Genomic DNA, 288,358 nt, shown 5'->3' on the forward strand with positions numbered 1-288,358 from the left:
GTCTCAGAGGCTTCAAATAATGACTTAATGTCTGCCTGTATTATGTTCCAGTTGCATTAATTTACAAGGAGAAAAAAACCAAAGAGTCTGAAGTTCATGGCTGTTAATCAAATACCATCCTTGTGCAGTAGTCCTTGTTTTATACAACCTCCTTTTAAGTTTTTAAATGTTTTCTTAATGTTGTTGTAACATACAAATATCTGGGTTATGTTTCCAATGTCCTGAAATGGATGGAATCCCCTCCGTTTATATATATGTGCTTTGACTCAGGATCTCCCCTGTTATAAAACCAAGAAGCTGATGGATTATCTAAGGAAGTATTATTGCAAAGCATATTTCTCCTATTGAAACCCCAAAAAAGCAAGGTACCTACATGTCTAAAGGTATTGTTTATTTATTGCTTAAATCAATATTCTTTGGCATTATTTGCATTTTGACATCATTCAGGCATTCCCATCAGGCTTGAGATATAAGGATTCTTGGGAGGTCCCCTCTCCGTTGGTCTTTCAGATCTTAGAGAAGAGATGCATTTTTTCATAAGAACAATATCCTGGAATGGGCTTCCTAGAAGGCATGGTTGATGCATTGACCCTGTCATTGTTTAAGGAACATTTGGATGACATCCTTAACAATATGCTTTAATTTTTGACCAGCCTTGAGGTGCTGAGGCAGTTGGGCAAGATAAGTGTGGTAGGTCCCTTACAGCTGAAATATTCTATTCTATTCTATTCTATTCTATTCTATTCTATTCTATTCTATTCTATTCTATTCTATTCTATTCTATTCTATTCTATTCTATTCTATTCTATTCTATTCTATTCTATTCTATTCTATTCTATTCTATTCTATTCTATTCTATTCTATTCTATTCTGTTCTGTTCTATTCTGTTCTATTCTGTTCTGTTCTGTTCCTTCTCATCCCATCCCAAGCAGTGAAACATAAGCAAAACACTGAAGCTAACAGCTGAGTAAGAAGACTTCTAAACTGCTTTTTAAAATTTTCCATTAAGTTCTTCTAAAGCAAAAGGTAAATGTCTTTTCTAGCATCTAATGATTCCACCTGTGTCAGTTTGCATGTGCTCATGTTGTATAAATGTGTAACATAAGTGTATAAATGTCATATAAGTGTATAAATGCCACTGGCAGTTCTGCTGGGGTTGTTTTGTTTTGTTTTGGTTTCTTGTGGGGGTTTTTTTTTGTTTTGGTTTTTTTTTGGTTTTTTTTTGGTTTTTTTTAATTTAGGGTTGTGTCAGACTATCTGGAGTTGTAGCAGTAAAGGATTTCTGACCACTTAGGAAAGCCTGACATATTGACCCAGTGTCATATGCTACAATTGCCTTCTGATGATTTGGGAGGAAAGAAGGTCAGTGAGAAGAATCAGTCAAAATTAACTTTCTAAAAGCTCATAGGAGCCTGTGAAGGGAAACTAAACTGCATGGTATTTAGCAAAAAGTATAAACAGAGGAAAGGATGTAAATCTGGTATCCAGGGTGGAGCAAGATGATTATCTAATAGGGCTTATACATGCATGTACATATTCCGATTTCCAATTGTAATAGATTTTTAATGCCTTTCAGTAAGTATTTGAAGAGAGTGGTTTTTTCTGGGTTTTTTTAATTGACTATTATTTTTCCCATTTCTCCTACAGCTTTGAAATATTAGTTTCCAAACCTTGGGGTACTTTGAACAGGACTTTTGGGATCCAACAACACTCTGCTGAAGTATGTGAGCTGGCAAGAGCACAGCACTCATCTAGGGACAGCATATGTCCCAATCCCAAACCAAACTTTAACCCTCACCACAGACAGCTGCCTCTCAAAGCTTTTGCATGAGTCTGCAAATGACACATGAAAAAGCCAAAAGTGAAGGACCACATACATAATATTCAAATGAAAGCAGAAGCAGTCATGTAGATGTGAATTAGAAGAAAGTACTGTTCAATAAAAATAAAAACAGGTTACTACAAGGTTCCAAGTAACAATAATAAGATCTGCAACCTGGTAGCTTAATGGTTGCTCCAGCTCAAGCTGGAGGAAATAGAAGTTAAGCCTGGATTTATGCATACAAGGATTACTACTGTTTTGTCATCTACTTACTGTTTACACTGGGTATTGACAGCGTAACTCAAATTCCTGTTGAATTTCTGTACCTCAGTGCAAACCTGACAGTGATTGAGAAGCACTAGACATCTAAAAAGGTCCATGACTGAGGGGCCTAGAGAGCAATATATTCCTACGGCCTGTGACAGTGGTTTCTCCCATTCAGATCTGGAAATATTTGCATGGGTATCCAGTCATTTACAAGCAAAAGATGAAAAGTCAACTCTGCACCTCTCACAACAAACATTATATTTGCAATTTGCTATAATCTGTGCAATCATTAAGACTTACATAAATATGACCAGGGATTTAATTCAGTATTAATTCTACCTGCCGGTCTCCCAAGCTGGAGCCCCGCTGGCAAAGGTTACTTGACCTGGTCAAGACCAATTGCTTGAGAAAGCAAATTTCCCGCTGCTGTCATTAGTGAAGATGCTCCCTGCCAGAATAGAAAGACCATGTCAGCCAGAGGTGGCTTTCAGAGGGTTCACATGGGACTAACATGGCTCCTCCTAGTCCTCCAAAGGTGTGCCTGCCTGCCATCAGGCTGAAATTAATTCGTGTCACAGAACAAGAGAGGCTTCAGTAGAGACCTTAAAAATTACTTCCTTTGTTGTGAAAATAGGTGCTTTTGATACTGTCTACTCATTACTCTCTTACTGAGTTTCATTTGCCTTTAGAAGTCTCCCCAGTTTTGCCCTCAGGAAAGTCAATTTGTCCTTGCTATCTCAAAGGAAAAATTCAATCCTCTGCAAAGAGGGATAATTTAGGACACAGCTGATGGGTTGCTGCCAATGGGTTGAGCATAGTGCTGATAATGCCAAGGTCACAGGCTGGATCCCTGGACAAGCCATGCACTTCAGAGTTGGACTGATGATCTTTGTGGGGCCCTTCCAACTCAGAATACTCTGATTCTGTGATACAACTGAGTCCAGTGCAAACCTTGGCACTGACTACTGGGTGTCAAGCTGTCAGAAGGCAATGGCTACATTTATATGAGACAGAGCATATTTTCAGGCAAAACTAGGAGGAAAAATAGCCCCATCAGTGAACATGCAAAAAGATTATGTGCGACCTTCCTGGAAAAGTTTACACTTTTCACAGAAGGCCATTTCTGTACATTTCTACACTAAGATTTAAAAAATGGTACTGAAATTTCATGCCTATTCTTTGCAACATTTTTCAAGACTGAATGCTGTAGTCACAACACGTGGTATACTGTTAGACCTTGTTAGACTCAAACAGGCCTCTCATGTGATGGATCCAGGGCTTTGTATCAAAGTATGCTGCAAGACCGAGGTGTGGGCTGATGTTTGAGAGTGATGATAGAAGGTTAGGATGCATGATGTGCTGGAGACACTCTCTTGGCAAGTTCTCAGAGGCCTGTTTGCTCTCTTTTTGAGAAACAAAGTGCAAAGTGGTCTCATCTGAATAATCTCTTATTTTTGAAAAGATAACTGTGAATTCTGTATGGTAGGTATTTTTCTGAGTTTAAAGTTATCTTTTTATGAAGCTGTCACTGTCTGGCACAGTATCCTGTGTCTGGACAGAAACAATTCTGAGATGAGTTAAAAAAATTTTACTGTGCTGAAGTAACTAAAGTTTAAAAATAACCAGAGATGACTTTTTGCTCAGTGACTCCAAAGGCTGAACAACCCCTAGTTGAATACTTGATGGACTTCAGAATGGTGAGGTGGCTAGAGATGAGAGACACCATTACACAGTGTAGATGGTGCCTTTGTTATTTTGTAGGATTAGCATCTGTGATTCATGTGATGTAACTCTTGATTGATCACACAGTTACATTGAAGGATCTACAGCAGCAAGCAATAGAAAAGGAAAGCATACATGGACCTCTCCTGGAACTCTTGGGAAGCAGTGAGGAAGCCAGTTGTTACCAATGAGGTAACAACTGCTCCCAAGGGCCAGAAATCTTTCATCATATATTAAAAAACTAGTCTGGAGGAAACAAGCAGCACTCTCATTCAAGGAGCAGTGACAAAGGCAGAACAGCCACTATGGCTATTTGCTGAATTCAGCAGGGATGTCACAGGTGGGGATGAGATGGTTGCGCTCACCTGAACCCTGAAAGGGGATGAGCTGCCCACTCACATAGCTGGGCTTACTCAAAGGGTGTTCCCTTTATTAATCCTCATGCTTCAGACAGGCAAGCATGTTCACCTAGAGGAGCTTTGAGTTAGTTTTCTCTCCAGGGACTATATCCCAGAATCACAGAATATGCTGAGTTGGAAGAGACCCACAAGGATCATCAAGTCCTTCAAGAACCTTTTCCTGGTATCAGCATAAACCTCCTTTGACTCATATCCAGGCCATTCCCTCAGGTGCTGTCACTGTCACCACAGAAGAAATCAGTGCCTGCCCCTGCTCTTCCCCTCAAAAGGAGGCCATAACAGCAATGAGGTCTCCCCTCAGTGTCCTCTGGGCTGAACTGACTGTGTGACCTCAGCTGCTCCTCACAAGGCTTCCCCTCGAGGCCCTTCACCATCCTTGTGGCCCTCCTTTGGGCACTCTATAGCTTTACATTAGGCTATTGTGGCACCCAGAGCTGTCCCCAGCACTCGAGGTGAGGCTGCCCCAGAGCAGAGCAGAGCAGGACAATCCCCTCCCTTGCCTGGCTGATGCTGTGCCTGATGTCCCCAGGACACGGGTGGCCCTCCTGGCTGCCAGGGCACTGCTGACTCATGTTCAGTTTGCCTCAAACGAGAACCCCCAGGTCCCTCTCTGTGGCACTGCTTTCCAGCATCTCATTCCCCAGTGGATTCTGCACATCCAGGGCCGCCCCATCCCCAGTGCAAAATCGGGCACTTTCCCTTGCTGAGCTTTGTATGATTGGTAATTTCTCAGCCCTCTAATTCATGGAGGTGTACCTGTAGGGCCACCCTGCCTCCCAGGTTTTGCATCATCTGCCAATTTAGATAATGTCCCTTCCAGTCCTGCATCTAAATCATTAATGAAGACATTGAAGAACACAGAGCTTAAGATGGAGACCTGTGGAACCCCACTAGTGACTGGTCCCCAGTCTGGTTTCACCCCATTCACTGTAATCCCTTGTGCTGACCCATGAGCCAGTTGCTCACCCATTGCTCTATGTGCTTACCCAGCTGTGTGCCAGACATTTTGTCCAGAAGGATCCTGTGAGGGATGGGTATTGAAACCTTTACTGCAATCCAAAAGGATTGCATTAACTGGCTTCCCTTGATCGAGTAGTTGTGTTACTCCGTCATAAAAGTAAGCTAAGTTTGACAAGCAGGACTGTTCTGACATGAGCCTGTGCTGGCTGTGACTGATGACTACATTGTCCTTCAGGTGTTTTTCAGTACCTCCCAGAATAGCATTCTCCATAATTTCACCAGTCACTGAAGTGAGACTGCCAGGCCTGGAGTTTCCAGGCTCATCCTTCTTGCTCTTCTGGAAAACTGGGACGTCAGCCAGCTTCCAAGCAGCTGGGACCTGTCTGGATTCCTAAGACTGTTCCAAAACGGAGGTAGACCTTACAAATGACATCAGCCAGCTCTTTTGAGTATTCTCAGATGAATTCCATTGGGCCCTAGAGATTTACAGGGAGCTGGGAGTTGATCATTCTCACTGCCACTGTCCTCCAGCTCAGGGCACTGGGCCCCCTTAATCCACCACTGGCATTGAGGACAAAGGGAAAGAAAGCATTAAACATCTCTGCCATGTCCATGTCCCTGTTTGTGAGGTGAGAGTCCTCATCCTGTAACAGGATAATGTTATTTTTCCACTGTCCTTTGCTATTAATGTATAAACTCCCACCCTCTTTTTATTGTTCTCCCCTCAATTGTGGCTAGTTTCAACTGCAGTGGATCTTCAGCATGACAGATTTTCTCCCTGGAGTGGTGAGCAGCATCTCTGCATGCCTCCCACATCACCTGACTTTGCTTCTGCTGAGCCAACACCTTCTTTTTTTTTTCCTCTATCTCCCAAAGAAGATTCCTGCTCAGCCAAGCCATCATCTGCCTCACCTGCTTGACTTCTGACATTTGGGAATTGCCTCCTCCTGTGCCCTTAGAAGATGGTTCTTAAAATGTGACCAGCACTGACGTGCCCCAGCACCTGTGGAAGCATTTTCCCAGGGTACCTTACTCACTTGTTCCCTGAGCAGTCTGAAGTCTGCTCTCTTGACATCGAGAGCTGAGGTTTTGCTGGTGCTTTTCCTTCTGTCAACAGATGTTAAGCCTGATTCACAGTCACTGTGGTAAAGATGGCCACCAATCTCCACTTCACAAACACAACCCTCTGTTTGGCAAGGAACAAATCGAGGAGCACATCTTTTCTAGCCAGCTCTCTTGGTACCTGTATCATGAAGTGGTCATCCAGGTATTCCATTAATCTTCTGGACCCGTTTGTGCCAGCTGTGTGATGTTTCCTGCCAAGTTGAAACCCCCCATAAGAACAAGGGCAGTTGATTTAGAGGTTCCTCAAAGAGTAATTCATCAGCATCATTGTCCTGGCTGGGTCTATAGCAGACTCCCATGATGACATCTGCATTATTTGCCCTGTAATCCTTACCCAGAAGCCTGTAACTGTGGCATTGATAACTGTGAGCTCCATACACTCCAGCCCTTCTGTGAGCAAAAAGATAATACATGTGACTGTCCTGAAAATGTTTAGACCTGTGGTGGATGCAGCCCTTGCAGAAGGGTATTTTCTGTAGTTTTATATATTATTAAGGTTAAAAAAAGCGCACTGAAGTTTCATTTATCTTTCTAGCAATGTCTCTCAGGTGAGAACTCTAAACATGGCACATGGAAAAACACAAAGAGCATGAGCCTCAGAGGTAGTCAGAATGACAGAATCACTGCATGGCAGAAAGAAAAAACACATCACTTTAGTGGTTGTGAAGAATAAATTCAGCCTTCTCCCCTTAACCTACAGCTTGGTGCCTGTGTCTCAAGTCAGCTGAACCTGGCATTTATGTTCTGGAAACAGGGAGGGTGCTTTAAACTGTCTGGAAAAAGAGACAGTAAGAGCCTTTCCAACTTGTTTGCCCATAAGGAAAAATAATCAACTCACCAGATTTAGGATAAGCCACCTCTTCTTTATTTTTTTTCTCTTTTTTGTTTAACCTATCCATCTTAGAGAAAACACTATTGCAAAGTACTTTGATTCTGGTATGGACTGGATAAACAGCATCTATGCATCCTCCAGATTCCCTAAAAATAGTGAAAAAATTAACAGAGTAATAGAATCATTAAGGTTGGAAAAGACTTCTAAGATCATTGAGTCCAACCTTGACCAAACACCACCTTATCAACTAGAACATGGTACTGAGGGCCAAATCCAGCTCCTCCTTGGCCACCTGGGCACTGCTGGCTCCTGTTCAGCTGCTGTCACCAGCACCCCCAGGGCCTTTTCCTCTGGGCAGCTTTCCAGCCACTCTGCCCCAGCCTGTGGCACTGCCTGGGGCTGTTGTGACCCGAGGGCAGGACCCAGCTCTGGGCCTTGTTGAACCTCACAGCACGGCCTTGGCCCATGATCCAGCCTGTGCAGATCCCTCTGCAGAGCCTGCCTGCCCTCCAGCAGATCAACACTCCCACACAGCTTGGTGTCATCTGCAAACTGAGGGTGCACTCAATCTCCCCATCCAGGTCATTGATGAAGGTATTAAACAGAACTGGCCCCAATACTGAGCTCTGGGGAACTGGTGACTGGCCACCAGCTGGATGTAACTCCTTGCACCACTGATCTCTGGGCCCAGCCATACAGCCAGGATTTTACCCAGCACAGAATACACCTGTCCAAACCATGGGCTGACAGCTTCTCCTGGAGAATGTAGTGAGAATCACTGGCAAAGGCTCCATATAGATGATATCCACAGCCTTTCCCTTACCCACTAGGTGGGTCACCCTGTCAAAGAAGGAAATCAGTTTGTTCAAGCTGGACATGGCTTTCACAAACCTCTGCTGCTGGAGTCTGATCCCCTGGTTGTCCTGTACATGCTGTGTGACAGCACTCAAGACAATCTGTTCGTTCCATAACCCTCCACAGCACTGAGATCAGAGCTCCCCTGATCTTCTTTTGACCCTTCTTGAAGACAGGCATCACACTGGCCAACCACCAGGATGAATAATTTTCCTGTAATGACTCAAAATGACTATGAATTAAATCTTTACTATCACACAGGAACAGTAGGATAGAAGATGGCATGAAGAAGCTGAACAAAAAGTTACATTTAATGAAGCAATATAGCAGTGGAAATTGGTCTAGTAAGGCTTTCTAAAGCAGAAGTAAAATGTTGTTTCTTGTTTTGGTAAGACTGCCCCTCATGCAGTTGAACTTAACTGCAAAGCTTTAAATACTCATTTACTTTTTCTGAGTGCTTAAGTGCACTGGCATGGAACACTTACCTTCTTTTGTGCATCTGCAGAATGTCAGACATGCTCAGCTTCACTTCTTTCTTCCTTGACCATAAAAATGGCTCAAAGAAACTTCTAAAAGTGCAGGAGCATTAACATGTCCCTAGGGTTATGCCAGCAGACAACAGCATTAATAGAAACAAGTTGTCCTGGTCTCAGAAAAAGTGAAATTCTAATTGAATCATTGGGCAATGCCTTTTTCCTCCTTCTCTTTCTCATTTCATGTTAGAATGACAAAGGAGATGGGAAGTAATGCTGCACAATTAAGCACTAACTTCTTTAAGTCTGTAAGGCACTCAAGTACATACAAAATTTATTCCAATGGAAGGTGATGGAGAGCAGTTATGATGGAAGCCCAAGGGGAATGCACTTAACAGATACTAGTACTGTAAAATGGAGTATAAACCATAATACAAATAGTACAAGTGGATACAAATTCACCTCTACTAGGAGTCATGTCTGCTTCAGAGAAAAAAAAAAAAATACATTTGGTACATAAGTAGTTCTCTTTCTCTTGCAATGAATTAATGTCTTAATATTGGGTCCTCTCTTGATTTTATCTCCACCTCTTGGCATGAGAATAGTTGACATAAAGTTTGTATTTCCAGGTGGCAGATGATGCAGTACATAGTTTAAACAGTTTATATCACTAAAAGTGACAAATGTAATGGAACACCAGCACATGTCATCACAACAATGAATCGTGCATGAAAACATGACATTGAATACCAAGAACAAACCCAGGAAGCAGCTATCTAAATTAGAAGTTGTCATGAAAATGGTCCTTGTCTTGTGTATAAATCTCCAATACAAGTTTTCTGGTCCCTCTGGAAACATAGTAACTTCATGTTGCAGTAATTTGTTGTGATTCAGCCTTTTTGACAGCAACTTGGCATACAGGGGAAGAAAACAGAAGCTGTCATCATCTAATTGGGTACGAATTTTGTTCTTACTGTCTGATGTGGTCACAAATACAACAAGAAAGGGAAAAAACACCATACAGATTGAAATATAAGCTCTTTTTAACAACAACAACAGGAGAATACATAACAGTGTCTGATCAAGGCACAGAATTCAACATATTATTCAGCATACCCATCTCTGCGTGAACATAGAGCCAAAAATATGGTAAACCCTGCCACACTGACAATCTTCATCAAGCTAATGGAGAGATAAGGACTAGCATCTGGAAAGCAGATGTGACTTCTGCATGAGAAAGAAATACTGGTGTGTCTGCAACAACCTACTCTCACCTGAGCTCTCAGTTGTTAAGAGGAAATAAGAGAGTGATGCATCAACTTCCAGTTAACTTTTGTTTTATATCATGCTTAAACATCTGTTTAATAGTATGTTCTTTCTGACTTTCCTCACAGAGAATAGGCAGACTGCCTCTGGATAATCCTTCATGGCATTTTCATTTCAATGTAATTAACAAAGTTACCCCCTGTGCAAACATGGCCCTTGCTGTTTAAACACTCACATGACTGTACAGTCCCAAAAGTTCTGTTCCCACTGAATGGAATGTTTAGTTTCATCAAAACAGAATTAAGTAAATGCTGACTGGTGACTTGTTTCACACCCTTTGCTCATTGCTTTTTTCTCACCTACTTCTACACCTTTTTTCAGCACAGAGTTCAGGGATGAATGACTCCTCAAATTATACACAAGTAACTGCAAAGGAGTCAAAATTCTGTATCACTCACCTCTTTGCCTGCCCTGAACCTAATTTCCCTTCTTCTTCAAGGTCAAAACAATCACATAAACTACTTTTCCTAGCTCCTTTTGTGAACTATGTTTCAGCATACAGTTGGAGTCCCTATTCAAAAACTGCAGGAACTTTAAAATATTTTAGAAGTTCTTCAGGGGATGAACAGAAGGGAAAGCAAGACACCAGCCTAAAAATCCCTTCATAAAAAACTAGTTTTGCTCTTAATACTCTGTGTCCTGTTTTCTAGACTAGACTATGTGTTTGCTAAACCTGATCATCCAAGCATTCATGAAAAAGTGATAACTGCACACAACTTTGAGGCTCACCACTGCATCAGCTGTGCCCTTGTCTCAGTGTGCACAGAGGCTGTGGCAGCATTTGCCATGTCTTTAAGCCTCCACAACCATTGAGTTGCCAGACTCATTCATGAGCTGAGGGACTGAAAAATAACTTTGCACTTTTTGACCAGACACATTTCAGGAAGAAGCCACTTATATCAACGAGATTCTGTATTTTCTTTAGTTCTTTCAGAAGATGTGAGGGGAAACGAAATATTATTAATAGCATCTGAAATGTATAAAAGTTGTTAAATGTTTTTCATCAGACCCACTTACACTGCTGCCTACTTCCCAGGAGAAACTGATGCATCAAGAAAACATCTTGCTATTCACTTCACTTTGCTTGTCTTCATCAGAGCCTAACCTACACCATTTCCAATTTTATTACACTATTTTTGAAATTAAGGCAGGAAATGAGCTAAATTTCCTCAATATGGACAGTAGCATTGTGTTTTTTTTCAGGTACAGTCCAAAAGGTATTTTGAATGTTTTGCTCATCACTTCGTACTAAAGTGAGAGTTCTGTAAGAGAGAAAATAGTTCCATCTTAAACACAAATTTGTACATACCTTAAGTAAAGATTATCTCCTTTTTTTGGTAAACAATTTGGAAAGTTATACATGATAACAATTTTCCCAGTACCTTTTTTTCATACAGTAATGCGCTAAGATTGCCAGGAAAACAACTTGTTTTGAAAAATACAGTAAATTCATACAGAGAAACAGCAAGATAGCAATTAAAATTCTGCTGTGGTAGAAATGAACTCAAATCCTAAGCAAAATAACAGGACCAACTGCAGTGGAGGCATGAGCACGGATTACATCTTAAATCTACTTTATTTTAATGTTAAAAAATAATTGCAGGAGTTCTGGGGGTTTTCTGAAACTCAGAAGGGAAACCAAAAATATTTTGAAATTACCTAAACCTGGTAACAGAAACTGCAGCTAAGAATTCAATTGTATTTCTTCATGCAAACTGGTATCATCAAAAGACTTTGGGTTATTGACCAAACCCAAAGCTACTTTCAACAAAAATGCTGTACTCTTAGTTAATTTTTATTATCTAGATAAATGCTCATCTGCAAATAATAAATTCTTGAAAAATAAATGAAACTGGGTCACTGCAAAGTCATCAAGGACTCTAGGGATGGGTAATATGATACTGTGTCTTTTATATCCAAGCTGGCAGTTTAAATCCAGCCTAGGCCAGCAGTGATGGGAGTCTATTGCCACATGCTTTTTGTCATGTATAACATGTTAGAAGACTTGGTTCATTTTGCAGTGAAAATATAACATTTCTCTATGGTCTCATCAACCTGTCACTGAAAACTAAACTATCCTGTGTCACAGAATCACGGAAGGACTACTGGCAGGCACCTCTGGAGGTCGTCTGGTCCAATCCCTCTGCTCAAGTAGGGCCACGTCCAGGTGGCTTTTAAGTATTTCCGAGGGAGACTTCAAAAGCTGTCTGGGCAACTTGTTCCAGGGCTTACTCACCTTCATAGTAAAATGATATTCATAGGGACTGCCCATGTTTCAGTGTGCACCCACTGCCTCTTGGTCCTGCCCTGAAAAGATCATGGCTTTGCCTTCTGTGCACCTTCCCTTTCCCAATACTAATTCACACCAACAAGGTGCCTTTGAGCCCACTCTTCCTCATGTTGAACAGTGCCAGCTTTCTCAGACTCCCTGTGTATGTCATATTCTCCAGTCCTTTAACTACATCAGTGGCCCTTTACTAGACTTTCTACAGAATGTACACGTCTTCTCTTCAGCTGGAGTCCACTACTGGATGAAGTAGTCCAGTACTCCAGATACATCTCATCAGTGCTAAGGTGAGGGCAAGGATCACCTCTTTGGACCTGCTGGCAACACTCCTCCTAATACAGTCCAGGATGCTTCCTATGCCAAAATAACGCATTGTTATTGGCATTCAACTTGGTGTCCACCAGGACTTTGTTCTTCGCAATGCTGCTTCAGACACTGATATTATCAATGTGAGCCTCTGAGATCAGTGATACTTCTCTGTGAAATACTGAGTCTTCAGTTCAGATGGGGGCCACACCAGGAATAAGATGCTTGAAATTGCTGAAGCTAAGCAAAGCTGACTTCTCTCAGTGCAGGGCTAATATAAGCAAATGGGTTCCAATCCAACTTACTGATCGCTTCAAATGAGCTACAAAAATCTGAAGCAGTTAACACACTGCAAGGCAGAACGAAGAGATTTATTGCAGACACACTCTCAGAAGTTCATATAACAAAGAAATGTTCTGTTTACAAAGAGGCTTCTAGGCTTGTACATTTTTTATGCAATATGTGTTGAAATCTAAGTTTTGGTTTTGCAGAGCAGCAGTGTTAACTGCAAATTTATAGTTCAAATGTTTACCACATCTTATTGCATCACCATTGTTATACCTCAAGATAAGACTTTAAATAAACTGACTAATGGGTGAGCTGACTGCCTGCATAACTAATTGTATTCATGCCCATTAAGCCATATAGACATACATTTCCTGAAAGAAAAAAAGAAGTTTATTTTATTGCTTTATCATTCAATTGTAATTAAGTAATGAACTGTGCTTTTATTTCAAGGTATCAGTCTACTCCTTCAATATTATTATTCTTTAACATGTATTGTGTATCTTCTCTCCATCTCAGAAGATACTTCTATGATATTTGATCTTTGCATCCAGGAAGGGCCAAAGTAGATCTCTCTACAGGAGACACTCCTGCCCTCTCATTGCTACTGCAGATATTTTTGTGGAACAAGGCTGCATCTATTGAACTAAACCGTCTCTTCATTAGAAAAACACCAACACCACATTCTTCAAAATTACTGGAATTTTATTTGCCTCAGGCTTATGACTTGCAACCAAAGACATTGTGCAAAGAAAGCAAAGATTAAGTACACTTTAGGGAAAAGGTGATAATCCACATTGGTAACATAGAAGATCAGTCTGATGAAAGAAGCCATACGTTACACTATATAGATTGCAATATTCAATAGCATTTTTAAACCAACTTTTTTAATAGAGAAAAAAAAAGTTAAGCAAAGTTTACAGTAGACATAAATTTGATACAATTCAAAAAGCCTTTTTCTGAAGATCATCAAGCGTAAAGTGGAAAAACGTATATGGGGCAGGATGTATGAAAGCTAACTACTGAACACTTATAAGCTATTAAACAAAGTCGCATATATGTACCACAGTGTAAAAAACCAATACGGGACAAATAAAAAATTTGAAAACTGCCTGATGAAAAATAAAATAACCAGTGGTTTTTAATGACTTCTCCTGGTTATCAATGCTACAAAAGACTTTTTTTTGTTGCCTTTCTGATGCCACTGAAAAAAAAAACTTTATCAAATGATAAAACCAGGCACAATCAAACCATTACCAAGTCAAAACCAGCCCATAGAAATATACTATCAACCCACATTTTTCCCTCAAAAGGTTTCTTTTTTATTTTTTGAGGCCCATTTGGTCACAATATGTTACATTTTTTTTTGCCTTTTTTTACACCATGATATCATATGTTTGTCTGGCACTATCCTAAAGCTAATTTATAGAGAATGAGAATACAGAAACAACCCAATGTCTATTTGACAAAAAGAATTCACTGGGTGTAAAATAGGAGAAAAGAGAAGAGAAGGGGAAGGGGTCAGTTCTGCCAAGAAAATAAACCCTATGGATCACTCATCATCACTTCCGCTTGCTTCCGACTGGTCCTAGAGGTAAGAGACACAAGACAAGTCAGAAATTCTTTCCGGCTATTCTGTGGAATTTGTTAAAGAAGGAAAAATAAAAGGGAGTACAAGGAAGAAATATGACAATTAAACTGACAAATCAAGATAGCCTGAAGAAAGGTACTGTGTTATCTAGTATTTCTTTCATGAAATTTCATCTAATTGCTGTAGACTTCTTTAGACAGGAAAGACAGAGAGTCAGGAAATACCAGCTCTTTCTTTCTATCCAGACATTTAAGAACAACTGGGAAGACATCTATTTTCATTTGTTGCAATAATAGAAGCACCCACTAAAAAAAAAGGTAAAAAATAATCAAGCTGTAAGTTTTTTATCTGTGGAAAAAAGTGAACAGACCATGAGACTTAAAGGTTCAATGAATGTAGGAATAGCTTGAAGAAATAAGATGCAAACTTCTTAGACTTCTTGTCTTCCAGCACTGGGACCAGATCTCGTAAGTGCACTCAGATACAGTTAACACCCCCACCCAATTCTCTCAGGATGATCACTACAAGTTAAATATGTGCTTAAGCATGAACAGTTGAGAATTCTGACAGCAAGCAGGACAGGGCAGAGATGTAATCACTGCAACCACTTCCACAGTCTCACTGAACAAAACTTACATTTTCCTCTTGATCCTCATCACTATCATCATCACTCACGACAGGCTTGGCTTTTGCTCTGCTTTGCCTCTTCTTGCCTTTTCCTTTCTCCCGACTTTTTTCATCCTTCTTATTTAACTTGATTTTGACTTTCACTGATTTTGCTGCAAAAAGTTTAATAGTGTACATTAATATAACATTCACTTACCAATTTCAAATGCTGTCTCTTGTTCACAGGTAGTATATGATAGTATAAAGAGAAGATATAAATTTAGAAGTATTTTCTTCATTACTATAGAAATGTCTAGCTTTCATATAAAAAGACCTTTTTTTTCATACTTTAAAGTACAAAAATGCTATGTGGAGGATACTGGTGAATTTTAAGTGGACGCCTTTTTAAAGAACATGTTATTCTGATTCCGTAATATCCACTCCTTTCCAAATGAGCTACTGAAGCTGCATGCACACTTGGAAGGGTAGCTCAGGGCCAACAGCTTCTGTAACCAGAGAAAAGGGGTAGCTGGAATCTGGATAGATGTACTGGATGGCACAAAGTGCAATGAAGGAATCCATCCTTTTCCACTTCATAATGTTTCCAAATCTGTAGGAACTTAATGAGTGTTCTGAAGCAATCAGAGTTTCACTTAGTTCTTGTCATACTGAAGAGTGTTTTCAACATCATCTGGTTCCTAACCACGTAATGGACTTTGTATGTCACATCATGCCTGAAGGTTGACCACTTGCTGATAAAGACTGTCTCTAGCCTTTCCCGGCACATCCATTTACAAACAGCATGAAGAGGCCCTGAAGGGCTTATAAGGGCTAATAAATTATGGCCACCCCCAAAGCACCTCTTTAATTTGTTTCTGGCTTTAGAATAGTTTAAATAGAAGTAAGCCAGAACACCCAGTTGAAAGACAAAAACAATGTTACACCAACACAACCTCATAAAGAAATTACTTCCACCAATGGAAAATAGAAACTTATAATCAGTCTCCGTGCAGAAGCAGCAAAACCTGCTCTTCCATCCCCAAATATATTTGCTTGTCAGTGTCTAGCATGGGACTCACATTCTGATTCTGATTCTTCTTCTTCATCTTCTTCTTCATCATCATTGCTTTCATCCTCACTTTCTTCTTCTTTGGCTATCTTCTGTCGTGCACTTTTGAACACAGACTGAAGAACAATGGAATCCTCATAGATCTACAGTACAGGTACATATCTCTGTTAGAATTATGAAGTCAAGCTGAATCAGAAATTCACAGCATAGGCCTAAATTTCCAGTGCAAGTTAACAGAGTACATGGCCTTTTCAAATATGAAGTAATAATGTCTGTTGCATGAATTTTACAAGAAATGACAGCATTAATTTTTCATGCTCTAAATTCATCAGTAGTAAGCTGAAAAGAAGCAACTCTTACAATGTATTCTTGGGTTGCAGTGCAAGATGTAACCAAAAGCATGTATTTTATTACTATCTGTTAAAACCAGATGGGACAGTGTTCTTTATCTCTTCCACAACCCATCCTCCCTCCAAGAAGATATCTTCTGTTAATGGGCCATTGAGTATCACTGCATGACTGAAAAATTACATCATCCCATTGTGAGTTGCTCCACCCAGGGGGAGGAGCCAAGCATTCCTACCTGGATATCTTTGGAGACTCAAAACATCACAGCAGCCTTTCTCCACTGGATCCCAGAGGAGAGAGACCAGACCCATCTACACCACCAGACCTTCAGAGGAAAGCTACGTCCTTCTACGAGGTCATTACTTCAACAGAACCACATCTGTCACTCCAGGAGGACTGCAGCCACCATTTAATGGGACTGCTACCAACACCCTGACTGACCAACAGGGTTGTCAGGTTGTATTCTTGCTCTGACAGTGGGGTTTTTTTGTTTTTGTTTTTGGTTTTTTTTGGGGCGGCGTTTTTTTTGGTTGCAGTTATTTTTTGTTCTACTACTGCATTTTCATTTTAAGTTTCCTTGTAAAGAACTGTTATTCCTATTCCCGTATCTTTGCCTGAGAGCACCTTGATTTGACGATTTTAATAATTTGGGGGGGTGGTGGTTTACATTTTCCCATTTCAAGGGAGGTTTCTGTCTTCCTTAGCAGACACCTGTCTTTTAAAACCAGGACAGTATTACATCTAAAATGTCTAGTTAATGTTTATCTCATTATTTTCTACTGCCATAGGAACAATTGTACATTTTCATCAGATCATAACACCCTTGAAAACCTGCCAAAGGAACAGACTTCATCAGTAAGCACCTTAATTAAAACATGGGTTATTGTCCGGCAATACACTGAATAATGACAAATGACTAACCCTCAATTATCTTTAGGCTTTTTCTGAAATCCAAAGAAACTACAAGGAAAATAATTTATCCCAAGCAGCTCATCCCTTCCTTACTTTCAGACCTAAAAAGACTGAAAAAAAATTATGGCTTGCTCTAAATTGAACATGTGTCCTCAAATATTCTGTAGCATCCAAAGTATATTGGGTACATCAGATTTTCTCTAAAACCCCCAGCATGAGGGGACTCTCAAGAGTGACTGCTTTTGGTTTGAAATGGACACATTTCTTTGGTTAACATAGTAAAGATCTTGTTGTGTTGCTGAATATCTGATTCTTTATCATCACCTGAACAAATGACCTTGTGTGTTTTGTTTTGTAAAATGTCAGAAGACAAGAACTGCACAATTCAGTATTAAACAATGAAGAATAATTATTAGAAGAGTACAGAGTGCATTTGATTTTATCGTCATCATCATCATCATCATCATCATCATCATCATCATCATCATCATCACCATGATCTATCCCGGCTGCCTGTCATTCTACTCCTCCGGCTAAATGACATACTTTCTTGTATAAAGAGAAGCTAGGTATTTGTGAAAATGGTAATGAAAGGACTTTTGGCTGTCATTATGCAGTCTGTATGCTAGATGTGATAGAAGTGCTCTAATACTTCCTGGGTTCAACAAACTGAATTAGAAAAAGTTTGTTCAGAATACTTAACATGAAATATCCAGTTACTTCATTTTTCACTTGACCACCAAGTGCACTTTTTGAAAAACTAGCCTTCACTGTGGATTGTTCCCCATTGTGTATGTTCCTCTGTGCTTTTTAAGATGTTTGACTGCTCTCAATCATGTTAAAATTTTTATGTATCTCTTATCTATAAAAAGTAACAGAGAAGCCTTTGAGAAGCTGCTCTCCTGTCTTACGACATTAATGCACTATGAGACTCTAGAACTTCCTTCCTTAAAGTCAAGTAACAATTTACTTTCTCTTATACCCACCTCAAGTCAGCTATTCACAGAACCTGCCAGGTTCCTCTTGAAAACTGTTTATTTTTCATATACAATTGTTCTTAGGAGTGATTATTTCAACTAACCTTCTCTTCTTTGTCATAAAAACACTTTTATAAGACAAAAAAACCTGTACCACATTTTATTTTTTAATGCTGGCCACTACATATTTAGGGCATCAATGTGACCCAGACTTTCAAACAGCTTCCCAATGAAATACAGGAGTTCCAAAAATTATTTTAACCTTCTTTATGTGGAATTACTTGTAATATTCCTATATATTTTGATACTCAAAAAACCCTATGGGGCTGATTCATGAAAAGCTGTGCAAATCAAAATTTTATTATTTTGACAGAAACCAAATTCCAACAGGTTTCAAAAAATCAAGCAACAATGACAGGAGAACTTTTAAAAAGTGAGAAATGATGCCAAAAGAACTTCACAATAAATTACAACATCCATGAGAAATCTTCTGTTTGAAGAGACACACAAGTATTTTTAACCCTGCACACATCTGTGTGTCATTTGACCATTACAACATGAAAAGCTTTTTAAAACACTGAGGTTTCATTGAGGACAAAAGCCTTAATACCTAAGGTCATTCTATCCCTGAAAACCCTTAATAAGCTTCTATCTCAGATGGAACTGCTTTGCTCCAAGGAAAAGCAGCATTCAATGCACCACATTAACTGAACACTTGAAGTTCACTGTGTGCTTAAACAACTATCTGAATTAGCCATTTTGTTTTGAGTGCACACACAAATAATCTAATTTACTGAAGTCAATTGGTATGTCAGAGCAAAGGTAGACCAAAACAAAGAACACAAGGGGTATCAAGGAAGCCTGGAACACTGGAGGGACTACTGCAGAATTGCCCTGCAACTCAGGGGAAATCAAAATGGATGATGTGAGAACTCTACAGGAAAAAAACCAAAACATCAAAACCCAGCAAACAAAAAACCAAAAACAAACGAACAAACAAAACCCAAACCACCTTAGATACACACTATTTGGGCTTCATGATATAAAAAGTAATACTTGGTCTGGTAATTAATGTTGGTTCATTGGTTCAGAAAATAATACTGCAACACAGATACATGTTAGGTTATTTCCAAACAGAGCAGCAGTATCTACTAACACTTCAATCAGGATTACTCAATTCTACCATCTCTGCCTAACAAGAGACCAGTTTTCCATAAGCAGGTTGAGTCATTTTAATGTGCATAATTTTGTTGTTTTTCCCATTTCACTACTGGTTTTTCTTCACCTCCTTATCTCCTCTACCAACTTCTACCGTTTTCTGAAGTCTCAGTTATACTTCTTGTTATTAACTTTCCCTCTCTTTTTTCCCCCTCGTTATAATGAGATACTAACAGCCATTTTACTGCTATATGAATAAACAGTGAACTGAAAATTTACATTTGGACACTAGAAAAACTCTGTCCCAAGCATTATACCATAACTAATTTACTTAAAAAAATATTTTCAGTTGATTTATTTGTAGCTGTTTCTATGCAACTGAAGACAGAAAAAAATGACATGTACATATTACAGAAATAATTTTTTCCCTCTTGATATTAAAAATAATCACTAAATGATTAACTGAATCCAACAGTTCTTCACAATAAAGTCCATACTAATTTTTAATCCTCAAAATTTAACATAAACTCCCCAATTTAGCTAAATGTTATCACTAATGTTTAAAAATTTTAAGAAAATACTCGTTATAGGCAGCATCATCCTTCATCTTACTTTTATTTAGGCTTTAAATAACATCTTTTATCTCTTGCATATTATGGAAGCTGTCTTCATGGACTCTGCTTCAACTGAATATTGTGTCTGCATCACACTTTTTGGATCTCATCTATAAAAATAATCCTCCAAGACTGTTCCACTGCATTCTGAGACACCTTTCTTACCTCTTTTGTCTTGTCTTTCATATCTGCCATCCAGATTTCCTAGTCTTTCCCTTTGTATCAGCACCCTGTTCCAAATTCTGAGCCCATGTGTGCAAAATATCTGTTTGAGATCAGTCTGCCTTCTAAACCCAAAACTCATCTTAATAAATCTGGGATTTATTCCAACTGTTTCTTACAATGGACACTGAACTTTCAACAAGAGAAAAAAATTAAAGAAACAAGACACTTTAAAGCTGCACTTCACATATCCATCTTTACTGATGGACAATCTTGAATTTTTATCTTCCATGAGAACTTTCTATGATGTACTTCCTCAACATCCTGTCCTAGAGCTGTACTGTAACATCTGCTACTTCTGTGATCCGCTGTGGAAAACCTGAACTGATGTATCACTACACATACACAGATTAAAATAGTTTTACTCCAACTTTAAAGTACACAGACCAGAAAAAACTTATCTCAGAATTAGTGCTAAAACCAAATTTTATGAAAATACACACTGCAGCAGTGTCCAGTGAATTGTGGATTCTAAAAATGTGAACATTTTTCTCTACTTAAAAGTAAGAATTGAAACAGAGACGTTATATACAAAAATAATAATCAACAAGCACTAAAAACACTATAGGGGAAACTTAATTTAACATAGATTAACTCATTCAGACCTGAGATCCCTCCAAGTTGAATGTCTGCGCATTGTGACACAGCAACATGACATCTTTTTCCAAATCCCCAAGACTCCGATATTTATGGTTGCGAATTCTTTCCTGTTGCATTTGTTAAGGAAATGAAGACAAGTATTGATGGGCAGTGATGCAGAAAGAAGAATAGCAGAGAAGAAACTGAATTAATATTTGATTAAACACATTAAAAGTTTTCTCTTATAAAACTTTACCTAAGCATCAAGGTAAGTATCTGTTTAAAACACAGAATGATCTTTAACCATGTTATTAGCATATTACTCAAAAATGCAGTAAAAGAACTAAAATTAAGCACTTTGTGGACTGTAAGGGTTAAAAGCAAGAGAAATGAAGCTCTTTTGGTAAAAGAAGTTCTGGTTTTGTCTTTCTAGCAAAGAAACCCAGGAGCTGTAACACAAGTGAAAGATACAGACAAGGTGCAACATGCTGCCTAGACCCCACCTACCAAACTCTGTTTGGACCTGACCTGGCTCTTCCAAGATACGAGGCTAGGGTTTGAAGGAGAAGCCCCATGAGGAGCAGCTGTGCTCATTTGGTGTGCTTAGCCTGGAGAGGGGAGACACCTTATTGTGGTCTACAACTTCCTCATGAGGGGAAGTGCAGGGGCAGGCACTGCCTTCTTCTCTGTGTTGAGCAATGGTAAGATCTGAGGGAAAGGCTTGAAGCTGTGTCAGGGGAGATTTAGGCTGGATATCAGGAAAAGGTTCTTCACCCAGAGGGTGGCTGAGCACTGGTAGAGGCTCCCCAGGGATGAAGTCACAGCAGCAAGCCTGACAGAGCTCCAAAAGTGTTTAAACAACACTTGCTGGCACATGGTGAGATTCTTGCCCAGTGCAGCGCCAGGACTTGGACTTGATGATACGTGTTTATCCCTTCCAACTCAGGATATTTATGGTTCTATTCTTTTAAACGTAGAGATAGGCATATTCCCCTAGAACTATTAAATTTTTATCAACAGTGTGTTTTTACCAAATCTGTTGACAGATTCACAATTAGGCCTCTGCAAAAAAGGCACTGCCATGTCACACTACTACAGTTTGATTTGACCTTGAAATTACACTGATATACTGCAATATACACTAAACAACATGACTAACAAGGTGTGTCACAATGTTTAAAATCTAATCCACCAGTACAGGTGGCATGAAATAATCACATTGTTATTTTAAAAACAACTTCATGCTTACCCTTCCATAAAACAAAATGAAATGAAGGAATCTCCACTTCCAAAATTCATCTGTTCCTTACCTTTATCTTTTTGAAGTCCACTGGTTTCCTGATCAATTCATAATACTCCGGTAGTTCTTTCCTAGATGGGAGCTGAATGAAGACTTCACTTAGCTGCCGTCCTGAACTGTTGAGAAAAACAAAGCCATACTGAAAAGAATCACTACAACCTTCTCACAAAATACACACACACAAAATCTAATAATAAGAAAAAATTAAAATAATGAAAAAAATTCCACAGTTTTTCTTTCTAAGGATTAGAAACGGAACCCTGATTTTTAAATTTGGTACAGATGATTAATTTACAATTTGAAATTTGAAACTGTTGTCCTAACATATCATTAATATGTCATTGACATCTAACATCATTAGAGATGAATATGTATAAGAGGCTTTATGAAGGAAGAATCAGGATTTGCATCTGAATCCCAGAGTCTTTTGCTGAGTACACTCTTATTGTTTCCTTGGTTTTTGTTCAGTAAATTTAGCAATTCTTCCTTCTTGTCATTCTTAAGTTTGTCTTCTTCTTGATCACTATATAGTTAGTCTTGTAATTCCTCATTATAGCAAACCATACTGATTTCCATGATACTATATACTGATTGCTATTAGACTAACTTGATGTTACAACAACAAAAAATGAGTAACTTCTACTAATGACCATTGGGATTCTGGGAAGATCATTCCAACTATATTGAAAATCACCACTGTCATTTGTACTTCTTCATTCATTTGAAATAAAGTGATAGATTATTAAACTTTTATACTGTTGGAATGTTGACTATAACTTAACGTGTTCAAATTTTCCAAGATTCCCATACTTCCCATTGTTTACCCTCTTTTAATAGCTATTATAACACTTTTGTTTTGAGAATCTTTTTTTAATCTTCTTGTTCATCATTTTCCAAATAATACATGTTTGTAAGTCACCTTGAGAAGAAATGTGCTGATGACACTTAGGGGTTTGGTTGGTTTTGTGTTGTTTTTAATTGTTTTTTTTCCCCCATGTGCATGTAATTTTCACAGATTAGCAGAAAAAAAGCAGTCCTGTGAAGAATCGAAGACAGCATTCACAAGTCTTTCCCAGTTCACATTCATATGTTTTCTTCTCTCCCAGTTACCCCAAAGAGGCCCTGTTTTCTCAACAGAATTTTCCGATAGTATGTCAGGAACACCAGGAGCTGGGCAAGAAGGCTACCAAGTACTGGCTTCCCCGTGGGCTTTCTCTTGCAACACCCACCAGAGTGGTATAGGATCTTATCAGACATTAAACTAAAACTACAGGTTAAATGAAGCAATTCTGCAATGCAGAATAAGAATGATAAAAAGCACAAAGCTGGCAAGAGCCCTGCTCTTTATGGACATAATGAATGCTTACTATACAGTATGCATTTCTTAATGCCTGAGGTGACAGCAACATTTGAGAAGGTACTATTTTTCTTATGGACCTGATAGATTAATGAAAAAGGAGGAATAAACAGATTTTCCTCATTTCCTAACTATCTGGTGCACACCTAATCCATGATTTTTTATTGTTCTCAGTTTGGTTCTGAGACAATGCTGCTTCTTCCATCCCAGAGGACTATAATGTAAATACTCTAATTGCAGACTGCTAACCAGGGTTGTTCTACAGAAATCTTGGCACCAACAGGCAGGTAGAGTATTTTTTCATTCAATGCTGATCTAGAAACCAAAAGCCTCTGTCCCATCCTGTACATCCTGTCTGACTTGCAATTGCAGCAGCAGCAGCCACCGATATGTCTCCTGGGTCTCAGCAAGGTTCTGGCACACACCTGAGCACGCTCCTGGGCATGGCCACTGCAGGTGAGACAAGGCAGTGGGCATACAGTGCATCCCTGTCCCAGGAGAGGACAGTGAAGTCTATGTACTCCATAAAGCTGTTGGGATAGATATGCACAGAGACCACTGGCACCTCAGTAGCAGCTCCTAGCAACATCACCCAACAAATCTAACTTATTTGGGAAGAACCCTGTTACTGAAATGGACAAAAGCATAAAAGGCCAGGTAACTATCACAGTCAAATCTTACTTATTTCTCTCCTGCCAGCAAATAACTTTGAAATTCTGCACGTGTCATTTTCTTTGGTATGGACTAACAAACTCACGACTTTCATACTTCCCCTGTTTATACAATGGATTTAAAGGCAATAGTCTTGCTCTTGTGTTTCTATGTCATGATACATGACAGAACCTGTCTTCATCACAGACCACCCTATCAAAGTGAAACTGGAAACAACACAAGGAAAAGCAATGCATTCTATACATTCTACACAACTCACTAAATTAACTTGTTTCTATTCCTTTAAAAATTGAGGATTGCATTTTTATTTGTTTTGTTTTTTTTGTTTTGTTTTGTTCATAGGGGGAAGTGTTGAGCAGTAACAGCTGCAACTGAAATAAATGGAATTTCTTTTGAACAAATGCAACACTATGAAAACCAGCAACTGTATCTCTGATGCCCAAATGGTATCTTAAAATTTAAGTTTCTAATCTCTGTTTGTAAAATGAGAATAAAATGCTGTGAAAGTAGTACTATATCTGCAAAACATTCAGACTCCTTAGGAGCATTATACAGAAGGCCAGGGGGAATTCAACTATTCATTAAGTGATCAATACCCACCTTATACACCCAAGGCACTGATTCTGAGGGAAGCAAAGCAAAACAAAGCAGTATCCTGTTGTACCAATTCACAGCACACTAACTTACCTGCCTGCACCTTGCTACGGGATGAGTGTAGCTTAGATATACAGAAGGACTATCACTGCTGTGTTTTATTTCAGCAGCCTTAACAGAAATTTCTATTTGACTAAAATTACTGAACCACTGATGCTGGGTTTCTTCAACTGTGCTTTAGAGTCTAATACTGAACAGTAAAAAGGAAACAGCCACAAATAAACTAATTCTGGTCAATTTTAAAACATGTTTAGCCTATCTGTCCTACTGAAATAGTTCCTAATGATTATAGCTTTTAATCTCATGGCTGTATTCTTTTCTCTTTTTGCATCCACACACCCATCCGTATATGGTATTTTATATTAAAAAATACAACTCATAAATTATTAAACAGCAATATTCTATTTTCCAGGTGCAAAACCAGCCAACTGCGATTTGTTCACACATTCTATTAAACTGAGAATGCTATAGAAAACCCTCAAGCTTTTGCTTGATGCAATTAATTACTGAAAATCATTTAAGGCCATGAAAGAAAAAGCATTAAGGGCATGACAGAAAACTATAGCCTGATTTTTTCTACTCAGATCGGTAACAGCTTATTCTGTTCTATAATTTTCACAGAACCTACTCTCACAAAGAAGTACTATCTCACACTCCCATTGTATATGTGCATCCATACTATAAACAAATGGGATCTTTCAGTAATTAATTAGAAAATTATTAATTATTAATGCAACTCTGATTTTAATCCTTTTGCCCACTTATGTAATTAGAAAATAATAACTACAACTACCACATAAAAATCATGTGCAGTAAGAAAAAAACCACTTATAGTTGCCTAGCAACTAGCAGGCTACGTGCTGAAAGGAAAAAGGACCAGAATAAATTAAAAGATCTGACTGCGAAAGAACTGTGACAGTTCATTGCTACTGCATCAGCTCAACATGTTAGTCCCATGTGTGCCCACATTAAAAACACTTGCATATGCACCAGTTAAAAAAGCATTAAGAAATACTGCTTATTTAGAAAATGTTTTTGCTTAGAAAAATATTTGTGTGCAATCTTTCTGATTTTCTCTCGTTTCTGTCAAACAGCTTACAAGGTGCATAGAAACATATAATTCCACCCTTTTAGTCAGTATTGTCCAGTGGAATGAAATGCTGAAACCTCATCTGTATGAGGCTCCTTTTTTATTTTCCTGGCAGTATTTGGCCAGAAACAAACTGCCACAGGCCTGTTAAAAGTATACTACTACCAACACTCTTTCTCCTTTGGAATCAAAAGGAGAGATAATTATGAAGCTAAGACTGCAATATGTTCTCATATTTCTAGCAAATTTCAAACTTTTAACAAATAATGAAATTCAATTTAGAGTGGGTAGAATGAAGAGTCCTGCATGCTTGCCCAAGTCAGAGCACTCACAAACAGAACCATGGCTTGAAAACTACAACTTTGAATCAAATGCTATTTAAAAGAAAAGTGGATGTGGGAGAGAAGAATTACAAGAGCTGACATACCGACTTCCAACAGTAACCTGGCTATGTAGGGACATGATCAATTCTCATTAGCGTTTTCTGATCCGTTTTTAGAACTGACTACAGTAGTACATGGAAAACCTGTACCCATCATTGAAATGGAAGTGGGTAAAAATAGATAAATATGTAATCTCCGTGTTTGACATATGGCTATGTACTCTGTAACTTGGGCTTGTATGTAAGTAAAAATTATTTACCTTGTGTGTTTGAATACCCAAGAGTACCAGTTGGCATATAGCTGAAAGTGTTACTCTCCATTTTAAAACAGCTAGAAACTGGCAACTTAAGAAAACAGCTGAAAAGACTATGGATAAAATCCATTTCACATACAGAGGAAATACCTTCTCTCTGAGCTGTGTCATCAAAATGCTGAGCATCACAAACAGTCTCTTGCCAAGCATGCAAAAGGCACAAAAACTCCATCCTTCAATTTTTTTCTGCCCTTATTTGAATGTGGTCAACAGCCACCTGATACAAGCCGGAGACTTTGTGAAGTTAATTGGTACACCACACAAGTCCTTATTTTAAATCTATGAATAGACCATATGGCAGGTAGGGGACAAATGAAATCACTGTATGGAACAGAGCTACCAGCATCCTGGGACTCTTGAATTGAGCTGTTGCTATTTATGCAAAGTAAATGCAAACTAGTGGTAGTATCAAACTGGTACACAGACAGGAAACATTAAATTCTGATGCAAGGCAGAAGAAAGCAATGGGTTTGTTAAGGAAGTTGAAGGATTGCAAGGTATGGATGACAGAATTATAGAATTATTTATGCTGAACAAGACCTGTATCATCCAGTCCAACTACTAACCCAGCACTCAGTCTATCATTAAGTGCCACATCCTCACACCTTTTCAACACCTTAAGGATAGTGTTTCTACCACTTCCCTGGGCAGCCTGATTCAATGGCTGAGCACTGTTTCAATGAGGTTTTTCCCAATATCCAGTCAAAATCTCCCCTGGGGCAACTTGAGGCCATTTCCTCCTGTTCTATTACTTGTCACCATGGAGAAGAAACTGAACCTCTTTCAGGCAGCAGTTTTATTAAGGAGTAACACGTTTCCTGGGCCTCCTTTTCTCCAGGTGAAAAAACCCCCAACTTCCTCAGCTGCTCCTCACAGGGCTTGTGCTCCAGACTCTTCACCACCTTTGTTGCCCTTCTCCAGACATGCTCCAGCACTTCAGTATCCTTCTATAAGTGAGGGGCCCAAACCACAGGATTTAGGGTGTGGCCTCACTAGTGCCAATTACAGAAGGACAAGCATTGCCCTAAACCTGCCAGGATGAAGTATCATCCATTTTCTCCACTTTCTCTATTTTTATTTATATAATCAGGAAAAGAAAGCTATACTTAGAGCTTGTCTTCCTTTGAAATAAACCATAAAAAGGAAAACCATCACAAGAGTAAAAATATAGTTTAGGAGACTAAGCCTGCATGTGGCATGATGCAGAGCAGCAGCTGGGGCTCAAATGTGGCATAAAAATTCATTATTCTGAAAGAAAAGCTATCAGCAGTAAAACTGTCCCTTCTTTCAAAAGACTACAGTATTTTAAGTGGACATACAAACTATTTTTTGTGTGCCAAACTGATTAGGTTGTGGCAAGCAATAGGAGAGGGAATGTGCAGATACAGATGCACAAAAAAGTTTAACCTTTACATGAGGAAGAACTGCTCTACACTGTGGGTGACCATGCACTGAAACAGATCACAGAGAGAAACTGTGGAGTCCCTCTCACTGGAGACACTCAAGAAATGTCAGGAGCAACCGTGTGCCTTGGGATGTCCCTGTCTGAGCAGGGAGGCTGGACCAGATAACCCGCTGTAGTCCCACCCAAACGGACCCATTCTGTGGTTCTTTGATCTTGTGCTGTAAAAAACGTAACACATATAACATATGATTCTATGATATTCATTTCTACAGGCATTCTTAATTTTGTAGGGAAAGACAAACTAAAAAATGGGGACTGTAAAAATGTGTAATTCCAATAATGTTGGACTGATGCACTGCAACTTGCTTTCTTCTAAACAGATGTTTTACACAGCAAGGGCAGAACAAGGTACAAGGGTGTAAAAGCAGTTAAATCTTAGTTTAAGAATTAATTGCAAAAAAATCTCAGATTAATATGTATTGCAAATGGAGTCTGCGGAGATGATGCATATGCTTTACTTGGGAGAATCAGGATCAATGTATAACTGGAAAGATGTTACCAGGTCCCTGAATCTAGGGTCTTGGTATTGTTAGTAATCATATAGAACTTTTTATCACAAGGAATAAAGGCCAAATCTGTCTAGTTATTTCTGTTCCACTATTCCATATGGAAAGATTACAGAACTCTAAATTAATAACTTGTATGAATTAATAAATGCTTCCAGTCATATAACCTTGTGACCACTATCTTGTATTTTTACATATTTCTACAATTCCTGTGATTATGCTTCTCCCCCAGATGAATTTGCTGAGAGCAATCATCTTCCCCTCTCAAGACTGCATAAACAAACCAACCTGTTTCCCCTTGTAAGGCTCTCCCATGTTACTTATCACTGAAGTAATTATTTACACTTGTCTCAGTGTAAACTAATCTGTCTTGAATGGAAAAGCATTCAGGTAGTATATGCAGCAACTTAAGCTTTCACAGTATCACATATCATGATATACATCCATAATGGGTATTTCCACATGTGCATAGGCAATAACATCATGGTAAGGCGGCTGTTTTCTATGTCTGCACAATACTGATGGATCATAGCTGGCTTTGATCAATAATTTCTCTGCACCAGTAATTCTTCTGGCAGTTCCACTTGTACTGACACTTGAATCAGAAGAAAAGTTTCTTATTTTTGGTCTGTGAGTACCATATAATGCACTCTTAGATACTGTACTTCATGCCATGTCTTTTACTCCAGACCTAACTGTGTCCAGTCTGCTGTGATTAACACACCACTACTGAAGTTTTAATTTTGGCCAGGACAATCCTCAATTTTAACACATATCATAAATATACTGTAATCTATGCCAACACCAATTCTCCAAGAATTTCCTTCCAGTTTACTGGTTACTTTTTAAACAGTGCCTTCAGCTAGGTATTTTTACTTCTTTTTACATGGATTAATGAGCTTTGTCATTGCATCTCCTATTTCTTTCTTATTAGCTTATAATGTTCCTGTGGTACCCTGAAAGAAATGCTTTAGCAAAATCATAGAATCATAGAATGATTTGGGTCAGAAAAGACCTTAGAAGACAAACTAGTCCAGCTTCTCTGCTCTGTGGGTGGGGAGAGACATCTTTCACTAGGTCAGATAACTAGAAGTCAGAGGATTCTGACCATCTTTTCTCCCCTACTTTTGCTTCACTATAGATCCATTCTCCATTTTAAACAAGTACAGATGAAACCTACATTAATTCAGCTTTGCCTATAATGGCAAAGCAGTGTAGAAGAGTGAAAAATGATCTGCATCTGTAGTACCACTACATGTTTTATGGTTTAATACTGAAAGTTAACTAATGAGACCACAGGTGCAGCAGAGGTAAAAAGGTAGCAGAGACTTCAATAGTAATTTTACTAAAGGGTTTGGAGCATGTACCCCACAGTTCTTCACACCAAGATATGAGCTATCTGTTTCCATTTTAACAAAGATAAATACGAAGTTAAAGAAATGCCTATAAATATGAAGAAAATCTTGAAGCACACCACTCAATACTGGAATCAAATGCAAGAGACTGCATGATTCAAGTACTGTCAACTTGTCAAAGCCCTCAACAACTCTCACACCAAAGGCATTCAAGCAGTCCAAGCTGAACATTCTCAGTGTCTTCCATCTTTGTCATTTTTGTCCTTTTAAAAACTGTTTATTATATGGGGCACACCCTAGATACCATAATTTCAGGAAACTAATGCTGGCTGCCAGTCAAGTCAAATCTCACTGCAGTTTTTTCTCCTTCAGTGTGTCTCTAGCTTTCTAGAAATATCCAAAGAAAATCAGTTTTACTTGTAAATTGCTCTCTAAGAACTATTAAACTTATTGTCAATGGAATGTTTGATTAAAATCAACATCACGTTGGGATTCACAATGGGAATAAAAGGAAATTGCTAAACTGTACTGCATAAAAGAGAAAAATCTAAATTAAAAGGCTGAAATTGCACTGAGGACAGGAAGAGCAAATTGACCTCAATGCTGACTTCCACTTTCTTGCATGAAGTTCTTTATCTGAGGTTTACAAGTAATGGGATAACTACCTCTGCATTTCCTTTCTTGAGAATTGTATTTATCCACACTGAAAATTTACCTAAAATATTGCTAATATGTCTGTTTAAACTAGTTTTAATCCTCATATTTAAGCTTGACTGTACAATTAGTATTTACTAAAACTTATTATTTGTATTACTGAAATCTTTGGCTTTCCTTGAAATAGACAGCCAATTTTGCTGGATGTTTTTTAAGTATAGGAGGAAAGGGTTGTACTTATCCCTAGATGCTTACAACTAAGGTCAAATTCTAGACAGTTAGGAAAGCACTTGGAGAATCCTTCCTTGCATCAACATTTAACAGTGTCACCACAGAGAAGCAGCCAATTAGCATTTTGGATTTTTGTGAACATCACGGATTCTACTTCTTTTTTTTAAAAAAGGCTTTAATAAGAACAGAAAAGTGGTTTTGCATTTCCAAGCAACTCTTCTCAAAAACAAGGGAAAACATGAGAAGCACACAGACTTACTGGCTTAGTAACGTACTCTTTTCACTTTTTTTCATGCTGCCCTTTAAGCTGCACAAAACTTACTAGAGATTGTAGAATTGGCTTTGACAAAGTAACTCAAGCCTAAGTCAGTAAGATTTTGGATGGGTATCACCAGATCACCTTTTGGGATACAATCAGCCCTCCATAGTCCAGATGAGCCCTCCAGATTTACCATAAAGAAAAGAAGAAACATCTTATAGCACTGAAAATTTAAGCTAAAGACAAAGATGATTTCAAGCATTCAAATACTAAATACATGAAAACCCTTTTTTTTCCCCTAGATGAAACTCATGGCCTACTTTTCTTCCAATTAACCTGTCCCTCTATACTTGCCCCAATTGACTTCACACTCACAAAAGCCCAGAGCTGAACAAACATTCAGCCCATAAGCTGAACAACCCCCAACAAAATTAAGGGTTCCAATGCCCAAAACCCACTTAATTCTAAAGCTACAAATCCTGAAAATATTAATTAAACTCTAGAGAAAGTTAACCCCAAATATCTTAAGATATTAAAGTTCCCTGACTAAATTTGTAATTCTATTCTTTCATAGTATTGAGCAGTTTCATGCTAGCTCACAAAATAAATGAGACTGCAGAAATTCCTCCTTATAACTTACAGTACTGAAGACCTCAGTTTAAGAGGTATTTTTAATTCATTAGAGAATAGAACTCCATACACTTTTTAAATTGGGAAGCAATTCTGCCTTGCATAAATGTGGGCTCCTGGGAGAGGAAACAGCATGCCTTGTCATTACACAATAGCTCAGTTGTTAACTTTTTTTTTACAGAAATCAGATAGGAACATCCTTGGGGCACAAAAATCTGGTAAAAATCTTTAACCACCCCAGAAGCTATCAGTTATTATCTATCCCCCACTGAAGACTAGGGGAAGCAACTTGCTATTTTAAAAGTGAGAAGTAGATACCCTGATCAAAAGTGCTTGGCTTCAAGAGAAGGTTCAAGACCAAGGATCTGTAATGCATAGATGTTTCCTTGCAGTCCTGACTGGAATACCTAACACTTCTCCCTTCTCAGCTATTCTCTGAGTCGAGAGTCACGGCAAGCTAAATACACTGAGATTGTAGTCTGCTTGTTGCTCATTGTGTTTGCTGCTATGAATGCTGCTGCAATATGATAAAATACTTTTTGATGTGCTCTAGAAAGATCCCACAGATCACAGAATGGTTCATTTTAACAGTTATGTCCAAAGAAAGCCACAGATCACAGCAGTGTACAAGTACCACTCAAACTACGCTTGTACAGGCAGAGCCAGAATAGTAGCTGCAAAATAAGGGCAAAGGGCAAGTTGCCATTTAAAGTCAATGACTGAATGTTGTTTACAGGCAAAAAATACATTGCTACACCTAGGTGCAGGTCACCTAATGCAAATACCTCTTGACTTTCTCTGACTGCATTTAATATTAATTTAATTTATAACAGGTGCTATATGATCTAAGAAATTCAATGTACAGCAAAGAAGGGATAAGCACACAAGAAGGCTTTACTGATTATTGGCAGATACAAACTGAGTTTAAACACAACTTTTGCATTCAAATCCGATTCAAAGACATTATGAATTTCTTTGCAATGAAATTGCAATTTCTTGCTCATGAAGCATAGGTGACTTGCAGTTTGAAAATCTGCAGAACAGAAGTTTTCAGATGACATTTAAGATTAGAAGGAATAGTTTCTTCCTACAGTCCAACTATTTAGCAAATTTTTATGCTGAAAATGGGGATTTCTTGACAAACAGGCTTCCATCTCTGACGTTTCAGTATTTCTGTATTTTTGATTTTGGCAGCTGTGTTACTTATGATATGAGCCCTACACATTTTGCACAGTCTTTCAGTCTTTCACTGTGAGACTCATAAACTTGAATTAATAAATCTGTAGCCACATCTTTGAAAAGATTAATTTCAACACACGCTCAATAAATTGATGGAAAGTCCTGCTCAAGCTGAATGTTCTTAAGTACACACCTTGAGCAGAATGACTTAATTCCTAAGCAGGAGCTCTACGCTTACTTTTTTCTTACTTTTTAAAATTGTTTCAACAACTTTCTATCAGATGGTTGTTTAAAAAAAAAACCACCACAGAGCATGAGACTTTCAGGGGAGCAGGCCCTAAGAGGAATGACTCTTCAGAAAAGCAGTGTCAACATTTCTTTCTAAAGACTGAAAAAAATGAAGCCGTTATAAAATGTAGAGAGTAGTATCAGCAGGGAAGGAGAGAGCACATGCAATAGAGATAGACTGTCTCTAAGCTCACCTATCCTTGTAGTTTATGACAGTATCAATGATAGCATTCATTTGTTTTGTCAGTTTGGGTGGATTGGGCGACAGCTTCTCTGCAGGAGGTCTGCCTCTTCTTTTCTTTGCTTTCTCTCCATCCTCCTTCCCAGAATCCTTGTCCACGTTTCTTCGCCTTTTTCGCTTTTTAAGCCGGACCTCCTCTTCCATTTCTTCCAAATTGCCGTCTTCAATTGCCTGACAACAATGGATTCAAAAAAGTATAATTTTTAAACAAAAGAGACATGGCTAAGGGAAACAACAAACTATATTTAAAAACAACAATACCCCCCCGCCCCACAATTCCATGGGATGCATATAATTCAACTCAAAATGTTCAGTTTATGTATAAACAAAGAAACTGATTTACAATCAAAGAGACACTAAACTAACTTTTGCTAAGGATCCCACTATCAGTTAAATATGTTGTTTATCTGAACCTTGAATTCTGCACCAAAACACAGTTTCACACATAATGGCCTGGGGTATTGTCTCAGTAAGTGTACAAAAAAGATTCATTTTTTCACATCAGTGTCAGCTCTGGGTTACATAGTTCCATGCAAAACAGACTTTGACACCATATGTTTTCAAACAGTTCAGTCCAAACTGCGCTCAGCTCCCAAAGCCAGTTCACACACAGCTCTTTGTGCATACACACAAAACAGAGATACTTTATGCAGTAACAACTCCTCTTCCAAGACTTTTAAGCACTTTTAAATCACCTAAGTGTTAAAATATTCTCAAATTTCCTCTAGAATAGTAATAGTAATAGTAATAATATGAGATAGGTAGAAGCACTCAGAGTATAGCCGTTTCTTGTAAAAAGGACACATAACATGGGATGCAAAAAACCCATCCCAAAAATCAAACCATATGCACATAGACAATTAATACTAATTTCAATTGTTTAAATTACCTGGATGTACGCTTTTAACCAGACCCAGCAGCTCTATGCAGAGGGTTAAAAAAATTGCTACAAAAACCAAAATAAAGGGAACCTGTTCACACACACTATCAGATCCACGTCATAAAGCAAGAAGCTGAACTTTTTGTGATTTGAGAAAGCCAACAAAAGAAAAGAAATAAAACACCTGGTCATAAGAGAACTGAAATGAAAAATAAAAATAAAATAAATCAAAAAATCTTAAAACTAAGGCTTTCTGATTAATGCTTTCTCAGAACATAACTGATGTTGATATTTGTTGCTTTTGCTTCTCAATATTGCCTTGAGTACATGCAAATGCTAATCAATCCTTTCTCGTAGCTGAAAGAGCTCTAATCCTAAGGCAATTACCTTCATTTCTCCACAGCACCAAACATGGCTAATATTTATGATCATGTGAGCATAACAATCAAAATAAAAAAGTGATTACAGCCTAGACATAATTTTTCTCAATTGTGTACGATGTCTCTTCAAAAACATTTTGTGAACAAAACCTGATGCACAACACAAAATAACCTGGCATGTTTAAAAAAACAGTGGGATTTTGAAATCTGCTCCCTATGCATCCTCCGATGTGCAAATCCACAGACAAACACAAAAGCAGAATCCTGAGAGACAGCCTGAAACTAGGCCTTAATAATCAAAAGACAATTTACATCATGCTTCCACAGCATTCAGATATTCACTATGAAGGAGGCTCGAGATCTGATGAGTTAGGAAGAAAAAGAAGGGAAAAAAAAATCTGCACACAAATTCATTAATATTCATCTGGCTAAAGCAGGACACGCGCTATAAACCACTGAGGCTAATGAAGATTAAGAAAAGGAAATTTCTCTGCATATCTTGGAAGCCAGAAAAGCTAATAATAAATACAGCATGCAAGGCTGTCAACAGTTAATGTCATTGCTCTCCTCAAGCACTCAGTTGTACATTGAAACACGGAGAACACTGACTTTTGACGTGTTACACACCTACACATGCCTGTGATGTAGTTCTACTGAATCTTCAAGACGGCAATGAAAAAGGATATTTACCTTACCACTATCAGCAGGCCGGCTATCGGAAATCACAGTTAGTGGGGATAAAATTAACAAGCCAGCAAAGCAGCGAGCTGCTAGTCTCTTCATCAGCTGATCAGGAAAAAAAAGAGAGCTGGGGAAAGGCTATGTTTTCATATACAAGTAATTTTATTTTACTGAAAATTTAATACTGAAAGGATTGTGGATACTGAAATCTGCTGTTTCATTCTACCTACTACAAGGCCTGAAGCCTTCCTCCTTCAGCCGGTTTTAATATTGACAACTACTTATCATATTTCTCCCCTTATTATTCCTAGGCATTCAAATTAGATTTTTAGCTGAACAGTCACTGATTCTTCTTATTATTTTAATAATAATAGTAAAATTAGACAATTTCATGTTTGATTTCAAAACTGAAATTGGTTGCATGCATTATGCATTTCATTATAGAAAATGTATTCCTATTGCTCCACAGTGAACAGATCAAGTTTTGGTTACTGAAACTGATTTATTCTGATTTACAAGGGAAAAAAAAAATAAATCAAACCCAGTCATCATTCTGTTAACTTTGGTAACATTTTTCTGTCCTTCAGAAAACTTTGTTTAAATACAACGTATTTATATTTTTGCTTGCTTGACAGATTTTCTATCACCAAATAAGAATCACAGTGGTCTTAACATCACAGTTTAAAACATCTCACTTCAGATTTCTGCATAAAATTCTTGCTTAGAGTAGGCAGTATTTTGGGAAATAAATATTAACAAACAGAAAATATAAAAGTGAAAAGCTGGGATTTTTTTAAATATTATTATAGCAATTTAGTAAAGGCAAAAGATTAGAATAAAACCCAAGTAAAAGAACATACACTCTTGCATTCTTAAAATTAGTGAATAGCAGACAGCAAAAGAATTCTGAGCAAGTTACAAACATACCATAAAATATTAGACTTTCTATTTAACCAGAATATATCAATTGACTACTCTATTAAACTTGCATGAATGTAAACTCAGACAGCTTTAAGACCCTAGTGACCCCACTCAAAAATCCATCTGACAATACAACCAGTACAAAAATGTTGCTATTATGACTTTTAACATTCCTTCTCAAGAGACAAATTTGTACTTTGTACATAAACAATAAAATTTAAAATTAAAACTGTATGCTTTATTCTGTCTCAAATGATGGCTTAAAACTGTATCAAATGAATAAATTATCAGCAGATAGGTTAATGCTCTGTGCATATATCTACACGTATGATCCAAGCATGTGGGTATTAGCAACAACATATTTATTAAGCTAATTCATCTGACTGAGCTCTTTGTTAGAAAAGCTTACTATTCCAGGCCCTAAGTGCCACACTGAAGAGAATGCCCTTCCAAACCTTTACCAGTATGATAATGATAGAAATCTCCAGTTCCTGACAGATGATGGGCTGTGTGAGACTACAAAGCAACACAGACATCTCTCATATTCAAATGCCTCTGGATTAGTGAGGTGAACAGCAAGGGAGTAAAGGAAAATGTTACAGTAATAAAAATTTAACACTTTCTTTCCCTTAAGGAAATGGGACAAAACAGTACCAAAAGAAGTCTAAACACCTCATATTTTTCAGACAGTTGTAAAAATTTAATGTCAAATTTTGCAAGTTGTCAGGCATCTCATGAAAGGCAAATATACCAGTGAAAAATGAGGACCCTGTGCTAAGTTCTGTACCGACAAAACGTTCCTGCTTCTCTGACTCATATTGCTGTAACCTCATCCATGTACACAAACCAATTTCAATCCTAAAGAGGTAAGAGCACACTTTAAATGGATTAAAGAAATCCAACTGTCTTTCTCCAAAAAGAAGCTTCCACCTCCCAAGTATTTTTCAGGAGGCAAGCAGAAGTTACTCTAAGACAGTCTCTCTTCCTACTGCTGCTTGCAATTAGATTTTCACCTTTCCTAAAGGAAAAGAGTTGTTTTGAGGTGAAATTATTCTTAGGGAACATCAATACAACATTGATACATGAGCTCCAAACAAAAACAAAGTAAGGATAAAATGCAAATTGTTTGCTTTGTCCATAAAAAGGACAGGATATTATACATGTATTCTTCTGTCAAGTATGTGCTATAGAACTTTAAACTCAACAACTTTTCTATTCAGAATTATAGATGCAAATAAGTACTAACAGCTCAGTTTTGCTTCACGACTGTGTTCTGCAAGTCAATAATTGTGCAGGCCTTACATGTGGGAATTCCAAACACAGAAAGCTCTCAAAATCTTGTAAATACAAGCTTAGATATACACACAGGCACAGGGTTTGACCTGAGATCTTGGAGAAAGCTTCCAGACTTAGACTCATAATAATACGTGTTTGAATAGAACACATTAAGTTAAATTTTAAGACGTTTTAAGGTTTTAAAGTTAAGATATAGAAGTAATTATAAAGGTAGTAAGTTTAACGGATAATAAGTAGTTTTGTGTGTCACTATACGATAGGATAAGAAAGTCCGCACTGCCACAGAGATGTATAAAACAAAATAATTAGTTATTGGTGTGAAAGTAGAAACATTCATTTGTGGCATTAGTTTATTGGTTAAATAACCTTTAAAAGATCTTGTGACCTGTAGACTTGTGACCACTGACCAAGAATATCCAGGGAATAAGATGAAGATGTACTTGTTCTTTCATGAGACTATAGAAGAAAAATAATAAATCATACTTTAAAATGTTTCCCTGCGGTCCTGTCTCTCTCAAAATCCCAATACTTACACGACTAATATGTTTTAAAATAATTTTACAGGAATCAGGTAACTCAAGTGAGGCTGCAGAGTAAGTGGAGGTGCCCATGATAAAATCAGCTTTAGTGTCTCAGGCCTGTCTCATTTAGATGGTAAAACACTGCAGTACATAACTATTTTTCCTTTGATTGGAGACAACTAGGTAACTACAAAATTGAGAGTTAGTGAAAGCTATCGGTATTACATCTAAGAAACTGGACACACAGAGCAGAAGTGGCAGCAAGCCATGTAGTAATTCTGCTTGATGCTGTTCATATGAAACAGGACATGAGCACAGAACATGCCAACTCTTCCCATGTCCCTCTCCAATTTTATCCTAATGAGATGAACATTCAGAGAATTTGCTGCATCCGTTTGAACATCAATGCCCTGTGTCTCTCCAACTTGCAAAGTTGAAAGAGAGCTATTGTTACTAATACTCTCATATGAAGAAATACCTTAGCATGCTAACTGAACTCAGTATTTCAAGAAAAAGCACATAAACATAGCTGAACAGAAAAAAACCACAAGACCTTACCAACTACCTGAAGATAAATACTAACCCAATCATACAAAATTTCCAAAAGAACCAGCTTTTTTGGGAACAATAAACAAGAAATTTTACTGACTACTGGCCAAAAGGCACTAAGGTTAAGGGCTGTTAAGCACTTAAAACCAAAAAACATGTCAGTAGTGCAGTAATGAACAGCAGATGACTGCTTTGCAAAATGAAGTTCACATTTACTGCATTAGAAGAAAAGAAAGGAAGAAAAGAACCCTATAGACAGCTGACAATAAACACCTAAAGCCCTAAAAAGACATTTACCTAGCCTTACCACTTCCTCTCTTCAACATGATCCTTCTTGGAATATTGTATGGATATTCCAAGTTCTCCTGTTTTGTTTTTTTTTTAATCTATTTGAAATCCTACCATTCTTTATTTTACATTTGTTCTCAGATAAATCTGGCAACCAATGAAAACTTCAACTTTTCACACTGCAGTTCATATTCTTAAACAGATCTCTTCAAAATCCAGTTCTCTTGCTTATTTTTTTACCATTAACACTCCTGACATCTGGGACTGCTTCTAATTTTTACATTAGAACTGTTTCTTGGCTCTGTAGAGCAAATTTCCTTGCATTGTAATTGTATCTTGCTATGCAACACCATAGAGGTCAGTATACTAGATAAAGACTGTAAGGAAAAACGCTGTTAACACTCGGCAATTAGATGAAAGGGCTTAAGATATTCTATCAACAGCACAATCAATAAATACCTGAAAATAATTATCAAGGTTGATGAAGAGTTATTTTAATTCAATTTCCTCTCCTTGCTGGATATTATTCACAACAGATTCACCAGTCTAGTTTTCCTGAGACTAAACTAAAACAGAATATAGATCAGAATCTGTCAAAGACAAAGAATTAGTGACTACATCCAGTTTTAACTTGCTTTCATAAAAGTATTGTTTTTTTCTAAAAACTCAAAATGCAATTATTGCAAAAACATATCAACTTGTAATACATGGTCTTCTCAAATAGGCTAAAATTCCACCAAATGTGGTAAATGAGTTCTTCAGCCTTTTGTTCATCAATCAAGAGTCTGCATTGTCAGTCACTGTAACTAGCATCTTTTTAAAGAGTGGGAGAAGATAGACTATTTTCTGTTTTGCATTTGGAAATTATTAATAGTTGCCCAATTATTTGCACTGATACTCCAGCTGCCTATATTTAATTAGACATTAAGGAGAACAATAATGTAAATTATAGTTTTTTCCTAAATTTTGATTCAAAGAAAGATGCCAAAATACCCTGACATAACCATGCAGAAATGTGAGTTATCTTTAAAGAGAAAAGGCTTCAACCAAAGCAACAAAGCATAATATTAAAAAAAAAAAAAAAATTGACTTAAAATATTAATAGAATCAAAGCTTTTATCATCAGTATTTTCTTTCAGGTCTGAGAAATTTTTTTCAGGTCAAATATCCTAATATTTAAACTTGATGTATGATATCATAATGCTGAAGCTTCACCTTTAATATGATAATTATTAAGTAAAGCATCAAGTGCTGCAGAGCCAGCACTGATAAACTCTAAGTTACGACAAAACCCACTGACAAGCACAAAATTTTCTCCTGTTCAAAAGTGAAATCTTGTAAAAAAGAAAAAAAAAAAAAAATCTGTAATCAGTCTTACTTGTCTCTCCCCCAAAAAGCAGTGATTTTAAATGGAACTCCTCAAACTGATTTTGCACCAATGTGGTTTTCAAAAACTTTGGGGACAGAGAAATTGAAGAGCACAATTAATACTCATGATACCATGGCCCCACTGCTTGTCTGCTCAGCGAGCACCATGGAAGTGCTCCAATAGAGGGAAGGAATTGAGTTACAGAAAGGAACAACCATATCATGCTGACTATTTGCTCAACCAACCAGAGCACCAAGAAGATACATACACACTGTGTCAAGACCCTGAATGTGAAACTATCCAAAAATCATTACTATTCTGTGGTCTACATTTACTTAGCCACACTCTGAGAAGATCTACAGGTCTGTAACTGTCTTCTACAGTTTTCAAAATGTCTTCCTAAGATGACTTAATTTTAAAAACCTCTTGATCAAGCCAACCTCACCTAGGAGCAACAGAAAGATGGGAGAGGAATCAAAGATAATTCTATGCTGGAAACTATTGATATCCTCTTACTCTTTATCACTGAACTGTTCTGTTGTGGTGGGGTTTTTTGTTTGTGTTTCCTAAACCTTCTTCCCTTCATTTTAAAAAGCTAGATAACCTGGTGAAGAATTCTTGTCACTTAGAATAATAGCCTGTTTCTGAACACAGTGAAAAATACTCTCTCCTTCATGACTCAAGGGCAATTTATAATGGACTTGTGAAATATTATGCAGAAAAATTTCCAGATGATAAACAAACATATTCCAGAATGGATCTTACAATATTTCTCAAGTACAAGGTATCCCAAGTATTTCAGATTGCCTTCATGCTGTTCAGAACCTTACAGCATATTGATAACTCAAAGACTGAATATCATTAACAGGCTACTGCTGGAAATAATTGCAGGTAACTTTGGAAGTATGATTGGAAGTAAAATTGAGAGTCTGAATATGATGTAACTAACTTAAGAAAGACACTGAAAGACTGTAATGGAAATACATATCCAAGTATTTCCTGGCTTTGGATTCACAAGCAATCTGTCTTAAACTAAAACCTGCCATGACAGAGATGCCTCATTTTTCCCCCTTTATCTTGTTCACTATGTCAAAGACACAGATAGATGCTTGTTGCATAGACAAGATTCTGGGACAGTAAGTGACTTGCATTACTCAATGAGGAAATGAGAATGGGGAAGGTTTCTCTCTTTTTTAGTTTTTATCAGCATTTTTCTCCCTGTCTTAATGAGAATTCTGACTCAGGAAGGCCTATCACAGGAGTATAGAGGACTTTATACTGACAAAGGCACTGTGAGATAATTGGTACTAGAGTTATGTTTTTTCTTGAACAAGTACATTATCTTCTCTCCACAAGGGGCAAGGAAAGTTAATTGCAAGAGAAAATCACCTTTTTTGATGGGCATCAGGAGAAAGGTAGATGCCAGGAGGTGGTGGTGAGGATTACTTTTCTCATTTTTTTCTAAATTCCATTAAAATAATAAGCTTGGAATTTAGTCAACACTAAACATGTTTCTGTTCGAAAACAGATGTTCTTTATTTCTCTGGCATCTCAAGAGTTTACAAGGAAAACAGGATCAAAGTTGCAACTGCTTAGCTTGTACTGAGTGTTTTGCTTCCAGAACTTCCATCTTTGGTCTAAAGTAATCTTTTACTGAAGGGATATATTCTCCTGTTGTTCCTCTGAGGTACTTTTTAAATTTAATTTTTAATAATTTGCTAAAATAGTTGATGAATTAGTTTAGAAATTTATAAACAAAGTTTAATTTAGCAGTATTTCTGTTAACACCTGCATTCCATTCAGGCTCACAGACAACAGTCATAGAAGAGGAGGAAACATACTGCAATGAAGTCATGGAAATACTCTTCAATAATAACCACATCCAAAACTAAGAATAAAGAGGAATTAAACATTCCCAAGGATTTATCATCTCCCACTCAGGTTAAGACATTGTTTTACAAGGGAGATCATGCATACAAAACCAATCAGAAACACATGTTTATCTGACTACTAATAAATAAATAGTTACGTAGGATGGGTTCTTTTCCAAGTTTTGAGGCGAGCATTTACAGTTGTGTTTTACCTTACATTTCATGAAATATTGTTACTGTTGCAGGTTTCTGAGTAATTCTAAGCAATGTTAATTTATCTTTTTTCCCTTGACATTTACCTTTTCATAGACATAACATTCTTCTGTTGTGGAAAATGCAGGAAATCTTTACTTGGTAATGTCACCTACTAGCAGACTAGTAGTGTGGATGCTGTTTTGCAGCTCATAATGCTAACAACTAAAGATAAGTTGACTTCTGTTTGATTTTATTCCTTATGAAAAAAAAATAAAATTCAATTTAAGAATGGGAATTAATGGATTTTTAAAAATTATTTTTGAAAAAATTTCCAGGCATTTAGCCTTTCTTCATTCACAAAAAATTGTCTCCCTTATCTTCTAACACCCTACTAATTAAATCAGAAAAATACCTGGTGTAAAGACAGGGTTTATACCCTCATCAGACCTGCCTTTTGCAGCGAAACTGCAGTCTTGGCTCTTTCCAGGACATTTGCTTCCACTGAACATTGCAAATTTTTGTAGCAACAGGTGTCTGCTCCATGGTCGAGATAAAATTGACAATTCTAAGCACTGGAAAAATCTAAGAAACCATTACAAATTCTTGTTCTGCAACATACTCAACAGCAGGATACTGTATCTTAGTAGAGTTTTTCCTATAAAGAACAAGACACCTTTCCATCCATTATGGAAACATCACAGGTGAGGACTAAAACACAAAGGGATGATTAGTAATTTCCAGTGTGGAATCACTAATTTTGAGATAAATCAGTAGTGTAACAATAAGTGAACTATTTGTCTCTCAAATAAACAGATAGTAAGTGGTGCCTTCTAAGCCGGTCAGAAAAAACAGAAGGTTTTCTCTCTTTTTGATTAGCAGACTAATAGACTAACATAAGGCTTCTGATTTAAAGATGAGCATAAATTTTTGTGCCCTGAAACCTACAGCTCTTAATAATGTAACAAGAGAATTCTACAGTAAAAAGCTTAAACTGGCATTTTTTTATATGCTAAAGTAAACTCAGCTACTGCCAACAGTTGTACCTTCAAGTATTTTCTTCCATATGTTCTTCTCTCTTATATTTAAGTATATTCACATATTCTCAAGCAGTAATATTTTATTCCAAGTTTAAAATGTGGAACATAAATGGGAGCAAAATTGAGAAAATAAACTCAAAACAAAATAGATAAAATATCTTGCAAAAAATAAATATGTGAGGGAAAAAAGTAACAGCTTTCAGAAAGTTTAATTATTTTTCAGTGGATGTTCATAGATAGATGTGTACATTGTATCTATTTATTTCACAGAAAACAACTTAAGGATTTTTGCAATAGCATGGGAAATTTGGTATAAACACCTATCATTATTAATATAAGTATTCGGAGGCAATTAAGAATGGGAAGAGAGCATGATATGACAGAAATATATGGCAAGAGGTTAGAATACTCATTTCCTGTGCCAAAAGAAGAAAAAAAATTACTTAAAGAAATAGACTGTATTTAAATACAGTCTTTAAATACAATGTATTTAAATATATAGTAGGAGGTAGTCTTTTATGACAATTCCAATATAGTTTTTTAATAATTTACAAGAATTTGGAAAATTTGCTGAGACAAGCTAAACTATATGTATCTTTTACATATTTTATACCAAAACAGTATGTTGTGATGCTAACTTTGAGCACTGATGCAGTGAGCTCCTTGTCTACAGGATGCTTCTGAAGGTGCAGTTACCTGACTATGCCAAGACTCACAGTAGAGTCTGAGTAGCAGAGCCTGACCCTTTAATATGCATATTACAGCCTAGAAGTAAAAATCTAACACAACCAGTATCTGTCTAGAAGGCTTTTCTCTTCTTCTGGAATAAGTTGCAACGCAAATCGCAGTCTGACAAGCACCAACTATTATCTACAAATAGTACAAAGATTCTTGAAAAGCCAGTAACTTAAGACCACATGAAGTTTCTCAACAAAATAATGTATAGTATAGTACAGTATGGTATAGTGCAGTATAATATAGTGTAGCATAGTATTAGTATAGTATAATATATGTGCATATACAAAAAACTAAAGTAAGGCTGTAAGCAACAATGAAGTCCTTGGTTCTGCATTTGAAACCCAGATAAAAATGTCAGATGCAGCTGAAAAGAATACATAATGAATATTCATGGCACCATGATTTGTAACTTGCTTCACATGCCAGTTACGGAGTATGGGACAAAATTACATGGTTGTGGTTACAGCAAAGTTTTTGTAGAATTGAAGGTTAAAATTTTACTGCTAGAATAAGGAAGTACACAACTGTACTCATCAAGCAGGGTACTTCACAATGACTCAGGAAGCTAACTGCCAGCCACAACATGCCTAAGCACTGGGTGAATAGTTTTTGAGAAACTCAGTCAGAAGCATCCATGTTCTTCCATATCTACTGATTTATACTTCCATATTTATTTACGTACAAGAAAAGACAAATTGCTATCATTTAAGCTGCTACACAAGTAATTTCTATAGAGGCAGAGCTCTGCATACATACACCAACCCATCAGAAGAATTACTTTTGCCTGTATGAATACTGCATAAAAAACGCCAGCATAAAGCTGTCCATTACCGGCCCAGGTCTGCCTTCAGAAGACGGCCTTTTACGATAAAGGTTTCTCAATTTGTCTCTGATGAAAAGGCAAAATATTAAATGGCTCCCTTTTCACAGACTGAATAAATACTTTGTCCACAATACACACTTGGAAAAGTATGGGTAACTTACTCATTTTGCAAATGCAAATCAATACATGAAAATGTAATGCCTTTATTAAAAAACTGATAGGTCACAGAAGGTTAGCTACTGCATATCACCTATCATTGTTACTGTAAAGTCATATCAGAGAATATAACAATGCAATGGACCCAAACATTAAAATGTTTGTGGCTTTTTGTTCCCTTGTCATATGACCCCAGCAACAATAGTGGTTTTGACTTTTAATGCAGACTTCTGTTCTTGTGGGTTTAGTGTATTAGTTAGTATTTGGTTTTGTTTCAGTTTTAGCATCACAGAATATTCTGAGTTGGAAGAGTTCAACTCCTGGTCCTGGACAGTAGCGCCAGAAGAATCACACCATGTGCCTGAGATCATTGTGCAAATGCTGTTCGAACTCTGTCAGGCTTGGTGACCACTTTCCTGGGGAGCCTCTTCCACTGCCCATCACCCTCCTGTTAGAGAACCCTTTCCTAATATCTAACCTAAACCTCTCCTATCACAAATTCAGGCCATTCCCTTGGGTCCTGTCATTGGCACCAGAAAGCTTACCCCTCCTCTTGTAGATTGCAGTGAATTCTCCCCTCAGTCTCCTCCAGGAAGCTGATCTGAATTTTGACTCTCCACATAGAGAGTATTTCTGGCATCTTAACCACAGGGACTAATTCCTCTCATGAAAAACTTTGCACTTGAAACAGTAATGATACAACAAAACCTGAAACCAGATTTTTAACTGACAGCTTCCAGGCTATATAAACTTGGTATGCCAGAGGATACAGCTATTTCAAAGAAAATGAAGTTTATTTTATTCTAATACTGACAGTACTCCCCACATTTTTTAAAAGTAGATACTTACTTGGCATTACTATTTAATGTTTTCTAAAGGAGAACAGACGTACAATTCCACTTGAAGGCATGTTAGTATATGTTATGGTATTTCACATGTAATGTTGTATACTCAAAAATCACAGGATGAAAGAAAAGAATACTATGAAAATATGGCACTGTTTTACTGATAATCATTAATTTATGCATAAACAGTCCTCATTAACAGCTGTCCAGATTTCCTGACTTGAAGTCTTACTCAAAAAAATAAATTTATAAAATACTAAAAATTGCTTTATGGAGAGTATGTCTGAAATATTGAAGAATCATTTTGAAGTACTTTTTTAGTTTTCAAAATTAATACTTTCAACCCTCCACTCTCTCAACCCTCTCAGAAAAGACAAGAGAACTTCTAAGAAAGTCACCCTGTGTGAATCAAACCCTCTACCTCATAAACTAACAAAGTCATCCTGCCAAAATAGGAAACCAAAGCTATCACGTAGATGCATTTAAATTCCCTCTCATCCATGAAAAATCAAGAAAATGTCCTTTCTGCTTCACTAGTTTTAATTTCACTGCAATGTGAAAGTACCCTTTTTTCCTTTTCTTAAATAGATTCTGAATTTCATGAAAACGACATGAAAGATAGATAATAAGTACACTGAATATAAAAATGGCTTGGTTCAATGAAGTCATGTCCAGCTTTCTAACCTTTCAAAAAGAAGCTTCCACATGCATAAAACTTATAAGCCTTACACTGAACATTAGAAAATAATACCTGACATTCTGATGATCACTGGTGACAAAACTGACAACAGCCTAGTATGGTGGACGTTTTAATCTTCCAGTAACAGTCCTTTAAATGTGACTTTTTCCTGTACAGCTTAACAAATTCAATTGCATCTGCAATTCAATACTACAGAGGAGGGTTTAGATCAGAACACAATTTTCTTCAAATGTCCTCCACAAATACTGACTGACTTGATTGTGAAACAGGTTTAGCCGCAACTCAGGAAACTTTGCACTGTAACCAAAAATGTTATAGAGTAGAAATAAAGAGAGAAAACCAGGGGTGTGGAGGTACTGTGTACATGAACTATGCAAACTATCCACTGGGTAAAAACTTTTTCCTCCTTCTAAGGATTTCAGTCTCTAATACAGACTAAAACAACTACAGACTGTAATGCTAATTTTACACACAGGTATTTCACTACTTAGTGTAGTAAGGCCTGAACAACAGGCCCTGTGCCAAAGCTGACCTCTAGATGAACTCTCCAACCAAATGTTAAATGAATCCACTAATTAGTTAAGTATTATAAGCAATATGATATAGGTACCTGGTCACTGGTGAAACACCTATTTACCTTTCTGTATTTAGAAACTGGACAAGGCCACATATGGCCTTGTTTGAGGGTGGATGATCAAAGACAACTCCCTTGGTTCCTCCTTGAGCCCTGGCCAGGCTTTGGGACAAACCCAATAGGAGGATAAAACCATATGTTCCCACTTTACAAGTAAGGGGAGTTTGCTTATTATAGAAGCTGGGCTTCTCTCACAGCAAAGTCAGAAGCCTTGCTGCCTGCAAAGGTGGATGCACTGCAGGATTTCTCAGCTGCCAGGCATGGTTCTCCAGTCCTTCATTGTGACACCTTACCTGGGTTGACATCAATAGTAAAGTATTTTTCTTAATCACTACAGGCATTTTTTTGTATTGTGCATTGCTTAGCTTATCCTTTTGTGATTCTTTTCAGTTTTGCATTGTAGTAAATTACACTATTCCTTAAGTTGGTGTCGGCCTCTGACCCTACCCATCATCAAAACACTACTGTAAAATCAAATTCCACCATCCCAGTTTACAAAAATATGCCTTAAAATACCTTCCTAGTATTGATTCTAAAGTTATATATATAGAAGTAAAGCTCTCTCAGAAAACACAAATCTACTTGAAGACTTTAAGTAATTTATACCAAGTGGTACTAAATTTATTATCTCTGTTGTCAAGCCTGTTAACAGACTACCAGAGAGTGTATAAAATCATGAAGTTAAAGTTCCAGTTGATGACGAAACAGTTAAAAACATGCCAAAAAATTTTCCTGCTAGGTAGTTTGATTTATTATACCACATAACTGTAGTAAACATAAACAAATAACATTTATGCCATGGCTATATTAAACAGTATTCACCAGATATTCTGTACGGGTGAAAGCCAGCACTGTTTTTCCTTAAGAAAGACTGATGAATTACAAACCAAATGCATGAATTTCACTTACAATTTGTAGAACAGCAGAAAAAGCACGACTTTGACATGTCTGCATGAGATAAATGAGAAGCTGCTAATTCTGTACGCAGATATGTTTCCCTGGCCAACATATAAGGCTATTTCAAATTAACAAGAGAACAAGACTTTGTGTATGTCACCTAGCCAGCATTTAAACTGCATGAGAAGCTAAAACCAGATGCAACTGTCTCAAGGGTCTTTTACCTACACAAACAAATCCTCTGTTTCTTGAAACCTGTCTCACGCAATCGAGTTCTTAGCAGATGACCCTTCTCAAAAATTATATGCCATGGGAACCAGCAAATTATTTTGCAGTTCTTTTAAAAGTGGTGCAGAGACAGAATCTGCTAGAGCATGAAATACTTCCAGAATATAAATGCTTTGTAGGACCAGGAAGCAAACTCCTCCTTCCAGATTTTTTTTTTTTTTAAAGGAAGTATGGTTGTCATGCCAACAGTTAGAGAACAGTGGGCTGCAGCGACAGCTAGTGATGAAGCCTGTTTCTGTCTTAAGAGTTTTCCTGGGAGACTGTCAGTGAATTACAGGCTGTTCTAGGCAGCAGCAACATCTCACTGAATACTGCCTATGATCACAAGTTTGGCTTCCGTAATTATTTTGTCCCTTGCTTTGAAATTCAGGTACTTGACCTCCTGGCAAGAAGGGAGCTTGACACACTTGGTCAGTGTACAGGCATGCACACAGATCTTGAGGTATACTGTCCTTGAGATCCTGCCAGGATCTACCAGGACCAGAACTACACTCTCCAGAGTTGTATTCAGCAGACAGTATCTAACTTAAAAGGAGCCAGCACTTATTCTACAATCAGACCTGTGGCTGCTTAAGGAGGCAAAACTTCTTGGAAAAGAAGAGATCTAGCCAACTCCCTAAGACATAGAGGAGACAGCTCAGGACTACAGATCAGTATTATGAAACTAACTTACTGATCAGAAATGCAAAATTTCATTCAGAAAACCCCATGGGAAGAGAGCTATAAAGCTGCAACAGCAGCCACAGCAAGAGAAAAGACGTGAGGGATGTCCCTCACTGCTGGTAAATAAATCTCCCTCTTTTGTAATACTGCAATGAAAACAGACCCATGGTTACCTTTGGAAAATGGCGTGGCACAGAACATAGCTAAAAGAGTGTTTTATGAATTAAAGAATTGCTCTTAATTCATAACTTGTCTTTTCAGTTCAACTCTCTGAAGCAGTTCACTGCATCCAAGTTAACATGAAACAATTAATTCATAGCTTTCATGTGTTATGCATGACACCATTATAGATTACAGTAAGGAAGCAGCAAGATGGCTTATAAAGAAGACAGAAGTTTATGCTTATAAACTATCTACCACCTTTATGTTTATATAGTTAAGTATTATTCCCTTGAATATGTTGTACACTATATGTTGTGTACATAACACTACTGTATTATGACATCTTCTAGAGATGTCATTACAGAAAAATCAAACATATTCTCAAAGACATAAAAGTGATGCTACTGAGAGCAAGAATGAGCATGACAAAGAACTCTGTTTCACACACATGAAAAATAAGATAACTTAAAAAAACTCAGAAAACTTTACTTACATTTCATTATCTATCCAATACAGTTTTATTCTGAATGTGCATAAACAACATTACATTATAAATGCAATTACACTGGAGAGACTAAAAAGTATTAGTAATTCTTATGTCTCCCATTTGTTTCATCACACCCTCAAGGGCACCTAAAATCTTAAACTATGTACACAGTAGAGCTATAGTAGAAATTGCAATGCACTGTGAAGCAGTCTGTCCTAAGGCAACTTAGCTAATTTGACAACCTGCTTAATTACTCAATACAGAGAAGGGAGAGTAATTTCTCTCAACAGAGTAACAAGCCATGGTGAAAAAGGGGTAGTATGTACTATCTTGCCTAGCCAGGTTTCTAACTTGGCTTCAAAAAACAATCTCAGAAGCAAACAATCAAAACAATTACTGTCAAGCGTATGGGAACCTGCTAGAAAGTTGTTTTCAGAGTGGCCCTTTATAGCCTTTTTATCTAATGGTCCAGTACTTGAGTGTTTTTAGTGTCTTTAGAAAGACAAAATAGAAGGTATGCCTACTAAATCTCAAGAGAACACCAAGCTGACCAGAAGTTCACCCAAGGACAGGCTTAAAATTTGGAGTAATTTTGGTGAAAAAAAACCTCAAAATTATTCAGCAAGGGCATATGCTAAATCCTCTTAGGAAGGAAAGATCAACTAAATGAAACACATTTTTGAAAAGCTGGCCAGGAAGCAGAGCCACAGAAAAGGATTAAAGTCTTAACTCTGGATCAAAAATTTTACATGAGACAATGTCTTCCGTATTAGAAAATAAATTGTTGGACTGTGAGGTATAAGTACCACAGAAGTTACACAAAAGAACTACTCCTTATTCAAATGGCGCTGCATCTGGAATTCTGGTATCTAGCTTTTGATCAAACTTGTAGAAAGATGTCAGTCACATGTAGAACAACTGTGGGAAGTCAGTGAAAACAATCAAGAGATCTAGAAAACAGGAACTATGGGAAAAGACTACATAAGCATAGTTGTTAACCGTTCAAATTTACTCAGCTGAGAGAAAACTCTTCCATGACACAAAGAAACGTTAAAAAAAAGAGTAGTATCAGGCTTCTCTGCATAAGCAGAATTATTAGGGCAATGTAATTAGCTTAAAATCCAACAGGGAAATTCAAATAAATTATAACAAAAAGCCAAACAGTTAAAATCGATCCAATGTGGACTTCTAAGTTCACTGCTCAGAAATACCTAGAAGAGGCCAGATCCTAAACTTCTATTATAAATGACACAGGACTGGATGATTCTGCCTACTGTATGACAGGGATCAGATGATTTATTTTAGGCCTGCCATTTTTGACAATAAAGCACTCAAAGCAAATACTTCAGCCGACTCTAGACACAAAAGCCAAATCTAACTTCTATGTTGCCACAGACAGAGTGTTCCATTAGTAAAAAAGGAAGCTTAAAATGACCCTGAGTAAACGTACACTATACTGCAAGCACTTCCACTGTAGGACAAAGTAAATCTTCAAAGATGCAAGCACAATTTTATGTTTCTAGATCTTTCTTCACCACCGACTGCTTGAACATGTCACGTATCAAACCTGTGTAGTTTCACAGACTTTCTTAAATCTACCGGTGAATAATTCAGGCCTTTTCTTCCCTAAGCAACAGGTCTGGATTAACTCAGTATTGCACAATGCAGTCTCCCAAACTAATCCAATTTCAAACTAAGTAGGTAATTTTTACCTATTTTTAGGTATTATATGCAAATTATGTTTTTAGTGTACTATATGCAAAACTTACACTGTATAGTCTTGTTGCTATTGTCTGTAATCATTCTACAAGCAAGAAAACTTACTCTGTCAAACCATGTAAATTATTTTGGCACTTATAACACTTAATTTCTAAGTTTTGGAAATCATACTGTTATCAAGTTTCTGAAAAGCCTTTCCAACAATCATTCCTCACCTCTTTACCATGCTCTTGCTACCACACTGAAAAGACACAGGCATTTTTATTCATTGAATGTAAGTTTCAAAATCCCAGATTTGGTATTAGTTAAGCATAGAATCTTTGCTTTCTTAATTCTTAAATCATTTATCAAATACTTTGATCTCAGTTGAGCCAATAAATGCTCAAGACTTGGAAATTAAATAGCCTGAGAGAAAGGAAATTTAAGTGAAAATTACTGAATTCTTAAAAGGATTAAATACAAGTATTTAAAAATATAACAAGCTTGTGCGGCACAGAAAGTTTTAATATACACTGACAAATAGTTTTCATGAATATTGAAGAATTCTTCATGTATCTGAAAGATGACACTTAGAAAAGTACCTGAAGATGTAAGACCCATGGTAGTAAGAACAGTTCCAATAGAATACTATCACATCCTGACTCAGCACTTAGTAACACTGATTTAAGTTTCTGCAGTGCAGTTTGAAAAGTACTTGTATCTTCAACATAGCAGCAGATGCTGGATAATGAGGATATTTTAGACCTAAAACTGTGCTCTCCCTAGTACAGTCTCCAAAATGAAAAGAAAAACCCATCACAAATGAGTGGTTTTTCAAGTGCAAAAAACAACCAACCAACAACCTACCCGCAGCCACTGCTTCTCTGTGAGAGCATCACTGTAGTCCACATCCCTGCGCTGACGGGATCCTCTTCCAAATATTTTCTCTTCCTCCTCTTCACATGTAAGCCTTTCAACTTCAGCATCATCCTTAATAATCCAGGATGGTAATTCATCCTCCTCCATCAAGCGAGGTTTACGCTTAGGGTTTCTGGCATCCTCCCTGCGACGATCCATGTCCATGCGCTGGAATAGCAATCGGCGAAGCATAAAAAAGTTTTGAAGTTATTAAATTATTATTATTAATTATTAAGTGAACCAAGTCAATGCCTACCTCTCTAATAACTCTTGAAACTTTAAACAAAGTCTCTCCCAGGTATCTCCCTTTCATAATATTCCTAAATACTTCTAGAATGCTACTGTAAAAAGAAGGCACACCCAATTGCTCATTTCCAGTCATATTCACTGCTTCATAACTAGTTTTCACTGAAGGAACTAAGACAACACACAGCCAAATGAAACAAAGCAGATCACAAGAACACTGCTGAATCCATAGGTTTTATTACTATGTAACTAAAAGGAGTAACTAAAAATACACTAGTTTTGTTACCCTGAATATCAGAAGAAAATTTAAAAAGTTGGTGTAAGAAACAAAGAATCAAAGGAGACTTAATAAATTCACAGAAAAACTTGTTTACACAGAGCCAGAAAGCCAACATGCTTGAACCCCAGATTTTTTTTTCTGATCTTAATGCTGTACTAGACAAAGATCAAAACACAAAAACATCAGATAATCTTAGGTGAAGTGTTAAGAACATTGGAAGGTAATGTTGAAACTTTCAGCTAAAATTTAAATAATCATTCATTTCAAGTGTGGTGAATGATAGCTCAGACATGGGGGACTAAGGATACATTCCCAAATCTACGGTACATTCATCAGTAAGGTGTTTTATAATCCTCCTGGGGAAGCATCCACCTCTGCCGAGTACATACTGACCAGGCTTCCTATGGTTCTGTGAATTGCATCTGCATTGTCTTAAGTGCCCCACTCAGGTAATATGAATATGCATTTCAAATAGGCCACTTTTAGAGTCATACTGTACTTAACATTCAATAAACAGCTGCTAAGCAAGAAAAGAAACATATGGCCACCAACACTTCATTTTTGTATTTGAAAAAAAAATTATGTAAATAGAATGTAATAGGTATCAGAATTGGCTGCAGCATCATATGTGGCTACTGCCTTGGTCACTAAACCTTCACAAAAAACCATTCTCAATTATGTGCATATGTCTCCCTTGTGTACACAATGCTGCACTTAACACATGATGCCAACTAGATATATCATCCTTTTATAACGTTAGATAAAGGCTTGACATGCATGAATTCAGAGATACTATTTCTCCAGAGGGACAGCTAAAACCCGGCCAAATTTAGAAACTGAGTCTCAGTGATGGCACCATTGAATATGTTGAATCTTTCATCTTGGCACTTTGCAAACATGAGCATTTCTAAAACACTACCTCAGGAAGTGCATCTTACAACTTGCCTTCATCAACTTGCCTTGTGCACTATTGGATTTCTAAATTCAGTGAAAAGCAGAAAGCAGGATGCGTGTCTTCAGTCTGCAGGTCCAACTATGTTGAAGAAGCAATTATAAAAACATAGGCATTTTCCTATTCCCCATTACTTCAGACAACAGTGAACGGCCTGCGCAGCCTGTAGTTTTTTATAGCAGACTTCCGTATTTTACCTTTTAAAGAACATCTTATTCAATTTGAATTGATTCTGAAAAGTGTCTCATTCAAGCCAAACATGTGGCTTGGTTTATTGCTAACACAACAGCCAGAAAGCTGCACCAAGAGCTGGCTCAAACAGGATAAACGAAATAGATTTCTCTATTTCTATTATTTAGCGGAGAATTTGAGTGCAGTCAAGAGATATCATATTTTAATGACGCTAAGAACATTAAGCCAATAGTGAAACTTCATATTTTTTCCCCAGTGACCATGTTTCTTTGTCTAACATAAAGACTGAACACTAAGATAGTGTATTATAATAGCTGTTTTCTAATATAAAAGCACTTGGGAACGAAAATTAAAGACAATCTCAATTGATCTGAGATATCAGAGATGCAAACTGACATTTTTTTTCTGAGGATACTACTGAAACCATAATTACATTTGGAAAACCTCTGGTTCTATCTTCCCGTATCTTTCCAAAGCTTGTGTTTCAAAGAGATATCTACATTATTTTTATATAACTAATAAAGTAATTATATGTTCACTGTCCTCAATAAGGCCTAAATGCTAAAAATAATATGCTACCAATACTTAAACCTAAGCAAAGAACTTGAATGTGGGCACACTCAAGACTTAAAATTTCCAGTTTAGAAAAACCACAGAGCACTACTGTCCTGTGAATTGTGAATGGTTAACTTCAACTTTCCAAATTGTAACTAAAAGAGTCCTTGAAAAAAACATTCAAGCCACTCAATGTAAAACCTTCTAAATTATAACTAAGAGAGTCCTTGAAAAAAACCATTCAAGCCACTCAGTGTAAAACCAGTAATTTATTCACCCAGTTCTAGACTGCTTCAAGTCAATTTCTGCTTCAAGTTGATTTTAACTGTATAAGCACAACTGGAGTTCTGGTACCCATTTGGCCTTCCACTTGAAAGGTATTTTACAACAAAAATCATGATTTTTTAGTATTTTTTTTACTTTATTTAAGCTATTTTAACACTTAAAGGAACCATTTATTTTCCAGAAAAGTAACTTACTGAAGCATTTATATGAAATGATAAGAGCTGTACAGACCACAAAAAACACATTGATTTTTCTCGGAGTATTTTCTTATTTTTTTTTTTTTACGATCTGAAGCCTCTAAAAGTCACAGGAACAAAGTCCACCTTCTTTCTGATCAGTGTATTTAGCTCTCCAGCTAAATTTCAGGTCCTGTGCCAAACAACTCTTCTAACCAGCAAAATGACTATAGAAGAGATGCTCATGAAAGAGATCTCTCATGCAGATTTTTTTGGAACTGCTCACTTCTAATTAGTAAAATACACACTTTTACATACCTAGGGCTAATTAAATAAACAACCCCAAATATATTTTTTGTTGGGGACTGCAGTCTCCTGAATTCTGACTACATATGCACAACTTCAAAAGGAAATGAGGTGGCACAGTTATCACAACAGTAATGAGAATACAAGATTACCTTTCACTCTTTATCTGACTATGCAAGACTTGAAATGTTGAAAGACAAATAGCTCAGACTGCCAAACTTGCTTTTCAGAGTTTTCTTTTATGAAGAAACAGTTTACAAAAATTAAAACCAATTTTTATATTAAAAAATTAAATTATTTCTTAGCCATTAATATTTAAGTACAATCTTTCTGTCTGTTTTCAAACCCCTGGCTTTCAAAGTATGTAGTTTTGTCTCTTAAAATTTTTACTACCAACTCCTTACTTTCCCTTAAAAACTTCCACGTAAATTAACATGAAAAACTAATTCAGCCCACATAGCTTCATGAATTACTTGGATGCCGGACTTGAAGGGATACTAAGCAAGTTCAGAGACAACAAAAAACTGTGAGGAGCTGGTGACTCTCTCAAAAGCAGGGAGAGACTGCAGAGAGACCTTGATAAATGAGATGACTGGGAAATTACTAACCATATGAAGTCCCAAAAGGACAAAAGCCAGATTCTGCCACCTGGGATGGGGCAACTCCAGATGTACAGACAAATAAGATGCTGGAAAGCAGTGTCACAGAGAGGGACCTGGGGGCCCTGGTCCACAGCAAGCTGAACATGAGCCAGCAGTGCCCTGGCAGCCAGGAGGGCCACCCGTGTCCTGGGGACATCAGGCACAGCATCAGCCAGGCAAGGGAGGGGATTGTCCTGCTCTGCTCTGGGGCTGCCTCACCTCCAGTGCTGGGGACAGCTCTGAGTGCCACAGTAAAGGAGAGATACAAAGCTATTGGAATGTCCAAAGGAGGACCATGAGGATGGTGAAGGGCCTTGAGAGGAACCCTTATGAGGAGCAGCTGAGATCAACTGGTTTGTTCAGTCTGGAGAAGACTGAGAGGAGACCTCATTGCTGTTACGGCCTCCTTGTGAGGAGAAGAGCACGGGCAGGCACTGATTTCCTCTGTGGTGACAGTGACAGCACCTGAGGGAATGGCCTGGAGTTGTGTCAGGGCAGGCTTAGGTTGGATATCAGGAAAAGGTTCTTTACCTAGAGAGTCACTGAGCACTGGAACAGGTTTCCCAGAGGAACTGTCACAGCACCAGACTGACAGAGTTCAAAAAGTGTTTCGACAATGCTCTCAGGCACATGGAGTGATTCTTGGAGTGTCCTGTGCAGAGCCAGGACTTGGAATTGACCCCTATGGGTCTCTTTCAGCTCAGCAATTCTGCAATTCTGTGGAAACTGTCTTTACTCTAGGCTCCTCTACAGTTTTACATTAAATAGCCTTCAAATTTAATACTATAAGTTGAAGCAATCAGTCATAACTTCATCAGCTAATTTCAGTCATGGATTAGTTCTTTCCTTCTGGGTCTGAAGGAGAAATCAGAAGCTCTTTTCTAGCAGCAAATCCACTTTCACAGAACTCAGGGTCAGACCTCTGTATTTAAGCAGACTACACTTCTTTCCTCAAATTAACAATGCAAATAAATAAAACCTACTCCTCCAGTAAAGTTTAGACAAACTTGAGTGACAAAAAGTTTAAGGCCTTTATTAAAATAAGAGAAGATTATTTTTATTATGATTACACCATCCTTACCATAAAAAGATCAAATTCCTCTTCACGCCGAGCAATCATCTGATTCAGTGTCTCATCATCAGGAACTTCATCTTCTTCCTAGTTAGAAAGATGGATAAAATTATTAGGAAGTACTCACATGAACCTTGAACTAACAGCCTCCATCAGGTTCAGAGCTCCACTGACTCTCTTTCCCTGATGTGTGAAGCACTTAACTGAAACTAAACCTTTTAAAGTGTTCAGCTATTCAGAAGTAACAAAATAACAAGGCAAAAATGACAAATGAGACTTATTACTTCCTTCAAAATTTGAGAATGAGGAAATGACCAAATACAAAACCAGGAAATTTTGGGTTGTGGTTTTCCTGGGTCAGAAGCACAGTTAATGCTTTGGTTAAAATGGATATATTTCCGTTCTGTTATTCTATAATACTCCTTCAGAAAGACCATTCTAGATTTTGAGGTCTTTCCCATCAAACCCATCAAGGGGGCTGAAAAATTCCTGACTAAATGAAAAGAATGAATCATATTTTTATCCTAGAAAATAACACTGATGAATCACTTTCTCTTGACCGCTTTCTGCTTACAAATTGAGATGTAAACATTTTGCTGCAAACAAAATCAATTATTTCATAAAAACAGAAACAGACACCAGAAAAACAACTTAGAACTGTAGTGTTCAATTAAAAATGTTAAAGCTGAAACTATTATGACACCCACTTTAAAACAAAGCCCAAAATGTTCAGTCTTCCTCCCTGAATTACTCTGAAACCACAGACAACAAGTCACTCTACATAGGGCTTTCTGAACCTGTCACACTATGCTACAGACCTATAAATCTTCATAAAAACTCATGTTTTGAACCCAGTTTAATGGGAGTATAGAATGCTGTATGTAGCATCCAAAAAGCTAAAATCACGTAGCTTTTCTTTTCAGAAGTAAGAAGTTATTTATACATCCACACATCTTCCCTCCAGTGTCTGGATTTCTACACCTCAGAAAAAAAAACCCAAAACAGTTCTCATTAATGCAATTCTTAAGGAACACTTTTGTACTTTAATGAACATATAATTTAAATTTTAACATGAACCAGGCAACTGGGAAAATGATTAAAAGAGCTACTTCTTCTCACTTCTAGTCACTGCTCCTTTACTGTTCACAAAAAGGAAGTCATGTGGTTACACACACAGAGAAAAAAAGATTATTTTATAAATGTGACCATCCTGAAAAGTCCATATACTTCCTTATTATCTCAGAGTAACTTCTAAAAAAATAAGTGACCTCACAGTAGAAGCTGTAACAACAGTGTCCGCATTATCAGCAGTTAGGCTGAATAATCCTGCGGCCAAACAGGCTTGGCAGAAGAAAAAATTATAAATAAACTGAAGTTCCAACAAAAAATTACCTATGAACAAGTAACTTCTAAGCAGTTGTCATACATTGCTTTTATTCTAGTGAATCTTTCTAAATACACAGAAATTACTTCTCTGCTTTATCTAGTACTGCTAAAAGAAAAAAACATAAAAAAAAAAAAAAGAAGAAAGAAAAATAAGGACAGCCTTGATGCTGAACTTAAGAAAAAAACCTACTGAAAAAGGATGAACAGAACATAGAACTCTACATAAAACTGTAAAAAGTTTGAAGTATGCTTAGCAGGGGAATATTTAACAAGATGATCAGAAAACAGTACCTTTGTTAGATGTGCCTGTCCATATTTGCAAGTCACAGTTGTATAAATATTGTTGATAATTTATCTTTTAACTGAGAGATTTACTTTTTTTTCCCATCAATCTCCCACTTGATACCCAGTGCTGCTGCAATGAAGGAGCAATGGCTGACCAGTTCAGATGGTACAAATTCAATTCCTCTTAGTCCTCAAGAGGCTGAATGTTTGGGCAGTTTTGCATAGTCTGCTCATAAAGAAGTACTACCTGAAAGCTTCAGCTAGGAGTCAGACTGCAACATCAATGCTTTAAAGAATGATGCTGGGCTATGGCAAATAAACCTTTCTTAAATCTGCTTGCTTCAGGATGGCAGACAAAGTACATTTGAACAACATATAAGAAACAAATTGTTCTGACGTCATCTACAAAGTAAGGGATGTCACAAAGGCCTGAGCTACAGCCCTGACTTCTGAAACACTGTCAGATAAATGCTTCAGAAACAAATGTACTCCTAAATTTAAAAAAATCAGGATTACTGAAAATGTCTGCTGGCTTCACGTTAATCTATCTACTCATATAGGAAATGTGGTCTGCTTTATATCTAGAGGTTAACTAAATCAAAATGGTACACATGTATATGTATCAAATTTCTGCATTAACACCACAAATAAAAGACAACTACTGATAAAAATGTTTGTCATTCTTCTTCAATTTCTATAAAAATACTAAAACAATATAAAATTTCATCTTAATGCTTTTCTAAATGCACAATACAGAGTTTACACAAAAGAATTAATGACTGAAGAAGTGAACTCCTTGATCTTTGAAACTTCATATAATGAAAGATGCCAGTGAAACACAGGCTGTAGAATCTGCTATCAGTGTGCACCTTCTTCAGACACAAAAGTCCTACTCAGAGGCAAGATCAGTCTCAAAAGCTCTCTTTAAGCAGTAAGGGTATTTTCAAGGTAGGAAAAAGTCAGTGCTGATCAAAAATTTCTCTGCATGTGTCGTCAGTATAGCTGACACATTTATTTAATTTCTCCCAAACATGACTTTTGCCCAAATACTGAGTTTTGTTCAAATTAAGTCTGCAGTGAAAGGTGAAAGAATAGGTTCACCACTCCACTCTCAGTTCCATTGAATAACACAATGAAAAGAGAGGAACATTTAGTGACTCTATAACCTCACTTCCCGCTACTAAAAGAAAAGATGTGATAGCTCTTTTTAAACAGCTAATTATTTCTTGAAGAGAAAGTGGTGATGAGAAGTCTGGGCTGGACACAGCATCAGAAAGAAATAGTTACTTTCTGGCTTGTCCCAAGCCCAGGGCGCATCAAAGTAGACCTTAACCCTTAAATAGGTTCCAAAGCAAGCACAGTAAGTAGGGTCTTTCAACACTGAACCTAGGTAGTACTAGCTGCTCAGCATGTCTGAAAATGAAATTTCCTAGCTGAACATATATATTTGACTTAGGAAATGGTTTATAATCTGTTCTGGAAAAAATATTTTGTGTGAAGGCAATTATTTGCCAAAATTATAAAGGGTAGAATGGGTTTTAAGTTGCAATAACTAATTCTATGCTAAGATTTAACCATAACCATTACATCATATTCAGCACATTACAACCTATTACTGTTACCATAAAAAAAAAAAAAAAAGTTATTTCTCCAAATGGATGCTAAGAAATTATAATGAATTTTTTTATTTCAAGAGTTATGACCATCTTTGTAAATGATTAATAAAAGAAGAGTCAGCACCTCCTGTGTAATTATTTCTAACTACCTTACCTCATTTTCTTCTTCATGCTCCAGTATAGCTTGTAGGAATGCTCTCCTTTCATGGCTTGAAGATTTCTGATCAAACATTCCTGCCTGAATAACTTTTTGATCTACATTCAGCTTATACTTTGCCGCAGCAAGTATCTTCTCTTCCACACTGTTCACAGTGCACAGCCGCAGGACTCTAACTTCATTCTGCTGACCAATTCGGTGAGCTCTGTCCTGGGCCTGCAAGTCCTATTAGGCAAAGAACACAGAGAGCAATTAAACAGACAGTGAACACAGATATTAAAACTCTTCTTAGTCTTGCTTCCCTTACTTTTACCTGTGGCCATTGGGTATTATGTGATTTGCAGACATTTGCACAATAGCTGAAAACCCACACATAACTATCTACTTCCAAGGATATTGAACTTCCTTACAAGTAAGAAAAAAGAACGTGGCAAAGGCATAATTCAGCTACCTCTTCTGGCTTTTTAAAGTAAGCCAAAATAGTGTAATATCCTCTTTTTCTGATAATCTGTACTTGCTACTAACCACCACGGAATAAGTTCAGTGCTTCAGGCCAAGACTACTGTACTCACATGGTCACCTAATTTCATGAGACAGGTAGTATTCAGCATAGCCTTTGCTAAAGTACTGCAAACTACCAAAGGCTAGGGAGCTGATTATTATATCCTAAGGGTTAAAGAATGAGTGCAGTTATGCATAGGAAGCAGGTTTGTAACACTCCTAGTACTGAGGATACCCCAAGACTCATATAAACATATATGTAGGCGCAGAATTAGCTCACCAATTCAAACCAAAACATTTCCTGATTGTGGTAGTTTGCCTCAATAATTCCTCTCAAAGCAGCATTTTATCTCTCACTTGATTTTTTTCCTTTCATCCCAGGATATATCATCTATTTAAAGAAGGAACTCCAGAAATATCAGGGATTCTTTATACATTTCATGTAGATAAGAAAATAAAAATAACCTGATGAGGATTCCAGTCACTGTCAAAGATTATAACAGTGTCAGCAGCCTGGAGATTTAAGCCTAGCCCTCCAGCCCTTGTACTCAGCAAGAAGATAAAGTATTGTGACCCAGGCTCATTGAACTTCTTTAACAGAGCAGCTCGATCCTCTGATTTTGTTGTGCCTGAAAAAGAAATCAAAAATATCATATAATGAAGAGGTGAATTGAAGTAATATAAATACAAAGTCTGGTACCAAAAGTACATGTGAAAGGGTTACTTTAGTACACTGCTTTTTGACATCTCTGACACATTTTCCATAATGCTGGCCAAGAATGTTTATATCAACTGCCTATCACACCTGAGACATGAACTGCTAAAGGCCTCTTTAAATGCATTTGTTTTAACATTTCTAAAGTAAATCTTAAAATGTTGGCTAACATTGTTATACCTTTTTATAACCCACATAAATTTAAACTGAAGCTACTATATACAAACAGAAGAGCGCTCTAGTTTTGATTAATACCTCCTGGCTACAGCAGCATTAAATATTTTTAAAAGCTACTTATATAGAAATTTATCAAAATGTCACTATTTGCCTTCGGAGTAATAGTTAATACCAAAAGACTTCAAATTCTTAAAATGTCCTATCTTGAGGGTGATATATGTATAGAAGATGAAATTATTAATTTATTTTTTTTATTACTATGGTGGGTTGTTCCCTAGCTGGCTTCCAGATACACCCTGCTCCCTCCCCAACTCAGCAGTACATGGGGAGGAAATAAGACAGAAAAGCTCCTGTGCTGAGATGAAAGCAGTTTAATGAAAGTGAAAGGTGTGTATGCAATGACAAGGCAAGAAATTTATTTTATGTCCCAGCAGCAACCAGACATCCAGCTGCTTTCTGGGAAGCAGGACCTCAGCACCTGTAAAGACTAATTTGGAAGACAAATGCCATAACAAGCTGTATCCCTGCATCTTCTTCTTTTCCCTCAGGTTTTATTGCTGTTCACAACCCCTTGGTCAGCCTGGGTCAGCTGTCTCATCTGGGTCCTAGTCCGATGCAGCCTACTCGCCTTGGGGGTGGTGTGAGAGGTGTCTGGAGAAAAAGCCTTGACACTGCAAGGGCTGCTTAGCCAAACACTGGGGTGACACCACTGGTGGTGCTACAAACCCTGCTGAACCAAAAATGCAAAGCACAGCATTACATGGGTCACTAGGAGGAAAATTAACTCCATCCCACCTGTAGCCACCACAATCACACAGCCAAACTGCTGGCCCATTGGTGACACAGTGAACCCCATAATAAGCACATGGACTTTGCTGGAAACACGCCATGTAAGCTGGACAGAACCTGGATAGACTGCATCCCAATATGAAAGGTATCTGTCATTATGAAACTGAAAAAGAAGAAAAAGAGTTCATCTAATTTAATGGACTACCTGAAAAAGACAATGAGATGTATTTACCATACTGTGTCCTGCCATAAACATTCTGGCATGAAAAAGAATTAATTTAAAAATACATGATGTAAAGTAATCTAAAACATTTAAAATGTAATGTGATTTATCTTTCTTGAATAGAAATATTAAAACACATGCAGGCCAGAGGTGTAAAGAGGACTTTGTTAGCATGCTAATGTGTTCTTGAGATGATTTTGGCATATTCTATGGCAGAGCTATATGGTGATATAGCTCACTTGTGCGTTCATTTCATAACCCCATTTTACATTCAAGGATAATACTGGTTCGACTTCATATCCATTAATATTTGTAAAGGATGAAAATATTTCTTGGTACTACTTTTTCTTCTGAATAAGGAAAGAAGCTAAGAGTCAATTTAAAACACCGTTAAAAATATTCAGAAGAAATTTCAAGTCTCACTTATACTGTTCTCTGTATTTATCTTAAATCATTGCTTCTCTACTAAAAAAAGTATTCTGATAAATGCTGTTTGTCCTATGTAGTACTATAGTATTATGTGTGAGATAAAACAGTAAGTAAAGCTGGTCACAATTAAAGAAGCTCAGTATGAGGCAGAGAGCGTCAACATGGAAGAGGACCAAAATGGAAACTTCTTTCAAACAGGTTTAAAACTCAGGTGGAATTAGAATTAATAAGAATATTAATTCTAAGAATAGAATTAACTATTTTTAATTCTTCTTTCAGAAAATGGTGGGAGTCAATTAGAGAATCAAATGGAATGGAAAAGAACTTTGAGATCATCAAGTCCAACCTTTGGTCAAATACCACCTTATCAAGTCAACCATGTGCTACATCCAATCTTTCCTTAAGCACCTCCAGGAACCGCGACTTCCCCAGGTTCCTGAGGACATTCCAATGCCCAACACCCCTTCTGTGAAGAAACTGCCTCCTAGTGTCCCACCTGAACCTCCCCTGATGCAGTTTAGGACTCTGTCCTCCCTTGCCCTGTCACTGGCTGCTGAGGAAAAGAGCCCAACCCCCACCTGGCTGCACCCTCCTTTAAGGCAGTTGTAGAGAGGGATCAGGTCACCCCTGAGCCTCCTTTTCTCCAGGCTAAACAATTCCAGCTCCCTCTGCTGCTCCTCATAGGGCTTGAGCTCCAGACACTTCCCCAGCACTGCTGCCCTACTCTGAACATGCTCCAGCACCTCTTTCCTTCCTAAACTGAGGGGCCCAGAAATGACAGGATTTGAGGTGCAGCCTCTCCAGTGCTGAGTACAGGGGACAATCCCTGCCCTGCTCCTGCTGACCACACTATTGCTGGCACAGGCCAGGATGCCATTGGCCTCCTTGGCCACCTGGGCACTGCTGGCTCCTGTTCAGCTGCTGTCACCAGCACCCCCAGGGCCTTTTCCTCTGGGCAGCTTTCCAGCCACTCTGCCCCAGCCTGTGGCACTGCCTGGGGCTGTTGTGACCCGAGGGCAGGACCCAGCTCTGGGCCTTGTTGAACCTCACAGCACGGCCTTGGCCCATGATCCAGCCTGTCCAGATCCCTCTGCAGAGCCTGCCTGCCCTCCAGCACATCAACACTCCCACACAGCTTGGTGCTGTCTGTGAATCTACTGAGAGTACATTCAATCCTTTCATCCAGATCATCCACAAAGATACTGAACATGCAACAGAGACACTGAACAGAATAAAGGTATTACTGTCTAAAATGTTTCTAAACCATCTTTTCGTTCGAAGTAATAAAATGTATCTATACATGAAAAAATTCAGGCTTTTGATCTTCCTGTGAAATTCTGGCATCAAACCGAAATTCAGCTATTCTGTGAAGGATAGCGGTTGAATTTTAAACAGATAAAAATGAATTTATTCCATTGGAATTTAGGCCTAACACTGGCTTTATCATCTCTTATCATGAGAATATTTTCAGGCAACTTAGATATCAGTGAAGACTGATTGGGACCCTGGATTTTAAACTCTGTGTGGAAAAGAGACGAGCCTCTAAGCAGCAAATTCACACATAATCTGCATTCCTGGAATAGACTCGAATGTTTGTCAAAATAATCCACTGACCAAATGGTCTGCAGGTTAAATAGATAAAACACTGAAAGAGACAGAGAAAATTACTTCTACCAATACAAGCAAAAGTAGGTCTTTCTCTGTACCTTGTCTGCAAGAATACAGGAAATTCTAGTAAACTGCCATTGAAGCGTCTACTGACATAATTTCATGGTAAATACACTTGCATGATTAAGAAATATTATTCTGAACCTGTTTTCACTTTTGTATAGTCACAGCACTGTTATGAAAACACTAGGAGGAGAACCCAGGCCCAAAATAATGAAGGATACTACCTCTTATCTTACTACTTATTCTTTTTCTCCATTTAGCTTACCATCAAGACGCAGGTAAAGGAAATTTCGAAATGCAAAGTAGTCTTCCATAATGGTCATGAGTGATGTCATTTGACAGAAAAGAAGCACACGATGGTTAGTAGCTCGTAACTTTGGTAGAATACGATCGAGTAGCTCAAACTTCCCTGAGGCCCGATAAAGTTCAGCTCTGTTGGAGAGAAGCAGCAAGTAAATGCCAGAATAAGCCCACATTTAAAAGTCTGTAGTCATTATCATGTCAGAGTATAACAAAAAGACTAATTTACTTAACCTAAACAAGACTAAAAGTACTTATCTTTCTTTAAAATTGTAAATGTTGATTAAAATAAACACGTGAAGTCCTGTTTTCCCGATTTTTCTTCAATTACAAAAACTGCTTTCAACAATTCATTTTCCTTATTTATTAAAATAAATGTTATTTCTCAGCTAGATAAGCATTCTATAACCTAAGACATTCATCTGCTATTTTGCTTTCAGCTGGCATTTAAAACAACTTTCAATTGCAACTACAGTTACAAATTTTATTCATCAGGCATTTGTTGGAAACAACTCCCTTTCCACTCAACTATTATGCACATGGAAGTAAAATACTGCAAACAAAATTAATATATGGAGATAGTGGCAGGAGTCTGATATAGGATGTAAGATACACTCTTTAGCCATACAACCTTAGTCATCCTGAACAGTGTATCGCTTTGATTAGCTGTTCTTTTGTCTTCCATGCAAAGAATTGCAAAACCAACTTCTAGCCCTGAAATGCAACCCATAACCCAGAAAATGAATAGAAGCAAACAGAATGTCTAAATCAGTACCACAGTGATACACTTTATTAAAATAAACTTCATGCAACTTTTCTCTAGCCTTGAGTCTGTACTTTCAAAACACCATTTATCATTAGCAATGGCACAAAATCCAGAAGATACACAGTCTTCTGATATGCATACATCTGTAATCAGCCAAAGACTAAACTGTTTAGGAGACAAGTATTCTGGTATACTAGCTAAGGACACAAACAGTCTGGTACTTAAAAAAAAAAAAAAAAATCATTAACACCTAAACAGGAAGAAAGTTAGGTGAATGTTACACACTTTTTGTTTAGAAACCATTCATTAACTTGACAGTTGCACAGAATGTCAAGAAAAATAAAGCAAATCTTCTTCATTTCAGATAATGGAAGAAATGCTACTCTAATTTGGAAAAGAGATAGTAAAGAAGGAAAAGTATAAAGCAAAAGTAACAAGAAAGAAGAAAATCCTAACAGATGTCTTTGAAGAGTCATCCCAATTGATTTCAGATGGTATATTATTTCAAAATAAGAGGAAAGGAAGACACAAGTATTTTTTGTCTGCCATCCTGAAAGAGATGGATAGTAATGAAAAGATCTTATAATACCTCTAATACTACTAGATTTTGCTTTACATATGTGCTCTGTATTTTCTCTGCCTTTGTATGGTTTTGTTTTACATATGTACCCTGTACTTCTTCTGCCTCTGTATAAAATGCTTGAGTTTCCTAACACGTAGCTTCCAGAAAAAGAATATGATCATTAGTTCCAATACAACACTATGGACTGCAGGAAAAACAGAGTTACCCGTTAATGACACCATTTGAGTAGCCCAGGTGTTCAGCGAAGGACTCCTGCAAAGTTACAAGCAATAAACATATTACAAACTACACAGAAACCAAAACCAATGCATTCTTATAGAAATCAAATTAAACACATGAGTACTGTGGTTTGAGTTCAATGATGTTCATACTCCTGGAAACCACCTTGTGGCAACGGTGCTCTGCTTGATGTTTTCGTGTGCTGTTATTTAAAATTCACGATTTGCGGAAGTTGCTTCTGTAGCATACCTTCTACCAGGTTACAAATACTAGAATACTAATTAATTTACACTAATCAGTAGAAGATCCATCTGCAAATTACACCATTTAATTATTCAGCATGCAAGATCACAAATAGTGAAAACTACAATACTACTACTACTACTACTACTACTCCTCCTCCTCATGATCATCATCATCTTGAATCACAATAGGTAATTATTGTATTTTCATAAATTTGGCTATATTCCAGATATCTATGACACTTTCTATCTTTTCAGATATATTCATATACATAGGTCCTATTGAGAGATGTTACATAAATAGTGCATTTTTACAGAAAAAAACAAGATGAATGGAATAAAACAATTGTAGTTGACACTGTAGAAAATTAGCAGTCCGCTAACTACAAAGATTCTACACGTGACATTTTGAACCAGAGTCTATACATAATAAATCTGCTGTATGTGAATACCAAGTTGCTCTGAATTGCCTTGAATTAATAAAAAAAACCCTTCACTTTTTAAAGACACTGCTCCATAAAATTGAATACCTCAAAAATAGACTTTGGATTATCAATTGAAAAATGACACTTGTTTTTTTCAAATCTGTCCTTTCCAGTATAAATTATGTAGACAGAGAAGTCCCCTCCCACACACATAAGTTTTAGCAGCAGTTTTCTATTATCCTAGCCATCTGAATAAAAACAACTCTAAAAATCAAACCTATCAGTCTTACCTCAATGTGCTGGAACATGTAGGGGTGATTGCATATTTTTCGCAATTGCATGATAGTGTTCATAAGAGTTTTAGCTCCGCCTTTTCCCTATGAGTACAAACAATGCAGACCAAATGATTTACTTCTTAGCTTATGAATATACTTTCAAAATATTTCTACCCCAAACCCAAGCACTACATCACTAATAAAAAAACCCAAAACAAAACCAAAAGAAACAACAATACTCCCCAATAAGAAAAAAACAAACCAGGCGAAACCAAAATAACAAAAATAAAAAAACTATTGTACAGTTGTCTTGCTATATAAATTTATTTGCCATAAGGATGCTCTGTCATGAAAAAAAGAAGACCTGTAAGTAATCCATGAAGTGCACTACATTTCTACCCACAGTACTCTTGGTGAATCTACTGTCCTGATTATTTATACTATTATTATGAAATGATACAAACTCCGGTATGTCTGAAGCCTACAACAGGAAGTAATTCTAGCTGGATTCTTTTCAATTCCACAGTAACATCTCCAGTCTGTTAACTCAATATATGTGTTTCTCATTCCAGGCCAAGTAAAACATCAGGCCACAGGTACTAAAATGTTAAAGCTTACCAAATTAGTGAGTAATCTAATTATTTAAGGAAGTATATTATCAAAAACACACTACAGTTGATCTTGTAGAACCAAGACACTCATCAGATAAGTCAGGTGTGCCAGATCAAACTGTATGGGTAAAAACTAACTGCAGCTGGTCAGTGTAAGTTTGAGAACATTTTATCACATTAACATTGGCCAAAACATGTTGCTTTCAAATGCCATTTTGTTTTGTTTTGTTGCCATCTTATAAAAATATAATCGGAGTGGCATCAATATTCCAAGCTTACTATATGACTAATTCCGATTTATTTTAAAAATCTCAGCCAAAACAATTTACCAATTTTGAGCTGTAAACTAGGGGAAAATACAGTACTTGATTATAATATATATTAGCATTACTCCAGTCTTTTCTGGGAAGTACACTGAAATCATAACTTTTAGCTAGAGAACAGATTATCCATTTGAAGTGGGCACTTCATGTATTTAAAACCTTGTTTTGCTCTTTCCAAGACTGTCCCAGATTTTCTCAAAAAAAGCAGTTCATATTTGTTATAAAAATAATTTCCTAGAGCTTTCCATCTGAGAGAGTTGTCTCTTATCTCAGCTGGGTCCAGGCCAGAGCTGCAGAAAGACAAGATTTTTTCCTAACACAATGGTTGTTTGATCATGGAAGCCAAGCGGTCTTAATAACCACTTGACTCTGCTGACAACAGGTAGCAGTGATAACAGAGCTTAATTTGACATTTAAAGATAAAAACTAGTTAAGAGAGGGTCGCACAAACAGAAAAGTTTTAGCTCCTTGGGGAGAGAGGAAGCAAGGGAAGTGTTCAGAAGACAGAAAAGGCAATTTTGACTGGTTAATCAGTTAGAGAAACAGGCAGGACAAAATGCACAAAAGCATCTGAGCAGATGAAAGAAAGAGACCAGAAAAGGAAGTAGAAAACTGTGATACAAAATGAAATTTTTAGGACAAATACAAAGACATCAAATTGCAAAACTGCATTAAAAATACAACTGAGGAACATGAATTAATGTCTAAAAAGTGTTCGGACTATGAAGATGCATTTCAGTATTCAGTGGAAAAGAACCCTTTTTCTGGAGTTTAATTAAGCATCAGTAAAGAAAACAATTTGACTGCAACAAACTAGAAAGGTAAGGTAAGATGCTGAATAGAAAAATCACCTATAGTACCAATGCCATATGAAAAAGGATTATGGAAAGACTGTATGTGCACTGCATCAGCAATACACACACAAGAGGGTGCAAACTGAAACTCTTACATTCTAGATATTCTGCAGTGTCTGTTGAAAGTATTTCACTTTTACTGCAATATTTCAAATTTGTTATCATGTGAAAAGTTGATGAATGGCAATTTCTTTACTTTGAATTGACTGGATCAACCCCATGACAGCATAATCAGCATTTACTAATACAAAGTCTAAATCTGAGATATGACTTTGAATGTTATTGATCTCTTAAAGAGTTTTGTCACCAACAGATGTTGTAAAGATGAATGCAAGTATACAGTCCTAGCTGACTGAAACAAGACTTAACTAATAGGTGTGAAAGACAAGATAAATGACCTTCTGTAGCCACCACTGCCACAATCACAATTATTCAGATATATTATTGAACTAAGCTCAGCCAAGGGAAATGCAGTTTTCTCTCAAACAGGGCCTGTTTGCAGAAAGGCACCACAACTATATTGAATACAAGCAGTATCTTCTGCCTGTGAATAGCTACTGTCTTGTAATTGAAAGGTGTGCCTGAAATTTCTCTTCCAATGAGAGATATCTGCATTAAGAGACTACACATTAATTTTATGAAACAGAAATCATATTGTTAACAGGTTTACTCATAATCTATGATCTCCTTCATATTTTAGTCTTTCTTTTGTACCTTCTTGTCTTTTTCAGAACCATCTGTGAGAAGGATTCCCTTGGCTTGCATGTGACGGTACAGGATCTTTTGAAGAGCTGACATGTCACATTTGATCACATATTCCACCTGGTATAAAAAAAAAAACCAACAAAAATCATAAACACACTGACATAATAATGTTAGAAGGATCTAACTGCAGGTTCTTGCCATTCTAGAACTAATAAAAAAACAACCTGCTATTAATCTTTTATCTGCACCATAACACCTTACCTGTACCACAACACCACATAAAATTTCAATGACCAGCAATCCAACTGCAAGCACAGAAATGAGTACCTCAAAAGGCTATCCATAAGTCACAGCTGCAGTGAGACAGTTGGATCCTAAGGATGCAACTGCAGGATTACCAAACATACTTTATTTCTCACTCTGTAAGTTTTAAAATCTAAAAAATAATTTAAAATTAATTTTATCTTTAACTTGCAACTGAAGAAGTATTTTATGTTTAATAACCAATGGCATTTATTGAGTCTGTTAAGTATTATAAAAATACCAAGCAAAGCATTAGAAAATAGCATCACTGTATATCTAGCAATTAAGAATCCCTCACAGAGTTTAACTGGCATGTTTATCTAGGCTGTCACAGAAATACACCATTTTGTCAACATCCATTAAAACACAAGGAATTAATACAGTACTGTATGACTCCTACATTCAGCCTGACTTGTTCAGCTACGTAAAACTACATTTAGTTTTTGACTGCGTAACAGATTTTAAAACAGTAACAAAAAGACTTCACACACCAATTTTACGTATTTTTTTCTATTGCCCATTGTCCAGATTATAATCACTATGATTTTAGTAAATTATGTCAAATAAAACCTGTAAGATAACCATCCTAGCAGCTAGAAACCTTCCAAGGTGTGAAAAAAAGACAATGCATATATTCCTAATGTTGAATTAATAAACCAGAAGAAAATTAACAACTTATTTTCTTCTCAAAAACACAGGAGTATTAACTTCATGAAGAGAAGTGACTTTCTTCAATGGCTTCTTCACCAATATTTGCAAGAGCAAATGAACCTGATTCAGGCTTCAGTCCTCAAGTTCAATCCTCATGGCTAGATAAACTCCTTTTTTCAAGATAATGGCAACAAAAAGAAACATGGTGTTCTGAGTATGAGTGTGTATGTGTATGCAACTTGAATATTTTCCCTCTGTAATGCCTATTATTGGATTTATCAAATACAGTGGCCTGATTTCAGTATTATTTTCAAATACAAGCATATTTTATTCTCAAATAAATGCTTCTGAGGGCACTGAGAATTTGACATTTGAAGGAAGAGAAATTTGCAACAGTAGTAGTGCTGACATGATTATAAAGATGAAAAATAATTTCAAAATGCCTTACTTTGTATTGTCTCTAAGCATCTGCACAGAGTTCTTCATTCATTTAGCTAGTCAGTTCATAACACATTTTACAAGTAGTTCAGTTCGGTATGGTTTTAATCCAGTTTACCTTAAAACCAACATTTCCTTATCACACCTTCAAAGTTACTTTTTTCAAATTTTAGTTGCTGTTGCTAGTTTGGGAAGGGGGATGTAGAATTACAGAGGAGGACATAGTGGGTCAAGATGAGTTACCCAGAAATAAAAACCTTTACCTTTGAAATCAGAAAATAATTTTATGTTCTGAATTAAAATGCCACTAGTTAAAAATATTGGTGCAATTTCAACAAGTCAGTTCACACAACCCCTGGAATGATAATAGAGGACCAAATTGTGCCAGCTTTATAAAGTGCAGTAGTCCTTCGGAAATTTCAGTGAACTAACTTCAACCCAGTGTAATGAGGATGGTACAGGACAGAATTTTATCCTCAGTGTATGGCTGACTTATAAATTCAAACCAGACTCTATTGCAAAGGAGTTGCCTATCTCACAGTGGCTACAACAAAGGCATTTAAGATTGGTGAGGAATCCTGAGAATTCAGACACTTCAGGTAATCAGGCTTCCTCAGTGGCCAGCTCTCTCTGAAGAGGTATAAACAAACACTAAAGAAGTCCTCTTCTGCAAAATAAATCTGAAAATGGGACATTAGTTAATGCTTAGACAGAATATTAATCAATCTCCTTCCAAAACTCCTCTCATTGCATACCTTTTCTGGCAGCTGAGACTCAACCTCCTTCTTCAGTCTTCTCAGCAAGAAGGGCCGAAGCACTTTATGGAGACGACGGATGATCAGAATAGTTTCTTCCTCATTTAAGTCCACCTGGAGAAGTTTATAAAAGTCACTACAAGGAAGTTCAAATATATTTAGTAATGTCTTCTCTCACATGGAAAGTTAAGAATCTGCAGTAATTATTTGCATCTTACAATTAAACTGACTCAGAGTCAAAAAAGTAAACTTTAAACATTGAAACTATAAAAAAGGGGTCGTTTATAGTTCTGTTAAATCCCCAAGTACCAGTGCAGGTTCAAACACTAATCCCTTCTGTGTAGGTTCTCTTCTGCTTTTATCAAAGTGGTTTGTTTCAGATATATAAAAAAAACCCACTGCCACAGTACCCTTTCTCCAGTCATGGCAAATGGAGCATTGAACCACTGTTCAAAGGTGCTGCAGCTCTTGAAAATGGTTGGAAGAAGGAAATTGAGAAGAGCCCAAAGTTCAGGCAATTTGTTCTGCAACGGAGTCCCAGTCAGCAGAATTCGCCGAGGGGCCACATAGTGAGTATTCAAGACCTGAGTCAGCTTGCAGTGATGGTTCTTCATTCTATGGCCCTCGTCTACTATCATGTACTTCCACCGAATCTGAAAGAAAACGTTGGCAAAGTTAGAACAGGCCAGATTTTGTCAAGTTCCTCCCAACAAGTATAGAACAAAAATACTTAAAGCCTGACACACTCATCAGTCTCAACCTTGAGGAAAGCCAAATTAAACATCAAGCAACTATCAGTGTCCTTGCTGGCAACAAACATAGAGATAAACACTAGGTATGCTCAATCTGATGTTGAATTCTGACTGGAACTGAAACAGCTAACAGCAGTTTCCTTCCATTTCTGGGAAAGAGATTAGAATGACTGGCTCTCAAGGTCAGAATATGGTTCACAGTGGAAGAAAGAAACCACATAAACTGCAAATAAATCTGTCTGCAACAATAACCTTGACAGGAGACCAAAAGTATTTTCAGATAAAGTATGCTCAAAAACAACAGCAACCCTGAATTTTATTTTGCTTCAGCTGGTCCTATATTTTTACTTGAGAAGAAAGCAGCATAATTAAAATCATCTCAGTTACTGAATTTTCAACTAAAGTTTCTATTTTTTAATACGAAATCTTCAATGTGGTCACAGCAGATGTTGAAAGCTGTTGTTCCAGCTCTCTGCTACCACCTGTACTACAACATGGACACTCAACACAAGTGCCAGACTGACCATAAGACTAGGAAAACCTGCATTTGTACTTTTACAGATGCTACCTATTTCCTTCTCCCAGGACAGGATGAGTGGCATAGTGCTATCCTTCCTATCTTTCAGAAAGAGTGCAAAAAATAAAGGAAAAGGTACATTATGTAGTCTCAAGCTATTTATAAGCATTCAGAATGATGCTAAGAAAATGCACTGCCTTTTTATTACAGAGGACAAACAAGTAAAATGCAGCAAATGCAGTATGTAATACATGAAGTGAAAATGAACAACAAAACCACAGGAGGACCAATATGGTTTCTTGGTATAGCAAAATACCTCTGCTTTGTATGCACATGGACATGCCTTACAGTACAGTTTTTTCAAATTCATTATATTTGATATCCAGTTGTAGAGAGACAGTGAGCCCATAAGAACTGCAATGTTCTGTAGACTCTTTAGTCTAGATACCAAATTCATGGAATAGGAAACTATTTAGCCATGTAGGGAAAAGTGACTATGTAGCTGGAAGGACCCTAATAAGTGTGAGCTCCAGGACAAAAATAACAGAAAAAGTTAAAAGTCACTGATAGAGATTAGGCTGAATATTACACAGAGGTGAAAACAGACATATTCTTCCAAGGACAGACAGGTATACAGGACAGACAGAATGACAGAACTGCACAAAGGAATTAGTACCCTGACCACATTAAGGAAAATCCTGGTGCTTATATAAGGAAGAGCTGTGACTGAGTAGTTCAATCATAAACTGAGGAACAGGAATGTAAATTAAAGGGTTGACTTCTATTGAAGGATGAAACAACTGAGAATTTCCCTATAAAACAAAAATGTGTTCTGTGGTATGCACCATTTGAAGGTGTCTGGGTCTTGTTGTAAAGAGATAATATTTAAAATTACCTTAGCAAGGATATGTTTGTCCTTTATTATGTACTCATAAGTCGTTAAAAGAACGTTAAATTTTCCACTTCGAAGCTGAGGAACAAGTGAGCGGCGCATTGCAGGTGTACCCTAAAAGAGAGAGGTGTATGAGTTGTTATTCTTTGATGAAGAAGAAACATTGTTTTTATGAATGAGCAGACAATAAGCAACCACATGAACCTGCAATCCTACTATACTGTGAGTAATACATTGACCTAATTCCAGACCTTCTCAGAGCGCTTTCCCTAAATTGCCGCTAGACTGTAAAGCTGCTTATGGAATGCATGGAAATATAAAGCCAGTGGTCTGGTCTCCCTACAAATTGCTTGGCTTTAGCAATACTCAGTAGCCACACAAGAAAGTATTTAGCTAGGAATAAAATGTTAGGTAGCTACGATTCCTAACTCTCAGCAGAAGCTTTCCAAATGTGATAATTAACGATTTTATTCTGCATTTTGTACAATGATTTGCAGTTGTCTTACTTCTACAGTCACAGTTTATGACAGCCTTCTTAGAATGATTAACTCATACTGCTTAGTACCTGATACGCATAACAAAACCTGACGAGCAGATAGTTTAAAGGCTTGCAGAGACAGAGGAAAAACTGTCTCTACTTCTCATTCCTTCAATTCTACAGTCATATAAAAAGCAAATCAAACCTTGTAAGATATCTTCACCACAGAAGGAGCCCATTTGTCAAATTCATATGTCCAATTGGATAAAGTCCTATCATAGAGATTATAGAGAAAAAGTAACATGTTTCATCATCTGCAGATCAAACTTTATAAATGTTTCCAAGTGGTTGCCAGCTTTTCAACACATTTTATGTAATCAACCCCCACAAATAGCAACATATTTTAAAAATGCACTTCATATACTGCAATAACATACAAGCATCTCAGAGGGAAGTAACCAGAGAAAAATGTGTGAAACACTCATTCAGCTTATATTCATGGCCCTTTTTGAAACCCATAAAAGTAGTGTTTTACATGAACTTTTATACTTTGGAATGTATTAACAATAAGAAGAGTATCTCTGGACAAAAAAATAGACTTGTAAGTTCTTCTATACTAGACTTATCATCCAAAAATGGTCATTGCAGCTTTTCAAATGCAGCCCAATGAAATTGATAATTACTTTGTCTGTGCTCTACTTGAGCAGAACTACTCGTAGTGCCACCACTGCCACTGTGAGGATCTGTTTCTGTTGTTTCATCTCAACAAAAAAGTTGCTATAGTGAAGCTAATTGCTATCATGAGACAACAGTCAAAAGTAACCTTGAGGTTTTTCAGCTTGCTTTCTTTTTTTCCTTCTTAGTAGACCAGTGATGGCAGCAATACTAGCAATGCAGTAAAGGCAAAGAAAGGCAGCTTTTAAAATGTATATATACAAAAAAGAACTTTCAGCTCCTCTCACTTTTAAAAAAAAACACTACAGTACTTAAAATAAATCAGATTTTTACTGTGCCCACATGAAAATTAACATTAAAAACACTCCCCCTATTTTTGTTTTGTAGGCCTTCTCACAGGTGTTTCTTTTCAAACTAAATTTATGATTTGTATTCATACAGTAAGCCTGATAGTTATTCAGTTACCACTGCAGCACAGCCAGAAGACAGGACACCTCAAAAGAAATCAAGAGATGACCACAAATCAAATTTATCCTAATTCTAGAAAAAATTTTCATGCTCAGTACAATTGGTGGACAAATTAGCTAATGAAATTACCAGGAACCCTCTCAACATCAATCAAGTCAATTACACACAAAAATCCTCAACATCCTGTAAGAGTTCTACAATGGCTGATATTTTCCATTCGAGCCACTAAAACCCACACCTGACCTTTAAAGAAAGGAAAATGTATTCAAATAAATTTATAAAATAAGCAGCATTATGGAAAGATAAGGAAAAGCAAAAAGGGAGGCAGCACAATAAACAATCATAATGCACATAATGCACACCTGACAAAAGTGTGTTTACAAATTAAGGCTACATATATCCAGGGCTACCTACACAGTAATTAAAAGATCAATCTCAATAAAGCATGCTTGCACGATAGCAGATGAGGCACCAGCTGCTTAAAGAATTAAGCAGCAGATTTTTAATATCAGAGTTAAAAGCTGAAAGGTGAAGTGCATGCATGAAATATGAAAGAAAAAACATCCCCCTCTTTTGGCTTAACCGTGAATTGCAGTAAGTTCAATACAGTTTGCCAAAATTAATAGCATCAAGTATTTTACCAGCTTTCTGGTTTTGCTAGTGTGCTGTGCTCCAAATAAACCAATCTGCCATGCTTAGAACAACAATGCCAGAATGAGACCTGTTACTTACGACAAGGGAACAATGATGAGATAGGGCCCATTGAGTCTTTTGTGCTCCATTAGGTAAGTGATGAGAGCAATAGTCTGTATTGTCTTTCCTAGTCCCATTTCATCTGCTAAAATTCCATTCAGATTGTTATTATAGAGAGAAACCATCCATTCCAGTCCCTGAAGCTGAAACAAAGAGTAAGAGTTTCAGTTGTTTAAAACCCACAAAATGAATTAATAATAAATCAGCAGTATGGAACAGATGTTCTGATGTCCCTGTCTACTCACAAGTTGGACTTCCTTTAGTAATACTATATGCATGGGGACCCCTGTGTATCTTTACATGGAAATCATTATTCCTGTTTAAAACACTCTGTAAGATGAAGTCAGATTTCATGTAGAAACGTTTTTCTACTGCACACAAAACAACAGAGACACTCATAGTAAGGCTGAGAAACACCACTGTAGGTATTGGTTCCTTAATTTCAACACTCTCAAATTCTAAAACTTTTTGTATTTCATAAGAATTGCTTGTATCGATTAAAATCTTTCAAAACCAAACTTGTCCAAACTGCACCAAACACGTAAGCCTCACACTTGCCAACTGTATCACTACTATGCTAAAGCTCTTGTAGCACAAGTCCACTTAATATCTGCCATCTAAAACTCTACGTCAGAGTAGGCCATCTTTGTCCAAATATGCATTGTGTATAAAATTCCAGAGCTGCAAGGAAGACAAAGTTCTGTAGCTTAGCAATGTCTACATAACAGAATTTCACACTCCAAGGAATACTGCTAGAAAGCACTATTTCGTTGTCAGACAGATATCCACATGTGTGTATCACAGTACTGATGAAGTTTCTGCTTCTCATATCCAGAGTTTTGGTGTGTCTCATGCATGGAGAGAGCAGGAAATTGGTGGCCTGAGAAAGTTCAGAGGGAAAACTCTACAATACACTCCTGAAGTAATCATCTGCTCTCTCTGCAAGACAGTATCCAAAATAATAACGCCAATATACTGACTTTACATACATGTGGACTGATTCATATTTACTTTTAAGTCATCCAGAGCTAACTGGAGTCTGTAGTGTCACTGTATGGCCCATGTACAAAGTCGCTTCAGAATCAAGTAGAGGAAAGCTGTCTTATCAGTGTCATTATTCTTTATGTCGATATATATATATACACACACACACATTGCTCTGACTAGAGAAAAGATGCGGGTTATTGGAGGTAACTAGAAAGTTGTATGACAGCAGAAGTGTAGAAAATATGCATCAAGGACATTTTCAATTACATGTGAATCTAGCTTATATCAAAATACCAAAGTTCTTAGTTACTAAACCCAGTTAAAGTCTGTGAAGAACATGTGACACCAACCTCCATAGCAGAATATTTTTCTTATTTTCAAATTTTATCACTTCCCCAAAATATTAGGACCTTAATTAAAAAATAACATTCTAAACTTTAAACTATTGGAAGAAGGAAAATACTGTTAATACACCACAAATTAAAATGGTAAAAATTAAATTACAAGTCAATGAGAAGGATACCAAAATCAATATATTATTCACCTGCAATGAAGAGAAAGTTTGTATTATTCAAGCAATATGTATGTAGCATTATCTGTGACGCGTGTCATTGCTATGTCCATATTTCCAAATTGCAACCTTCTAGAGCCTTTGTATTTTTTTAACCAATTTTCAGTTTGGCATTTGAAATACCACACTGAAATGTTGGGCATAATTCCAAGGTTTAGGTATTTTATTGTTTTAATGATTTCTCACCTGATAATGTTTTAATGTGCCATTGATAAGAAGGGAAGACTGCTTTTCCACCCTTTCAGTGATTGCATGAGCAACAGTGTAGTAGGACTGAGACCCTCTAGCACTATATTGCATGCTATATTCATCATCCACATCTTGTTTGGCTGTCCTGGAAAGCAGAAAAAGAATCTGAGTGAATTCCTACAAACAAGTATTTTCTGCCATGGCTTACATAGATACATCTTAAGAAACAGTTCAAGTCGTCAGCTGTGAGTGAGGTGACTACACCAAAGGGTGCAAGACTATAAAGAGTACAGACTATACAGAGTACAGTAAAGACCATAAAGAGTATTAAATGATCATATTGCTTCTTCTGCAGATATTTATTCCAGATACAACAAATCACTTTAATTTAGAGAAAGCTACTCTTGTGAAATGTCACTGTAAGAAATCATAGTTCCTAAAAAATAGCACTTAAGGAAGACTCACTCAATGATTTGCTTTGCGTCTTTCTCAGAAACTTCCTCACTGTTAGGATCCAGGAGTATCTTCTCATCTGTTTCTAATTTGCTTGATTCTTCTTCTTCATCCTACAGAATACAGAAAAAGAACAGAAGTGCTGGGAAGTGGAATGTGTTCCTCAGTCATACCTTCAAATGGCATTGTCATACTGGTAGCTTTCATCAGTCAGTGCTTTATGACAGACATCTGAATCATAAGGTTCAGTTTACACCTATTCTGCAACAAAATCACACTGCAGTGTAACAAAATGATTAATTTTTGACATACATTAACCAGCAGGAAGTCATAATACTTAGAAATAAAAGTAATTTTTCCCTTTAATGATTTAACTTTACAAAGGCTTTCTCTGACTACCATATTCATGGGGAGTATTCCAATACCATGTTTATTTTGAAATTGTATTCTCGATGTGTGATAAATCATTAAGGCTTTAAAAACTGCCAAGTACTATTGATTTAGGCCTCTAGTTTCTTAATTTTTTAAAACAAGTTTTTTTACTCTTTTTGAAGTAACCTGTCTTTTGGCTAAAGTTGCAGCCAATAGCAAACAACTTAAAATCTGAGATTCTAAAATCTGACAGGTATCAGGCCCTTCTCCACTACCTTAATACTAACAGACATGTAGAATTACACTACCAGAAATTACTCCTACCAAGACACACCATAACATCATACAGTCCAATCGTTTCAGTGGTTCTTTGGTCCAGTAGTGTAAACACTGCTAAATTTAGGAGATCTGAGTGCTACACCTAGTTCTGCTACCAGCAGACCAATGCAGCTGTGGATTGAACATGGTCCTTCTTTATGCCTCACTTCTGTTCTCCTTTAGAAAGTACTGATCTGAAAACGCTATGCAAGTATCACCATTCATTATTCATAGTATGTAATAAACTGACCCTGAAAGGCTGAGATCTTTGTGTGAGTTAATTATTAGAATCTTTTTTAGAATTTTTGTAATAACAGTATTTAAATCACCATCCAAGTCCTGAATCAAATAAGCCTACCCTGAACATAAATCCCTGGCTTAATCCCTAACATTTTAATGAACTTAATATATAAGTAGTAACCATGTTATTTTATTGCCTATAAAAACTTCAATGCATAAACTTTGAAGATGTTAATTTTATTCAGCACAAAGCCACAATCCGGGATTTTCTGAGTTGTATTTTAAAACAAGAACCTGCTTAATTCTCTGGTTCATTACTATTAATAATCAGAGTGAAATATTTACTCTTCTTAACCACAAATACCAGTTAGGCATTTACAGTGTATATAAAGAACAACTGCTATAAATCAAGAATAACAGAATAATTTAATTTTCCTGCTTGTATTAGTCTTAAAGCACCTGCACGTCTGCTATGGTTTCCCCTTCTTCATTGGGAAGAAGGGGAAAATGAAATCCGAAGCGAGTACTTGTTTTTTACTGTATTGTCACAGTATTTCTTTTTAAAGATACATACCTCCTCCTCATATTCAGAGCCACTTTCATCCTCACTATCTGATCTGGGAGCAACCTCATAGCTGTACAAAAACAACAGAAAGATGGTGAATTACAGTTAAAAGGAGGAGGTAATAGGTTCAGTACATGTACTCAGCTTACATACAATAAATTAAAAAAAGAACAGAATCAGTAAACAAGAAAGAAGTATAACATGACAAGTATCAATGCAGATAGAAAAAACAGTTTACTTGGTATAATAACTACTTACCCAGGGTTCATTTCCAGCCAAGCATCCAGCTGACTTGCTTTGGGTGCTTCTGGTCCAAGGAGAACTTTGCCTGTTTCAGTGTGAGTCACTTTGACTGGAAGGTCACTCATCTGACTGCTCTCATCTATGGGCTAAAGATTCAAGCAACATTTTACACCACAGGGCAACTGAACTTCATGCTTCTGTTACATAACAAAAAGAACTAACAGCACTATCCAAATTCCAGTTCTGAACAAACAGTAAAGTTTTATTACTAGATGCCACACTTCCTGCTATGCAAACACTACTGTTCTGTGTGTAACATATTCTACGCAACATCCACAAATATATCCCAGTATCCCAAGTAAATCAACAAGAACAGCATGGAAAAGAATATGCTCTTGGTTTTTGTGACTCAAGACACAAGGTATGTATTCTTATAAGCATTTAATCCTGTTATTTATACCAACAGACATTTGTAAAAAAAAATACCATGACCTAATGGCCTTTTTTGATTTGAGAAACAAGAATCATACAATTCAGTTAATTTTCTAAGTAATGGCCTGTTTTAAAGGTTTACTGTCCTAACTTCTTCAACTAAGCTGATAGAACACCTGTATGAACAAAATCTCTTATTTATCTGTGTTGTAATCTAATTAGAACAGTATTATCACTCTTTATGTTACTTCTTTGCTCTGTTCAATAATGGATATTTTTACTTCAAAAACTTTTTGCCTTATAATACTGTTTCTACCCTATAATATTTTCCAAATACATATATAAGCAAGAGAAAATAATTCTGAACAGTTCTAAATACAGTGACTGATGAAGCACAAAACTTAGTCAAATTCCATTAATACTGAAGTTTCACTAGTGTTATATGCATTTTTCTTCTGCAAATACAAATATATTAAAGTATTTTGCTATAACTCTAACTACATTAGCAGAACTATCACTTCCAAATATAAAAAGAGAGCAAAAGTAAAACAGTAAATGTAATTCCAAAGTCTTTATATAAAAATGAAGTGGAATAGAAAAATTGCACTAACAGAAGAGCTCTGAATGAGGCAGCATTATGCTGTGCTACTGAATGAATGATATTCTCTGAAGAATGACACTGAAAAAATACTCATTTCCATTTGTTTCTGAGGAAGAAAGAACTTTCAGATGTCTTAATCCATCATAACAGTGTTCTCTGCTCTGTGAGGGAAAGGTAATTACATGCGATATCAACAATATTTTTTATAAAGATGAGAAGATGGACTATATGGTGTTACTAGATACAGTGGACTATATGGAGCTCAAATTGAAAGCAAGTTGTCTACATGTAGACTGAAGGAAAAATATTTTTTGTAAGCACATTAGAGAACTGAGAGGCAGACTTCATCACACTCAGTGATAGAATCGATATACTTTTCACTTTAGTCTTTGATTTTAGGAAAAATGAGAGGCTAGCATAAATGTTAACCTAGGTGATTATTATGTCTGTTTATAAGCAGCAGCTCCTAGAAGAGGTGTCATCATAACTATTTTCAAAGTTACAGCCATGACACACATTTCCACAACAACCATTGGAAAGTTGTTTGTTTTTTTTTAACCAAAAACTGGTAAGAAGCAAAAAACAACACCTTTTAAAAATTCATACCTCTCCATCAGGACCAAGACCAGATGCCATTCCTTCTGCATTTTCTTCAGCTTTCTACATCAAAGGAAGAAGTGATAAATACTATGGTCAGTGATTTAAAGTACAGAAGGCGTATTATGTAAACATTTTGGATCATGAATGTTTCACTTATTTCTGAGCAGCCTGGGGTTCAAGTTATTGAAGGTGTGGATGGATATAGACAGAGACAGGCACAGAGCAATTAACACACAAAAAGCATTTACCAATGCAAGGAGAGTACCTAATAACCTCAGTCAATGATATAAATCTGCATGTAAGAAGTGGCTGGCCCACTTAATTTCCAGTTCAGACCTAATGTTCGGTTGCTTATAGACTATTCTAATGCAAATAAAATCGTAAATTATTTTCACATGATTTACTATTTATTTCCTCTAAGCTGCTTCAATCTCCATTTTAAAGGTGTTAGCAGACATCACAAATTGCATATTCATGCAAGGCACTTCTATCTTGGGTATATATTTTGAGTTTTTTGGTCTGACAACTAACTAGAAAGAATATTTTTTGAGTTTGTTATACTACAGTCCAGTCATGTGTAGACCTTTCTCAAATTAGAAACAAAAGGAACCCTGGAGTTCCTCACTGGAGAAAGGTAGATTTTTTTTCTCTCCAGGCACCAACCTGAGAAATGAACAGTATCTTCCTCAACTTTTCTCCTCATTTACCTTACTTAAAAATGTCAGCAAGTATGAGGAAAAATGAAAGACATATAGTTTGTTTTGCATTCAAACTTTCCTAAACAATTCGGTGCAAGAAAGGACATTTTACTGCTTCTTCTGACGGCACACGGCTGAGTTTGTAGTACTACAGTAAAATATTATTTTGGATACTGATGTAAAGAGAACAGACTAACAACTAAATGTAGTTGTTAAATATAAGTGATCTCTTAAATTGTGTTTTAGAGATAAAAAACTTCCAAGTATTATTGAAGTGTGTGATAAATACACACCAACAAGTTATTCCTATTTTGTTTAACAAGTATACTTGAGGAATAGCTGCACTTCTCAATATTGATAAAATCCTTAATATCTACTTCAGATCCTGTTCAGCTTTTTGCTTTGCCATTAAATTCCATTATCCAATTATGCTATTGAAATGAACATGCAGCAGCTGATGCTTAGTAGGAACAACAATACAAGCTTCAAGGCTGCCTGCTTCAACATTTCTGAGCAGGTATGACTGCTGACAAAGAAAGGAACTGTACCAGAAGTGAAGATTTTAAATAAACACAAGGGAAGGATAAATTATGAAAAGACATATCTAGTCTTGGCTGAACACACTACATTGACTGAGGATACTTTTTCCCTGGATGAACCAGGGCTGGGATCCATTCTTTTACACCTGAGAATGCTGTCTAATACATGAAGATCACTGTCACTTAGCTACAGCCAGCGGTAAAGAACTGTACAACTCAAATCACAGAAAAGCAGTAAGCATCAGTGCTGTTCACTCTCCAAAAATCATCACCTGCTATGAGAATTTATAACCTACAGTTAAACATTTCTAACCTAGAGTTAAAAACAATTTTGGAAATCAGAAGAACATATTACAAAGAAAATAAGTATAAATAAGGAAAGACATCTTGAACTTTTATTTTGGACCATGCAAACAGATCTTTAATGTTGACAATTTAATCCTTGAATTGGGGAAATCTCAGTGTTAACAAGCAGGAAGGCAAATTTTGTTAATTCCCTGCATAATGACAGGAAAAATTGCTAACAATAAAGTGAAAAGCTGCACAGCAAGTTGAACTAGCCTATTAGATGAAAATTTCATATGGAGTATTTTTTCCTATCCATGACTACAGTAGGAAGCTAGAGACAGAAGACACAAATAGAGGAATGTGAAAGAAACAAACAGGGAAAATCTGTCATGAAGATTACAGAAACTGTATCCCAGAGAAAGAATGGACTAATCTCAGATTTTTATTCTACTAAATAAAACGTTCACTTGGATATTCTATTATGAGTCTGGCAAAGATTATTTGTTCACCATTTACTTCCTCACTGCCACTTCTAGGAGAAAATAATAAGAACTCTCTTTTCTCATTTTTTCTGTAAGTACAAAACATTAACTACAGGTATTAGTAGATTAAGCTTTAATATGCATTACAAAACATAAAAGCCTAAGAACTGAAAGTGTTCTTGGAAGTGGCCTGGAAAAGAGACACAGTGTCCACTAATTGCAATGTGTTCCACAGCCATGCAATGACAAATTCACAGAATTCTACATTAAAATAAAGGGTAATATTTGTGTGAACTTCTATTTCCTTCACAGATGAGCAAAAGAATGCTGGAAAGAAGTTAATTACAAACAAAAAGATGCAAATGATCAAGACAGAGCAAAGTTGTGGTGTTTTTGTGTGGGTTTTTTGTGGTTTTTTGTTGGTTTGGTTTTTTTTTGCTAATCTTCCCTTAGGTTTTAGGATAGGATATATATAAACACTGAATATTTACAGGACATATTTCCTTTCAAATTCAGGGACAGAAAATTATGTCTTTACTGACATGCCGGAAGATAACCCTATTTCTCATACATACTTAGGCTAAACTGACAGAAAGAGAAATATCACATATGTAGACAGTTAAAGGAATATGTATTTATTTAAAGTGATGCAGTTACTCCACATGCTGTCTCAATTATTATTATCTCTACTGTGCATTATATACATTAAATCATGCCTGTTCTCACTGGTGTTACAAGCCAACACAAACTCCATCCAAATTAAATCTTCATTCTGTAAGCAGGTTATTGCTCCTATGTTACGAACATACTCTTGGGAACAAAAGTTTTTTGAGAGCAGGAGAAAACATGTACTGTTTCTTAAGCCATTAATGTCCAAGATCAGTATTTTTTTCTATGCTGGTTGTTTTAGCGTATTCCCAGTACTCTTAGTAAACCCTGTAAATGTAAGGCTTGTATTTGTAGCAGTAATTAGTAGCAAACCAGGCATTGAAATGGATTATAAAAATCCTCTTATACATTCTGCAAGAGATGAAAGGTACTCTGAGGTTGTAAAAAAATGACAAATCATTCCTTAATCACTATTTCACAGAAGGAATTATTTTTTTGAAAATTGCACTGTTCAATTTCAACAACTTTCTCTTGCAGGGCAAAACATTTCATATGAAGAAAAATAATCTTGGAAAGTTTCAATTAAAGGTTTAAAATGCACAATGAACAATATTACTAGCAAAATACGCATTTACTATAATAAACCTAGTCAAGTTTATTAGCCATTTTCAATGATCCTAACAAAATGGACTGAGCCAAGTGTATAATGAGGAAGTCTAAAATAGGTGGTGCCCTGGATGAGACAGCTACACAAACTAGCCTCTTGCCATCTTTTTCACAGAATGTATTTTTGATACATTGTACTCCTTTTGGGTGCATTAATCTTAATTTACACATCTGTCCCAATTTTACCTGTACAAGGTTTATGAGCAAATTAGTGTTATGAGGATATTAACAGCTAAGAATTTTATAATTCTGCTTCCTTATCACCTTCTTTTGAGTAAATAAAAGCATATATATATTTCAATAGAGAGAGAGATGAGCACCCTCAGTATTGAGAATTTGGTAGACACTCTGGTACATACATGTATGACAATCAGGCACCACCACATTTATCAACATTAAAAGTGGATTGGAAGAAGAAATGGCTTAAAAATACCAGTTGTAACTACTTGCCTTCTTTCTTCTCCTTCGCTTCTTCTTCTCTTTGGCTGCTTGTGCCTGTTTATGCTCCCATACCAGGTTAGTCAAGTTAGCCACATACTCATCCGTTTGCTGCAACAGGTAAGCCAAGCGTCTGTCCTTCTTTTGATCAATCAGCTTACGGTAGCCTTCTTCATCTTCAGCCTAGTGACACGGAAGATATGTCAGTCATCACAGAAGCGATGGTGAATGTACACCATCCAACACTTATCTCACTAATGATGTGTTATCTTAGGTCATTATGATTTGCACAGAGGAGCTACATGGGTAAAGAGCTTATTGGATGATCAGGCCCAGAGAGTCACATATTTGTATCAAAATGTCATGGCATCATAGGGGCTGGCATGGACCTTTAATGATCATCTAGTTTAAATTCCCCTGCCATGGGTAGGGACACCTTCCACTAGACCACATTGCTCAAAACCATATCCAGCCTGGTCATGAACACTTCTACGCATGGGGCATCCACAACTTTTGAAAGCAACACATTTTAGTATCTCACCACTCTCACAGTGAAGTATTTCTTCCTAATACCTACTCAAAACCATACTTTCATAGAACCCCAACTAGTTATTAAGGTTGGAAGATGCCAAAGATACCGAGCCAAATCATCAGTTTGACACTGCCAGCTCCCCCAGTAAACCATGTCATCAAGCACCACATCCACATGTTTTCTGAACTTCCCAGGCAGCTTGCTTCAATGCTTGACAACCCTTTCATTGAAGTACTTTCTTTGATGTAAAATCGAATCTAAACCTTCCCCAGCACAACTTGAGATGATTTCTGCTTGTTCTATCGCTTGTTACCTGGGAAAAGAAACCAGCCTCCGTCTTGCTACACCCCCGTTTCAGGAGCCTGTACAGAGCAACGAGGGCCCACCTGAGCCTCCTTTTCTCCAAGCTACACAACTCTAGGTACTTCAGCTGTTCCTCAGAGGACCTGTGCTCCAGACCCTTCCCCAGCTCCACTGCCCTTCTCTGGACATATTCCAGCACCTCAGTGTCTTTGTTATAGTGAGGGGCCCAGAACTGAACACAGCATTTGAGGTGTGGTGTCACCAGCACAAAGTACAAGGGGACAACTCCTGCCCTGCTCCTGCTGGCCACACTATTGCTGGTACAGGCCAGGATGCCATTGGCCTCCTTGGCCACCTGGGCACTGCTGGCTCCTGTTCAGCTGCTGTCACCAGCACCCCCAGAGCCTTTTCCTCTGGGCAGCTTTCCAGCCACTCTGCCCCAGCCTGTGGCACTGCCTGGGGCTGTTGTGACCCAAGGGCAGGGCCTAGCACTTTGCCTTTTTATCACTTTGCCATGTCACTGGCCTCAGTTTTTGATGTAGTCCATGACATGGATGGCTTTCTGGTCTGCAGGTGCAAATTGCTGGGTCCTGCTCACCTTGTCATCCCCCAATACACCCAAAATCCTTCACTGCAAGGTGTCTGAGAGTCATATTTTATCTGAAGACAGTGTGAAGAGTCTTAACACAGGAGTCTATCCTGCGTCATGTTGTGTTTAACATGTCTACCAGTGACATAGAGTATGGGATGAACTTCAGTGAAGTTTGCAGAGGACATGAAATTAGGGGGTATCTGTCAATATGCTCAGGGCCTGGGCTGCACTTCAGGAGGACCTGAATGGGCAGAAAAGCTGTGCCATTTCTCATGTTAGAGGTTTTCAAGATAGGGCTGAAAAAAGCCTTGAGAAACTGGTTTTGAAGTCAATGTAAACACTTCTGGAAGGTGGTTCAACCTTCTAGAAGGCTGAGTGACTCTGAGAGAGAGATTCCATGATTCTACACATTTCCTACTCTCATGGACCAATGACTAGAAAAATCTACAGCAGTTATGACTGGCAATGGAGGAAAAAAAAAAAAATCAACACTACATTAGGCAGATTGAATGTCCTGAAACAGAGATAGTAAATCTCCTACAGAGATGACTTTTTGAAGACATGAAGTGCAGGCAGTTCACCAGCAGGCAGTTCACCAAGAGGAAGAACATAGGAGCTGGACATAAAACTGCATTTAGTCCTTTTCCAGTATGGATACAGATCCTTTTTTTCTGGATGTCATGTTAGGGTTTTTTGTGTTAAATTTATATCACTGTTCTACTCTGGTTTTATTTCATCTCTGATAGAGCTCACTATCAGAAACAGGATTCACCATATAAACTCTATCCCTGGCAATTTCTGCATCCTTGTCATACTGTGTAAGAGTGTTGGACATACAACAAATATTACTTTCATGTGCTGTGATGATGTAATACAGAATGTCACAAGAAGTACAAAAAAGCAGCAGAGATGCCTGTCTCAGTTTTGGCTGAAACAACAAATTAAGGAAGTATATAGTGCCTTATGAAAACCAAACATGAGTAAGAAATACTTTAAAGATCATTACTTTCAAATAGGGCACTCTGGGAGATCTGCTTTTCTAGAGACACCAGAACAACATACAGTTAGAAAGAATAGCTATAATGTTCAAACTGAGCTTGCAAAACTGCTTGCAAAATTCCATTGTTATATCCAACCTATCAAAATTACAATTCTCAAATCCCAAGTTTTTAGGAAAAATAAATTATCATTATGATTGTTGTTGTTGTTTTTATTGCTTCTAATGTTACTGAATACACAGTCTGTGTAATCTAGCCAAGGTACTTACTTTATACATTTAAGCTCGTCTTAACAGTATCTGCTTAAATCACACCAATGCCCATTTTTGCACTATATTTATAAATAGTACTACTAATGAGCTGTGACACAATCACCATTTCTAATCATAGTAAATGAAGGGCAATTTGTGGAATGAATTCAGCATTCCTGAAAAGATGCACAAGAAGTTCTAGATACGGCACATTTTCAGAGACCATGGCAAGAATCTGAGAGGAGATGACGTTTTAAAAAAACCCACTAGTACACATCTGTGAATTCCATATTTACTGCAACTGGACTAAAACTAAATAGGCAAAATAACCCCATTAACAAAACACAAGACTGGTTTTGCAGAAGGATTTAATTGAGCAGTAGGTGCAAAACCCTAAACTGAAAATGCCTATGAAATTCTGTATGGATGGTAAGAGCTTAACCAGTCTTGGTGAGGTGTTCTAGGAGAAAGCATTGATAATCTGGAAGCATTGGTATCCTGTTCTATTTCTAGACATTCAAATCTACTTCGTACTTTTCAGCAGTGGATATCCTCAGTACTTATCACACTATGTGTTCAATTTAACATAAGCTGAACATCAGAATATACAAAAGTATTTCCCAAATGTCAATATTGCTTTTGTTTAAAATCAGCTCCTTTTTAAAAATACAATATTTAAAAATATTTTTAAAAACTATTAACATTTTTACAAGCTAGGTTAGACAAAATGCTGATGATTATCTCCAATTATAAAAAAGCTCTATAATACTCATTACTATGTAATTTTAATAAATGTTCTAGGGCCTACACATTTCTTATTCTCTTATGCAAATTCTTAATTCACACTTTACACAAGCTTTCATTTCCTAGTTTCTACCATTGTTATATTTAGTTCTTTCTGCATTTCATTTTGTGATTTTTAAAACCAAATTTTTCAGCCCATATTCATGGTGGGGATAGACTCTGCACATTCTAGATGTAAACTAGTGTTTACATCTGCACCTCTATTAGATACTTACTGCTTTTTGCCAGCAACTAAGATAGAGCTAACCAATGTCTTGAAGAATTTTTTCTACCCCAAGTTACTGACACACTTGTTCATATGCACTGATTTGTTTATGCTTTGAATTCCAGACTTATTTTAACTCCTGAAATGCAGGCAGCCCCCTGAATGGTTCCACAGCATTCTGAAGAGACATGATTATATATGAATACATTTTACTCTGTTCTTGGAATGATATGGCTAATATTGTGAAGGTATAGGGAAGGAAAAACAATTAAATTGTAAGGAGTGCGATCTGAAGCATTAAATGGGTAGGACTGCTATTCATTCTCAAAATATATGCATTACTGCTATTGGTTAGGTACTCTCATAATGTGAAATCCACTGTATGTAAAAATTATGGAGTAATGCCATGAACAAGTTAATTGTCTGGAATCTTCAAAACTAAAAAACCTAGAAATAAAACAAAATCCATCATTTTTAAAATGGACCAATAGCCCTGCAATTATATAAAAATGTTAATAAGATTAAGTTGCTGTTACTCAGTGGCTGTGCTATGTTTTTTTGCTAAAAAAAAAAAACTATAGTCCTATACAAAAACTTTAAAAAAGAAGTAGCTATAGATTAAATTCAAAAGTATCACACTAACAGAAATATATGTGACAAAATGTAGTAGTTTTGGATTTATACTTTTTTAATTACCAAGTACTTCAAAACTGAAACACATGGGAATGGCTGAGATAGTATATAAACATATTAAAAGGATACAGAACGTAACTAACTAATTTAACCATCCTTACCATTAGTCTCCTCATTCTTTCTTTCTCAATTCTCTCAGTTTCTTTTTTCTGCTCACGTTCAGTGTTGGCATGCCAAGTTGCCACAGCTTTTGAAAGTTTCTGAATTTTCCCAGCGACTGACCGGTGGTACTCTTTAAAATCTTTAGCATGCTGCAATATGCTATTCAGGTATTCCTAGAAAGAGAATCAAGTTAGTGCAGGCAATCTGACATAGCATGGATTTGAAATCTGGAATGCTGGAGTTCTAATCTTACAGTCTTCCAATTACTTATCATGCCCCTTGGAGTTTTTTAATCAAAAAAACTCCAAAGGTAAATAAAATATGTAAAAGAGATCTGCACAGCAAAGCAAAGTGCACTTCTGTCATGGGGCTAACTCCTAATAATTTAAAATACCTGGTGCTTCTGCCTACGCTTCCTCTCCTGTTCTATCTTCTGCTGTTTTTCAAGCTTTTCTGTCATACGAGCCTCTCTCAAAGTCTGGCGCTTGCTTCGTTTGTAGGCTTTGGAGTTCAATGCTGTCTCGAGTGTTGTGTCACGACGCATGCAGGCTACCACCTCTTGTCTTAACTACCAGTGGAGAGAGTGGCGGAAAGACAAACACTCAAACATTTAGCTCTTAAAAAAATAACTTTAAACACTGTTACGATAAAGTAGAAAAGTAAACAGTTCAAAATATATAGTTCAAAATTACAGCTCTAAAAAGATACAGCAGTGATACAGTTGCAGCAGCTACATCTGTTACCCTAAACAAATCTTAAACCTTCACATCAAAAGCGTTAATTACTTTGAAACATAATTTCTTCCCTCTTTACAGATGCTGGTAACAACTGTCCTGCTGCAGTAAAAGGGGCGAGTCAAGATGTTACACCATCAAAATAAAACACAAACAAACCACACAGATAATGCATTTTCTAGTGTAGGACCTGTACATAATTGACAACTTGTTTTATTGCCAGCTGGACAGAAGACAGGTGGGAGAGGTAAATGTAAAGAGCTTGGAACAGTATTGCCACAGTCCCAGCAGTAGAGCAGGGAGAGCCTGCTGCTTTTCATCTGACCTCTGACAAAACTTCATTACAAAGGAGTGCCAAGGGTAGAAAGGAAGGAAGACTTGGACACCATGGCACAACTCCTGCCAAGGCTTTTGTCAGGAAGTATTTTGCTTGACCTGCCAAATTGCATCTTTGTTCTTCCAAACTAACTGCAAAAGCCAATGGCAAGAGGCCCATAACAGTCTGGCAGTGTGACTCCTTTTCTGAAATTAATTTGCTTATACAGGCACTCAACATTCAAGTTAAATCTCATATATGATCCTCTTATGTTTCATTTTCAAAGTCTGCACCACAGTGGAAATCCCAAAAACAAATCACAGAGAAAACCACACAAAACACCAACACACGATTTTTATTAAACAAGGGGACTTGTGGAAATACTAAGTATGTCCAGAAGGAGGTATCTGTTGAGAAGATCTGTTCTGAAAATCAGTTTGGAGTCTGTCCAGCACTTTTTTTTTTTTCCTTTGTACTAATGTCATGTTCATTACAAAAGACACATTTCCACGACTTACTTGTTGGTTACATTAGCTTGCATGCAGGAACTGGTTACACTCTGCACTAATTTCCAGTTTACTCTTTGCTGCATGAACAGGTTTGCTTGTGGCCACTATGAAAATTTTCCTCAAGTAAATGGCATTACCTGGCGTTGGAAGTTCAGTAGCCTAAGTGCCTTCAACTCCACTGTAGCTTTGGTTCGCAGATCAGGGGGGAGAGAACCAGGCAAGTTCTCCAGTTCCTGAATTCTGTGAGCAATTCGAGCCTGAAGTCTACAAAACAGAAAACTGCATAACACACCACGAGAAATCTGTAAGGCATTACTAAAACCATATACTAAAAATAGTCAGTTTAACTCAGTCATTTACATGTCTTTTTCTGTTTTTTTCTGAACTAACAGGCTTTTTGTGGAGATGACACTGGGTATCTTTTTCCACTTTGAAAATAAATTGTGAAGTTATCAAAATGACCCTTGGCCTTTTCTTTTCAACTAGAACTAGATATGTGGATATAAACTTGGGAATTCTATTTTACACGCTATTATTCGGGATTTTACTTTCAAGCTTCTTTGATGGGTGTTATTTTTATGCAATGTAGTCAGTGATGACATAGACCATATTTGCCTTATTATCTGGAATTCTACTTCATTATTTTATTGACTAAGTTTGTTCATGAAGTATTCACAGCTATATAGCTGCTACTATAAATCAAATTCTACTTCACTCTTCCTCTAGAAGCTCATTTTGTGTTTATTTACAATTGAAGAGAGATAAAAAGAAGGAATAATAGACAAGACAGACAGAAGTTGATTTTTTTCCAACTTCAATATTACCAGAAGAATTCTAAAGTTCCTGGAAAAAAAAAAAATAGGATGGAATGCTGCATTACTGCAGACGACTATTCTGGTGTCTTTAAGAGAGTAAAAAACTGAAGTAGAATTAGATATGTAATGATTGTCATACAGACTGAAAACGCAAATCAAGAAGAGTTATTTCTTAACTAGAGAGAATTTCATTAAACTCTCTCTAGTTAACATTAAATTATTCTTCTCAGTCCAGAAAAGTTCACTATTCCTACAGAAATAATTTTCATTCAGAAAATGATACTGCCTTATTTTGCTATTTCCAGCTTATATACTACACTAAAATGTTCACATTTTGTACAACTGTGCATTCCACTTAGTAAGAAGATATTTTAGCTCACCTAAGGATGTAAAATCTTGAGAATTAAGTGTTTCTTGGAGAGATGTACTAGCTAGTGTACATTCATACAAAAAAGCAGTCAAGCTGTACAAAATCACATGCTCTACCTGTCATTTACCCACACATGGATGAAATCCTGCATCACAACGATTATTTATTACTCTTTCTCCCTTCCTAAACATCTGTAGTCTGTCTCCTGAAACTATCACCTAAAAACAGTTACAGCCAAAACCCAGTTTCCCTGACTTTAATGAAACCTTAAGGGAGCAGTCACAACCCTTCCAAACCTTTCTTCTGAGTTGTGAACTTATTAAAGCAACTGAATATTGAACATATTCTCAGTTTCTTTTTACATTCATGCTAGCAATGAGTGTTTCTTCATGAGGATGAGTTAATCTAAGTTCTCCTTGACATACCTTATAGTTTTAGATAACTAACTGTTAAGAGTCACTTGCAAACAAACATGAAGTGAAATGCTGACTTCTTAGTTCTGTCAGAATTAGTTTTTTTCTTTAACTTCAGGCATAAAACAAATAGAAGTGATTGCTAACATGAAAGTTTACACAACTGAGGTTCAAGCAATTGAATTGTCAAAGGTGGACTGGTCCCTACATTTCTATCATCAAAATTTGTAAAAAAAATCCAAACACACGTGTTTCTTGAGATATATCTAAGCATATCAAAGCTCACAGAGTGTGCTTATTATGTCCCATTGCCACACTGTGCAATCCATTCCCACACAAAACCATAAAACCCATTTCACTGCTAATTTTTTTTCAACTTCACTTAATAAAAAAGGCAGATCAGAAATAAATGTGCATGAAATTTTATCATTAAATTATATGGCAAAAAATAAATTAATGGTATCATTAGTATTCCAGGATAACTTTTCCTTCAACTATTTTCCTCAAATGTTGAAATGCACTGAGCTACAAACAATGACAGTTCAATGCTATGGTGGATGGTTGCCCTTCCTTTAATAACCCAGTAAGAGGGAAGCCATAGGAACAAAAGAAAATCAGTATTTCTAAGTCAGTAGAGATACTACTTCAGAAAACTCCTATTGTAACTCAGATCAGGACTCCATTTAAAAAAAGTCCAGAACAAAGAAAGTTGAAATAGCAATGAAAATCTACAGTACCCATACGGAAGAATAAAGAAAGTGACAACCAGATGGGTTTCATATGAACAAAAAACCAAAAGAAAACAAAACAGAACATAACAAAACAAAAAACAAACACCAAAACCAAGAACATGTTTTGAAGTTTGATTTCATACTTTCCTAGAAGTACTGTTTATATGTGTATATACATACAGTACTAATAGATTAATGGTAATAATGTTTTCTTCAAAAGTCAGTAGGATTTTTTAAAGAATTCCAGCTCAAGTGAATTGAAGAATGGTCTGAGCAATCTCTCACCACAGCCACCTTCCAGTTTTTAAAGGAAGTGACCCAATTTGTTGTACTGCTGCTATTTTCAAACAACAATGCAAACAGCTGTTAGGTAAAGAGGATCCCAGGAAAAAAGTTTCCTAGATCTTTTTACAATCACTTGAAGTATGCAATCTCACCCTTTAAAGGATGTAATAAATTAATCTTTGCAGTTCAGCAATTTACCTTCATGCAGAAAGCGACTACTCTATGTATGCAGAGATCTCTTTGCAAACTAAGTGATGAACACCCATTTCTCATTAACTTGGATCAACAGCAGATCAAACCTGCGTAGCACGGATGCCATGCAGTAAAAAATATACTCTGCAGGTAACAGGAAGAAACTATGTACAATCCGCAGGACATTACCGGGTCTATTATTTTTTAATGTGCAATGACAATGAGAAGGTGGAAAAAGCCTTTCAACATAATAGAACAACTTTAAATTATAGGCATTTTTATCTTAAGACAGTTCTTCAGTGAGATTAAAAAGTAGCACTTTATTTTGAAGAAAGCATTAAGGAGAGTTTTATAAAAACATGTGTAATGGATTTGTGTGGCTAGGTGTTGCTAGCAGGGAGGCTACAGCACTGGCTTCTGTGAGAACCTGCCCAAAGGTTTCCCTACACCCAGCAGAGCTAATGCCAGCCAGCTCCAGGATAGACCCTCCATCTGTAAAGGCTGAGCCAATCAAAAATGGTGGTAAATGCCTCTGTGACAGAAGACTCAAGAAGGGGGAAAAAAAAGTTACTGGGCAGGTGTAATTGTGGATACAAAAGAGCAGGGTGAGAACATGTGAGAGGAACAACTCTGTACAGATTCCAAGATCACTGGAGAAGGAGGGGCAGGAGGTGCTACAGGCAGAGCTGAGATTCCTCTTCACCCCATGATGCAGGCCATGGTGAGGCAGCTGTGCCCCTGCAGCCCATGGAGCATCACATGGATGCAGAGACCCACCTGGAATTCAAACGGTTTTCAAAGCATAATGCCCCTTTATTAAAAGGGTTTAGTGTGAGATCTCAAGAGCCAGCTGTTTCATAATGCTTTCACTAACCTCAGTGCTTTCAGGATAATGATGTTTATTTTGGCTTTTTTCTGCTCTGCTTTTATTAAGAAATTGTGAAGACACATTTCTGAATTAAACTTGCCTATATTAAAGCTAAATCCAGCACCATTCAAACAGAAGCTGTCAAACTGCTTTTTTTCAAAACTTTTGTCTGATGTTACGTTATACAGTTTTAACTACTGAAAAGATTTCCACGAGTTCTACATATTCTGGAACTCAAAGCAAAATTAAACACCAGTAATGTTCAACATTAAAAAAGCTTGGATCTTACATCTAGTTCAAGGAAAAAAAAATCATAATAACTAAAATAAAAAGATATAAAATCTTTCCGTTGGATAATCCCCATCAAACTTCCATCTCACTCTGCCAAGACCATCAGTGTATTTACAACCTAACAGACACACTGTATCTGTAACTAGTTCTCTAAGTAAGTAAAAGCATCAGCTTTATCTTTTGTCACTCCTCACTTTCCTCTGTTTATGAATACTAGGATATAATAGCTTGGCACAAGTAGTGCAATACAGCAGGGCAGAAAACATAGGAACAGTAACAATTTGAGGTTAATTGATGTAGAAAATGTTACATTGTACTGGCCGTATGATTCTTAGTTGAAACTAGTGCTACAATTCTTCTGTCAGAATAACTGTGAAACCATAAAATGGTGTGTTTTACAAGCTTTCTGAAAAACGTCTGGAAAATAGCGATTGCTCATGCTGAAACAGTTATAGCCATTCAGTCCAAGGGTATATGGGTAAGACTGGCAGAATGATGACAAGAATGCACTGACAGAACTACTTAAAGCAATACCTGACACAAAATGTAAGAGCTTTTCTGTAACAAAGGCCTGAGTTCTGGGCATGGCAACACACCCTGAAGTGCTTCATGGTGTTTTATCTTCATGAAGCAAAAGTCATTAAACCAGCCTTCTGAGAGATCACCATCTCTCTTGGCTACCTTGTTCTACAAACTCAAAGTAACAATGTAAGATGCATCATTAATCCAAAACAAGTAGTACTTTGAGTGCAATTGCTTTCCTCTGACTGACAATCATCAGGAACATATGTTAGATGCAGGTCAAAATCCTTCTCCCTGGCAGATTCTCAGGGTCAGTTGTTAAATAGCCTTGATAATGTGAAGAGGGAAGAAGTCTAACTCCAAAAGAAATGTTATACTCTATACTTTGTAACAAATATACTTTATGGTCTAAACAGAACACTCAGAAGGCAATTTTTGAAAAATTATGGTTCCTGGTACCCTTCTTTTTAATCTTGCCCATGCCCTTCTTATTCTCTTCACTCTTTAGTTGTCCAAACAAATCCATCATATTAATAATATGTGGTTTTGCTGTGGCTACTAACTCTTCAGCCTTTTGACCCTCTCTGTTCCCTTGTAACTTCCCTTTGTTTAGAATACTGAAAACCTTGTGCATTAAATTGGTTTCTCTGTAAACAAAAAGGATTATTTTGATTTCCTAACTTTCAGTGTTTGTAGGATCCAAGCAATACACTAATTCAGCAGGGCCCTTGAGCCTGTATTAAACTTAAATGGTTTCCAGTGATACTGCCAGTATACTATGGGATGCCCCATAATTTGGGACAGAATTAAATAATTGTTTGGTTTGACGTTTGAGTACTTCTCAGGAAGTAATACAGCCTTTCTCTGGAAACTTTGTTTACACTATCACCACTACAGTAGCTGACTGCAAGGAATTCCAGTTAATGATGTGAAAAACAAGAATCATTTTAATCTTGTTAATCATTTTACCTATATTCACGTTCTTGAAGTATTTCAACAGGATCCAGCCCTTGTGGCTTCTGGATAGGGCTGATGCGGTTCTGCTTTTGCTGCAGCTGGACAATGGGTGAAGGTTGTCCAGGTGGGGGCTGTGGTACAGAGGGCCCAGGCATTGTGGCAGCAGGCTGGGCAGCAGCGGGAGCAGGAGAAGGCCTCCCACTAGGAGCTGGTGCTGGAAGCTTTTGTTGTGCATTGGAGACACTCATATCTGGGGCTTGGCCTGAAACACAAAGAGTATTGATTCATAACATGAAATATGGAAAGCAGGAAGAAAATCAAGATGGCCTTCTGAAGACAAGACTTGAAGGTAAGGTAAACATTTAAAATCACCAGAAAAGGCACACTGAGACTACACTCCGTTTTCTGAAACAGACATACTAAAATGTAAGTATACTATACATTGTAAAAAATGGCCGAAAGAAAAACAAAACACATGAAACTTTATGATGAATGTAATTTCTTTTGCTATTCCTGTGGACTTTTAATTCTAGTGTCACAAAAAATAAAACAGCTGTAGAACTGACTTCCTGCAAATGCAAGACTCATTCTGTCTCTTGTTCACTATCTCTGCACCAGGTAGAAGGAAGTATCTAATCACAACCTGACAACAAGCAGAACTAGGTTTGATTTCATACCTCTATCAGAACTTGATAACTGCATGAAAATTTTTACATTTTACATTTACATAAATGTGTATTTAGAAATACCTGCCAGATATAAATAGCCTTTGTTTCACTGTGATCTCCTATTAATTGCATTTATTTAGAGTATCAGGAACTCAATTATTCTAATCACCTTGAAAAGCAACACCTCAGTTAACATGAAGATAGCTAGTACTTGTCATTTACAGTCACTAAAGGTCATAACATAGACTTCAGTATTTCACAGTGAGAAGTTGCTCATGCATTCTGATGTTCACAAATTCACTAACAACAGACACTGCTAAAATAAAGATACCACTTATTTATCTGAAGAGTCACAGTCACTTAAGCTAGAGAAAACAGGTACAAAGTACACCTGCTATCTTGTAATCAACCTTGATTCAAAACCAACATCCTGGAAACCAGAGAGAACACCACTTGCCATTAACACATCTGCATCAAACTCCAGAAAAGGAACTTGAGCACAAGCTGTAGTTTCTGTATTTAGCAACACTGCATTTCAGCTTATAAAAAGAAAAAAAGCAAGCCCATCAAGAGTCTCTGTGCAACGTCAGTTCTCAGGGAATCTGGGAAGTTGAATGACTGCACAATGAATGACAAATAAATTTGAAGACATGGGGAAAAAAGTTGCAGTGTTCATTTGATCTCAAAGACTGCACTGAGCCTTCAAAGCAATTTGATTCCAAAAGAACCATACAAAAGGGAACAGTGTAATTCTACCATGATTTGAAACCTTTTGTTTACAGTATCAAAGGTGAAAGACAAGCTTGCTGCAATTAAGCATGCTCAGAACGTAACCTTTTAAGTTTTACGTGTGTCCCTCAGAAAACTTACACATTTCATTCTGATTGCAAAAAGGTACTTCATGTTCAGTCTGTCTAAAAATTGCAGTAATTTCATGTCAGTCTTTTCCAAATGAATAAAATGTAAGACTTTCCTTGATTAAAATCTTAAACACAGTAAGGTTACATTATTTTTCCTGCATGGCTTTTTATCTTTCCTTTTTACTTTCCCCACATCTTTTTCCCACTATACCTTCAGTCCAGGTTTTAGGGGTAATGGCAGTTGTATGTCCAGGCATCCCTGGTGCAGACCCTGGTCCAGTTGCAGCACCACTCATTGCATGTAATCCAATACCTAAAATTTGACAGAGGAAAGAAATTTGCTAAAATGCAAAGCATTTCCAACATTCAAAAATCATTGTTTTCTAGCACGCTAGCCTACTTGAGCAAGTAGTCCTTTTCTTCATTAAGTAAGGATTTAAGTGGTTTTTACTGTTGATACATATATGTAATGAATATAATACATATACCTCAAATCACGTTTCATGAAAAAAACCAACTTACTTGGTAGAAAAGCCACACCCACCAAAATGGAGGGAATAGTTTAACATTATTTAATTAACATTATTAAACATTATTAATTAACATTATTAACATTATTAAAACCTAAGAAAACAGTATCATCTTAACCCTCAATTCTAATGCACTCAGTAATGGAAGTGTTCAGAAACTAATAGGTGCAGGCTATTTAACGTAACGGTTTTCTTAGGACCAAAATATGCTTGCATACCTCACTGCAACATCTATTATTATTGTAAGAAAAAAAGGAAGTACACATCCTTTTCCTTATGTTTTGCACTTAACAGCACACTATACATGGTTTATTTTCAACAACCTAAACAGTTCGATCCTGATTATTTGTCTACTTCCCTGCATAGCAACAGGAGACTGAAAATTCACCATAAAAAAACACAAGGGGAATTGCTATCGTGAAGTACAATTAACATTCCAAAACTGTCAAGCATATCAGGACAGACACAGTACTGCACATTCGGTTATTGGTATTCTATTTTGACAATATCCTATTAATAACATAAGTGTTTTATGCACTTGCTCAGGCTTAATACAGTCCCAAATTACAGCCTAACCTGTGCCTAAGCAGAAATGTCATTGAATGCTTAATTTTTGTCAGGGTTTCTAGAGACGATGATGTATTGAAACACAGCCTCAGCTGCATTTCTAAACTAATCATATGTCCACTGAAGACTTGCATATGTTTAGCAAAGCTTGGTTGACTTGATCCTTAAGCAAGCCTTAGCAGCAGTTTATAGTAGAGTTTAAAATGGATTAAATGTGGGGAGATGCAGATAGTGGCTAAGATTGTTGATAGTAACCAGCTGAGGATGGAAGGAGCTGACCCCATGGCACTCATTTCTTAATCTATCACAGGTAAAACTTTGAGAATTACCTGACTCTTACCAAAGATTCACTTACCAGACTGTCTGTTGAAGGCACTGGGAGGCTGCTGCTGTTGAATGCCGGGCAGGGTTCTCTTGCCCTGGACAGCAAGCTGGAGGTTTTCTGGTAAGGGCTGACCCCTAGCCAGCATTTTGTATGCTAGAATCTGAGCCCGCAGCTGATGCAGCTGTGCAGGGCTGAAAGGGGAAGGCCCTCTGTTAGGCTGATTCATAGCTTGTGGGTCTCCTGCTATAATGGGCCCTGTCTGACTGGGAGTCATCTGAGGTGGTGTTGGACCTCCTCCAGACAGTGGACTGGACACATGCTCTGGTGCTCCTAGTGGAGATGGGTGCGGAGACATATAACCTGTAACAGGTAGAAGAATCATAAACTTACCACTCTGCTAGTTAAACCTAAATTTCACCCAATTTTTTAAACTTTTTAAAGCACATTCAGTATAAAAGTGTCTCTCTCAGGTCAGGATAACTAGCATTTTCTGCAAAGACAAAAGTGCAATCCAAAGTTCCCTGGGATATCAAGATAGCCTAAGGAACTTCTCTTTCTAGAAGTTTCTAGTTCTAGAAACACATGGAACACATGTAGTGAAGTTTGCCTAGTTTACAGCTTAATAGTCTAAGTTTATTTTGAGGCACACATATCAAGGAATATCCATTCACTTCTACAGGTCCTCTTTGCCAACACTCACCGAAATACAGAAGTAGAAATAAATGACATTCACTTTCTGTACAATTACTCTTTAATTTATACAGATTAAAGGTTTGAGCCAGACAAAGTATGTTCAATACCTTTCGCCATTTAGGTGCTGAACAACTTGGAACATCAACTGCAACCACAAAAATCACACTCTGAAGAAGCTGCTGAAGACTACATCAAAAGCAATCACAGTTCTGAAATGAACAGTGCTTATATCTTACTACAGCTCTTGAAAATGCAGTGGTTTTAATTCGGAATAATAATTATACCTACTGCATATTTTCCCTAGTTCCACAAAGCACAACAGACAGCTACTTTTTGGAGATTTTGTCCACGAAGACTGAAAAAGAGGTAAGAACATTTACTCACTTCACTCTGGTACTGTGGAACACAATCTTCTCACAAATTGGAAAAGCCTAAAAAATATTTGTAAAAACCTAAAAATCTTCTGGTTCATTTCCATATTCCACGTTCATAAGCCACGTATCAAAACTCCAAAGATCATGGTAGAGCTCATGATTCTGGTGACACACAATCTATTCTCCTAATTCTCCTGTCACTTTGAAGTGAGACTACATCCATTTCATCTATAGTACAGATCACAGAAGAAATTTTGCTTTCTCTTTAGCTTCACTGTTCTTACTGACCCTTCCGTAAAGATAACATAGGCAAAACCTCAAAGCGGTCTCAACTCTTCTAGGACAGCTGTAAGTCACTAGAACTTAAACAAGTGAAGAGATTAGAGTGCCAAAGAACTGAAATATGTTCTCAGCTTAAAAAAAGAAGGTTGTAAATGTATGACACAGAAGAAACAGAAGAAAGAATTTCAGTTCTCCTAAAAAAAGAAGAAAAATTAGATAGAAGTACAGTGGGAAAAAGGGGATTTGTGATAGGAAAAGACCAGACAAGACAGAAACAGACCAAGTTCAAACTAAAGATGATGATGACAGGAAAGGAAGATGATTTTGGCAAGAATAAGAGAAGTTACAGTTCAAGAGAAAAATGAGGGGATAAATTCAAAGAAAAGGAAGAAATAGATATTGAGAAGTTAGAACTATATACTAGTTCAAATATAAAAAATGTCTATACATCCCTTGTTGGTGATAAAAGGTATGATAAATAGCTCAAGTTTATTCCACTTATCCATTTCTTCCACCAACTTACTTCTATCTCTTTATTATTTTAAGAGAAGAAGGGAACCTACAAATTCCTCTTGCTGAACATATTGTTTAAAAAAACATCCATCACACCACAACAAAACAAAAAATATGCAACTGTATTACTCATTTGTACTATAAAATGAGGTTTATTGCAATGTCTATCCATTCTTTCTAAATCTCAGGATTTACTTTAAAAGGCGCCTAACTGGAATTACATTGTTTGAACTGCTTTTGAAAAAATGTTTTCTGTCCCTCCTCAAGTTATACTGTCCAATTTATAAATTCCTTAATGACTGATAGATTTCAGACCCAAGATCTTGAAATGCATCTGTACTACAAAAGTTTACAACAGTGGTCTAAGATATTGAGTATTTGTTTTCATCCTGACAGTTCAAGCTGCAAAGTCAGTGACTAAGTTTTGCAAAGAGGAGTTTTCAGAAGCAGACATTTTTTGGTATTTCCAGATATGTATTTATTACACACGTTTACACTTTCTCTTCCTCCAAGGCCTCTGCATTAGCATTCTTAACAATGGAAAACTGTGCTTGACAAGAGGAAGAGTGAACACAAAATTCCCATAAAGTCAGGAAAGAATAATATCCTTCCAAACTTCTTGTAAAGGTGCTAAAATGTGGCATTTACACTACATAAATTTTGTGAAGCTATACAGAAATTTTACTTTAAAGTCATACTTTCATATGATGACAGTGACAAAAGATACAGCCACAAGCCTGTTCTAATAAAGTATTTATACCATTTGTTTTTTTCCTATCTTATTACACATACTCTAACACAGATAAGCATGCACACAAGAAGATCCCCTAATATTGAGTTTAACCACCATAAAAGGACAAAGTAACCTAGAGTTCTGAACAACACAGAGAACAGAAGTCACTCACTACCACGGAAGGGAGGCCAAACAACCCTGACTGTAATTTACAACTGTGGTAATTTCTAAGCTTTATCAGGTTTCTCCAGATCTAGTCTAACTGAGTTCTGAAAACCACAAATGACGGTGATTCCTAATCACTCTCATATTGAATTTCCTTTCCCTTAAGTCCCATCAGAATTTCACTTACACAATTTGTAAACATTACTTCTCTGCTTTTACTATGCATCTTTGAGGAGAGTCTTGTCTGTCTTTTCCATAATCCTTCAATCGGTCATAGAAGAGGCTGCTTCAGAAACACTTCTCAAGTTTTTCTAATTGTATGCATAATCAGAAATATATTTAATCCCACTCTGGCATCAACTTGTTCAGCAGAAAAACAACACAGCATGTCATAAACAATGTATACTCTTTATGGTATTAACATTGGAAGAAATCCTAGTTCTAACACTTCTCCAAGTACAATTGGAGGGCAGTGTGTACACAAAGTTTGTGCTTTAATTGCTTTTCGTTTCACTTCAGTTAACAGAAACAGTAACATCCTTCTGTTCTTTTAGAACTGAAAAATCAGAGCGCTAAAAATCGTGACACTTTTCTCTCCACTTCTAATGCTGCAATGAAACAGAAAGAACACCTACAAATGAATTCAAAAACCTACGAACAATACAGAAAGAATCAACATTTTAGCAGTCCCAATACTGGAATGTTCAACAGAAGTTCTGAATTGCCACTAAAATTTAGTAAGTCTAATGAAAGTGTCTGAGGAACATATAGGTCACATCTTTATGCTAAAACCAACAGCAAAGGTGTATTTGTACTCAAGAATGTGACTGTAAGAAAATTTTTGGATTTGGAAGATATAGACAGGATTGAACATAGCTGTGTAATTCATTGAACTATCATTTCAATCATCAATTGAAGTTAGTTTGAAAAACAAAGAAAAGGAATCAAGTACATCTCTACAACACACAATACAAAAGCAGTATCCTGGAACAGTCTTGGAACAGTGGAAAGTACATCCATGTCAGATTGAAGCTACAAACTTTCCTAAAGCAAGCAAAACATAAAACTTCCCGCACAGTACTGTGGCCAGGGTTAACCCAATTCTTGTGAAACTGAAGAAGAAAGAGAGGTCACATGTGTGAAAGTAATCTAAAACTAGGGCAGCAGAAATAAAATTGTTGAGAGGTCTTACACTAGCAGGCAGACAAATAAGGTGGCAGGTCTTTTCTCATCTTTAAAAGTCTGAAATAATTCAGAAAAGGAAATGCAACTAATTTAAGAACAGTAGGGAAGATGAATATTGCCTATGAAACAGCAGTATATTAGTGAATTCTAGAAGTTTTAAAAGAGTGTGTCTTTTTAAATTCAACAAATACTGCATGATTAATAAAAATTAATATAGATCAAGTCCTAGAATCCTAAATTCCTTCAGCCCTTTTATTTCCAGTTACAAACACCAAGACAACCAAACAATTTAAATTGGCCTGTATTTCAGTAACTTATCTACAATAACTACAGTTACTGTATCACAGTAACTTAATTTTTACAAATCCCAGAAAAATAAATAAATTGTTTATTTCAGTCCTTTTATACATTTTTATGAAGCCTTTATAATACAATTTTTTAAATTTTATGTAAGTATTTTGCTTGTCTTTCCAATTTTTCCTCACTCCTCTTCAAAAGTCAATTCTAACCATAATTTTAATCAGTTGGATAACTGTTTCAGAGCTTAACAAGTTACAGTAAATTTCATACTCCTCATACAAATACTACAAGAATTCACCACAGTTCACTCACAGAGCCGGAAGACAGTTTCAAACCGAATTCAAAATCAGTAACATATAGTAAGTTTACTATTTAAACAGCTAAATATGAAGTTGGAGCAATGTGTTTTCCATTCATTTAACCTATTAGCATCAAAACAAAGGTATTAAGACTAAATCTAAGACATCATTGTACCTAAGTTCAAGAAAAGAGAATCTGTCACCAAAATCAGTCAGGAATGTTACCCTTTCTCCAATTTGGCACTAAGACTGGAAGGAGTAACTGCTGAGGAGAAAGATACCAACTCATAGTATTTTCCCTCATAAATTAATGTCAGACTTCTGAAAGTCATCCTATTGGAGTATGCAATAAAAATGTGATGATCTGTCTGAGCTAGTAAAACATTCCTTCTGCATGACTCGCATCTCACTGAGCACCAATAAAAAAATAAACCCAGAAACTAAATAATAAAGTTGCATACCTCAACTCAGCAACTACTGTTCGTTAAAAAAATGCAAAAAGAACAGTAATTGCCATTCAACCAGTGAACAAGCACTTAAGTAAAATGACATAGTTCTTGCAGATTTAGCTTTCAAATGTTTCTGACTTATTCATCATTCATTTCACCTCAGAAAAGCATAGTTAATTACTTCTTAACATAGATAGTAAGAATCATTACTTCCAAAATTCTGTATTAACTTCTCTTGTTCATTCACAACTGTATGCTTGATTTACATAACCATATCTACAACTGCATGTGCAGTTGCCAGTTTACCTCTAATACATCACTCACATTTGCAAAACATGTATTTCATAAAAAAATCTTCCTTTTGCCTATGGATTCATCACAACTCAGGGATTCCACTGAGAGTTCTAAGAACTGAAGCATTATGAAGGCAATCTACCCTGCCATTGCCAAAAAATTTAAGGACATTGTTTCCCACTCTAGCTTACCAGTCCTTCCAAGAATCTTGGAGCCTGTGAACAGGCAAATTTCTATCCATAAGGGAACATTACAGGTACAATAGTCTACTTAACTTTTCCAAAACAGACCAGCGACTCTTGACCTCTAAACAAACTTCTCCCTTTGGTCTATGGAACAGATGAGAAAGACATCCAGTTCTGACTTAGGTTTTGCATGACACAAAACCGACCAAAAATACTTGGGTATTCTTTCTTCCAATGGTTAATTATCTTAATTAAGATACAGCTATTTAACACATTTTGAATTCAAATAATTTACAGGTACCAAAATACACTAGTTCCTTTTTTTTTTTTTCCCTTTAAAAGCTTCATCTATTACAAACCCTTTTACTGTCTGGGAATGTGCAGACTGATCAAGTATTCTTTTAATTCTCTTGTCAGATAAATTAAGAAATGGAGCTTAACATTCTCCAGGATAAAACAAACATACTCTTCTCAGCAGTATAGACTGCTTTTTATGATACAGTTTATACTACTACACAGCAAACTATTTTGCTCCTAGACATGCATTGTTGTTGGCTGTGCTAAAATCTGTGCTAGAAAAATAAGCACATTCTTCTCAGATTCTGATCAGCCTTTGTAACCAACTTGTTTATTATTCACTGCTAATCCTCTGTGCTATAATTTTTATCTGTACTGACTTCAAGCTTTTTTCCAGATCACAAATACCTTGAACAGCACTGGACCAAAACAGACTTTTAAAAGACTAGAAAAATCCGTAATTGGATGATCATCTTGTAGTTACAGTTAAGTTTATACTATTTAATTATCTTCTATCTTATATATCTTTATATAATTTAATTATCTTATGCATATATATTTAATGCAGATTATATTGATTTTACTTAATGATATCTTTGTCTTAAATCACAGTAACATACAGTAACAAGCTGTAACTCTACCAGGCAGACAAGGTCGTGTCTATCATCATGCTACTGGCTTTACAAGGCACAGAGAAGCCCCATACATGGGCTAAGATAATTTTTATTGACAACTGTACAAATACTGTATCACACCTGTTGACATGTTGACCTGTTGAAGGAATTTAGCTTATGATCTACATAAAAAATGACAGACTTGTTTGACTAGAATATAACAATAACAAAAAATAAAAAAGAAATATTAATAATAAAAAATATACAATGTAATGTAATGTACTGTAATGTACTGTAATGTAATATAATGGTATATTTACATAATATATAATAGTAAATTTGTCAGTCTAAATGCTGTCCTTTCAGAAGGACTTGGACAAGCTCAGGAAATATGACTATGTGAATTTCATGAGGTTTAACAAGTCCAAGTGCAAGGTTCTGCACAAGAGTTGAGGCAATCCCCAGTATTAATACATACTGGGGAATGAAGGGGTTGAGAGCAGTGCCACCAAGAAGGGCTTGGGGATACAAGAATCCTGACATGACCTGTCATTGTGTGGTCACAGCCCAAAAAGCCAAACATGACCTGGGTTGCATACAGAACAGTGTGGTCAGCTGGGTCAGGGAGGGGATTCTTCTCCTCTTCTCTGCTCTGCTGAGACCCCACTGCAGGGTTGCATCCAGCTCTGGGGACCCAGCACAGCAAGGACACGGAACTGCTGAAGCAAGTCTAGAGGAGGCCACCAAGATGACAGAGGGATGGAGCACCTCTCCTGTGAGAACAGGCTGAGAGAGTAGTGGTTGCTCCCCCTGAAAAAGGAAATGTTCCAGGGAGACCTTATTGTGACCTTTCAATACTTGAAGGTGGTTTAAAAGAAAGCTAGAAAGAGACTTTTTAAAAGGGCTGTAGTCACAGGACAAGGGGGAATGGTTTAAGACAATAAATTCAGACTAGATATAACGAAGACTTCTTTTTACAAGGGTGGTGAAATTCTGGCCAGGTTGCTCAGAATGGTTGGTTGATACCCCATCCCTGGAAACATTCACAGTCAGTTTCAATGGGGTGCTGAACAACTCTGAAAGACAACAGGGCTCTGATCCAGTTGAACATGTCCCTGTTCACTGCAAAAGGGTTGGACAGAATGACTTTTAAAGGTCCTCATCCAACCCAAACCATACTATGTTTCTATGATTCTTCCAGTAAACTATTCTTGATGGTCTGAAAATTATAGACAACATCACAAAGAATTGAAAGATAGACAATTTTTATTTTACCTGCAACATTTACTGACACATAGTCATTCTCCCTAAGCTTTCAAATAAATGGGCAAACTTGAGGTGATCAGTTTCCTGGAGTTTTGGACTTACTCAGCTACTTTTCCTCAAATGCCCCCCAAAAATATTAATTAGTGCATATTTATCTACTTCGACTTGAGGAATACAAGCAATAAGCCGTGAAAAAACCAGACCTTAAACTAATGAGGTGTAATTTCTATTTGACACTTATATTGTTAAAAATTGTACAAAACTGTGTCCTGTAAGTTCAACTATCAGGCATCTATGAGGAAGTGAACCTTAAGTCTTGGCTTCTACCATACTCAACTGAAGATTTTGTCTGGACTTCAAGAGTTACCAGGCATCCTTCATGGGTTCTCAGAGAAGTCATACTATCCTTTTTTCATGACTGTGGGCATGGGCAAACTCTCTTTAACCACAACGTATACTTCCACAAAATTTGTAAAAACACAAGTGCCTGACTTTCTTTAATGTAGTGGGAAATCAGACAGAAAATATCCAATGTATTGTCAGGCTATTAAGGAACCTGTTTTTTTACACTGGACCTTTACACTAATGGCAAAAACCTACAAGTCTAGTAGATGGGACTTTTCCCAGCAGGTACATCAAGTAGAACAGCATCAAGTGCCATCATCACCTTCTTGTGAAAAAGACAGTTGTGTAAGAACAAAAAAAAATGGCGACATACAGTGAAAGCTAAAACAGTCCTCTATAATGTCAAAAAAGGTATCTGGAATATTAGAACATCTGGGGATTCTTTCGACCACTTCTTTTAAAAGCCTGTTCCACATGAGAACTCTAGTAGTCTTTACTAGCTTTTACATTTTTACATCTTTACATTGTAACAGTTGTTGGCATACACAAAAAAAAAGTAGGAACCTGTAGTCTCTAGCCTGACAAAGTTGCTACATACAATGATCTTGTTACAGTGCAAAATAATCTGGAATTCTGACCTAAGGCAGCACAAAAAAGAAGAAAACAACTCAGAAGCTACTTGTATTTGAAGCATTTGTAATGTATGATTTATCCTATCTTCATCTTTAGACTAAACGCTCTGTTTGTTTCATCCCAAGAAAAAGTGTCCCCTAAATGCAAAGATAAGCAAAATTTGTCTCTCAGATGATCATGCTTCCATTTTGTTGAAATCAGCAAAAATTAAAGTTTTACCTGATGAAGAACTTGTCTCTGCAAAGTCAGTTCTGTTTTACTTAATTGATATTGAAAGGTTTAATGGAAAAACACTACTTTCTAATTATCTGGGTCCCAGACTGGGATTCAGCTGGCAAGTTATAGGCTAGAGTTCCAGTTGCACACCACTGAAAAGCACAAAGAAGTTCAGGACCACCTCCTAATAAATCTATACACAGTGTGTCACACCAAAAGCCTTATTTCATTTGGAATTCTTTAGGTATTTTTGTAAAATAATTAAGCATGCAACACAGAAAGCCTTATCTGCTGTTGAACCTATTTATACTAGCACCTGTTAAATCTCCAAAATACCAAGCTGCTCATATAATGTATGTCTTTACATAGGACACAAAGAAGGCACACAGCAATGAGTTAAGAAGAGTTTCTATCTTCTGGCATAAAAAGCATTGGAAAGAACTTTGATCAGCACTTGATAATAAATCGTATTAAAATGCACTTACATTTACAATAGCTACATAAGAATTAAGTTGGTGGGTATTTTTCTTTAGAGATGCAAACTGAAATCTGTGGTAGACTTGCCCCAGCCAGAGGCTCGAACCTTAGCTTTTTTACAATACATACCTAACGGATACTCCAGAAAGCAAAGGGATTCAGTTATTTGTCTTGCCCTGTTCAACTTTTTCAAACAAAGCTAAAAGGAAATAACTAGCAATCTGTTACATGGAACTACAGACTCTTTGCGGAACAAGAGGCCCCAAAATCAAAGTGCATGCACAGTATGGATAAACCTTGGCTATGCTGGTCCATTGGACTCTGAGGTGGACCCATTCCAGGATGGGGAGGTCGCATACTCTTCATGGAGCCACAGTGAACATCTTCAACAATTCCTTTTTCATGCAAGCCATCAATAGACTGTGAAAACAAAATAAATGTTTAGAGAGAGATAGTATATAAATCCACTGTAAAAATATGAACAACTAACTCAAAATCTAAACAAATACATGAAGAGGAAAATCTTTTTTCAGCAGTCATTCAAAATAAAACAAGCAGGGAGTTCTGCCCTGAAATCACACATTTAGAAGCATAGAACACTATCAGACTGCTTGTACCCTGTTTCCCTTTTGCCTTTTCTTTTTCCTTATGAGCTGTTTGGCAATGGCATGGAGGCAAATTGTCCAAATACAAACACATAACCTGTACTGGCCTCATATTACAAAGCAGTGTAACACACATTAACTTAGGAAAGTAGAGCCTGTGACTTGAGTTATTTTTAGCCCAAACTTTGCCCTTTCAGTCATTGCTCTACTGGAATGTTCCAAACATTGTTTCTCTTCAAAAACAAGGGTGACATTGCATGAGGTAACCTCCTCTTCATCGACAAAAACAAGTATAGGCAGTCAAGGATGGGAAAACAATAGTTGTGCTCTCTTACACCTCTTGTCACCTCATACACTCCTCGAAAACTACATTTTCTATGGTACTTCAAACACAGAACAGAAGTGCTCTCTTTAGAGCGTGGAGAAAAGATAGCTTGGAGTCTGAAAAACACAGTGAGGGCATTCTGGGCACTGAAAAAGGCTCCATAATAGAAACTGAAGGGCTCTGAAAGTGAAAATAAGGGAAAAGTAACATTGGATGAAAGATGTCTTCAGAAACAATGACGTTTTCCATGAAAGCAAAACTTATATCCCAAACTGTGGAAGGGATTAAGCCAATTAACTTCTTACTTAAGAGTTCGGTAAGACTTTGTATTCAGAAGGGAGAGACTGGCATCACTTACTTAGCCTCTCTCTACAGAAATACATGGTTTTGCCCCACTCTAATGCATGCATGCACACTAAATGCTGCTCTTGCAAACCCTACTGTGAATCGAGACCTCATGGTCCATTTTATCTAAATGTACATCTATTTATTGAGAATTCTTTCCAAAAAGAGACTAAAGATAACTTACTCCAGTGGAAAATGTAAGAAGCTAATTAAATGAGTGTGCAAAAAACTACATCAGCTCACACAGAAGAAGTGTCACATTTCTTATTCTTGAGTAATTTGTTGTACATGATTCAATTTCAACAGAAATAAACAAAAGTCATCCTTTCTACAAAAGAAAAAATAATTCTAAATTTCAATTCATAAACCCTTCATATAAAATTTCTACTTTCCATTGCAATCATCAGATTTGTCTAAAAAAACCTTTAAACACACAGAATTTGTTGCTGTTCAGCATTTTTGAAGAATTTCACTATCATTTTTCCTTATCAGAAGTTTGGGTTAAAAGAACAAAAGTTATAGAAAAGGAAAAATAAAATGTATTTTTCATGTTTCACCAAATAATTTAATTGACATGACAGTATAAAAGTATTTGCGAATTTTTATCAGAAATTCTACTCAAGAAGTTATTTTTGATTACATGAACTTGGGATATGAAGTAGAAATGTAGACACAGATGACTGCCACATTAAAAATAGTTCCACTTTGCTAACCAAGTAAATCCCAGTGCCCTTTTCTGAGGCATGAAGATCCCTCCCTCTCACTTCACCCCTTCTTACAAAGATAGCCAATGCAGAACGGAGCACTCACTTCACATTCTGTTCGCACAAGCTGAGTACTACAAAAACCAAAACATTTAAAAAGCTGGACACATTCTTATTTTGTCATGGTATGTGCTGGCTGCCATGGTATCTTTATGGCTGCCAAGAGGAGACTTGCTGGTAACTTGATCTCATCTTCAGAACAGAACACTAACTGTACACATTTGTGGTGTACGTAACAGCAGGGATGGGTTTCACTGCACTAAAAGGTGGCAAGCGTGAGACCTCTGGGAACATCAACAGCTTGGGTGGGAGTAAGAAGGCACACACCATGCACACGGCATGCATACATCAGAAGTATCAGCATTAAGAGGGTGGAGAAAGGGTTCGTAAGTTAAAGAAAGAGCAACAAAGAGAAAAGCAAGTATGAGGCCTTTGATAGAGGGAAATTTTTAAAAAAAATCAAACAGGAACAGAGAGGTAGTGGCATGACCATACAAGAAAGCTTCAATTCAAGGCATGCTTCTGTGGAGAGAATTGATCAAAAGAACAGATTTTTTTAAAAAAAGTATTATGAAAAAAAAAACACAGACACAAAAACAACTGTAGCAAGAAATGCTTCAAATCTAATGGAAGGGAGACTAAACATATAGCAAGAAAGGGGTTTCCATTTGTGTATTTGCAAAACTTATGCTGGTAAAAAAATGAAAACTAAATTCATTAGAACTCATAAATCAGCTTTTTACTAGAAAAAATACAAAAGATGAAGATAGCATGTATGTCTGTGAAGCTGAAATTAGTTTTAATGATGAATCAAATGCTAATGAGTGCAAAGAGTGGTACTTCCAAGAATGTGTTTCATCTAAAAGCACCTCTATTGGCTATGAAAAAAATGTGTACAATAAGGAAGGCAATTCAGTAGATGACAGCTGTGGACTACAAGAACTGAGGAATACTTATTTTTGGTAACTTTTCTAAATCACTTTTGGAGTTACAGAGCCAGAGGATAACTCTAAATCTATGCAACAGGTCAAAAATTACAGCAGTTATCCTACAGACAATGTGATTTCTTTAAATTCTTCAGTCCTCTGTAAGTTATTAAAGATATCTTCCACAAAGATATTGATGGGATAAATAACCTATAATACCAATAAAGCACTACTATCACACTGGGGTACTTTTTTATTTCAGTCTTCTAATATGACAGAACAGAAGGGAAACAGGAAGCTGAGACATATTCAGCTTCGAGTAGAAACTACAGTTTTTATTGGTCCCCGTAAGTAAGGAAACGAGTACTAAAAAGGCAAAATAAACAACGCTTCAGAAACAGAATGAGGGATGAACTTCAACTGTAGGTTAACACATGCCTATAGACTTGGCAGACTTACAGACTTACATAATGTCTAATGCATAAGGAACATTTTGCCTACAGTGTTTTTACTCTGAATTTAGCAACTAAGGTCTTCTCAGATATACATCACAGTCTAACCTATTTTCAGGTAAACTGTGACAATACAGTATCTGGGTTTTTTTGTTGTTGTTTGTTTGGTTTTTGTTTGAATACATCTTCTTAAAAAAACAATCAAGCAAAAAACCACTCCAGACTTCAAATCAAAGACTGGGTACCAGACTAGTTTTCTTGTAGATCATACATACTCTGAAACAAGAGAATTACCCAGACCAAACATGACAGTGTGCTGTCATGTAACTGCCACAAAACTACACAGCTTAACTGAATGCATTCCTGATGAACAACCAGTCGAACATGTTTTTTGCAGCAGGAAATTGGCCACCAATTCCATTAATCTCTAAAAAAATCACTAAATTGACATTTTACATTAAGTTCTCTGTTGAATTTTCAAGGTTCACAATACTTCCTTTCTTTTTTTACTAATGTAGACACAAACAACAAAAATAATGCAAGGTTTATGCCTACTGATGTTGCGTGCTGTTACTTCTAAGGACCGTGACAAAACTACTTTGATTCTCAGAATGTCTAACATGCATAGATCTGTTACCCAGTAATATCTGAAATGGGAAACTATTGGCCTTCTGTTTTAATGGAACAACTGAGTGAACAGCTAACATATTTAGTAAGAACTACTGTATCTCTGAAGAATTTTTTCTCTCCCTCATATTTTAGCTCACTCACCAAAACCAGTAATATTGTCCATGACATCATTGTAATTATTCCACAGTCAGCAATCATTTACAGTACACCTCATTACAAATTCACAAAAGAAGTGATTATGCATCAGGTTACAATTAAATGGAAGAGAAAATAAATCGAGAGCTCGCAGTACTCTATCCCTCCCTCAAGTGAGCACCATGCCAATTAACAAGCTACAATGTTGTCATAACCAAAAGTTAAGCACTTAAAATCATGTGGTCCAGCTAGCACACAAGAAGACACAAGAAGGATGTATCACAGTATCCTAGAATGGCTTGGGATGGAAGGAACCTCAAAAATCATGAAGTTCCAAACCCCTTGCAGTGGCAGTCTCTAGACCAGGTTGTTCCGAGTCCCATCCAAACTCACCTGAAACACTTCCACGGATGGGATATTGACAGTTACTGTGGGCAACCTGTTCTAATGCCTCACTACCTACCCTCACAAGAAAGAATTTCTTCCTAGCATCTGATCTAAACCTCCATTCTCCCTTATCCTGTCACTACCTGTCCTTGTAAAAAGTCTCTCTACACCTTTCTTGCAGGCTCCCTTCAGGTACGGGAAAGCTGCAATGAGGTTACTTCCAAGTCTTCTTCAGGCTGAACAAACCAAATTCTCTCAGCCCTTCTCAACAGGAGTGGTGCTCCATCCCTCTGATCATCTTGGTGGCCTCCTCTGGACTCACTCCAACATCTCCATGTCCTTCCTGTGCTGGGACCCCAGAGCTGATGCAGCCCTGCAGTGCGGTCTCAGCAGAGCAGAGCAGAGCAGAGGGGCAGAATCCCCTCCCTGGCCCTGCTGCCCACGCTGCTCTGGATGCAGCCCAGGACACATTTGGCTCTCTGGGCTGGGAGTGCCCATGACTGGGCCATGTCCAGCCTCTCACTCACCAGCAACCTCAAGAACTTCTCAGCAGGGCTGCTCTGGTATGTTCACCACAGCCTGGGCTGATACCAGGAGCTGCTCCAACCCAGATGCAGCACCTTGGACACGGTCTCGATAAAACACATAAGATTCCCACAGACCCACTTCTCAAGCTTGTCCAGGTCTCTCTGGATAACATCCCATCCTACAGATGTGTCTGCACCACTCAGGTTGGTGTCATCTGCTAACTTGCTCCGTCTCTTTGCCTATGTCATTAATGAATACATTAAATAACACTGGTCCCAACACAGACCCCAAAGGCACACCACTTGGCACTGGTGCCCATCAGGACTCTGAGCCATTGACCACGACCCTCCAGATGTGACTGTCCACCACTTTCTTACCCATCTAACAGTCCACTAACTGAAAACATCTCTCTCCAGGCTAAAGAGGAGTGCTGTGGGGGACTGTGTCAAGGGCTTTATCAATTCAGACTAAAAACATGTAACCTTGTTCTGCCTCCAGAGGAGCTTCTAAGTGGATGTAGAAAGAAAGATTAGGGCAAGGAAGGTAGCAATGTTTTATTTTACCATCTTGCATCTTCCAAGTATTTTTTCTCGTAAGACTCTCTGAAGTTGTTATGGTTTGTCCATTTAGCAATATCCCAAACAGACTTCTTAAGTATTCCTCCATAAACATGACACATCCAAGATACAATTCAGTAAAATTTGGACCTGTGTTTTCCTGGAAATTCGGTTGACAGTCCTCAAGAAACTAGCAAGAAATGCAGTTAATTTATTGTTTCCGTCAAAACTGTGCTATGTGATCTAACAGTAAATTTTCCTGTGGAAAGGTCTCCTGGTTACTAAGTGACTATGCAACCTTTGGTTTCATAATAACAGTTCTTAAGTAAACATACTTTAGGAATAATGATTTATTAATATAAACTTGTTTTAATCAGTGTTTTAGCTATTGCTTGATCCTTTGGATTTTTTAAAGCTTTCTGCCTTATTTTATCATTTGTAAGCTAGTCAAACATCTAACACAGAATGAAGTTGTTTTACTTAAGCATGTGAATTTTAAAAGGAAGAACTATATGCCACTGCACACATGGGTACACCACAAAGCAATTATGTAACTGAGACACTTTTGGTGCAACCCCCCATTTGTACTGCATTTCATTAAAAAAACAGTGTTATGATATATCATGGCTTGAAAGTCAACATATTTTATATAGCACTAAGCAAAAAGAAAATATTTATTTGGCCCAGCTGCAGGCGGCTAGCCAGTTTTTTAATTACACTGAACAAGACTCAATATTTGCAAAATAATCTAGAGGTGTCCTTCTACAGAATTTTCTTAGGCCCTTCCAACAGCTATCCCCATATACTATTTCTGGAGTTGCATAGAAAGACAGATCCAAAACCTCATCTAGACCAAAAATTAACTAAGATTTTCTTTCTTTTTTTCACATGTTTCAGCTCAACAGACCAATTTTCTAGCTTAATCATACACATATGAAGTCATGCTGGAACCTCTGAAGTGGAAACCTAAAAGAAAACAGCAAGGCAGCTGTTGCTACTAAAAGACTTGTGAAATTATAGTCTTTATTCCATTATCAGAATCAAGGTACAGAAAACGGAGAGTAATTTACTGTAACTACACTGAATGATCATCTTTGAATTGGCTATCCAGACTCTTTGTGGCACATTTCTCAAAATATTTCAATGCCACCTCAATGGGAAAATTTCTATTCTGGCTCACAGAACCTTGTGAGATATTCTCTGAAGTCTCTGAAAGCATGTTGTAGGATGACATTTGTTGATTTGTTTCTAATTATAACATAGGATTAACTGCCTGATATAACAGGATATATCAGTTAAAAACATGATGTGTGAAGCATTCTATGGAAAATTCCTGGTGCCACCTTCTTCCCCTACAGGTACAAGAGAAATCTAAAGGAATGAAGGATGTTAGAACCCTGGCTATGATCTCTGGGGACAGAGTTGTGAAAAGCTGGGCTGTAACTGACCCCACAAACAAAAAAATGACAACTGCTAATGTCTAATCTGGCTAACAGCTAAATCAGATACCTCAAGATTCAAACACAAAGGTTATAGTTACCACACATACTGCCTCTCAGAGATTACAACAGGTCAGTACAAATGGAAAGCCAGATCACAGCCTTCTTCAGTTCAGCTAATCTTTCTGTTATTAAAAATTTTTTAGTTCTTCATGTAAAAGATGGTAATGTCATGCCCCTACTGATTGGATATTGTTTTAATGAATGAAACTGATCCATATGTGAGTGTCAAAATGAAGATGTCATTTCAAAAGGAAAATTAAAACATGTTTCTATTACTTCAAAAGAGTTTCTTATTGTAATTTTTTCTCTACGTGTGGAATCAACAATAGTTGCCAAAATGTTTTCAATATCTTGTCTCTGTAAGCTGCTACCACATATTTTTGAGTAGAACATCAGTGCAACCAAAATTATTCTGGGTTCTAAATCTCTGGTATACAACCAAACAGAAATGACAATACATAAAGAGACTGTTCTCACAAAGGAATTTCCACACAGGCAAGTTATTTCCTCAAAGCAAAAAACATCAATGGTAATCTAAGCACACACAGTCCAAGCACTCATAGTCTGATTTTAAGTGTATAACAATAACTGATCGTTAATTGTTAAATACACTGAAGTGCAATTATTGACATGCTCTACATGACATCATTTTATATTCCTATGCAAGACAGAGTCCTTATAAAATAATTTGAAAGCCACTTTTTCAACCATATTTTCAATATGGAAGAGTAAGCAAGTAATACAAATCCTTTAAGGTGGATTAAGTTTGGTTTGGTTTTTTTTTAAGAAAAAGAAGAACAATTTTATGCAAAATTAAGAACCACCCCCGAAAAAAATACATGCTACATCCAAACAGACAGGAAGAAGAAAAAGAGGAAAAAGGTAGTTAGAATGGTGTGCCTTTAAGTTTTAAAGCTACCATTCTTGGTTTTTATCCCTAGTAACATCTGTCTTATTGAAAAGTACAGTTTATAAATGAACATATCCAAAATACTAACCATAGTTCAAAACAGTCTACTAAGAACAAGGAAGCTGTGTTTAATCTGATACACAAATAATCTTTAGTAATAAAGAAGAGTGTAGCTGAAGTTTTGCAGGTAATGTGTAATAGCAGTTAAGCATGTGTAAACATAGTTCAAGTAGCTCTTCATCAGTGGAGAGAACTCTAGAGAAATAAGGTTCACTTGTAATAAACCATTACCTTATGCATTTGATGCATGCCTTCCTGTGGATAATCAGTAGGCCCCATTGTCGGCATTGGATGTGGGACACTGGGTGGACCAGGACTTGGCCCCATCATGCTGTGAACAGAGCCAGGAGACGGCCCTGGTCCTGGGCTAGGTCCCAGAATCGGTCCAGGTGAAGGTCCTGGTCCAGGGGAAGGACCAGGATGAGGCATGGCGCCAGGATCTGTAGGCGTGGACATCTATTTTCTGTCTCCTTTTCAATTAGCAGAATAGCTCTAATAACAAAAACAAAACAAAACAAAAACAAAACCACAATTTCTATGTGACATTACGAGCATGGCAAAAAATTTAATAAAATCTCCTGGCAGTTGTTACACACACACATACACACAGACACACACACACATCTACATACACATGCAAGCTGTCATCAGCAGAAAATGCTTACACATTCCTTAATGTTGCCCATTAGCTTCATAATCCAAAAGCCCACTAGAAAGATAAGGATCCTGATAATTCCTCCCATTTCTGGACATTTGTATGGTACGAACAAAACAAAGCAGCTGGTGTACTACGATAAACATCTACCAGAAACAACAGTTGAACTGACTTGTTATCACCAGATAGGTCATGCGGGCCAAGCACAGCACAGTAGTATTAAAAGCAGGAAACAGAGCCTGGCATCTCTGTAACCTATGTGTTAAAAAATCTTTCCCTAAACAGGTGTGACTAGCCTGAAATTTGTACTTGTAACCTGGTGAAACAAGCACTAAAAGGATTATTAAGACAATTTTCGGAACATTTTCTCCATTTGCCCAAGGGCACGGAGACATACAGGGAGCCACCAGCCTGGCCTGGAGTGGCTGACTGGGCAAGGGCGGAGCCAGTAGTGACCACGACAGGTTGGAACATGGCCTAACTGCCCCCAACCACTCCCTGCCGAGGCAAACAGGTCCAGCGTGGAGCCACTGACTGTAACAAGTAGGGCTGGAGCCAGGGGAGCCACAGGGGAACACTGACACCCACCTGGAACCAGCAGCTTGCCCTAGAGCCGCTGACTGAGATTGAGTACAGCCAGCAGGGATGGCACCTGCTCTCAACTCTCTCAAATGGTGTCCAAGTGAATGTGACCAGGGCACACGGGCAGTGTTCCCTTATGACCATTTGGGAGCAGCCAACAGCCAACAGGTCTGGTGAACAGACCCAGTAGTTGGAGAAGAAGGGCATAATCTTATTAGTGTATGGTCCTCAGGTATGGTTTTGACATGCCACAGAGCTCAATTCCCCTTAAGTCACTGCACCAGCCAAGTCAGAAGCCTCCAGCCAGATAGACTATCCAATGGTAGATGTAGCTCTTCAGGACCCAGGCTGCCAGGAGTGCCTAATGCCTCTCTGTAAGTAAGGCTGGGGCTGACCAGCACTCCTGTCACAGAAGATGAAAGTCTCAAACCTCCACTGAAGAGAAGGTGCAGGTGGACTCAAAACCCTACCAGGCAGTAAGGCAGAGGTCTCTTGCACAGATACACTGGAAACTGGTCACTGGCCACACTAGGCAAAATAAACTTCCCCCTGAAAACCTGAAGTGGACAAATAGGACTGGTGCCATTTACAAGCAGCATGATGCCCTGGAATGGGCAGGACAGTCAACTGATGAGGCAGACAAAGGCCTTCCTGAGACAGGGGTAGCATCTGGGGCTAGACAGCCTGCCACCTTCATCAAGACTGCCCCTGTTAATTAAAATGGAAGGGCAGTTGATACAGGCGACTCCCCTCTTAAGAAAAATGAAGGTCTGCTATGCAGACCAGACCCAAGCTACAGGGAAGTCTGATGCTTCCCAGGGGCACGTGGTTCCAAAATTGGGTGTCATCAGCAGAATCTGCCTTTTTTTAATCATGGCATGGTCTACACAACAGTTGATATACCAATGCCTGAAGGTATCATACTAGAAGGTATCCACCTTTTGCAGAGTGGATAAAGGGTTCTACCACAAGAGCTAGCAGGACTCACTAACAGACCTTTAAACTAGACTGGAAGGCAGAAAGGGAGACTTGCCAATGATAAGCAATGGGATGGCATATCAAAACTTGAGGAACTGAGATCACTCAATCTACCCCATGAGGTGTAGGCTACAATGCTGTATACAGCATGAGAAAGAAGCAAGGGGAAGCTCTGGCCCAGTACCAGAAATAAGACATTACTGGCATAAACAAAACTCAGTAGTATGTGTCCTGTGTCTGGTGTGCCATGCTGGATGCTTACTGGCTCTTCAGGAAGGATAGGTAGGGCAGGCAAAGCAGGGATATAGCATCGTTTATAACAGAGGGACAAGAATGTATGGAGCTTACAACTGACAGCAGGATTGAGACCCTCTGGGTTAAGATTAAGGTATAAACAAATAATGAAGATGTCATCATGGGAGGCTGCTATAGACCACAGAAACATAGCAATGACATCAATTCCTCAAGTAACCAAGGGACACCTTCAAATTTCTCCTTATGGGGCAATTCAACCTGCCAGATGTTAATTAGGAACACCACACAGCTGGCAAAATCAATTCCAGGAGATTCTTAAAACATCTGGATGTTCCTTCATGGTTCAAGTACTAAGAGAGCTGACTAGGAAAGATGATTTCATGCTTGTTAACAGAGAGGGTGTCATGAGTGACATGGTGATCAGCAGCATTCTTGGCCTAAGTGATCAAGTAATCAATCCACAAAGTAATCAAGCTTAAAATCTGTTGACAGAAGGAAAAGCACCAGCAAAACCTCAGCCCTGGATGTCAAGAGAGCAGACTTCAGACTGCTCAGGGAACAAGTGAGTAAGGTACCCTGGGAAAATGCTTCCACAGGTGCTGGGGCATGTCAGTGCTGGTCACATTTTAAGAACCATCTTCTAAGGGCACAGGAGGAGGCAATTCCCAAATGTCAGAAGTCAAGCAGGTGAGGCAGATGATGGCTTGGCTGAGCAGGAGTCTTCTTTGGGAGATAGAGGAAAAAAAAAGAAGGTGTTGGCTCAGCAGAAGCAAAGTCAGGTGATGTGGGAGGCATGCAGAGATGCTGCTCACCACTCCAGGGAGAAAATCTGTCATGCTGAAGATCCACTGCAGTTGAAACTAGCCACAATTGAGGGGAGAACAATAAAAAGAGGGTGGGAGTTTATACATTAATAACAAAGGACAGTGGAAAAATAACATTATCCTGTTACAGGATGAGGACTGTCACCTCACAAACAGGGACATGGACATGGCAGAGATGTTTAATGCTTTCTTTCCCTTTGTCCTCAATGTCAGTGGTGGATTAAGGGGGCCCAGTGCCCTGAGCTGGAGGACAGTGGCAGTGAGAATGATCAACTCCCAGCTCCCTGTAAATCTCTAGGGCCCAATGGAATTCATCTGAGAATACTCAAAAGAGCTGGCTGATGTCATTTGTAAGGTCTACCTCCGTTTTGGAACAGTCTTAGGAATCCAGACAGGTCCCAGCTGCTTGGAAGCTGGCTGACGTCCCAGTTTTCCAGAAGAGCAAGAAGGATGAGCCTGGAAACTCCAGGCCTGGCAGTCTCACTTCAGTGACTGGTGAAATTATGGAGAATGCTATTCTGGGAGGTACTGAAAAACACCTGAAGGACAATGTAGTCATCAGTCACAGCCAGCACAGGCTCATGTCAGAACAGTCCTGCTTGTCAAACTTAGCTTACTTTTATGACAGAGTAACACAACTACTCGATCAAGGGAAGCCAGTTAATGCAATCCTTTTGGATTGCAGTAGAGATTTTAATGTTGTCTCTCACAGTATTCTTGTGGACAAAATGTCCAGCACATAACTAGATAATCACATCATGAAATGGGTGATCAGCTGGCTAATGAGCTCAGCACAAAGGGTGAACAGTGAACACAGGGTTACAGTGAACAGGGTTACAGTGAACAGCATGGCATCAGGCTGCTGACCTGTCACTAGTGGGGCTCCTCCTTCGGGCCAATGCTCTTAAACACAGTATCACAGAATGGTTTGGATTGGAAGGGTCTTTTAAGACCACCTAGTTCCAACCACTCTGCCATGCACAGGTACACCTTCCTCTGGATGAGGTTGTTCAGAGCCCAGCTCAACCTGGCCTTGAACACTTGCAGGGATAGAGATCTTCAACCTCTCTGGTTCATCACTCCCACTGTAAAGAATTTCTTCCTAAGAGTTAATCTAAACACACCTTCTTTAAGTTTAAAACCACTGCTCCTTGTCCTGCCACTGTGTGCCCATACAAAAAGTCCCTCTCCCTCATTTTTATAAGGCCCCTTCAGGTAGTTGAAAGCCACAATGGGGTCTCCTTGAAATATCTTCTTATCCATGCTGAAAACCCCTGCTCTCTCAGCCTTTCTTCACAGGAGAGGGGCTCTATCTAACCCTCTTCAATCGCAAGGCCATCTTCTGGACCCACTCCAACAGGTCCATGTCTTTCTTGTGCTGGGGACCCCATACCTGGACACAGTACTCCAGGTATGGTATCATGAGGGAAGAGTAGAGGGGGAAAACGACCTCTCTCACTCTGCAGGCCACATTTCTTTTGATGCAACAGAAGTTGCAGTCAGCTTTCCAGGTTGGAAGTACACCTTGCTGGCTTATCTTCTTAAAAGACTTGGAGGAAGGACTTGAAAGTTTGCAGATGATACAAAATGATACAAAAGAGGGAGGAGCTGTTGACTCCCTCAAAAGAGGCCCTACAGAGAAACTTAGAAGAATTTGGAGACTGGGCAATCACTTACCATATTAATTTTAACGAAGACAAATGCCAAATTCTGCACCTAGGCTGGGGCAACCCTGGATGTACAGACAGACTGGGGAATGAGATGTTGGAAGGCAGGACCACAGAAAGGGACCTGGAGCTCCTGGACAAGGGAATGTTGAGTCAGCAGTGCCCTGGCAGCCAGGCGGGTCACTCATGTCCTGGGGACATCAGGCACAGCATCAGCCCAGCAAGGGAGGGGATTGTCCTGCTCTGCTCTGCTCTGGGGCAGCCTCACCTCGAGTGCTGGGGACAGCTCTGGGTGCTACAATAAGAGAGATATAAAACTACTGGAGAGTGTCCAAAGGAGGACCACAAAGATGGTGAAAGGCCCAAAACAGAAGCACCATGGAGCAGCTGAGGTAATTTGTCTTGTTCAGCCTGGAGAAGAGAAGACTGAGGGAAGACCTCATTGGAGTCTACAACTCCCTCATGAGGTAAAGACGAGGGACAGACACTGTCAATGTATCTCCTCTCTGGTGACCTGTGATTGGACCCAAGGGAATTCCCTGAAGTTCTGTCCCCAGAGCTTTAGGTTGGATATCAGGAAAAGATTCTTCACCCAGGATTGCTGGGCACTGGAATGGGCTCCCAAGAGAAGTGGTCACGCCACTAGGCCTGACAGAGTTCTCTGGCACATGGTGTGGTTCTTGGGATGTCCTGTGGAGTGGCAGGAGTTGGACTCAATGATCCTTTTGGGTCACTTCCAGCTCAGGACATTCTGTCACTCTATATCTTGGGATCCCTGTTACCTTGCAAAGTAAAACACAGAGATGCCTATGAAGCTTCTCAGTTTAAAACTCTACAGCCAGTAATTACTCCTTTACAACCCCACAACATGACCAGGAAAGGAATCAAGTTACCAAATGTTCACAACTGCAAACACCATAGCTTCCTCTAAGAGGCCTAGGTTTTATATGAAGAACAACACACCTTTCCACACAACAAATAGTTCTTGCATGCGTCAATCATGTATTGCAAAATGTAAGACTGACACTGTCACAGGTGAGTCGCTATGAGCATTATAAGCGAAATTCAATACATTTAACAAAGCAGATACCTAGCATGACCACCACCATCCAGAAGAATGTATACAGAAGCATAACACAATCAATTAAAAAAGTGCTATCAGTATACCATATCCCAGAATATCTTATTTCACAAAAAATATCTACCTATACCCATGCATTAAAACAGATATTAAAATCTTTCCCCCTATTCACCTATTCATCCTATTTCAAATTCAACTCAACAATTCTCATAAAAACTAGCCCGTCTCAGGTCCATTAGTTACAATTCCATTTACAAAAGCATTAAACATATATGCATATTTGCAAATTTTAGAATTCTTTTTGATAGGATAGCAAGTGTCCAAACTATGAAAAACAGTAACTACCAGAGGTGAATCTGTATCTGACCAAGTCCCTTCATCACCTTTCTTTGAGTGAAAATACACTCATCCCATGTCAGATAATTGGGAATTGTCTTAAACAGATTTGTGTTCAGACATTTTGTATGTCAAAGAACAAGAAAAAATAATTTATAAAATCTATATTGGGGAACATAAAATATTGGAAAATACTGCTTAAATGCAAGTAATAAATCCTGTATGAAGACTGTCATGGAAATAAAGACACAAAGCAATTTTCTCTGGAAACAGTAGACCACAGAATTTTTAAAAATGCCACGAACCTAAACCAGAACACAGTATGGCCCTCCCAACTAAGTATCTGCTCACAGAACCAACCTTTTAAAAAGTTTATAGTGTAACACATTTCAAAAATAGCTTAGTTTATATTTATTATATCTGAGATTGTATTAAAACAACCACACAGAAATTAGACACCCTACTCTCATTAAAATTCAGTAAAAGCTAGACAGCTAATTCATTTTGACCCTTATAAAAGTCTCATTAAAGTCAAAGTAAAAATCTACAGAAAGATAACTGGTCCAACAGTGGCCAAGTTCCATGCAGATAGCATTAGTATTATTTTGGCTAAATTCTGGTGCTTGCAATGAAAAAAGCAGCATGAAGCCAACTCCCTGCCAAAAGCCAGTGTTGACCTGTTTCTTTGGACTGCTTTTTAATGAGTAGTGACTGTTAGAATTAAAAAGCAAGGGGGAAGGACAGGCAAAAAAAAAGAGTAAATTTTCCCAACAAATTACAAGACTAGAGTAAAATGAAAAAGGACTTTAACATACCGTCTTATTGTTACAAATGACGAGGCTCTTGAGCCTGATTCCTGAACACATTACACGTAGTTTAATTGTTTTGCAAGTGTCCAATCTCACAATTTCCTCAAAACACTCACTGGAGTAGTATTATTCACATTACTTCAAATAGGATGCTTTTTTTCCCTGAACCGTAATCCCATACCCCCTCTTAGATCTATTTTCATCAACATGACCAATTCTCTTTTGTGAACAGCCCCAAATGAACTACTGGTAACTGAATTAGTTGTGGTAAATCACATGGTTCTTCCTGCGGTCTCAGAGAATTTCTCCACCTCTGCTGGACACAACCAGAGCTAAGACAGGGACATAAAAAAGGCATCTCTGGTATGTCAGAGTAACTTCAGACACATCCAAACACAAAGAAGAGTCACAAAATCAAGAGCTGAAGATTAAGAGAGACTTTAGGATCTCTGCTCAATCTATTTCTAGATCAAACAGTTTAGGACAGTGAATATCTGCACTGTAAACAATTAAAAATAATTGTCTCTAAGCATAAATGTTTCTCCAGTACCATTTAATATATACCTAGAAAGTTTTGTAGTTGTAACTAACACACTGTACAATACAGTCTCAATCAGTTCAATGGTTCTATTACACACATTTTGGTATAAACCTGCTACAAATGCAAAGGTAACAAAGACAGGGATTTTTTTTTTTTTTTTTGCATGAGGAAGTATTAGCAGATCCCAAACGAAAACACAGCAGGTAGAAAACCATTTGCAGTACTTTGGAATTCAAGACCAGCTGTACATCCAAGAAGATCCAGGGATTAGAGACTGCTTTGACAGGGCACACACCAAGTCTAAGAACAGATGGAGCAGTATTTATAATTCTTCTAGCTAGTTCCCTTCACCATCCAATATAACTTCTGCCTTTCCTCTCAACCTAAATTGAACTTCAGCCAGGATGTTCTGGCGACATCTCCTGCCTTGGATATGTAGTGGAAAGTAAGGAAACTATACCACTTAGAGCTCATGAAATATGGACCCACACAACAGCCACATAGATACTGCAAAGCTGACTGTAACTTTGTCTTCACAGGGAAATAGTTACAATCTACTTCTCCCCACACATTTCCAACTGTAGTCATAATTCACAGGTGGCTTTGAAAAGATAAACTGTAAACCTGTGATATACTATAGGCTATAGGAGTTTATCTTCATTCAAAACATAGAAAACATGAAATTATACTGTCAGTGATTTGTATTATTTGCATAATCTGATAACTACAATAAAATTAATATACTCAAAGCAGAAGAGCTGATTAGTAATGATAGCAGCTCATCATCACTAAAAAACTTATCATACTTAGAAGCAAATCAGTATTTTGTATTGTACAACTTCAAAGGACACTATGCATTACCTTTATGATTTAATTATTGTCACTAGATTAAATGACAATTCAATCAATAAACAGGTTTACATGAAAGAACAATAAATCGGTGAGAAGATTCAAATCTTCAGCTAACATACACCAGAGTTACGTAAGAGAAGCAAAACACACTAACAGCTGAGATCCTGCCTTTGCATACTCATGTATGCAATGTCAGCATAACTTGAAAACCTTCTGCAAGGGACTTTGTAGTTTAAAATACAAACCACTGAACCAGAAACGCTGAACCTTAATTACATATCCAGACACCTAGGCCAGAAGAAAAAAGCCTCTGCAACACTACTTTAGCTGTACTACTTTCTAGCTCTCTACCAGAAACTGTTGCAGGCATCCCCACAGAGCTCACAAAACGGGTGGAATGCTTACACTAGAAACTTCATTGTGGAGTCATGAAGTGTAAGAGACAGTTTAATTTAGGCTGATAGTCAATACTCCTCACCTTGAAATATTCTTGTAGAAATTCTTACTCCTACTGCATAGATGTTTCAGCTTTACACAAAGTTCAACTTTTCTCAACTGCTCTAGCTTGAAGCTTGCCCTCCCAGGAAAAACTATCATCAAAAACTAACAGCAGAAAAATGACTTGTTAACAGCTGGGAGTTGAAAGTACTCCAGACTGTCAAAAGGCATAATCACAAATCGGAGTGCTCACAAGTTAGGCTAAGCTATCCTGCCAGACTTTACTGTGAAGCCGCTAAACACAGACACACGATCCCTTCTGATAGCTTTGCTGCAGAAGACAATAACCTTCAGGAAAAGAGGAGAGCAGATAGATGCAGTCATAACTGCCATCAGACAATGCGCAAGATCAAACCCACATTGCTACATATGTAGATTCCACTGTAAATTTCAGGCACAGAAAACAGATACAGGACACTACTGAATGGTCATGGATTAAGTTTTCATACTGTGAGCTTTACTACAGGTATTAATCACAGTAATTGAACATTGTCTTCTCATTAGTTTCTAAATAAAAAGCTGCAAGAGATGCAGGCAGAAGGAAATGAATGCACCATATCATCGACAGGCCTTGTCTTTACTTAAACAGGGGAGAAGAATAGGAAGAAGGGAGAAGATTGTTTTAAATACTTGTGGTAAAATATCAGTGACAATATATATGACAAACATATCTTTTCTGTAAGAACAAACTTATTTTTAACATTTTCTCCAATGTCTCACCTCTAAATCATCCACCTAGGTGCTCAGACTCTGAAGTGATAAATAAGAAATATTCTCTTCCAAGTGGAGACAAACAGGAAAATGTTAATGCCTAACAAGAAATTACTTTCTGATGTGTCAGAAACAAAGAAAACAATTTCCAGTGTTAGTCTTCTTATTCTGCTTTATTTACAAACTATCAAAGCTGTGTTTAAGAAAGCTTTACTTCCTTCCCTTATTCATCCCTCTTTCTTTTATCTTGGAAATAAGACAACAGCTTTTCTCTAATGCCAATATTATGACAAGTGATCTTTATGCCACAAAGTCATGTTTACTATTCCACTAGAGAATCAAAAAAAAACAAAACAGCAACAACCTAATCTGATAAAGTCCCAAAGACATGGAGGTCCAGGAAACACCTATTACACACTGAGAACTTTGACTGCAGCAGGAAACACACAGAAGTGTAAAGGACATTTTGGTGAGTAATTTGCAAAAAATTTTCTAAATCATACAAAGAATGAGAAGCTACCTTCTGAAAAGGATCACTTGTAGTTCACAGCAGTACTACTCATCAGGAGGACAAAAGCCAGAGGTATACTACATATATGTAGATATTTTTAAGTTGCTACTGTGCACATTCTCATCTTAACTTCAAAAGTCCAACAAAAACTGAGAAAAATATATCCAGAGACTAAACTCAAACACACCCTTGTCATAAATATATGTAATGTAAGTATGTCAGCTGAAGGACTTTTGTCTATTTTCAAGCCTCGAGTGTTGGTGAAAGCATTTTTCAAACTTGACAAGAAACGTTCATAGACTACTTCAGAAATGAGCAAAAGAAAATATCTAAGACTGCTTTGAACACACTCTTTTGGCACATGTTCCATGCAACAGCACAGAGATACCAGTCTTAAGCTGAGACACAACTCATGAGAGATATAATGTTCTCAATGAAGATTTACCCTCACCTCTGGCAAGTCGACATGTGCTCTATGACCCACTCTAAATTTTAAAAGCTCACTATCCATACAGTCTTTTTGCTTTCTATTACTGATACTACACTATATATATACATACATATATATATATATATACATAAATATACATACATACATAGATGCATTAAAAAAACCTGCCTTGAGGCAAGCCTATCCTTCTGACACACTTTTTTTTTCCTCAGAATCACAAAAGGACAAAAGAAACAAAGTCAGAGACAGTAATAGGGCAATTAGGTTCCCAAAGAGAAAGTGTGCCCGTATTTGCACAACAATAGTAACTTGCACAGAGGAGACTGCCCCACCCCGAACAAATAACTGGTATACTACCAAAGGAATTAAATTCTGGTACAGTGTTTATCGTTTGAGTCTTAGGGGCTGTGGTTAAAACCACGGAACACTTCAGAAAGTTAAAGCGAAACAGGAGAAAATGAAAACGGAACAACGCCGTGTCGCAGACCTCAGATCAATTCTTCACTGAAAGCATTCGGAATACCTAAAGCGGTAAAAAACCCGACCAAACAAAAAAACGAAAATCCAGCAAGAACTTTTATCTTCAATTCTTCAGTAGGTTATTTACTTGCATATTCATACTCACATAAATATTCATAAAAATACATCCTAAACGAACAGCGTTAACGTAAAGTTCGGCAAGTGTTAATATGAAACATAAGAAGCAGATACCAAGAAAAAAACAACTTCGGAACGATGTATGTAATCTGCAGATCATTTTACGCTCCCTTTACTTGACCATAACGCACTCTCAGGGAAAAAACCAAAACAGAAAACAACCCAAGCCAATCGTTCAACTGTAACTTCAGATCGAGTTTAGAAGAGCTGCAACTTTTCCAGCCGTGCGCAGTTTGTAGTTCCACCATTATAAATTTAAGAGGGGAGGAGACAACGTAAGAAACTCCATTTCTGCACGCACCGCGGACACAAGGAAGAGTCGTGCGGAGGACCCGCGACCCGGGAGCCCTGGGAAGCGGCGGGGCAAGGGCGGCCGCTCCCTCCCTCCGCGGCAGCACCGCTGCTCAGCCCTCGGGTGCTCGGGCCCTGCAGGACGGGGCGGCGCGCAGGCCTCGGCGCCGGGCCGCCCGCCGCCTCCCCCGCGAAAGCGCCGGGGCGGGCGCGCACAACCAGCAGGGCCCTGTTTCCCCCCTCCAGCCTTTCTGGAAAGTTTTCTCCCCGGCCGACAGGCTGTAAAACGTCCCTGCCTGGAAATGCGGCCCCGCTGCCGCCTGTCCCCGCCCCTACATGAAGCAGCGGGTGCGCTGCTGACGGCGCTGCCCGCGCACGGCCCCGTACCTCGGCCGCAGGCGGGCGGGCGGCCGGCCGGGCGAGCAGCCGGGTCATGCCTCAGGACTGGGCTGGGCCCGTCTCCCCGCCTCTCCTCCCCACCGCCACCATGTCACGCCGACCAAACATGTCTGTGCGCCTGTGTGTGGCGGCGGTGACTTCCTGATCCGCCGCCGCTTGTACAGGCGGAGGGACGAGAAAGGCCACCTACCCTCCTATCCTGCCGCCGCCGCCGCCTCCCGCCTCTGCCCCGCAGCGGCCCGGGGACGGGCTCCACTGCCCTCGGCCCCGCCCGGCAGCTGCCTGCAGCAGCGCTCTGTCGCCCACCCCCGCCTCCGGCTGGGCACAGAACTTTTTCAGGTGCCAAACACCGCCGTCCCCTTTCTCGACATAGGGGCAGGCGAGCCGCAGCTACCTGAGCATCCGCGCGCCTGTGCATCCTCGCTCCCGCCCGGCCGGGTTAAAAAAAATAAATTTCCGCGCACACCGGAAATAAAACGCTTTTTTGCTTGGCAGGCGATTCCAAAATTGTAAGCGCATGTTTTGTGCTACTCTGCTTGGAGGTGGAGAGGAGGAGGGGGGCGAATTTCTGCAGGGAAAACGGGAGGGGTACGACGACATGCAAGCTATTTTGGGAAGTAAACCGCGACACCTTTGCAGCAGGAGTGACTGCACAGTTAAAAACAAGAAACCGAAAAGCAACAGGAGCCACAGCCTTGTTGGGCTAAAGTCCCAGCCCCCGCTTCTTCCCCCTCCCCGTTGTGTGCAATTTTTGTGACAGGCAGGCAGCGAGATGATCCGGATCATGGCCTCCCTGGCTCTGCCGGGGAATGCCGCTACTCTCCTCGCAGGCGAGACCGCTCCCCCATGCACCATGTTCCTCCCTCCCGATGCCTCCCCACTTCCCCTTGCTCGTCTGGGTCTGCGCCAGCGTGTGCCACGGCGGAGAAACGGCCCCACCGCGCCGCGCTCTCCTGCCTCCGGACACCCTGAACTTCACCCTGCGACCCCCAGCAGCTGCGGCGGAGCCGCCCACGGCCCGTCCGTGTGGGCTGTCGCTCCCCAAGGATCTGTTTCTTCCGTGGCCGCTTCGCCCGCAGCCCGTGACACGCTCGCCGGGCTGCAAGACCGAGAGTGCCGCTGACTCACGAGTCAGCCACCGGCGACTCCGTGGGGGTTCTGTCGCTCCCACTCCGGAGATCCGCATCGTGATTATTCCAGAATAATACCGGATCAAAACTTTCTTCTCTCCACCCACTGGGGTATATAAATATTCGGGAGGGCCGGGCACCGGGGAAGGTGGGGAGAGGAAGCAGGTGGCACGGCGGCGGCTGGGACCGGCGGGGCCGTGCGCGGGGAAGGGGAGCGATGGTGAGAGGGAAAGGTGGGCACGGTGCGAGCCGGCACAGCCGCTGACAATAAAGGACAGTGCCGGGCACGGGGAGCTGGCGGGGTTGGACCGAGTTGCAAGTTGTATTTACCTTCCGCCCGGGCGGAGCGCCGCGCTGACTGTCGCTCCTCTCCCCCGTCAGTGAGTCACCCGAATCCAGAACCGGAGCGAGGGACTAGATTACGAACATGACTTCATTGATGACAGCCATTCCCTCCTCTTCCTAAACTCCTGCCCCTCCTCCGGCCCCCCCTTCGCGGACGCCACTGTTCAGGCAGCTGTGTTGCCATTGGTCCGCCGGACAGGGAGTGCCCGCCCTCCTGCGTAGAAGGGGCGGTCCTATTGGCCCGGAGAGCCGTCGCTCATCCGAGAGGCCGGGTGGGGGGGTCGAAGGTGTGCAGTCGCGCGCGGGGCGGGGTGCGCTGCGCTCCGCGGCGCCGTGCGCAGGCCGAGTGCTCCGCTCCCGCGCTGGCCGTGCAGCGCCGGGCAGCGTACGCTCCCATCGGCTGCCGCCGCCGCGCTCCTGCGCCCCTCCCAGCTCGCCTCTGCGGTGGGGAGAGAGGGGCAGGACCTCTTTCCCTACGAAGGCGGCAGCAGGGCGCGGGCGGCACTCGCGGGAGTAGTTTGGGGAAGAGGTGAAGAAGGTGCTGGAATTGCGCCGTGCCTCTGCCCCGCTGGAGGAGCGGGGAGGAGTCAGCCTGACGGGCCTGGGATCAGCTGTGTCTGGCTGTTGGGAGTGAGTGTGTGTGTGTGTGTGTGTGTGTTTTGTGTGCGCCCAGGGCGGGTGTCTCCTTCCCTTTAAAAAAAAAGGCAAAGGTGAGGGTGGAACTTAGACCCCGACCCCTCTCTCCGGTGGCAAAGGGTGCTGTCGTGGCCGCGGGCAGGCTGCAGAGAGCATTCCAGCGGAACCGGCCTGTCTGGCAGGCTCCGGCTCCAGCGGCGGCGCCGAGGCTGCCCGCAGCCCCTCGCGGTGCAGCGCTGAGGCGGCTGCTGAGGCGGCTGCTGAGGCGGCGGCGGGCAGAACGATCCCGGGTGAAGCGCTTCTTTCTGCGGGATTGGGAGGGAAAACAGTGCACTTATGTTTGTTCCGTCTTACTTGTTACTGTTAGAGCAGGTTTTTTAAAGTTTCCAGGTCCGTATGGTGGTGCCGGTTTTGTTTTTTTGGGGGGGGGGGGGGCGGGGTGGGGTGTTTTTGTTTTATTTTTTAATGCTTTAAACCAGGTTTACCTGGTGTGGAGGGACTGCAGAGGTCTAATGGGTTTTTGTCCAAGCTATACCTGTTCGTGTAACAGACGACTTGAGTACTTCATTAAAATAATGGGCCTGCCTGCCTGAGGGTATGTTGTTTTTCTTTAACGCGGATTTTAAAGATTAAAAAAAAAAAGAAATTACAGCCAGGCTACCGTATGTGATGCTACAAGTAATTACATTTTTTCAGATTATGTCACATGGGCGGTATTTGCCATTCTGAAAGTAAAATTTCAAAGTGAAATTTGTACTCTGGAGTATGAATGTTCGTAGGAACCTAAGTAAAATCAGTAGCTTCTACAGAGGCTCAGGCGACCGAGTTTAAGTGAAGTTCCTCTGCTGTGGTCAGGTGGAGTAGTTAAAGACCTGAAGCAGTGCTGGGGCTGGGAGCACCAAATGCAGCTTGTGGTTTTAAAGTGACAGGTATTGTTTACATGGTGTTTAGCTTGGAGCTGTTTTTATGGTTCAAATCACCAATCTACGATGCTGGCAATACAATGCTAATTACTACTTTTCCTGTAGTTTTCCAGCTTACTCGTTAGCTTCATCTTATTTTTTTATATGAATGACCAAAATGACAAAAGATAAGTGCGTAAGAATCAGTGCTAACTGGACTACACTAAGTATCAATAAAGTAAAAAGTTTAAAAGGCTATATTTTCAGTTCACCATTGTCAGTGAAAAATACATATTTGTGAACAAAACTAAAGGAATTGAATCATTTAAATCTTAATATGCAAAATAACTTATGTCATTATGTAAATATTTTGTTCCACTTGTAATTTATAGCTTTGGTTTTAGCTTTGTTTTAAGCTGCAAACTGGTGTCTAAGAGATAAAAGAATGTAGTTAACATTCTTGGAACATTATGCTAATGGAATTGAAAAGGATAAAGAGATCCTTTTTTATTATTTTTTTTTTCTTTAATACCCTTTTCTTAATACTGAAACTCTCATTAGGCAGTCATTTGCATTTGTGGTTTGTTTTTCCTCCTCCATTCCCTACGGTAAATCTGAGGACTGTTTGCCTTTTTTCTCTGCAGAAGAGAAAACAAACATTAAATAATGGAGGGGAAGCTTTCTTTCAAGACAGCTCAACTGTTTGCTGGATTCAGCAACACTCAAACCATTCTAAACCAGGCTAAGCTATTCTTTTGGTTATAAAGCATAAAGAGAAGAGAAAGAAATAAAAAGTTAGTCCTTTAGGCAAAAGGAAAAAGCTTCTCTTGACTCTGGAAAAGATGCAGCTATATTTAGTTAATGATTATGTTTATTTTGGGAAGGTTGCAGCAGCCGATTTCATTTTGCGAGAGTGTGAACATGCCTGTTGCTGGTGTCAGTCTGAAGGCTTTTTCTTTTTGTGTTTTGATGAAGTACCACTGGATCTCATTGTAATCTATACTGAGGGGATGGGAAACAGCGGGGGTTTTTTGTCAAGGGAGTTATGTTCATCTGATATGAAAATCTTAATTGGAAGGGTCAGTAAGGCTTCCCTATATGACTTAAGTAGCTGTAGCTTTGTGCATAATGAATATGCAAGCATGATGAATAATCACACACTATAGGATAAATTTGTTTCCCCCCTATTAATTTATCTAACATAGCAAAAGGAAGAAAAAATGAGGGCTCTTTACTTGAATTAATGGTTTGGATGCAACCACTAATGGTAACATGGCATGTAAAATTTTCAAACTAGTACTACTACAAAAAGAGGTATATCTCTGACTGGCTAGGTAACATTGTGTAACTAAGGCTTGTTTATGTGAAGAAGGATACCAACATAGTAAGTCTGTTTAGAAACTGATGTATCAGTGGTACTCTTGCAGGGATGCTTCTACCAAAAGGAGGTCATTACCATCAGGGAGTTGCAGATGTTTACAGCAACCTCACCAGTACCACCTTGAAACTCCTGCTGTAACAGTGCTGCTATTTCTGGTTTGCTACCAATTGTCTGCTACAAACACTTGCATTCACTGCAACAGAATATCAGAAAATATTATTTTTTAGCATTTCAGCCAGTTATTAGAAGAATCTATCTGCTTTAGCCTGGATGGCCGCTGAAAATTGGCTAAAGTTAGAACATTCCAAGAAGATGGCTTTATGCTCAGGCTTCTGCATAAAAACCATAAAAGGAGAAAAATGTTCTTTCATGTGTCCCAGGAAATCATAAAGGAGTGAACTTGCCATCAACAAGTCAATGGGCTCTGATGAGTTCCTTCACACCTGTGAGTGCTGAAGGAGCTAGCAGACATGACTGCTAGGCCCCTCTCAAATCCTTGAAAGGTTATGGCAGTCAGGAGAGGTGGCACAGTACTGGTGGAAAGCCAGTACTATCCTGGTTTTCAAAGAGGGCAAAAAGGAGATCCCAGGGAGCTATATATAGGCCAATTGGTCTCATCTAAATCCCTGAGAAGGACATGAAACTTTTCATCCTGGAGGCCACCTCTACGCACATGGAAGACACACAGATGATGAAGAGTAGTCAGCATGCTTAACCAACCTGGTTGCCCTCTATGCTGAGACACCTACCTGAGTGGATGCGAGGGAAGAGCATTGGATGTTTACCTGGACTAAGAGCAAGGGTTTTGACACTGTCTCTGGTGTTATTCTTGTAGGCAAGCTCAGGAAGTGTGGGCTGGATGAGTGGACAGTGCCAGTTCTCACTGCAACCTTACTGTCCACTCATCCAGCCCATATTTCCTGAGCTTGAACTGCAGATCCCCAAGGTGTAATCAGATGCAGGGTCTCATTGGAGGTCTGTCTCCAGTGGTGTCCCCAAGAGTTCAGTACTGCTCCAGTATTGTTTAACTTGTGCATCACTGACTAGGATGAAGGGGCAGATGCCTCCTCAGTGAGTTCACTGACAATACAAAGCTGGAAGGAGGGGCCAATACCCCAGAGAGCTGTGCAACCCTTCAGAAGCACTTCAAGGGGTTGAAGAGATGGGCAGAGAATAATTGTCTGAAATTCAACAATGTATCTAGTTCTGGGCTCCTCCGGGCAAGAGAGGCATGTAGCTCCTGGAGCATGTCCAGCGGAGGGCAGCATAGATGGGGGCTGGAGCATCCCAGTTATGTGAAAAGGCTGAGGGACAGGGCTTATTCAGTCTGGAGAAGATTGGCAGAAGTTCACATCAATATGTATAAATATCTCAATATCTGATGTGTGGGCATCACAAGGATGGAGTCAAGTTCTTCTTAGTAATGCTAAGTAATGGGCAGAAACTGGAACACAGAAACATTCACCTAAACACGAGGAAAAAATTCTCTACTAACTGAGCACTGGAGCAGGCTGCCCAGAGCAGTTGTGGAGTCTCCTTCCCTGGAGTACTCAAAAGCAGTCTAGAGAAAATTCTGACTACAATGTCCTAGGGGATCCTGCTTGAGCAAGGAGGCTGGTGACCTCCAGTGGTCTTCCCCTGACCTATCCGTTAAAGAGGAACATTAATTTCCCTGAAGTAAGTGAATCCTGGAGAGAAGATTGCTCTTTAACCATCTGTTGTTCTGTGGCATGTAACATGATTATACATACTCCATTGTATGTAGAGTGTGTCTCAGCCTGGTATGATTGACAACAAAGTCAACTGGGGCTGGTTCAAGCTTTTCCTTCTCTTGTGGAAAAGTTAATTACTGTTTAATTTTAAAGTAAAACTTACGTCCAATACAACTTTTCAGAATGTGCTTGGTATTCATGCCCCTCTCCTCTTTGCCTATTTTTTCCAGAGACATGCTCATCTGTCTGCATTCAAGGGTTTTTAAAGATAGAGACTGTTTCAAAGTAGCTTAATTTTCTCTAAACTCTCAAGGTGTTTTTGTGAGTGTGATGTTGAAAAAACAATATTCAAGTGAGATCTTTTCAAAGTTAAATAGAGGGTAATAACAATCTCCTTGGTCAAAAGAACCTTTCTGAATACCTTCCAGAATAAAGCTGGTGTGTGAGGAAGGTGAGCTTTCTCGCAGAGATCATGTGTTACTGTTCCTATTTGTTTTGTAGTCTTTGCAGTTTTAGAGTTTGTTTTGATGGCATATTTTACAGGAGAGAAGCACACTATGTTATCTTTTTCTCCCTTTGTTCTTTTCAGGCTGTCATTGTACTTCCTAAGAAAATAATCCCAGTTTTCCTTGTATGTTTTTTCACAATAATAACATGCTATACTTGTTTTTTTTAAAAAAAATTATCTTAATTATTTCTGAGCCTCTGCAATTTCTCAACATCCATTTCAGTTCCAGTACTCTCTTCTGTGTTGCTCACCAAATCCCACTAGTTTTGTGTCAACTGCAGATTTTGTAAACATACTCATTAGTGAAGAAATTTAAAAGACAATTGAAGATAACCATGCCCAGAATGGATTTCTCTGGTACTCTGAAGTGTCCTGAGTTATTAAGCATTCATTCCTGTGCTTTGACCTGTTGTCATTCTGGAATCCCGTTATCTTCGTGTGCCTGTAGTAAGATGATTTGTTTTCTAGTTCTGGCTCTTCCTGGCCTGTTACGCAGCCTGCTGGAAATGATCAAACATCTTTTGTTCAGTGGAGCAGACCCAGAATTCTGAACTGAAGGCAGATTTCTTAGGGAATACATTTTGCTGTTCTTCCTGTGGTTAATAGTGCTTGTAGGGCAAATATGAATTTGCCCATCTTTAAATATTCTGTGAGTTTGCCTCGTAAGTAAAAGATGCAGGTGAAATCTATCATTATTAACTTATTCTGGTGTTCCTTTTTAGAATCATGTTAATTTCAGGGCAGTGTCAGAATGCATAAAGAAAACTAACGCTGTAGAACTTGGAATATACTGGATTGGTAAAAATAATTTCTTTGCTCTATGGTTACAACAACTGTGGAGATTCAGTTTAGTCCCGGTGAAAAACAAGTATAGAGGACAATGGGTTTTCTTCTTCAAATAAGACTCAAGTCAAACCGCTATTCAAAGAATGGCATATATTACATGCATGTAATATATGTTCTGACTTGGAATATGCTGTTAGGTTAGAAAGGAAATCTATATAGGCAGTGAGCCTGTGGGCCTTTGAAAAACATGACTTGCCCTGAAAATTCTGTATAAATCACAGCTACACACCAGGAAAATCTTATGACAGTTTGATTAGTAGAATTTCCTGTAATTTTTTTTTCCTCCACTTTCACTATTTTTCCTCCAATCAAATTTGAGTTGTGTTGCTCTCTTTTTTTCTCACAAGTGTTTATCTTTGTACTTTTCTCCTTCCTTTTTTACAGTTACCAATTTTTTTAATTTGCCTTATATTTTCTGACAGAATTTTTTTTTCCTTCATCAGTGCTGCTTATGCTGGTGTTTCACACAGTGACTGCAAGGTAAAATTACACTACATAAAAAATACTAATTTTTATAAGCTACTGCTCACTCTTTAGACAATGAGATCCAATTATGACTAGTTTTTCATCTTCATGAAATACGGACTTTGGTTTTGCCCATATGCAAACATGTTTAAGACAGTGGAATCTAAGTAAAGCTGAATTTGGCAAAAATTTTCTAATTGCTATTAACTTGACTTTCATCCTCCCTAAATATGTGGGTTTTGTCATACTTAACTTCATCATATGAAAAGGCATATTCTTGTCCTGGCAACCAGGAAAAAAATTAAATGGCACAGACAGAAAAAGAAATTCTAATTCTCATTCTCTGAAGAGAAATTTTTTTGAGTTTTTTTGTTTTCATAGTATTTTTCTAGGTCCTGTTTTATGTGTGCTTGGTTTTCAGATTACAAGACTGTGAATCCACAAGCAAGGCACAAGTTATATAATTTTTTAATTTTTTTTTAAATTCTTGAGCAGTAGATTATGTTTGTAATTTCTCAGTCATGGTATCTGTTTTCACATAATACAATAGCAACTGAATACAGTTAGAACATACTGGAAAGTTTTATAAATCAGTGCACTGTATGAAGTAGCAAAATATTTTATCTCACCTAACTAAACTTATAATATTTGAGACAAGTCATGGAATTCCTCATTAGCCTTCTTACCTCAAAAATGTATTTTATCAAAAATCAACCTGGTGAGTATGATCATAAGGAAAAGCAGTAAAATGGGGAAGGAAGTGGTCTACTAAGAGAGAACTGTTTCAGTATTTTGTTAAATATGTTCTCAGTGTGCAAGGGCAATTTTGTTGTGTACCCTAACAGTTTTCCCAGGTGAGTGACTGCTATCTGCTCAGCTACACAATTTGATCAGAAGTACCAAAGGCAAATAGCAGAGCTGGGATGAGTAAGTTTTTCTAGAGGCTATCAAACACCTGGATAAATTGGAGCCATCTCTGCTGCTACTCAGCTTGCAGAGTAATGACAAGATAAAGCCTTAAGGGTGTTCTGTCTGTGCTCCCCTATGAGCTCATTGCTAACTGCTGTAGGTAAGTAGGACTCTGGAGATATTTTTATTTTCTATTTATACTTCTTCCTCACTAAATCAGGTGCATGAACATGAAATACAGCTACTCAAGAAGGAAGGTATGCAATTTAAGACATGGAGCTTTGTTTTCAGCTGGTCTTGTCAATATGCAGACTTTTTCTAATTTAGTGTTCAGTTTGGTTAGGATATAAGAATAGTTTAATTCTGTTTAGCTTTGAACAACTGATCTTGAAATAAATCCTTCATCATGGGATGGTATACAGGACAGTCATTCAGTAATGCTAATGGAAGATGTCAGCTTTCTGCTACTGTTGTTTACATTAGTCACTGCTTCTAGTGATCTGCCGACATAGCAATTCATATTACCACTTTTCACACAATTCAGATAAATCAGGTTAATTTTGGCTGGTAAGCTAAATTGGATGTGCAGGACATGATCCAGAAATGTGCACTCACAGCCCAGAAAGACAAACTTGTCCTGGAGGGTATGCAAAGTAGTATAGCCAGCAGGGAGAAGCCCTCCCCCTCTGCTCTGCTGAGACCCCACTGCAGTGCTGCATCAGCTCTGGGGTGCCAGAACAGGAAGGACATGGAGATGTTGGAGTGAGTCCAGAGGAGGCCACCAAGATGATCAGAGGGATGGAGCACCACTCCTGTTGAGAAGGGCTGAGAGAATTTGGTTTGTTCAGCCTGAAGAAGACTTGGAAGTAACCTCATTGCAGCTTTCCCGTACCTGAAGGGAGCCTGCAAGAAAGGTGTAGAGAGACTTTTTACAAGGACAGGTAGTGACAGGATAAGGGGGAATGGAGGTTTAGATCAGATGCTAGGAAGAAATTCTTTCTTGTGAGGGTAGGTAGTGAGGCATTAGAACAGTTGCCCACAGTAACTGTCAATATCCCATCCGTGGAAGTGTTTCAGGTGAGTTTGGATGGGACTCGGAGCAACCTGGTCTAGTGAAAGGTGGTCCTGCTCATGTCAGGAGTTCAAAGAAGATAATTTTTAAGGCTTATTTCAACCCAGACCGTTCTATAATTCTATGATAAAAGTCTACCCATTGCATTTTAGCAAAGTAATGCTGCTTCACACTGTGTTTTTGGCATGTTACAGAGAACTTAATTCTTCATGAGGGATGTGATAAGTGGAGGCAACTTCTAAACCAACAAAATAGGTGATTTTAGAAAAAAAAATCATCCAGTCATATACAGGATATTATACAAGGGATTAATAGTTGTGAAAAAATTGTAAATCTACATGGTCTAGCTTAGCCAGGAACATTTCCATGTTAAGAAAATATCTGTGCTCCTTTTAGAAATCCCAATGAGTTGTGCAGCCTTTTTACGTTTCCTACTTTATTGCATATGCATTCTTCTACTTAGCTTGCAACAGTTTTGTGTTCATTGTTGCAGCAACTTTGCCTGCTCACTGTCTGAGAACTAGAGGCTGTTTGGCCTTTGCCATCTTGTTCAGTGACCTGTACATGTTAAATTTAACAACCATTACAAAGCATTGTTTTAATACATGATGTTTTACTCTAGCTGTGTAATGTACTTAACTTGCAATCATGTGCTTGACAGCTCTGTCAATGATACTTACTGTCCATTTTGTCTTCTGCAATAAATGGTATGTTAGCTGAGACAGGTAGGAGATAGTTTGCCTCTGGCAAAGTTCTCAGAACTGCTGTAACTACATGCTGTCTTCATACCTTGGAAAATCTTCATACTTTCAGAAACTTAGGTATAAACACAGAAAAAAAGTCAGTCAGTAGATGAAATTGTGAGGCTCAACAGAGATCATTCTCAGCAGCTTTGCCAGAGACCTCCTGTGAAAAACTACTAAATTCTTCAAGGTTCTATTAGGTTCAAAGAGTGCTTCTCTCATTACAGCTCTTACAGAAATTTTAGTAGTTTGAAATAAAATATTGTAATAGGACACTACCCCTTGGGTAGGCTTCCTCTCCCATAAATCACAAAACATGTTCCTAGAATTAGCCTATTAGATGCTGAAATGTTTGTGAAGACTAAGCTACCAGGTCTGAATTTGATGGTGCTGTTCCAGTTTAACCTGTGATAGCTGAGGTGTGTACATGGCACTGCTTCTTAATCCAAACCCATGCAGTGGTTTTAGCTGTGGGGTTTTGTGGATGTCTAGAGATATCTGTCACTCCCAGCTTCACAAAGTCACGCTGCACTTTCCATGAAGAGAAAATATAGCCTGCTGACGAGACTTTACATCATGGGACACTCCATTTTCCTGGCTGACAGAAGGCAGAATGGTCTGTATGTTAGTAATGTAACTGCTGCAGCAGTTTGCTGCAATGCTTGTGAGTTGGAGCCCTACATCCCTTGTCATACACTCTTTAATACTCAAGTGGAATATAATGTATTTGATTGTTATCACAATCAAAACATTGTGTTCTGGTCCACCTGATTATTATTATTATTATTATTATTATTATTATTATTATTATTATTATTATTATTTCTTTTTAAAAGTCTTTTTCAGTCTGAAAGCCTCTGTCTCAAATGTAGATGTATCTAGTCTCATGGTTTTCAATTATTTTCCTAAAATAGAGACTAATCAGAATTATATTTTAATGAAAAACTGTTAGCAGGGCTATAAACTTTATTTTTAATGCTTTTTGTAACTAAAGGAGCAGAATTTGGTACTACTTTTGAAAAGTGTTAAATTAACCCATTTCTCATAAGATACTCAGAGGAGTTAGAAGCCTGTTACAGAATTTCAGTGGTTTTCAAGTATTTTTGTTATCAACTGTCACAAAACAGGAATTGTTTTCCTCCTTTCACTTCCTCTAGAGTGTATAAAACACATGCTGCTAACCAGCCATTCAGAATTTCTAAAAATTTACAACTTACTGAAAATACCTGGGGCTTTTCTGCAAAATTAATGAGGACTTTTTCCACTACAAAATTTGTATAGAATGACTTGCTCAGAGCAATAACAAGATAGAGCAAAACAACGGTCAGGTTTATCCCTGAAGCAGAGAGTGAGAATTTGGCAAAAATTTGTCATCATTTGTTACCTACCTAGTTGTAACTATTGTCTTAAATGACATAAGAGTACTTGAAGAGTATTAATATTAGACAATGAGGAGAAAGATGCAACTAAATCTTAACATAGTAGTACCTGGAAGAAAGTAGGTAAGTTTAATACCTAAGTGTTCATTTGTTTGGGATAAAAGATGAAAGTATCGAGGAAAATAAGCCATCGTGCAACTGTGGAATTGTACTGAAGAGATGTTTGTCTAACAGGGGTTTAACACTAGTGCACTTGCTAATTTCAGTAAATGTAAAGGGATGCATTTAAATGGGTCATCTCTGATTAGAAGCTTTTGAAAGCAGAGGGATTCCACTCCAGGAAGTGGAATAGGGAAGCCTATGAGCTAGGTAAACACACTGTCCTTAGTTACAGAGAGCTTGATATTAATATTCTGGGTGATAAAACTAGGGTAATATGTTGTTATTATTCTATTGTCCATAATGTTTATATTTTTTAAATTGTTTCCTGTATTATTTATTGGCCCATTGTTTTTATTTCCTATTTAGTGCGGCAAATGAATTTTTCTAAGTGTGTCAGGGGTACAATCCTCTGCCTCATTATTTCCTTCATGCATTCTAACATGTGCTAACAATAACATTAAGGACAATGGCTGTGCACCTTTTGCCCCTGACTGCCATCTGCCTTTTCACCAGGCCCAGTATTGTGAACAAATTATCAAGAAAAGCAGGCTGTCAGTGTCAGTATTCCTGGGTATAAGGGTACGTTGACATTTAGGTTCATGAATGTTAGTATGTGTGGTGTACAGAATGGTAAGCAGCACAGATGCATAATTGTATTAAAATTTCTCCGGGTCTTGCAAAAAACATGGAGGACCTGCATTCTGCTGGTGAACTGCTGAACCTCTGCTAAGACTGGATGCATTAAGAATAATTAACAAGGAAGGAAAGAAATTTGTGTGTGGATAGATGCAAGCAGACTGAGAAGAGTAATAAGACGACCATCCCCCCAGTGACAAAATAAAGTGACATTTTAAAATTAACTGGAAACCAGTTCTGGAATCCTGTCTAAGAAAACCCTAGAGATGAGGAAACTAATCAGTTATAAAAAAATAAGCTAATATAGCCCTTGATGTAAGAGAGATAATGACCAAAAAACCCCCAAGCTAACAACAATTTAGTTGGAGATGCAACTCCTTGTGTAAGGACTTGTTGTTCAGTCCTTGTGAAAGGACTGAAACAGGTATGAAGCACATGGAAATGTCTTGCAAAGCATTCATTATCCTGCACCACTGTAAACAAACCAAGCTATTTTTTTGTCATTAGAAAATTATTGAGGGCATTACTGTTCATTATTTAATTGGAATTTACTACCATAAATTGTGGAAGAGGTGATAAAGGTTCTTGCAACAGGAAAATTGTTTTGAAGTAATGGTGAGAGTTACATCTCTTTCCTCTTTCAGCAATTTTTCCCACATCACTCCCCCTACAGTCAGCTGTTGCCCTGCCTGTTCAGGAGGACTTGCAAGAGACTAAGCTTGCTACTTCTGCCATGGCATAGGACAACCAGAAGAAAAACTTGGTAATTTTGTTAATTCTGTTTGCTTCTGCTGCTGACTTGCGTCCTTCCAACTCTTTCCTCAGAAGCCAAGGTTATGCAAGTATGAAGTAAAACCTACTCTTCAGGTTGTATAGATTGCTGAAACAACTTATTATTGCTGTCTTACCCAAATACAGCAGGTAGTCTGCTCTTCTAAGATGCTTCCTACTTTGCCTGGGCCAAAAGCTATTTTTTTTTTTTTTTCCACTTGTGAGACTCTGTAAAGGCTGCATTTTAGAACCTAGGAAAGAGCTATGTTCAGAGCAATCTAAATAGAGATTGCACAGGCATGTCTGTTTCTGAAGCCACAGCACAGAGGGAGGACTTTCCGGAAGAACCCCTGAGAGCAAAGGTGTGGCTCAAATCCTTGCACAGGGCAGATCCTAACTGGAAGGTTAACCCTAAATGCACTAGCAGCGTGCTAAATTCAGAAACCATCCCAAAAGCTAAATAGAAATTGTCCACTTAGGAACTGATTGGCTTGTTGGACAGTCTATCTAGCCTTGTTACCTAGGAAATTGATCTGCAAAACCTGTGTCTGTCACAACACAGAATTTTTGAATAAAGGAGTTGGACCTTATGCATAAGTAAGGGAAATAGCAGAAAGTTTTCATTCCAGCCCAGTTATCAAAAATCTGTGGACTGTTGGAGACTAACCCAAATATATGGGAGACTGTGGTTTTCACTATTACATAGTCAACATCCACAGAGAATAACATTGATAGGATATGAAACTGTATTACTCTGGCAAATCTAGAGATGAGGCTCTGTTATCAGCATCATTGATGCATTCATTGCTATTCCTTGCTTCCTGTACATCACCTATTAAACATGAAGAATTTTGGCCGCTTTGAAGAATGAAGGATAACCCCAAAAATATTGCTCTTTCTACATACCCATTCTCTTTTCTATAACTAGTTCCTGTGTTAGAGTGGATGGGGATTTTTTTATTTGTTTTATGGGGGTTTTGTCCCTGGTTTTGTGTATTTGTTTTTTGTAAATCTGCCTTTAAATAGACATGAAACCTGATTATTTGTATCTGTGTTTCTAGCTGGAATGTACAGGCTGTCTAGAAGAAAAATGGCTTTTTTCTTACCTGAGAGAAGAGCTGAGGAAGCACAAGAGAAGGTAAGAATAAGAGAAAAGTCATAATGGGAATAAGAAACAAACCCAGTTCAAGCTAATTTATGGGAAAAAAATTCAGGCCAAGGAGTGTGAAATGGAGGTTCCTGGCAGTTAGTTCCTCATGGCTGCTGCAGGTTTTTCTGGTAGCTGGCATATAACTTCAAAACTAACTTCTATGCTTTGCTTCATCTGATAGGTGTACTTGGTACACCCTGTATAAGCAACTTCACACAGCAGCAATTATGATTGTAGTTGGTTAGAGGATGATCTTAGGGATAAAGAAGACTTAGTAGAAATTGTAAACAAGTAACATTTTTATCATGTTATCATGGCTCATGTACGCTATCATTTTTTGTTATGGTTAAGTGAGTGCTATGCCAGTTTAATATACTAGTGTGTTAATGCTGCTGCAATTGTGGAGAGACTAAATTGGGGGTAAAGGCAATCCACCTCCAGAGATCTCAAATTTCAATTATTATAAAAATGTTTTTTTCCAGGCATAGTGCATTCCTTTTAGGTATTATATTGTTGTGTAATTTTATTCTTGAAACAGGATGGCTATTTGTATACACAGGTGAGTAGAAAATTTGTTGTTAAAGGGACTGTGTGGTAGTTACCACAAGCTGTGCAACAGACCATACAACCTGCACATAGGTTTAGGAATGGAGGTCTGCAGTTACACTGAAGCTTTTATTTAATGGCCAGGCTTTGCCAGAGGCCCTCTGGAAAATCAAAGCACTGGTTTAAAGAATTGGCAAAGATCTTAGTGCAGATGGGACTTGAAATGTCATAGATGGAACCTTTCCTACTTTGTTTCTGAAAGTACACATGTGTGTTCTGGGTTTGTCCCTCTTTGGAAATTCTTATATTTTTAACTCAGATAACAGCAAGTGAATTGATGCCAAGACATTATGGAACTATGCTGCACATAGCTACCATATTTTCTTGTCCTGACAAATACTGCTTTCACTTTTTTTTTTTTTTTTTGGTACCTTGACTTAAAGAAAGCAGCATTATTTTGCATTGGAAGCTAAACTGAGCGGACTGTATTGATACTCTGGTTCAGAACACTTACACTGGCTTTCTTATTATGTACTCCTGGCACATGGAGTTGTGTTAACACGTGATGGTAGAATTTCTACCCAATCCTGCCATGGTGGTGCATTTTCTCCCCCAGTATTTCCTTACGTCTGCAATTGTGCTGTGGAGAATAATATTCTTATGCTGAAAATGTAATTTGACCAAACATCTAAACTCTTGCAATCCCCACTTTGAAAGCACAAAGACAGCATGCAATTTCCCTGAAAGAAGGAATAAATTAGTGGCAGATATATGGACAGCACATAGTCGCCAGCTCTTTATCCAATGATCTAGGTGGCAGAAATGTTAAATCTGTGTTGATAGAATGAATTCCCTCTTTCAGCTTGGTAATTTGCATTAATTACTTGATGGAAAGAAGGATATTTTGAAGCCATTCTGTAAAACAACCATCAACAAGAATTTTGACAGGTAGGTTAAATACTTGTCATTTAAAATTTGGTTTCTCTTTAGTAAAAATTATTTAGAAAACAAGCCATCCAAGAATAGATAGTGAAAATAAATAGTAACTTATCTTACCCTTGAAATTTGCTGAGTAACTTCACGAGGTGGAAGTGTTTGTAGGAGGATGTACTTTGAGCAGGGCTTTGTAAACATATTCAAATCACTGTGCACATGGCAGCTTTGTTTGCTTCTAGAATCTACACTAGATGGGTTATGTATTACAAATCTTATGCAACAGTTATATTATTGTGCAATTAATATCTTTCAAGTTTTGCTAAAATACTTTGCTGTTTTCTTTCTAATACGATAGAATTTCTGCGATCCATCCAATCATAGATTTTTGCATTACAAGGTTTTTTTGGTGCCATCTCTAAAAAACAAGTTACAAGTGTGCTGCAGTATTGGGCCTTGCTGGTTTGCCATGTAGCTGGAGGCCGGCTGGATATCTGTGACTGTTCAGTTCCAAAGGAGCCATTTTGTGGTTGTGGGGTTTGGGTTGGGTTTTTTTGCAATATGATTCACAATCCACTTTCTTCAAGATTCACCACCCACAACTACTTTTTGGCCAAATTTAAGACTGAAAAGAGGGGACCCAGTAGTGACTGAGTCACTTCTGTTGTGTGCCAACAAGTTGCTCGTTTGCTGATTAGCCACCTGCTTTTGGTCTGGATTATATCCAGACCTGCTCCAGCTGGCCAGAGAATGGGAATGTCAGCTGTAGTCAAGGATACCTGCAAAGCACTGAGAGCTGCAGTAAAGCATCTTTGAAGAGAAGAACAGGGAAAGGCAAATTAAAGGGAAGGCAAGGGAAAAATAGAGGCAAGGAGCCAATTTCTGATCTCAGCATCACTGATGTCACCAACACAAATTTGGTCCACAGAGTGCTGAGCAAATGAGAATAGAAACAGGTCAGAGGGAAAGGTGACAGACTAGCACAGGTGACAGCAAGGGGAAAATTAATCATGTCTCAAGTGTAATCCTAATGGGTCCTCTGCTTTAACACTTGAAATGTCTCTTACTCATCCAACAGCATAAAATTAGTAAAATCTTTCCAACAGTCAGTCTGTCTTTCATAGCAGCTCCAGACAGGGATTTTTAGTGGTGGTGCAATCATCTGCAGATCCATTTGAAAAGCTACATGCTTTTCAGATCTAATGAAGAGGAAAGGTTTAAATCTCCTTATGTTTCAAGTGAAATCCTATAGTTACAAACATCCTTAGACTTAAGGTCCTCTTTCTTGTAGTGTCTTACACATTTCCAAGGTTGCTTAATTTGTTGGTGAATACCAAGCTTCAACTGTGCTTTACAACATGTTTTTGTAAACAAATTGCAATAAGCACAAAAAAAATTACCTTCCTGAAATATTTTCTTTTGAAAAGGGTTATGAAACTCTTTTGGTGAATCAAAAAAGATGAAAATAAATGTTACGTTTTTTGTAAGGATTTTTGTAGTTGTTTTACTAGACTATTCATTCTGAAAGTAGTTTTTCTGCTTCTAAAATAAGGAACAAAAAGTATACCTGAAGAATCCCTCATCTGCTTTCAAGTATTCTTCAATCTAAAAAAGTTGTGTTTAATTAATTATTTATTTATAGTGAATCCATTCTAAATTCTTTCATTTTTTGAACATTTGCCCCTGGAAAGTTGCTAGGGGTTTTTATTTGTTTCTTTTTCTTCGTTTGTTTTTGTGGTTGTTTTGTTTGGTCGGGGATTTTTTTTTTTTTGGTTTGGTGGTGGTTTCTTTCCAGGGTTTTTTAATTTGTTTGGTTTTGGGTTTTTGTTTCGTGGGTATTTTTTTGTTTGGTTGTTTTTTGGGGGTTTTTTAGGATTTTTTTAGTAGATTAACCAGCAATCATAAAACTATGGCAAATAGCCAATTTCATGTGTCTAGGGACCACAGGGGTTAATATGATTCAGTATGATAATATACATTGTAGTTGCTGCCTTTCTCTAAATAGAAATAAGGCTTTGGAATTCTTTGTCCACTTGAATAGCTATAAGATTTTTGGCAGTGTTTGAGAAGTCTCACTGAGCTGGGGGAAAGGAGGCAGTGTCTCATATTCCTACTTGCAGATACTTGGAGGCCTGATCTAGCAATACCGTGTGCTGTGTTGATTTTCTGACTTCTGCATTAGAAAGTATGGGGGTTTTTTGCTGATTTTCTTTTGTAAGTGTGAATTTATAGGAGATTGACTTAAAGCTGACTAGCTTTCTCATGTCTGAGAAATCACATTTTTAAAAAGGAAAAGAAAGCAAAGAAAACTCTCCTTCCAGTTAGTTAGAGTCTTAGACATAACTAAGACAGATACTGTATATTTAAACAGAATAGAAATACCCTTGCCCCTAGGAACAGAACTGTCATCTAAGGTCAACTGTTTAGATTAATAAGATATTTGAAATTCTCATTTTCAGATATTTCTGTTGCAGTTTGATTTCTTATATTGTGTAATACTCCAGCCACCCAGATTTGCAAGTGGAAGCAGTCTTCCAGCCTCAGACAAGCCCCTGTTGAGCTGCTGCTCACACAGGACTGTCCTTGTATTTCAGCAGCCTTGCCTGCTGAATTTAACACTCAACATGTTTACAGATTTCCAGGCTGAAACCTAAACAGAGCAGGTGTGTGATTAGCTAATTCACACAGCCAGCTGAGCTTTTTAAAAATTAATTGAAATATAAAAAATATTACATACAGATCCCATATTTTAATACTGCTGGATGAGGTCATTCTCCTAATTTGGAAGAAGCTTCAGTAGGAATAGATATCTATTAAGGGAGTCAACAGGATTGTATGATACTCTGTAATGAAAGTCAAATCCTCTTATTCAGCAAATATTTATGTTTAAGATTAGGAAATATCTGTAGGTTTTTGCAGCTCAGTTCCAAAGCTGAAGAAATTTCAGAATGTGAGATGTCTTGCTGTAGTAAGTTTATAAAATACCTTCATTATTTTAAAATATTTTAATATTTAAGTATTATAAAGTACCTATTATTTTGGAAAAATAAATATAATTGTTTGTTTTTCATTCTTGTACTTGCATTTCTTGTAGAAATGAATTTTGTCTCCCTTGGCAGCAGCTGGAGCTGAGTTATGCTCCTATCTTCCTAGTGAGATTTTTCTAAGTACAGTCATTAGGGAGAGAAATTTGCATTAAGCTGCTAGTATAAAATTCAGTATGCTGTAAATACAGCCAGTCCACTTCTTACCATGGCAGCTTCCTTATTGGTCCACTGATAAATGATCTTCCTACAATGATCCTTCCTGAAAGAGTGATCTGCTCTTTGTTGTATGCCTACCAGGAAATGTGAGTGAAACCCAGGATGTGATTGTAAAAGCTTCTTCCCTTCAAGCTTGATTGGCTTTTTCTTAAACAAAAAGTCTGCTTTTTGTTTAAGATAGCCTTCTCCATTTGGCTGGGAGAAGGAGTCATGAGATGATCATGTGCAGCACATCTCTGTGCTTCCCTCTCAGCAGTTCCTCCTCTCCTTTCTGGCAGCTGCTAGATTGGAGGTGAACTCTGTCCTGCACTGGGTTGGTCCAAACCACATTCCACTTCAGCTGTTTCCAAATAAAAATAATCATCTTTCAAAGCTCAGGCTGCAGTAAATTGCCAACATTTGTTAACACAAAGCATGCTTGTGAAGATGTGTATTGATGACATAGGACCGTAATTCTCAAATGGTCTGATTTCAGGCAAGTGTTTTCAGAAAGATCCTTCAGCCTCTTATTAACATCCCTCTTATTTGTCACTCACTGAGAAGATCCCCCTGATGCATTAACTGCACCCAGGAATAAAGAGGACATATTAGGAACTCTTAGGAAATAAGATAACACTTTGACATGATCATGACTAGGGTCTGTGACTGACATTGTAGTGGTGGGGTCGCTGTACTCTCTTGCAGAGTGATTTGTCACACGTTACAGAATACATGCAGAAAAGTTCCTTGAATCATATGTAGTAAAAAGATCCTGAAATCTGTAATAAAAATGTTTCTCTGAATTCTGCAGTGCAGAATGATATCAGATGAATGTAAAGTATATGCATCGGGAATGCATAAAAAAAAAATCTGTTGTTCTCTAAGGAAAAAAGTATATTTGACCACTTAGAATAAATGAAATTTAGCACCATCTGAACAAATACTTTTCTGCCAGCAATGCCTGCTGTTCCCTAAAATGACAGTCTAGTTGCTCATAGGATTTTCCATTCATTTGTTGCTTGTACAGTCTCGCAATTTCTCCAAGAGTAAGGAAAGTGATACTTTAGCCTCATGTTTCTGGATCTGGAGTGACAGAGAAGACAAGATCCTCTTTCTAAGCAAGAACATGCCATTTTGTACCTTGCAGACCACAGACAATGCACATGAAATTGCTTGGGAAAGTTCTCATGATATCTTGGGAAAGTTATCAGAGAGCTGATTCATTCTTATTCTTTTTTAAATCAGGTTAATGTAAAAAGCAGTTTCTATACAGCTTAATTCAAGGCACAGTATTTTTTAAGGTGCCTAGATGCTTTACAATCTCATGTAACATAATTTAGGAATTTATATCAGTCTTGACATGATGTCAATAACAATATTAGCACAAACATTAATTTTAAATGTTTTTATTCTATCCTGTGTGTTCAAATTATTTGATTTTTTGATATTTTTTCAATCCAGTCACTTAGTCATTCCTGGACAACTGTCCTCTTGGGTTGCTTGATGGTGTCAGGGAGCAGAATGGTCTGCATGTTATCCAGGAGGAGGCAGTCACAGAGCTGCTGAGATGCTTGGATATTCATAAATCTACAAAACCCCCCTGCAGTACCATAGGCTGGGGAAGGTGTGGCTGGACAGTGCTCAGGCAGAAAGGGACCTGGGGGTGCTGGTGACAGCCAGCTGGACATGAGCCAGCAGTGTGCCCTGGTGGCCAAGAAGGCCAATGGCCCCTGGATCAGGAATAGTGTGGCCAGCAGGAGCAGGGAGGTCATTCTCCCCCTGTACTGGGCACTGGTGAGGCCACACCTGGAGTGCTGTGTCCAGTTCTGGGCCCTCAGTTCAGGAAGGACATTGAGACACTTGAGCACATCCAGAGGAGGCAACGAGGCTGGTGAGGGGCTGGGAACACAAACCCTGTGAGGAATGGCTGAGGGAGCTGGGGTTGTTTAGCCTGGAGAAAAGGAGACTCAGAGGAGACCTTACCACTCTCAACAGCTTCCTGAAAGGTGTTTGCAGTCAGGTGGAGGTTGGTCTCTTTCACCAGGGAGCAGCTGACAGAATGAGAGGACACAGTTTCAAGCTGCACCAAGGGAAATATAGGCTGGATATTAGGAAAAAGTTTTTTGTGGAACAAGTGATAAAGTATTGGAATAGTCTGCCTGGGGAGGTGGTGGAGTCACCATCCCTGGATGTGTTTAAAAAAAGACTGGATGTGGCACTTGGTGCCATGATCTAGTTGAGGTGTTAAGGCATGGGTCGGACTTGATGATCTTGAAGGTCTCTTCCAACCCAATGATTCTGTGAATTCTGTAGCTTCCTGTAGTTCAGAGATTCCTAGATAATATGCTGCAAATACTGTGAATAATTGGAGGTTAAAAGAAGTGCCAAAACCTGTTTTAATCTTCACTGTAGTTTTAAGTAAGGAAAATAGAAAGGCATGCTTTAAATGCAAACTGAAAGTCAAAGATGCATCTCAAATGTAGGAAGTGCTTGTATAGCTTTTTGAACCCTTCAGGAACTGGATTTATACATTAAATATTTACAGCTTAGCTACGAGTCCTTTTGTATTCTAGTTTCTTCACCTTGCAACAGGTTTGGTTGCAAGTGGAAGTTATCCCTTCAGAGTTTTCATAATCCAGTCAGCTCTGAGTGTCGTTGAAAGGGTGGAAAGTGGTCTATTGCTACTTTCCCACAATGACTTGCAAGTAGCTCTTTCATGTAAATACCTATGTTGCTTCACAGCTGGTGCAAGTGGTTTGCCCATAACAGGTTCATATTTTTTGCAGAAACTGTAATTTCATTGTATATTCCGAAAGATTGACTATCAGTCCTGTAAAAATATAGCCTGTAAAATATAGCTGGCTATGTGTTGTGCTTTGTGTTTCTCAATGCTTTTTAGAAAGCTTCTAGAGCAAAGTTTTTAGGGAGAAATGTTTTTCAATTTCCAGGTATAACTACACCTCCAGAAATAATTAGAATGTGATTAGGCTGGTTTTCCTTAATTTCAGTAATTTCTTAGCATTTTTGCTGTAATATTTTCCTAGACATTGTGACAGAAGGGGAGAACTTAACATTCTTAATATCTTTTGATCATCTGTGTCATTTAGCTTTTTCTGATGCATCTGCCATTGCAAATGAAAAGGAAGTTTTCATAGTGGGGCACGTCTTTTTTTCCTGCTTAGCTTTCTGATTGGAAATATAACTTAATATGATTACAGCAAAGAACACTGATTTGCACGAGGTTTTGGGTATTAATGATACTGAGCACCATCTGAATACCAGTTACTAAGAAATCTATGAAAAAAGACCAGAAAATAATTTTATGAAACTGAGACTTCCAATCCCACAGTTTCAACTAACAGAAGTATTCCTCTGTGGGTTTGTTTCTTTTCTGAAAAATTAATGGACTTTACTTCAACAATCATAGGTTTAAAAATAAGGATGAAAACTAAGAAAAAAATATTTTAACAATTCTTAACATCTGACAAGATATTATAAAATGAGCACTTTGTGTCCAAGTAGTACAGTTGGTAGCATCACAACTCTTACAGTAAAGAGCTTCTAATTAATAGCCAATCTAAACATAACCTATTTCAGTATAAAACTATTGCCCCTTGTCCTATCACTATCTGCCCATATAAAAAGTCTCTCTCCCTCTTTTATTATAAGCCCCTTAAGGTACTGGAAGACTACAATAAGATCTCCACAGAGCGTTTTCTCCAGGATTAACAAGCCCAGGTCTTTCAGCTTGTCTTCACAGGAGAAGTGGTCCAACTGTCTGATCATCTTCCTGGCTCCTCTCTGAATCTGCTCCAACAGGCAGATGTCTTTTCTGAGCTCATGAAGCACTCCAGGTGGTGTCTCAAAAGGGCAGAATTAAAGGGCAGAATCCTCTCCCTCACCCTGCTGGCCACCTCCCTTATGGTCCAGCCCAGGACATCACTGGCTTCTGGGCTGTGAGCACACACTGCTGGGTCATGTCCAGCTTTTCATCCAGGAGAACCCCCAGGCCCTTCTCCACAGGGCTGCTCTCAATGACTTCTTCTCCCAGTCTGTACTCATAACTGGGACTGCCCTGACCCAGGGGCAGCACTTCACACTTCACTGTTGACACTCTCAGGCTGAACCTCCTGAGATTCCCGTGGGCCCATTGCTTAAGCTTGTCCAGGTCCCTCCTCACTCCCCCGAGAAAGATCCTGTCTTTTCAAAGTCTTGGCTTTGTGCCATCTATAAACCTGCTGAGGGTGCACTCAATGTCACCATTGATGTCATTGATGAAGATATTGAAGAGCACCAGTCCCCAGACCTCTGTCTGCCCTAAGAAACATCACTCCTCACCAGCTTCCACCTGGACATAGAGCCATTGAGCACAACTCTCTGTCTGTGTCCATCCAGCAAATTCCTTATTCATTGAATAGTATATCCATCAAATCTATGTCTTCCCAGTTCTGAGCTAATGATGTCATTAGGGACCACCAAGACCTTACAGAAGGAGATAGGAGACATCTGTCGATCTTCCCTCATCAATCACTGCTGCCACTGCATCATAGAAGACCATGAGATTCGTCGGGCATGATCTCAGCAAAATTTGCTGGCCGCCTCAGATTGCCTCCTTGTCTTTTCTGTGCCTCAGCATATTTACAAGGAAGATTTATTCCGTAATCTTCCCAAACATGTAAGTGAGGTTGACTGGTCTGTAGTTCCACAGATCTTCCTTTCTTCCATTTTTAAAAATGGGAATGATATTTCCCTTTTTCCAGTCACTTCAGCTGTCTGCCAGGACTTTTCAAATATGATGGAGATGGGCTTGGCAACATCAGCCACTTTCCTCAGGATCTGGAAGTGCATCTCATCACATCCCATATACTTCACCAATTCCAGACCTGTTCTTTGCTTATAGGGTGAAGGACTTTGCTCCTTCAATACCCACAGATAGGACCAGGGACTTGAGAGAAGTGGGAAGCCTGACTGTCAGCAAAGACTGAGGCAAAGAACTCAGTGAGTACCTCAGCCTTCCAATTACCATCAGGTGCCCCTTCTCACTTACCAGGATGGATACACTCTACTTAGTCTTTCTTTTCTGACCTATATTCTTATAAAATCCCTTCTTGTTGTTCTTCACATCTCCTGCCAAAGTTTGTTCCAGCTTTGCCTTGGCTTTCCTGATGCCATCTCTACGCATCCAAATTATATCGCAATACTCAAATTCTTTCGTAATATCCAGGTTACCTGTCCCAGCTTCCATGGGCTGTACATTTCTTACTCAGTTTGATGAGCAGATACTCACTCAGCTATGCCAGTTTCCAGCCTGACTTCCATGATTTTCTACACACTGGGGTAAAGATCCCTTGTGCTCTGATCAGCCCCTCTATTCTTAAGGAAAGCTACCTAGGGAACCTCATTCACCAGTTTTTTCCAACAGCTGAAATTCCATGCTTGCAAAGTTCAGGGTCTTGGTTTTGCTCCTTGCCAGGCCCAAACCCCTTAGATCACAAACTAACCAGGGTGGTTGTTACAGCCGAGGCTGCATCTGATCTTAACTCTTTTGATGTGCTCATCCACTGCTTTGGTGAGTACCAGGTCTAGTAATGTCTCACCTCTGGTTAGTTTGTCTAATATGTGTACCAGGAAGTTGTTCCCCACGCTCTCCAGGAGTCTTCTGGATTGCTTGCTATGGTATTGGTTTCCCAGCAGATGACTAGGTGTTTAAAGTTCTCCATTACGTTGAGAGCTTGTGAGCATGATGCTGCCTGTATCTGAAGCAAAATGCCTTGTTGACAGGCTTCCTCTGATCAGGAAACCTATAGCAGGTCCCTGTCACCAGCTGTCCTTTGTTAGTCCTGCCCTTGATTTTCACCTACAGGGTCTCAGTCTGGTTATGGCTATTTATCAGACAATATTCTGAATCTTCACAATATGACTCTTCCTTAACATTGAGCACAACACCCCCACCCCTCCTTCCTAGCCTGTCTCTTCTGAAAACTTGCAGTCCTTAACTGCAGTGCTCTAGACATGTAATTCATGTCCCATGTTTCTTTGATAGCAATTAGGCCATAGTTTTCTAACTCCACCATGGTGCTGCATGAGTTGGTGTAGAGGCACTTCAGCTGAGCTGTCCACCTCTTCATCTTCTAGGAAGAGCCCTCTCTAATTCTTTTGGGATGATTTACAGGTTTTCCCTGCTGTCCCTTGCAGTGCTGTGGTTCCTTGTCCCTTTCTGATAAGCCAGTACAACATCCTCTTTCTCTGCTAAACATAGTTTAAAGCTCTTCTTGTATGTCTTGCCAGATTGTTTCCCAGAGTAAGTGTCTGAATGCTTCAGTACCAAGGCTTGCTTAAGCACAGCACAGAAATGTAGCAGTGTTTATAAAACGTATTCCTAATTCTGCAGAAACCTGAAGGCCAGAGCATGGACCACCTGGAAATAAAAGAAAGGAAGGAATATTGTTCTGAGTCTGACAAGACCCAAGCTACTAATTACAGAAATATGGGGCCTAATCTTACAATCTTTCCTGAGTTTTCTACACTAACAGTGCTCACAAGAGTAAATATTGGAATCCTAGAATGGTTTGTGTTAGAAGGGACCTTAAAGATCCTTCCTTTCCAGACTCATTGCCGTGGGCAGGGACATCTTCCTCTAGACCAGGCTGCTTGGAGCTCCATCCAGCCTGGCCTTAAACACTTCTAGGGGTGGCACATCTACAGCTTCTCTGGGGAACCTGTTTCTATGCCTCACCACACTCCCAGGAAAGAATTTCTTTCTAATATCTTACCTAAATCTACCCTCTTCCAGTTTGAAGCCATTCCCCCTTGTCCTGCCACTAGAAACCCTTGCTGGAACTCCCACTCCAGCTTTCTTCTTAGATCTCTGTTACACACTGGACGACTGCTTTAAAGTCTCTGGAGAGATTTCTCTTCTCCAGACTGAGAAAGACCAGCTGTCTCAGCATGTCCTTATAGGAGCAGTGTTCCATTTCTCTGATCATATTTGTGATCTCCCTCTGGACCTGCTTCAACAGGTCTGTGTCCTTCTTATGTTGGAACTCCAGTTACATTATTTATAATGTTTCCATAAGTGATCGATTCATGGATGCAGACTAAAAATACCTCATTTTACCTTCAGTCATGAGGGAGATACTTGGGCTTAAAAGCACAATTTCTTCAGAAGCTCTCGGAGCATATTCAAAGCTGACCAAAACTCAGGTGTTCCCAGTTTTGTTGATTGTTTAAGGTTTCCCTCCTGCAGAGTGATTTAAATTGAGCTGGCAAACTAAGTAGATGAAAACAGGCAGACTTTCATCTTATTTCCATTGTTTATGACAGATTGGGTGGTGCCTGGAGGAAGGTGCATGTATAAACAAGATCTAAGGTAAAATATTGGCAAGTCTGCAAGTGCTGAAAATTGAGCATGCATCATGCTGAAATGATGCTTCCTCAACAGAGGGAAAAAGAAAAGCTTCCTCAACAGAGAAAAACAATGTTTTTAGATGTTTGTCTCAGAGATTTTTCACAAGATGACTCAGGTTTTTGGAAAAAGTGATACAGATGCCAGACTTATTAAACTTTTTTTAAAGGTTAACCTGTACCCACTGAAAATGAATTTAAATGTATTAACAAGTTATTCCCTACTCTCAGTAGGGAAAATATGTTCATTAGTTTTGGTTAATTGAAATTGTTAGGTAAATTTAGATGAAGCTCAGCCATTTTTCCTTCCCTACAAGTCCTTCACCACTTCTGTAGCAATATTTTCCACAGTCCTCAGATTTGCAAGAGTTTCTTTTTCTTGTAATGCTGAAAAGTGAGAATTTGCTTCAGCTACTGCTCAACTTTTTCTGTTGCAAACCTTCCTTTCAGAAAGTATATTTGACTTCCTGCATCTCTTCGATCATGGGACATAGTATAAATCTGTGCTACGCTTAGTTTTGTATGCTGAACAGGTATTTTCTTAAGTTTTGCAAATACTTGAATAATTTAAATTTCATTCCACTGTAAAATTTAACTCACATATTTAGGGATATATTATATGAACTAGCATTTTCCCTTTCTCTACAATTTTTGGAAAATAAGCAAATATCACCCTTGTTTTGCAGGCTGGCAGTCAGGACAGAATTGTTAAGTCATTTGACATGGAAGAGTTTTTGCACCTGGAAACTAAGTGGAAGCATGGAATCCATGAGGGCAACAGAACCTTAGCCACTGAGGCTAGTGGGCATTTATAGCAGCGTCAGGTACAGCAGGTTGCTCAGTGCTGTGACTGTTTGGTTTGAATATCTCTAGGGAAAGAGACTACCATCCTCTCTGAAAGCCTGTTCTTGTGTTTGATCACCCTCACAGTAATTTTTTTTCCCTCATGGTTAAATGGAATGTCTTAGTTTGATTTGTGCTTACTGCCTCCTCTTCATTCAGTGGATGTTACTGGGAAGGGTCTGACTCAATTTTCTTTATTCTCTTCTGTTGAGTGTTTACACACATTTATAAGACCCTCCTGAGACTTCTTCAGGAGGAATGGTTAAGTCTCTCTCAGCCTCTCTTTCTGTAAAAGGTGCTCCAGTCCACTGTGTTTGTAGTCTGTCATTGGACTCACTCCAGGATATTTAGTGTGTCCCAGACCTGGGAGGAGCATCTGCCCGTGCATCACCAGTGCTGAGCAGGGACAAAGGATTTCAGCACTTGGCTTACTAGTGGTGCTCTTCCTAAACCAATCCAGGATACCACTGGCCTTTTTTCCTCAGGGGCCCACATCTGGCTCGTGGTCAGCTTGCTGGTAATTCAGACCTCCAGCACATTTTCTGACAAGCTGCTCTTCCACTGCTCAGCCCCTGTGTGCAGCCCCACTGTGTGGCAGACTCGTGTATGTCCAGTTTGTAAACAGATCTGTTCAAGTGTGTAGGCACCTGAGTTTTCATTGTAAGGTACTCCGGGTACTGTATCCATGCCTAGGCTGCAGCTGGCTTGACAGGTCTGAGGACTCCTTTTCAGGTCATGCCTGAGCCTGCTCAGAGGTTTTTTGATAAGTTATCCTGTGTCTACAGCTTCAAACAACTGATCCAGTGCTGTGATTTTAGCATGTACCTGAATGTTACTGCTGTCAGTGAATCATCCCAAAAGAGAGCAGCTGTGATAATTTTCATTCTTAAATACAAATGGCAGTTCAGCTAATTTATATATATATAGATATATATATGTAGATATATATTTAATGCCATTGGACTTGCTCAGCAAACAAGGAACCAGGATTCTTGGTCTTCTGCAATTTCAGGAAGTTCAAAATCACAGCTTCCGGAGAACCCCAAGTTCAAATTTACTAATTTTCTTTTTGAGCCAATGCATACATGCTGTTGATCAGCCCTGGCATGATAGTACTTTTAAGAGCTAAGTTAGGCTGGATGCTGTTTGTAGGCCTGCAAGAAAAAGCTGTCTTTCCAGAGGTGCTCTGATACCATGGCAACTGACACTTCATAAGCAGACAGGTAGCAACCCAAGCCCCTGAGCCATCCCATTGCCTAAAGCTACTGAGCTTTCCTAGTTCCAGTAAACATTAGAAGTTGCACTAAGCCTGATGTGATGAAGTGCAACTTCAGTGACTTCAAAGGCATTTTTCCCACTGTTACCCTTGCTGAAATTACTAAGTGACAGTGAAATAATTCCCATCAAGTAAAAATTACTTAGAAGCTTTTGGATAGAACTCAACCATACAAGTTAAACCTATTTGTCATAGCTATGATCAGTGAACTGAAGATAGGAAGGCAATCTATTATTAAGATGTGAAAGTTGGACATGGCTACACTACAGGTAAATTCCAATATAGAACCTCCATCACAAACACAAAATACTGTCCAGGGAAGCAGAACCAGGCTATATTAGAAAAATTAATTTCAAGCAGTTTCCATCTGTTCATTGCAAAAGCAATTTGTCTTGCAGCCACTACATTGAAATAGAGAAGCATTTGTCTTTGTTCTGAAAATGTAACATAACAGTGAAAAGCAAGGGGCATGCCAAAGGCCAGACTGAAGTGATCATGGGTTTGCCAGATAGGTCAGAGCTAGGATTGTCTGCCAGTTACTGACCTGAAGCTTGATCTCACTGGGATGAAGGTAATTTTCACCATAACAACTCCTGTGGTGCTGATAACAGACCAACATTTCAGATACTGCTGAATAGTGTTTGTGCAGCATGAAAGCATTGTCTGCTCACTCTTATCCCCAGTGAATGGAGTGTGTCAGAGGTAGGGAATGGACACAATTAGGCATATGACCCAAATTGACCAAAGAGATTTTCCATGGCCTACAGTGTCATGTTCAGTGATTAAAAAGTGTTAAGGAGTTAAGTATCTATAGTTTGGGAACTGATGTGGCATCAGTCTAGCATGGAAGGTGGTTAGTGATTGTCCTTGTATCATGAGCTCTGTTTTTTGGGGCTTTTTTCTTTATATCTTCTTCCACTTTTCCATTGCCTGTTAAACTGTTCTCACCTGGACCCATGAATTTTCTGGGGTTTGCTCTTTCCTTTTATCTTTCCCCATAAAACTGTCTTTGGGGGTGGGGAAGGGAGCAAGTGTCTGTGTGGTGCTTTGGTGACCACAATAGCTTAGCTTAACTCATATGAGTTTTCAGAACAAATCTCTAGCTGTATGTTTAAAACCCATGAATTAATGGAATTGAAGCTTTCTGTAGAAGAGTTTTGTGTTCTAAAGTCCATGGAAGCAGGGAGCATTGACCAGGCTTGAAAGTTTTACTGCCGATTTGTGGATTTCATGTTTCATGGAAGGCTGGCCTTCCTTTGTCCTAAGAGAAAGCTGGAAATGTGAGGAAAACTGCAAAACCGTGATTTTGAATATCAAATAGTGAAAATATTTGCCTGGTTTAGCTGCCAGAAAAGTAATTCTCAGTAATTCCATGCCCACAAAAAAATGATTAAGGAAGTAGAAAATTTATATGTTCACTCCCCATTGATCCTCCAATAAGAAGCTGCACTAGTGTCCTTACAGCCAGTGCATCTCTGCTTTGAATTACCTGAATGCAGGGTCAAGTCCTATACTTGCTAGGGATTGAATATAGGGAGCACAGACACAAATATTATGCAAGGCCTGGCTGGGATGGAGTTAATTTTCTTCCAGCTGCTTCTCTGTTTTGGATTTGTGACTAAAGCAGTGATGTTGACACAGTGTTGTGGCATGGCTTGTATGGCATTGGGGCTTTCTCTTTTCCCAACTCTGCCTCAGCAGAAGGTTGGGGCAGCATGACATATTGGGAGAGGATGTAACCAGGACAGTTGACCCAAAATGACTGAAGGAATATCCTATACCAAAGAATATCATGGGTGGGGAGGGTTTGGGGTTATTTTTGAATGTAGACATTGCTTGGAGACTAACCAGGTGTCCGTATCAGTGTGCTTGTGGGAGGTGACTTGCTTCTTCACATCATTTGCTTTTGTTTTATTCTTGTTTATTGTTGTTCTCTTTCTTCTTCCTTGTTCCTTCCCATTTTAAACTATTTTTAGCTCAACCCCTTGAATTTCATTGCTTTTGTTCTTCATATTCCCTCCTTGTCTGACAGTGGTGGATAAAGTGGCTGTGTGGGGCTGACATGCTGACCAGTGTTAACCCACAACACATCCTAAAATAATAGTCATCTGTGGCACCTGCCAGGCAGAACTCACTCAGGACTTAATTTTCACTCATATGCATGAAGGTACTAATGGCTTAAATGTTTGCTGTGTAAGGCCTCAAAACAGAAAAGGGGCATTGAGGCTTCTGAGAAGGAGAATGACACAGATGGATCCAATAATATTTAGATAAAATAATTTTTTGATATCTGGCAAATCTTATATTGTGTATCTATAGAACTGCTTTTATGCAGGTGCTTCCTGATCCAGTTGGCATGTAGCCATCAATCTGTTCACCCCAGAAAAGAGTCTCATTTGAAAGCTTGCCTATTGAATTGTGACTAGTATCTCCACAATGACAACATTTTGAAAAAGTTGTGGCAGGATGCCCCCCTGCCGTAGGAGGGCCTGTTACCTATCAGCTGATGCAGTAGCTCAGGGCATCTTTCCCCTCACAAGCATTTTCTAATTGCTGAAATAAGTCAGGACAGCTTGTCTTGTAGCAAGTTATTTTGGCACCATGGAGGTGACATGCCCAGCTAACAATAAACATCTTGCCTTGAAAGCAAGATTGTAGGAAGAAAAGCTTGAATTTCTGACTGACAGGCACTTAACTTTACAAACTATAAAAGCTACACCATACTTTAACAAAGCAGACATCTTCTACACATTCCTTGGAAATTTGTGGGGATCTCTCCTCAAGGTTTGAGATGCCTGTCTTGAGTTAGTCTCTCGAGGGTTGAGTGAAAGGTCTCCGTGTACCCCATCATCAATTTGGTGGTAAGTTACATTGACTCCTAATCTATACTATTTCTTTGCTAGCTGTTATATAGGTACCTTGATGTCATGCATTGTTTTATGTAATCTATTAGTAGTTCTTTTGTTTTCTCCTGTATAGTAAGAAACTCTGTGTAGGACTATTTTCTGTTAATCTACTGTTAATGACAGTCTATTTAATGACCCATTTTATGATAAACCTGAGCTACCATTCTTGAGAACATGTGAGCCAGAGCAATTTAGGTGCAGGTCACCTAAGCAGAGCTGCTGTGAAAAATCTGAGCCTAAGGCAGGGTTTGTTCAAAGCTCTCGCCTGATCCATAACACAAGTGTATGAAAAAGGACATACATTTCAAAAGGCACCAAGACATTTACATTGTTAAAAGCTTTCAATTTTTTTTACCTCTTGGACAGAAGGATCATGTATCAATAACAATGGAAAAAACTACCTTGGATTTAAAGAAAAAATTTTCTTTATAACTTAATAGAAAACTTTAATGCTGAACTTGAGCAAATGCTGTAACTTACCTGTCTTTTTCCAGTTCTGTGGAGAAGCCAGTGATATCTACATTGCAATACCGCCTTAGTATAGCACTGTATAATAAGCATTTCTCAGTTATTGATAGCATTAGTGTTACAAAGCCACTAACACATTACCTGGGGTGCACTATCCCCAAAAATACTGAAACATGACTACTTCCCACTTGGGAAAGCTGAGACATCACCTTAGTTTTTTTCTACTTGATTTAATGACATTTGAATGCATATAACACTGGTGTATATATATGTACATAAAATGTGCATTTTGATACTTTTGAGAAGAGATAGAATAAAAAGTTTACCAAAGACTACAGATAGTGAGCATGGAAATACAGTTTTGGAGCAACAAACACAAATCTGTTAATATGAATGATTAACATCGCATAATGAATTAGGGTTACCTGGACACTTACCAGACAGTGTTAAATATAAACCTGGGATAGTTACATGACATGTAAATGAATTACAGCATAAACAAGTGATGCTGCATGAATTTTTGATTGGATTCAAGATCAAAATATGCAAAAGCAATCAGAACCAAGTTGGATGTTATTCAGCAGATCCTGCTCTGGTTTTTAATCATAGGTTTGGAATTGAACATCTTGAACATTCCAAACTTGTGGTAAAGTTAGAGTTTTTTCTTTATGAAAATCAAAAATTATCAATGGCCTCTAGCCTGAAAGATGCATCTTCTTCTATTCCTTCCTGTGTCAGCTCAGCTCAACTGACAAACTTAGGTTCAATCTACTCCAGTATCTAGAAGGTATGGAGATGTTAGCAAGGTCTTTTCAGCTTTGGTCTTGTTCTCCTGTCACAGTGGCATGTACATCTATAAAATCATATCTTTCTGTTTACTTGCTTATACTTATTTCCACACCCACTCAGCTGACATATGCTTTTACCAGCCACTCTTGATAAAACAGCTTGAGCTAGAAATCAATGCTGATACGAAAACTCATAAGACCAGCATCAAATTCACTCTGTTGAGAGCAAATCCATTTCCTTTTAATGAAGGCACATCTGCTTACAGAAGTGATGAATGTGGCAATGTGACAAGACATAAGCATGTGTTTAACTGTAAAAAAAAATTTCCAAGCACTCTCAGGCTTAAAGTGTATGTTCATTTGAGCTGAGGATTCTATTGCAGCTTCCAATAATGGTAAAGAAAGCTGCTAAACTGATGATGCAATAGGAGCTGACATAGCAACAACTATGTGTGTGTCATCTTATAAAACAGATACTTTTCCCCTTGCTGTGCTTGTAAATGCCATGACAGAAGAGAACGTGGCTTTCCAGGTTATTTTTTTTTGTTATTTGTTTGTTTGTTTGTTTATTGTTAGGATTCATGAAACAGGTGTGGATAATCGCAATATTTTCCATGGGTTTTTAGTATTTCAGCAGGTGTTTATGGACAAGGTTAGCCTGATGACTGATTTTTTAAGAGTATAAGGAAGTCTAGGGAAGGAATTTGAATCACTAGAAAAGGGGATCAGTGTCTGTCAGGTTTCTTCAGAGCTTCCGAGCAATGTTGTATACTTATGACTATTGCACCAGTATGAAGAGGGTGCTTCTCCCTGTAGAGGTAGTGCTGAAAGAACAAGATGAAATGCTCTTGTACTCATCATTACTTCAGGTGGAATTGAAGAATAACTGGTTTCAGGCAGTGAAGGCTGTGACTGAAAAGCATGTAGCATCATGCAGTTTGAGCTAAATTACATCCATACTATGAATTAAGCATAGACTTCATTGTGCTTTTTGCCCAGGCATGTTCAGCAAATGCACTTCTTTAGTAAGGCAGTACAGAGATGCTGTATTAGGCTGACCTCAACAATACTGGAAGGAAAAAATGTGAGCCTGAATCATGAATTAACTTAGGTGAGCTGTTTCCTTTACATGTTCTGGATGTGTTCATACCAAGGGTAAGTCACATAGAGCTGTACAAAGCTTTAGTCTTTCAGAAAATGTTGTGTGTGTTATGCAGTCTTGATTTTTTTCAGGTTGCTCAACAGTATTTTTCCTGGAAAGAGAATGTTTGCTGGGAGCCAGACCTCCTCATGTCCATCTCCTTCCAAGGTGGGTGAAGCTCATTCTCTCTGCACATTCTTTTCCCATCTTTTGCATTTGAATGCTGCCTGGCTACTGTTTTGTGATTTTTGTTTTAATCACTGCTTTTTCCTCCTTAATTGTTATTGCACCATACATTCTGAAATATTGATAGGATTGGAAGTCACTGTATGCATAATAAGATACTTCTTACTTTGCATGTTAATAATATAAGTATTTTCTTATGGTATCTTTTCTATTACATATTACACAGAGTGATTTGTTGTTACAGTATACTCCTTGCATTTCAGAATATCATGTTCTGGATCAAACGTGACTCTGATGATGTGACAGATACCTTTGTCATGGTTTCTTATACATTTACACCCCTCACCAGGTGGCATATTCTGTTGAACGAACGCTGAAATGGTACCTTTTCTATCAGCACACTTCTGCTTGAGAATGTACTTCCGCTTTGAGCATTACAACAGTTCATGAAGGAAGGACTGGATTAACTTTATCATATCCACAATGAGGAAAGAAAATACATGCATGCTGAATACTTTAGTTATAGTTGTGCATAATAAATTGTTTTTTGTTTCATGAGTTATCCCAAAATATAAGTTATAGTACAGATAACAAATAAAAGCTTAAATTGTCTAAAGGTAATAACTTAGGTAGCACTGCATGTGTAAACAAAGAATACTTATACTTACACTAAATGTCAAGATGAATTTTTTTTTTCCCCACTTGGGGAATCTTTTAACTTTTCTTATTTCCAGTGTGGCTTAATTTTCTGCAACCTGTGGCATAATGATGCTCTGGCATCATTATATTTCAGTTTTTTTCTACTGTTGTGTCCATGGCCTTACATATCTGTCATTTTATTTGCACCCACACTTCAGATGTTAGATGTAAGCTGGGATATTTATCTGGCTATCACAATTTGGAAGAGTCACTCAGAATGGTTGGGCAATGCTCTTCCAGAGGTGGACGGAAGCCTTCAGTCTGATTCAGTTGTTCCCTTCATTCTCCCCTCCATGAACAGTTGTTACAGAGGTTTAGAAAAAGGCATGTATTGCACACACACACAGACACACTCCTCAACTGCTAGACAAAGAACACTTCATCACTTTATACCCTTCAGATAAATTGTAATAAACCTATGGCAACTCCTGTTAGAGAAGGTAAGTTACTACACTGAACTACACAATAGCATACATCTAGAAAGATTGTCTTAGCCATGGAGATATCATAGAACTGTTGGAACTGATCTGGATTCAACCTATAAAGGACATGCAGATGTCCTGTAGGCTATCATTGAGATGAGGACCATAGAACAAGAGAAAAAGAAATTATTTCATTACTGAAATGCATAGTTATAAATGTCATGATTTTTTGCAGGCTGAAGCAAGCATTTAGCTAGGTTTAATATGCTGTATCAATACAGGTTATATCAATACAAATTATGCTTGTATGGATTGCAGGCTCTAATTCTAAAGGAGAGGGCTTCTGTAGGACTGGCCTAACTTGCCGTTAAGGGGAGACTAAAATCCATTTGCTGTAATTAAATGATACAAGTTTTATTATAAAAGAAAATAAAGACACAGGTGATGAGTGCTCCAGCTTTTTGCAGGGCAAGCTGATCCATGCAATCTAGTCCCATTCACACAGGACTAGATTGATATCAATTGTACAATGTGATCTTTGTTGCCAAAATCTTATATGAAGCCTATTAATGCCTACTCTGGTCAAAGGAAATATAGCATACATCATTGAAGAAAATAAAATACATAGAAATAGTGCGACTAACATGTAATAATTTTGCCAGTCATGGGAAAAATGTGATTAACAATATACAGTGCATGCTCTATTACCACAGGCACTAAGGGTTGGACATAAGCTTGCCTATGAAGAGGGAAGCTGAAATAACCATTCCAAACACAACCTAAACCATGAAAGTAGAGATGGAGGTCCTGGCCACAATACCTCTTAAGAATAAGGTATCCCAAATGAACAATCCAGCCATAAATAAGCTAACAACATTTGGAACATTCAGGAAGAGTAGACAGGAAAATAAAATGTATAGTGATAACATTTTCATGGTCTCACATTTTATGGACCTCCAACATTACTTCCTTGATTTATAAATTGGGGTTTTTCAATGCAAACATATGGAATCTGGTAGAAAAAATAAAGATGGTATTAGAATGCAGCTCCTTCTGTGTCACAGAGGAAGAAGTATTAATCAGAACTACACAATAACTGCAAACAGCTGAGAATACCCATAAATATGGTTGAGACACAGAGCTTTCTGTGCAACCTCAGAGGCATATTGAAATGACAAAATGGAGAAATAATTGCCAAACTGGTGATGACCATCACTGTTCATCATGCTTTGCTTAGCAATGAATATGCTGAATGCCCTTCCCTATGCCAGCTACCTGGGTGAGCTATTGAGATTTTGCTAACGTTGCAGGTAAATGAGGGTCAGAGGGCAAAAGTGTTTGGGGTAAGGGCTTCTTTCTCTTTCATCACTGTAAACAGTATCATTCACACTCACAGTGACATTCACAGTCACAAGGAATTAATTCATAGAGAACATTTTAGCAATGAACACCTTGGGTGATTATTTACTTATTGCAGGAACCATGTGTGAATGAAGCTATCTTGCCTGGGTGTTAATCAGAGGTTATGGTTAGTTGGGAGGGACCCACAATCATGAAAGTGGTGAAAGATTTGAAAACTTCTACAAAGGGTGATTGTCCCTGAGAGTCCATGGCATTTTAGGAGGAGTGTGGCAGAGGGAATAAATAACCTGTAGCCCAATATATGATTTCTTCTGAATTAGAAATAAAAGGTCATGGAAGTTCCTATCATGAAAGGAACAAGAAAATTACATCTTTTGTCCTTTTTTTTTTTTTTTTTTTTACTACTGTTTTTTCTTCAGGACCAGTTTTAACATGGCTTCAATCAGACATTTTGAGATGCTGACACTAAATTTCTCTTCACAGATAGATGTCTGAATGAACTGTTAGTTTTTGGTTTTCCAGAGTATAGCTCACTTTCAAATTAAGAAGCTGAGAGCATTCTCTATTTTCACATGGCCCATGTTGATAATTATGGGCAACTGCACAGTCCAAAGAGAGTTCCTGAAAGGACCATACTTCAGGGCTGTTAATCTGTTGGCATGGCTTCTTGGGTATAGAAGGTGTGTTTTAGGACATTTGTTAGCAGTGACTTCACTAAGAGCTTGTTACAAGATAGAAAGTGATACTGCAAAATATCCTTAATGATCGATTCCCCCTCTTTTTAAAAATCAGCTTGGATTTCTGTATAAATAGATCAGCGCTCTGCTATTGATTTGCATTTACATAATTTCTACCCAATATGTTTTTTAATGTAGTTTTGGTTTCATGGGGCTCAAAATAACAGAACACAAAAATCACATATCTTTATGCAGAATATGTTAATATACTCATTTTATCAACCTGTTTTTCAGAATATATTTATGCCATTCAAGTGATTCATTTCAAAGCTAAGGTCTGGTCTGTCTAGGAACTTGCTAAAATGGGTGAGCTTGACTCTACTCAGCTTAGATCAGATCTTTGTGGTTTTCTTGTCTTGATGTAAAACCTTGTGAATTAATTCAGAGTGTTAAACACAGGAGCACTACATAGGAAGGGCAGCTGAAAACCTCACAAGTGTATTATTATGCATAAGAACTCCTTCCACCATAAAATTATATGATACATGGTGCCATCAGGAAACATGGTAAATTAGTCTAATTTTATGGCATTCTGTTACAAATTGGAAAATTAAGAAATTAATCTAAACCAATCAGTCCAAAGCACACAGGGGTGTGTACTCATATGCGTATGGGAGCATATAATGTGCTTGAGAGCAGGATGAGGACATTGGATGAGTCATCAAATAGTGTTTCTGCTGATAAGCAGAAACATTATTTGACATCTTAGACGGAGCCCTAATACTTCATAACTTTGTATAAAGACTCTGGATGCAGTTTTTATAGACAGCAAAATTTGTGTATGGTGAACCACCTGCCATCTTCTTCTCATTAAAAAGTTGTCTTGTTTATTCATTTATTCCTGACAAAGATAAAACTTTAAATAAGAGTTTCCATTCTACTTTCAATGCAGTACTCTTCTAATGAATGCAACACAAAATAACTAGTCATTATTTACTTGCTCTGAGTCTACCATTGTCTTACACAATGTATAGGCTGTACATGAAAAAAAAGATAGTGGTACTGCTGTTCTGCAGTGGCTGAGAGAAAATGGAGAGGAAGAGGCTTTTTAGACAATTCCCATCATAACTCTAATAGTATGTTATAGTAAAAGGAATATGTCTGTTATTAGTGGACAATTAGACTAATCAGCATGAGATTTTTGCCTGTCAGCTAGGCAGTGTACTGTGGGATTTTAAAATTGAAGTTTTTAGAACTAAACTCTCCTAATAAACCAAACATGTAAGTTATAACACTATATCAATGAAGTTGATTTATGTATGAATAGAAGGCCAGCATACACACCTGAAGTAAACTGTGAGAAATCCAGGCTGCTGTGTGTAGGTAGAGGAGACACACTGAGGCTGGAAAAAGCCAGAAGATTAACTTCCACAGTTTCTCTTCTTCTCCCCAGGTTTAGTCCTAACAGTCTGCAAATAAAATCTTTGGGAAAGAGCACAAATGCAATTCTGAAAAGCAAAGTAAGAGCTTTAGAGATCAGAGATGAAGTTGTCATTAAAAGCAAAGAAATAGGCAGCTGAGGACATTACAACATTCCTGGTGGCTGAATTATAAACTCTTGAAAGTCTTTCCACACCTTGAAAGTGATGCAGAAGTCAGTTTAACAGGAAATGGAGATACACATTTTTAAAACAATAACTAGACTGAGGTCTGGATTCCCTTAAGTGTTAGGCTGATACTGCCCCTCAGGACTGCCTGGTCTATGGCCACGTTTGTGCTTGGAGAGTTCTTCTATCCCAAGGCTTTGTTAGGCCACAAAAAGCCAGCACTTCTACTTAAAACTTTATTAAGCTACTTCAGCCCAGTTAGCTATCAGGCTATTTGCTATGGAAAAGACATTTACATAGTGTTTGTACTGTAGGAAAATAATACTCCTAACTGAAATAAGGAAAAGAATAACTTGTGTCAGTAGAATTTATTAATGTGAGGGCTAATAAGATGACTTTCTGTAACTAACCATCCCATTCTTTTCCCATGGACAGCTCAGCTGTGCCAAACACCACTGAGCTGTGTGTAAAACAGCTCCTGAATCACTAGCAGTGGCAGTCCAAATAATTCAATTATTTTGAAGTAAAATTATAACCTTTTATTTCCAAGACAAATTGAACTGCACGATGGTGTTTCAGAAGCAACCTAAGCCTCTGTGTCAAAGGTCCATTACACTCAATGCTTTTTCTAAAATTCATTGAACAACTCTTGTGTCACCCAGAAATAATCTCTTATTCTCTGTGTTTCAGTTTCTCTGTGTTTCTACGGTCCAAGTAGAAACCCCAGTGCCAATACCCTGAAATAATCAGCACGGGTGACATTGCCAGGTTTTGCAAGGTGATACTGCATTCCCAGGGGGGTTGATAAAGGGGATGATTCACATTCAAATACACCCTAACGGTCTGGAGAGTATTTTACTGACATTTCAGCAGGGTCACATGTGACACTTCTTTAAATTTGCCTTCTCTAGCTGCTAAAGTCATACAAATATATCCATTTTGTAATGGGCTTTATCTCTTCCTTCCCACCACTTCAAGATGTGAATGAGTATGCTGGAAAAGCTGGTGTAAGTGAAACAAAGAACTTTTTCACCAGGTAGGGCTGTCATCATCTCTGATGGAAGTAGGTTTTGCTGTGTGAAAGACTTCCTGCATTTGAGGTTGATTCAAGTTTTTTTTCAGTGTGCCCTTGCCTTCTTACAATATTGCTATTTATTTGTAGGCATAGCCATAAGAAAGGTCCTTCAACCTTTACTGTCATGATGTAAGTCTAAATGTTGGATGAACAAAGCAGTTGGGAAGGGATCAATCTGCCAACAGCCAAAGGTCAATGCCTGGGTGTAAACTACAGAAATAAAATCAATCCACCATAACCTAAATCCTTCAAAGATACAGGCAAAATGCCAAGATGGGTCACCCACAGTGCCAAAGTACAGCCATCAGCCAAGTGAAACAGCACATCTTGGAGACCAACAAGCCTATACCATGCAAGTGTCAGGTATCTCCTACAGAGATGCTCAGGTAGTGTCACTAAATTCCCTAAAGATCATGAGTCATGTGAAATGGACAAGGTGGGAAGCAAACCCATAATTGTCCCCATGTTACCTAGTAAATACATACATAGATGCCCATCACACCTATGGCAGTGTATCTGGCTGAGTGCACACTTCAGAGCTCAGCAGCAATGCCAGCTCCTGCTACTGAGAATGAGCCTGTCGTGAATCCTAGTGCATATAGCCTTGAAAGAGAGCCTTACCAAGCTTACTTTTCCATGATACCATCCTGCCTAGCCTTGCTCTACCCTGTCCTAAAGTTTGCCCTTTGCTCTCAGGGGCTTATCAGCATGATCTGCACATCTGGAGTATAGAGGAACCGTATTCCAGATGTCTGCTGTCTGCACTGTCAATTACCCACTGAAGTTTTTGTTATCTAACTGGGCTAACTGGGCCAGACAGAGAGCATGATGGAGATGATGAGTGACTCTGCACAGGAAAGGAGTGTCCTGGTCCCAGACACAGCCCATGCCAGGAGAGGAGTATCCGAGACAGTCATTTCCAACCAGGCTCTGCCACAGCATCTCTGGGATTAATTCCTTCCCACTCTGATGAGGCAGAGGAAGGCAAATCATACATCTGCATACAATGGACCTGCATGTCAAGACACTAGAATAATTAAAAAGATGTTTTTAAAAGACAGACAAAGCACTGGATGTTGTTGATAGACAAACTAGAACAGGATTTTTCAGGGATTCATGTGCAAACCTGGTGTGCAAGATTGGTGTGCAATCCTGGTGTGAAAGATAAGTGTCTAAGACAGAGATGTTGAGCAGATGGCCTTCTCTTTTTTAGGAATAGATGCACTTTGGTATTTTATAAACTTCATGAAAGGAAAATCAGGGCAACACAAAGCTATTTTTTCCTACTTAGCAGCTGGAAGTAAGGTGAATTTATCAGGCTCAGTGGTGTCCCTTCTGAACAATAGCATCCCACAAAGAGAAAAGGCAAACAAGTAATCCAGCACAGCATGGCATGGTTGAAATCATCGCTGTCTTGTTTTGTGCAGCTGGAAGAACAAACTTTTTGGTACAAGGCAGGTGCAATTCAGTCTTTGTGCTGACTCACACTTGGCAATTAGCTGAGGAAAACCTGCAAAATCTAATTATTTGTTAATAATTGGGGTTTTATGTGTGTGTGCATGTGTGTGTGCATGCACATGGACAGCTGCAGCTCAGTGGGACTGAGAAACTAGGGTGGACAGCATTTAGAGCAAAAGTGAGGACTTGACTGGCTAACCTACCAGTGCCTCTTTTCTTGTCTTTCTCCCCCTTTCCACTCTTCCATATACTCCCCACATAGCATCTTTATCAATGTTTAAGTGTTCAGATATAATTTAATGCACACAATCCTTTCCTGCCCATCTACAAAAGAATCTGTTTCATTGCAGTGGAAAGTTACAATGCTTGTTACATCTCTGTCTAAAAGCAAGTATTTTATCCTCACTCATATGATCATCATAAAGTAGAAAATGAAAATTCTAAAATCAAAAAACTGTAGCAGAGCTTCGGGAGAACCACATGTCAATTTTTACTTTGATATATGCTATGTTTAAAAAAAATCTAGGAAGGGAAGGTGATGAGGAGAGGAAAAAAGATGCACTGATTATCTTCCAGGAGATTTCCTCTCAATTTCTTAATTCTTTAGGCTGTAGAAGAAGGAAAATAATCTCTCCTTGCTGCATGGAGTAAGAGGGAAAGTATTCTGAAGAGACATTGTAAGAATTTCATTTAGTAGCATGGATGGTTTCTCATTCCCACTTGCACCTTAATGAAAGGAAACATCACCTCAAAGTTTGCAGCGAGGGTATAATGATTCTTAAACTTTTGTGGGAGTGGCAGATAAATACTTTGTTTCCTAAGATGATTTAGGAAAAAAAAATCTCAGACTAGTGAACTCTGTCATCTGGTCCAGAAGTAAGGGAGGAGCTGGGGTTAATGGTGTGTGTGCTAGTGATGATGTGTGCAGGTGATGAGTGCTAGTTTCTGAAAGGTATACTGCTGTTTATTTCCTGGGGGAGCACAGTATTGGTCTTATTTGTTAAGGGCAGTTGAATATATCAATGTCTTTCTCTCTCTGTCCCTTTCTTTTCTGCTTAGTAAGGCATTTAAGCACACATTGTACTAGTTCAAGAAGCAGAGCCTTGTATTTCTCTCCTAGTGGCAACTGAATCCTCTCTACCTGCTTTCATTATTTGGTTGAATCTTCAAAGTAATATCTCTTTTTCTTTCATAGTTTTCTTAAACTAACTCTGTCTTTCCTCACTCCTCTCTGCCACCTCCTATTTGCACTTACAACGACTGTCAGTGTCATCTGTGCCTGCCATCTGCTTCCAGAATGTTATGAAGCTGTAATCACAGGACATTTTGAAATTTATTCATACAAATCAAAGACATTCCGTTGCTGTCAGGGGTGGATTTAGAGCTAGTAAAGGCAGAGGTCTTCTGGCAGAGGCTTTCAGAAACAGCAGCTGGCAGAAGGAGGCTGGAGGAAGATTCCCTGCCCAGTTTTCCATCCCACCTGGCTCCTGACCTCCAGCATTTTTGCATTCTCAGGGCTGGCTTCAGCTGTGATCAGCTAGCTCTGCCAGATTTGCTGTTGAGTGGTAAACATGAATCTGGGTGAGAATGAGACCAAAGGAATTTTTCACTTGCGATGCCATTTATGTAAAAGTATATAACCACAGCAGTAACCTCTGTCTCACTCCTTTTACAAATAGGCTGTACTTCAGTATACATTTTTTCCTTCATTATTTAAGGTAGGGGCTATTTTATTAAGTCCAAGCAGTACCTATAATAATGGCCTAATCCCAGTCAAGGGCCTCTAGGTGCTACTCCAGTAAACGGTAGTAGTAATATCAGATGGGGAGCTATCTATGTCTTCCCACATGGAAAGCAGATGCTAAGGGTTGCTCATGCACTGCTCAGCTTATACTCTCAGCTTCCAGAATAATGGAATAGGTTTCAGTAAACTATGTTTAAATTGTATGATGCTGTAGACTGCTCCTACTGCTCCAAGGGAGCAAATGAAACAGCTGGTGCCAAGGACCCATACGTGTAGTATGTACATTTCAGGGTCATGGAGTTTTTGGACTTTCTCTCCTCTGATCTCCTGGACTGATTTGGGGCAGAAGTGCCTTAGATGCTCTTGGTGTGCAACTTCTAATTTGACTTCATTCAAAGAAAGACTGATCCATGCTCTGTGTAAACCAGGGTAGAGGTGATGGAGAACTGCACACTTGTAAAACTAGGCAGCTGATTTTTGCAGTATGCTCCACTGACTTCAAAACTACTTTAAATCAGTATAAAAATGTTTACTCTTTTACAATTAATTTTCATACATTTGGTGGGGTGGTGTGTCTTTCAAAAGGCGCTTTTATCTCATCTAGGTCTCCTGTTTTCCAGAAGGACCTTCAATAAGTCAGTGTTTCTATAGATGTCCCTAAATGGAAACACCATTATGTAGGAAAAGCAACAAAAATGGAAAAGAGAACTGGTACATATTTCTGCAAAAACAAACAGTGGATTGATTCCCTTTTCCCCCAAGACCTATAAAGAGCTGGAGATCCAACATGAATTTAACAGTGGATTGATTCCCTTTTCCCCCAAGACCTATAAAGAGCTGGAGATCCAACATGAATTTAATGTGCCTATGGCCTCATGAAGTGAGTGTACACTGCCTGTGCTGCCCATGCCAGCTAAGTTGCTGCAGTCTCAGCTAGTAACTGGAGGCAAGCCAACTCAGGGTCCCAAAGGCTTTAGACTCAAGCCAAAGATCTGTGGTCAAATGCTTGGCAGGTATTAGACCACAGAAATCAAATGAGTAGAAAAGTTTCTTTTGGTTCTGTTGTTACTAATGAGTTGCTATGTGGGAATAAAGAAGTGTGACCTACTGATTTGCAATAGCAGTAGAGCAGCTGAAGGATTGCAAAAGCAGGATGGTTTAATTCCAGAGGTTTGGTTTTGTTTTGCTCTGTTTTTTTTAAGAGAACATCTTTAAAACACACACAAAGAAGCTAAATGTGACACACAGTGAAAATAAGAGCAGTGTTTTCTAGAGATCAGAATTAGGATGAGTTTCTTCCCTATAATTGTCTACCTATCTTCTGGTGCCAAAGCACTTGATAGCATTCCCTCACAGGTGGGAAAAACCAGTGAAGCTATACTTGATCAGAATTTAAAATTCCTGACAAGGACATCTTGAGAGGAAAGGTTAGTCACCTGGTGCACTGGCTTCACAAGGGATGTGGCTGGTACCATGTCAACGAAGGCTGACAGTAGCACACACAAAAGGGCAGACATGGAAAGGATCAATGAAGGCAACGGTAATGTGAAGGAAATACAAAAGACAGGAGAGAGGCCATATTATATTACCACCCTTGATGAAATGCTTGAGCCCCTTGTCCCATGGTGGCAATTTGTCATGTTTGCTGTCAGGTAATCTGGATTGGCAGCAGAGATCCAGAAACAGAGGAGGAAATGGTGGTTGTGCACAAGCAGGCAGGAAGACACTGAGTCCTGCAGTCATGCTGCTATGGGGAGGCTGTTGTGGGCATACAGTGATGAAGCAGGCACTGGTATCTACCAAACCCCCATTTCGGTGCTAGCAGGTGATTTAAGCTCCAGGAAAGCACAGATTTCTTTACAATTATTCAACTAATCTCATAAAAGGACTGTATAATTGAAATTAATGACAAATTACTTTAGGTGCAGGTGAAAGAGGTACAAGTGTTTTTACAACATCCAAAATTGACCAGAACAGCTAAAACTTACTGAGACAACTGGAAGCAACCGTCATGTCCTTGCTCCTTCACACAGATCCTGTATGAACATGCTGATGTGAATGTTTTGGTATAGGATGACAAACCCATTTACCTATTAAGCTGTTTTCACTATGGGAAGGACAAACATCTTAACTCAGACAAGAAGCCTTATCAAGTTTGCAAGTCTTTGTTCTGGGCCATAATGAGCAGGGGTGACAACAGAGATTGGAGCTAAGTTCCTGCAGCTGCATCCCTGTGCTTGCACTACCACCACTTGGATGGGGATGGGGCACCCCTACCTGTTTGTCCATTGTGGTGGTCAGCAAGGACAGCGATCACAGCCTAGGGATGGGAAGGAGTAGGTTTGATTATGGTACAGGATACTGGAAAGGACCTGGGTTCCTGTGAAGCAGAAATTCAAGGTGGGATAAAACCATTCTCTTCTTGCCCAAGTTAGCCATTCATAGACTTGTCTAGATTTGAAATGAGTGGGGTGTTTTTTAGAAAATATTTAGCAAGACAATTGGAAAACAGCTTGGCTCTTGGCTAGTTAGAGCTTCACAGCTTCAAATTGGGTTTGTTTTATATGCATAGCTACAAACTCTGTCAGTATAAACCAACAGTGTATTAGTAGATTAGTGTATGTTAGGCCACTATACTGTAAACTCTGAATCTCAGTCTGTTTCACACTGTTTTGTCCCTCACTAATCTTTTATCTCTCTTTGAAATTAAAAAGTTTGCTGAAGTAATTATTGATTTGTAATGGGAAATACTGTAGAATTTTTTTTTATGTGTGGCCTGCAGTGAAACAGAAACAAGTCCATGGATCATGCATGCTTTACAGAAAAATTTGGCTTTGGTAGTAAATTCTGCTTTCAAAAATGTTATTTCTTCAAATCCAGCCCAGGATTTCTAGTGGAACTGAAAGCAGGATTGACTTTTGACTACTCAGGTTCAGCGCTCCCAGGACTGTCCTTAAGAGGCACATGTTTGGGGGAACTCGACACCTAATTTCCCAAGTTCCTAGATCTGATCTTAAGTCTGCATCAACAAAATTAAGGTACCCCAGTCTCATAAGTACTGGTGTAAAAGCTGAGAATACGAAGTCATAAAATAACAACAGGAGTGTCGTGGTTTTAAAGCAGTAACTAAAAAATTTCTAGAAAACTTACTTCTTTCTTGCTGTGAGATATGGATTAGAACAAGAGCAAAACAGGCTTAAAACTTAAAAGGAATAAAGAAAGTTTATTAACAAAACTACAAGAATAAGAACACCAGAATAAACTTCCAGAAAACCCTTTTATCCCCTACTACCCACCATTCCCTTGTTCACATGACAACATAGAGACAAAAAACTTTGGAACTTTGTTGTTTAAAACAGTCCCAATTCCTGCTAGAGTCTTTTCATCAGTCTTTGTAGAGAAACAGAAGCCTTCTTCTGCTAATCTATGGAGTTTCTCACAAGAAAACTATTTCTGTTATAGTTTTCTATTTTTCTGATGCCAGCTGCCTGGAAATCTGTCATCAGTTTACTCCTCCCATTTCACATCACTCTGAGGTGTGTATGGGCCATGAGTCTAGGAATGCCATTTTTTAAGGGTAAGTTATTCAAAGGCAGGAGTCCTCTTCATCTGTCTCTGTGAGTGTCTCTGGAAACAGTTTTCTCATTGCCCTCAAGGCCTCAAATTTTCGCTCCACTCTGTTCCAGGACCTCACTGTATCACAATTACTCTACTTTTTGCTCAAAATCCACACTTTGAACACTCCATTCCTCCCAATATACTCTGGCATGAATTACAGGAGGTTTTTTTCAGAACATTATTGTTCATCTCCATAGCTTTAACAGAAAAATATTTCAGCTTATAAAGCATCTCCTTATTCTCTCTTCCCCATCTAAAACTTAACTCTTTTTCTCACTGTTGTTGGTGGTTTTATGATGTCTTCTTCATGTTGATTGTCTCTCTCTGTCTCTCTGGGAAAAAGAGTAATCTGTATGTTTTATCCAGGTAGTAAAAGAATTAAAGCCTTAGAAAAGCTGCAAGTGTTCATGGTGTCAGGTTTCAGTCCAGCAGCAGGAACTACAAACTAAACCAGGCCGGCCGGCTCCGTTTCTCCCCCCCCGCCCTCTGCGGCCTTGTCCGGCCTGGAGGGGGGAGGAGGCCGAGACAGAGCCTTGTTACCTTTCCAGAAGCCGGAAACACAAAGAGCACAAGAGAGCTCTGACTTTAGATCTTAAGGGGGTGCTCATAAGTTGATTTCACTTTTTAATGGTCAAAACTGCTGTCAATTCTTAGAAATGACTGATAATTGGTCAGGAGGAAAGACTCCCATCAGCCACCAGCAGCTTTAAATTCCTTAGCTCTCAAAACCACCTTAAAGGTAAAGTCACCCCATGACAAGGAGAAATTAATTTGGAAGCAAATAAAGCAGAAAAAAATTTATTTTAATTTTCTTTGATTTAAAGTCACAGAGTGGCAAATAACATTATATTATACATTATATTATAATAATATTATAATAATATATTATATAACATTATATTATACAAATTATGTGATTTTTCAAGGTGTTTATTACTAGGGGATTCCAATCAAGGCTTACTCTTTGTTTTCAATATCAAAATGATAAATATTTTGCCTTTTACAAAATAATTATTTTATCACCCAAGGGCTGGTACCTGCAGACAAACTTTTGCTTCAGCACACTCTTCTGACATGAAAAGCACTCATAAATCACAATTTAAACTGCAATTTCACATCCTCTCAGAAACCACTCTAACAGAGGCATGGCAAGTCATTTAGGTAGTTGGCAGAGCAAAGCCTGTCAGTACACTTACACTGCAGGCATGTAACCTGTTCTCCCTTCCTCCATCTGCTGCATCAATTTGGGGTTGGGTAGGCATTATGCAAAACAATAGCTTCTGCCATTTCAGAAATATGTAGAATTCCCCTTTAATTGCAGCCTTTTCTATCCCTTCATATTGTACCAAGATTTTGACATCACGCACATGAGTGCTTTACTGAATCTGAGGAAAAAGGAGCTAAAACGTAACGGGAGGTATGGTATTGCCAGGAGCATGGTAGACAGTGAGAAGACCATAGGCAGATGGTCTGTTAAATGCTTGTCCTTTGCAAGGGTGGGGAATATCACTCATAGAATAAAAACCATGGCCTTGGGCCACCCCCATAGCTAGGTGAAAAAATCTGCATGGTAGAGGAGCACTGCCTTTCCAAGGTCAGACATGGACTGCTTCCCAGACAAAGGCTGGGAACACTCATCCTGGAGTACCTGCAGGACTGAACCAACCTTCCCCGCTGTAGGTAGAGCCAAGCAGTGGAGCAGGGTGTTGAAGCATCACCAGGACCAGTCTTGGTCCTGTGGAGACCTCTGCAAGGAACAGCAGAGCTTCACATTAGTAAAGCATTCTTGAAGTTACCCAAGATTACTGCCCTCATGCTCTGGGCTTAAGGCATAACCAAAATGTTTCAGTGCAAGAGGTGCGTGATGCCTCTTATGTGCCATTATTATGGGAGATATTGTTTTGAGATCCCTGTGGATTTTGGGTGTCACTACCACCCTTTTCTCCCCAGTGCCAGGCTCCAAATCCCAGTGTACCCAGATGATGCACTCAGTGCAGCTGCCTGATGATAGAGAAAACATAGATAGTCAAAGTGGAAACATTCCAGTAATGGGAATGTGAGATGAGAAAGTGAGTGGTAACATCAAGGAATGTTTAAGACTTTTTCTCAGCCAGAGAGTTTCCCTTTTTAGAAGTAAAATCAGGACATGCAACAAACAAGGGCAAATTGAAAGAGAAAGTATTCCTATGTGTCTTGTTTTTGTTTTCTCTTAGGCTCATATTTATACTTCACTGTAGCCCAAACTCCTATTAGAGACATCTGGTTTAAGTCTGTGGGGTTATTTGTTTATGGGTTTGGTTTTCTTAATTTTCTATTTTCTGCCTGTTACTTTTGATTCTTTCTTCCCTCTAACTTTATTCTAGTAATATTTTCTCAGCTTTTGTCTTCTTTGCTTCTCTTTTACCTTCTTCTCTCCTCTCTCTCCAGTCATCTTTAGCTGCCCTTGTCTGCTCAATGCATTGTCTTGCAGAGTTAGGAGATACTTCAGATGACCAGTGCTCAAGCTTTAGAAAGACCTATTCTTTCCTTTATTCTTTTTTTTTTTTATCCCCCCCAGCCTTTTACTGTCTGCAAAACCAGCTGCAGAGAGGGAGAGAGACTCTGCTTTCTTCCAAGTACAGTGCCACCATTCTTGGAAGTGGTTTTCCTTGATTTCTGCAGCTAATGGAATAATTTCCCTTCCTAGTTACTTTGATGAGTCTCTTTCTGTCTCCCAGTGAGTGGGGCACCTGTGTGAGGGTTATTGGCATCCAGACACTTTATTATACTCTCTCACAAGTAATGGGTTTGATTTTCATGTTCATTAAGGTTGCTCAACACCTGGTGAAATGCTGCTTTTAGGACTCTCTAGTCTCCCAGGTTGGTGTGAAAGGGGTTTTGGCACAAGTGAGAATAAAGGCCAGTACTATCATTACTTGCTGTTCAAAACGACTCATTACTTACTTTTCTTTGTGAAATTGATGCTATCAGTGATATGAGAGAAGAAGGATGTTCTTGCAACAAGAAACACTGCACAATGACTTGAAGGATTTTCAGGTTTTCATTCACATTTTTGCCTGTTAGGTAGTGCATGATGCTCATTAGGTAATACAGCTTGAGGTTAGTTTTGGTCTCCAAAGAATAAAAAACCTTTCTTTTTTAAAGGTGCTATAGGATTCATGCACCTTAGGATTGATTTTTATTTGTACAGCACAGATGGCCCAACTACCTCTGTCTTTACATAGAATAAAAGCAAATGTCTCAACTGCAAGAATTTTTTTGCAGGTGCACTCCTTTCCTTCTCCTTGGATTGGTTCATTTGTAGGATGTTCATGAGAAGAACTTCTGCATGCTCTGAGCTTTCTTTAATTCAGAGGTACATAAAGTCCAGTTACCACTAAGCACTTCGGAGAATTTATGTTCCTTCTGTAGTTCCTTTTTCAGTCAAAATTTCCCCTTTGAATAATTTGCGCATAAGTCTTTTACACAACATTGGCATTTCTTCAATTCAAACTTTCATAATAACTGTTTTAATTTGCTTCAATCATTTTCTTTGTCAGTGGGATGACATATACCTCCATTAGATGACCTTTAAAATCCCTATTTTTGTGAGGGAAACAAAACTAGATGTCATTTCTGAGTAGGTTTTTTCTGTATTTTAAAGTCTCCCTGCAAAAGTATCTGGTTCATCACCCTAAAGGACACAGGGAGCATGAATTTGCAGAAATGCATGACCCTATCTTCTCGAGATCACAGTTTTCAGTGGCTATATCCACACTAAGGCACTACATTGCACAGTGACAAAAATCACCAGCCTTTGTCTGGTTAAGTAGCCAGGTATCAAATCCATTCCACTTACAGCCTGTTCTGTCTTTATAAAGAGTCTTCTGGAGTTTGCAAAGTACTGTGGCAGATAGAGAAATTCTTTAGTAGTTTAATTATGCATTCAGTAAATCTCATAATAATGGGGTATTATATTTAATTTTATATTGTACTTATTTCTAATAAGAAGCAGGCTATTAACTTCAGATGTCAGAATTCAGCTAGTTTGCACCTTTCTAGTGTTTCTTCAGGCCGTCAACAGACTTTGAAAGACATTAATGATTCACATGCTGTTCACCTTTCCATTTTCACCTCAGAAAATGAGCATTAGAGACACTGTTAGTACAGACAAGACAGACTGATGCAATTCTGCAGAACTGGGTAAATCTGACAGGAATTTCTGCAGTGGGAGCGAATTTCCATGTATTTGCTACACACACACACACATTATATACATGTATATATATTTGTATATGAATTTACTACAAGAGATCCTTGATTCATTTAAAAATAGGTTATGATGTAGTTCTTTCACCCTTTACCCTTTTATTGAAACATCAATGCGTATTTTGCACTAGGTGGTGAAAGCAATATTTCACTTCCATCTACCTCTTCCTTTTAATTTATTTATTTTCTAATTCTTTTGTCACTGTCATTTTATTGGCTTCCATTTGCAAGTTCAATCTTTTAATTTGTCCTGTATAATGAAATTCTTCTCAAATTACCTGCAGTTTTCCTTCAGCCAGTGTGGCTACCTCATTATTCTGCTCCTTTTTTTCTCCCATGACCATCCCTCTTTTTTTTCAAACCTGCCATTCAGTATACAAAAGTAAAGACCCCTCCTTTGCTTCTCCAAAACTCTCAGGGAAGGAGAGTTTTGCCTACTAAGTCACCTTTGGCTAAAATGCAAGTGAAAGCTCATGCATTTATTCAAATGATAAAAAAGTTACTGGGACTAGAGAAGAGGCCTCAGGTCAAGTAGCAGTGCCAGTATGATCTTCTCCATCCTTCATGACTCTTACCCTAGCTGGTCCTTCTTCTTCCTTCCACATGTGCACATAAATGATAATATTATGCTTTGCAGACCTACTGGTAGGTATGCTACCATTGGTAGCATCCTAAACTGATGGTGTTAGGGATAAAATTCCTGTTGAATTCCATGTGCCCTTCAGTGGTTGCCTGAGGATGCTAGCTACTTATTAACGTAAATAATCAGCACTATCTCTATTCATGGAAAAGAATCTCTGTGGACTTTTGTTTTGAGGAGAAGCAGAACCAGGGAAATGAGAAATAAGTGAATTGTTTATTTCCTTTGTACAGCACATCTGCCCAGCTGTGCCCTGCTTTGCTGCTGCCTCCTCCTGGGGAGACAAGAACAGGTAAGCCTGGCTGTCTTTGGAAGATGCACCTGAAAATTATGGGCTGTCATAATTGATGAAGTCTCCTGCAGCACTCAGCTCAGGTAACATAGACACATGCCAGACCCAGTGGCTACTTCCAGTTTTTCTGCCAGCTGTGCAACCACTAATTGTCAAACAGCTATAGAGGTCGCAGGAAGTACTTTCTTTCCAGTATCTAATCCACATTGCAGGGGTTTGGAGGCACAAGAAGCTTCTGAATTTAATAGAAACAGTCAACACACAGATATAAAAATTGCTGGAGAGGTGGTTATGATCCTCTGTTCTAACTTTCTGGTTAGTTGGAGCTTAGAAGTTATGCCGCCGTGCCTCTGTTAAGTATACAGCTCAATTTAAGTGCAACACTTTCCTCACCAAGGCAGAAGAAAAGTGAAGAAGAAAGGACATCTTCCTGCACTTCTTTATTACACATTCTCATCTGTGTACAAATCAATTGCCATTTATAGATTGCATGGGAGAGCAAAGATTAGGCACAAAGTAAAACTTGAAAATAGATTCCTTTTGGTCTTTACTCGGCTCGGGGCTCTTACAAGATGTTATCACTACGAGTGGTACACCCAGAAACATGTGGCTCAGGCAACTGAGAACTTACATGACTCTTGTCATCTTAATGTCTTCTGAGTAGAAATTCATTCACGTGCTTATACCAACATCATACACCATCTGTAGGGAAGGCTTTTGCCTTTTTATGGCTTCTCACATCCTGGTAGGAAACATACTTTATCCATAGTTTTGTAGAAGTGGAATCAATGTGTTAAGTTTTGAAGCAGGGACCGGTGCTTCCCTCTTCCCCTGGCTCCTCAGAAAAAGTCCAAGTTGTAAAGGATGTAGTACATTCTGTCAGAAAGATAATGCTATTTCTTCCTTTCACTGGTGTTTGGCAGTTCACACAAGTTGAGTCTTTTCTCTGCAAGTACCAGTTTGGCTGTGTACTCTGCATTTCTCTGCTTACCAGGCAACTCCCGTTTTCACTTAGTGGCATGCATTAGTGTCGTAAAGCTGATTACACTTGAAACAAAACTTTTGCATTGATGCCATAATGACTGACATAAAAACCATTTTCTATCATTTAATGAATTAGTTACTGCTTTTAGCACAGGTGGCCGTTAGCTGCCAGGAAACACCTGACCTAAAGCTTATTCTTTATTAGCTATGAATGTCCAACCAGACAGCTATTACATCAAGTATGAAATAATCTAATTTCCTTTTCTGCATTTTGAAAAGTTAGAAGCTGAGCTGCCCATTGCCATGGATACAGCAGCCAGCGTGCAGATGGCTTATGAGGCACTGGCCACAAGATGAACGGTCTCACCATAAATCTGCCAGCTCCATCTCACTTGTTTGGGAGGCAGTGAACACTGGAAATATGCTTTTCCCTCCTGCTTTCAATGGTTTTGCTCCTTCAGAGTGAACAGTTCTTTTCAAGGAGCAGAAGGAAAGTCGTCACACATTGCCTGACCTTCTGTAAAATGGTCCTGATTTGAACCATGTACAGGGTTAAGTTTACAACAAATCTGAAACAAGAAAAGTAGCTATTGAATTCAGTAGAATTTAGAACTCATGGAGAGTAATAGGGAATCCTTTAAATCAGCTGTTGTTATGCCAGTTTTGGGGGTTTATATTATTTCTAGCTTTTGAAGCTTTGCCAAGGTAACTTTCAGGGATTCAGAGTATATTCCCCTTGAAACTGTACAGTTAAGATGCTCTTTGTCCTGATTCTTGGGTAGAACACACTCTTTCAATGCTTTTGCCTAGAGAAGAGGGCTCTTCAAAGAAGAGGTTGAAGAAAAAGATGTGTAAGAAAGCTGGAGAGGAACTTTTTACAAAGGCATGTAGTGGTAGGAAAAAGGCTTTAAGCTGAAAGAGGGTAGGTATTGATTAGATTATTGGAAAAAAAATTCTTTCTGTGAGAATGCTGATGCACTGGAAGCCCAGAGAGGCTGCAGGTGCCCCATCCCTGGAAATGTTCAAGGCAGTGTTGGATGGGACCCTGACAAAGCTGATCTGGTAGAAGGTGTCCCTGCCCATGGTGGGGGGATTTGAACTAGATGATCTTTAATCTTTCTTTGGATCTGCCACCCCAAATCATTCCTTGATTTTATGAAATCAGTCTACCAGCACTGGGATGTGCACAGAGCTTGTCTGGTACACATTGCCAGTGGCCAAGATGTAGATAGAGGCCCAGAATTCCACACAGGGAAAAGTGAAATGTTTCATACATTTTTTACACATATAAAAGCTAAGCAGTTCAAGCAGCCTACATCTGAAGCTTGCCATAAAATTAAACACTACTGCATCATCTAAATGTATGCCCATTACACAGAGTCAGGGTTTTCATTAACCGTCCTATCAACAAAGCCTCAATGATACAATTAGAAAAATGGATCATGTTCAAATTTAGAGAAATTTATGATTATACAAACTTCTAATTCAATAAATTATATTTAATTTTTCTGAGTTTCTTCTTTTTCTAAGAAATAAAAAAGACAATAGAGTTTTACTTTATAGTTAAGGCAAAAAGAATAAAGAACCTTTTATTTCTCCTTATAAAACTTAAAAAGTTTCTGACATTTTCTCTCAGGCCAGAGACACTGCATGCAAATACCTGTTTGGCCATTCAGTCAGTGAGGCAAAATCTGAAATCAGTTTCCTCCCTGGAATAATTGCTCAGCAAACAGAATGCATGTAATACATTTTTATTATTAATACTTCAGTTAAGATTCAAGTACCATATTTTACTTCTTATGATGAGCACAGTTTTACAATGGATGTTTGGAGTTTACAGTACATAACATCACTGACAGCTGCAGAATGCCTTTCATGTGCACCAGACCTGGATTAAATATAAATACATTTCTCTGGGCAGTAACAGTGTAGAGAAATCAATTGCAATGTATCTCTACTTTATATGTACAAGCATCATTTTCCCTGTTATTTCAGTGCATGGACATATTTGTTATCCTTTCGTTTATCAACAAAGCTATATTATTAATATTATATTGCATCTCAGGTAAAGAAAGATTATTAGTCAGTGAGGTTTACTGCAGAGAAGGTTCATTTGTTTCTAGTCCCAGTGATTTTACAGTATAATTCTTAATATCCTCACATGATTTGAGTGAAGACCCAAGATTATGCTCTTCCTCCTCTCACGTCTTTTACACTTAAGGGACAGAAATTTAAATTGCTGTAAGAGGAGGCACTTGGATGATTCTTGGATCCACGATTTTCTTCTGTGCTAACTATATCCTGAGAAGGGCAAACAGGAATGGGATCTCCAAAATAAATCTCTCCACCTATTGACTAGTTTATGTTCAGGATTTGATGCTTTGGTGGAAAATATTTTCCTGTTTCAAACAAAGATTAATTCCTAATTGCCACAGTCCTCATGAGGATGTTCCAGCAGCTACTTAAGCACTTAGTCTTAAAGTCTTAACCTTTTTTAAATGGAGCTGTGAAGTTTCAGACCTACCATTATGCATGCACAATCCTCACTGTCTGTGGGATACTGCTGGGTCCAGTTTGAGCCCAGACATGTAATCTTGGATGAAGTGTTATCTTGGATGAAACAGCAGCAGTGTGTTTGTGCACAAGGACAGCCCAGGGAGGAAAGCACACAGATAGCTTCTGGGGCTTTTGTGGGACAGGCCTTCTCCTCACACTGTCAGCTCATGTGGTGTTCAACAGCATCCTCCAGCAGCAGCTTGCAGGCTGAAGAGGTGTGCAGGCTCTGCCGCCTCTCTTGTACTGCATGCATCCCTCTGAGAGCAGAGAGTACCATGTGTAATCCATTGGTGGAAGTGTGCGGTGCAGATGCTGTGCTGAACATGGAGCAGTGCAAAGAGCCGTGCTTCTGAGGGCTTTCAGATGGCCATTTTTTCCCACATGCACAAAACTGTAGGTGGACAAGCAAAATTTCATAGTCAGGGGGACAAGTCAAAATTTCCCAAGCATAGGAGGGGTAAGTCTTCTCAAGATGAAGGGATTCATTTTTCCATCCTTTATTCCATGGCTTCCTATCATTGGAGGAGCTTTGCTCCCTCTTAGTCCCTAAGGCTCATCCTTGCATCTACCCCGAAAAATCTATAGAATGAGCTCTCAGATCACATGTGTCAATATTTAATGGCTACTACCTAAGGAAGGCATGAAAATAAAGCATGAGGCTGATATTTGTGCCTGAGATTTCCTCCCCTAATTCTGATGCTGAGTTTCATGTCACACTGCTGTATTTCTCCACAATATATGCAGTAAATCTCTGTGTTTTCTTCTCCACAAGAGGACCTCTGGCTGTATCAGTAAGTTGCACAAAGACAGATTCTTGTTTTGAGCTTTATGGATCTGTGTTTAAGATACATGAAACTCCGGTATCATGAAACTGTTTAGGACAAAAAAAAAAAAACAAAAAAACAAACAGTCACTGAATGATCACAAGTTTATTGTTCTCTCACTGCAGAGAAATCTGTTTAATCTCCCATAATGGAGTATTCACTGACTAAACACCCTGTCCTGGTCACTGTGAAGAAGCAGACTATGCACAGTCAGAAATAGCAGCAGGAAAGAATGCACATCAGGGAGCACGTTCTTCGCCTTACCCTAGAGATGCTGAAGAAACAGAAGGGGAAATCACCTTCAAATTGGAACCAAAACACCCACAGCAAAACTTTCATCAGCAAATGCCCAGTTTTAGACCCTAGCTTCTAATCTGTGTCAGGCTTTTGTTAGGGTTCACTCAGAAATACGGTATTTGGTAGGACTATCTCAAGGATATATTAAAGAGATAGTTATTTTAGTGTCTCATACAGAAAGATCTCAATTTTAAAAATATTAGCATTTACTCCTGACAGTGGGCCTAGTGCAGACCCCAAAAAGCTACTCAGACACCATCTGCAGCTGTGGAGGGTGCAGCCTGTCCTTGACATCGCTCAAGAGGGAAGAGAAGGAGAAACATCTGTACTCGAGTTTGTGGTCACAGGCATAACATCAAAAGACAGTATGGTCTTTAATGTGGGAAGAAGAGTGTATAATTCTTTATGAAGTTTAGCCAACAAAAGGCTCTTTCCCCTAGCAACCATCAATGCTGTTCCTCCCTTTCCTATTTCTGTTACACACTTTTTTTTTTCCTCTATTTTTTTTTTTTTAAGAAACCTGTTCAGTACTCAGAAACAAAACAACAAGATAGGATTTCCCTCCCTTACTCCTCCACCCTGACAGAATGATTTTATCACATAACAGCCAATCTAAACAGTGCAGTGTAAATCATACTTTGCATGCAAATGTGAAGAAAGTGTTACCACAGGAATGAGGTCTGTTTAAGTATGGGGGTGACCAGAGGCTGTCTGCTCTTTTCTGAATAGACCCAAGTGGTGCAGCAAGAAATGCACAGATTCAGGGAGAGCAGGAGGAGTGTCTCTGCTGTTTTTTGCCACTTAGCTTTTACTTTACTGCCCAGAATGAGACATTTTCAGATGCAGGAAGCCCACAGGAAGTTAGCAGCGGGAAGATTTGTCCTCTACCCCGAAAGTCAAGTGGTTCAGACCAGCCTCATACCTTTCATATGAAAGCAGAATTATCTGCATATACTCCAGCTGGCATTGAGTCTCTGTTTACCATCACTCTTCAGCTTCAGAGAAACCGTAAATGACTCCTTGCCTGTACAAAAAACAGGGTTTCATGGGAAGACAGATTTAGCCTTCTGCCTGCTGCATTGCCTTGGCCCTTTGGAAGGAGACAGCTAAAAGCACTTAACAGCTTGTTTCCACAGATTTTATACTATGCCCTAAAGTCACACCATAATCATGGAGCTAGCACTGCTGGTGCCCACATGTCCCCATGCTACAGGAAAGAGCATCCAAGTACACTAATGTACTACATGGCACTGATCACCACTTCCCAACAGGGTGTAGCCAACATGAGCATTGGAGATATTCTGTCCAGACACCTCTTGCATTCCTATGAGAGCATCACAGCAAGCTATGAAAACAGCTCACTTGTCAACTGGCAGCCACCCATGGTAAATAACTGGGTGGAGCCCTATAAAAGACTTCTAATATATGCTTCTCTGCCTACATTTGAAATCCCCCATCTCACTGTTTTGGGAATTATTAATAGCTCTTCACTGGTTCCTGATAGTTGGTGGTATGCAACTTGTCCAGCTGTGTTTTTGAAGTACATTGATAGAAATTTGATCTAATATTCTTCCCACCTTGGCTATCCATGCTTTGTGCACCCTTATCTAAGTGGCTTCAACACTTCATGCCTTCTGTTTCTGTCACTGCTGCATGCCAATATTGTCTGTTCATTCTGCAGGGAACATACAGGCTTTATTTGCACAACCATGAGTACAACAGAGCCCCAAGAAATGGCTGAGGCTTTTGATGGTCAGTGTTCCTCCCATAGATGAGGCTTGAATTTTAGCATTACTCTGAGGCTGAAGGATGCATACACTCAGGCTTGGATTCAAAAGCAACAAATAGCAAGGTTATGGATAGCTACTTCTGGTTTTTGGCATGTAAGCAAAGGAATTAGCAGGCTGTAACTGCACAAGCTTGTAGAGCCTGGAACAGACTGGCAGGCACTGATGTTTGTGTCAGCTGAAAAAGAAAGCCACAACAAAAAACATGGAGCACAGAACAGTAGTACTTCAGAAGGGAAATCTCAGCTATTTGCAGAATGGCATCAGCTGAAATTTCTAAAGACCAGAAGGGCCCATTTTAAAGTGCTCAGCATGCCCAGTCAGGGCCAGGTTTTCAGTTAAGCTCAGTTCCCATGGAGGCAGCTAAACAAGAGCCAGATTTTTAAAAGCACTCAGTATCCAGCTGTTTCCATTGCAAAAATTCTGTCCCAGTTTTTAAACAGAGCTCAGCACCATCCAACAGGCTGTGTTATTTAAAAAGCTTGCCCTAAGTGACTTCGCACCTGGTGTCATTGTTTCATTGGCTACCTGTCAGAGGATCAGGCCACCTCCATTTCTGTCTTCTTCCACTTTTCCTGAGCCCTGATAAGGTCTGAATAATCTGAACTATCAAATATCTGTTCTGGGTATTGTACAAAGAGGGAATATCAAGAAATACACCTCACAGACTACAACATGGTGAGCTTCACAGTTCTGCCAATTTACCAGGCACTTTTGAGCTGCAAGAGCCAGCATTATGCTTCAACCTGCCAATCATGCTGACTCACGTCAAATTATGTCATCTTCCAAATGTCTGAGTTTGGAGGTCTCAACCTATTTTCATATGCAGATGAAGTTGAGAGTTTCTTTCTCCTGAAGTCTGCAGAAAAGCAGAAAAGACAACAGACTCCATGATTCAGGGAAGACTGTGTGGCAGGTGATGTAAAACATTATCTGGTTATCAACACGTGTAGAAATTGCCGTCTTCCTTCCATCAGCATGTCAGTGTGAAGCTTTCTAAGGGCAGGAGTAACCCTTTGCTAGGAGAAGCCAGCCTCAGAGATCCTAAACCACACACAGCTCTTACACCTTCTCTCAAACTTTCTGTGAGCTTGTAGGAAGCGCTCAATATACAGACAACATGGGAAAGCATAACATCTTCTGCCCTAGTGCCTACTGTCTGCATGGTTTTTGTGTAAGCAGAGGGGTGTAATTCAGAACATGGAATGAATCACAGAAATTCTCAGAAGGTGGTCTGCAAGAAGAACCAGAGTTTCCTTTTATTTCAGTTGTTTGTGTTGAGGCTTTGTTTGTTTGTGTTGGGTTTGGAGGGGTTTTGTTTGGTTATTTGGTTTGGGTGGGGTTTTGGGTTCTTTTGGGGTTTTCTTGGGATGGGGGGCTGTTCTTTGATGTGAAGATCCAGGAGACAGAGAGGGAAGGGGAGAAAATTGACTTGATTAAAGAAGCAGCCCATCACACAGACAGGCTCAGGCTGAGCACTCTTAGGCATGGGTAGTTGAAGACACTTTTCTCTTTTCAGAGTGAGTTTAAAATGCTCAAAACAGAGTACTTCAAAGAAGAAAAGACTTGAAGAGCAGGTGAATTTCAGTCTTTTTTTTTTTTAAAAAAAAATGCTATTCATTTGAGAGGCATGTATCTACCCATTTGAAGCTTCCTCCTCTGTCATTCTTTCCTCTCATTTCCTTGATCCCCCTTGCTGTGTGACCATGTGACACGCAGCCGTTTGGTGAGAATCGAGAGAGATATTGGCAGTTTGGGAGCTGTTGTTCCTGCTTATGTATGCGAAGAACATAATTGCTAAGTGCATCATCTGTTGTAATTTGCACATCCACACACAAAATGGATCAGGGCAGTCTTCCCATAAGGATGCAGTGCCTTTTTTCTCTCTCTTCTTTTCTGGGCAGTAAAATATTAGGTCTCCTGCACGTCATTGCAGCACAGGCCGAACAAATGCCCTAGGAGGTGATCCCTGCCCCAGATAGTTTACACTCTTAATATAGTTGCAGAGAACCAGGATGTGAAGTAGTATTTCTGTAACTCTCTTGCTTCACACACAAGTTTGAAATTGAGAAATAATTTAGGTAGGTCTGCAGCAGGTGTGAGAAGTTAGCAGTGCCAAACCCAGCATTACAAAAACACTCTGCAGTCACAGACACACCAAGCAGAAGCTGTGTTGCTCCCAAAGATTATCTGAGCAAGGGGAAACCATGGAGCAGTCAGTGAATACCGGTTTGGAAAGCAAAAATAGCAGCTGAAAAGAAAAAGTATCAGTTGCGTAATAATAAGAGGACAAAATGTTGGGGAAAAATAAAAAAAAATCTAGAGGGAATATCAGAGGGATTTCCTCTGATATGGAGCTGGCCTCCCTGTCAATTGTGTTGATTCTCACTGTCACAGTCATTTGACTTGTGATATTCTGCAGCAGAAGCCAAGCCAGTATGCTCCTTAAAACCTTAAGATACAGGTCAGACAAAGCCCTCACCTGAAAGTGCAAACTAATATGCCTGTGCGCATATTAGACACCTCAGAAACAAGGCTTGTGCTCCCTGATGGCAGAGAAGGGGGCTTGTTGTTGTCCCATCTGACTCACCTAAGTAAATAAGCAGCTCATAATGTGTCTTGAATTCCTTGAATTTCTTCACCAAGCTGTACTTCCTGCAGAAGATCCCCAATTACTGTTTAGGACCTACAGTAATAGATCATTGTCCAAAGACGTCTTTCAGTCTGTGGAAGACCCCACAGATGTTTATATTAGGATCCTTCACTTACTGGATTCTGACTATGTTGTCACCAGGGAGTCCCTGGTGCCTGGACAGCTATGTTTCCTTTCAAGCAGAGATTCAGAAGAGAAAATTTCCCCTCAGACAGTGGTCTTTAAAACAGCAATGTACCTTGTGTGAACACATGGAGGGCCCACTGAGCCTCCATCCATGCTGGAATGCCAGTTCCTTCCCAGCCTAGCTCTTGTGGAGCAGAGAGCTGCGCTATTGGATGCTACTTTTGTGCAGCAGCACCAGAAACAAGGCAGCTGGGGGCTACCAGTGATTTTCCACACATGTGCTTCCAGGTTATGCTTCACATGTGCACGCAAAGTGCTCTTTTCCTCCAGCTGCACCACGGGGATGTGGCCCTCAGGCAGAGCCACAGCCACTAGAGGGCATTTGAAGGACATCACATCAGTGGGTAGCAGGTGTCTGGGCAGGGGATGAGCCAGCCGTGCCAGTGTGTCCCACTGTGCCAAGCTGTGGCATGCAGCAAGTCTTATCTCAGTGCCTTTCTCGTTCTGTCTTTCTGCAGCTGCTCCTGGGCACCCTGAGTTAGTTTGCAGAAAGCATGGCATAGGTTCTTTCCATGGATGAACTGCTGCAAATGGGCATAGCTGAGGTGCAGCAATGCTGCTAAATAGACCACTGAATAACTACACCTCCCTTGATTGCATCCTTCAAAATAGCTATGCAAGTAGATATCTGATATATCTTGAACAATCTATGATTTTGTTCATCAGTTTTAATCAGCTGCCTGCAACCCCCTCATTTAGTTTTTCTTGGCATTAAGTCAGAAGTCCATGATTTTCCTACCTTTTTCCATCTACTCTCTCTTAATGGAGAGAACAGTTCTCAAAGGCCAAACTTTAACAAAAGCATACACCCACACTTCATACCAACCTCTTTCAAGTCCATTTCAGTAGACTGAGGAGTTGAATATGGCCTTCTGTATTCCAGATGAAGTCCAGAGCCTCTAAACCAAATTTCTGCAGTGACTTCATCACCATGTAGCCATCTGCCATCCAAAGGGAATACCTGACACAGACCATTTGAATCCTTTCAGTCAAACTTAAACAACTCCTCCAGTGCTCCTCTTTACTTCCTCTTTTTAAATTATATTTTTTTTCAAGAGATCAACAGTACAGAAACAGCATAGCAGTACATGCACATTGACTTTCTGCACAGATAAGTTCCCATGAGAAAAATTTGCATTGAAGAGTTCTGGGTTGGCATTTCTGGCAGCCACTCCAAGTGTGTTTGAGAAAAGGGATAGGCGGGACAAGGGTGAGCTTCCACTTGCAGTGGGCCAAGAAATATCAGAATGAGCTTGCTTTGGTCAGTCCTGTTAGAGTCTGAGGCACAGAGTGTGCCCTTGTCTCTGATACCAGGCTCTGACATCCAAGAAAACACTGAATTTCATATAACACCATGAAAACAACTGTTAAAGTTAAATAGAAAAGCTAAAGGTGTAAGTGTGTAGATTAGAAAGTTATTTTAAGTCACTGGGTGAAAAAGTTGAAGTTTGGTGTTTAAGCTAGTTTAGAAAACAGAAGACAAGATGAAGGATTTAGAATGTTGTCTCTTTTCCTTCTTATTCCTTCTTCATCTTCTTCTAGCAGTTTTTGGGTAATAATGGGTGATTGGATAGAGAATGCCACAATGCAGCACACAGGTGATGGGTCATTGGGTCACTAAGAAAATAATTTAGATGTCTATAGTTAATTGGGTAAGAATAAGTATAAAGATAAAAGAACTGCGTATTTCAGGACTATTTTGTGCTATTAAAGCCAACTTGAGCTAAGCTATGAGGAGCTTGTGCAGAAAGTCTAGAGAAGACCTGCCAAGTCTTTTGATAATATATATTAATAAACACGAGAAACAAAAAGCAAATGAGCCTTTAGAGAATCTTTCCTGAAACAGAACTGAGATAAAGGAAACTCCCTTTTGAAGAAGTATCTCAGAGGGGCTCAGCCCTGAAGAAGCCAAAAACCCAGAGCAACAAGTAGTGCAACAAGTCCTTGTCTATTGTCAGGTTTTTTTGTAGTCTAAGAATGACCGAGTGCCGCCTTATTTATCTCCCCATCAAATTGCTTGGCAAAACTTCAGATGCTCAGGAGTGGCCTTTTGAAAACAAGTGGGAGTCTTGCAGAGTTGAGGCAAAAAACCTAATGCTTTCCATAGACTAGAGAGAAAGGTTGTCAAGCCAGCATCAAGTAAAACACAACAAACTCTACAAAAGCAAAAAGGCGAACAGTCTGTCTGTCCCTCAGACATTCTCAAGTTGAGTCAGGTGGACTTACGGAAAGGATTTGGAGCCCTTTGTGGACAGGTCCACAGACTCAACCCCTATAGGCAGCACAATAGCATGCACTATGTGCTGGAATACAGCTGCTGGGGGGTAGGAGTGGGAGTGATAGGCTGGATTTAGCTCAGGACACGCATGTTTGCAGTAGTATGAGCACCTGTCTGCTCTTGGAAACAATCCTGATGGGCACATGAGATAGCATTGGTGCTCTTGTGCTTTTCATTGGGGTTGCTACACCACCCTTCTGCTTCCAAGAGCTTGGGCTGAGCACAACCAGCTTTACGGTCAAGAGAGGCACTTTTATACAAAGTCATGCCTTAAATCTCAGTGATAACTCAGAAAGCAATGCGGGGATTATTTTTATGCCACTGGTAGGGACAAGAAATGTTTCTTGGAGCACAGTAGAAGACATGTGGGTAGAGCACAAGAACCCTGATAATGTTGTTCTGAGTCCAGCATCCACCTTTTTTACATAACAAGTCAGGTTTTACAGGCATGGAGCCACCTGTCTCCATTAATGAATTAAGACACAGCAAACCACAAACTGAGCTAATTGTTGTATTTTTCCCTTAAGAAGAGAATTAGAAAACACACTTGTACTGGGAATTGCAAATAGTACACTCTGCCTGAAGGAAAGCAAATTATCACTCCAGCAGGAAAACTCACATCCCTAGGGTTCTGAAAGCAACTCATGTTGACTCTCTTGTTTTAGTCTGTTGGGGATTTGAGAGGAATGATTTGAGACAGGACCGATGGGGAAAATTCTCTCCTTGTGCTCTCCTTCTCTTTTAGATGACTGTCACACAAGAGATGATGAATAGGCTTCCTCAAAGTCATTATGGTAAATGCAGATTACATTTCATACACAACAGACAGTTGCTGCAAATCTTGACTGGTACATTCTTTAATGATATACTGGTTTCAGGGAAGCCATAGATGCCATTGCTGTTCAATAAGTAACAGATTATGTATTTTTCTTCCCACAGCATGAAGTGCTGTTTGAAAGGAGAACTGAACTAAATAAAGTAAATAAATAAACTAAATAAAGTTCCCAAAGTGAACAGAAGGCACTACAGTTACACACTTAAAACTGCTGCTGATTTCAGGATGGCTTTGTCATTTTAGGTTACCTTGGTGACACACAGGTGGGAGAAGAGTAGTGTGATACCATAATCCTGCCTGCCACAGCAATGTGGTATTTTCCTTGGACTGCTATGCAGATTCTGGAATCCACCTTTGAAAGCCATCTGATCACATCTTGCACAAATCTGGGCTATTGCAAGGATATTCTGGAGGTCATCTGAGGAGAGGTTGTCTGAGGAGACAGTTCACAAATGTCCAGTCTTAGACACCAAGAGAGGACATGAGCTTCACAGATCACATTTCAACTGTGACTTTACCAGCTGTCAAGGCTGCACAAGTACTGGAATTGAAGTTGATATTAGGTGTGGAACCTTAAAATACCACTTTTGTGGAATCTTGGCTTCTGGCATGTGACTCTTACCCTGGTGATGTGATTTGGACAGCACTGCCATGTCCTGGTGAAATCAGTACGAACAGGTTATTTTTGCAACATCAGAGAGGAAAGAAACAAAGTAGAGCATACTTTCAGTACTAGGTGCAAAAAACCCCAGTATTTAAAAGGTGTATTTCTTCTCTGATATTAGTACAAATGTGGGGTAATCTGGGATACAGAACTTTCAAACAAAAACAGTATAAGATTAGGTTCTGCAGCAATGGATTTCGTATATAAAATTTTAGTCTTCTGCATAAATTGAACAAGTTATCATTACTGCAGTGGAGTTATGGCAAAGTAAACCTACTGGATGTACATAAATTATAATTCCTAGGAATGCATCAGGATTATATCAAGACAAATAATGGCTGAAGGTGAACTTTGGCCAGACAGTAAATACAAAATAAACATACTGTACACAAACTTCTGAATAAACACATAGAAGCTTGAACAATTTCTTAAGACAGCCAAAACATCTTGCTGACCTGTATTTGCAGGGAGGGCTATTCTCCTTATAGTATAAGACAAGGTTCAGTGATGGGCACATATCAATTTATCAGCATTTGTGTATTTGTTCTAAAGCACTTATCAACACTAGTTGAGATGCCTGTATGGAGATACATCACAATTTTAAAAATTAAGCAAAAATGAACACTGTTTAGTTTAATATTTTTTTTTCTTTGGTGGTAATATCTGCTGTCATAAAATAATAATGAGTTCGACTATTCAGGTTTTAAGAATCAAAATGTAACATGTAGCCATGAATTTTGGCATCTTCCTGGTAGAAACACAGAGCAATATTTGGAGGTGTTTATGTTTGCTGACAAAATACCTAGTTTCCTACATGTAGATATATTAGCTACTTGTAGGTTTTAAAATATGTGCTAAGCAGCTGTGACTATGTAGGGCTAATGCTGCATCAAAACCCTTAGCCTTCTCCCCTCTCCTCATTCAGACTGCAGGAAGAAAGGGCTTGCTCTACTTTCTGTGCAGCAAGGGTTTCTCAGGAGACGCCTCTTGTTGAGTAAAGAGTGTGCCTCAAGAAGGCACACAAGCATGAAGTCTAGAGCAGCTACTGGCTTTGACTCTTGTTACTTTCTCCTAATCCCATCTTGCACACTTGTAGTGGGTAAACAACTTTATAAGGGGATTTTTGTGCCTCTCAAAAAGAGAGTTAATTGTACATAATAATGTTTTCGGCTGAGCAATGGGACAAGGTCTTAATTACACTTTGGCCACCACATATTTTCAATATTGTAATCACAAGAATCTTTCTGTGAAGGATAAATTGCAGACAAAGTAACTTACTAAGAGCACTGTTTTTCTGTACCTCCCTCATTCAAAGAAATAATAGTTAATAACATTAATTGAGCAGATTCTAGGGCAACTGGCCAAGGAATGTATTTGTCTTATGCTGAACACCTTCTGTTGCACTCTGCAAACACAAGCTGCTAGAATGACCTGAGCACCCCTTTTGCTTTTATTCAAAGTCACAGAGATGTTTATGATTCAGTTTCCTCCCTATCTCAGCAATAAATATCTTCGCAGAAAAGGCCTGTAAATCTGCCATTCAGGCAGCAAAAACAACAACATGCCAATCCAATAAATGACTCCCTCACAGTGTTTTCATTATACAAAGAAGACTTTTTCTGTGTTCTGTCCAAGAACACCATCCTGCAAAGTTTGTTTTATAATAAACAAGGGAGGTCCAGCAGAGATGGGCAGCAGATCAGAGGAAAGGGAATGTCATGTAGACTAAAGCAGACTGAAAAATAAAAGAAGACATAATTACTGTTGAGCATGTTCTTAAATTGCCCAGTGATTCTGTTAAATTCACTTTCCTACACAGACTACATTTTTTTTTGGAAGTGGCCTTTTGGGCCCGTATTCATTAATACCTGGATATTTAGCAGTTCTGGGAATGGTTTCATATTCTTTCTTGCTTTCTGAGCAAGAGAATTAATTATTTTCCTGTATTTTTTGCTGCTAATCCACTAATAAGGGATAATCAACCAACAGGCAGTTGAAGCAAATTCTTCATGGGCAAATCATGAATTTATATATGGCAACAAAGTGTATTTAAAAACCTTATGAACAAAACAATCTGTCAAACTGTAAACTAGTGCATTCATCATTTACAAACTGAAGAAAAGACTGCTTCAAACTCACTGAGAAGTTTGCTCATTATAATTTATTCAGCTTCCAAGTACGTGATAAAGTAGTGAGGAAAACAATTTTGAAATGCCTCTCTCAATGCCCAATACCTTATTTATATATCTGCTGATTAGTAAATGCTGAGGAAAGATGGCGATAAAACTAATTTTGTTTCACTATTGCTACTTTGCTTTTGAGAGCTAACATAGATGTGATGAGCATTTTTCTTTCCCTATAAAGACAGATTATCAACATTTCTTTATTACTTAAGAATAAAGACAAAACACCTGCCAACAAAACAAAACAAAAAAACCCCAAGAAACCCAAACTAATCCAAACAAAAAAACCCACAACAGCACCCCAAAAACACAACAAAAAACCACCACAACATCAAAATCAGACAGCTCCCCCCCAAAAAAAACAACACATACACATAAAAAACCTAAATTAAAAAAAAAACAAAAATCAAGAAAGACAAAGAAAGACAAAGAAAAGGCACAGAAATCAAAAGCTACAATCAGATTGGCTCAAACATTTTATGTCCTTAAGGACTTGATATCTTGATATCTCTGGGCTCAGCCTGTTGCAAAGGCATCCATGCCTTCTCTCCTTCAGAATAAAAGCCATTTTCAGTTGCGGCAGGATGTTATATAAATAGTTTTTAACCTAACTCAGGAAAAATAAGAGGAGGAAGAAGAGAAAACAACCAGAATGGTTTTAACTGTTTGTTGGATTTCTCTGTATAGGTGATTTGATTTTAAAAAACAGAGACACTTGCTTCAGTCGGTATGTTTTAGAGCTGATGCCAGGAAGGGAATGAAAGTGGTGAGACAGAGAAATGGAGAGAAGGTGAGAGCCACTGTTCTTCAGTGGAATAATGCTGAAAGAGAATGAAGTGGGAGGATGAGCAGAGAAGAGCTATGTGAGCCTTGGGACAAGACAAAATGGCAGAAGTCTTGAAAAAAAGAAAAACAGATTCTTTCTGCACAGAAAATAATGTTAAAAGGAGAAATCAGCTGAGGAACCTGAAATGTAGCATTCTAAGAGAAAGTTCAGCGCTGGAAGTATAAGAAGAGTGGGAAAAAAAGTGGGAAAAAGTCTCAAAGTCAAGGAAAGTCAAAGCACTGCAGGAAGACAGAAAGAGAAGGTCAGCTCTGCCTCTGTTCTTCTGCACAGGGAGGGCTTGGCGCACATGTGTGTCTGCACAAGGAGAAGGGCAGAGCAGTGTGACTGCACTGTGCCTCACTAAAAAGGGCAGTTTCCACAAGAAAAAGACACACACCAGACTGATTGAGTGCCAGCTGTGCTTACTATGTTTTTAATGCTTTTTTTCCCTTGTGTTGTACAAACAAGCCTAATTTTGAACAGGATATTGTCCTTTCATTGCTTCCCTGTAGCTGATGTTCTTGTCAGCATGTCTTGCCCTAAAATACAGACCACATTGTAATGATGCTACAGTGCACTAACTTTCAGGGACAGCAGGAAGAACAACCCTTTAATAACTGTGAGGCCTCTACTGCAGGAGTAGGAATAAAAGCCTTCAGAAAAGGATGGCCTGACTGTTCCTTATTAAGGTGTTTAGGATATTTTGTCAAGAAACTCTGCAGAATCACAAAGTAACCCACAGGCAAAGCACAAGGCCCAAGGAACAATGGGAAGCCAGTGGTGACTGATTTTTTTCTAGCTTCAAACTACCTTGTTGATTGAAGCATAGTAATAATAGTGCTTTGCAGGCAGTTGTGCTCCTTGCTAACGCACTGTATGGGAGCAAGGGAAAATTAAGGAACACAGAGCTGGTGCTCAGCTCCCTCTCTGGTAGCACATGGCCCCAGAGAGAGGCAATGCTGCCCAAGGCAGGAATAAGCACCGTCTCCATTTTCTTTATTGCAGCCTGGAAGATCAATTCTAAGAAAAGCAAAAAATGGCAGGTTTTAAAAAATGTGCATCTCAGCTGTATGAAAATATTCTAACAAAATCATGGTAACAGCTTGCTCCTGTCTGTTTTGTCTCTACCTATTATAAACTCCACTACCCTGCTATGTCACAGGACTTAGAAAACTGTCTCTGCAGATCTGATTTAAGAGCTGTCTGTGGAAAGATTATCTAAGATGTCTATCTCAGATACCTGGAAAACCTTATGACACCTTTATGACAGGGAGCTGAAGATATCTAATACACCAGGAATATGATTCAATTACATATCTACTGCAGAAGCAGAGCCAAAGAAAAACCACAACAAACTGCACAGGTCTGTGCATTTCTGTAACTGCAGAAAGTTGGGGGGTCCAGTAACCTTGCCAAGGTGTTAGCTGTCAGGAGCTTTATTCATGCTCCGTGCCTGTTGCCCACAGCCTTGCACTACAAAGGAGGTCAGGACAGGGGTTCCTTCAGGCATGTGGTGGAGCTGTGTGCATCAAACACAATACTGAAAATGTGGCTTGAAGCAAGTATAAAATGTGTACCTTTAGAGCAGTGCTATTTCACAGAAATACTGCCTTGTCTAACTACTCTTGCTGAATAGCCAGCCATCTCGCCACAAAATAGGAGAAGAGGGGTTGGGCTAGCAGAGAACAGGCGTGGATTTGCCCTCTGAGGCTACCCTGCCCAGCCAGGCTGTGGGAGCGCAGCTCCGCAGGCAGAGGGGGCAATAGCAAGTCAAGTGGGCAGCCTGCATCACACCAGGTGAGTTCTGGGGAGAGCCTGGGGCTCTTCGCTGGGCCTTAAGTCGGCAGCCCAGGAGCCACATTCTCACAAAATGCCCGTGTGTGTGCATTCCCTGAGGACCTTGGAAAGAGGACGTGACTTCTGGTGCCAGTGCCATTCATTTAGCTGTCTGCCCCAGATCAAGATAGGCAAGAATTTATTCAGATAGGTACGACGATCCTCAACCTTGCCTTACTGAAACTGGATTAAAATCTTGCTGTTCTTTTAGCCCATTTTCACTTAGCCTTTCTCGGGTGGATTCCCAAACACTAAGCAAAATGGACTTCAGGATCTAACTCAGGGAATTTATTTTCTCCCATCACAACAGGAGAGAATGTTTGTTCTGCTCTAAGAATCTGAAAAAAAGATTTGTAAAGTACATCCATGAAAGAAGTTTCCTCTGGAACCCTCATTTCCTGGCTGCAGTATGCCTGTCACATTTCCACTGATTCATTGTTCAGCTTCAGGAAACAAAACAGCTCTCAGTCCCTCTGCTGAAGGTTGCTCCATTTGTATCACAGCCTGTTACAAGACTCCTAACAGCACTGTCTTGGATATTCACTGCATCCATGTTAAACTAGGGGGAATGCTTGATGCATAAATTACCCTGTGCTTAATTTTGCATGTCATGTCATTGTAGAGCATTTAGAAATGCTGGACTTAGCCAGCATTTATCCTCACAGCTGTGGCAGTTTCAGTCTCAGTGACTTGCTTGCTAAGGATATGACACTGAGTTTCCATTGTAAGCAATGCCCACACTGTCTAAGGGACAACAGAAAATTTTCTCTCACTAAACAGCATTCAGCTTTCTGCAAAGAACAGGCTTGTACATCAAGTTCTGTTCAAATGCCTGCACTGACCATGAACACTGTGAACAGACTCCAGCCCTCCAGCCCACAGGCAAAGCCTAGGAGCAGGACAGTCACCCAATCACTCAAGTGACAGTCACACAGTTTGCTGCTTCCACGTGTGTCTTTCCCTCTACCTAGACCTCACCTGGTTTTGCAGGCTCCCAAAATAATGCACCAGGAGAGGGAATGTTTTTCAAACCTGCTTGCTACAGTGAGCTGTGCCTCCAACACCAACCAACACCCTTCAGTATATTGAACTGGAGGTAGCTGCAGCAGTCATGAACAGGTGGCCCTGGTGAGTTTTAGGTCAGCTGCAGGATTGCAGGCAGTCCTGCCCACTGCAAAAGTACAACCCTCACCACAGGCCAGGATAAGAAGCCTTCACCTCACTGAGCTAACCTTGACAAATATCATGTATTCTCATATAAATTCCTGATGGAGACAGGCAGTTGACTTCAGTTTCTGAAACAAAATTACCCAGATAGAGCCATACTTTAAAGAAAGTTAAAAAACAAACAAACAAACAAAACCCCAACCTATTAAAAAACTTGTTTTCCACAAGCAGCAGAAACTCCCCCATTAGCTAAAAGACATCACATTAAATAGAGAACAGATGTTGTAAATAATCACACTTTTTCTTAGGTATACTAACAAAAGGAAGTAGACTCATGGTTCCCCTAGCATCTGTGTTCTATGTTGTACTGTGAAACAATCCACTTATACTTTACTCCTCATCTGTCAGTAGTGAAAGTGCTTTTGAGAAGGTAATGAACCACTCATGCAAAATTTGATGATTGAACAAATCATCAAACAGATAATTCAGATCATAAATCCAGATTGAACTCTGGACATGCTCAAGATGAAACAGAACCAAACAATCTCTTTAGGGAAGAGAACCAGCAAGCAGGCTGTGTGTGTAAACAAAATTCTCCTCACAAGAAAATATGATGACCATCATGACAGACTTGCTATCATAAATGGACAATGAGACTTGGTCAGGGCATGCGAGCTTAAGGAAAATGGAGTCAGGCATGTCCTTCAAAGCTCTGCAGTTTGCTTCAAGTCACAAAACAATTCCCCTCTTATCCTCATTTTCATTGTCTTTCCAGATGAAGGCCACATTTTCAGGTTTAGTAGCAACTGAATTTTTTTTCCGTTGAAGAATTCCATGAATAGGATCATGCCTGGAAATGACCATTTCATTATTTGTGAACTGAAGCAGCTGAGAAGTGCTTTGAGAAAGGATGTCCCAAGGTTAAAAAGAAGAAAGTGGTTCTTCACCTGCTGTTGAGCCTTACGTCTCTCCCATGATTAAACTTGCAATATCTGGGGTCTCAACTTCTCTGTGGCTGCTTCCATCTATGCAGTTGTCTTGGGGTCACTATTCTAAAATCTGCAGCTTTCCTCAACCCTTCCTTTGCACATTCATTTGTCACACCAACAGTTTCTACCTGAAGGATCTGTTGGAAGAGAGTATTTGAACACCTGCCCTTAAACAGCCATTTCTGAATTTAGCTGGGGAAAAGCCACTAACTGGTAATTCCTTCCCTCTATTAATCAGTGATGGGGACCTACAGTGCCCCAGCACATTTCCCAAAACACTGTTTTTCATCTAACGTGGTAAGCATCTAAATCTAGCTCCTGGTCTGAGCAGTACTTGAGGAAAAAAAGCTCTGTCACAGAAGTCTGCTCTGTAGACTAAGGTGCCCAAGTTCCTATAGCACAGATATCCCCATGGCTATTAACCTCTGCTTCAGCCTGCTCTGGGAGAGCCAGGACCATACAAGTTACAGAAATATCAGCCAAGGGTAAAGATTCCCCTGATGTCTGGATCTTAACAGTGATACCACTCAGCTTCCTTTGAAATGGAGTCTTATTAAAAGTGTTGAGTAATTTTATTCACAACAGCAGTCACAGAAAAGCTGTGCTTCTGCAGCCATGAAGAGGATATACTTACACAAAAAAACAGGGCAGGGAAAAAGATAAATCTGTTGTTTTTACCTGATAGGCATAGCCTGTCTCCTGGATTGGTCACCTGGGCAATTTACAAGGTGCATTTTATCACAGACCTGTTGAGAGACCTTGTGCTTATATTGAATCATAGAATCATCTAGGTTGGAAAAAAGCCCTGCTCTGGGGCAGGAGATCAATCTAATCCAGCCAATCATATTGTCTTCTTCAGTTTAATGAGAGATAATTGTAAATCACTTCACAAATTCCTTATATGCCTTATTACTAGGAGATTTTTGCATTTCCTTTCTTCTTTCTCTGCTATCAGTGTTTATGTGATATGTTGGTAGCTTTCAGCAGAGTGCCCTCACATTTGATCCCTTGAATCCAAAGACTGTACCTCTGAGAACTAAAATCACAGCACCAAGCCCACATGCCAGCTGGGCTTGTCACAGTGCAACACGCTGTTGAGAGCAGGGAGGCAGAGCAGGGCTGCGCATGGCTCAGGCAGCCGGACTCTGCCATGCCTGCCTGGTGCTTCTCTGCAGCCACAGGGGTGCTGCACCACTTGTGGAGCCCTTGGGCTTGTTCTGGGGCTTTTCCACATGCAGAAGTTACAGCACTGAACTCCAACCTTTTATTTACAAGCTTTCCATGAAATGCGACTGTGGAGAGTCGATCTGGGCTGGACGCCAGGCGCCCACCAAACTGCCCCAGCACTGCCTTCGTCAGCTGGGCATGGAAAAGGGACAAAATAAAATGGAAAATGATTCATGGGTCAAGGTAAGGAAAAAGTAAAATGGTGCTTACTCAAACAAAGGAAAAAACACAGTGATTTTATTCTGTACTTCCCATTTACAGTGGACCACTTTCTGGGAAGCAGGGATGCAGCACATGTCACAGTTACTCTGGAAGGCAAACACTGTAAATAACCAATGCTCTCCCTTCCTCCTCCTTTACTTAGTTTTTGTATCTGAGCTGACATCACATGGTATGGCATATCCCTTTGGTCAGTTTGGGTCAGCTGTCCTGGTTTTGTTCTCTGCCAAGATTTTGCCCACCCCCAGTCTGCTGGTGGGAGGGTGGAATGATGGAGACAGCGCTGATACTGTGCAGAGCTGCTCAGCAGCAGCCAAAACACCTGTGTGTCACCAACACTTTGTAGGTACTAATGCAAAGCACAGCACTGTGAGGGCACTTGTGGGAAAATGAACTCCATCTCTATAAAACAACAACAAACAAAAAGGCTTGTATCAAAGCCCTACTGTGCACTTGTCTGTGTTGTGTGTCCCTTTCCAGATGAAGAAGTGTGCATGAGGAAATGTCCCATGGTCTTCTCCTTGTCAGGATAAAGTCAGTGGCTAATGTGCATAGCAGGGTCTTAAAGGTTTCTGGAACTCATAAAATAACAAAGAACAGTAAATATTTACAAAGCAAAGTCAAGTGAAAATAAATTAATTTTGTTTCATCCTTCAGAAGTAGTTGGATTTTTAAGTCTGCTACACTTACATAGTTTCTTTAGAACTATGGGGTGAAACTTCAGGTAAGTTGAACTAAGAGAATATGAAACTATTTTGTGTGTCACATTTGAATTAATGGCTGAGATATTTTCTATCTCAGAGAAGTGCTCAATATGGAAATATGATTTCTGGGAATGCAAATAGCTCACACAGGTTTTTTGGCAATGATAAACAAATGGATGTTTGCACAGGTGTAATTAAGCACAGAAGAGGCAAACCTCTGCGCAGAATTGATTCACAGTCAAATTCATCAACCTTTTAAAATCCAGATTACATTGCATGTTGCTGTATTATCAAATTGGTGTTTCAGTGACTTGAATTACCAGATCTTCATAACGATGTAAATTAGATGATAACTCTGGAAATAAGGAGAAATTGGTTTAAACTCTGACAGTGCTGGGGGGGGTGGGGGGGGAGCAGGTGGGCAGGACAGCATGTGGGTAGTGCCTTATTGCAAGAACTGGAAGTCCATCTTCCCAAACACAGAGCACTGCAAGCCATGGAAATTATTTAAGAAGAAGGTAGTATCTACGTTCATGGCAGTGTGTCTTTTCCAAATAGTGCACCAATAGATAAAGAATATTCTTTACTTCGAAGAATTTGGTCTTGCAATAGAGAGGTAAAAACAAAAACACTCTTTGGTACATAGGTAAGATGTTTGGAGATGTCATGTAGAATGTGGGACTTCTCAAAAAAGTCTAAACAAACCTAACTCTGCTAATGCCAAAACCTCAATCCCTAAAATCAGAGACATCATTCAAACAAGATTTCCTTCAACTCTGAAGGCTTACTAAATCTCATCACTGAAATTGATTATTCCAGTTCTTTACTCCTCCTTTACATCAGTCAGCTCAATCTGAATCCAACAAATTTCAGGAAATTAAGAAAGTTATGAAAGAATTTAAATGTTATTTGAGAAATTTTCTGTCTTCCTTACGATTAAAACATATTCAAAGATTATACCAACCAGCAGATGTCTCTGCAGCCACTGGTCAGTGCTGCAAACATGAGGAAAAGCAGGGAGGAAGAATTTAATCAGCAAGCCTTCACTTTAAGACTGACTTCCAGAAATGTCAAACGTACACAGCAAATTCCAGAAGAACAGAGACTGACAGTATTATAGCAGCACTCCCTAGGAAGGAAGCAGCATCTTACTTGGTTTTACAAATACCAATATGAATGCCTTAGTATGGTCTGTTCTCAGAGTGTTTTATCAAGAATAAGAAGTTTCTAGATTTGGTGGTTTTGCCTTAAAAAGGCTTTGTTCTCAAAAAGGGGAAGCTTGCCATCTGTGGAGCTAACCTGTACCTGTACTTCTTGTCCTCCCACAGGTGAAAATGACTGCCACAAACATCCCTTGCTCTGCTCCAACTCAGGGCATGCAGCTTCAGGCTTCCCTTTGCTAATGTACACACTGAAACATGTGAAAAAATAATATTTACCCTACCAGAACAAGACACCCTGCTGTACATCAAATTCCCTCCATGAGGGAAAGATAAACTGGAAAATGAGGCAGATGATAGTTATGAGTCACAGTATTTAATGTGCTATGGTAAGGCACTTGAATGTTATGACTGTGAGAGCAATAGAAGAAGCTATCTGATAACAAAGCACATATTTTCTACCACTGTGAATGATTTGTAAGCCCAGTGATTGCTGACTTGCAGCCGAATGTCTCCTAGTAGAGTCATCTTTATTGAACCCTGTTGATACTAAAGATTTCCCAGCAGGTAGATTTGTGTAGCACTTCTGTGTCATACAGAGGCAGTCACAAAGTTAAAGTTGGCTTTTGGCTTGAGACAGCTGAGGAAAATCTTAGGGAGCACAGGAGAAAGACAGAAGGTCTTTTTTAGCCATTTTTTCTCTTCCTGAACTCTTGGCCCAGAAATGAGTGCAACTTGCCACTGACTTCAATGGACCCTGCTTGCAGACTGCTGTACAGTGAGCATCTCTTACCTCCTCACAGGTGGCATGAAAAAAATGCTGAAGATGTAGAGAGGCTGTTTGGCATGAATGCAGTTGTGGCAGGTCTGTCAGGCTGCATCAACGTTGTGGGTGGTAGGGAGCACAGGCTGGGGCTGCATGCTGAGAAGGAAGCCCATGCTCTGTCTGCTGTCTCCCCTGACCATGGCAAGGTACAGCCCTTGGTTTAGCAGCACTCTCTGGCAGTAACATCTACATACATACACATGGCACTTTATGGAAGATGTAAATCTTCTTACATCTTACTTACTAGCATGTACATCTAACCTGCTAGGATGTAAGTCACTTCTCTCGATTATGTTCTCAGATTAAAAATATATTGGCAAGACCACAGTTTATCTTGTCCAGATCTTCTAATTATTGAAATTCAAGAACCCCATTTAATTCATGTAATGAAATAGGAAAATCCTACTGGCATTATGGTTCTTGGCTGAAGACATATAACAAATGTGGTAATTTTCCCTTCCAAGTAAGGTGGGTCATTCAGTTTGCAGAGGAAAAAAGGCAGATAGTGGTAGACATCTTTACTATGTCTGTATAAAAGGTTTTTATTTTTCTTATTTTATTTTTCTTATTCTTTAACTTCCATGAATTACATTTTATTGCCCTCCATTTTAAATAAATTGAGTAGAGAGATTTGTATATATATTTTACCACTATTTAATGAAAAGCCTGCAGTGACCTGTGATAGCATGTATGATGCTGCCACAGGAAAAGTAGCTATTGTTGTTACAGACCTTCATCTTAATTATGAAAATTTTTTATTTAAATATAGAGCTGAGCATACAAAATACAGCACTAGGCCATCTGTTAGTTTTCCATCTGGACTCATTTGCAAAATACTCTCTGTTTCCCTCCTAAACACTATTTATAATCTTCCTTGAAAAAAATGTATGACTAATCTATGGCACACAAGAGATAGCTATTTGCATGCCACTTTTAATAGAAGTGGCTAGATAGTTCAAAGTAGTAGCAAAATATATTTATTTTGTTTTGCATGCAGGTGTAAAAGCTCACATGGTTTCTAAATACACACACACAAATCTTCCCCGTCACACTGCTTTTAACTAGCAGAAAGTGGAAATCTTCAAGATTTTTGATTTAATGGAAAAGTTACAAGTGAGGATGAAGAGTTAGCATTTTGAAGTGCCTGGCCAGGATTTTTGCAGTGGCAAAAGCGTTCTGAAATAACTTGTATTTCTGTCTTGCTCAGTCTGAAACATCCCCAGAGGCCTGATTTCTGAAGATGAGCACTTAGATGATACTTATTATAAAGTATCATCTGAGCTGAGTATTGCAATATTAATAATCCTGCTAGTTTGGTCCAAACCCATATTCCCAAGACCAGTAAAAGTGTGGGCAATGGGTCTGGCCACACCTCAAAGCAGCAGTTGTAGGGAGGCACTGGAAGCTCCCTGGAAGACACATGCTTGGGGCTGATTTCATGGTACCCTCCAAGGCCATCTGTGGGTCGCCACCAGTGTCATACAGAGCCACAGACAATGGGCTGCTGAGAGCTGTGACCAATCTTCTCTCTCCACTCATTATCACAGAGCAGAAAGCCTCATTCCCTGGAGGTTATTCCCTAGTCACTCTTTGCTAGAGTGGAGAGCAAAAAGAGATTTATTTCAAGGGTTCATGGTTTGAAGGGCAACTATTCAATAGTATCTTACTCTCCTCTTCATTTTACTTTCATCTTACTCTTCTCTTCATCTTTCAGTGAACAGAAAAATGTTTTCAGACACCCCTGCTTGTTTAATCCTTCATAAAAAGGCAAAGGCTGATTTCTCCTGACCAACTTGCCTGCAAAGTTCTGAGGAAGGTCTTTGAAGCATAACATTAAGTCATCTTTGGGGTTTTGGGTTTGTTTGTTTTTGTTGTTGTTGTTTTTATTTTTGGTGAGCAAACAAATTATGTTCTAGAAAACACATAAAAAAAGAACTGGAATAATTTGCCAGGCTCCCTGGCATTGCTTCTTCAGGCTGTCTAGTATCTCATTGCTCCTGCTGTCTTTCTGCCATCACTATGGCAGGATGTTTTAAGTTCTCTGCTACAAAGACTGTCTTTTTTTTCCTCTCTCAATTTTCAGTATTATGCATAAATGCATTGTTGCAAAATGAAGCTTCCATGTGCAGTTACAATATAGCCTCCCCTACTCTCCAAACTTGAAAAGATGTGGTCTCCGAGTACTGATTGTGAACTGGAAGACACTTGAAAAGTTGCAGCAGTCCATATGCAGAGCCCTTATTTAATACTGGCGAGATCTGAAAACTCCATGCAGCAAACCAATTTTTATTTTATGTTAATAAGAACAAAATGACACTCTAAAATACCAACAATCTTTCTAATGTCTTCCTGTCAAAGATGAAAAAACTGCCTTGTCTCAGAGTGTTGTATACATTTACAATGAAATAGAGAGAATCAGAACCGATGTGGGAGGTAGAAAAGACACATAAGTACTGAGTTTAAGTGACTATAATGAAAATATTAGTAGCTATTTACTAACAATATAATTAACTTCCCCCCACCCATGCCACCTCAATTTCAATTCTTTCAATAACATATAGATACTGTAGAATGCATTGTGCAAACAATCCCCCCTCACAAATATTTGCACACTAATGGCACGATGTGGCTCAGGAACCGAAGAACACTCTGGGACACACAGTAGGCACGTGTGGCTCCACAGGTGGAGCCAACGTGACAAAGTTTGGGCCATGTGGTGCCCTCATTCAAAGTGCTTCAGAGCCCTTTAGGTACCGTAAGGCTTTGGTCCCTGCTGGCTCCTGTGTGCTGGTGATGGCCCTGCTATTTGCTCAGTCACCTGCTTTCACCTGTGTGACAGCCAGAATTAGACCCACTGCTTGGTACCGGGACCATCTGAAGGCACTGCTGTGCCTTGTCAGAACCAGCCTCCTGGAGAGACCCATGTTGCTCTGGAGGACTCAGCCACCACTGGGAGCTGCAGACATAGTTCATGCGTCCTGTGAAACTTCCCCTCTTAGTTTCCAAGGAGAAAACAGAAAAACTTGAAATAGGACTCTTCAGTAGCTCACTGGTAGGGAAGCTTACCCTTGAGTGTTTCAAGGTCCCTCTTACTGAGCCAGCATCAGCACTTACCCTTCCCTGCTAAGTCAGTGGAGCTACCAGGAGTCCAGCTGAAGTCCAGTCACTATTTTCTGCTGCATCTGAGATGCAGACAGCAGAAAGGTACCAACCTATCCTAACAGTAACCTCAGGGGTGCTATATATGATGTTTGCAGAAGAGAACCAAAATGTAGTGGGGCAAGACAAAGGCAAGGCAAGGTGAGGAAGGGCAAGGAAAGGAATGTTAAGGCAAGGCAAATAAAAGTTCCTAGTTATGGCAGAAACCTCTGCTTTCTATCTGTTGCCCAGGAGGAAAATCTTCCACACGAGGAAGTCTTGTGTCTAATTTAACGCTCTAGATGTGAGCACTCTTAGCCTCTGGGCCAGTATGAGGTCAAAGGAAGAAATGGCACAATTTACGTTTCTCAGTAGACCAGGACTAGTCCAAGCAGTTATTCTGTTCACAGTTAAATTGTATGAGTTCAAAGGAAGTGATTTTGAACTCTAAGCTAAGGTTTAAGATGAAACTCTGTTTCACAGATATGTAATAAAATTTATGTACCATGATTATGCAGATCAGTCTGTAATAGGCACAGGTTTCAGGGTTTAATGTGTCCTGTAGTAAGTAAAAGTAAACCTTCCACAGTCATCATGGTTAAGTAGAAATGACCCAGTTTTCAGAAATGCTAAACACCCACTTTTTTTCCAGTTCCCATGAGATTTGCAGATGCTCCTTTTAAAGACCTTTTAAAATCCCTTTACTCTCACTGATACAACTAGTGCATCACATACCTACTAGTGAATTCTTCGGCAAACAATCTGCTCTGGGGTTTGTCTTCTAGTTTGTTGTTACTTCAGCCTCAGGGCTGGTTACTTGCATAGAAATGGCTACTCCTTCTAGCAGGATTTTTCAGAATCTATTCTGGAAATCTCTTTGCATTTAGAGACTCTTAAATGTATTTAAAATGCTTTAGAAAACTGCACTAAAAAAAAAAAAAAAGTCAGATGGCAGATACATGGAATAATTTTTTTCCATTTATCTTGCCAGGTTAAAGGAAAATCTTCCATGGCAACATAGCAGCAATCACCCATCCATTAGCAAAAAACATTGATTTATTTTTTTCATTGTAGGAGGTGTAATTTCATTTCTCTTATCATTATGCCTATTTCACATGCTTTGCTACTCAACACTCTTTTATTTTCAGTCATTTGGGTTGCTTATAAATACACATTTTTCAATGCCAAGTGAATTATCAGCCCATTATTAACTTTATGCAGCCTGAAATGGCAGTCTCTCTCTTTCTGGGATGCGTGCATATTCTCACTTTCTGGGGTGTGTGTAAACCATATCTACAGAATCAAAAACTAGGTTGTTTATTTTTGGGGTTTTTTGGGGGGTTGTTGTTGTTGGTTTGTTGGTTTTTTTTAACTTTTGCTAAATAGAAGTACTTTGTAAATGGGAAGAGGCATTTCTGGAAGAACATTATGCAGGTGGGGGTCTTGTAGTTTAATGGTGCTCCATTTGAAATTCAATCTTTAAATTATTTGAACAGTGGTTTAAACAATGACTCTGAAATTGCTACAGGTGATTTAGTGGCATTTGATCTTAGTGGTAAAGATCTATTACACTTTATGTGATTTTCCTTTGAAATTAAGGACAGCGGGTATTTGACAGAGATTTTTTTAAAAAGCCACAGTGTTATGTGTATTATGTGTGTCTGAAATTTTGCACAGATATGGTGACCAACAATGTTCATTCCTGTCCCTAGAGGTAAGAACGTGCAGACTTGTAGATGTAGCTTTTAGGTCTTCATGGCACAGTCAAGACCCAGTAAGAGGGTTTTCTTGCATTCTAGTCTTTTCCACACTCATCTTAGCCCCTACACAGTATTTCAATATAGAAAACCAATGGCAGGTTTGAGCCCACATGTAAAACTTGCAGATGTTTCAGTTGCAGATCCAGCTTCTAGGAGGATGTGTTGCTGGGGAGTGAAGTAGAACAATTTTTCTCCTTCAGAGTACAAGGAAGAATTGTGAGGACTGTCTAAATACATTGTTCATATTGTTATTATATAAAAGGTATCCCATGACTGTCATTACTACTGAACATTGTTACTTCATCATCATGAGGTATACTGGAGAAAACACTACATGGCACAAACTAGGCACAGTCTAGCATTGCTGTGTGGTTTTATTTCTTAAGAATAACGCATGCTATCAACAACTACTCGATTTATCTTGGAGAAAGACAGAGTAAAATTGAGTGGCAGCATCCTCTTCCATACCTTTAGGCATGATCCCTGACATTTTGATCAGTAGCATGTGTGCAACAGGATGTGGGACCAAGTGAGGTATTTCATCTCTGGGTCAAAGAGCCTCATCAAAAACAAGTAACTTTGGATTGTGCCCACACAGAAATACCACAGAGCTGCATGGCCCTGGGTGGGAATCTAAGACCTTGGTTGGCAATTTCTTTCACTCCTTCTTTAGCAAGAAGATTTTTTTTCCTCTTTAATCTCTCACAGTTTCCCTTGGCTGTAGTTCTGAAGATTACTCTTCTCCAAGTCAGAATCTGAGCCTGTATTTAAGAGCATTTTTACATTAATAGTCTTGAATTAAATTATTCTCTGTTGCAGATTCTGATTTATCTATAGATCTGTATTTTTTCGAAAACATTGCTTTTTACAGCATTCTAATTTATATAGCCGTTGGTTTTGACTGTCAAAACATTTTTAGTCTTAATTACTGTGTATCGAGCTTCTAGGTATGAAACTGTCAGATAAATCTGAGTATCTGCATAAATGTGGGGAACTGCATGTGTTATCACTCAACAATTTCTGGTGGGCAGTTAGCAAACTCTTGTCTAGGATCTCCGTTCAGCTGCTGCAGAACAGCACTCATAGGATGAACCACGGATTAGTTGTCAAGCCATGTGCAGTTATGACCTCGATTCTGAATAACACAGCAGATTATTCAGATTGCCCAACCCCTCAGCAAAGTAGCGTGCACAGCCAACTTTACTTCAGTCAGTAACACATAAATGCTCATTTCGCAGGGCACCTCAGACAATAGATTTCTTCTGGCTTCTAAAGAAAAAGTGACATCATTTACTGTCTTGGGTGGCCAGCAGGTAGGTGACTCCTTGTTAGTCCCTAGGAGCTGTTTTGTGTTTGGCCTTTTCAACAAGGATAAGCCTATTTCTGCATACAGGGTCTCTCTTCTCCTGCCTGGGATATGAGGAACACTGCAGCACCTGTGACGCTGTGCTGCTGGCTGCACACTGGAACAAGGCACTGTGAGTTGTCAATTATGCCTTTTCTTCCTGGCTGAGGGTCAGGACCAAGGCAGGCAGAGGACCCAGAGCAGTGAGGCATAGCCTAGCCCAGGCTCTGAGCTCTGGGAGGAGGGAGGCTCCCCGAGCTGGCAGTGGCACTGCTGGCAGATGGGCTGGAGCTGCAGGATGCCTGTGAGTGTAGTTGTGGTGGTCCATTGACACACAGCATCTGATAGCAGCCCTCCAGTGCTCCTGGAGCCCAGCTCAGTGGTGGTCTCTTGAGTCTGCAAGAGCAGTGTTCCTCCAAGGATGTCAGGATAACCTCAGTCCCTACCAATACCCTGATGTGCTTGTTCAGCTGGATCATGCAGACATGTGAGAAGTTGCATCCACACTGGGCCCAGAAGAAGAATAATGATGTTTTCCCCTTCTGTTTTCTGTCTGGGAATTTGCCCCCCATCAGCTTGTCAAACAGAATTGGATATTGGAACCCCACTACAACAGGACACTACAAGGTCTTTCCAGGCCTCCCTGGACCTGTAGACCTAGGGTTGACGGTGTATAAAATGTTTTCTCCTTCTCTTTTTCCAGTACCACACAATGACTTTCTGCCCATATCAGTTCCCAGTACCTGGTACTCTTGCAAGCAGTTCAGTGCTTCAGAGACACAGTCCTTGCATATTTCACACACTAGCTACGTATTTCTGTTGTGTCCTCTGGTGTTTGTATTTGAAGGTCTCTATATAAAAGAGGTTTTCAATCCACCAAGCACAGATAGGAAAAAATGTAAGGAGCAAAAACACTGCAGGTGCACAGACATTGGTGGCCACTATCACTCAGCTCAGCCTAAGACTTACTGCAATGCTTCTGTGAGCGTTCTTCCAATTAATCTTGCTGCAAATTCACAACACACAACAACACAAAGTGGATATTTTGGCATAATTCTCTTGCATTTATTCCTTACTCGGCTCATGCCTGTCGTGCTTGTGACTATTTTGTTATTTCTGCTCTTAAAGATGTATTGTTTCACTTTTTAATGAATAGCCTCTCTGAAGTAAAGAGAGAATTGCAGTGATCTTTTGATTTATCCATCTTCGCTTTTTCATTTTGAGCCTAAGGTGCTCAGATCGAATGAACTTTACTGCCATCTGGAGATGTAGTATTTTCATTTCTGTTTGTCATTTTACCTCTGAATTTCATTACAGAGCCTCATTCCTGGGGTTTAAAGAATAAAAAGCATTTTGGTGTTTTACATGCTGTAGTGCTGTACTTCTCTTTACAGTGATTAGGTGCTGAAATAAAAGTCACCTCTGGCATCTGATGAGAGTGTTTAAGATTGAAGCTAGTGAGTTAATCGGCCTAATGGCAGACTTCTCCCTGCTAGATTTGTGCAGGTTTTTAGTGTCAGGGGAGGATGATGCCAGTGCACTGCAGTCCTTGTGATCAGTCTGGGACACAGGGGAATGAAGAGACAAACCATGCCCTTTCTCTGAAACTTACCAGTATCTGTTGGAATTCTAGCAGGTGTCAAGGCTAGAATTTTTGGTTTGGTGTTACCTTCTGTTGCCCTGCTGTTAGTTTTAGTTCCAGGTGTAGCAATGCCATGCTTGCAGCAGCTGGGACATACACTATTGGTGTGAAAGTCTTTATAAAAGGGATACAAGATCTTGTACAAGAACCAGGAAATGTTATGTCAGACCCTTGACAGACACATTATTAGACTGTGGTGGGTTGGCTTTGGCTGAATGCCAGGTGCCCACCAAGCTGATCTATCCCTCCTCCTTTTCAGCTGGACAGGAGAGATAAAATAAGATGGAAAAGAACTTGTAGGTTGAGATAAGACAGTTTACTAAAATACACAAGTGAAGAGAAAAAAAGCATTCTTTACTTCCCAACAGCAAGCCATGTCTGGCCACTTCCTGGGAAGCAGGGCTTCAGCAAGCTCCAGAAGGCAAATATTCCTCCTTGCCTCCCTCTTCCTCCTCCTTTACTTAGCTTTTATATCTGAGCTGATGTCATATGGTATGGAATGTCCATTGGCCAGTTTCAGTCAGCTGTCCTAGTTACATACCCTCCCAGAATCCTGCCCACTCCCAAACTCCTGACAGGAAACAGAATCTTGGAGAGACAGTGCTGATGCTGTGCCAGTGCTGCTCAGCAGAGGCCAAAACACTGCTTTATCAACACCCTTGAAGCTACCAGTGCAAAGCAGAGCACTGTGAGAGCTCCTCTAAGGAAAGTCTTGCCTAGACCCATTATACAGACTCCTTGGAAATAAGGACAAAATTATTTCAGTACAGAAACCACAGACTACCGAAGGAATCAAGTTTAAAACAAACAAAAGGAGATTCTTTTGATCAGTAGGAATTTGGTGTGTAAAGCTGCTTTCCAAAGGAAACTGTGAATAAAAACCCCATTCTGTTCCATCAGAGGAAGATGGTATTGATGTTGAGAACACAGAAGGTCACTCAGAAAATCACATCTGAAAATAAGCGAAGGATGGGAGAGTCTTGGAGACATGGCAGTGAGATATGCTTGTATTGCTCTTATTATTTCCTGGACAACTGCTAATGGCAAGTAGTGGAGATGAACTGATGGCTCAATGCACCCTCCTTTTGAGATAGCACAGCCCTTCTTAGGTTGTCTTTTTATCATGACAAACATAACAGTGGGAGGTAAAGGGATTGATGCAAAGTAGGTGAAGCATCAACATTACAGGTTGTTTATAATTAATATTGTTTTACCTTGACCTTGACATTTAATGATAATTAAATAATTAAATAATATTAATAAATTAATAATTTAATAATGGTAATTAAATAATTTAAAATTTTTGAAAGCTCCTGCTCAAAGTAGTAAAAGTAAGATAGCAGTTCTGATATAGCTGCACGTAAAATTTTTTCCTACTTGACAGAATGAAGAGCACATTTCATCAAAGCACAACAACCTTAAATGAGACTCTTGCTCAATACCCCTTTTTAACTGCAGCCATTCTTACTGTCACTCTTACAGTGCTTGTGTCATCGGCTGGGACATCTGTGAAACTCTGTATCTTTTTTTTAGAGATCCACACTTTGATAAGAGAATGCTATAAATTCAGGGCAGAACAAGCATTGTTATAAAAACATTTTGCTTTGCTGTAATAAAAGAAATTATAAACCTGGTTATGCTCTTTTTTCTTTTAAGAAGAAAATCTGCAGGGGAAAAAACCCCAAACAACTAGAACCAAATTTCTGCCCTTGGAATACCATCATGGCCAGGAGTTTGACTAAAATGACAAAAGCTCTTTTATGGCTAATTTGCATTTGCAGAGAGTAGAGAAGCACAGGGAGATGGGTGACAAGTTCCTTGAAACCCATCTCTCCTTCCCTCACCAATCTCACCTGATATTTCATGTCCCAGCTGGCAGATGGAATTACAGTAACCTGTAGTGTTTCAGATGTTGTGCACTGGGTTGCAACAAATTGTTTGTCATGGCACTGTCGACACAAGGGTGTTTTTCAGTCAGTTCCTGCTGGTTCATCCTCACTAGCATGTGACCTCAATACTCATTCTGCACACCTCACATTACCCTCTTGTGGTCAGGTATTAAGCAACAAAACCCATGTCAACAGGGATTTGGTGAGACTAACTTAACTTCCAATTGCTAGTTGTTAAAGGTTTATTGCGCACTGTGTCTTTAATTAGGGAACTAAGGTGTAAACTGTAGTGTCCTTTGCAAAGTCAGACCTGTGGGAATAATTCCAGGAGTCAGTTCTGATGCTGGATAGTAATTGGAAACCCAAAAGGATTCACATATGAATAGTAAATTAAGGTGCACAGTAGTAACAGGAATTTATACCTGGAACATCAGAGTTTTTAATGACCCCATTAAAAGGAATTAGGTCATTTCTTATTTAAAAGTTCAGGAGATACTGCATTTTTTAAGGATACAAAGAATGCACATGAGCAAGACATGAGGGCTTTTCTGTTGTCAGTTGGTGAGTGCTGCCATTCAGAATTAGTGTTGTGGCCAAATGCCAGACAGCCATGAAAGTAATTTATTCTCCCTCTTCTGTTATATTTGGGTGGAGGAGAGGGGGAAAAAAACATTAATGAAGGGCTCATGATTTGGGATAAGGCTTGGGAGAAAAAAAATACTCTAAGAGAAAAACAGGTTCAAATTTAAAGGTAAACAGTGGATTTATTATTATCAAACTCAAGAGGAAGATAATGAGAAGTAAAATAAGCCTTTAAAACACCTTTTCCCCCCCCAGCCCCTCCCTCCTTCCTAACAGCACAGGAAGACAGGGCATGGGGGTTTTGGTCAGTTCATCACTCAAGATCTTCTGTTCACTCAGGAAGAGGAATCTTTTCTCTAGGGTCTCTCCCACAGGCAAACAGTCTTCCCAAAACTGCTTGCTTGGGTCACTCATCCAGAGACTGCAGTCCTCTAAGGATAGGCTGCTCTAGTTTGGAAGCAGGAGCCCTCTCCCTCTCTAGCAGCAGGGGTCCTCTTTCTCTGTTCAGGTCTCCCCATGGATCACAGCCCCTCCAGCACCCACTCGCTCCGATGTGAGCACTTTTCCCACGGGCTGTGAGTGGATCTCTGCATCCCCCGTGGACTTTGTGCATTACAGGGGACAGTTTGTTTCACCACAGTCCTCATCTCAGCTCTGATGCTTGGAGCACTTCCTCCCACTCTTTTTTTCTGCTGACCCTGACATCACCATGTTGTATTCTCTCACATGTCCTCACTTCCTCCTCTTCTCTGATTTGAAGAAAAATCTGCTGCTTGTAGGTACCATTGTCAACAAAGTCCATGAATTCAGATTCCTGCAGGATCCTGCAGTACCAGGAGGTTGATCTCGTCTAGGTTCCACGTTGGGGACTCATCTGTCACGTTTGCCATTGCACAGACAGTTGTGGCTGTGGCGGTGCTGGTGCTATTTAACATCTCTCTTCATGTGGGGTGCCGGGAAGGAGAAGCCACCACGGCCAGCCCTGCCCTTATCACCTGTGGTGTGGCTGGCCAGGGGCAGCCAGGCAGGCAAGCTTGCTGCAGGACACACTGAGATGTCGTGGCCACAGCTCATGACCAGCCCAGAAAAAAACTGCGCCTGCACAATTTTGATTTTCTTCTTAAATATGTCATCACAGAGGCGTTACCAGCCTCTCTAACTGGACCAGCAGCATGTCCATCTTCAGAGCCATCAGAGATTGGTGCTGTTGGACATGGTAGAAGCTTCTAGCAGGTGCTGACTTCCTAGACAGAAGGAGGGAAGTTAGGACAGACTATTTTCTATATCTTATTTTGTAACTGGTATACATGCCTGAGTTTTGCAGAGCAGAGCTGTAAGTGAGAGGGTGGGATTTACAGCAAAGAGATTAAAGGAATTTGAATTCTCAGGTGTTCGGGCTCAAGAGCCAGGTGGGACAGCACTTTCTAAAACTGGTAGGACAGACTCAGTTTTCTCTTGCAGAAATAGTGAAGACTTCATGTGGTGCCAGAGCCAGCTAGCTCTTCCACAGCACCTCGCCAGGAGTGGGACACACCTCAGAAGCAGGGTGATGCATTTTAGATGCTCTATGGCACAGTTTGGTCATCAAGTGCAAGTGGAGGTAAGGACGAGGAGGAGGTCTTTTGGATGGGTTCCAAAGAAAGTTTGACTCCTGGGAAGGTCCAGGGACAGAAGACAAAGGACACAGGGGGTGCAGCAACTTATACACAAAGGAGGTTCAAAGGGCGGATGCAACTCTTCAACCAATGAGGGGTATCCTGGGGAGGAGTATAAGGCGGGGTTTCACATGTCAACCAATGGGGAAGACATGGGGAGGAGAATAGGTCACATGGACCAATGGGGCGTGGAGGTTTAGGGGATTTCCCACAAGGTTGTCCAAGCGGGGGGTTGGCACAAGGGAGGATTGACATCTGAGGGGAGGAGGGACAGGGAACATTCGGGAACAAGGAGCAGGTATCAAGGTGGATTGGCAACTGGGACTACACTATTAACATAGGGTATAATAGATAAACCATTAAATTAAAAACACACCACAACCAAGACTGAGAATTCTTTCGGGGCTGGAATGTAAAAGGCTGGAATAATCAATGAAGATGAGTGAATACAGTGCATGTACACACTTCAAAGGCCAGATGTGAGCACAAGATGTAGTGCTGAGTTTCCTCACATATCAACAGAGTACTGACATCACCATTTCTTTTCAGAAAGCCATCTCCTTAAAAAATATGAAAACCATTGGTATTTAGTCCTGGTATAAAGAAGAACTTATATTTGTGTAGCTTTGGTAAATACCACTGAATCTGAATGCCAGTCCCCACCTGTCACTCTCAAGACACAGTTTGGGGTAAGTTTCAAAACTGTAATCCAAGCCTGCTTCAAATCTAAGTCCATATGCTGGACCACCTAACCCAGCCAGGTAAGTTGTATCTGAAAATTAAATCTTACAAGCATGAATAAAAGCAGTTTGATATTTCATGACAAGAACATCATAAAACTGGCAAAAATAAAGAACCTCTAGATCTGTGCAGGTCTTTGCTACCAGGTTGCCCAGCCAGAAGTATTAAGTGTTAGCCACTGCTCTGGTGCCTCAGCAAAGTAGCCTCCTTACTCATATAGAACTTTGTCTGTGTGTTGGAAATGGTCAAACCATATTAAAGCTCTTAAAAATTAACAGGAAAGAATGTCAGAATATCCAAATCTTACACAGAATTCTTGACAATAAAAGATTTATTCACTCCACAAGAATGACATGAAGCATGTGACATTTTTGGAGAGACAGAAGCTTAAGCCTCCAACCATCCCTGCTCAATTATAAACCTAGCAGGCTGTTCAGGTTTTTTTTCAGAGTCTGTTTAGGCTGCCAGGCTCCCTTCAGAGCAAGGGCAGACAGCAGTGACTAGAGGCTGTAGCTGGGTTCTTTCTCCAAAGATCTGGGAGATGGGGATCTGTAGCACTCAGTCCTCTGGAGAAAGAGAACACCATTGCCACAAGAAATATCTTGCCTTTGATCACCTATATTCAAGGTTAACTGTGCCCCTCAGCTGGATAAGCATAACAAAATATGTATTAGTTGTTTTTTTCTCCAAGATACATGCCCAGCTTTCCGTAGAAATTATTCTTCCCTAAAACTGCTTTTTCTACTCTGAGAAAGGTTAACACTTGGCAGTATATTGTGAAATAGTAACTTCTGCTCACACATAACAATGTGAGAAAAACCTGTGCTGGTAAAGCCTAAAAGCTACAGACATTCCACATTATATATAGTGCCTTACAACTGGAGCACCATCTGAGGAACTGTTATTTTGCTTCTGATACCTAGTATTTTGCATTTAAAAGAAATTCAGTAGAACGAAGAAATAAACCTGATTTGGTATGGACTTGTGCCCCATACCTCTGCAATGTATTAACAATATTAACTTACTTTCTCTCTACTCTTTACCTAGAACATCCTGCATCCCTGAAACACCTACTTCACTCTCTCTACTATCAAAATAACACTATGCGGTTTGAGGTTACCTAGATGATGACACCTCATGGCTAGACAGCCAAAAAGGTAGTGGTTGAGGTTCACTTCTTCTCTGCTGTTAGTGGAGAAAACAGTTAAAAATTCTCCTAAAGCAAATTTTCAGTTTCCCACAAGGCTTCTATACACCTAAGTATTTTTGAGAAGCCTGTCTCTATCAAATTTTTTTTAGTCCATTCTCAAACTATCAAAGTGAAGGTGATTGAAAAAGTGATCATTTAGGCTTTCCCTTCAGAAGCTGAGGCTAATAATTTTTGTTCATCTGGTTTGCTGAGTAAAGTGTGCCATTAATGATTCTGCAATTTCTGCAGTGAAATTATCCCACTAATTTATGGTATTTTGGTAAATCCTGAGATTATGGTGTTACCATTTAAGTTATTAATTTTCAGCCTTTTAAACATATAATCTGCTGAGGCTGATTGTTTATGCTATAAGCTTGTTAACTTCCAAGGCAGAGGAAAGGCAGCCCAAATGTTTGAGCCTTGTTATGAGTGCAAGCTGCGTATTTGGGTGCCTGCACCCAAGAGTTCATGGTTTCTTCTTTCTGACAAGTCTCTCCTGATCCACTTTTTTCCTGAGAAGGAATGTGTTGCAGGTGTTTCTTGTTAATCTTCTGTTACTGCCCAAGCTGGTGGCTTGGTCCAAATGATTGCCCTGCCCAGACCCTCCCACCCCATGTTGTCAATCTACCCTGAGTTCCCTGTCAATCCTACCTTATCCCCTCCACATGCTTGGAATTCCACGTTGGAAATCCCCTAAATCCTAATATTTCATTAGTCTATGTGACCCAATTTCCCCCCCACTACCTCCCTCATGGGAGGATGATTTTGTGAACCCTGCCTTTTACCCTCCCCAGGATATCTCTGATTAGCTGATGCTTTGTACCCTCCCTTTGAATCGCCTCCCTATTTCAGCTGTTGCAGGCTCGCATTTTCTGTCTCTTGCCCCCAACATTCCCCAGAGCAATAAATCCTCTATTATCCCATGCAAAAGACCTCCCTCTCATCCTTGTGTCCTCAGAGTGCAGACTGACAGCCAAAAAGCCGGAGAGCGAGTGCTCTAGTCACACCTCGGGTCATCCTGCTCCTGGGGTGTGACCCACTCCTGTCGCAGGTCGAAGTGATAGAGATAAACTCTGGCCCCTGCGTTAGGAATGTTTCTAAATTGTTTTAGTTATCTTCCTACAAATAAAACACAAGTAAGCTGAACATACCTTCCAGTACTGGTATCACCTTCTATTTGCTGATTCTTCCAGTTTTTCATCTGAGCAGGGCAAAAGCAATCACACAAGGTATTGGCTTTGTTCCCATTGTTCTCAGCATGTTTTTCTCTCACCTTTATCTCAAGAAGCATGTACCTGATCTTAATTCTTCATATATTTCTAGAGACTACATCAGCTTCTCTGAGTGACAGAGCTCTATGTGTATGCAGGTGACAACCCAGCAAACTGGCATTACATTACATTAAGCGGTGTTCCACGTAATAATAATGCATCTGCCTACATGGAAAGAAGAAAATATGACTGAAAGTTCTTATACCAGATTCCATTAATGAAATTCTGTTCAGCCTATTATCCCCATGGTGCTTTGACTGCATTTTTTCCTGCAAGCTCATCAGTTTAATAATCATAGAATCATATGGTTTGAGTTGGAAGAGACTTTACATCCAGCGCAAAACCCTCTGCCATGGGTGGGGACACCTTTCACTTGATCTGGTTGCTCAAATTTCCATCCAGCCTGGCCTTGAGCACTTCCAGGAATGGGGCAGCAACTTCTCTGGGCAACCTGTTCCAGTTCCTAATCACCTTCTTAGCAAAGAATTTCTTCCTAATATATAATCTGAACCTACTCTCAGTTTAAAGCCATTTCCTCTCATCCTGTCACTACATGCCCATATAAAAAGTCCTTCTTCAACTCTCTTGTAGCTTCCTTTGGGTACTGGAAAGTGCTATAAGGTCTTCCCACAGTTTTTGCCTCCTCAGGCTAAACAAACCCAACACTTTCAGCCCTTCTTCACTGGGGAGGTGCTCCAGCCCTCTGATGATCTTCGTGATGTTCCTCTTGGTCAAATCAAGCACATCCTTCTTATTTTGGTGAGTCCAAAGCTGGACGGACCACTGCAGGTGCAGAGCAGAGGGGCAGAATCCCCTCCCTGGCCCTGCTGCCCACGCTGCTCTGGATGCAACCCAGGACATGTTTGGCTCTCTGGGCTGGGAGTGCCCATGGCTGGGTCATGATGAGCTTCTTGTGCAGCTTTACACCAAGTCCTCCTCACCCAGATGGCTCTCAATCCATTCTTTGACCATCCTGTATCCATGTCTGGGATTGCCCTGACCCAGCTGCAGGACCTTCCATTTGGCCTTGCTGAACTTGCATAAGTTTGCACAGGCCTACCTCTCCAGGCTGTCCAGGCCCCTTGGGGTGGCATCCCTGCCCTCTTGCGCGTCAGCCACCGAACAGACTTGTGTGGTCAGCAAACTTGCATGGTCAGTATTGATCCAAATCAACTGTTCTTTCAGACTTAACTACATGTAAAGCTTCATTAATGGCACGTTTCTCCTGCATTCATCCAAGCGAATTAAAAAATGTGTTACACTGTACCTCCTGAAAACCACAAGGTTACCTGGGGATGGCATCAAAAGAAGTGAAGAAGAATAAGCCCAATGAGAGTGAGGAAAGCTGTTGTGGTCAAGGAGGTCACCTGAAGAGAGTTTGCAGACATGAGCTGGTTGCAGTGGGCTGTGGATGGGGACACTGTGGTTTGTAATAGATGAGAAAGGGAAGTTGCAGAAACTTCATATTTTCAGCTCAGCCACATGGTCTTGTTTTCTCCCCTCCATTCTTAGGGGGCAGCAATAGAAGGTCATTTTTCTGTGTCCATTGACTGTCCTTTAGGCAGGATTCAAAGGGATTTTCTGATCCCTACCAGGTGCAGCAGACCTGGAGTGATAACATTCACTATGAAGATAACTGCAGCTTGTCCTGGAAAGGCAGAATTTTAAGTGCAAACCCACTTACATCTGCAAGAGAAATGAGGAACCAACTTCACAGTACTCAGAAGACCAGATAAGGTATCTTTGTGTTCACAGTCAACTTTAATTTGCATTACCCAGAGCAATCAAGTCACAGGTTGGAGAAGGACCCTTTCTTCTCTAGGGTTTTGTTCATGGAGCCTCATCACATTTTCTATTCATGTCTAATATTATAAAACACATGAATCTTAAAAATCTTTACTAAAATTAAGATAGATAGTATGAGGAACAAAAAAATGTCCTTTTAGACCTACTGTTTAACTCTCAAATTCTCCTTAACTCTGAACAGTTAATTCTCAGAACTTAAACTTCATAAATAAATAGGAAGAAACGCTCTGTGTTGACCAGGATTCATCCCTGTAAATTCTTCTGCCATAGGGCTACAACTGGAATGCTTCACATAAAACTTCACATTGTTTTCATTTCTTAGATTTCCCCTCAAGATGAGCACATTTTCATTATGTTCTAACAAGTGATGGTAGAAAAATGATGTTTGGGCCTCCTTTCCCAAAACACATGAACACTTTATTTGGGGACTAGAATGATTGTATAGGATTCGTCAGGAAAAAGCACAGCTTACTTCTGTCATTTTATTCTGTGGAAGTCCAGCTGAACTCACAAGATAAAGAGCATCAGCACAAAGGCAGCAAGCACCTTTTCATATTCTTGTCAATGTGAATTGTACTGGGTTTGCAATGCTGGGACTCCAGCAGTGTTTCAACTGCTTCTGATCCAGCGTGGCAAAAACCAACCAACCCAAGAACCCAGTAGCATTAGAGCAGATTATCCCACCGTCTCTATCCTGGCTGAAAAAGAGTGATAAGTCGTAAGGATTAAGAGTCCATCTGCCTCACAACAGACATTACCTAAACATTAATTCCTTTACACTGGCTTCTCCACATGTTCCTTCTCAGACAAATAATTACTAGCAGCAATAACTAGAAAAAGAAAAAAAGGCAAAGAGGGGACCAAATGCAGGCACTTGGGGTTTTTTTCTGTGCTAGCAATGCAACTCAGTTCTTCAAGTATTCATGAGACACTTGTAGTCAAAGACAAAAGCTGGTATTCCACAGTCTCTGTCTACAACAGTCTTAAATGTTCTAATGAGGCTTGATCACTCTCATTATGCATGCATTTTCTATTTGCTGTGATCTACAAACAAACATCAAAAGGGCCAGTAGCATACTGCTTAGGGATTTCAGTGAAGCATTAAAAAGCAGAGCAGCAGAATATATCTTTCATTTGTCTTGAAGTACAGACTACCAGAATCCTCTTTCTTTCTTTTCCCTGTTCCTTTCTTTTAAGGTAACTTAATCTGGTTGATAATTACCTCCTCTGTGAAGTTTCCACAACTTTCATTTTAGCAACAAAGCAGCATTAAATGATTTTCCAGTTGATAACTAATAGTAAGCAAAAAGATACAGAAGCAGTTAATAAGGATTTCTGGATGAGACATATAAGAATGTTAAGTATACCAGCACTGTATGCAGGGTGAATCTTATTTATAGCATGAAGTAATTTCAATAATAATAATACACTTTTGGATTCAATGTACAGTATTATGTTTGTTTTATTAATGAAATACTAACCTCTTAGCTCAAATCAGCTGCCACTTTTGTGGTTGTCTTTTCAGAGAAGAAAAGATGTTAACAAATGGTACCATAAAACATCATCTGGGATTTGACTTTAGGACTTTAAAAATTTTGAGAAAATTAGGAATTTTCAAGGCCCAATTATCATGGTGCTTTATTGTAAGTGCATTAAGCAGGAAGAACACATTTGCCATGAGTAGAGGATTTCATAGCATTTCTCCATGATTTTCACTATAACTAAGCCTTTATTACCTGGAACATTATGGTAAACTGCATTTTCAGACACTGTAGTGCCATTACCAGAAATACTATAGCCTTTTCCAAAGAAGATACTTTCAGAAGGTACATTAGGAATGGAGGGATTTGGCAGATGGTGAACTGTGTGTTTATGCTGATGTCATCCAAGACACACTGTCGTAGGTAGGGCACCAAAACTGGCTGTAAAAAGAAGTGCCTCCACCTCTGAGACTGTAGCCCAATGAAAATTAATCTTTGTTTTTTAATCAAACATTTTCTTTCATTAAACTTGCTTCTTCTATGCTTTCTTCCCCTTACTGTGGTAGAAAAATGAAGGATCCATGCTGAGAATACTAAAAAGAAAGGACATGTAACAGTTATGCTCCTTTGAGAGATTATCTGTGCCATCTTTTTGTGTTAACTATGCCCTCCAGATGAGGTGTCCAGCACAGTAAGTGATGATACAATTTTTCTTCTCTTTTTATTGAGTTAATTACTGAAGGATGATGGTCCATCAAAATAATTATTTGATTCTGTGATAATCATAGAATATCCTGAATTAGAAGGAACCCACAAGAATCACTAAGTCCAGCTCTTGGCCCTGGGAGGACACCCTGTGCAGAATCACACCATGTGCCTGAGAACATTGGCTAAACGCTGCTTGAACTCTGTCAGGCTTGGGGCTGTGGCCACTGTCCTGGGGAGCCTCTACCAGTGCTCAGCCACCATCTGGGTGAAGAGCCTTTTCCTGATATCCATCCTAAGCCTACCCTGACACAACTCCAGGCCATTCCCTCAGGTGCTGTCACTGTCACCACAGAGGAAATCAGTGCCTGCTCCTGCTCTTCCCCTCAAAAGGAGGATGTAACTGCAATGGAGGTCTCCCCTCAGTGTCCTCCGGGCTGAACTGACTGTGTGACCTCAGCTGCTCCTCACAAGGCTTCCCCTCGAGGCCCTTCACCATCCTTGTGGCCCTCCTTTGGGCACTCTATAGCTTTACATTAGGCTATTGTGGCACCCAGAGCTGTCCCCAGCACTCGAGGTGAGGCTGCCCCAGAGCAGAGCAGAACGGGACAATCCCCTCCCTTGCCTGGCTGATGCTGTGCCTGATGTCCCCAGGACACAGGTGGCCCTCCTGGCTGCCAGGGCACTGCTGGCTCATGTTCAGCTTGCTTCAAACTAAGACCCCAGGTCCCTCTCTGTGGCACTGCTTTCCAGCATCTCATTCCCCAGTGGATTCTGCACATCCAGGGCCACCCCATCCCCAGTGCAGAATTGGGCACTTGTCATTGCTACACTTCTTTCAGTTGGTGATTACTCAGCCCTTTAATTTGTCAAGGTCTTTTTGAAGGGTTTCTCTGTCTTCAAGGGAGTCCATGGGTCCTCCAAATTTGGTATAATTCTGTGTCTCTCATTGCACTACCCATGCACATCAAGAATAGCCAAATTCACAGAGCAGCCAGCATCTGCTCAGGACAGGGCCAAACAGTCTGACACATTTAAGGTATTTCTAGTTGTTCCATGGCTATATTAAAAATAAAATTTCTTTAACACACTTCATAAAAAGTGGATCTGGAAGATTCCACAGATTCCAAGATCTAGAAGATCTTGGAAAAGTAACAGTTTCCTACAGCATTTAATTTTAAATAAAACCTTCAGTATATACTCATACAATCTTTCAGTAACAGCAGAACTCTTTCCTAACAAGCTGGCCTATACTCTTCATTAGTACCATGGCCACTGAAAAGCTAAACAAGTAAGTTTTTTTTCTCAAGAAGAGTGATATCATGTGCTCCCCAGGGAAAGGATTTATTTCTGCACACTTAAATCTATCTCCAAAGTGGCAACTGTTTAGCAAGAAGAGATTTTTATTGATCTTCCTGCTTTATTACACCTGTGTGAGAATTATTGTGGACTCTAATTAGGCAGCTGTTCTCTCTCCACTTACAAGGAAAAAAGTTTCAATTAGAGTAAAACAAATCAAATTGTTAAAGCACTAATTAACTTTTCATTTTGCTATAGATAATGAGAAGAAAATTGGCTTGAGTGTTCAGACATTCATACAAGACTCCAGTCAGTTTTTATGTAATAATAAGGCTAAATTCTGTTCTCAGCTGAATTATGTAAATAAAGACCTGTATTAAGTCCATTGGGTCTGATGTTCACCAGTACTGGGGCCCTCTTTTTGGTCCTTTTACACTCTTAGATCTGGCATAGTAATGCTATTTCTTCCTTCCCTAAAATACCTCAATAAGAATTAAAAAACCTCAATAAGAATTTTCCAGTGGAAATATTTTTTCAGAAGCAGGTGTCTTTAAGCCGTCTTGAACATTTCAAGTGGCCTAGGTGTAGAGTAGTTACGTGACCAGCCACCACCCTTGTGCACAAGGCAACACGTTTTCCACCCTTTACCAATTTTTAATCCTCACCAATTGAATTTGTGGATGCAGGTTGTTACTGAGTTGAATAATTCCATGTGATGCATAGAAAAGGTTTTGGGGCTGTGTCCACACTGATTTTGTGAGGATGAAGACCAGAAGCCTACAGACAGAATTTTCCTTGTTGTAGCTGAGAGCCAACTCACATGCAACAGAAGGCAAAAATTTTAAAAACTAGACTTACAGGCTAAATTTTGGGTATTTATCATACATTTGTGGCTGTGTATTGTTGTTCTACCGAAATAAGACTTAGGAAAGAAGGCAGGTGGATTGTATTCTACTTTTTGACAGCATGTTCTCCTGAAAAATACGTATCCCTGAAGGTCTGGAGCCACACATGCCTGTTCCCCATGGAGCACAGAGGTGCCACCCTGATGCAAGGCAAAACCAGCCCAACAAGCCAAGCATCTGCTGAGCTACTGCCTCTCCTTCTTGGCAGTGCACAGCTGGACAAGCCCAAAGTGCTGCCCCTCTTCTCTTCCTCTCTCCTTCAATGGCTGATGCAAGAGCATTACAAAAGACAGCCCCAAACTCTCAAGGCTGGGCCCTGTGGGTGGTAAATGAACCAAGGGAGAACTCCCTGGCATCTCTTCTTGGCAGCAGGGTCAGGCTGACAGCCCCAGCCTGTTGTCTCTGCTTCACCGCCACACATGCTTCCAGCCCTTGACACACCCCAAAGCCTCATTCCATTCCCTGTGATCAGATGCTGCATTACCCAAGGGATGGAGGGGAGAGGAGAGAAGCAAGGGAGGACAATGATCCCTAAAACCTGAGTGAGCTGCACTGCACTTCTAGGAGGAGCTTACTTGTTATTTTCCGTCTCTCCTGCCTCCTTCGTCTGAGCTGGGGCAAGCCCTGGCCTGTTGTTGAAAGGGATTTTGTCAGAATGTAACACTAGCTTAGTAACACCTGTTTGCATTTTCATAGAGACTAGCATAGGAAGGAAATGTTATTCTAAATCAGCACACATATGTTCCTATCTCAGGTTGCATCCTTCCTGGCGGTAGGGAAGCACTCAGATGTTTTTCATCTGAATTATTTTGCACAGTGTGAGCTACCCCACCTTTCCCATCCATTACTGCCACCATTCTTTTTGCACAGTAATGAAAAGGCTGTCCTCAGAACCCCATAACTAATATTACCATGTCTGAAAATGGAAGGTATTATTAGTAGTATTAAAGCTTATATAGCAGCCCTTTAAATAAGACTGGAGTTCTATTTTCTGTGACCACATTCAACAATACTGTAAGAATCTTACTCTGCTATGAGAAGGCTGTACTCTACACACACCTGGACAGAATATGCTTTGGGATATGTGGAACTTCCACATATCCCTAGTCCTAAAGATAAAAGAGCAGATACACAGTTCAGCCAGCAGTAAAACAGATCTTTTCAGGACTACCTTTATGCTAAATTAACTCCTACAATATGGTAGATAGAGGCAAAAATGTATGCAAACATGTTCTTGAACCAGCATGAAATTTTGGTTATAATGAATTTCTAATACAGAGCCAAAACTAGCCCAGGACTGCAAAGGGACAGAGTAGCATACAGCAGCAGGTAAAGGGGCTGTTTGGTTTCCCTTGCAGTAAGAGAACACTCAGTACTTCTGCACATCAGAATCCTGCTACTCGTGCACAGAGCAAGCAGTGACATCACTCAAAACAAGCCGTAAGTATCATCAGTCACACGCACCTGGGTTTCCTCCTGCCCCAGCACATTGTCAGTGAGAGAGGTAATAATTTCTCCCAAGTAAAACCACTCCTATTGGTGCATAGGCCAGAGGTGAAGTATTTTGGGTGGAATGGGCTCTGACCTGAACCTCTGCCCCAAAATGAAATAGTCTTGCTCTTTGAGTGTTCTTTTTTACCAGCATTGTGCATCTGTGAACCTTCTGAATTATGTCTCAAAAAATGAACCAAAGACCTCACTTATATCAGATCTTGGAGCTTTTTTCCAGATTTAAGGAGGTTTGAACACATTTGCATAAGGAAGCTAAACTGGCTTGTTTCTGGGGGGTGTTTTGGCATTTAACTGAGAGGACAATAAAATCATTAACTCGTGGGACAAAAGAAAAAAAAAGAAATTATTTGTGACACTAAATATGAATCCCATTGAAAATTTCTGAATTGTTTTATCCACTGATAATGTACTAAAGATCTTTCATAAAACACATATATGGAGGGATATAATAGCAGAGGACTCATCTGAATTACATGTCAGTCCATGTAGTCATCTGGAAAATCACTTAAAGTATGGCATTGTCCCACATTATCTACATTATGGTTTGAGACAGTAAAGGCTGCACAAATTCAATGCAGAAGCAGACATCAACCCTGCTTCATCAATTAAACCAGTACAGCAAATAAAAAAAAAACTGTAAAGAATATTTATTCTTTCATTATACTGTGACATATTATTTAGAGCACTGGAAAAAGTCAGGGAGGTCATCTGATTATCCATATGAAGTTGAAAACAGTTCTAGAAAAGTAAACAAGGCAATTTTTTTGCCTCAGAGAGCAGATTGTGCAATGCAGTGTCAGATAACATACTAAGATCAAAACAGGAGGGCCCCTTGAAATTTCCAATATAGACAAAAAAGTAGATGATGGTCTGAAGTACAAAAAGCCAGCACAAAACCAGAAGTAGTTTGAAGTAACAATAGTTTGATATCAGCTCAGAGGAAGTTGAACAGACATGGCTACAAAGCATTTTTACTTGAAAATTAAACTGATTCAAAATTAGGGCTATGTTTGCTAATAAATTAAAGATGAACCAAGCATTTCACTCAGTTACATTGACAACAATACAGAGTGATCAGATTTTTTGACTCTTACAGCAAAGTATCTAGATAGATGCTGAAAAAGAACAAGAATTGAAGTCCAGGTAAAGTAATTTGCCTTTTCCACTGAACCTGTCAAGTAGTATATGATTTTATGAAAACATCAGCAATATAATTCTGATCCTTTCTGGCACTTAGGTTTCTTAATTGTAATTTTTTAATTAGAATTTTTTTACAGCCAAGTTGAAAAGTTTAAAATGCTAGTTTAGACAGTGTCACTCAGCCCCACATATAAAGATTATGATCCACTTCTTCACTCATTATTTTACTAGCATTAACCATGGTGTTCTTAATTACAGTTTTTATCCAAACTCACTGATGTTCTATATCAAATCTTAGGAATTGCCTTCCACACGTGGTTTCTGCTGTAGAGAACACTGCAGCACCACATCTTGATTTCCTGTGAAATCACCTGCTTCTAGGACAAGGTTTTCCATAAAAATATGTCAATTTGTTGATTTTAGAATCAAAACATTATACACATTTTACAGCTCCGTAAAACCAGCCTCAATTAATACAGCCCCTTTCATAGGTGTGCTATGACCTATTATTTCATGCAAGTATTATTTCATGCTGAGTATCATGCCACAGAAGACCTGGACTTGTCACCAACTTCAGACACTTACAGACCCTCGTGTATGTTTAGAAGACATGTATAAGACAAGTAAGCTCCTCCACAGTCAAGTAGCTGAGCTGAGCAGGGCCTTTATACATCCCTGCTTTTGTTAACAGGGGGGTAAAGCAGCTGGGATAGAGTCAAGTGCCTCAAGAATGTCTCCTGGCAAGGAGACAGTCCGTTCAGTGACATAACTCATTCCTTTTTCAGAAAACTGCAAGGTCGTAATTCACAGAGGTGTGGGCCAGGGAGAACTGAAGAAGAGAATCAGTTCAGGGAAGAAAGCAAGAAAACAAAAAGAAGAGACCTCATCACAGTCAACTGCTTCCTCAAGAGGGGAAGCAAAGAGGCAGACGCTGATCTCTGTGGTGACCGGTGACAGGACCCAAGGGACTGGCCTGAGCTTGTTTCAGGGGAAGTTTAGGTTGGGTATTAGAAAAAGTTTCTTCACCCAGAGGGTGTTTGGTCACTGGAACAGACTCCCCATGGAAGTGGTCGCAGCACCAGCGTGACAGAATTCAAGAGGCGTTTGGCCAAAGCTCTCAGGTACATGGTGTGATTCTTGGGGATGGTCCTGTGCAGAGCCAGGAGTTGGACCTGATGATCTTTGTGGTCTCTTCCAACTCAGAATATTCTGAGATACAATGGTTGTAATTGTTGGCAGAGACAGAGAAAACAGAAGGAAATCTATTATACACTTACCTTGGCTACTCATCTAATCACTTCAGAAATGCACTACTGGACTGGGACACGCAGGAGAAGCACCCTCCTCTGCAGACCTCTGGTGTCAGAGAGAGCAGAGTGGGAGACAGAGGCACAACTGGCTGGAGATGGTGAGCCTGAGGATATGGACTGCTGTTGAAGCAAGGGAGCACACTTCAAGTTGTTGGAAACCTTTTTGATGTGTGCCCAAGAGCGTTCCCTTGGCAGCACCGTTTGTGGCTATGCAAGGAGCTGAGCTAAGCCTGTGATATCAGCTCCTGGCCAACCACAGGCTCCTTCAGAGACGTAAGATTCATCTTTTTGCAAGGAGGATAGCCCATCCCCTGCAGAAGCACGGTCTCAAGGGACATGACACACTGCTTTTATCTCCAGCTACCCAGTCTCTGGACCTTGAAAGTTTTCATTGCAGTGATTCCAGTGAAGCAAGTCTTAGGTGAGGTTATCCACATCACAGATGATTCAGACACACAAAATGCAGAACAACCCTCTCCAAAACATCCAAGGCCTGAGGCTTGAGGATGAGAAATTCGCTTCATGTGGTAATATTGTAAAACACAGGAAAAATAATATTGCTATAATAAGCTACTGGAAATGGTCCTAATATCTTATAGGCAGATGAAGATATTTGCCAGCTTTGTCACTGCCTGGGGATGACACAGAATCACTGCTGGAATTTGCTCAGTATGCATTCATGGTTTCTTGCCCTTTCACAGTCCATGCTCAGATGGGCCAAACAGCGCTGTCAGGGACTTCTGCAAACATGTGTCTTCCAGGAATCTGCACTTGTAATGTATTCCTCTCAGTGGCTTCAAAAATAGCATTCTGATATTTGAGTTGAGGAAAAATGAGGAAGAATCCATAGAAATTAGCAACAAATTGGTAATACCGACCAGCCTTTTTAAATGTTGATAATAATAGTAATACATAATAGTGTAATCCCAAGTAGAGCAAAAAGAATTGTGAGTAGGGCAAATGCATCTCAGGGCACATAGCAAACACTGGCTGGCTGTGCTTACAGAGGTTGTTAAATACTCCTGAGTTTTTAAGATACAGTTCTCAGTTTCACTCCAAAGACCTGGCTGAGCTCAAATGCAAAAAATAGTTTGATGCTCCTTTGGAAGACTGAATAGCAATAATCCACCATGGCATTTACACAGTGCTTCTCTCTTTGCTGTTTTACAGACATCATTCAATCAATTCTTGTGTCTCTCCAGGGAATTAAAATATGCGTTTCAGGGATGAGGAAACTGAGGAAGAGGAGCTAAACACCTTTGCATGGTTCACAGGGATTTGGTCACAGCAGAAGTTGTTGGATTCAGGAGGCTACACCACCCCCATCTGCACCTACACCACAAGCCCACACTTTCTCCTTTTGGTATTACTGCAATACAAATGCTTCCTTTCTCTTATGTGCTTGCCAAGATCTGGAGCAGAAGCTTCATATTCTCAACTATGCCAGTGGATGTGGTCATTCCATTGTCAAGGTAATTTATATTATATACAAAAGCTTCTTCTAAGAGTGTTGGTAAGATATATGGGCATAGTAAAGGCCTAATAAAGACTAAGCCACACTAATAAAATGCAAAGGTTGTCATTTAGAATGGAAAATCCTATGATTTAAAGGCAGTGGCCAAATATTGGATCATTTTATATACTGTTAATAAATCAGAACAAGCAAGGCACAGAACATGTGGTGTAAAAGTTAAAGCTCTTATCAAAGTCTGCCTGACAGGGACTCCAGGATTTCTATGCTGGATAATGCCTATGTGAGAACCTCCTCCACTGTGCTGGTGGCATCACATACAGTCTGCCTGTGCTGACTTGGCTCAGGGGTGACTTTTGTGGAGAAGGTCTTGTCACCTGTTGCTGTCATCCTGCTTTCAGGTCCATTTGCTCAGGTGTCTGTAGTCTAATCAGGTGCAAAGAGGCTCTGCAAACAGGATATGTGCAACTTCACAAGTATATCACAAGTGTTTCCTGCCTGGCGCATACAAAACATGGCTATGATTTGATGAGCCACAGACCACCTCTTGTAAGGAATCCACCAAGCCTTTGTTGCCCGTTGGGTAATATCTAGGGGAGTGTACCCCTTCTAGAGTAAACCCTTGACATTAAAACTCAGTGTTTTTTCCACCAGCTCCAAGGACACACAATTACCTGGCAACCAGCTTCCAGTTTCTTTCCAACAGGAGTTATTCACAGAATCACAGAATCACTGGGTTAGAAGAGACTTCCAAGACCATTGAGTCCAACACATGCCCTAACACCTCAACTAAACCATGGCACTGAGTGCCACATCCAGTCTTTTTTTAAACACATCCAGAGATGCTGAGTCAACCACCTCCCCAGACAGACCATTCCAGTACTTTATCACTCTTTATCACTCCAAAGTAAAACACTATTTCCTAATATCCAACCTGTATTTCCCTTGGCTTAAGACTGTGTCCTCTCGTTCTGTCAGTTGCCACCTGGAGAAAGAGACCAACCCCCACCTGCCTACAAGCACCTCTCAGGAAGCTGTAGAGAGTGGTAAGGTCTCCTCGGAGTCTCCTTTTCTCCAGGCTAAACAACCCCAGCTCCCTCAGCCATTCCTCACAGGGTTTGTGTTCCCAGCCCCTCACCAGCCTCGTTGCCTCCTCTGGATGTGCTCAAGTGTCTCAATGTCCTTCCTGAACTGAGAGCCCAGAACTGGACACAGCACTCCAGGTGTGGCCTCACCAGTGCTGAGTACAGGGGGAGAATGACCTCCCTGCTCCTGCTGGCCACATTATTCCTGATCCAGGGGCCATTGGCCTTCTTGGCCACCAGGGCACACTGCTGGCTCATGTCCAGCTGGCTGTCACCAGCACCCCCAGGTCCCTTTCTGCCTGAGCACTGTCCAGCCCCACCAGCCTGTAGTGCTGCAGGGGGTTATTGTGGCCAAAATGCAGGAGCTAGCACTTGGACTTATTAAACTTCATCCCACTGGACTCTGCCCATCCTTCCAACCATTCCAGGTCTCTCTGCAGAGCCCTCCTCCCTTCCAGCAGACTGACACACACTCCCAAAATTTACTAATGAAGGACTCAGTACTCTCATCCATGTCACCAATAAAAATATTGGACAGGACTGGCCCCAGCACAGACCCCTGAGGGACACCACTGGTGACTGGCCCCCAGCTGGATGCAGCACCGTTCACCACCACTCCCTGGGCCATCCAGCCAGTTCCTAACCCAGCACAGAGTGCTCCTGTCCAAGTCATGGGCTGCCAGCTGTTCCAGGAGTGTGCTGTGGGAGACAGTGTCAGAGACCTTGCTGAAGTCCAAACAGACACATCCACAGCCTTTCCAGAATCCACCAGGTGGGTCACTTGGTCATAGAAGGGGATCAGGTTGGTCTAACACAACCTGCCCCTCCTGAACCCATGCTGGCTGGGTCTGATACCCTGGCCATCCTCTAGGTGCTGTGTGATGACACTCAGGATAAACTGCTCCATTACCTTATCTGGTACTGAGGTCAGGCTCACTGGCCTATAATTACCAGGATCCTCCTTCCCACCCTTTTTGTGAATGGGAGTCACATTGGCCAGCTTCCAGTTATCTGGAACCTCTCTGGTGAGCCAGGACTGTTGGTAAATGATGGAGAGTGGCTTCACAAGCTCATCTGCCACTCCTCATCACCCTGGGGTGGATCCCAACTGGGCCCATAGATTTATAAACATCCAAGTGGCTCAGCAGGTCTCTGACTGCCTCCTCCAGGACAACAGGTAAACCATTCTGTTCCCTGACACCATCTAGCAACCCAGGAGGACAGTTGTCCCAAGGACAGGCCATCTTCCCTCTAAAGACTGAAGCAAAGAAGGCATTCAGCACTTCCACCTTCTCCTCATCTGCAGTTACTAAGTCCTCATGTCAGTATCTTTCCCCTTACGCACTTGGGATTTCTTGATCCCCCCTACCTGTAATTTTACCCTTGTTAACCTATTGCTTATTTTCTACAGACATTTACACAGTTTTTTGTCAGGCCAGCGCCCTTAGCTGAGGTTATGCAACCAGTGGGAAGCCAAGTGGAGCCTTGAGTCCCTTGAGCATCAGCAGCCAAGCCCTGGGGGTAGGGGAGGGTAACACAGAGGAAGGTGCAGTGCCCTCTGCAGCATAATCACACTTACCCATCTATTTTATACTTGTTGGAAGATGTTTAGTCTCACACTTTACTCTCACTCTTAAACACTTTAGGTTAGACTATGCATGCATTGACTCCACATCATCACAACTGAGGCCTGATGTTATTAGAAGGGTAAAGAGCAGAAAATTTAATAGAAACCTGAAGAACCTGAGTGACTGAACAATGTATTCCTTTACAGGCCATAGTCCTTTGCAGACTCAGTGGAAGAAGGAATAAAAAGGGGATTTGTCTCTTCTGAGCACAGGGCATTCCTCAGCACATGTATCCAAGCTTAGCAATGCCTTCTCTGTGCAATAGTGCTGAATGCAATGTGACTGCTCATCTGAGCAGGTCCTGGCTTATGTGACAGCAACCTCTGGTGTTTCACTCATCACAGTCTATTTCCTGAGGCATTGACATTTAATCCATGATCTTGAATCAAAACATCTTCTGATCTGCATAAAAAAGCTCTTTATGCAGAAACATTGCCATTTCCATTTCCATCTAGGTGCTTCTTCTAGCCTTTGGAGAGCTAGGATATGCTGATGACTATGACAATGATCTCCAGCTGGGGTTTGTAAGGTATCCATTCCCTAGGGAATGGAGTGCCTTGTGTCTGATCTTTCAGCCCTAAAACTGTTTAAGCTTTGCAAATAAGGGAACACTTAAAAGCCGTAGTTTGACAATAATGGAAGAAATTTACCGAAAGATCAAATAGCAAACACATTGTTAAGATGACATTTAATGATGAAAATTTTCCTTGGGTTCTGCAGTGCTGCCACTTGCCTGTGATTCTGACTAATCAGTACCTGTAATGTCCTTAAAGGCTGTCATGTCCTGGAGAGTTTTTGATCTGTGTCTTTTCTGCTTTTATAGCTAATGATGACTACAGGAGCCACCTCTGACAATTATTTTAGTCAATCTTTTTTCCCCCAGTGTATACAGAAACACCTTTTCCTCATCTCTCCTTACCTTGTGGTTTAACAGACCCTTAATGACCAGCTCTATGGGTGCTGTATGCTAAGAAGGAGGCTGGGTTTATTTTATCTTCTTTTCATTAAGGTCTTTTAATTAATATTTCCATTGAATAGCCGAACTAGAGCACTAATAGCTCCAAGCTTAAACAGTATTTTCAATTTACCTAGTCTTTTAAGGCACAGTGTTAAAGCTTTACAAGTCATGTATTCAAGAAATTATTAACCAGATAATAAACATATGTTTTGTTAGCCTGAAAATCAGTTCACTAGCACCACCAAAGAAAGAGTAATCACAATCTCTCAGCACCATAGAAAGTGATACCATGATCTCCTGGTCTAAATGAATGATAGAACTGGAAAATGTACTAGCTTGTTCGGTTAGTGCTTCTTTACCCCCACTGCAGCTTCATACCCCCAGAGAAGCATAGTCACACTAACAATGCTCCAATATTAAATAATATAAATGCTGTGCTATTAGTTTTCATCATTTTCAACTAAAGTGCAGCTGCCTGCATGACCTGACATGTTTCCCCAAAGCAGTATTTCAACAACCATTACAGAAGCTGGTGTATCCCCTGGAGTTCCAATTTAATGCCTTAAAACCACAGGCTTAGCTGTTGAAGTTTTATAGTTTAAAAATTATTCTAAAACTTATTTTATAGTTGAAAATTTATTTTATTTTAAACTCTCAGAATGCCCTCCAGCCTGTTAATAAATGACAGAATAGGCTTGCTCTCTTCCAGCCAAACTGAACCAGAGAGGTTATAGAGCAGCACAACCACACCACACCGAATGAGCAACCAAACAACTCTAACTGACACAGCACAGAAGTCCTTAGTCATTTAACATCCATGAAAAGGTCTCACTAAGCTCATTAAATTTTTTTGCCTACATTATGTTGTTTGTGTGTTTTTGTGAGAGAGAAAGCAAACCAAACTGAGCTCAACAATCAGGAAGGGGTTTGGCTGTTGCAGCATGGCACAGCCCTTCAACAGACAGGGATACAGTGGGTGAGTGCTGAGTATTAATACCTACACTCCAACTCTAGTGTGACACTCCTTTGTCTCCCAGCATCATAAAGTGCTTCGCCAAAGTAAGCATAATTGTCTCCACTCCTAGCAGAGTACCTGCAGAGACAGATGATACTTCGCCTTTGGCAAAAAGGGAGTAACACCCTGGCACATATGCCTGCCTCTCTCAACAAGCTGTTGTGCCAAAAGTGTCAAAACAAAAAGATTTTTGTTTTCCTGTCTAACCTGTTTTCTTCTCAAAGGACAGGCCTCATTTCAGAAACAGGCATTTCAAAAAAGCTCTTCTGAGGTGCTTTCCTACCAATGTAAAGCTCTGTCCCCTGTAGTGGCTGAACCCTATATCAAAAAAAGTTTGAGGAGCTGTTCAAGCAAAAATGCTTGCAGGTCTGCAGGTACAAGATCCATATCAGCTAGCAAAAGACTGGGGGGCAGCAGCAAAGTAGCATATTTTTGCAACCTCTGGAAGGTGAAGATAAAATCTTAATGCAAAGATTGAAAAGTGAGTGAGAAAATAAAGCAGGGAAGTACTATAGCAAGGAGGTAGCTTTCATGGAAATATTTTGGACAAACTGTTAGAAATGAAACATTTGTATGTCCTTTTAGATCTGCAACAAATGATGAAAGAGACAACGTTATAAGAGCTTCAGTGTATGTAGCGCCTCTTCTGCTAAGCCTTTTGACTTTAAAATAGCTAAGTCTATATGTTTGAAAAATTCCAAGTTTTTTACAGTACAATAGAGTTTCATTTTTACTAAAAATGAGGACTGTGTCACCTCCTGCCACTTCATCTATCTGTTCTCTGTTATGACAGCCCAGCTCTTCCATAGGTTCTTAATTCATATGGAGAGCTGCCTCCAACAGATGATCAGGCCGAAGATCTGGCAGAGATCTGGAAGCACAGGAGCTCATAACAGTTGTGGATGGCACAAACTGACAAGGTGGCAAATAACCATGGGGACTCTTTGGTACAGTGGCACACATATATAAAATATATAAATTCATAATCCATACAAATAATACAAATGAGGTTTGTATATACACACAAACCTACATATGCATATCTGCTTAGGCAACCTGGATTTTCAGAGAATTTTAACTATTTAGGCAAAATAGGCTTCTATGTGACTATTTAGTACATGGCCATGGTCATTACAGGAAGTCCTGAAAGTCATGCCTACAAATGGCTGCAGTGTGGGTGGCAGTGTGATAAGTAAGAGTCTCAGCTCTACAGGAATGATTCTGTTGTGTTGGAATCCAAAATAAAAGCCTCTCTGAGCTCCTGAGAGAGAGAAAAGAATTAAAATATATTAAACCATAGATATAAAGTGTAGGTTTTAGTTTTAAGTAGGTAAAAAGATAGCTTAAGTGCCCTAAGAGACTGTGTTAGCTAGTGAAATGCCTTATTACCCAGTTTAAAGTTCAGTGATAATACCCTTCACAGATTCAGCTTAGCTCTAGACATAATGAAAATACAGTTTGCATTCTTGGATAAGAACAGATAGGATTATTCACGTAAACAGATAATACCCTATACGTAAGATTTAAGAAAAAAGAACATTGCTTTTGCATGTTCGAATTAAGTTCAGATTTGTGTAGAAAGTATTGTTTTAGAAGCGTGTTTTTAGCTGATTAGATGCTTTATGAATTTAATCCTCTGTATTGGGGATCAAAAAGAACACCCAAAGAAGAACAGCAGCACCATCATCATCACCTTTGCAGCCCAAGACAACAGAATTCCACGCCAAGAAGCTGCTGCCCCAAACATCAGGACCTTATACCAGAGAGCTGCTGCTCAGAACTCAGGACTTTATGCCAAAACTTTTAGTAAGGACTTTAACTTTCTAAACTCTTCGCCTTTGAGACTGATGCTTTTATACAATAAATACCTTTCTAGCAACTATCAACTGCTCATGTCTCTTTGAAACCTGGAAATATCCCTAGAATCCCCATTGAAGTGTCGACACTGTTGATGTAGAGAAAAATCAGATTATTATAGTTCTTGAATGGATAAAAGAAAAAAAGTGGGAAACAGCAGAAAATATGAATTTGCCTCTGACCATAACGTCAGTGAGCTGGACACAGACCATCTGGACAGTTTTGAAGGTTACACGCTCAACACTCAGGCATGTGCACATGTACAAACTACAGACAGGGAAAGAGTACAGAAGAGAGACATACAATGGTCTGATGGAGTGGAAGAAGTATCTTACAGCAAGGATTTAAAGATCTTGACTTTATAATTTGAAGTTATAGAGAAACAGAAAATTTGAGAAAAGGCTTAATTGAAGTCTGCTAATAACTCCATGGAAATAAAACATTGTGTTTTCAAAAGCCTTTTATTTCAGCACAGAAGGAGCCAGCATCTAGTTAGAGGATAAAGCTAGAAATGTTAATATTGTAAGGATAACTCATTATTTTCTGATTTTTACCTGCTGGAGAAAACTATCAAAGCAATCAAAGCCCTTTGCATTTGTTAATATTGTTCTGGAATTTTAATCCACCAAGAGTTTTCCCCCCTTTTGTCCTTCCAGTTCTTTTCCCTCATGCCCTGGAGAGAACTGAACAAGCAACTGGGTGTGGTCTTGGCTGCTGGGATCAACCCACCTGACACTGCCACAGAAGCTGATAGAGGGATATAAGGGACAGTTTTGGCACACATATGTTTGCCATCTGAATCCTTGGAAAGACACTCCATATCTTTCTTTAAATATCTCCATGGATGGTGACTTTTGTCTGGGCAGCCTGTTCCAATACTTGACAAAAATCATGTCATACGAAGGTACTAAAACCGTCATTGTAACTCGAGCTAAGTCTGGACTCCTGCTCCAGGTCAGATCCACCTTGTAGCAGATAAGCAGACTGGGAAATTCCTGTCATCTTCTACCTCTAAACAAGGTATCCATTTCATTTAGAGGTAAAAGCAGACCTTGCAAACATCAACTGTATTCTTAAAGCCCACTTGGAGCAAACAATTAATAGAGATGGCTAATCCTGATTCTATTAGAAATATGGATAGAGTTTTAGGAAGTTTGGACAAATTTTCTCCAAGCTATGTAGTGGATAGATGCACCTTAAAAAAAAATAAATCTACTAATAAAGCCTAAGCAAGACAGCTTCCTGAAGGACAGTTCTCACCCACTTGGGGGCTGATGGGGTCGTGCTCATTTCTCTCCAGCCAAGTCCAGCCTTGGACATTCAGTTGTAGCAAACAAGAGGAGAGCAGACTCTTTCCATTGGTGTCTAGTGACAAGAGAAGGGACAATGATTACAAACTGGAGTTTCCCTCTGAACATCAGGAAACATATTTTTAATATGAGGTTCACCCAGCACTGGCGCTGGGCTGTCCAGGCATCTTCTGCAGTCTTCCTCCCTGGAGATGTTCAAAAGCCACTTGTACAGGGTCCTGGGCAACTGGCTGTAGATGGCTCTGCTTGAGCAGAGCGTTTGGAGCAGGTAACCTCCAGAGGTTTTATCAACAGCAGCCATAATGTCATTCTGTAATTTTCAAGAGCAGCCAGTGCCCAGAGGGGCTTATGAATGTCACAGTTACATCTACAGCTGCTAATTCTTCACCTCCTCTCTGGGATGCAGCCAAATCTCCTCTCTAGTGATAGCAGCCAAAACTATGACCTGGGAATATAGTGAAACATGGCCAAATTACCTGGGCTTGGCTTTACTGGCAACTAAACAGACAAAAGAGGATTGATCATACCCTGTCTTTTCTTATATTCAGGGGGCTTCACCTCTATTTAACCCTACTGCAGGTCTCCCATGTGCAGGACAAACTCCAGGAAAGCTGCAGAGTGACAGTCTACCAGTGCTTGCCAGCAATTCCATTTGACAGCACGTAAGCTCAAGATATTGAAAACGGAGTGGGGAGTAATGCTGCATCTCAGCACAGGCTCCCAGGCACTGTCCTCTCAAACAGACAGTTGTAAAAACTCTGGGGTTTTGGGATTAACTCTTTAGAGATGCTTATTAAACAGAACAGATTAAAGCAGGTATTGTTCTTAGTCCAACCTTTATTATGTTTACATAATGCTAAGTCAGATGTGCTTGTTAATCACTTTCAGTAGCATTAACTTTTTTGACATTGTACTTGTGTTGATATACAAAATAAAATAATTTATTGAAATAAAAGGTCAGCTGAAAAATCATTGTCTCTTCCAAGCCTTCTCTGTTTGAGTTACAGGGTTATTCTCTTTACTGTAGGGATAATAAGGATTATATTTCACCAAAGGCTCCAGAATATTATCCATCTCATTCTTTTGTACCCCAGGAGAGGTTATTTCAGGTTTTTTAGATCCCTAAGGTAGAAGAAGGGAATCATATTTCCAAACCCAAATGCTCTGTGTGTGCAAGCATGTTCTAAATGAAACAGAGCAAAGGCAGTCCAGGCTGATATTACCCCACATGTCATTGGAATGCCATCTTCCTGATTTTCTCCTGAAGTAAATCCCCAAACTCATAAATACAGAAGCAAATCAGATCTGCATATTTGTGATTTCCTTTGAACTTAGATTTTTGAGGTATGTGCTGCCTTTGTTTACACTGTCACTTCTGATTTGTCTCAGACCTCCATGAGCTTTCTGCTCCTGAAATTAGACTAGATCACTCCAGAAATCAAGTGTAGGTTGAGTATTTGGTGAATGCTGGCATGTCCATATCTTCAGGAGCACCTGATTCTTACCTGGTGTGGGGTTCCTCATATGTGGGGTGGTTGTTGAGGGTGCAGAGACAGAGAAGACATGCCAGCACTGTGTGTGCCACAAGACAAAGAAGTAATTGGAGTAGTGCCATGCAATTTTATGTCTTAAAATTTTGTATGTTAAAGCTGCCATTCCCCAAAAGTTTTGTCCAGTATTTTACAGTAAACATAAAGGGCATACAATGTGATTTTGTCATTGTCTCATGGATAGATCCATATTACACATATTACACGTAATCCAGGTGTTTTCCAAATTGACCTGGCCTTCTTGCACCAGAAGAAGCCAAAGACTGTCATCACCAAAACTTAGAAGTGGAAGGGTAATTCAGGCTGGAAAGGGACTCCAGGAGGTCAACAGATTCAGCCTCCTGCTCAAAGCAGGGCTACATTTATGGACACCAAAGACAGTGTTTAAATTACATTCTTCACAGAAAATGGAGGCAGTGGTAAAACTATCAACCCTGCATTAGACAGAGCAGCCTGCAGATTCCCTTGGCATCAGCTGCAGCTGCCAAGAAGAGCCAGCCATGAAGGAGTAGAGATCTAGGCTTGACCCAAGATCCCCACGCACTGCAGTGGGTGAAGTAATTTGTGACCCAGCTGCCTTCCCCTTTTTCCCTTGGTCTCAAGAACAGTGATACATGATATGCTCCTTCACAGGGTAGTTTCAAATCTGAAGCTGATCTAAATGAGTTTAAAACTTGATATAAAGCTAGTTTGGGGATTACTCAGAAAAATGGTATTGATGGAAGATCAAAGAAAGCTGTTGTCTTGCTTCTTTTGGAAGCAGCTCTTTTCTTCAATAAAAGTTAAAGGGCTTTTAATTTAGAAACCTTACACATCTTACGTGATTCTTGAGCACCCAGTAAGGATACAGTAAGTAGGGAGAGCAGTCAGACTTGGAATAATATAATACGTGCATTTCAAAGTATTTCTATGATACAGTAATTTCTATCACCAGGAGTTTGGATTGTTTTTACTGAATTCCTTCTTGGAAAGCTGAAAAGTTCTTTACCATTGATGGAGAGAGAATATCTCCATATAAAAAGATATATATCAGTATTTAAATCCAGGTGGTTATTCAGAATTGTTTGGCCTGTTTCTTTTCCTTATTTACAAGTACAAATTTATTTACACCTCTGATTCATGCAAAAGAGGTATGCAACACATTTCAGTGCTCAATATCACAACAAAAGCATTTCCCAAGAAATGCCTAGACCATCCTGCTTTCCAGACTAGTTACAAGAATTACAGAGGCATGTGGAAATTTGAAAAGAGGGGAGGTAAAAAGCTGCAGGAGATGTAAAGGCTCATATCACACCTCAAAAGGATCATATTCAAATTAATGTGTATGGGGGGAATAACAGTGGTAATTATTTCCATGAGCAGAATTACAAAGGATACTGTAAGAACAATCTGCTCAGAGGAAAATGGGGTGTTTGTCTTTTTCCTTACTCCCCATTTTTTTCTTTCAAACTTCTGTCCTCTCGCTGTTACATGTAAAAATTAAAAATAACCCTTTGGTCTTGTTTCTGACCTCCTACGCTTTTGAAGTTTTAATTTTACATTGCTCTTGGTGAAGCTTGTAGCATGCTTTGATGGTCATCAGCACATATATAGGAGTCCATAAATGCTGAATAATGAAAATATAGCTGTCCAGTGTTTGGCAGGACATGGCAAGGATGTCAGTTTATTTTAAATAGTCAGGAAGAGGCATTGCACCATCACAGTTGTTTTCCTTCCCTCCCTAAAATCCCAGTGTTTTCCCAGCCTAACCTGGCAGCAGAAAGTCCAGGAAAATTATTAAAGGCAGGTCTCCAGCATGACGAGGCAAGTTTGGTTCCTTTATAACAAGTGGGTGGAGACGAGGGAAAGGGAACTGAAACTGTTTTGAAGTAATGGCAACCTCAGCTGCTGCAATGGGGTGCAGAGATATGTGATATACTGTGATTATTGGAGTTTAGAGGCTTCCTTTTCAGCCTACAACATTTTTCACTCCTTTTGGAAACAGTATTACATTACAGGTGTTAAAACTTTTCTTCAGAATCAGACTGGCCAGGGAACTGTAAATCTAAATCATGGCTGCCCTCAGGAAACCTGCCAGCCTGTAAACACAATGAAATGAGTGAGATGAAAGTATCTGAGTGAGAAAATTAATTTTAGGCATTCCACTGAAGTCTATTCAGTTTTTACAGTCTGGCCTGGCATCTACAAGTAACAGCTGGGGAGGACATATTAATTCCCAGTGACTAATGCTGGGAAGATTACCTTAAGCTTGAAATCTTTACATAGGGGTCCAAGAGGGAAGAGAAAACTTATTCCCTTGAATTGCTCTTATTTTTTCCATGCTGGAAAGTCATGGTATTCTGCCATAAATATCAAGCTTTCCTACTTCTGAAGCTTATTTGTTCACACTGATGAAGTTTCCAATTAGGAATTTATGTAGAAAAGTATTTCAAAGAGTAGGCTGACCACAAGAGTAACTTGTGAGGACATTGCATGTTTTTCAGCATATTTCCTTCTTTGGCACATTTGTGTGCTTTCAGAAGGCTTCCCCATTTTTAAAGAGGTCTCTCTTCTCAGAGGATTTTTCTCGCAGCTCCAGCCTAGCAGGGGCAGGTGAAGCCAAGAGTGTGGGAATAATTCAAAATGTTTTTTTCAGGCTCCTCCCTCTGAACGTGAACAAAGATTCCATGTAAGATACAAAACCCTCTCAAGACACAAAATGCTGTCATTCATCAACCTGTTTATACCCACTCCTACTCCATCATTTTTAATTTTCACACACTGTTGCTTGTCATCTGGACACAATGAATGAAGCCAAAACACTGCAAGAACATTTCCTGTCCAGACTGTAAGAGTATGAGCCTCATGCTAGCTCATTCTCATAACTTCCAGATCACTTGCCCAGATTTTGGAGAGTGGAAGAGTATCCAAGGAACACCCAGTGCTAGCTTTGCCATTTGTCACCTGGATTCCTCTAACATCCTTCAGACCATATTTATATCTCTGATACCAGCATTTTTACTTCCTACTTCTTATTCTTCATAAGACCCTCCTGGATACTTTCCAGGGACTATTTGTTTTCTGCTCCCTTATAAAGTTCCCTATGAAGAAGCCCATGAGGTTTTGCAAATAAGGAGATACTGGGCAACTGCAAAAGCAGAAGGCACCGCTGTGATTCCTTATCCCCAGCTACCAGAACCTTCCATTCACCGCCAACCTGTCTTTAACAATCCCAATGATACTTTTATACATCTGCCATCAATTAAAAGGGACTTCCACTGTCCAGCAGAAACGAAACCAGCGAGCTGTCCATCAGTTCATTCTCTCTTGCAAAACTGGAAAGAGCAAGCTGCTTCTTGTTTAGCTCCATCAGTCTCATTTAGCCACAAAGGTGCTCAAGCAGCATTAAGATCTGCTGTAGGTATGAACGTGATATGAATAGAATGGTCATTACATGCCCTGGAAAACACACTTCCCGAACATGGGGACAAATTCTGACTTCTGGGTGGGTGTTGTTTTGTGCTGGTGAACTAGATAGATGAGGCAGCAGGCTCCTTGTGCTGCCTTCTAGGAATATGCCTGGATAGAAAACTGCATCTGGTCTGGGTATGGAGATGAGCTGGTCCTGCAGTGATGGTTCAGGCTGACCTCTCATGGTGTACTTGAGGGCAGAGCTGTGTCTGCACTGATTATCAGTCCCCAGCCTCAGGCAGAGCTCACCTGCTCTTCAATTCAGCAGGTCATGGAGATAGAAAGGCTGCAGCCACATGATTATTTCTCACCTAAAAAGAGCAGTCGATGGAGACTTTGTGGAAGGTCTTCCAGACCCCTTGCCTTCACTATTGCATTTCAGTGGGCCTGTCCTGAGCATCCTGGGGAGGATCCTGTGTAGGACTCCTATGACAAGGAAAAGGAAGGTATTTTCTATGGAAAAGGGAATGTGAAACATGTTCACATTGCCACTGTTTCCTGATAGAGACTGGGAATGGTGGGAAGGGGAGGAATACACGTAAGAACAAGAAGGGAATAGAAAGAAATAGAAGGAAATAGAAGGTGTGAGAACTTGCATACATGATTCAGGCTTAATTAGCTGTTTTGGCAGGCTGAGCAAAAGGATGTAGTTCCTACAATCCTGAGCCTATGAAGGGCAACTTACAAGTCTTCCCCATTTTGGAGTTGCTCTGGTCCTGACACTGGTGCAGAACTGAATCCCTTTCTGAACATCTGGGAATTTACTGAGTTTGTATACCCAGCTGTCTCTTGAATAATAAACTCTTGTGTCATGGGAGGTAAAATGCTCCTACAAGGTAAAAGGTTTTCCTACAAGGTCAGCAGCTGGCAGCAGGTATAAGGCAAGGCAAATGTCCAAAGGGTCTTTCAGCACCCATTTCCTTTGGATGACAGTTTCGGTTTTTCTGAAGAGAGATGGTAGAATTCAGATACCTCTTCCCCCTTCTTTCCTGTAAAAACACTACCTCCCGTTCTCTTGCCTAGTATCCATGTTCTTAGGTGTGGAAATACGTTTGCTGTGCAGGAAAACTAACTTGGGGCGTCCAATATTCATTGACGTTTTGACCTTGGAGTAACAATTAATTTCAAATAAAGCTCCTAACTACATAAATAATGATCCATTCCACCAAAAGTCATAAGTCTCCAAAGTCTGTGAGACAATTACATTAGAAAAATAAAAATTTTATGTCTAAGCACATGATATTGAAGTATTCAGAGCATTCAAAAATTGATTATATTTTAAGTGTATATATAAAAATATGCATAGCCACATTACATGCAGCAGTAACAACATTATATGTATATAACATATATAGGAGCAGCAAAGTGTTCTATTTGGAGGTTACAGAGCAGCAAGAGCAACTCTCTCCAGCCATCTTATATGTGACTTTGTGAGAGAAGTCGATCTGATTACTTCAAAAAAAGTCATGTTTTGTGATCATGTTATAAATTGTTATGATTAAACCATTAAAACATTCTGGAAAATGTATTTCTACAAGTTACTGTCTGGAACTTAACGTCTATTTTCGTGAAAGTGTCTTTACTTCAAGACTATTTCTGCTGTTTATGGGTCTAAAATAGCTTCTGAACACTTTAAAGAAGTTTTTAAAACACTTTTCCATCTACATAGGTATATTACAAGTAAAAAACTTTGGAATTCTGAACTACACTTTGCAAGTTTCTAACTAATTCTTGTCATCCTGTAACAAACTGGAAATCAACATGTCAAAGCCACTCCTGTGACTGTATCCATTTCTCATTACGCAGCCATGCATTGGTAACTGAAGTTGCAGCTTTTGTGGTTTAGACCCAAATACTCAGCTTTATTTCCGCATATACCCCCTACGTGGCAGCAAGGGGAACTGCATGAACGATTTCGCAGCTTGAACTTGTTTCCACCCCAGCAGTACAGTTCAGACAACACACACTGTATTTTCCACATCAAATAGTCTCCTGAATATAATAATGAACACCAAGAACTGAGATTATGCAGATGCAGGAACAAGCCAGCTAAATCTCACACTTATTTTGAAATGTCTCTGCTACATATCATTTTATGTCTTCATAACAGCCTGTAAGACAAGTTTGCTAAATTGATCTGCAGGAAAAAAACTAATAAAAAAAAAAAACTAATAACATGTTCAATTGGTATCTATAGCAAATATCAACTTTTACAGACAGAGGAGGGGGAGAAGTTACCCACAGTTTAAGTTAAGCATTCACTTACTAGCACAAGGATTCTTAACCTCTCCGAAGAATTGAGCCAGAACAATGAAGTCACTGCAGCAAAGCCCAAGCTCAACATTTATGTCTGTTCCCTAGGACAAATGCTTCGCATGTAAAAAAAGAATATGTTTCAAATCAGGTTACTGCACGGTTCTAGCAAATATTCTGTAAAACTGTGTTCTCTATTAATTTGGACTTGTGTGTCACTTGGGGGTCTCTCATAGATAAAAGGTTCCTTTTCCTGTTCTTTGTTGCATGTCTCTGATTTCTAGATAATTGAAATAAGAGAAGAAGAGTGTACTTCAGAGTGATACTTTCTAAGCTGTTCTTGGTTTGCATCCCTAATGCAAGCCTTGCCATTCTGATTTTTATAAAAAACATCTGACAATGCTGAGAGGGAAGGGAAGGGAAGGGAAGGGAAGGGAAGGGAAGGGAAGGGAAGGGAAGGGAAGGGAAGGGAAGGGAAGGGAAGGGAAGGGAAGGGAAGGGAAGGGAAGGGAAGGGAAGGGAAGGGAAGGGAAGGGAAGGGAAGGGAAGGGAAGGGAAGGGAAGGGAAGGGAAGGGAAGGGAAGGGAAGGGAAGGGAAGGGAAGGGAAGGGAAGGGAAGGGAAGGGAAGGGAAGGGAAGGGAAGGGAAGGGAAGGGAAGGGAAGGGAAGGGAAGGGAAGGGAAAAATTAGTCTATGCCAAATGCCTTACTGAGACTGAATGAATAACATTCTTGTTTTATTGATAAGTACTTCTGTGTTCTGAGAAAATAGACAGAAGATTGTAAGAGTGACTTCAGATAAGCTCCAGGGTAAAGAAGCTTGCTGCCCTCTCCAGTACTTTGAAGAAAGTGTGTCCTTGAAAACTGCAACTCATGCAATCACATTTAATTATCTGCAAGGGCATTCTGATGCAACTGATTTCAGGGGAACAAGGGTAACTTCTGAGCTCCGTCAGAGAGTTCCACTATGTGTCCTTGGCCAATTACCTTACAAGTCTTGAGTATTTCTTTCCCAGTCTATATAATGGAAAAAAAGAAAGTTGTAAACCTCACTTACAGTATTTTCTAGAAATTAACTCATTGCTTTTAGTTGTTTTGTAACCATGCCAAAGGTATCAATCAGGCTTGGACCCAGGTTCAAAAGCTGATGTGAGCTCTGCTCCTGCAGATGGTAACCCATATTTATACAACAAACTGCAAAGTAAAGTACATCAAGCAAAACTAATAAGCTTGCTATTGTTCAAAACAGCAAGTCAGAAGGATTAAATCACAAAGTTTTGATGAGGCATTCTAGTCTACTTCATGTAGAACTTTGTGGAAGTGTCGAAGAAATTTTTTAACTGTCATTTTTTCCAGTTTGCATGGTACTAAAGAAAAGGAAAGTGAACACGAACCTTAGGGAGCTTCAGAAAATGCCAAATTCACACATGGGGTGTATGTTCGGGCCTTTTATTTTTCTCTTGAAATTAACATGCTCTTTTCTGGCTGAGATGTCATGAACGGGTCTGTTTCATATAAACAAGGGGGAAATGGGAATTCAGAAAGGAGGTCGTTTGTGGAACGTGAAAGAATGTATTCTCGCATTTTCCTTAATAAACAAATCACCTTCCAAATACCGGAACTCATTGCTCCCGAAAGATCGTTTGAAAAACTTTCTGCTCAACACCTGCTCTTCTGGCCCTGGCTTTTGTAGTCACTGCAAATACTGACCCTGAGACATACTGACCCTGAGACATACTGACCCTGAGATATACTGACCCCAGGTACTGAGATCCTCCCAGGTACAACAACAGGCTTCTGCAGAGGCAGCTGAACCTGCAGAGCCGCCCATCAGGAGTCGCCGGCAGGGTGCCGCGGTGCGGGAGGGGGCGCGCAGGGGGAGGCCGGGACGCGCGCTCCCAGGCGCGCTCCCGCGGCGCGCTCCCAGGCGCGGCCACAAGGTGTCGCTGCGCCCCGCGGACGGGCCGGCGCCCGGGCGCGCTCCCGGCCGTGGCTGCGGGAGCATCCGCGGCGCCCCCCGGGCTGGTGTGCGGAGCCCTGCTGCTCTCAGCCAGCGTAGGAAAAGCGGCCGCCAGTCTGTTCTTCCCGCTGCAGGACTGCGCCTACAGCAACACCTCTCTTTAAACCGGTTTTAATGTTTTCCTGTTAACTTGTGTCGCGGCGTGCAAGTCCGCTGGAAACGGGCTTGCTTCTACTCCTGAGGTCTCCGAGGAAAAGTCTTCCTTCTGATTCCTACCAAAGCTTGTAGATCGTAAGCTGAAATTCACCGAGAGAAAGAGGCAAAGGGATGTCCTGTGTGCAAGCATCCTCTTCTACACAGGAATTACCCTGTCATCCTCCCTTCAATTAACCAAGGAGACCGAGGCAACTTTCGTTTCACCTCTGTAGGTGTAAAGAAGGCTTAATTCTGCCTATGTCACGGAGTGTGTGAGTACAAACTCGGTGTTCGATCAGAACTGAGCTCCACACAGTCTGTCTTGCAAGGCAATCACGAAAGGATTTTTAAAATATGGGTGAGCTCAGGTAAAAAATAACTGGCCTCACTTTGGGAGCACAGTCATTGATGAATACCAAGAATAACAAAAAGGGTCTGAGTTTGCTGCATTTGCAATGGTTTTTCTATTGTGTAAGGCCATTAGTTTAACTCTGTCAGTGTGGCATAAAGAAAAATGCTTGAAAGACCACACCTTTTAGTGGGGCACTTCTGTTATCCTCTCTGTCAGAGTTGGATGGATCCTCAGTTCCCACCTCCGGCTGCAAAAATGCAGCTAAAGTCAATGTAAGTTACTTTAATCTCACAACTGGAAAATAAAGCTCCCAAATGTTACACATATGCACAATTTTCTACCAGGATTTGAAGGCTTTCTCTGCATTAAGTGTCCATTAAAGCTGTTTATCTTGCTAGTAACCAGTAATCTTAGTACTATAGGCCTAATTTTGGAAGACGGCGTTATTCATTACATATCCTGTTGCACATTTTAATTATTTCTGTCCATCTTTACTGTGATACTGTTAACAAAGTAATCTTAAACTCTATTAATGTCCTCCCCCAGTGAAATAACCCCTTAATGACCACAGAGAGCTCAGTTCAGATTAAACTTGCTTCTTCAAAGCCAAATGGAGAATTTTTAGCAGAAAGATCAAAGCCCAAGCCTACTGCTGTAAGAGGTGGCAGGAGCACAGCACCACAGTGGCCACAAAGCTGCTTGGCTCAGGTGTCCTGGGCTTCTAGCTTCCAGACCTGGCCTGTATTTCATTGTTGCTGTTGGCACCATGCTCTAATGTGCCTTGGAGACATGCCCCCTGTTACTTGAGGGCTTTGGTTACCTTATTTTCTGAGTGCCTCAAAAGCTTTCAAACCTATTTCTAGGATGGTACCTTGTCCCAGCTTGTCCATTGGTTGCTTTCTCTCAGTTTTGTGGAGATGAAGAAGAGGAGATACGTGTGAAAATTCACTCTTAGCCTGGCACACCACCTTGGGCAGATCCAGCTAGCTCCTGCCCTGCACTGAGAAACCAGCAGATGTTCACAGATCCTGCACAAGGGTTCTCTGTATGACACATTTCCCACAATTCTGAGATAAAATGTCTCAGCTGTGCCCAGACTTTCTAGTAAGGACTAGGCTTGTCTTTGATGGAGTTTTATATACTGTACATACTGTACATACTGTACATATTTTGTGACAAGAGATGTATTTCAGGGTTTTGCTTTAATGGCAGATTGTGGGTATTTGTGCATACTGTAGAGTGTGTTTTCAAGGCATTTCCGTTTCAAAAGATTCTCTATGCAGTTGAGCCCAAAAGCATGAAATAGAATTAACACCAATATTAGCTGCAGGATTTATTTCATTAGGGCTGGCTTTTGAATGCTAATGTTACCTGACCTGTAAGCAGCTGTTACAAGTAAATGTAAATCAAAATCAGGGAAGCAAATTATTTTATAAAATAAGACCAAACCTTTCCTTCTTTCAGTATATGAAACATTTTTCTCTTCCTTTGAATAAAAAATTCAGTTGTATTAACTATTACACAGTTATGGCTACACCTCTCTTTTCATTCCTTTGTTTTCCTCTTAATAGTTCTGCTTTATTAGTGAGACAGTCTTATTCCCGCAAGTAAGTATATTTATGTATTTATGACAATGACATAGTAAAGAGGCTAAGCTGTGCTGAAATAGATGAGGCCTGTTACACCCATTCTGATTTATCTGGCTCCTTTTCTAATTTGCTTACCTGGCCCCCCCTTTTTTCTCCTTTTTTATTTTTTTTCCCCTTGGTGTCTGTCTGTGTCATTGTAATCAAAGGTTTTTGCTCTGTTTTCATTACAGATGATGTGACTCAAAGTGCCACAACGTACATTCTGTATCTTAAATCCCACATCTTTTTTCTTTTTTTCCTCCAGCTATAAAAAAGGAAGCAAAGCAACCTGAGGAGGGAAGGTATTTTGTACTGGTTTCTTGAGCTGTGCACACACCTATCACACATTCCCACAGAGCTTTGAGCTACTCTGGAACACCAGCATCTGAATGCAGCAGGAGTTTATGGCTCACATCCTCTGCTGAGACTACTTGTGTAACTGCAGTCGCTCAGAGTTGTCTGTCCACTGTGGGAGCTCTGGTTTTTCTCCACTTGGTAGAAAATGCATGTATGTAAAGCTAATAGAAAAGGAATTTCCTTCTTCTGCCTTCATAAACCAGGAGGAGGATAATCTGCATAGATCATGATGAATTTGTGTTTGTATTGATGATACAAATCTGTAATTGTATTATACTGAAAAATTCCGTATGACATAATACCCTAAGAAATTCTTCACATGACCTCTGTTCCCATCAGAAGAAACATACTTAATATTGTACCTAATACAATGTACTAATGTATTGTTCCTGATAAAATTATTTCTAGATTTGTCTTAGAAAATCCTTAATACATGAAAAAGTCTCACAATACTGTTACTTTAATAACAGTATGATACAGTATAATACTTTAATAAAGGAATTAAATTAGTAAGACTGCAGATAGACCCCCATAGAGTAGGGTCAGAAAAATCTCAGTCTCCATGGAGGAAGCTCACCAGTCCAATACTGTTTTCAAAAAGAAATTTGGAGTCCTCCTGGAGACACAGAGATTCAAAGAACACTCACAGCTGGCCTGAGAAGTTAACATTCATTCTTGCTGGGCTTTGTGTGGAAAAAACACTGCTATAATAGGTCAGTGTTCATTTACATTTTTAGGGTTATGCTTGACCAGGAAAGGATGAGAACTTTCCTTTATCAAAAACCAAAACTAAGTAATTCTTCCTCACTGAACTGTTCTTGGTCTTTGGCAAGTGCTTGACAGACCATACAAAAGCTACACAACAGAATGTAATTCATTTTATCACAAAACTGAATTGAAATTGCTTTTGAAAAAGCAATTGCAATTTTTGAAAAGCAAAATGCGTAGACTACAGGTAATAAAGAGCCAAGGTATCACATTGAATTCAGATACATTTATTTTGATCCTGAAAAGATTTTAACCAATACTGTACTTATTTGTCTGAGTGGATGATGTGTCCTGCTGATTCTGAGGTGTATGACAACCATAGGCAAAAAAAAATTGCTTACTGGGAGCAGATTTTTGGTGCTTTCTTTTAGTGCTGTTTACTCCTCCTTTTTTCTACCTTTAGTGATTATTGAAACCTGAGGATTGAACATTCTTACGTGTCTTGCTTCTTTTTTATATTCACACAGGTAAGCACAAACAGCCATTGCCATGGTATGTTGAAGTGTTATAATGTAGGTACTACCATGAAACTTTCAATACAAATTAATTAACATAAATGATTTGGTAACAGAGGGATTCATTTTTGAGAGATTCCTGACAGGAACTATTGATTATTTGGCTCCAATTCAAACAAGTACTTAAGAACATGCTTTGTCAGGGTCACTTTCACTCTTGCGGTTAATTGGGATTACAATTTATCTTTCATTTAAGCAAAGTGCTTAAGAAAAGAGATCTCCTTAAAGCATTTGAGAAGAGAAACAGTTTAAGTCTCTTTTGACATAAATACTTCCTCAGGAAGTGCGTCAGACAGGTTTATAAAAAGATCAAGACGAAAAACTAGCTCTTCAGTACAATCACCATGTGTGCTTTATGGGGAAAAAAGGAGCCCAAATAAAACTGCCAGATGCAAAGCTGCTTCATCAGCTCACTCAATTTCTAATTTAGAGGGTTATTGCTTCTAATTTAGAGGGTTGTTGTATAACTAGGAAAACAGTCATGGAAAGTCAAACAAGGAAAATTTGTTTCCTAAAGATGCTATAAGAATGAGAAGGGAAGGCAGAGTCATTTGTGGCCTAAAAGAGATATTTTCCCTAAATCAGTCCCCTACCCCACAGGGAGAATATAATCTTCCAAAACTGGAGAAACAATTCAAGACAATGTTATTGCTCTAGACATGCCAAACCCTTCACACAAATCTTCACCCTCCAGAAGTAGGAGGTGGCAGATCCAGAGCCCAAAGCCAAGGACCCATCAGCTCTGGTGGGTAAAGCCATGGCCACCTGGGCACACGTTTTGTGCCAGAGGTGATGGTGGAACTTGACAACACCCATTTCTGATACTAGCTAGTGCAAGCCTTGCTGGCTACAAGAAGGTTCACTTCAAGGCTTTCCTTGAGACAGTTTGCAATTTTAGCGTGTTACAAAGTTCAAAACAGTTCCTTAGGTGGTTGACAGTGTTGAAGGCACTGCTAGAAACAAATTCATTATATATATATATATATATATATATATATATTACAAATACATTTGGCATGTCTGAGTTTAGGGAGGGAGGAAGTATTGCTTAGAGGTGCATGAGTGGCAGTGCACTTGCTCTTTTGTGGTACTAAGTCCTGTTGTAAGTCCAGTCTTCATTCTCAACATAGACTCAAGTAGTCTAAAGGAAGTCCCTCTGTACTTAATTTTCTTATGGCATTTTTCTTCATTATGTCTGTAAGACCACTGTCTGTGTGCCTTTTTTTCAAACAGTAGCAGTCATGTGTTCAGTAGACTTACTGCCGTCAATATCTCCATTGAGACTTATTCTGTTAATTTTGCCTCTGAAGTTTTGTGGCTGAAAACAGTTTAATCCATGTCTTTGGATGGCAAGGGAACAGTAGAAGAGTCTTCATTTCAAAGACTGACTCTACTGAAAAAATTCAGTGCAAGATGAGTGGAAATGAGTGGTAGGAGAGCCTGCAGAGTAGGTGACTCATTGAAATTATACCTTTTTCTCTTCCCATTTCTCATCACTTTTGGACTAGCCATCTAACTAAGCTTTACTGTATATGTACATATATATTTCATTTTTATATTGATATGTATATATTTATTCAAAAATTATAAACATTACACTTCAGAGTTTTAAAATTATGTGCATACATAAAAACAACCCCTGTTTGGCAGCAGGAACAAAAGAGATGGACACTAACCCTCTGGATCCAAAGGACTGGGAAATGGGCTGCCTGCCCATCAGGGACAGGTGAGAGTAACAGGGATTCAAAAGAATGTGAGGGAGAAAAGACAGGGACTCAAGGGAGAGGAAACAGGAGACCAGAAAGAGGGGACTCCAGGCTGAAGGCAGCCTTCACACTTAATTAACAGGATCTGCTTTAGGGGGAACAGAAAGATGTACTCCCCCTCCTCCAGCCCTTTGCAACTGCAACATCAGAAACTCCAGTACACAGAAAGGACGTAAACCAGCAAAATCTGATGTTTTAAACATTTGCCATTACAAAAAAAGTTTAAAAGGCTTTCTGAAAATGACACCGCATGCAAGGCAATGGGGAGATCAGACAATGTCTGTCCAGAGTCCAGACCTTTGTCTGGCATTTCTCTGTGGTACCACAGTGCAGCCAGGAATTACCTGTAATAACAGGCTTTGAAGAAATAGGTATTTCATTCCTTGGGGGAAGCAGCTCTGAATCTCTCTGAGTCTAGCACAGAAAATAGATCTTTTTCCAGGCCTCCCAGCCACAGTCAGAACACTGTGTGTCCATCTCAAACTGAGACTTGGTTTTTTGGGAAGCTTCTTGGAATCTACTCTAAATTTTTTTGCTTCTTTTTGGTAATATCATCTAATCAGCACATGAAGAAGGCAAGTAAAACTGTCTATTGCATACAAATCATCTCTAAAGATCCAAAGACCACAAGGTATTTTTTAATTTGGGGTGCTGCCTTACAAAACAAATCCCAAAATGCTAATACATCAGACATCATGTCAGACACATCACATCATTATCGTGGGAGCCATTGTTAGCAAGTTGAAATCATATATCACTTTTCAGTTTAAAAGGGGAGAGTATCAAATGAACAGCCAGAAACAAAACTTGTCAGTTTTTCCCAGAAAGCCATTGTTCTTTGCTCACAAAATAAAACTAGGTGATTAGCTTTCAAAGTGATGGGCTCCCATGGCATTAAAAAAATCAAATGCTATCTAGTTCCTTCAATGCTGTAAAATCACTATATGGACTGAAAAGAGGAGTCTGCTGTAACTTCTTTCTGTCACAAGATAATAATGTGTTTTCTGACTTCAAGGACTAGGAATATGAAGGAACTTTAGCTGTTTCTTTTTCAGGTATGTGCCTCAGTGCAGATGCTTTTGCAGAATGTCAGTTTTAGTACTTTTGTGACACTTTATTGCTTTTATCAAGCAAGATTTTCATGGTTCTGTGGACCACTTGTGTTCAACAATGGCTTCTACAGTCAGATGGTGGAAAGGTTTATGAGCAGCATTTTTGATCAGAAATAACATGTCTGTTCTTCAGGACAGAACCTAAGCAGATGGTACCTCTTGAGCTATTTCATTTATCTCCTCCTTCAAAAAGGTGTATTTCAACATTGCGTAGAAGTAAAATTTCATGATTAACTGTGTAAATTGATGTACTCTGAAAAGGCATCTATATATATATTGCATAATTCACAGCACATTAGAAAACACCGACAGGGGCAAGGATCCTATAATAAGCAACATTTTCTCCAGTAGTTTAGAAACCATAACTTAGTTTAGAAACAATAGCACTAATTCTGTTGCCTAATAAAAACACAACAGGAAAATTTTATCAGTTCCACCACATAATTTATTTCAGACTAGCAAAGGTTCATAACTCCATCATTTAGTAGTGGTGCAGTAAGTTTTTGTGTATGGGAAAGAGAAGGCTTAGAGTGAATTGGTAGCAAGGAAGGACCTAATGTGGAGGTGCAGGAGCTTGCATCACCTCAGACTGTTGAAAGTCCTTTGCTTTTTTTAGCAAGTTTACACTTGTGAGTTACTGTGACAGATGAGTCAGCTGTCTTTTACTCTTAATCACATTCAGGAACAGTGACCAGCACTTGTGACCTAACTGCAGGTACTGATTTATCTGTCATAAAAAGTCCCACAGTCCCAGAATCAATTAGCTTGAGGAGACCTCTGAGATCATTGTGCCCAATCTTTGAACACTGCCAGCTAGACCAAGATACTGAGTCTGCCTTTTATTAAACACCTCCAGGGACAATGACTCCACCACTGCAGCCCATTGGGCAGCCCATTCCAATGTTTAGTTGCCCCTTCTGTGAAGAAATTCCTCCCTGTGTTCAACCTCCCCTGGCAAAGGTTGAGATTGTGTGCTCTCATCCTGTTTCTTGCTTCTGGGAGAAGAGCCTGACCCCCACCTGGCTACAACCTCTTTCAGACTGTTGTAGAGAGTCATAAGGTCACCCTTGAGCCTCTTTTTCTCCAGGTCAAGCTGCCTGCTCCCTCAGCTGTTCCTCAGAGGACTTACTCTGTAGACTTATACCTCTTTTTATCTTCAACAAAGAGATGTATCTTTTGGCTCAAAAGCAAGGATACAAAATCAGAAATAAGTAATTTTTAGAATGAACACAGACTGATTGATACAGCAGTGGCAAAACCTATTATAGTTCAGCACCAGCAGAAGGAAAAAAAATTATATATATATATAAATAAAATCTCATAATCTGCATGATCTGCCTGTTTGCAGACCTGAGGGAGAGAAAGAAGTTGCTGCTTTTATCTTTGGTTAATAGGTTTACAAGTGCCACGGGTATCTCCAGGTTTACATCATACTGTCAAATCTCTAGATCTCTGTGATTAGAAGGGCAGTCTTGTGTATGGTCCAAAAATATTACCTATAAATTGAGATTGTGCAAGAGGCACAAGAGAGTGTTCTGTGGTTCTTGTCATTCCTGAAATCAAGCCAAATGGTCTGTCGGTGTCTTCCTAGTGAAAAAAATACTCCATGGAGTGTTACTATGGTAGTTCTAAGACCAAGGAGACAGGACACAAACTCAAAACAACCTTCGCAAGTTCTCCCAGAAAGAATAAAATGTTGTAAGAATCTAAATGTAACAGGTTCAGAGCTAAAAGATTAACAGATTAACCACCTTCTCATTAGCTGTGATGGGTAACTCCAGTCATTAACCTTTGTGAAAACTACATCCCAAAGGCTCCTTTGAAGCAAATCAATTCAGGTACAGTTGTGCAGGGGAATGCAGTTTATATTCCCATAACAGCCTCGGAAATTCCATTACATTTATAGTCACTGGAATAGTTTCCTAAATTCACTTCTGAACTATACTTCAATCTGTTTGTTTATTTGATGTCTGGACAAGGGCTTTGATATAAGTATTTGTTTTATTTAGCACCTGCACTGAAACATTAGTTACATTGCACTGAAGTGTTCCACATGTTTCTGTTATCTCAGACTAGTTAAGCAAGAGCATTCACACATTTCCTTAATCCCAGGCATCATAAATCCTTTACAAGATTTCTGTTTCATTGTTCTTCTCTCAGGGGTTTAGCAAAAACAGTCAGCATGCACAATCCTTCTTTCCCAAGAGTCCACATGGCTTATAATAAACCTCATTTTTGTCTTGTTTGGAGGGTTTAGCAGTGTTGCAGATTATAAGGTTGGGGTGATGTGGTAGAGAAGAGTTGAAGCATTCTCCCAAATAGGAGCAAGGATTGATAGCAGCCTCTTGCCCAGTATTAACACTGTAATAGTGCAGTGTTATTACATACTGAAGTAGCTTTCTACATTTTTGAAGACTGGAGCTCCACTGTACCAGTTTAAACTATTGTCACACCAAAAATTTTAATTGGCTTCTTACCTACAACTAACATTAATGAAACAGTTTTTCTTTAACAAAATAAAATCTCTGGCCAAAGTTCCTTACTTCTTAACTGTGACTGTGTGCATTTGGAGAGTTCCACCTGCTTGCTGTATCTAAAATATTCCTTTAATGGGGTTTTAAGAGTGGAAATACGACAACAGAAAAATGCAAGAGTGAAAGTGACTAGTCAGCAAGACTTTTATTCAGTAGCTTACTTTTATGTGTAAGTAAATATATTTAGAAGTGAGAGGAGATTGTCCAGTGAGAGGCTTGTCCTGGTGTCCTCTCATTTACTGACTGAGAATGCAGCTTTTCAGTGTTCCACTCCGCCATAAATTCCTGTAATAGTTTTTAGGTACTTTTGTTCATTGATAGTCTTGTAAATTTTGAAGGCTGAGACACATAAGCACATCCAGTGCTTGATAACCTTGTTTTTTTTCACTAAGACTTGCTTGTTAGGGGCACTCATACATCAGTAGAAGGCATGGGCTGTTCTTCAAGATTTCCCAAAAGCTGTTATTACTTTTTCCCCCTTGACCTGGCAAAATCTTTAACCCAAAAATCTGCTGATAAAATGTGAGTTTTGATGAAGTCAGTGAGACTTTACATAGCAATTTCATTATAGTCAAGCACTTGATTTACTGGTCTAGGCAGCCCCTCAGCCGTGCTCAGGCTCATATAGGCGGGTCATATTAATCATTTTATGGTTCAAATAGTTCTACCTTTGTAAACTACATTAGTACAAGAACTCATACCACTTAAAAACACTCCACTTTCAGGAAATGCTTTTGTGAAGGTGCTAAAAAGAGGCAAAATCTCAGCTTCCTTCAAGAGTTGTGACCTCTGTGCTTGCTGGTCATGCCTTGCTCTATGCCTGTGTCTGTCTGAGCATTTAGAAATTCAGCTTACTTCACATTTAAATTTTGATGAAGTATCTCCTATGGGTCATCTTATAACAAGTTTTTTTTTGCTCTAAACCATCTCTGCTTCCAAAGTGGCAATGCCAACTCTTAGCAGTAAAATAAGGCAGCTGTCCAATTTCTAAAGCACACACTGATGCTGTCTTTGGCTAAGTGGAAAGGAAAATTCCTTAATTCCTTGAATAGTTCTACTAAATACAAATAGTTTAATAGTTAAAACCAACAGTTTTGCAAATCTTCTGTGGCAATCAGTGAGCAATGTAAAACATCTTCAGTACAAGTATCAGGAAGCAGAGGTGTGTCCTGTTGGTCTCCTTGTCTTATGAACAGCAATAGTTGCCTTAAAGTGAACCTTTTGAATTTATCTAGAGCAATCAATGCTATAGCATCAGTGCAGACCTGTAGTGATACTCAAGCAACAGTTATTCTGGTATTTTACAATGGGGTGGGGAAAAGCACATGATCCATGCACACTGATTCTACAGAAGTAATGTAGCACAGCATAACATATAAAGCAAATAAGTTTACACAATAATTATTTTTTGTGCTGATTTCCACCTAAACCATCCCTGAATACAACCTTTCCTCATACGCAAAGATTTACATAGTGTCCATTTGTGCCACCTGAATCTTTTGACTGTTGTACCCAAGGCTGATATAAGATGGCTCCAGGAAAAATAGAGAATTTTTGAGTCTTCCTTGAAACACCTGAATTTCTTCTCCTGTTCTATACTTTTGAGGTAAGGAAATTCAACAAATAGGATCACCTAATTAATGCTTATGTTAACCTTGTTATTCTTTCTCTATGAGTGGACTGGTCTATTGAGAGTTGACTTCTCTCATTCCTGTGCTGACATTTCTGGGAAAGCACTTACAGATGCAAAGAACACAGGGTTAGTCTCTTGTCCTGTCTTTCTTTTTACTTTTTTCATCTGACATTGACAGTGGAGAGCTGACAGATAATACAGGACAGTAATTCTCTCAAAGTAGATCTTCAGATAACAGCAGGAGGGTGGAGGCTGGGACACACCCTTCATTTTCCCCTCTTCATTGTATATTGTTAAAAATAACTAACATTTGCAATGCAGACTGTGAGTTTAAAAGGTATTTGTCATAATAAACAGACGTGGCAGGGCTTTTTCACCCTTTTGCTCTGCCTGCAGGAACTTGCATGGGATTTGCAAATGATGGAGGTTTTTTTCTTCCTTTAAACTTCAAAACAGAGGCAAATACCCATGTGTCACTTGGCCTATTTAACTGTTTCAGTGTTTCACTGCACGGCAAGGGTATGGAAGAGAGATTGCTGCTATATGGGGCCTTAGGCAACCAGAAAGGAAGGAGATTTTTGGTCCATAAGCTGGCTTTTCAGTTTTGGCACTTTTAAAAGCATAATCTTGGTATTCAGTCTGTGACAGAAATGCTGAAGTTTTAACCAATCTGCCCTAGCTGATCGGTGTAGCATGTATATACTTCTAACTAGCACTAGCTTCCAGAGGGTCGTCTTCTAGTGTCTGTTCCACTGGGTGAATCCTTTTGCCTCACTGATGCTTACAAAGTCTTGGGAATATCTGAGTGTTTTAAGAATCACTTTCTTTGACCTTCTGCTTCTTCCTCTGGCATATTTCCAGTGGTTTCTACAAGAATTTCACTTTCCTGAGCTCTGTATGTTTTCATGATTTCATCACAGATATTCTGATCTGCAAAACAACTCTACAGAAGTAGCCATGTTCTGATGATAATAGAAAGACATTCAGGGAAAAGGAGAACGAGATAATGGTAATTGTGATGTGCCAGAGAGATTTCCCTTCTAGTCATTGGGAGCAGTCTCAGAGATTTTCTCTCATGGTTACTGGTGCTCTATGTGTATACTATACGAACTAAAGTTACTCTTCCCATAAAACCAAGATACCTTCTCAAATTTAATGAAATGGTGAACTTCACAAAGTGCTGCTCTGTTATGTACAGTAGTGTTATTACCTTCTACATGTCTTCATCTTGCTCTCCATTAATTTCACAGGATGCCATCCTGTGGAACAGGACAAGAAGAAAGTAATAGCTTTGTTGGTGCAGAGCTGGGGTTGTGTAGATGCATGACTTTTCAAGGCTTGGCCTCCTTCAGCTTCAGTATTTAAGACATGGCACATGGTCCTTTTATTACCCTTTTTCTCTGTTGCTGTTATGTGGATATTATTATTCAGTTATAGCAGTTCAGAAAACTATCAATTTGATAGCTCTAAAAAAATCTAAACGTATTTTAAAGTCAGCTTCATGTAGTCAGAGGTAATTTTTCTGAAGTTTAAAGCACTTTTAATTTGAAACTTCCTAATAGTTACAAAATAATATTGTCTGCATACAAGAGATATGGAAACAAATTAAAAATAACTGGGATATTTCATACAAAAAAAAAAAAAAAAAGGAAAATTTGACTTCAATACAGACTGGGAATGGAATATTCTATGAAAGGGGTTTGCTACAGCATAATATGGCTGCTAAAAATTTAAACATATTTGAAAAACCGCTGGACAAATATGCATGAGAAATCCACCAGAGTATGTAAAATACAAAGGCACTACCTTTGACTCAGAAATTACCATAACAATTCATTCTTTAGGGAATGTATGGGATGTATCACAATGTGCTTGTTCTTACAACTCATTCCATTCCCAGAATCTGCTTTTGGTCATTATCAGATGCTATGATAGGTAGGTATTTTTATTTGATCAAAGATTGCTACTCCCATGTGTCTGTTCTGCTGCAAACGCACAGGAGTCGGGACAGCTACGAGTCCATGTGAGTCTCAACAGTATCAATCTTCATTAGTATATGAGTATCTGTCTTCAGTATCAACAGAATACTGTCACAGTTTCTCACTGGTTGGAGCTTTTGCTCTCATTTGATAGCCAGCAATATGTTTCTAAGGTAAGAACCAAATATATTTCAGGTTCACGGACTTGAAGGTCTCTGTAAAATGTCTTCTATTGAAATGATGTTATAAGTCTGTAAATCACCAAATTTCAAGCTTTCTCCACCAAAAAGGACTGCTGCAGTCCTGCATGATCTAGCCATCCACAGGTAGACTATACCTTTCCTCACTAAAATGAGACTGTTGCCATGGCGCCACTGCTCCTTAGGTCATTAGCAATTCAATGCCTGAGTGCAGCTGGCATGGGTGGATATTTCTGACCACTCATGGAAACTAGGCTGGTCTACTTCCCTTTCACAAAATTTTGGTTATTTCCAGGAAGCCACATAGAAACATCCCAGTTCTAGTTGCAGGAGAAGGGGCACAGATACAGAAATCAGATCCTACATTTAATTTTCACTGTTAATCTGACAGAAATCTGTCTTTCAGAGCAGGACATCATTGCTGCTGCAGAAGAATTATACTTCAGCAAAGTTCTTGACAGATTTGACAAGAATTGTATTTCAGTTTACTCTTTGAATATGAAAGATCATAACTCCTAACAGTGTGGCTTTGATTTTGTTACTTAGACATCTAAGGTATGGTAGGTGCCTTTATTAAAAGAAAATATATAGAAAAACCAAAAAGGTTTCCTGTAGTCTGAGAATAAAGAAAGTCTTTACAGTCTTGGCAAAATAAATGTTTTATTCTCTGTTCTGATCTTGTAATCCTCTCAAATTTTTTGATGTTCATCAGTACACCAGAGAGTGCTGTGCTAAGAAAAACTGTGTCTGGTTCTCCTTCATAGATGCTGAGGATGGGGTCAGAAAAAATGAGGATGATCAAGTATGGCTTGTTCTTTAGTTCTCCCTGGTGTACTCTGCTAAAGCTGGTGCTGGCATGTCCCTTATGAGCAATTAAAGCACTGACTGTAACCCAGGTGAGAAATCTGCCTGCATCCATCAGCCTGCCTGTGAAATTCCTCCCAGGTGGCCCACACACTGCTGAGCAGTCCCTGCCATGAGCATTAGCATTAGCAACCTGAGTCAGGAGAGCGCCCATGCAGCAGAGGTGGGGTCAGGACCCTACATCCTTCTGCACCCAGGGTTTCACAGCATTTAGGACTGTTCTCTTGTGTGGCTGACTCTCGAATTGTCTGCTTGGCTGGTTTTTTTTTCTGCTTTACTCATCCCTATCTTGAATGCAGGTGCATGGTGCAAAAGCTTACAATTGCCTTTGCAGAAAAGACCTCTTGCCTGCACCATTAGCACTTTTCAAGAGAACTACTGCTTCATGATATGAAACATAAACCCTTACAATGAAATGGATTTGGAAACATGTTAACATTTCATCACAGAGATCTGAAATGTAAAGTTACTTTCATTAATAGACTCCAAATATTACATGCTAAGCACAAAAACATGAGAAATCACCGAGTCTACGTTAATGTAGTTAGCATTTCTTTGTTAACAAATGGTTTTGAATGTGCATAGGATTTCTTCAGGTCATTTTATTCTAAGTTAAGGTCCTAATGTTTGTTATAAATGGGTTTATTACACTCTTTTTAAAATCTGAATATTTTGCTATATTGCTATAGCTTTTATTTTTATTGACATTCCAGTTTTGTTCTGTATACATTACTTGGTTTAAAAAGGAAATATTGTAGGGGGAGGGGGTTTACTCTGTGTATTGTTTACTTGGGAAAAAAGTGGCTTTTTGCTTGCCTGGAGCTAGCTTTGTAAACTTTAAATTGTCTAGAGACAGAAGTTAGAGAGTGGTAAGAATAAGGCACTGCATTTTAAGGTACTGTATTTTATGCTTACTCTGCAGGCTATCTTGGTAGGTGGCAGAAATAAACATGAAGTAGAGGCATAGAGGACTAATAGGGCTGTTTCAGCTTCATTTTATTCCAGAAAAAATTTAAGAATATTACATGCAGCAATTATTCAGTTTTTCTTTCAAACAGGTTTGCTCTACTATTTCCCTGAACTCTGCACTTCATCACTGAAACCATGCCACAGGTTATGCATTCACAACACATGAAACTTAATGTGCTACCTCACTCTCATCTACGAGAAATTACTGTTATCAGATGTTGACAGCTTTCAGAACTTTATGTCATAAATAAATTTCAACAATAATTGGGGTACAGTTAATCTACTTCTAAAGAACTCTCTGGGGCAGACTTTTTTTCCCCCCCAGAGTTTTAATCATGTGTTTCCATTATCACATGAATTTTGCAGTACTCAAATTGGGGGACCAGGATTATTGAATGCATACTGTGCCTGGAAGTCATTCTTTCTAACTTTCCATTGTCTACAATGGCCGTAGGTTAAGCCTGATCCATTAATTAATTCATGTTTTGGAAGAGGCTCCCCAGTGAAGTGGCTGAGTCACCATCCCTGCAGGTATGGATCAGCTGATAGATCAATTTGATCTCCAGCCCCAAGGAGTCAGCAGTGCTGCTGTGGTCAGGAGGAGTGGGTGTGAGCACAAACCACCAGGAGCAGGGCTGAGACTGCACATTTCACATGAGCTTCCTTATGATACTCCACATGGTCACAGGGAGCCAGGGTGCATGTCTGATGGGACTCTTGCCCTAAGCCCTGGCACCCCCAATTTTTTCTGCTGCCATTACAGATGTAATGCACCCTTGTGCATCGCCTGATGCGGGAACCCTTTAAGGCCTGCTGACGCAGATGGCCAGCTCCAGTGACAGATCTCCAGATAGCGCGTCGCTGCAAGTGAGCAGGTGCTGCCTGAAGCCAAGGACACATAAAAGGGAAGAAAGTTTATCCTGTCAGAAGCCCTCTCATTAATCATCTTCAAACGCCATACAGATCAGATGTATTTCTCCCCATTAACAAGCTTATACAAGCAGACTTGTTTGGTTGTGGCTGGCACTGAGTGTAAGCCACTAGGAACCCGCTGTGGAGTGTTTAATTTTTTAAGTTTTCTCCTTTCCAAGGGTGTTGAAAGGTGCCATTTGCGGGTAACACTGCCTGCATTGTTCACCCTCCAGAAAGCCCTGTGTCTGTCAGCCTCTGGAGAGCTTGTTTTGTTTCTCCTCCCTCCATCCTGCCCTCCGTGGTCACCTGCAACAGAGGACAGCAAACAGCAGCCTAACCTCTTCTACCTTCTTTTCTTGCCTCCACAAAGTAACTTGTCACAGCCATGAGAAAGGTTTCTATTTAAAAACAAAGAGCTGTGACCGCAGAACTGTGACTAATATTGGAATTTAGCAAGAAGTCAGCTCTTGTTTCAAGAGGTTGTGTTGCAAGTTTGGGAACATTTGCTACTAAAGCTCTTGATGAATGACTCCAGGAAGAGGCGTTAGTTTTTCTGATTTCTTCTTCTCTTTCAGTGCCTGTTTTGCACAGATGATAATGAGGAGTGTCAGGCAAGCATGTAGCAAACTGTTTTATCTCTCTTGACAGAGAAAAGCTATCATTAAGTCAGTCTGACACTGAGAACCTCCTGGATTTGGACAATAAATACACTTAGGGAGAAAAGCATAAAAGAAAAAAAAAAGGACCAAGCATTATAAATCACTTTGCTTTTTCAAGTATGAGTTGTTCAGGACAACTCACAGGTGTCTGTTTTTCATCCTGCTACATTTATTTTTTTCTGCTTTCATCATTTACAGTTTAATTCACATTGAAACATATTTTTAATGAAAACCTTTAAAGGAGTCTCTTGGATTTTTTTGGCTTTCAATTCTTATATTTACCAAAACACTGGCAGTAGAAAAAAAACAACTTACAGACTTTGAATTCAGGTAGAAGTATATGCCCAGATTCAAATCAGGTGTAGCCAAAGGGGTCTCCTGAGGTTCTCAGTACCAGCATCTCTCCTTCGCTGTCTCTGCTACTACCTCTGATGAGTTTGACAAGCTGCATAGCAATCTCTCCCAAAGAAGCTGAAATGCAACCATATTTCCTTCAGTTTTTCTGGGAAATAACTACCTTTCTTTTATTTTGGAACTAAATGTTATGCTACTTTCTGTTACAAGGAGCAGTGGTTTGTTGCTTTTTTTTTCCCTTGCGTCTTGCAATCTCCTTTTCTATGCCTTCCCTGCAAACAGTGAGTACTGTAATTTACACGGAGCTGTGCAATTTTGTCCAACAGATTGTGCAATGGCCATTGAAGCTACTGAAGGTAAAAATTATGACTAACTCCCTCTTCTCTTTTCCAGGCTCTGGGCTGCTTGTATCCCAGGAGGGTATAAGGATTTTTTTTTATGAGGGAAATCCTCATCTGCCTGTCCTTCCCTCTGCTCTGTTCCTCTGTGTTAGCCAAGGAATAATTGCTGCAGGGTTCGAAAGACACTTTCAGCTTTTCCTGCTCTGCTCTTCTGCACACTGTGTTAGCTGGCGTGTCCTTGCTCTGTTTTGCTTACAGATGTGCTGATTCTCTGGAAATTGTGTTGAAGGCATCAAGCTACACTAGGAGATCAGTTTTCCTCTGTTTCAAAGCCTTATGTACTCTCATCTTGTTAATGATGACAGACGCACCCTTTCAAGCAGGCCTAGTGTCCACACTTCAGTTAGTAATCACGAAAGAGAATCTTGTACAAGAATTTACCAAATTAACACTTATTTCATCTGGTTAAAAGTTCCCAGGTTGACTTTGCTGGAGTTCTGGTTTCAGCATTAAGACAAAACCAAAAATACTCAATCTGAAGTGCATCTCAAATTGTACTTGGCAGAAAGTGCAGATGATTGCTTCACCACTCCCACCATTCACCTCGGTGTTTATTGTTGCAGCAGGCTGCTCAAAGACACAGCCCCTGCTGCGCTGAGATGCCAGCACCCTGCTGCCCTCAGATCAAGGGTGGCCAGCTCTAGGACGTAATTCAGTGATAAGAGAGGCTGGCATCGCAAACCTGGCCCCAGTAAATACATGTTGACTTTATTGGCAAACTCGCTGTTTGCTTTCTATTGTCGCTGTTACCTTTTATACAAGATAAATTTTATGAACCCAGCTCAGCCATACTAACAACTCACTCCATCTTTTTTCCCTTCGTAGGGAGGAAATTCCTCTAGCTGGAGGGCTATCAACTCTTGCTCTGATCTGACTTTCCTTTACCTTTTCTTAGCTGTGGTAGAATGACTGCTGACCATTCTTTGTCTTACTTACACACATTAAGGTTTCCTTTTGAAAGCATTCATTTAATAAATAAGTTAATTCATAATGATCCAAAAAAGCATCATTACATCTGAGTTGCTGTATACCTTGGATATTTAAATCTGCTCAGTGAGCATGACACAATAAAGATCCAAAGTCACTCAGATACCAGATCTGTTTTATATTCACCTGTTTGTTCTCACTAATCATGACAGAAGATGCCACACAGCACTGCCCAGATCAAGAAGTGATGATGCAGGATTTGTAAGTGTTGAAGCTGTTTCTGATACATGAACACCTAATGCATGAAAGAAAGACAGCTTGTTTTCACAGGAGCCCAAATGCTCTAAGCTTGAAGATACAACAGAGAATGTTGTATCTTCATCTGTCTGTATATGCAGACCATGTATATGGCTTCCTCAGAACTCACATCTAAGTGGAATCAACACTAATATTGGGTACATGCAAAGACTGAGGGTTGTATTTATGACCTTAAGAAATATTTAAGTTTTTGGCTGGGGACCATCACCTTTGTCTTGGAAAACCTACAATTCAAAGGAAATTTAAATATGTTAGCACAAATTAAGTGATCAAAGGCTTCATAAGAGAGACTGCGTGCTCTTGTTACTGTGCTCATCTCCTATTCATTTGGCATATCTGCACTACCTTGGGATTCAGTGATCATGAACTTGGATAATGGTTTTAGAAAGAGGATTCTCAGCATGCACAGAAAGTTGTACTCGATGCACTCCATCTAAGGCAATGCAGACAATGAAGGAATTCTACTGCCTTCAGGGGGCTTTAAATAAAGGCCTTTGTGGGGAAAAAAAAAAACCAAACCCAGGGCTTGCTGAGCTAAAGGTTGTGTGTGGAAAAAATCATTTAGTATTTTTTGTTGTAACGTAATACTTGTTGCTGATTCAGGTCACACTATCAGGGCTTACAGCAATATAATGTGGATGTAGTTGTTGATGCAGGTTGTTGCTTCAGGACATGTAGCAGTACCAAATGCACATTTCTCGTAATTTCTGTGTATTCACACATATAGGCTTTTCATGGCTCCCTAGGAAATTTCATGGAGTTTTAAAAGTATATGGGTAAAATGTGATTATTAATTTCTTTCAGTGCTGCAGAAACCTTCAAAACCACTTCCTTACCATACTATATGTATTCTCATTTGAACAAAAACACCAACTTCTTGTAGAAATACTGTTTATTTTGGAAGAATATAGGTGCAGATGCCATGCCCCAATGCAAGACCTGTCACACAACGTCACACCAGTGAATTCTGTGAGACAGCAACTGCTCAGAAAGGAAATGGCACCATGTCAGGTTGCCAGCATCCGAACAGTACCAGGCCACTGGTGTTAAGGTTAGCACTGTTCAATGGTCAGGTTTTAAATTCCACGGTGGTATTGAAAGCTCACACATTTCTCTGACACACCAAAACACTGCAGTTGAGACTCCTTCTGTGTTGCTGACATGGTGTTGAAGCCTCCTGCTACAGCCTTGGTTTATATTTATCTTCAAAGCAAAGGTTGCTGATGTGATGCCAACAAATCATCCTTTGACACCGCAAATGGAAGTTTTGTGAGCTTATGTCTGGAAAATGTACCAGATATGGTACCAGTCACATCAAGGAAATTTTTCACTGGGCTCCCCACTAGAAGCACTCTCAGTGCATACCCTAGCTAAACCCTTGTATCTTTGACTGCAGTGATTTACACCCACCTTCCCCTAGAGTATATAATTCTCCCTCTCCAAAATGTTCATCTTGTTAATACCAATGTAAGTCTGGATGATAATTTATTTGAGTCATAGAAATAATTCATTTAGACCTTGATGTGATTTTTCTATCAAGCCATGAAATCTGATTTTTTTTTCCCGTCACCATGTCCAACTGATTGAATGTGTTTTCTGTCTTTGTGATTTACACTGTACCTAATTGTAGCATGAACAGGTTAGTTTCTCAGAAATAACTAACAGGTGTACAATTATGTGCACTCACATTACTCCCATCCGGGTGATTTCACACTCCATATCCAAATGCAGCAGCTTATTTTTCTTTCTTTGGCAAGTGGTTGAAAACCAACTCAAGGTGGAATGTTCCCTGCTGGAAACCAAACTGCAAGCGTGATGCTTCACTGTGGTCTTAAAACAATGTTTGCTTCATGTTGTAAAGCACCATAAAAAGTTGTCAGTTGGGTGACGTCATTATTTGTGTATCCCACAAACCATGTTATGAGGACAGATCACTGTCTGTGCAATTGTTTGGATTCATATCAGTGATGATGCTCCAGGCAATTTTCGGTATTCTTTAGCAGAACTCAGAGTGCACAAGGTGCTGATGATGTGACATTTAGGGAATCATGAGTAAGAGTCAATAATTTCTTTAATGGATTTTATAGACCGTCTTAATTTTGTAGCTGGCTTTCAGTTGCAGTTGCTATTATACAAATTAGAGCTTATATATATTATAAATGTATTACATATGTATAGATATTGAAATGGAAGACTTTGTTTACTTTCATTCTTAGTAAAATCAGCTCCCTAAACTGAAGCAGTTTTTCCAAATAGTTCATTCCTGAAGTCCTTCTTCTAGCTGCTTGTCTTTGCAGAGCTGTAGTACCAAGTGTGTGCTTGAGTACCAAGCTACAGAGGCAGTTTGACCTCTGAAGTGGATGAAAGTGTGATAATGACACCTGCAGGGACTGGAAAACTAATAATTTTAGGTGAAGGGTTTGCTTATACTTTTAGTGTTTTTGATTATCCTTGGTTATCTGTTTTCCTTAAAGCTGGTTGACTCATCTGTATTTCTTGATGCTGAACACTAACTGGAACAGCAACTAGAAGCCTTTTTGCCATCTTGTATTTTCCTTAAATCACGTTAATGTCATAACCTTCTGCAATGCCTTTAAGATAAGGGCATTTACTTCCCTGTACATTTGCCTAGCATCAAAGACAATTTTGTAATGTGGAAAATCTCTTTATTCTGTTGTCCTAATCAGAAGTGTACACCGTGGGTTCTGAGCTTAAACTCTCCCTTTCTTCAGTTGTGTCCCTGATTTCTCTTCTGCTGGAAAGAAAAATTCTAAGTTACAGACTCTACTACCACTAGTACTAGTACTATGTACTGATATGAGAAACACAAAATTAGTGTAAGTTAAAACTGTTCCTGAATCATATTACAAAGAGATACCTGGTGCCCAGTACAACTTCAGAAGCTGTTAGGATTTATGTAATTTATATTTTCTATTAAACAGATTTCCAAGTGACTTTAACTGAGAGAAATGAGTGACCAGAGGTACATGAAGTAAATTGAGGGAAGTTAGGAATCTACAAGAGATACATGCAACTATAGCTTCAGTTTGTCCACTGTGAGATCAATCAGCATTTATAGCACACTGGCTGCGTGTGAGATGGGAAAGGCCAAAACAGAACAAAATGCACAAATGATGATTTTAAAATGGTGATTTTAAAAAGTCAGAGAAACTGAGGGCAAAGACCTCTTTACAAAACCAAGAATATCTAGCATTCTTTATAAAGCCTGCTATTCTTGTGTATAATGAATAGGTCTGCACACTTCACTCTTCCAGGCTTCATAAAGAAGAGGAGCCAAAATACCGTGAGATCTTCAAGAACAAGCTCAAATTGTGTGGCTGCCCTCCAGAGGATGGTTTTTCCTTGGCTTTGTTCTGCAATAATTGGTAATAATAGGCCTTTCAAAACAGCTAAATGCATGATGCCTCTATTCAGTATTTTGCACATCATTCAGGAAAGGTTTCCAGAACAAAATGCTCTACTATGTTCCCTGGAATGGGTTTTCCCCTTTGGGTGCTTCAGGTCTTCTTTAGAGGACAAATCTCTTCAAACTGGTGAGCTGCTTTACGAATTCCCGGTGGGAGCATGGGGCGGGCAGTGCTCCACCCCGGGCTGATTGGCCAGGTGGGCTGCACTGGGGCAGACACACTTGAAAGAGCCACTGCAAGGCAGCTGGGTAGTTAACGCACAGAAAAAAAACTTAGGTTTCCTTCAGGTGAGGAATCTGGTAACCCACTCTCTCCATGAAACTCCTTGCTTTCTTCAAGACAGTCAGAGGCCTTTCTGTGCACCAACAAGTACAGAATTTCTTTCCCCTTTCTTCCCTCAGATCTTCACTCAGCATTTTCAGTCTATGACAGTTTGGATATCAAGGCATGGGAAGGGCTGTTTGTGCTGTTGTTATCCTGGTATTCTCCAGTGTCTGGTCAGATTTCAGGCAGGGCCATGTATCTGCAGCATGGAGATTTTAATGATCTTTGGACAGTCGCAAAGAGACAGGCAATTTTCATCTCTCAAAGAGGATATATATATATATATGTTGCAGTTTGTTGCTAACAGAACCTCCAGTACGATGGTAAGGGCATGGCTTCCAGTCTTTCTTGCAAATTGGTGTACCAAGAGTTGAAGAGACTAAAAAATATCCACTGTAGGACTATGGAACAATAGTAAATGTCATCAACAGTCTTGAGGGTAGACAGAAATCTTCAGGGAAAACAGAAGAGGTTTGTGTAGCTGGTTGTCTTGTGTGTATCTGCAATTCAGGGCTGAAAAGACAGTCATCTCATTTTGGAGAGCTGTCAGCAAGAGAGCCAGAGGGTGACATGAGCATAGGGTAAAATACATATAAACAAATTCGTGTAAGGCCTAGAATTTGGCCACTGAAAAAGCAAAAGGATGGGGAAAGCTGCTCAGGTTAGAATCCAAGTTTATGAAGCTGGTCAGCGCAGAAAGTCCTTAGAAAGCATCCCTAGGGCCACATTCATCCTCTCAATCTCCAGCAACAACCAATGGCAGGAGAAAGGTATACAAATCTAAACTGAAAGAGAGTAAGTTTAAATTGCATACTAGGAAGAAATCCTTTACTGTGATGGTGATGAGATGCTGGAACAGGTTGCCCAGAGAAGTTGTGGATGTCCCATCTCTGGCAGGATTCAAGGCCAGGTTGCTCTGGCCCACCTGGTCGAGTAGGATGTGTCCCTACCCCTGGCAGGGGTTGAAACTGTATGGTCTCTGAGGTCCCTTCCTACCCAAGCCATTCTACAATTCTATGAAACAGCAATATACCACAGTTCATTGCAAGGAGTTGCCAATACCAGAGATCAGTGAAGAGAACCCAGAAATGGCCTAATGCAGTTAAGCCTGCCTGAGGAGGAGGAGGAAGCAGAGGGCTTTTAGACCTTGCAAACCTGTCTTCTCTGATTGTACAAGAGCCATTCTCCCAGCAGAATTTTTCCCTGGAGAAACATTGTAAAGAACAGGTTGTCACCCTGAAATAGGAGGAGCCATATATAAAGTTAAACTTGAGGACTGGTAAACAAGCTTAAAAGCACCAGAAACATTGATATTGCTCTGAAACAAGTTACAGACTCTGTAATGTAAGAAGGAAATTTTAGGCTGTTACAATGATTTGTTTTTCAGTCATGCATTGTCTGAACTGGATCTGCCTGTTAGCAGCAAGAGACTGTGACACTTATTATAATATGGGAACAAAGTACCCACTGTAGTTTTTACAAATTGTGAATTCATGGTGTCTCTACAGCAGAGAGGTGTAACCTAATAACTGGGCAGAACACAACGTAGCTCTCAGTGGATGCAGGCCTGTGATGAAATGGTCCAACAGTGACATTGTCTACTGCCACAGGAGATTTTGGACTTTCATGCACAGAAGCAACAGAAGAAGGTTGCTCTTCTTCCTACTGTAGTCCCCATAGCTACATTGGAAGAACTAGAACCAGAGGAGATGAACACTTCCTATTAAATACAAATGCTAGGGAAGAAGGCAAACACCAAATGCTTTTCAATTTTTTTGGTCAGTCGGACATACATCCATCAGCACTTGTTCAACCACTTACTTGGGAAACAATATTTACCCAGGCCACTGTTTGGGTAACCCTCGGTATCCAAAGGATTTTTATTTAGTGTGGGTAATCTCTGTGTTGATATGAAAGGTCTGCAGAGGTGATACTTTGGTCTGATAGGAAAAAAAGTGGTAAATAAGGACAAGTGGAGGCCTCAGCCTTTGTTTTAGAAAGATGTTGTGCAGCTGAATTAAGGTGGATACTAGGCATCACAAAACGGAGCATCTGGGACAGTGGTCAGGGTAAGGTGCATCACAGTCTGAGGGGCTGTCAGTGTATGAGGGAGGAGCACTATGATGTTATCAGGTACCAGAGGATTAGGGAAGCCATTCATACAAATGCTATAAGAAAAAATGTTGAAAGGGCTTAAAGCTGAGAAAAAACAGCGTAAGTTAGCTTCTGAGTCAGAGTGCTGCTAAGTACTGTGCTGTCCCAGCTAGATTGTTTTCAGAACCTCAGCTATATTTGATTGCAGCTTACACAGGTTTGCTTAAAGGACACAGCAGTCTGCAAGGCAAATACATCAAAAGTTTGTTTCAGTGAGCAAAATTTGTGCCACTGGTGACAGTCCCCCGTGACAGTCCTGGGCTGCTGCTAAGTGCCCAGGGTTGTGATGTATGATGTATCAGTACTTTCTTGCTCTCCAGAGCCAAGTCGAACCCAGCAGCAGCCAGGACAAACTGGGAGCAAAGAGCAGGGCTGCTGCAAGACTGCACAAACCTATTAGGTGCCTTCAGGGCTATTTCCCTTGAGGCTGTGGTGAAGGATCTTACAGAGGGAGACTGTTTTTCCCTAAACCTCTTGCTTGAACAGCTTTTCCTTCAAACTCCACAAATTGCAAATCCTGCCTCATTAAGGGGTCACCAAGGTAAAGTAACAACCACAAGGTACTCATGATACTTTGGAGTAGGCTTCATGTTGCTGTGTTTTCATGGCTGAGGGAGCCTTTCAGACCAGGTGTATTTGTCAAATTCACTCTCTTTAAATTTATTCTGGTATAGCCTTTCAACCCTTTCTACATATTAAAAAGAGATCCAAAAAAAGCATTGGTTATTATTTTTTTAGGCAGAAAATGGTAAGAAAAAATGTCCTGGTTACAGAAAAATAGGAGGCTTATGTATAAGACAGTCTGTAAAATATCCTGTCACAAGTGAGAAAGCAGACATATTAATACATTCAAGGAACTGAAGCTGAGTTAAGCAGAGCTTGGCAATAATTGCTCATCTTTTAATTCCTTCACTCCCAAACAGCTAAGTTTTTGTGCTTTACTTTGAATTTCAGTATGTTTTCTGCCATGATCTTGCTGGCCATGTTTTCTCAGGAGCTAACAGAAAATGCCCACATGTGGAGGTTTTTCATAGCTATCAAAGGGTGAATAAAGAGTACAGAAAGGCAGAGTGACAAGCAGGAGGAAGATGAAGGGTGGTGGATGGAACAGGTTCACCAAAAGGTTATTTGCAAAAAGGAGCTCCTTGGTAATGCCAACATCAAGAATGACTTACAAAGACAGCACTGCTTTACTCAGTCCAGAAAGGGGCTTTAGCTCTGAAGAGAAAAGAGAGCAGAACTCATGGTATAACCCTGTTTAAACAGACCCAGTCTCTGCTCAGGGAGAGAGGAGTTGCTTGTGATTGAAATGGAACAAGAAAGACATTAGTCTCTTTTTGGTCATACCACGCCTTTCTTCACTGTCAGATGTAACTGTAAAACTACACAGACTGTAAAAACTAACACTTCTTTCACTATCACTTCTTTCACTGTCATGAAAGCTATAGGGCTTGGGGTATCACAGAAACAAACCTGTGTCTAAGCCTACTCCAAGGCCCAAGGACACCCACCATCCACCACATGGGTAAACATCCATGCTTGAACATACAAGTCCCTGCTGAGATAAGGCTTTGACCCAAACTTCAGAGCATGCTCATACTTCAGAGGATCTTATGGGCAAAACCAGTTTCCTCTCTGCCTGCAGACTGCAAGCACTACAAACAGGAGACACAAGTCTCTGCAGACCTGGTTTTCAAGAAAGTCTTCCTGAGAGATTGCTGACCAATCCTTGGAAGACTTGTACCTATTCATTTCAGGAAGGAATTGCAATAGCCCATGTCTCATGACTAGGCATGAGGCTTTAGAAGCATAATATGGACGCTCTGTGGCAGTAGTCAAGGGCAGGAATTCACACAGGAAGTCTGTGGGATACAGAAGTCTGTTGATTTGATGTAGCTTGTAAGTGCCACTTTTTCTTCCAGTATGGATCTAACCCTATTTCTTATCCTGGCTGCGGGTAAAGTGAGGATACAGCTTACCTATGGCATGTGGCAGTAATAAGCCTCAAATAAATGATGCTTTCAAAGTGCTTTGCATTCCTTGAAAGGAATGTGTTGTACAAACACAAAATAATTCATTCAAACTTTATGTAAAGGTTGCATTTATAAATGCCGTACAAGTGGGTAACAAATGATTAACAGATGTTACAGTCATATTACAGAGATTAATGTATTTTAGATGGTTATAAACTATCTATGGAGTTGTTGGACTCTTTAAGGATCTGGAGAAGTAGATTAACCATGGATTAAAATATCAATCATGTGTTAAACTCATTTATAACTTCACCCTTAGTAAAAGAATGTGAATTTACTTTCCAAGAGGCTTCATTCATGGGAAAAAAAGCAACAGTGAATCAAGCCTGTCATTTCACTGTTACATGTAAGATGAGGGGAAGCATTACTCTTTGCTTTTAAAAGCTTCATTTTGTTGCTACAAAAGAATTCATGTAATGGAAATGACACATTTTTAAGCCACTCTTCTCTAAGAAAGACTAACTTCCCCTATGGCTGTGGATTAGGCTCTTTTCAATCTTTTCCCACAGAACTACCAAAGTGAGTTTGTTGTATAATTCTCCTTAAAAACTGATACAGAGCAAAAATCATGTAGGTATAATATATATATATAATATAAACCCCAAATTATTCAACTCACCCAGGGATCTAACACCAATGAAACTAGTAAATAATGTGGTAGCAAAGCTGCCTTTGTACCCAGTTATTCCATTTAACCTGTCTTTTTCAGAAGTGCTGCTCCAATTCAACAATTCTTACTTAAACACTTGAACTTCTTACAGTTTATAAGTATTCCTCCTAGAATAATTACTCCAGCCTTTTAAGTTGTTCAGCATTCAGCCTTATCTTCCTGTCCTGTTTTTCTAACATTTTTAAATTTCTATTTTGTAGAGGCATTGTTGAGCACTTTGTGTTATTTACTAGCCACTGCATTAGACCATGAAAGGGTCTGCTGCATACAAGTTGCCTACTCTGGTGCAAATCCAGAATAAGTCATTAAAGTTACAGGTCACTTGACACAACAGCATGGAAAATATCTATATGGTCTGACTTCTAAATAGCATCTTTTGCCCCTGTTATGCCTGGTCCTATTCATGGGTGTTTGAGTTGTTTCATCATTAATCACTATCACCATAATCAACAAATTTATAGCCATATGTGCAGTCTGTGGTTTAAATCGATTTATCTACTGTCTTTTCTGGTCTTAAGGGCTTGTGAAGGGCTCATCCTGGTACATTTTCCAGCATGCCAACAAATACATCATCTCTGGGCTCCTCTATTCACTAACCACCAACCCTCTAAGCACAGAAATAAATTGGTTCCTGCTGTGTATGTTGTAGGAGTAAGGTCATGGATATTTGAGAAAGAAATTAAAGATTATCATGAGCACAGGCAGTGTAAAACGGCCTGCACTAACCAGCAGCTAACCACAGTTTTATCAAAAACACCTCCCCTTCTCCTATGTGTGGTGCATCATACACCATTAAATGACAACAGCTGGGAGATAAGGACTTGAATATAGCCTGTGGTAAACCAGTTTAACTAGCTGCATTGATCTTCTCTTCAACTTAAATTTGTAAACTCTTAATCCTCCTCATGTAGTAAACTCAGTGCAGGTAGTAAAGCTTAACAGAGACCTGTAGACGATCCTGACTGACCCACAGCTGTAGCATGTGACCTTCTGAGAGAGATTGGTGAACACAGTCCTGTTTGGGACTGTAACAATTACAGAATGAAAAACTCGAGTTTATTAATGTGTTTGAATCTTTCTTTTCCAATATGTGATTGCTTTTTCTCTTTTTTTTTTTTTTTTTTTTTTTGCAAACTTTGATTCCTACATGTTTTCTGCTCCTGGCCTCTTGTTTACCTCTCTTTACATATGTGTTTTATTTCATGCTTCTATTAATTAAGATCTTGCCCCCTTCACCATTGCATGCCTTGTGTTTCAGAAGTAAGAAAAGAAACTGTATCAAATCAATAAATTCCAAGCAGAGAGGCCGGCTCCATCTAAGCCCTTAGACCCACTGGGCATTGGCTTGCTGAGTGTAACCTGAAATCTTAAAACACTTTCTAGACCAACGTTAAGGTACAAATGAGGGCTGTTTTGTCTCTCAAGTCAACACTTAAAATGAAAAAGCTGATGATGTTTTCATTGAGGTAGAAAGAGTGACAGACAGCCTCTTGACAGCAGATTACCAGGAGAGAGAAAACAGAGCTAAAGTTCTGTTTTCACTTTCCACTGCAGAGGGGAGGAGAGAGGCTGGGGGGCTGGGGAAGAGATTGGAAGTGGGGAACTGCATTTTTTCCTTGTGTTTTTTTGTTAGGTTCAGTTACACATATATCACCATGGCTAAATTAAAAGGCCTGTATTCTGCTGATGGATGGGCAGTAGGTTTTGCTTGGAACCGCAAGAACTCTCAGGATAACACTGGCAATACCCAGGCCAAAGGGAAATTGACAGCATAAGCTGACTATTAAGCTTCTTTTCCAGTAACAGACTGTGGCCCAATCCGTGCAAACTCTTTCTGTAGTCATCTTTCCACAGCAAAAGATTTTAGACATCTTTTAGGGTCCAGTCCTCAACAAAGTGCTTAAAGACAGAGGAGTGGAAATTCATGGAGAACTCCTCTGCAAAAGCTAGAAATGGGAAAAATGAACTCATGTATCACAAGAAAAAAAGCAGAGCTAATTATGGGGTACAGATGAGTGGTCTGAGCTGGTACTTCACTTGCCATAGGAGTAATTCCAACAAGGAATTGGTCTTGCCCAGGCAAAGGCAGCAAACACAAGCTGTGATAGAAGAGATTCATAATTACAGCGTGCTTAAATGAAAGCAGAAGGAAGTTTTCTAGAAACTCACATCCTTGGCATGATGGGGGCCTACTCCTCATCCCATTAGGTCCAGTCTGTCATCTTTAAATGGAAATTGTAATATCTTGTCATCTCAGAGCTGCAGCCCATACCTCAGGATCAAGCTATCTGTCTGTCCTGCCAGATGTCTGTATTTCCCTTGCTCCCAGGCTATTCCCATAAATGGGGGCCTCTGACACTAGCACTTCCAGGAGGAACAACTTCATTGCCTCTGATGATACAAGTATTTCTGTATATGTGCTGGATGCTGGGCCATTCTATATGGGCACAGAGGACCTGCAGGTGCCCCTTCACTGATTTTCTGCCCTCTTGCTGCTTGCCTATCTTTGCCCATATAACTCCCTATCCAGCAGTAGCAGGAGTGGGAGAGCTGGATGTCTGCCCAGTCAACACATCTGTTTCCAAAGGGAAAATTTATTTTTACTTTCTGAAAATCAAGTTCCTCCTTAGGGTGCTTCAGATTAGGCTCCTCCACAGTTTGCTACTTCTCCTGAGAAAATACCAACAAACCATCAACATGAAAATACTCCTTTTGGCCGACAAATTGTGGCCAGGTTCATTTCTGCATTCTCAAGGCCAGAATAAATACTGCAAAAATCCACCATCCACATGTCCAGCAGTGCCTTTCCTTCACCACACACACACCCATGCATAGTTTTTTTAAAGATATGATTGGAAATAAACAAATTAAAAGATGGTTGAAAAAAATCACACATGCAGTGAATGTGAACCCAGATGGAAATACTTGACATGTTATAAAATGCATTTTATTTTTAAGGGAAAAAAACCCAAACAGATAGAAGCAGACACACTTCTACAGTGAATCTGACCCTAGACTGGAAGGCTCAAAGTGTAGTAGAATTGAATGACATCCCTGCACTGCTTGGTACCAGAGTATCTAGCACATGTTGTTTGTCTCATGCAGTCAAGAGTTAGTCCCTGAGGCTAGTAGGTCTCAAAAATGAGTTCCAGAATAGGCCTCTACCTACAGCAAAGAAGAAATACCGGGGAAACAGGGATAGGGAATTTGAAAGAGATCAGATCCACGGTACAATGTGAGCAGCAGGACACCAGGGAGTGATCATGAGGATGAGACAGCACTGGTGAGCAACATAAACTGGATTTTGAAAGGGACCTACTAGTACAAGTCAGAGATGCAACAATTTCCCAATGCAAGTTAGTGAAGGAGATTTTTTTTCCTGTGGGTTAGCTGGTTTGTTTTTTTTTACTTACATTGTTTTATAGCTAATGTAGTTATTCAGTCTGATCATTTGAGTTTCATCATTGCTAGAGTTCACTGATTTGTCAGTTAATCTAAAATGCTGCTATGTGATCACTTGAATATAAATTACTGCCAGGACATCCAAAATTTTATTCTTTCTTGTATGTAAAACTGCAGCCAGCTATTGACAAAGAAGGAGGCAGATAGAAAGCAAAGGTGTAAGTTCAGTAAAAGAGTGAGAAAAATCAAACATGCAGAAATCATAATGAATGTCAAGTGTAAGGGCATCCACATGTATTTATGTTACTTTTTTTCCTGACGTTATCTCTGTTACATTACATTTTCCTGGTGGAAAAGGTAGAAACCTAAAAAACAGAGGAGTCCATCTTAGGCTGGTGACAGGAGAGTTGACTGGTAGCAAAAGATGTTTGGACTTACAGGTAACTCAGGGACAGCATTTTCTTGTTAATAGTTGTATCATCCCAGGCTGATTTATAGCAAGGTTTTATACCTTTATAGCAAGGTAGGTAATTGCCACAGACAGGATATTTTCCTGAGGAAATTTGGTAGTAGTCAGCAGCATTACAGTAGAGGTGTTTCTGGACACAGAAATTTTCAGATCTCTCTCCTTCCTGCTGAGGAGCAACATGAGTAGAAAAAGTGTACGCAACTTCACCAAGTCAAACCAAGGCCAGGAACTTGTGACTGACAACATCTGGGATAAAAATTAATTAATTTTGAAATATATTGTATGCTGACTATGTAACCTCTCCATAAAAGGTGATTTTGCCTGTGCAAACTGCTTGTAGTGAGATGTTTTCCCCATGGTCTGTGCTGTCCACCCTCACCTTCAACATGTCACACCATGTTACCATATCTACTGTGAAGTGAAGCAAAGCAAAGGAGCTCTTCATCAGGTGTCTTAGTATCAAGGTCACTCTTCCTTTGTATCTGCCATTCCCATCACAGGCACTAGATAAGGCAGTCCTTTTGATGGCTTTAATCATAAAAGCTAACATTCACGGAAGATGAAAGTCTTCTAGCTCTTTTCTTTGTATCTCTCATTATCTGCTTTATACCTTCATGGATGGAGAAAATATACACCAGCGTCCAGGATCTTTGTTATATAACCTTTGGTCTACGATCTCCAGTATCCAATGGTTATTGAACTTTGATCCCAAGTATATTCTACATTTCTTTTCAGGAGGGCAAAAATCCAGTCTGGTAATTTCAGAGTACCGCTTCTCAAAAATGAAGGAAGTGAAGGAAACCAAGCTATCAGGAGTACAAGCAGAGTTATTCCATACCTACACAGTGGTGTATTTCTGAAAGTCCTGAAGTCTAAAGTTAAATGAAATTATGGCAATAATATGGTGGAATACCCCTTGGCTTCCAGCATGTGTGGTGTAAGCATCTGGCATTCTCCAAATGTGGTGTCGTCCCTGTTTACAGGATGAGGAGAAAGCAGCTCCTAGGAACCATGCATTTGTGTTTGTTGCTCTTTGCAGGCCCCATACACATCCATGGAAAAGGAAAGGCAAATAATAACAGATATCTGTTTGCAAAATATTCAAGGAGGAGGAGAAATGGAAATCAGTATGTGATGGAATTGACATGAAATGCAACAGCACAAGTTTTGTATTTGGGTACCGACAACAGGAGTGAGGAAATTAATCTTCAGAAGTCTATTGCAGGACCCCTCTTCTTTCCTTTGCTTCTCTCACTGTGATCCTTCTTCAGCAAAGTGGGTGATACACCTTTCCTTCACATACTTCAATATTTAGAGGTGTGCAAGAGCCCAAGAAGGCAGACCAGAAATAGTTGCCCATGTACTGGGGAGGATTATGAAGCAAGCTTCAAATGCTGCAAGTACTTAAGATGCCTTATTACTGATAATTTTATAACAAGGAAAAGGACTTTCCAGCTGCAAGTAAAAGCAGGCAGCTGGGTCTCTAGGCAGTATACAACATATGCAGACTGCACTGGGACCAGAAAAAGGGCTTCAGTTTGCTTTCCTACTGGTAGTTCTCCCCACTGATTGCTGAAAGATGTATGTAACAATTGCTCCAACAAAGAAACAGCTGTAAGATTAGGTAGGCTCAGTCCATGACTGCATGAGCAGAACAATACAGTACTGTGGTCCATCTGCTCCACTTACAAGAATTCACTCTTTTTCCTGCTTCCAAACTGTGTGCCTGACCACAATGCCACTTCTGTCCAGTCCACTTCCCAGTCTAGAAAGTGACTGAGATGCAAAGCCAGAAGAAGCTGTTGTCCTTTAAAAAGAATAAATTTCTCTCTGGTCACATCACACTCTGTCCTACAAGCTTAAGATAAGAGTATTTGTAATATGGTAGGAAAAAGTCAATTTAGCCATGTTTCCTGTGTTATGGAGATCAGAGGAGACCCAGGGAAGACCAAAAAGAAGGAACATCAACATATAGTGATAACATCCAGCATGACCTTCCAGCTTCTAGTTACCTGCAATTCACAGGCTTCAGAGCCAGCATAGTCATGTTAGACAATACATGATAAATCTTATTTCATAAACTTATCTAATTTTGTTCAAGCAAATATGTACATGACACGCAAACATATTCTTGTACTTTCCTCTAGATTAGAAGAACCTGCTCTTTTTATGGCTGATCCTGTATTTGTTCTTGGAAAAGCTGAAATGAATTTTACTCTGGCTCAGTTTCATGAATACTGGTGAAAATATTAGTATTCACAAGGATATGTATAACAGGAAACTTCATATTTCCATATAACTCAACATGTAAATATTTGGTAAATTGTTATGCTTATATAATAATACTCAATCAAATATCCTAGGATTAACAGATGTCCTGAATCCTTTTATGTACATCTATCTCAGATACTTCCCAAACCATAATAAACAATTATAAGCTTTGAAATGCCAAAGAAATGCTGACTTTTTGAAAGAAGAATTCATAAACAAATCTTTGTACCTTTTGAGAAAACAGGTACTGCACTGTAAATATTTATTATAGATGTATTATTAAGGAAGAGACACAGCAGGAGTTGTACAGCTGGAACTAAGTTGCAATGAATAATTTCATTAAAGGACACTTTCAACAATATTTATACTGTGTCCAAATGTGCTAAGTTTTTACACACTATTAAGAAGATAAGATCACATACCTATTGCAGTGTTTGGAACTTGCTCAGAGCCAAGAAGTCTGGCAGGATTCCACTGCAGCCAGTGCCTAAGCTCTTAACAGATGTGTGTTGCACAACGTGCCCCTCTGCACAGCGCGGCTCACCCGAGGGTTTCGAGAGTTGCTTTTCCCTACCCCAATTCCCCAGCACGGCTGTGGTTGTGTGTATGAGATGGAATGCTGTGAAGGAAAAGTCATCCAACACCAAATGCAGTGAGCTACTAATGGGTATTTGAAGGGCAAATAGTCTCATTCTAGGTAAATTCTCATTTGGTGGAAGCACAGTGGAGACAATCTGACTCTGTTGTGTGCACACAGACTTCGGTGTGACTGTTTGTGTATGGCTGGATTCTGCTCAGGTACTCTGCTCTGTCTTCACTTGCTCAGGGGTAGAAAAATCTACAGGTGAGTTCATGAATGCAAATGAATGCATGAAGTGTGATGCTAGCCCTCACATTAACTTATAGACAACTGTATGCAAATGTGCTTGTATAGATGCTTAAATTCTCACAGGATATAATTATAAAATAATACACACAGAACCAGTCTAAACTCAGGTATTTATGCTTGATGTTGTTTCCTTTACTTTAGTTCTTAGGCTGTAAAAAATTATGATTTTTTTTGATTTTTTTTTTATGTAGGCTATTCTTTACTTCAATGCTTTCCTTTAACTTTTGTTTGGTTTTCCTGGTGGCAGTCTGTGTTAAAAAATAAGTTAGGGTCAAGACAATTATTTTTAATTCAAAATAATTGCTTCCTTAGAGCGTTCAGTCTTGTGATTTAGTTTTAGGTAGTCCTGCAAGGAGAGTGGAGTTGAACTCAATGACACTAATATTTGTGTCCCTTCTAATTTGAGATATTCAGCAATTCAATGGAAACTATTCTCCTCCTACAAAACATCAATTGAAATTAGATCATCAGAGTTGCCATTCCAGAAAGATATAATTTGAAAAAAACATTTGTTGTCTATCAATCAAGTTCTGGATGTAATCCAGAGAACTGATTTTAAGGATATCTTAAAACTGTAAACACCAACTTTTAGCCCACATTTCTTTATAAAACCAGGTTTGTGAGACTAGAACTATAGTCCATCTGTCCTGTTCACCACTAATAATGTTTAAAATATCAGCAATTTCACTCTAACGGAGAACATGAAGTCTCCCCTACCCCCAAGATTTTCTAGGTCTGGCGACAGCAGCATCCAGGCTGTAAGAAGGATGCTTGTGGTGATCCTTTATGGGGTGCTAGAGGACTGAAAACGGGCAGAGCCATCGCAGAGGCTCCACGCACCAGAAGAGACCATGGACCAGCCTTGGCATAGCCCAGCAGGCAGGAGACAAGCCAGCTGGAGACAGGGAGCAGCTCCCGCTGGCTCTCGCTGACGGGGCCGAGCTGGAAGGCAGGCACAGCGGTGCATTCGCAGATGGGTGTCTCTGCAGCTCCTTTAGCCACAGAGGGTGTCTAAGCGGCAGAGCTGTCGCAGTTAAGGACCTTCTCCCCGCTCCGGCCCCGGCGCTGCTGCGGATGCTGTGCGCTGCCCACAGGTGGCAGTGAGCCTTCACCGTTCGCCACATTTGCCAAATTTGCCTCTGAGCCTTTTGGTGCTCGTGGGCATCGGCCCGACTGCCCTCGCTCGAGGTGCTGAGGTCAGGCTTTCGGGAGCTCCTCAGCAAAGGGCCGTGCTTTTCACTCCGCTCTCCGCATGCTGTAACATAATCTGTGTGACTGGGAAGGGGCTGTAGGTCAGCCGGAATGAGCAAGGTTTGCTGAAAAATTCACTCAAATCTGTGATGTCAAATGCCAGTGTAGTTGGAAAAGCAACATTTCAAAGCAGAATATGTTTCAGAGATAATTTTTCAGGTGAAAATTTTATTATCTGTGTCTGCCTGAACACAGTCCTGGTGTGAAATGACAGAGCAAGGGAGGAAAAAAGAAAAGGAGCTGAGCAGATCGGAGATCAGAAAGTTGCTCATGATCTTCAGAGCAATAAACAGTACTGTCAACAAACACAGCTTCCCTTGGCTTTTTCAAAGGATAAAACCACCATTGTTTACATTTAAGCTACCCTCTCTCCCATGTCCTTTATCGTAACAAAGTTATTTAGGTTCCCTATGAAACAGCAGGGATATATATTTCTGATGTTCCAAAATTCATGCTGAGTAGAAATTTTCGAACCTTCACAGATAAATAGATTAGATTAAAGAACAAAAACAACGGTGTTGAGTGGAAAAACAGACAGTAAGTAACATTTGGCAACCCGTAAGCTGAAGATGTTTGCATATGCTACATAAAATTTGGATGTCTGTCCCTTCATTTTTGTGGTGGAATCAATAACTACATGCATCATGTAGGTTTGGGTTTTCGAGGGGCTTCTTTATTCTTTCCAAAATTCACAGCAAACTTCAAAGTGACAAATAACATCAGCAAACCGAAAAACAAAACAAATGTAATTTTTTTCTCAAACTGCTGCCCAAATGTGAATTAACTATGTGAGTTTTTCTCTGCTCTCAGACAGCTGTGAACATCTGCCAAGTGACTGGAAACCCATTGCATATGGTGCCACCTGCATCTCGATACATAGCAACAAGCCAGCTTTTGCCATCATGTATGTTTTTGCATCTTCACTGAATCCACTGGGGCTGCGTGGATGTAACTGAGAGTTTAATCCCAGTGGATCTCTGCTGTGTTTCCCCGTGACTAAGTTCAGTGGACTTCAGTGGTGTCACAGGGTGTAACTGAGACCAGATACACTCTATTGATAAATACTTTTAATAGTTAATCCTTTTACCAGTCTGGTGTCCTGCTGCACCAGAGTTTTTTCCTAAAAAACATTCCCTATTCTGACGAACAGGGAGCTTGCTACTGGACATCTATAGCTTGGTGGACTGATTTTAGGACAAAATTTTTAACACAACAGAGCCTTCTGCTGTTTTCTTATGAAAAAGCAGTTCTGTGAATCCTCCATTCCATGCCCCTGCGCCAATGTGGAGGCAGAGGACCTTAGGGAAGACCAGCACAGGATCTACATCTGGTGGGAAAGAGATCTGGAAAATGGCCTCAGAGGCCATCTGGGTCCTGCCTCTCCAAGGCAGTGGCCCGACTGACTTTGTGGAGAGCAGCAGGTTCATCATGTTCAGCACCCAAACTAAGTTGATTTATTTTTGGAGACTCCTGGTCTGGAATGGACGTGGTCTGAATGTCTGGAGTAAGTGGGAGGCTCATCCTGGAGAGGTGGAAGTGCAGGTACAGAAGGTGAATTCTGCGTTGTTTTGTCTCATCAGTCTCTGCCACAGAAGAGAAGTTTTGTTCTCAGGCTACCCAGAAAGAGATACTAGGTAGGCAATGTTTGTACTCTTCAGGAAAACAAAACCCTGCTTAAAGGATCCCCATATTTCCCTGGGACATAATTTTAAATTCTGATTGAGGTACTGCAAGGGAAAACATCAAAAAGAAATTTGCATTTTTTTATTCAATAATATTAATCCTTGCAGTCCTTGTTATCTTGTACACTATGTGCATTTGTGAGTCTTTTGGGCAGAGTCATTTTCACAGGATCTGCATATTGCAATTTTATGCAGGAATAAAATTCACATACAAAGTGAAGCCAGAACTGTCTGGCACAGAGCTCCTAAGGACAGATGGTGCCACCTGCATCCTCAAGCAAGAATAGTCCTAGCCAGGTTTGTAGACAATGACCTATTTAAGTGAAAGAGGGGAAAAAAAAAATCTATGAGCTCTCTTCCTATTTAAGTACAGAATATTTACAGCAATAGAAAATTATTAAAACTGAGCATTATTGAGAGCTGTGTTTTCACTGTCTCATAGCTCTCAGGAAGCATGGAAGTTCCCACTGCTATTCAAATTGATATTTCTTTCTTGCCACCCAGCTTCTTTTCCAAAATACATTTGAGCCACAGATCCTGGGGTTTTATGTAGAGGCCTTCCCTATGTTCTCCTTCCTCTGACCAAGGATATTCAGCCTTGAAATTTAGTTTAAGCCGAGGTTTTTGGCAGGCTTATTGTTGCAATGAATTTGCAGTTGTGCCTTGATACCATATT

The 288,358-nt window shown here is 39.4% G+C and overlaps 2 protein-coding genes across 12 annotated transcripts; one reads left to right on the forward strand and one right to left on the reverse strand.

The window, feature by feature from the left end:
• Window positions 1-13,367: 13,367 nt before the first annotated feature.
• On the reverse strand, window positions 13,368-132,079 carry SMARCA2 (SWI/SNF related BAF chromatin remodeling complex subunit ATPase 2). Of its 8 annotated transcripts, none has more exons than XM_086869057.1 (34): window positions 131,698-132,079; window positions 118,371-118,631; window positions 110,310-110,433; window positions 100,724-101,053; window positions 99,483-99,584; window positions 97,756-98,005; window positions 92,437-92,563; window positions 91,135-91,308; window positions 90,740-90,913; window positions 86,273-86,443; window positions 82,547-82,600; window positions 80,923-81,053; window positions 80,674-80,734; window positions 79,182-79,282; window positions 78,714-78,861; window positions 76,949-77,112; window positions 75,279-75,345; window positions 74,599-74,709; window positions 72,845-73,087; window positions 72,435-72,548; window positions 70,297-70,404; window positions 67,810-67,896; window positions 66,839-66,885; window positions 65,250-65,416; window positions 61,446-61,609; window positions 60,477-60,704; window positions 57,045-57,122; window positions 52,280-52,498; window positions 33,287-33,504; window positions 22,067-22,172; window positions 20,783-20,884; window positions 15,957-16,089; window positions 14,908-15,050; window positions 13,368-14,268 (listed from the first exon to the last, which is right to left on the reverse strand). In XM_086869057.1, exons 2-34 carry the CDS (start codon window positions 118,593-118,595, stop codon window positions 14,233-14,235), a joined length of 4,707 nt encoding a protein of 1,568 aa, XP_086725183.1. In that variant the 5' UTR covers window positions 118,596-118,631; window positions 131,698-132,079; the 3' UTR covers window positions 13,368-14,232. The 8 variants fall into 8 exon arrangements, with proteins under 8 accessions (XP_086725183.1, XP_086725188.1, XP_086725185.1 ...); XM_086869062.1 differs by lacking the exon at window positions 131,698-132,079 and adding an exon at window positions 131,366-131,643; XM_086869059.1 differs by lacking the exon at window positions 131,698-132,079 and adding an exon at window positions 130,632-130,861.
• A 136-nt stretch (window positions 132,080-132,215) lies between these two features.
• LOC111940759 (uncharacterized) lies at window positions 132,216-242,423 on the forward strand. Of its 4 annotated transcripts, XR_015280963.1 has the most exons (12): window positions 136,315-138,177; window positions 143,708-143,826; window positions 144,896-144,972; window positions 146,393-146,478; window positions 164,624-164,699; window positions 182,501-182,559; window positions 213,052-213,131; window positions 218,578-218,716; window positions 219,321-219,460; window positions 225,826-225,950; window positions 233,333-233,602; window positions 234,580-234,647. XR_015280963.1 is itself a non-coding variant. In XM_086869064.1 (11 exons), the coding sequence occupies exons 3-8, from the start codon at window positions 144,901-144,903 to the stop codon at window positions 219,360-219,362; spliced, it is 468 nt and encodes a 155-aa protein (XP_086725190.1). In that variant the 5' UTR covers window positions 132,216-132,342; window positions 143,708-143,826; window positions 144,896-144,900; the 3' UTR covers window positions 219,363-219,460; window positions 225,826-225,950; window positions 233,333-233,602; window positions 240,801-242,423. The 4 variants fall into 4 exon arrangements, 1 of the variants encoding a protein (XP_086725190.1); XM_086869064.1 differs by lacking the exons at window positions 136,315-138,177; window positions 146,393-146,478; window positions 234,580-234,647 and adding exons at window positions 132,216-132,342; window positions 240,801-242,423; XR_015280964.1 differs by lacking the exons at window positions 136,315-138,177; window positions 182,501-182,559; window positions 213,052-213,131; ... (3 more) ...; window positions 233,333-233,602; window positions 234,580-234,647 and adding exons at window positions 157,796-157,933; window positions 164,981-165,338.
• Window positions 242,424-288,358: the final 45,935 nt, after the last annotated feature.

The sequence above is a fragment of the Cyanistes caeruleus genome, chromosome Z (assembly GCF_971803275.1).
Source record: "Cyanistes caeruleus chromosome Z, bCyaCae1.hap1.1, whole genome shotgun sequence".
NCBI classification, from domain to species: Eukaryota; Metazoa; Chordata; class Aves; order Passeriformes; family Paridae; genus Cyanistes; species Cyanistes caeruleus.

What these genes read in the sequence shown, in the direction of transcription:
- SMARCA2 (XM_086869057.1), bottom strand. Translation starts at nt 118,595, where the DNA reads ATGTCCACGCCTACAGATCCTGGCGCCATGCCTCATCCTGGTCCTTCC. An exon ending in TGGCTGGAAATGAACCCTGG is followed by an intron (nt 80,735 to 80,922) that starts GTAAGTAGTTAT and finishes GTTTTTGTACAG; the next exon opens with CTATGAGGTTGCTCCCAGAT. An exon ending in CTCATCATTGTTCCCTTGTC is followed by an intron (nt 75,346 to 76,948) that starts GTAAGTAACAGG and finishes TCTCTATGATAG; the next exon opens with GACTTTATCCAATTGGACAT.
- LOC111940759 (XM_086869064.1), top strand. Translation starts at nt 144,901, where the DNA reads ATGTACAGGCTGTCTAGAAGAAAAATGGCTTTTTTCTTACCTGAGAGA. An exon ending in CATGTCCATCTCCTTCCAAG is followed by an intron (nt 164,700 to 182,500) that starts GTGGGTGAAGCT and finishes TCCTTTGTACAG; the next exon opens with CACATCTGCCCAGCTGTGCC. An exon ending in GTCATCAAGTGCAAGTGGAG is followed by an intron (nt 218,717 to 219,320) that starts GTAAGGACGAGG and finishes ATTTCTTTTCAG; the next exon opens with AAAGCCATCTCCTTAAAAAA.